The sequence below is a fragment of the Eucyclogobius newberryi genome, unplaced genomic scaffold (assembly GCF_026437365.1).
Source record: "Eucyclogobius newberryi isolate DKJ021-1_F unplaced genomic scaffold, fEucNew1.0.hap1 SCAF_12, whole genome shotgun sequence".
NCBI classification, from domain to species: domain Eukaryota; kingdom Metazoa; phylum Chordata; class Actinopteri; order Gobiiformes; family Gobiidae; genus Eucyclogobius; species Eucyclogobius newberryi.
The window spans coordinates 13,325,531-13,572,185 of NW_027315746.1; the positions used below are offsets into that span (position 1 = coordinate 13,325,531).

The following is a 246,655-nucleotide window of genomic DNA, read 5'->3' on the forward strand; positions in this document are numbered from 1 at the left end:
ATCATGGTTTTACAGAGAACACGTCCTTCTCAGCGCTTGGATTGGAAAAAAAAGGGAAATCTGCTATTGTTTAAGCATTTTACGGCTCGTTCCAGCACGGGAGAAGGTTTGAAGATAGCTTTTCAACGTGAAACAGGTGGAATTACTGTTCTCTTTTCAATATTTCTCGATAAATAGTAAATGAAACAAATGTATAACAGCAAAAGTGTTAATGTACATTACATTTACTTGTGAATATAGAATTAATCTACTATACCCTTGTTACAAACAGACTACACTGCCCCCCCATGCTGTAGAATCCATGGTTACAACAAAGTATCTATACATTTTAGCTTCTCAATCATCTGTATTTTCCGGATGCACCTTTTTTCATAGTTTTGGCCGAGGTACGACTTCTACTTATATCTATACTTATATACTTATACTCCGGAGCGACTTATATGTGATATTATTTGTTATTTTCACACTTGAACTGCATTTCATACTGCAGTGCAACTTATATATGTTTTTTTCGTCCCTATTATGCATTTTTTGGCTGGTGCGACTTATACTCCGGTGCGACTTATAGTCCAGAAAATACGGTAGTTATATTATCATAAAAATACATACACAAAGACACTAGGGCTGGGTATTGCCTAGTACCTCACGATATATATACCGATATAGGGTCCACGATACCAATCCCGATATAGCGAAATTGATACGATATGCGTCCTGATTCACGATATCCCTTAAAAGTTTAGTAAAATTATGATTTGATTAAGTAAAACAACCAAATGCATTAGAATTTTATGTTCAAACTGTCCTCAATATCAGAATACAACTGTCCTATGATGAAGTCACATGTTCAGCTCCTCAGACTCCGCCTCGTTTCAGCACTTTGTAGGTTCAAAAGTGTAATTTCAAATGACTTTATGTTGTTTTCACGATACACACCTCTGTATCGATACACGTATTGCCAAGAAGTCCATCGCGATATCTATCACGATATCGATATATTGCGCACAGCCCCTTAAAGTCACCATCTATAAAGTTATCGAAACACAAGCGCGATACGTTTTGTCCAAACTCTTCCTCGACCGTCGTATTTGCAAAGCGTTTGGTCGGACGCACGCTCGATCGTATCGGGCGCTCTCCACTTGAGCCTGATCCTAATTGAAGGATCAAAGCGGTCGGGGCCACAGTCGTAAACACAGCGGTAACACGGGATCGGGGTCGGTCAAAGAAAACGCCAAGACAAACTTCAAAGGGAACGAGCTGGCAGAGCGCTCCTGCTGGCACCGCTCCCACTTCTGCGGCGGCAACAAAAGGGCCGGACGTTCTCGGCAAGAATAACACGTTTGGAAGTATTTTATAAACCAACACATCTGATGGAGGGCAACGTTGCTGTTGTTTGTCGGTCCGTTTGCTTCACTTTGAGCTTTCTTGCTGATGAATGGAGGGATTAAGTGGCGTAGACGAGGGGGAACAGCCGCCGCGGGCCGTGTCTGGACTGAAAGCGGCAAAGATGCAGAAGATTATGAGTTTTGGGGCGAAACCCGTTGGAACAGTTGAAAGTAAATATCACTCTGATATTTTACACTCACCTGACAATGTTACACACAAACAATGGAAGATGAAAGTCTATAGAACCTAAACTGAATGTATTTTGCAGATTATATGAGCAGTTGTACTGTTAAAATCAGGCGCATGAGAATGAATGTGTATGTTGTTGTCAATCTCTCTATGGGATTACTTTAACAGAGGTTGTATAAATGAGTCTTCAGAATGAGTACTCTTTGTGAGTTTGAATCCCAGTCTCATCCCTATTTAATGTCGTCCTGTCCTGTCAAATAAAATTCTAAGTCTAATTATGATGTTTGTTGAGATAGTCCCTCTGGTGAATACTTATCATAGTTTTTCATCAGTCAATTGCTGTTTGTGAAGGAAAATGTGACAAATAAAACTTGAAAATGATATATACCTCCACTTGTGTCAGCAGGAAGCGCCGTTTTATCAAAAATGCAGAGAAAATTGCAAGAAAACCATCATTTAACGAAATAAATATGTTGTCAAGTGTAATTATTTGTCAACTCTTGTTTGCAGTATGGTTGCTAAGTAACGGTTGTGGAATTACCTCTATCTATGTCATATTTGCTGACTGTGTCAAACCAAGAAGTTACATTATACCACCAACATGGCCAAATTGGAGAAAACCAGGCGACATGTTTGGTAAAATCTTAAATGTGATCGTACTCCTGTAGTTTGACTGAAAAGTGTAATCTAATGTGTCAAATGGACTTTAAATAAAAAAAGAATGTTAAATATTATCATTGCGGTTTTGTAATGATTAATGAGTATAAGATTTTTGCTTGGCATTGAAATCAAATTTTAAATGTAAGTATTGTGAATTGTGAAAATTACATTAGAAATCTGGAAATCAATACAAATCAATACGGCTTTATTTTTGTTTTTGTACAGGTTGATATTTATTTAATTATTTCTTTTACTCTCTAGTCGGTTTTTGTTGTGCTCTATCTTTTTTGTTCTTCTTTTACATAGAAAAATAAATAGAAAAATTAAAAAATGAACAAAAATGATAATAATAATAATTAAAAAAAAAAAAAAAAAAGAAATCTGGAAATCAAAATATTACTTGGTGATATCTTGGTCGGAGAAAATGTCAGGAGTAAAAAACAGAACACTAGTGAATAACTGGTAAATCCAGTAAATTGACTTAACAAAATCCTCACAGTGATGATTAATTACAATAACAGACACTAAACGTCTTGCGGAAAGAAAACGAATCAAGCGCTGAGTGATAGATGATCAAATTAGTTTTATGAATCAAACGCCAGTAACAGAAAACAATCAATGTTATCTCCCCCGCTCACGGCTCATATAAAACTAAAGTGCATCTCATACATTTTGAAGAGCAACAGCCAGAAGAAGTCACTGCTCTAAACATGAGCCGTGTCTTTCATAAAGCCGTTGAAAGAAGCTCACGTTGTTGGTCAGCGGCGATGTAAAGTGGGAGCAGACGCAGCAGATGTTTAATTAAATCACTTTAATCAGATCCACATCATAAAAAGACTGAAGACCGATGGTTTAATAGCGCCGCAAACACACACTGCTCCCAACGGCCAAATGACAGTGAAAGGGACGTGGACAAACTGACAGGTCATGAACGTGCGGCGGGGTCAGAGGGCGGGGCCGTCTCCGTGTTGCGTGGGTCGCCCTCGGTTACAGCTCAGAAGTGACGTGGGGCGCATTCTTGAAGAGAGCGTGGAGCGTTGCTAGGCGTGACACAAATTAACTGTCAGCGCAAAATTTAAACCGCAAATAATCATCTCCGCCCGGCTTCGACTAGAGCAGGGGCGTCCAAACTTTTTTCACAGAGGGTGGCATTTTGAAACTTATACGGCGCAGAGGGCCACAAACAACCCAAAAATGTCGATTTTTTGTTGCATTTGACATAGTTTTGATGCCTCCACACCGTTAATAAGACTTGGAACATTAATATTATGTTGGTATAACATCAAAATGCATCAATCTCTCCAATTTTACAGTAAAAACTACTACTTTTTGTTGTTTGGCCCAACATAGCAGGAAGCCGGAGGGCTGACAAAAATTGGTCTGAGGGCCGCATTTGGCCCCCGGGCCTTAGTTTGGACTTGCCTGGACTAGAGAGAAGAAGAGACTTTATTTACTGTAGTAGTCAAGTACCAACAAGTTATGCAGAGTACTTTTGGGGCTCACTTTGTATATAAACGTTGTTTGGTGCTCACTTTTAATCATATATATTTTTAATTTTTTTTTTGAGGAGGGAAAGAACATTTGAAAGCGTTCATTAAGTAATAATACAACTTTTCTTAGTAATAATGACAGATGCTAATTACTTACAAGTGTTTCATTCTGCTGTTTGTTGTTTTGCAGCTCATGTCTTTGTATACTAAATACTCATATATTTGTACATTAACATTCTGGAAGTGTCCTTCAGAGTTACTGTGCCAGGAGCATAACGCTGTTTCAATATTATGGTTCATAGCTATCAACATTTTTATTACACTTACCACAGTTCTGTCTGTGCGTCATGTAGCTGAAGGTGTTAGCGTTAGCATACGTCATGTAGCTGAAGGTGTTAGCGTTAGCATACGTACACCTATTCACCATGTTGTTCTCAAATCTTTATCAAATACATTTCCACAACTTTCCACGACTTATACTCCAGTGCGACTTATATATATGCTTTTTTCTTCTGTATCATGCATTTTTTTGCCTGGTGTGACTTATACTCTGGAGTGACTTATAGTCTGGAAAATACGGTAGTACCGTAATATCAATTAGTATCTGTAGTATTATAGTTTTTATAGTATTATAGTTGTAAAAATAATTCAAATTCAGATAAAGTGGTAGAAATAATAAAAGCAGAAGAAATGAGACGAGCAGATTATGTCAAAGTTGTAATTGTAGTATTAGGAGTATTAGTAGTAGTATTAGTAGTAGTAGTATTAGTATTAGTAGTAGTATTAGTAGTAGTAGTAGTAGTATTAGTAGTAGTATTAGTAGTAGTAGTAGTAGTAGTAGTAGTAGTAGTAGTAGTAGTAGTAGTAGCAGTAGTAGCTAATATTGAAACGCAGGTTAATCCCAGTAAACTCTTTCCTAAATGTAGTAAATCATCAAAAACATGTGCTGCAGAAACATAAATAGCAGAATGAAATGTCTCTATAATTAGTCATGAATGTTACTTCGCCTCGACAGCTCAAACCTTATCATAGCAAACAAACAAATCCTCCACTTGTGCAAAGAAAATGCACCTGCAGTAAATATCAGAACACAAAAAATCTTGTTCCAGCTGTCATTTATTGAAGCTGATAAAGTCATTATTGAGTTGTGGTGTAGTTTATATTTCAGTCTTGTGTTAGAAATACAACACTAAAAAAACTAAAGCCACTGTTCAATAGTTGATCTTTCCTCAAACCACGACTGCGCTGAAAACCCTTCGCTCCCCCTCTCTTTCCGTCCCATTAGTAACACAATATATGTTTTTATGACGCTTTTTGTGTGAGCGGGTGAGAGAGAGAGGTCTTAACCTAAAACCCCCGTCAGGAGAAAATCACTGGGAGAAATGCACATAAAAACAAGATGGTGGCGAGCCCTTTATTCATGGATTTTTGAGATTTATGCTTAAATATTTCACTTTTCTTTTAAAATTGAAGTGTATATTGAATTTGCTAGTTTGACATTTAAACAGAAATTGGTTTTGTTCAAATATTGAATGGAGACGCGCCTCAAAGGGTGAAATATTCTGATAAAGAGGAACATGAAACATAATTTTTCAATGATATTCCGAGGCAGCAAACACAAGGCCAGATCAGATTAAAAAAATATTAATTTAACTTTCTACGTTCTGGTTTTATTTCAGCCCATACTATTTCCTGACCTCGGCACTTTAAAACAATATAATGGTTTGTCCAAAAATGTGACCATAAATATTTTGTTGGAGAACTGAAGCGGAAAAGAACGCAGCTCAATGGTTGCTTTAGAAGAAGACGTTTTACGGCTGTTTCATGGAATTTTAACTTTGGGAAAGCACCGTATGGCAGTGGTTAAGGGCGTTTAATTTTACGGCCTGGGCAGCAGACTTAATTCATTTTCTGTTCAGGAACATAAAGATTAAACATGGAATTGAGATGGATTTTCAGGCGCACTACCAATAAATCCAAAATGAGATGCAACGTGGAGTTTATTTGAACAACACTATTAGAGGTTAAGCAACATATTTTGATGTTTCTTGGTAAGCGAGAATCTTTTGTCAATACTAAACCAGTTAACAAAAGGAGTGACTATTACGTTTCAAGGTTTATTAGGATTTTAAGTGAATCAAAAAGCACTATACAAAATACAAGAGGAAAATATGTGATCAGAGTAAGGATTTAGTTGCTATCTCCAAAAAAACATGACATTTATATTATTTATTGTATGATAGAAGTAACTTGACATGATTACCGTATTTTCCAGATTCAAAACTTTTCATTGTTTTGACCAGGACGCGACTTACTCCGGATCGATTTATGTGTGATATTTTGTTATTTTCACACTGACAACCACAAGAGGGCGCTCTAGGCTCTAAGTGATGCAGAAGAAGAATCTGCACTTCCTCTTCCTCTGGAGTTTGTGGAGTTGTTTAGAAGTGACACAGAGGAAGAAGAATTCAATGGATTTAGTGATTTGGGGTAAAACTGATGCTTTGGTAAACTTGTTAGCATGTTCTTTATGCTATAGTTATCTGAATAACTGTTAATATGTTACGTTAACATACCAGACACAGTTCTGTCTGTGCCTCATGTAGCTGAAGGTGTTAGCGTTACCATACATCATGTAGCTGAAGGTGTTAGCGTTACCATACATCATGTAGCTGAAGGTGTTAGCGTTAGCATACGTACACCTATTCACCATGTTCTCTCATCTGTTATTATTTTAAACTGCATTTCAAGATGAAATGTCTGTTCTTGATCTTGGATTTTTTAGCAAATAAATTTCCCCAAAAATGCGACTTATACTCCAGTGAGACTTATATATGTTTTTTTCTTCCCTATTATGCATTTTTTGGCTGGTGCGACTTATAATCCAGAAAATACGGTAATGTCATTGACCCGGTCTTGTGTCCGTACCTGCCCGCCCGCTCGCTCAGGGTCTGCAGTAACATGCCCACCTCGGCCCTCACCAGCTGCTTCACTGCAGGAGGGTCGGCCAGAGGGGCTCTGTGTCCCCCAGGCCCAGACAGTGGGGCCCCAGTGTGGCTACAGACGCCCAGCTGAGCGTCCTCCAACATCCTCTGCCACATCTCCATCTGCAAACAGCACCAGACATTAGGTATATTCCAAAAAATACTACTAGATACATACTACTACTAGAGCTCTGTGTACTGAGGCAGGACAATTTGGGAATAAAAAATAAAAAAAATATTGTAAATTTTTCGGTATCGGTAATATATTACGTGCTTGTAATGTGTCTTTTCAAATTACAATTCAGTTCATTGTAAACATTTTAGACGCTTCCGAGACCAAGAGAGTTAAAGGTGAACCTGCTCGTCTCCATGGTGATTTTATTGCTTTGTCTAGAATAGACCATGTTACAGGTCAAATCTGTGAAGAGGCGAGCCTGCTTGTGGTAAGGTATTTCTAGCTTTTAAAAATATATATATAAGTTTAATGGCATCTGTGGAACATTCCAGGCAAAAAAATGAAAAGGACATGTATTGTCACTCCACCAAAAACACGTTGTGCACCTTTAACATAGAAGAAAAAAGCAAATATTAAGCTTTGAGCAGGTCTAAACTTTGATTAGAAGCAGATATTTCATTGGTAAAATCAGAAATGTTTTATTGCCATTACTGATGAACAGAATTCACAAACATAGGAACTTGCTCTGATGATTTGGTGCAACATAAAACAATTAACAATGATAAAACAATATAAAATCAAGAAGAAAAACGATTTAAAACAGCAATTTGTGTTTCCCTCTAAAGCGTCCTGTTGGGCCACATGCAATAAGCCGTAACCGCGGTGATGCAGAGATGTGTCACTGTCACTCGCAGCGCCGCTCCCTGCTGAGATCAGAGAGTGACATTTATGTCTCCGAGACGACAGCTGAGGTTATTCTGTGATGATGATGATGATGATGATGATGCAGCAGTGAAAATGCAATTTATTACACATTCTTTTGCCCTTAAACTATGAGGCAAGTTTGGGTTGAAAGTCACCAAAATGTCACTATTTTACCATGTTTTTATCATAACTCTGAAGCTAATGGCAAGAATAAGAGAGTTAAACTATATCACAAAAACCATTATGGACAACAAGGATTTCCTCATCATGTCAAGAATTAAAACATTAAAAAGATTGTGGTTTGTTTGTTGATTTTCCTACTGTGTTATATCATGTTATTGTCATTGTCTTTGTATATATTTGTATTTGAATTGTTTTTTTATTCTATGTGAACATGTGTTTGATTGATCGTGTGAATATTTGCTATATATTTGTTAAATTATCCCAATACAATATTCAGACAATTATGGCAACCAATCAGAAATGTGCAAAAACGTGTCTGACGCAGTCACGACTCAAGCGTTGCACAAAAACTGAGCAGCAAAAGTGCGTTTATATATTATTCCCTGGTTTAAAAGACAAGTTGACTGTGTTGCCGCAGCAGAGATGACACGATTATCACAGGTTTGTCCTCTGTGCATTATTCAGTATCTACTGTACTGCGCTTTTAACTGAATTTGATGTTGTAAAGCAATTTAAATGCAAGACCGGACCAGATTCTGTGCTCTGGTCCTGTTCAAGATGTTGTTCAAGCCTGATATGACCCACAATGTGTTTAGCCTTGGTTCAGGACCAGGTCTAGTTCTAAATCTGATGCTATGATTGGCTGTATTTCAAGTCGGGTGATTGACTGACACTAGGTTGGTCTTTGCTTAGTCCTGTTTTCACGTGACAGAGCAAGATTATGAACTGAAACAATATATTTCTTGTTTGTGGGTATTGGATGTTAATAAAACAATTGTGGTGCAGTTTTTTTAAAAGCCCTCCAAGACATCTGGCCCCATAAAGAATATAATGGAACAGCCCTGCTACATACTCAATAAAGTATATGGCACTATAATACTTAAAGTTTTTTTCAGCCCTGCATGTATTAGAGTCTGAAAGATTTGCATAATCTCTCAAGTACAGAGTGAGTGGCAATGTAGTGAGTTGGTGAAAACTGAATATTTGTGAGTCTTGAATCCTATAAACAGGATTACTTAAACATTAAAGTAAACTAATGATGAATGAATGCCGTTATGACATGGTTCAAAATACATAAAAGTGAATAAAAAAGTTCTAGCTGTGATTAGTGCAGGTCAGAGGAAGGTCTAAAATACTAGAGTGCACTTCCTTCAAGAACCATGTCTTCAACAGTAACTGACATGTCACTTCACACCTGGTGCGTTAGTGGAAAACAGTATTTGTATCACCGTTTCCACAGCAACTGCGCACGTCTTCCAAAAAGGCCATTTAAACCTGCAATAAAACCTCTAATTTAGAAAGTAACACATAATTAGCGCAGGAAAGTTGTGCGTGCCATTAAGTCTCTCCCTCTGAACTCCTGTGTTATTGAGGACGTTTCACCAGACACGTCTTTCCTTTGCAGGGCTTATTTATGTTTACTCTGCACAACACAACAGATTATAACAAAAGCCCATCGGGATTTTTAAAGTTACGTTTTGAAGGAGAGCTGCATTTCAGAGGCAGCCAGATTGGTCTTGTAGGAGGCCAGAAAAAAGGGGTGTAATGTTCCCTCTGATGTAACCGGCGTAGACAATGGGGACCTTGATGGAGCGCCGGAATGGAGAGGCTACTCTTACTTTTCAGAGTAGCTCGCCCAGCGATGGAATTCATTAGAGCGCCGCCTGCAACAGAAGCAGACGAACGAGGAGCCAGGAGCCAGGAGAGAGGAGAGAGGAGCGAGGAGAGAGGAGCGAGGAGAGAGGGGCGAGGAGAGAGGAGTGAGGAGAGAGGAGCGAGGAGCGAGGAGAGAGGAGCGAGGAGAGAGGAGCGAGGAGATAGGAGTGAGGAGAGAGGAGAGAGGAGCGAGGAGAGAGGAGAGAGGAGAGAGGAAAGAGGAGAGAGGAGAGAGGAGCGAGGAGCGAGGAGAGAGGAGATAGGAGAGAGGAGCGAGGAGCGAGGAGCGAGGAGCGAGGAGAGAGGAGAGAGGAGCGAGGAGCGAGGAGAGAGGTGAGAGGAGAGAGGAGAGAGGGACGAGGTGAGAGGAGAGAGGAGAGAGGAGAGAGGAGAGAGGAGAGAGGAGCGAGGAGAGAGGAGAGAGGAGAGAGGGACGAGGAGAGAGGTGAGAGGAGAGAGGAGAGAGGAGAGAGGAGAGAGGAGAGAGGAGAGAGGGGAGAGGGACGAGGAGAGAGGTGAGAGGAGAGAGGAGAGAGGAGAGAGGAGCGAGGAGCGAGGAGAGAGGAGAGAGGTGAGAGGAGAGAGGAGAGAGGGACGAGGAGAGAGGAGAGAGGAGAGAGGAGAGAGGAGCGAGGAGAGAGGAGAGAGGAGAGAGGGACGAGGTGAGAGGAGAGAGGAGAGAGGAGAGAGGGGAGATGGACGAGGAGAGAGGTGGGAGGAGAGATGAGAGAGGAAAGAGGAGAGAGGAGAGAGGAGAGAGGAAAGAGGGGAGAGGAGAGAGGAGAGAGGAGAGAGGAGCGAGGAGCGAGGAGCGAGGAGAGAGGAGATAGGAGAGAGGAGAGAGGAGCGAGGAGAGAGGAGAGAGGAGCGAGGAGCGAGGAGAGAGGAGAGAGGAGAGAGGAGAGAGGAGAGAGGAGTGAGGTGAGAGGAGAGAGGAGAGAGGGACGAGGAGAGAGGAGAGAGGAGAGAGGAGAGAGGAGCGAGGAGAGAGGAGAGAGGAGAGAGGGACGAGGAGAGAGGTGAGAGGAGAGAGGAGAGAGGAGAGAGGGGAGAGGGACGAGGAGAGAGGTGAGAGGAGAGAGGAGAGAGGAGAGAGGAAAGAGGGGAGAGGGGAGAGGAGAGAGGAGAGAGGAGCGAGGAGAGAGAAGAGAGGAGAGAGGAGCGAGGAGAGAGGAGAGAGGGACGAGGAGAGAGGTCAGAGGAGAGAGGAGCGAGGAGCGAGGAGCGCGTGGAGAGGAGAGAGGAGAGAGGAGCGAGGAGCGAGGAGTGAGGTGAGAGGAGAGAGGAGAGAGGAGAGAGGAGTGAGGAGAGAGGAGCGAGGAGCGCGTGGAAAGGAGAGAGGAGAGAGGAGCGAGGAGAGAGGAGCGAGGGGAGAGCAGAGAGGAGAGAGGAGAGAGGAGAGAGGAGCGAGGAGAGAGGAGAGAGGAGAGAGGAGAGAGGAGCGAGGAGCGAGGAGCGAGGAGATAGGAGATAGGAGAGAGGAGAGAGGAGAGAGGAGAGAGGAGAGAGGAGCGAGGAGCGAGGAGAGAGGAGCGAGGACCAGGTCTAGTTCTAAATCTGATGCTATGATTGGCTGTATTTCAAGTCGGGTGATTGACTGACACTAGGTTGGTCTTTGCTTAGTCCTGTTTTCACGTGACAGAGCAAGATTATGAACTGAAACAATATATTTCTTGTTTGTGGGTATTGGATGTTAATAAAACAATTGTGGTGCAGTTTTTTTAAAAGCCCTCCAAGACATCTGGCCCCATAAAGAATATAATGGAACAGCCCTGCTACATACTCAATAAAGTATATGGCACTATAATACTTAAAGTTTTTTTCAGCCCTGCATGTATTAGAGTCTGAAAGATTTGCATAATCTCTCAAGTACAGAGTGAGTGGCAATGTAGTGAGTTGGTGAAAACTGAATATTTGTGAGTCTTGAATCCTATAAACAGGATTACTTAAACATTAAAGTAAACTAATGATGAATGAATGCCGTTATGACATGGTTCAAAATACATAAAAGTGAATAAAAAAGTTCTAGCTGTGATTAGTGCAGGTCAGAGGAAGGTCTAAAATACTAGAGTGCACTTCCTTCAAGAACCATGTCTTCAACAGTAACTGACATGTCACTTCACACCTGGTGCGTTAGTGGAAAACAGTATTTGTATCACCGTTTCCACAGCAACTGCGCACGTCTTCCAAAAAGGCCATTTAAACCTGCAATAAAACCTCTAATTTAGAAAGTAACACATAATTAGCGCAGGAAAGTTGTGCGTGCCATTAAGTCTCTCCCTCTGAACTCCTGTGTTATTGAGGACGTTTCACCAGACACGTCTTTCCTTTGCAGGGCTTATTTATGTTTACTCTGCACAACACAACAGATTATAACAAAAGCCCATCGGGATTTTTAAAGTTACGTTTTGAAGGAGAGCTGCATTTCAGAGGCAGCCAGATTGGTCTTGTAGGAGGCCAGAAAAAAGGGGTGTAATGTTCCCTCTGATGTAACCGGCGTAGACAATGGGGACCTTGATGGAGCGCCGGAATGGAGAGGCTACTCTTACTTTTCAGAGTAGCTCGCCCAGCGATGGAATTCATTAGAGCGCCGCCTGCAACAGAAGCAGACGAACGAGGAGCCAGGAGCCAGGAGAGAGGAGAGAGGAGCGAGGAGAGAGGAGCGAGGAGAGAGGGGCGAGGAGAGAGGAGTGAGGAGAGAGGAGCGAGGAGCGAGGAGAGAGGAGCGAGGAGAGAGGAGCGAGGAGATAGGAGTGAGGAGAGAGGAGAGAGGAGCGAGGAGAGAGGAGAGAGGAGAGAGGAAAGAGGAGAGAGGAGAGAGGAGCGAGGAGCGAGGAGAGAGGAGATAGGAGAGAGGAGCGAGGAGCGAGGAGCGAGGAGCGAGGAGAGAGGAGAGAGGAGCGAGGAGCGAGGAGAGAGGTGAGAGGAGAGAGGAGAGAGGGACGAGGTGAGAGGAGAGAGGAGAGAGGAGAGAGGAGAGAGGAGAGAGGAGCGAGGAGAGAGGAGAGAGGAGAGAGGGACGAGGAGAGAGGTGAGAGGAGAGAGGAGAGAGGAGAGAGGAGAGAGGAGAGAGGAGAGAGGGGAGAGGGACGAGGAGAGAGGTGAGAGGAGAGAGGAGAGAGGAGAGAGGAGCGAGGAGCGAGGAGAGAGGAGAGAGGTGAGAGGAGAGAGGAGAGAGGGACGAGGAGAGAGGAGAGAGGAGAGAGGAGAGAGGAGCGAGGAGAGAGGAGAGAGGAGAGAGGGACGAGGTGAGAGGAGAGAGGAGAGAGGAGAGAGGGGAGATGGACGAGGAGAGAGGTGGGAGGAGAGATGAGAGAGGAAAGAGGAGAGAGGAGAGAGGAGAGAGGAAAGAGGGGAGAGGAGAGAGGAGAGAGGAGAGAGGAGCGAGGAGCGAGGAGCGAGGAGAGAGGAGATAGGAGAGAGGAGAGAGGAGCGAGGAGAGAGGAGAGAGGAGCGAGGAGCGAGGAGAGAGGAGAGAGGAGAGAGGAGAGAGGAGAGAGGAGTGAGGTGAGAGGAGAGAGGAGAGAGGGACGAGGAGAGAGGAGAGAGGAGAGAGGAGAGAGGAGCGAGGAGAGAGGAGAGAGGAGAGAGGGACGAGGAGAGAGGTGAGAGGAGAGAGGAGAGAGGAGAGAGGGGAGAGGGACGAGGAGAGAGGTGAGAGGAGAGAGGAGAGAGGAGAGAGGAAAGAGGGGAGAGGGGAGAGGAGAGAGGAGAGAGGAGCGAGGAGAGAGAAGAGAGGAGAGAGGAGCGAGGAGAGAGGAGAGAGGGACGAGGAGAGAGGTGAGAGGAGAGAGGAGCGAGGAGCGAGGAGCGCGTGGAGAGGAGAGAGGAGAGAGGAGCGAGGAGCGAGGAGTGAGGTGAGAGGAGAGAGGAGAGAGGAGAGAGGAGTGAGGAGAGAGGAGCGAGGAGCGCGTGGAAAGGAGAGAGGAGAGAGGAGCGAGGAGAGAGGAGCGAGGGGAGAGCAGAGAGGAGAGAGGAGAGAGGAGAGAGGAGCGAGGAGAGAGGAGAGAGGAGAGAGGAGAGAGGAGCGAGGAGCGAGGAGCGAGGAGATAGGAGATAGGAGAGAGGAGAGAGGAGAGAGGAGAGAGGAGAGAGGAGCGAGGAGCGAGGAGAGAGGAGCGAGGAGCGAGGAGAGAGGAGCGAGGAGCGAGGAGAGAGGAGAGAGGTGAGAGGAGAGAGGAGAGAGGGACGAGGAGAGAGGAGAGAGGAGAGAGGAGCGAGGAGAGAGGAGAGAGGAGAGAGGGACGAGGAGAGAGGTGAGAGGAGAGAGGAGAGAGGAGAGAGGAGAGAGGAGAGAGGAGAGAGGAGAGAGGAGAGAGGGGAGATGGACGAGGAGAGAGGTGGGAGGAGAGAGGAGAGAGGAAAGAGGGGAGAGGAGAGAGGAGAGAGGAAAGAGGGGAGAGGAGAGAGGAGAGAGGGGAGAGGAGCGAGGAGAGAGGAGAGAGGGACGAGGAGAGAGGTGAGAGGAGAGAGGAGAGAGGAGAGAGGAGCGAGGAGAGAGGAGAGAGGGGAGAGGGACGAGGAGAGAGGTGAGAGGAGAGAGGAGAGAGGAGCGAGGAGTGAGGAGCGAGGAGCGAGGAGAGAGGAGAGAGGAGAGAGGAGCGAGGAGAGAGGAGAAAGGAGAGAGGAGCGAGGGGAGAGGAGAGAGGAGCGAGGAGAGAGGAGAGAGGGGAGAGGGGAGAGGAGAGAGGAGAGAGGAGAGAGGAGAAAGAGAGAGGAGCGAAGAGCGAGGAGCGAGGAGAGAGAAGCGAGGATCGAGGAGATAGGAGCGAGGAGAGAGGAGAGAGGAGCGAGGAGAGAGGGGAAAGGAGCGAGGAGAGAGGAGAGAGGAGAGAGGAGAGAGGAGATAGGAGCGAGGAGAGAGGAGAGAGGAGAGAGGGGAGAGGAGAGAGGAGCGAGGAGCGAGGAGAGAGGAGAGAGGAGATAGGAGATAGGCGATAGGAGCGAGGAGCGAGGAGAGAGGAGAGAGGAGCGAGGAGAGAGGAGAGAGGAGAGAGGAGAGAGGAGAGAGGAGAGAGGAGATAGGAGCGAGGAGAGAGGAGAGAGGAGAGAGGGGAGAGGAGAGAGGAGCGAGGAGCGAGGAGAGAGGAGAGAGGAGATAGGAGATAGGAGATAGGAGCGAGGAGCGAGGAGAGAGGAGAGAGGAGCGAGGAAAGAGGAGAGAGGAGAGAGGAGATAGGAGAGAGAGAGAGGAGATAGGAGCGAGGAGAGAGGAGAGAGGAGAGAGGAGAGAGGAGCGAGGAGCGAGGAGAGAAAGGCACGTAGGAGTGAGATGCAGGGCTTTGAACGCACACCTGAGAGTTAAATAAGGCGCGCTGTGATGTTTAGTTTCACAGGAAACACCTCCGGGGCGTCGCTCTGAGGAGACGTGTGCGCTGGAGGAACAAGAGTGGCCCAGATCCGGGTCATTCGAGCAGCTACAATAGTGTCGAAAATGAAAAGTGCTGTAAGTAAAAGCATAACATTTACATCACAGGTACTAACACGAGCAACTCGGACTGGTGTTTGTGGAATATGTTGATTTTAAAGGTGTCTTAAACATTTATAGTCTCTTTAAAATTGCATATAGGGGTGTCCTTGATTAAGTTTTGGATTTAGCATATTTAGTAAATTGTGAAATCGGCCGTGACAAAATCACAATTATGTATTTTATCAATCGTAAATCAGAAACAAAGAGCCATACGTTTTGATAGAATGGCACACGCTCACAATTACATGCAAGTGAATACCAGCAATGCCAAATAACTAATTAGACTGAAATAACGACGTCACTCGGGTAATGCAGCGTTAATTATAACACAGAGAAACATAGCGGAATATACATAAATATGTTTTGGACACTTTCCTTTCAATCCCTTTCATCTCTGACACAAACAGAGCGGTGAACATGGTTTGATCAACAACAGATCCATTTTCTGACTCTTGCACAACAGTATTTTGAAAATAAATGTGTTACAGTGTTTTTAACCCAGCTAAAGCCAGATTAATATCACTTTTCTAATGAGGTTATCGCTGTGCTATGGATCTGGAATGGAGTTTGGACCAATCACAGCGCCCAATGGACATGTTCATACAGTACATTTCACTTTTTTACCCTATACATCGTTAGCAAACAGCAATAAAACGCTTCTGTGGCCAAATGTTAACCTCAAACGTAACCTTTAAACGTAACCTCCGCGACGATCCATCTGGCAGCGCGAGTGTAATTGTTTTCACTGTTTCCCAAAAGCACTAAAATGCATGATTCACACAGAGAACGTTATTATTGCTGGTCACGTGTGGAGCTTTGAGCGGGCGGGACGGTAAACGCGTGGACAGGAAGTGCACGGAGCGACCGCGGGGGAGATCTGAGGCCGACTGTGACCCAGCACTTTCCCCAAACACAAGAGCCGTTCAGAGGCCGAGATAACATCTGCACGTGGGAATGTTTCACTGACATGTTTGAGAGGGAAGTGGAGGGAACAGAGGAGAGGAAGCGTTTGAAAAGTTCTTACTGTGATGGCCGTTGATGTAACACAGATTTTAGGGTAAAAAGATGTAGTGTGTAGTTCTTAATACATGAAATGATTCAAAAGTGAATGCATGGTGTAGATTGGATCCATTTTGTTCTGCTGGAAATTAACTTTGTTCTTGTTAATAGTGTATTCCATGCTGTTATGTGAGGGGAATTTTTATAAATAATTGAAGTAAATGTATGAAAAAGAGTGGCATAATGTATAAAGTCAACATTTATTTTTTGGGGGTGGACTGCTGTGTTTATGTGGTAAAATGCACTTGATTAAAAAAAAAAGATATATATATATATATATATATATATATATATATATATATATATATATATATACATGAAATAATGAAATTAAAATAAAAAAAATTAAATAAATGAGTAAAAATAGAAATACAAAATAAAAATAAAACAACAATTTAAAAATAAATAAATAATAAAAATAATTTAAAAAAAACAAATAAAAGTAAAATGCACATAAATGCAGGAGTCGGAGAAAAAACTCAGGAACTCGAATGAAATGCTGCGGCTCGACTTCCACATGCTGCTCAGAGATGGACGAAAATCTGCTGATTTGACAATTTCTCTTAAACATTTGAGCTCTTTGACTAAACATTAAAACATTTAAGGGTTTACTGTCATTTGTCCTTATCATACGAGCACCAGATTTGCACAAGAAAGACCTGATACTACAGTTTTAACTAACAACAGACGTAACGTTAACAGGCTAAAGTACAAATGGCTCTATTAAACGCCAATTGGATTCAGAGATTTCATTATCGCTCACGTCAAAATCCCGAGAATCCGAGATAAAAGCTCTTGAATACAAACAAGAACCTCGACATCAGAAGAACAAGCGCCTGAGGACCACATAAATGCAGCAGAAGTTAAACAACATGGTTAGAACTGTTGTGTTCTGTACTCTTGAATACAACGTTTACTGAATGCTTCACTGGCTCAGAGTTAAACACGCTTTATTTACTTTACTTTTGAGAGAGGAAAAGTCAACGGGAAAAAAGAGGGGACGTTTTCAAACCCATTCGAGAAATCGGAAATACACATTGCCTACAGTAGCTTCAAGAAAACGTGGCAGTTGACCCACTTAAGGTTGTAATTTGCACCTCTGCGTCCCCCTCACCTTCTCTGTGTGAGGTCAGTCTGGCTGCGCTGCGTAAATATTCAAGTCTGTCTTGTGCAGAACGCAACATTATTCCCCTTTTTTATCACAATAGCGTCCTTAAATCATATTATTACAGGCAACTTCACCTACTTCTAACCCGCTTACGCAACGTAACTCTACACTTCTCAAACAGTTTGGTCAGGAATGCTTCTGTGCACTTTTTCCCCTCCGCTAAAAAAGGAAATACTTTGAGGTGGTGCAGTGGCTTTGCAGGACTTTTTGATTGGACTAAATGACAAAAACAGAGAAAACGTACGAGACATTGGAATGAGCGGGGAGCAGTCTCGCCTCGTTGGACAAGATGGAGGGGAACATGATGTGGAAAGTTGAACCGATAAATGACTAAGAAAACATTACCAGTATTTATTGAATCTAGTTTTTAAAATCTAAATCTTTTATGTGCTGAATGAGCATTCGTTGATGTGTGTGATTTTTGATGGTAAAACCTGAAGGGAGTGAAATTGGTCAAACGGTACTTATAAAACAGTGGTGTAAAGTGACAAACATAAAAGTACTGTACTAAAGTGAAATGGTGAGGTACCTGTTTGTTACTTAAGTACTTTTTACAGTGAGTCATTTTTCTTCAACATTTGAGGTGTGAATAATTACAAACTAGTATTTACATTGATTTTTCCTCTCTCCTGTACGTGTACTGGCTTCTTCTCCCACTGCTGAGGCCTGGGACAATATACTGTCTTCCAATACATCATCACACAGTTTTGTAGTATCATGCCGTATACCGTCAGACCACATGTATTGCAATACTTTAAGGACTTTTGTTTCTAATAAAGCTGCAGTGCTGTCACAGTTATATTGACATTTGCTGAGCAGGAAAGAGTTCAACTTACTTTCTAGTACTCGATCGGCCAAACACTATGCTGCAGATTGGCAGCGTCGCTTTCATCAGTCTGCCCCAGGGCAGCTGTGGCTACAATAGTAGACACCACCGAGTGGGGGGTTAAAGAATAATGATATAATGCTTTGACAAGAGAAAAGCATTATTAAGAGCTCGCTGACTGAGCTAAAGTGACAGACACATGCAGTTTGTTGGCATCAGTGTTGTTTATAAGAGCTTTGGTGCTGATTGATTAAAAAAGGGAAGAAACTTGTATTACAACCTGAGCCATTAATGTGTATCCGATTTACTGTTGGAATCTTGACTTGTGTTATCTATTCATTTCACTCAGGCCAAGGTATTGCAGTTCTAAATAAATGAAAACGTAATTGAACTTTTTTCAATTACATTTTTTCCCTCTTTTATTATGGGCAAAATATTGTAATATAAAGAATACTTGCACATGTTAGTACTTACCTCTGCGTATGCCTCCGTGTACCTGTCCACCAGCGAGTGTCCCAGGGCAGTGTGGATCTTTGGCAGCTCCGACTCGGACACATGTTCCCTGATGAGGCTCCACAGAGACTGGGCAGTGCTCCACGGGACGTCCTCCATCAGAGCTCTGCATGTGAGAGCGAGGGAAGGGAAACCAGCTCAACACGTGATAAACACAGAGACAACGTTCTGACAACGTTCTGACATCGTTCTGACATCGTTCCGACAACGTTCTGACATCGTTCTGACAACGTTCTGACATCGTTCTGACAACGTTCTGACAACGTTCTGACATCGTTCTGACAACGTTCTGACATCGTTCTGACATCGTTCCGACAACGTTCTGACATCGTTCTGACAACGTTCTGACATCGTTCTGACAACGTTCTGACAACGTTCTGACATCGTTCTGACATCGTTCTGACAACGTTCTGACATCGTTCTGACATCGTTCTGACAACGTTCTGACATCGTTCTGACATCGTTCCGACAACGTTCTGACATCGTTCTGACAACGTTCTGACATCGTTCTGACAACGTTCTGACAACGTTCTGACATCGTTCTGACATCGTTCTGACAACGTTCTGACATCGTTCTGACAACGTTCTGACATCGTTCTGACATCGTTCCGACAACGTTCTGACATCGTTCTGACAACGTTCTGACATCGTTCTGACAACGTTCTGACAACGTTCTGACATCGTTCTGACATCGTTCTGACAACGTTCTGACATCGTTCTGACAACGTTCTGACATCGTTCTGACATCGTTCTGACAACGTTCTGACATCCTTCTGACATCGTTCTGACATCGTTCTGACAACGTTCTGACATCGTTCTGACATCGTTCTGACATCGTTCTGACAACGTTCTGACATCGTTCTGACATCGTTCTGACAACGTTCTGACATCGTTCTGACATCGTTCTGACAACGTTCTGACAACGTTCTGACAATGTTCTGACATCGTTCTGACATCGTTCTGACAACGTTCTGACAACGTTCTGACAACATCGTTCTGACAACGTTCTGACATCGTTCTGACATCGTTCTGACAACGTTCTGACATCGTTCTGACAACGTTCTGACAACGTTCTGACATCGTTCTGACATCGTTCTGACAACGTTCTGACATCGTTCCGACATCGTTCCGACATAGTTCTGACAACTTTCTGACATCGTTCTGACAACGTTCTGACAACGTTCTGACATCGTTCTGACAACGTTCTGACATCGTTCTGACAACGTTCTGACAACGTTCTGACAATGTTCTGACAACGTTCTGACATCGTTCTGACATCGTTCTGACATCGTTCTGACATCGTTCTGACAACGTTCTGACATCGTTCCGACATCGTTCCGACATAGTTCTGACAACGTTCTGACATCGTTCTGACATCGTTCTGACATCGTTCTGACAACGTTCTGACAACGTTCTGACAATGTTCTGACAACGTTCTGACAATGTTCTGACATCGTTCTGACATCGTTCTGACAACGTTCTGACAACATCGTTCTGACAACATCGTTCTGACAACGTTCTGACATCGTTCTGACATCGTTCTGACAACGTTCTGACATCGTTCCGACACCGTTCCGACATAGTTCTGACAACTTTCTGACATCGTTCTGACAACTTTCTGACATCGTTCTGAAAACATTCTGACATCGTTCTGACAACGTTCTGACATCGTTCTGACAACGTTCTGACATCGTTCTGACATCGTTCTGACAACGTTCTGACAACGTTCTGACATCGTACATCGTTCTGACATTGTTCTGACAACGTTCTGACATCGTTCTGACATCGTTCTGACAACGTTCTGACATCGTTCTGACATCGTTCTGACAACGTTCTGACAACGTTCTGACATCGTTCTGACATCGTTCTGACAACGTTCTGACAACGTTCTGACATCGTACATCGTTCTGACATCGTTCTGACATCGTTCTGACATCGTTCTGACAACGTTCTGACATCGTTCTGACATCGTTCTGACAACGTTCTGACAACGTTCTGACAATGTTCTGACATCGTTCTGACATCGTTCTGACAACGTTCTGACATCGTTCTGACAACATCGTTCTGACAACGTTCTGACATCGTTCTGACATCGTTCTGACAACGTTCTGACATCGTTCCGACATCGTTCCGACATAGTTCTGACAACTTTCTGACATCGTTCTGACAACGTTCTGACATTGTTCTGACAACGTTCTGACATCGTTCTGACAACGTTCTGACAACGTTCTGACAACGTTCTGACAATGTTCTGACATCGTTCTGACATCGTTCTGACATCGTTCTGACAACATCGTTCTGACAACATCGTTCTGACAACGTTCTGACATCGTTCTGACATCGTTCTGACAACGTTCTGACATCGTTCCGACATCGTTCCGACATAGTTCTGACAACTTTCTGACATCGTTCTGACAACGTTCTGACAACGTTCTGACAACGTTCTGACATCGTTCTGACAACGTTCTGACATCGTTCTGACAATGTTCTGACATCGTTCTGACATCGTTCTGACAACGTTCTGACAACGTTCTGACATCGTTCTGACAACGTTCTGACATCGTACATCGTTCTGACATTGTTCTGACATCGTTCTGACAACGTTCTGACATCGTTCTGACATCGTTCTGACAACGTTCTGACATCGTTCTGACATCGTTCTGACATCGTTCTGACAACGTTCTGACATCCTTCTGACATCGTTCTGACAACGTTCTGACATCCTTCTGACATCGTTCTGACATCGTTCTGACAACGTTCTGACATCGTTCTGACAACGTTCTGACATCGTTCTGACATCGTTCTGACATCGTTCTGACATCGTTCCGACAACGTTCCGACATCGTTCTGACAACGTTCTGACATCGTTCTGACATCGTTCTGACAACGTTCTGACATCCTTCTGACATCGTTCTGACATCGTTCTGACAACGTTCTGACATCGTTCTGACATCGTTCTGACAACGTTCTGACATCGTTCTGACATCGTTCTGACAACGTTCTGACATCGTTCTGACATCGTTCTGACAACGTTCTGACATCGTTCTGACATCGTTCTGACAACGTTCTGACAACGTTCTGACAATGTTCTGACATCGTTCTGACATCGTTCTGACAACGTTCTGACAACATCGTTCTAACAACATCGTTCTGACAACATCGTTCTGACATCGTTCTGACATCGTTCTGACAACGTTCTGACATCGTTCCGACATCGTTCCGACATAGTTCTGACAACTTTCTGACATCGTTCTGACAACGTTCTGACATCGTTCTGACAACGTTCTGACATCGTTCCGACACAGTTCTGACAACTTTCTGACATCGTTCTGACAACGTTCTGACATCGTTCTGACAACGTTCTGACATCGTTCTGACATCGTTCTGACATCGTTCTGACATCGTTCTGACATCGTTCTGACAACGTTCTGACATCGTTCCGACATCGTTCCGACATAGTTCTGACAACGTTCTGACATCGTTCTGACATCGTTCTGACATCGTTCTGACAACGTTCTGACAACGTTCTGACAATGTTCTGACAACGTTCTGACAATGTTCTGACATCGTTCTGACATCGTTCTGACAACGTTCTGACAACATCGTTCTGACAACATCGTTCTGACAACGTTCTGACATCGTTCTGACATCGTTCTGACAACGTTCTGACATCGTTCCGACACCGTTCCGACATAGTTCTGACAACTTTCTGACATCGTTCTGACAACTTTCTGACATCGTTCTGAAAACATTCTGACATCGTTCTGACAACGTTCTGACATCGTTCTGACAACGTTCTGACATCGTTCTGACATCGTTCTGACAACGTTCTGACAACGTTCTGACATCGTACATCGTTCTGACATTGTTCTGACAACGTTCTGACATCGTTCTGACATCGTTCTGACAACGTTCTGACATCGTTCTGACATCGTTCTGACAACGTTCTGACAACGTTCTGACATCGTTCTGACATCGTTCTGACAACGTTCTGACAACGTTCTGACATCGTACATCGTTCTGACATCGTTCTGACATCGTTCTGACATCGTTCTGACAACGTTCTGACATCGTTCTGACATCGTTCTGACAACGTTCTGACAACGTTCTGACAATGTTCTGACATCGTTCTGACATCGTTCTGACAACGTTCTGACATCGTTCTGACAACATCGTTCTGACAACGTTCTGACATCGTTCTGACATCGTTCTGACAACGTTCTGACATCGTTCCGACATCGTTCCGACATAGTTCTGACAACTTTCTGACATCGTTCTGACAACGTTCTGACATTGTTCTGACAACGTTCTGACATCGTTCTGACAACGTTCTGACAACGTTCTGACAACGTTCTGACAATGTTCTGACATCGTTCTGACATCGTTCTGACATCGTTCTGACAACATCGTTCTGACAACATCGTTCTGACAACGTTCTGACATCGTTCTGACATCGTTCTGACAACGTTCTGACATCGTTCCGACATCGTTCCGACATAGTTCTGACAACTTTCTGACATCGTTCTGACAACGTTCTGACAACGTTCTGACAACGTTCTGACATCGTTCTGACAACGTTCTGACATCGTTCTGACAATGTTCTGACATCGTTCTGACATCGTTCTGACAACGTTCTGACAACGTTCTGACATCGTTCTGACAACGTTCTGACATCGTACATCGTTCTGACATTGTTCTGACATCGTTCTGACAACGTTCTGACATCGTTCTGACATCGTTCTGACAACGTTCTGACATCGTTCTGACATCGTTCTGACATCGTTCTGACAACGTTCTGACATCCTTCTGACATCGTTCTGACAACGTTCTGACATCCTTCTGACATCGTTCTGACATCGTTCTGACAACGTTCTGACATCGTTCTGACAACGTTCTGACATCGTTCTGACATCGTTCTGACATCGTTCTGACATCGTTCCGACAACGTTCCGACATCGTTCTGACAACGTTCTGACATCGTTCTGACATCGTTCTGACAACGTTCTGACATCCTTCTGACATCGTTCTGACATCGTTCTGACAACGTTCTGACATCGTTCTGACATCGTTCTGACAACGTTCTGACATCGTTCTGACATCGTTCTGACAACGTTCTGACATCGTTCTGACATCGTTCTGACAACGTTCTGACAACGTTCTGACAATGTTCTGACATCGTTCTGACATCGTTCTGACAACGTTCTGACAACATCGTTCTAACAACATCGTTCTGACAACATCGTTCTGACATCGTTCTGACATCGTTCTGACAACGTTCTGACATCGTTCCGACATCGTTCCGACATAGTTCTGACAACTTTCTGACATCGTTCTGACAACGTTCTGACATCGTTCTGACAACGTTCTGACATCGTTCCGACACAGTTCTGACAACTTTCTGACATCGTTCTGACAACGTTCTGACATCGTTCTGACAACGTTCTGACATCGTTCTGACAACGTTCTGACAACGTTCTGACAATGTTCTGACAACGTTCTGACATCGTTCTGACATCGTTCTGACATCGTTCTGACAACGTTCTGACATCGTTCTGAAATCGTTCTGACAACGTTCTGACATCGTTCCGACATCGTTCCGACATAGTTCTGACAACTTTCTGACATCGTTCTGACATCGTTCTGACATCGTTCTGACAACGTTCTGACAACGTTCTGACAATGTTCTGACAACGTTCTGACAATGTTCTGACAACTTTCTGACATCGTTCTGACAACGTTCTGACATCGTTCTGACAACGTTCTGACATCGTTCTGACAACGTTCTGACAACGTTCTGACAATGTTCTGACAACGTTCTGACATCGTTCTGACATCGTTCTGACATCGTTCTGACAACGTTCTGACAACGTTCTGACATCATTCTGACATCGTTCTGACATCGTTCTGACAACGTTCTGACATCGTTCTGACAACGTTCTGACATCGTTCTGACAACATCGTTCTGACAACGTTCTGACAACGTTCTGACAACGTTCTGACATCGTTCTGACAACGTTCTGACATCGTTCTGACATCGTTCTGACAACGTTCTGACAACGTTCTGACATCGTTCTGACAACGTTCTGACATCGTACATCGTTCTGACATTGTTCTGACATCGTTCTGACAACGTTCTGACAACGTTCTGACAACGTTCTGACATCGTTCTGACAACGTTCTGACATCGTTCTGACATCGTTCTGACAACGTTCTGACATCGTTCTGACATCGTTCTGACAACGTTCTGACATCGTTCTGACAACGTTCTGACAATGTTCTGACATCGTTCTGACATCGTTCTGACAACGTTCTGACAACATCGTTCTGACAACATCGTTCTGACAACATCGTTCTGACAACGTTCTGACATCGTTCTGACATCGTTCTGACAACGTTCTGACATCGTTCCGACATAGTTCCGACATAGTTCTGACAACTTTCTGACATCGTTCTGACAACGTTCTGACATCGTTCTGACAACGTTCTGACATCGTTCTGACATCGTTCTGACAACGTTCTGACAACGTTCTGACAATGTTCTGACATCGTTCTGACATCGTTCTGACAACGTTCTGACAACATCGTTCTGACAACATCGTTCTGACAACGTTCTGACATCGTTCTGACATCGTTCTGACAACGTTCTGACATCGTTCCGACATTGTTCCGACATAGTTCTGACAACTTTCTGACATCGTTCTGACAACGTTCTGACAACGTTCTGACAACGTTCTGACATCGTTCTGACAACGTTCTGACATCGTTCCGACATCGTTCCGACATAGTTCTGACAACTTTCTGACATCGTTCTGACAACGTTCTGACATCGTTCTGACAACGTTCTGACATCGTTCTGACATCGTTCTGACAACGTTCTGACAACGTTCTGACAATGTTCTGACATCGTTCTGACATCGTTCTGACAACGTTCTGACAACATCGTTCTGACAACATCGTTCTGACAACGTTCTGACAACGTTCTGACATCGTTCTGACACCGTTCTGACAACGTTCTGACATCGTTCCGACATCGTTCCGACATAGTTCCGACAACTTTCTGACATCGTTCTGACAACGTTCTGACATCGTTCTGACAACGTTCTGACATCGTTCTGACATCGTTCTGACAACGTTCTGACAACGTTCTGACAATGTTCTGACATCGTTCTGACATCGTTCTGACAACGTTCTGACAACATCGTTCTGACAACATCGTTCTGACAACGTTCTGACATCGTTCTGACATCGTTCTGACAACGTTCTGACAACGTTCTGACAACATCGTTCTGACAACATCGTTCTGACAACGTTCTGACAACGTTCTGACATCGTTCTGACACCGTTCTGACAACGTTCTGACATCGTTCCGACATCGTTCCGACATAGTTCCGACAACTTTCTGACATCGTTCTGACAACGTTCTGACATCGTTCTGACAACCGTCTGACATCGTTCTGACATCGTTCTGACAACGTTCTGACAACGTTCTGACAATGTTCTGACATCGTTCTGACATCGTTCTGACAACGTTCTGACAACATCGTTCTGACAACATCGTTCTGACAACGTTCTGACATCGTTCTGACATCGTTCTGACAACGTTCTGACATCGTTCCGACATCGTTCCGACATAGTTCTGACAACTTTCTGACATCGTTCTGACAACGTTCTGACAACGTTCTGACAACGTTCTGACATCGTTCTGACAACGTTCTGACATCGTTCTGACAACGTTCTGACATCGTTCTGACATCGTTCTGACAACGTTCTGACAACGTTCTGACATCGTTCTGACAACGTTCTGACATCGTACATCGTTCTGACATTGTTCTGACATCGTTCTGACAACGTTCTGACATCGTTCTGACATCGTTCTGACAACGTTCTGACATCGTTCTGACATCGTTCTGACAACGTTCTGACATCGTTCTGACATCGTTCTGACATCGTTCTGACAACGTTCTGACATCGTTCTGACAACGTTCTGACATCGTTCTGACAACATCGTTCTGACAACGTTCTGACAACGTTCTGACAACGTTCTGACATCGTTCTGACAACGTTCTGACATCGTTCTGACATCGTTCTGACAACGTTCTGACAACGTTCTGACATCGTTCTGACAACGTTCTGACATCGTACATCGTTCTGACATTGTTCTGACATCGTTCTGACAACGTTCTGACATCGTTCTGACATCGTTCTGACATCGTTCTGACAACGTTCTGACATCGTTCTGACATCGTTCTGACAACGTTCTGACATCGTTCTGACATCGTTCTGACAACGTTCTGACAACGTTCTGACAATGTTCTGACATCGTTCTGACATCGTTCTGACAACGTTCTGACAACATCGTTCTGACAACATCCTTCTGACAACGTTCTGACATCGTTCTGACATCGTTCTGACATCGTTTTGACAACGTTCTGACATCGTTCCGACATCGTTCCGACATAGTTCTGACAACTGAAGAGTGGGTCCAGCTCGCCTCCGACGGTCCCTCATCTGCCTGAAGAGTGGGTCCAGCTCGCCTCCGACGGTCCCTCTTCTGCCTGAAGAGTGGGTCCAGCTCGACTCAGACGGTCCCTCTTCTGCCTGAAGAGTGGGTCCAGCTCGACTCAGACGGTCCCTCTTCTGCCTGAAGAGTGGGTCCAGCTCCAGTCTCCTCGTGTCCGTCTGTCCGTCTGTGAGAGTCGGATCTCTCCTTCACTGGAACTCCTCCAGGTTTCTACGCTTTTTTCCCAAAGAGGTTTTTTTTGTAGTTTTTCCTGGCCGAGAAGGAGAGTCTAAGGACAGAGGACCCTGGGACATCGTCCCTCGCCACCACAGACATTGTCTGACTTCATCGCCACCACAGACATTGTCTGACTCCATCGCCACCACAGACATTGTTGATTCATTTCTCCCTGTGACCCTCAGAGGCAACTGTTGTTGTGATTTTGGGCCTTACAAAAATAAATTGATTTGATTTGATTTGAACTTTCTGACATCGTTCTGACAACGTTCTGACATCGTTCTGACAACGTTCTGACATCGTTCTGACATCGTTCTGACAACGTTCTGACAACGTTTTGACAATGTTCTGACATCGTTCTGACATCGTTCTGACAACGTTCTGACAACATCGTTCTGACAACATCGTTCTGACAACGTTCTGACATCGTTCTGATATCGTTCTGACAACGTTCTGACATCGTTCCGACATCGTTCCGACATAGTTCTGACAACTTTCTGACATCGTTCTGACAACGTTCTGACAACGTTCTGACAACGTTCTGACATCGTTCTGACAACGTTCTGACATCGTTCTGACAACGTTCTGACATCGTTCTGACATCGTTCTGACAACGTTCTGACAACGTTCTGACATCGTTCTGACAACGTTCTGACATCGTACATCGTTCTGACATTGTTCTGACATCGTTCTGACAACGTTCTGACATCGTTCTGACATCGTTCTGACAACGTTCTGACATCGTTCTGACATCGTTCTGACAACGTTCTGACATCGTTCTGACATCGTTCTGACAACGTTCTGACAACGTTCTGACATCGTTCTGACAACGTTCTGACATCGTTCTGACAACATCGTTCTGACAACGTTCTGACAACGTTCTGACAACGTTCTGACATCGTTCTGACAACGTTCTGACAACGTTCTGACATCGTTCTGACATCGTTCTGACATCGTTCTGACAACATCGTTCTGACAACGTTCTGACAACGTTCTGACAACGTTCTGACATCGTTCTGACAACGTTCTGACAACGTTCTGACAACGTTCTGACATCGTTCTGACATCGTTCTGACATCGTTCTGACAACGTTCTGACAACGTTCTGACAACGTTCTGACATCGTTCTGACAACGTTCCGACATCGTTCCGACATAGTTCTGACAACTTTCTGACATCGTTCTGACAACGTTCTGACAACGTTCTGACAACGTTCTGACATCGTTCTGACAACGTTCTGACATCGTTCTGACAACGTTCTGACATCGTTCTGACATCGTTCTGACAACGTTCTGACAACGTTCTGACATCGTTCTGACAACGTTCTGACATCGTACATCGTTCTGACATTGTTCTGACATCGTTCTGACAACGTTCTGACATCGTTCTGACATCGTTCTGACAACGTTCTGACATCGTTCTGACATCGTTCTGACAACGTTCTGACATCGTTCTGACAACATCGTTCTGACAACGTTCTGACATCGTTCTGACATCGTTCTGACATCGTTCTGACATCGTTCTGACAACGTTCTGACATCGTTCTGACAACGTTCTGACAACGTTCTGACATAGTTCTGACAACGTTCTGTTAACTTTACATGAGCGTTTGTAGAGAAGGGTGAAGAGAGAGAGAAACATATCCATAATTAAACAGCTTCTCCTTCAATGCAAGTGAGAGGTGGCTAACATGAATAGCCTGCTAATAGCTAGCTTAGATGTGTTGACAAAATAAAAACAACATTACATTTGATCTTAAAGAACAAAACAGGTTCGATAAAAACCTTTTACCAGACGCATTAGAGTGAATAAATGGAAGACATTTTACCGTGTGTCTGTTTCTGTTTTTAGCCCTGTGTGATCCCAGCTGCTGTTGCCACGACAAACTTTCTTGTTGCTATGGGGCAGACATCACGAGACCAGCTTCAGGTCCGTGAACTGTGTAGATGGCCCTCTCTCTCTCTCTCTCTCTCCTTTTACACTATATCCTAAAAGGTTTATAGTGTAAAAGACGTAAAACTACAGTAGGTGGTGGTAAATACACCTTTTCAATTGGCTGCCAACTGCCATTAAAAGCAACAACAACAACAACAACAACAACAACAACAACAACAACAACAACTGTGTGGATGAACAGAAATAGTTCTTGTGATGTGAAGTTAGTTGTATTGGTGCTTTGGCTTAAGGGTCTGCAAAGGGCGCGAGAGCAAAGTATTTAACCTACGACCTGTGGGTGTGGTTAAAAAGACCACCTGCTCAGTGAACCTCTTTATTATCTGACTTTAGGATGATATATTGAGGGGTGGGACGCAGACGGTTGAACTCTGAGAGTTTAACTCGCAGAGGACCCTCCCCCCTCAATGCCCCCTTCTCCTCCCCTTAATGCCCCCTTCTCCTCCCCTCAATGCCCCCTCCTCCTCCCCTTAATGCCCCCTTTTGCCCCCTTCTCCTCCCCTCAATGCCCCCTCCTCCTCCCCTTAATGCCCCCTCCTCCTCCCCTTAATGCCCCCTTGTCCTCCCCTTAATGCCCCCTTCTCCTCCCCTTCTCCTCCCCTTAATGCCCCCTTCTCCTCCCCTCAATGCCCCCTTCTCCTCCCCTTAATGCCCCCTTCTCCTCCCCTTAATGCCCCCTCCTCCTCCCCTTAATGCCCCCTTCTCCTCCCCTTAATGCCCCCTCCTCCTCCCCTTAATGCCCCCTTCTCCTCCCCTTAATGCCCCCTCCTCCTCCCCTTAATGCCCCCTTCTCCTCCCCTTAATGCCCCCTTCTCCTCCCCTTAATGCCCCCTCCTCCTCCCCCTCTCTTTCCGGAGCAGAGGGAGCGCGAGCCCGGACAGACCCTCAGAGGCGCGGGACAGTTGGATGCTTTACAATGTAAACTCATAGACTTGACTTGTTCACTTAGACCAGGCTCTAAACCCCGTGTTTAAACATTTGAAGTGACAAACTGAAAATGGCTTCTGGAGAGTTGGCTTCACTGCTGAGTGCGCGCGTGCGTGTGCTTGTGGCCCTGCTGCTGAGCGCGCGGGCCGGGACCGGGACGGGCTTCTCTGTGGCCGGACAGCAGCAGGACAGCACATGTGAGGCTAACGGGAGCCTTTACTACGTGGGGGAGTGGTACTTTCTGGACTCTGACCACTGCACTCAGTGTGAGTGCACTGCCGACGGCTCCGCGTGCGCCCGCACCGAGTGCACGTCTCTACCGGCCGCGTGCATCCACGTGAGCCACTATCCCACCGACTGCTGCCCCCGGTGCGAGAGGATCGGCTGCGAGTACCGCGGGGTCGTCTACGAGCTGGGGCAGAACTTTCAGGTCAGAGATGCTGCATTCTGAGGGAGAGACAAGTGTAAAGCCAGGGTCTGACCACAGTCACCTTCTTATATGTGATGATTACATGTGATGATTACATGTGATGATTACATGTTAGATGATTACATGTTAGATGATTACATGTTAGATGATCACATGTGATAATTACATGTGATGATTACATGTGATGATTACATGTGATGATTACATGTTAGATGATTACATGTTAGATCATCACATGTGATAATTACATGTGATGATTACATGTTAGATGATTACATGTGATGATTACATTTTAGATGATTACATGTGATGATTACATGTGATGATTACATGTGATGATTACATGTTAGATGATTACATGTTAGATCATCACATGTGATAATTACATGTGATGATTACATGTTAGATGATTACATGTGATGATTACATGTTAGATGATTACATGTGATGATTACATTTTAGATGATTACATGTGATGATTACATGTGATGATTACATTTTAGATGATTACATGTGATGATTACATGTTAGATGATCACATGTGATGATTACATGTTAGATGATCACATGTGATGATTACATGTGATGATTATATGTGATGATTACATGTGATGATTACATGTTAGATGATTACATGTTAGATGATCACATGTGATGATTACATGTGATGATTACATGTTAGATGATTACATGTAAGATGATCACATGTGATGATTACATGTGATGATTACATGTGATGATTACATGTTAGATAATTACATGTTAGATGATCACATGTGATGGTTACATGTTAGATGATTACATGTGATGATTACATGTTAGATGATTACATTTTAGATGATTACATTTTAGATGATCACATGTGATGATTACATGTTAGATGATTACATGTGATGATTGCATGTGATGATTACATGTTAGATGATTACATGTGATGATTACATGTTAGATGATTACATGTTAGATGATCACATGTGATGATTACATGTGATGATTACATGTGATGATTACATGTGATGATTACATGTTAGATGATTACATTTGATGATTACATGTGATGATTACATGTTAGATGATTACATGTGATGATTACATGTGATGATTACATGTTAGATGATTACATGTTAGATGATTACATGTGATGATTACATGTTAGATGATTACATGTGATGATTACATGTGATGATTACATGTGATGATTACATGTTAGATGATTACATGTGATGATTACATGTGATGATTACATGTGATAATTACATGTGATGATTACATGTTAGATGATTACATGTTAGATGATTACATTTTAGATGATTACATGTGATGATTACATGTGATGATTACATGTTAGATGATTACATGTGATGATTACATGTGATGATTACATGTTAGATGATTACATGTGATGATTACATGTTAGATGATTACATGTGATGATTACATGTGATGATTACATGTGATGATTACATGTTAGATGATTACATGTGATGATTACATGTGATGATTACATGTGATGATTACATGTTAGATGATTACATGTTAGATGATTACATGTGATGATTACATGTGATGATTACATGTTAGATGATTACATGTGATGATTACATGTTAGATGATTACATGTTAGATGATTACATGTTAGATGATTACATGTCATGATTACATGTGATGATTACATGTGATGATTACATGTGATGATTACATGTTAGATGATTATATGTTAGATGATTACATGTTAGATGATTACATGTCATGATTACATGTGATGATTACATGTGATGATTACATGTGATGATTACATGTTAGATGATTATATGTTAGATGATTACATGTTAGATGATTACATGTCATGATTACATGTGATGATTACATGTGATGATTAGAATGTTAGTGTTGGCCTTATGTTGGAGGAACTTTAAAGAAAGCCCCTCATGTTTTGTTCAAGGGTTTGAAGTCTTTAAGATCCTAAAATAGCCCATAACGGTCCAACTTCAGACTGTTCTTGGAGCTGGGCCCGTGTATTTAAAGTATATTTGACAGATAAAACTACATATTTCACTAAAACGTAAAACACAATTACATTTCAGATTTTGCAAAACATTTGCCTTTGTTCCCAGTTTCACATTTTTGTAAAGTTTATAATTGTACTTCCTGGTTGGACATGGGCAGCAAATATGACATAGGTAATTCCACATTTGTTACCTAGCAACCATACTGTAAACAATAGCCAAAATCCATATACATTACACAATAGTTATGATTTGACAAACAATAATACCATACAACAGCTTTATTTTGTTGAATGATTATTTAAACTGTCAGAAGAACAGTGTCAGTTAAGTATATTGATGACATCACAGAGGGATTCTGTTTTAGTTCTACTTCCTGTCATTTTAAACTTTTATTTTTCAAAATGTCTTCATAAACTACAACTTAACAGAAGTAAAACTCTGATAAATAGTTAGCACAGGTGCTATCCTTCCAAACTAAGTCATTGTTAGAAAATCAGGAGAACCTGTCAGAGGGGCATAAGTGCAATAATCAAATTGTTTCTCATTCTTTAGACATAACTTGTGATTTCACATGAATATGAAAGATTATTTATTTACTCATTTATATTTCTTGGAATTTTTTTCTATGTGCTCTTTAAAACTGAATTGATAAAAGTCAATGACAAGTGGCAATTTGCAACATGCAACAGGTAAATGGCGCCCTCTGTTGACAAGGGCGAGTAGTGATTTAAACCTATTATGGCCTTTATATAAGGACTCAAAATGTTAATACTCTTTATAGTCAATGACAACATGTAGTTTACACAGTCCTAACAGTGTGTATGTGTGTGTGTGTGTGTGTCTCTGTATGTCTGTGTATGTGTGTGTATGTGTATGTGTGTGTGTGTGTGTGTGCGTGCGTGTGTGTGTGTGCGTGTGTGTGTGCGTGTGTGTGTGTATGTCTCTGTGTGTGTGTGTGTGTGTGTGTGTGTATGTCTCTGTGTGTGTGTGTGTGTGTGTGTGTCTTGGTCCCCTCAGCCCTCGGAGTGTGAGCAGTGCACCTGTGACAATGATGGCATCGCCCGCTGTCTGGTGGCAGACTGTGCCCCTCCCCCTTGTGTGAACCCCGTGTACCAGCCCGGGAAGTGCTGTCCCGAGTGCCAGGAGGGTGAGTCCACAACACAAAGGCTTCCTCTGGAAACAAAACGCCCTTGTCTCTGTCCCCCATGAGGGTCAAACAATTTGGGCTGGAATGGAAATGTGCCTTTGACAGAAATATGAGCTGTGTGTTGTATTCAAATCATATTTATATCGCTTTGTAACCATATTAATGCCACAGTTTTACATCAAACAACTGAATAAACAAAATGAAAACTGGCAAAACCTTTTTTTTTTACCTTGGTCATGTGTTTGGGTAATGGCCAAAAGACAAGCAGTCGAAATGAGTTTCCTCTGCAGGGTGGCTGGACGCTCCCTTAGAGATATGGTGAGGAGCTCAGTTACATGGGAGGAGCTCGGAGTAGAGCTGCTGCTCCTCCACGTTGAGAGGAGATGGCTGCTGAGCCTCCTGGTGGTCAAGGCATGTTCCACCAGGAAGAAGCCCTGGGGAACACCTCAGGATTCCCCTCAAGAAGCTGGAGGAAGTGTCTGGGATGAGGGAAGTCTGGGTCCCTGCTCAGACTGCTGCCTCTGTGACCTCTGTGACCTCTGTGACCTCTGTGACCTCTGTGACCCGGCCCCAGATAAGCAGAAGGAAATAGATGGATGAAACGTACATGAAATCCTACAGTATTTTACTCTTGACTTACTGTATTTAACTTGTGGCACTAAAACAGCTTAAACAAAATAATACTTTAATAAATCCATTTTCAACTGAATTATTTTCACATTCAAATGTTCGATTGAGGCCGTGTGAAGCTGAGTCCACTCCCTGCCCCATGTTTCTCACCTTTGCCCTCTGGTTTGCAGGTCCTAACTGCTTCGTGGATGATTCCCGGGCTCAGGTGATCCCGGCCGGGGACCCGGTCTGGGTGGACTCTTGCACCAAATGCCGTTGCCATGACGGCCAAGACGCGGGCTACTGGGAGGGCAACCGCCTGGCCACTTGCTCCAGGCTCAAGAGCTGCACTCCAGGACAGCCTTCTGTCCAACAGAACTGAGCCTCATGCTGCCACCGCCAGATCATGATTCAAACCAGAGGAGATGGAGCACTTTATAATAACTACACTCATTACTGCATTAAGAAAGCATGAAGACTTCATAAACACAACTTATAAACACTGCTAAACTAATAGCCTTAACCATGATTCCTAACCCAACCCAAAGTCTTTATTCATGCTTTATTAAGGTAAATAGAGTAGTTATTATGAGTGGTTCCAGTTGTAACAGGTCATTTGTCTCTCTGCCTGATAAAGCATGTTTTATATCTGTAAAGACATAAACATGCTTAGTAGATGTCATTTAAAACCAGGATGTTATATAATAGGGTCATTATTTGGTCCTAATTAAGTCCAAATGAAGGTTTCATCCTGATCGAGTCCTGGTTTACTCCTGGTCCAGATTCAGTTCCGTGTTTAGTAACTATTTGGACGTGTGAACGCAGACAAAAATAGTGCACTTCCACTCTTTTGTGGTTTGTGCGGGCAATTATTATAATAATGACAATTCTCAGATCAGTTCGTGTAAGTCCATTTAGGCAAACCAGAGTTCTCTCGTCTTATAAAGAGATAGAAACGTGATTTGACAAAGATTTGGGATGATTCTGACATGTGTTTTGTGCAACAACATAAAAGTAGTAATATGACCTGTCACTGTGTCGATGCAGCGCTGAAACGTGCTCTGCGACGCACTTAGCAGTTTAATAAATAAACGCTTACTCTTACAAGTGTGACAATTACATTTCCATGCTAATTAAAATGTAATGTATTGCAGTTGACCGAGGCCAAACATGAACGTGGAGCTGTAATCAAAGACAATATTGAGCAAACAAAGTGTTATTAGTGCCTGAGCTGCCGAGTGGGAAAACAACCCACAATATAAAACGCTTTATTAGTTTTCACCCGACTGAATGTGTAATAGTTTGTATGAGCAGGTTGGATCTTCTCAGAATCAATGACGTTACGAGCGTCTTCTCTGGAGCGGAGTCTGGAGACGTTTGTTTCGATTATAACGGACCAAATGAAACAAAATGTAATGTAAATGGGGATTGTAGATTGACAGCGATGTAGTTCCATAACTTCAATATTTACTTCCACTTTTTAATGTTCTGGATGTTTAGAGTCGTTGTGAGCCACGTTAGACTCTTTGCATTGCTTAACAGTTACAAGTGAGACGTTTTATTACTTTTGCTGTTAAATTGTACACCGTCAATGTGTGTAACAGAAGGATTCCACATCTATATTGCATATGGAAAAAGTCGATTTATTCTGTTTAATCACATAAAAGTACAATAATCGGGTCTAGCTTTGTCGAATTTATTAAACATATTTAGTTTTTTTTGTCCTGGTTTGTCCTGGTTTGTCCTGGTCCTTAATCAGAACGACTTTAGTCAGGGTTAATTCCAAGTTTAGACCCGGTTTGGATCCGATCGTAATTGGAAAGCCAATTATTAAGGATTATACTGTTTGTTTCTATATATTTTTTATTTAGATACTGATTGATATTGCCCATTATAATATAAGGAGCATTCAAATTGACAAAGTTCATTGATACTTTTGCTGTTAAATTGTACACCATACATTTGTGTACCAGAAGGCTTCCACATCTATACTGCATATGATCTGTGGGGAAAGTATTGCTGTATCATCCCGAACGGTGGAGGTTTCATTTTATTCCGGTGATGGGTTCGATAATAAAAACACGTAAGCGAATGTTATCCAAGGTTATATTCATTTTGCTGCTGCACCGCCGTGTTTAAGACAGTTTTTGTCTGTGTTTTGGGAGGATGTCTGGGCTTTTTCTCTGTGGAGGCTCTTTTTTTCTCATTGGGGACCGAAGCTTTTTGTGAAGCGAGAGTCTGATAAAACACAACAAGAGCAGCCGAGACACTGGCACGGCATTACAAATGAGGCCGCTCGGACAGTGGCAGGGAAAACACAACAGGAACGGGAACTTTAAACATCTAAGGCCGAATACGAGCCGGGAAATAAGAAAACAGAGACACACGGAGGCGCTTTTCATTCAGTACAAGACGAGCACTTTAAGGATTGTAGTGGAAACAAAGAGGTCACTTTTAATGGCCTGTGCTTTTCACATCCAAATGCATTATTTTGGATCATCACGTTCATTGCAGAAGCTGTGAAGTGTTGAAAGGGCCACTGGTTGTCACAGCAACCGATATCTATGCATGTATTCGGTTTGACTGTATTATTCTGACAGAGGCAACCAGGTCAATTCATGAGTTAATTTGCAAAAACAGAAGTGAAATTGGAAAAAGTCAGCTCTTTGTCTCGCAGTGTTAATAAAGCTCAATAATTTTGAATGTATTACAAATATTATTACATCACCTCAACTATACGGTTAATAATATGTGTAAAACATGGCATCAAAATGAATAAAATTGAGATATTTACTTAGATTTTTATTGAACACTTCCAATGGTCCATATAAATCTTGTTTTAAAAATCTCAAGTGAGTGGAATTGGGCAAGAAAAGACACATCTGCAAGACAATATTAAGCCATCATCAGGTTTATTGATTGTATAGAAAAAGTAGGTTTGATATGACGTAATGCATTCTATATAAGATATAACATTTTCAACATTCAATGTACAAAAACCCTAGTCAGAGACACAGTAATGTTTAAAAAGTGCCACACGGGCCTGAAAAGTTTGCTCGGAGTCAAAGTCTTATGTTTGAGGTGTGCTTGAGACGTGAGACGCTCCAAAGGTCAAAGGGCACGAGACTTTCAGGGGCTCCTCATGGACACACTTCAAACAGGCCCACTATGCTGTCTGTACATGTCAGCTCTGTTATTACTGAAGAAAAGACATGGTTGGCACTTACAGAAGGTATTTTCCACCAATACAGAAGACGCAAAGTATCATAAGCAAACAAAGTCTCCAAAAATATCACATTCCAAACCCAAAAAAATGATAAACTATGAATTATTTAGATATATATTTCGAGCACAACAAGTGTAGATCAAGTAAAAGAATGAAACGAAAGTTATATAAGATATGCAGTAATAATGGAGGCAGGTCTGCAATCCATGGAGAGGGTTTTTATACTTTCCCTGGAATGTTCCACAGCATGGCATCAAACGTATCACCATGGAGACGAGCACGAGACACCACCGGGCCAAATTACAGCTCAGATCCATGTTTGTCTAAGGCATTTTCCAGCAATAAAAACACCTGCAGCTGAACAACTACAAGATTTATGATGTTTTTTACTGTCACTGCGGAACATTCTGGGTCGAGCAATCACGTCTCCATGGAAACGAGCACGTAGCAGAACCTGACGAGAAAAGTTACATAGTGCACCTTAAGGTTTGGGGCAAAATTAAGAAGAAATGGAAGTGTAGTATTAAAATCACATGTTTATTTCTTGTCGTTTTGGCAGAAAATAGCTTCTATAATCCACCTCACTGCTAATGAAAACAAACTGGTTACATGAGTCTATAGGCTAACAGTGACGGAGAGTAGTATGTAGAGTATGCAGTATAAAGCAGTAAACAAACGGCCTTCAAATATCCCCACGAAAACTCTCTGCTGCCAGTTTTACACAGAAAATACACATGTTTGAGTATTGCACAGGAAACCGTACACAGCCTGTATAAGAGCGGGCGGGAGGCGATGGAACGGAAGAGGAGGGTCCACTGGAGGAGAAAACGGAGGGGAAAAAGAAGGAAGGACAAAGCGGGGAGATGTGACAACGCGGCGCCGTCCTCCCAACATGCCGCGGGGCTGAGGGGGGCGAAGGCAGAACAGATGGGAACGCAGTCGACCTGAAGGCAAGCCAAAGGAAAGGAGCAGCAGCGAGCGATAACGCAGAGATAACGTGGACTTTTGTGGTTGAGCGTGAAGAAAAAAATAATGTCATTTAGTCATTGGATTGAGCATTAAAAACAGGATTTTTCATTGGGATTGTGAGGATGTTGCAGAGAGAAGGCGTGGAGAGAGTTGGCGGGAGTTTTGGTGTTGAATTGTGAGTTTCGGGCTCTTTTTTTAACATAGATAAACACATTTTTCCTTCAGCACTTGTTTTTTTAAGTGCGTTTTTGGTCAGATTATAAAAACACGTGATCGTTTTGAGAGCTTTTGCCAGCACCATGCCACGCCCTCTTTTTTTAAAGTCAAGTTTAACTCGACTGAGTCATATTTCCCATTGCTTTGGATCAACAAGAACGAAAATGACAAAAAATAAGACAAAAAACATGAATTTAAGGTCAACGTTTTCAGTCAGCGCAACGTCGTGAAAAGTTCATTGAGTTTGAAGTGTACGTTTGGTAGAGAAAAAGTAGATTTATTCTGTTTAATCACATAAAAGTACAAGCTTTGTTGGATTTTTTAAATATATTTAGGTTTTTTTGGCCTGGTTTGTCCTGGTCCTTAATCAGAACTACTTAAGTCAGGGTTAAATCCAATGTTTAGACCCAGTTTAGATCTGATCATAATTGGAAAGATGTCGGTGTAATCCCTCATTCGTCCAGGCGTGTTCCATAGTAGAAAACGCTTCAGTTGTAGTCATCTGGACTCAGTTTGAAAAAATAAGGGTGTTTCTATCCCTTATGTGTCTGGCCTGTCGGAAAAACTGCAGAGAATTTTTAGACAACACGAAGTCCCTGTTTATTTTAAACCAGGAAACACTTTAAGACAAAAACTGGTTCATCCTAAGGACAAGTTGCCGACTCAAAAACAGAGCAATGTAGTTTACTCGATCCAATGCAGTGAAGAAAGCTGTAAAGAACGTTACATAGGTGAGACAAAACAGCCTCTACACAAGAGGCTTTATCAGCACAGAAGAAATACTAGTTCAGGACCTCAGAGTGCCGTGCATCTCCATCTTGAAGCCTCTAATCACTCGTTTGAAGACGGTGAGGTGAAGGTTTTAAGCAGGGAGAAAAGATGGTTTGAAAGAAGAGTTAAGGAAGCTATTTTTGTTAAAAAAGAAAGACCTTCTTTAAACAGAAATGGAGGGCTAAGATTCAATCTTCCTGGTATCTATAATGGTATACTGAACCCCTGGAAAGGTAGAGGACCAGGACCAGGACATTTAGATGCTAATCAGGTACTCAGGGTGGTTGAGCCAGTGTCTCACAAAGACAAAGAGGATTCTAATAGCCCATTAAGATTCTGAATAGGTTAGCTCGGTAGATACAAGGGGGGAGTTTCTGTTGAAACAAACAACTCCTTCTACTTCAGGAAGGCTCCGCCCAATGGGCGGGTCTTACCACAGAACAGTATTAATATCGGAGTTCTCGATCTAAATTCTTTTATTGACAATGACTCTTGGATGAGAGTCGAAACGTCTATTTTTTCAAACTGAGTCCAGATGACTACAACTGAAGCTTTTTCTACTATAATTGGAAAGCCAATTATTAAGGATTATACAGTTTATTTCTATATTTATTTATTTGGATAATGACTGATACTGCCCATTACAATGTAAGGAGTATTCAAATTGACAAAGTTCAGCAAACAATAGCAACGTTTCCACTGTTTAGCATCAAATTTCAAAAGACATTTCAAATTTCTGACAAATCACAGCATTGTTTCATTACCCGCTGTTTATCTCCTCTCATATTAACGTTCCAAGGCATCTGTTTGGTTTTCAGGCGTCAAACATAAAATACAAAACACGTCGAACAGAAAGACAAAAGAAAAGAAAATGTACAAAACGTAATAATCAAACAGAGGATATTCAGTTCTGTCTGGCGGTGACAGGTACAGCGGTGGATTCATTTGCAGCCTCAAGGTGACACTAAATGAACAGATGCCAGTCAAACTAAATGATAACTTTCAGGGATAATAGCCTTTTTTTTAATCCCATATCAAAGTGAAGGTTGCTAAGATGGCGTAAAAAAACAACAACAGGCCTTTAGTGAATAAATCTTCAAGCCGGAATGATAAAACGTCCTTCCAAATGGATCACGTTTCACCTCGTCCTCTGCGCGCACTCAAAACCTCAGCGTACTTTCCCCACATTTATGAAAGCGTTGATTATTCGCCCGGCCAGTCGTACCAGTGATCGATTTAACCAACGTGAGAGGAAATAAGATCGTTTCAATGAGCAACAAAGCTCTTTGTTTGGGGGAGTTTTACCCGAAATGAGATAATATTAATGTTGAAAGTGCACTGTGTGATGTCACGGCTTTAATGTTCTGCAGTTTGGCTTTAAACTTTATCATATCTTCATAGAGACACCGGGCCAAGTTACAGGTCAGATCTGTGGGGAGGTGGGTCCACTGTAAGTAAGAACGTTACCCCCACGAGTCCGAAGGTTCGCTAGTCTCATAGTCTAATAAGTGTTTGTTTAAAAATGTGTTATCTTAAAAAATCCTAGGTGCCATAGTCCTTGTGGGTTAAAAAATGTAACACTTTGTAGATTTTTCAAGAATATTTTTCTTTAAAAAATCCAGGATTCTTTTCAATAGCTCCCAAGTCAACCAACCTAGATAGATATAGCAGTTATAATAGTAGTTTGAGTCTCTAGGTAACACGCACACCTTTTACTTTTTAAAAGAAAAAATATTTAATATGTTTGATATTTGATAACACATTTTTAAACAAACACTTTACGTACTTTAGAGACGGTCCCTAACTGGCGCACGGGCCGCGAGGACTACCGAACCTTTGGACTAGTGAACCTTCGACCTTCGGACCAGTGAACCTTTGGACTAGTGAACCTTCGACCTTCGGACTAGTGAACCTTCGACCTTCGGACCAGTGAACCTTCGGACCAGTGAACCTTCGACCTTCAGACCAGTGAACCTTTGGACTAGTGAACCTTCGACCTTCGGACCAGTGAACCTTCGGACCAGTGAACCTTCGACCTTCGGACCAGTGAACCTTCGGACTAGTGAGCCTTCGACCTTTGGACGAGTGAACCTTCGACCTTCGGACCAGTGAACCTTTGGACTAGTGAACCTTCGACCTTTGGACTAGTGAACCTTCAACCTTCGGACCAGTGAACCTTCGGACTAGTGAACCTTCGACCTTCGGACCAGTGAACCTTTGGACTAGCGAACCTTCGACCTTTGGACTAGTGAACCTTTGACCTTCGGACAAGTGAACCTTCGGACAAGTGAACCTTCGGACTAGTGAACTTTCGGACAAGTGAACCTTCGGACAAGTGAACCTTCGGACTAGTGAACCTTGGGACAAGTGAACCTTCGGACAAGTGAACCTTTGGACTAGTGAACCTTCGACCTTCGGACTAGTGAACCTTCGGACAAGTGAACCTTCGAACTAGTGAACCTTCGGACAAGTGAACTTTCGGACAAGTGAACCTTCGGACTAGTGAACCTTCGACCTTCGGACTAGTGAACCTTCGGACAAGTGAACCTTGGGACTAGTGAACCTTCGGACAAGTGAACCTTCGGATTATTGATCCTTCGACCTTCGGACAAGTGAACCTTCGGACTAGTGAACCTTGGGACTAGTGAACCTTCGGACAAGTGAACCTTCGGACTATTGATCCTTCGACCTTCGGACAAGTGAACCTTGGGACTAGTGAACCTTGGGACTAGTGAACCTTGGGACTAGTGAACCTTCGGACAAGTGAACCTTCGGACTATTGATCCTTCGACCTTCGGACAAGTGAACCTTCGGACTAGTGAACCTTGGGACTAGTGAACCTTCGGACTAGGGAACCTTGGGACTAGTGAACCTTGGGACTAGTGAACCTTGGGACTAGGGAACCTTCGGACCGTTTTATCAATAACATCCCCTGTGTACTATAATGTAATATAATGTTAAATAATATTGTGAGCTCTATTCGGACGGGATTAGATTTACCGGGCGAATCGTGATCGTTACGAACGTGGTCTGTGTTTCTCGTCCCGTGCGAATGGTCCACGTCTGTGAAAATGTCATTCAGCAAACTCAGAAACTCAGTCACGTGCGACTGTCTGTGATGAAGCTCTATGAGAAGCTTTTGCACTGATTTTGAACCTTTTTACATCCATATTTCAGCTAAATCAACGCCATAATGTTGCCACAGACCATTCTCCAGTCCAATCATGTGTTTTTCCTCTCCAATTATCAAGTACAAAAACATAGAACAAACTGCAGTAAAGAGAGGCTTTTCTGGTAAAGTTTAGGTGCTTTTGTTGCAAAGTTTTGATGGAGAGGTTGCGGCAGCATGAATGAATAAAAAGAGAGAGTGTCTGGCTGTTTGAAAAGAAAAAATATGATCGAGTGGATGTCATTTTGATCGCAACAAAGAGGCAAATAACGCCGTCTCACGCCACGGTTCAGGAAACACTGCAGCGCGCTACAAAACAAACCTAAAATAGATGCAAATAGAGAAAAAGGGAATAACATGGATGAATAAAAAGGTTCTTGTCATATTCCAGTGTGTTTACAAGTCTCTTCAAGTCCGTGAAAACAAATGAATGACATTTCTTATGTGCGAAATGCGACGACAAAACACAGACGTCGCGGGGTCATTTCAATTTCACAGACGTCGCTGGGTAAACCTAGTCCCGTCCGTTTGGGGCCGTACTTCCTCGTACTTCCTGCCATTCCACGAAAAGCAATAACATTCCCACGCAGTATAAGGACGTGGCAGACTGAGCACCAGAAAAGTTACACGGCGCATCTTTAAACTGATTTGAAGAGGTTATGTTTGCAATTTCTCACATTTTTACAGTGAAGAACGCCAACCAGATTCATTATAATCCCACAAAATGATAAACTGGGCACTACACGATTGCACTGATTGTATCGAGTCAATATATTTGGTTTAAAGTTGGAAGATTTAACGTTTTCCCCTAAAGTACAGCCTCATTTTCGGCCGTATTGAAAGTTCCGATACATTACGCTCTTTCTCACGCTTTCTAATTGAATAAATCTGCACAGCGTTAGTACATTATGTGTGGAACTTCTTAATTAATACTTTAACTAACTCGTATTTCTTTGCGGAGAGCAGAACGGAGACGGAGAGCGGTGGCACAACACATTTCAAAAGCGAAAACCTCGAATAACCTGTCGTATATGTTTCAACGATAACAATGTACGCTATATAAGTATGATAAGGCTGAAAATCTCAAACGCGCTGAATATGTGAGTCCTAAAATGTACAAACCAGCGAGTCGAAACTGTAAAACGCCCGATCGGTCCATTCGAAACCTATTGTAAGAAGCCAACGCACGGGAAAGCGAAGAATTCAAACTTTCCCGCCTCTTCTTCCGCTCTAAAGATAGATATAGAAAGCAAGTTTGTTTGATCAACACGTTTTTTTTTAAGCACAGTTTCGATGTCCTCTGCAGGAAGTCGCAGGCACAAAAACACATTCAACACTTGAGGAAACGGGTCCCAAAAGAAATAACATGTCGTTGTGAGTCCCTCCTGTACAATCCGACGGTTTGTCGCCGCCGCATGCCATCTTAATGTAAAATGCCATTTGCTGTCCGGGAAAACCTGCTCGGAAAGCCCCCGTCACCCTTTACACAGTCTCCGTGATCATTTCTTCGACCTCGCTCGCCAAATGTGCCGGGAGACGTTCAAAATCAGCGAGAATCCCAACTTGATGCGCTTTTGGAGGCCGTCCCAGTTCTCAAATGATACTCGGTGGAACGCGTCCAACGTTTTTTTTTTTTTTTTGGCAGCGCGTCTCGGTCGGTGACGACTCAAGCGCTCCCCGAAGTGAAGAAGTCCGCCGTCCCGACCGTCGCTGATTGGAATGGGGGGAGGGGCACGGGGACTATACTATAGCGAGCGGAAATCCCATTACAGATACAGGAAGAAGGTGTGCTTGTGTGTGCGCGTGTGTGCGTTTTGTGTTGTTGTTTTTTAAAGCAGAGGTGCGAATCTGGCGGCGTCTATCCTTTGAACGGGCGCGGCGGGGGCTTGCCGATCTCCACCGATATGTTCGTGTAGAGCGGGAATCGTCGCACCTCCAGCAGTTTGTAGGTCAGGGAGCTGATGCCGTCCTTCTTCATGGTGTTCTTGGTGTTCTGGATCTTGTTGAATCTGACGAAAGAGACACAAGGGAAGAAGCAGAAGGCATTTATGTGTTAGGGACCGTTTCAAAATACACGGTTAATATTATGAAATGAGCTGAGGCATTAGTATTGCTTTTTAGTTTGAAGTTCATACCACAGTTTTCACCGTTTTGATTCATGAATCACAGCTACATATTATTAAGAGCAAGTGTAAGCAAGTACGAGCACAATGTTTCTTTTTTCTTCTTCTCTGTGTATTTCTAAAGCTGGAAATTCATTAGTTTTCTTTAACAAACACAAAGGTAAATTGATTTGTGTATCAACAGTATGTTCACACAAGGTCAAGGCTATCCATGGGTTTCTGAGTCGTGAACATCTAGCACCGTTGCCACAGTAATTAACAAAAAAAAAAATCACTTTTGAAAGGGCAAAATATCCTCAAATATCAACTATTCACGGGTTTAAGGCAAACGATTCCGTCCTGATTTGAAGGACTTTAGTCAGGACCTTTTCCCAAGACCGTTGCCATGCCAAATCCTTCAAATCTGGAAGGAAACTCTGCGCCTGAAAGCAATGAATCCTTGGGTTTCAGACTGATTTTATTCATTATATCTTTTGAATGGGCAAAAGTCCTCAAATAACAACTATACCCAAGACGCTGAAACCCATGACTAGCTATAAAATTCAACAAAGGATGGAAACAAAACTGACTTTTAATCTTTATTACTGTAGAATAGGTATAGCAGTTACTTAGATATACTTTTTCTCTACTTAAGAGGTTGGATTGAACAATATCAAGCATGTCAAAAAGTTCTCTTGACAGTAAAGTTCAAACTGAATGATAAAACGGAAGTGAAACATAACGCTTTGTGATTAACGATATCACTGCAATCAAGGTGCAATGTGCAATGTGCAATGTGCAATGTGCAATGGCGGCGCAAGACAAAGAGAAGTGCACTTCCCCCTCTGTCCAACAGGTGGTGCAAAGGCTTCACGCGGCGCTGCTGTAAATGCTCCCAATCATCATTAACTCCAGTCTATGTACATCCCGGCTTGTTGTATTGTATTGTTTTATCATGTTCTTATTTATCTCTTTTTGTAGTAAATTACGCAGTGAAGAATTAAGCAATGCAAAAAGTGACTAAATCGGGATTAAATTAAAACTAAACTACAAATGAACCATGTTTAAATAGGGGAAAAACTGGACCAAACATTGGATTAAAACAATGCTAGAACTAAAACAAACACAACTGAACCAATGCTTAACTGCACTTTCATTAAAAAAATAGCAAAAACAAGAAAATGACCAAGTCTAAACCTGGTTACGCTGCAAAAAAACAATACATTTAACGCCACTTTTAACCGATACATTGGACGTGTACATTAAAGCCTCTTCTGTGTTCAACAAAAGCATCGTCTGAATGATCTTCCAGGACTGAGCTCCGTCTGCTTTCAGCCCGGCGCTCTTTGTCAGCGCACACACTCCCGAACATCCATTTGTGCACAAAAGAAGCCAGACAGGGCCCCTATGGCATCGATGGAGACGGGACGCTCTCGCCGAACGCTCTGTCCGCCAAGAAGGAGGGATACGATGTGCAGACTGCTCGTACAGAAGCAGCACTGAGGGTTTGAAAAGGACCTGAAGTGCACGCTGCGATCAGAAGAGAAGCACTGATTTGAACAAGCTGGACACTCAAACATGGTCGATTACATACGTTCTAAATGATTCGTAAAAGTAAGTTAGAGCCACTTTATGTATAATAACTGCACCTTTATTTATTGGCACCAAAAGCACCAACAATGACTGGATTCAGAATGATCAAACAGTTTAAAATGATTCAGGGTTTGTGATGATGTTTGAAAAAATGTAAAAACAAGTATTAAAAAAAGAGTTTCAGCTGCTCCAATCAGGAGGTAGTTTTAAGAATCATCCTGTAAAACCAGAAGTACCTTTGTTCCAGCAGCGCTTTCAACAAGTTATTCTATTTGTATTGTTTTGATGTCCCTTGGCCTGTGTTTTGACTGTTTTAATGGCGTTTGAGTTTTTTTTTTGGCCTGAATAAATGGGCCGACTCGCTGCCAAAACTAAACTGCACTGTTGCTACGACTAAAGTCACCTTGAGCCATTTAAACAATTACTGAGCCTTAATCAGTCTTAATAAACTATTGTTCATTATGATAAGTCTTCGTTCATGCTTTGTTGAGGCAAATTAAAGGCGTTTATTGTTATAAAGTGGTACTAAATATCTGAACACCTGGACCCCAGGAAAAAGGGTCTTTACAATAGTGAAGACTGATGAGAATCCAATAAATAAATAAATATGCTTTATCACACAATTCATGTACAGATCTGTATATTGCCTTTGAGAGCGAACTAAAGTCTGCATCTGACCAGTAGGAGGCGATAGTGAGGAGTGTTTATGTTTGAGTATAGAGCGGTTAGGACACGCCCCCCCCCCAAAAAAAATGTATTTATCACCTATTTCGAAGTTGCTAGTACCTTCTAAGTTTATCAATAGTTAAAAAAATCTGAAATGTATTGATTCTAAAACTAGTATTGTAACTAGATACGGCAAAAACAACAAACAAGAACACATAAGCGGGACGACATTTGACCTTTCCTGAAGAGTTTAGAACGATCTAGCAGTTTTTGTTTCTCATTGCGGTTCTGAAATCAGTTTTACGTATCGATAAAAGTACAGATATAGTAGAAACGTTATCGTCGTCTACCGCTTCCTCCCGTCTTTAATCCAAACATGCAAACTCAACCCTTATTTCCCCCTGTTTTGCTTGAGCTCATTTCAGATTGAGATTAATGCCGCGGCTCCTCGGGAGACTTTATCTGTAGTAGCGGCGCGGTGTCCCCTGTTTACTAAAGGGGAAGTGCATAGTCTCTCCTCTTTGTGATGGATGTTGACTATCAGCATTCAACCAGCTATACGCTCATTCACTATACAGCGCGGTCCGTGAAGCAGGAGGAGTCCATTCTGGCTGTGGCCTCGCATAGCAATGAGAAAAGCAGCGTTATCCCCATAGAGCGTCTTTATTTATCATTATGAACGATGCTACCTGCCCGGATATGTGTACTACTTGTAAAGACCGGCGCTTTTTACCACAGAAACGCTTGTGTTGCTATTTTGACATTTTCACACCAAGGTTAAGCAGTTTGGAATAGGGAAAATAGCCGCCGCCTGGACTTTTGTTGCGCTGCAGTGTTCAGATCCTCAATGATTCACAAGACTTTTCTCTCCCCCTCGGTGGGATCTAAACTGGAGCTCAGCCCAGTTAGCATGAGCTGTAGAAATGAGGCTAATTAATACGTGATACGGTGCGGTCTTTGGCCCCGATCTGAGCGCCGTGCAACAAACGCAGATAATTACTGTGCAGACTGTGCAGTTAAAGCGATGCGTGTGTATGGATTATGCCGTACAAGTTCAGCCGGGTCGACAGTGCGCGTTCTTCTTCTACAGCGAGGGAATAAAACTGAAATGTGATTCTGATTCTTTTTATTTATTTTGGGTCGAAACGCTACTCTTTGCATCTTACCGTTTGAATCAATTAAAAATGTCTGGGTAGACGCAACAACGTGGTCTTTTTCATGCGGTTTGGTGGGATGAAAGCGATGCAGTGGGTTAAGCGCGTTCACCCACAAACTGGAAGGTATGAGCTTTGTTACGTGGAAGTAGTTAAAAGAAAGAGCCACGACGCCAAACGGCTCCAACCAAACACAGACCACAATGCAACTGGACTGGTGTGGCAGCAAATGTTGATTTCAAAATAAAATGGCTTTTAATAAGAGGGAATGTAAACCTACTACTCTTTCTACTACGTGGTGAATGGGTCTGGGTTGTTTGAGTGATCAAGTATTTATCTCCATCAATCAATCAATCAATCACAATGTATTTGTAGAGCACAATTCATACTTGCTTTACTATAATATAAACACATACGATACTTATTTAAGGTTGTGGTTAAGTAAGGCTAATTTTCTCATAATGCTCGATCTCGACTGTCGATTTCACTCGACTGTGGACTCTTGATTCAAAAACCCTCAATCTGTCGAGCTTTCCATGAATTGCTCAGCGCTATGGTTACGGTTACGGTCAGGGTTCGGTGTCAGGGTTAGAGTATTAGTTAAGGAATTACTAAGTCTGAATCACGCTTAATTAACAATTTGCTCAATATGAATTAAGTCTTCATGCTTTACTAAGGCAGAAATGTGCGTGTTACAGAGTGCTTCCTGGAGGATGGGCTGAAACAGGGAGGCGTGCACCAGGATGATTCATTCGTGTGAGTAGGCCCCGCCCGTGTGCTCATCCGAGGGGAAGGACAGAGACTGTTCTCTAGCTAAAGACTGCAGGAATCAATCAAAAAGCACCAAGGGCACATATGAGGAACCAATAGCACTGTAAGAAGGTTAAAAGCTCTGAAAAGTTGATTTTGCATGATCTAAGATAAGGTAAGGTAAGATAAGATATTCCTTTATTGTCCACACATGGGGAAATTTCATAATAATACTAATAAAATACATTTCATATGGGCCCTTTAAATTGTAATCTGGCCTTCAGAAAATGGTAAAATTAAAAATGTTTGGCCAAGTTTATAATTTACAAACAGAGTAGGCCTTTCATATTCTCCTCCGGGTCCTCAGGTTACTCCCACTTAACTAAAACAAAACCCATCTTAACCATAAAAACAACTTTATTCTTGTTCATTCTTGTTTATCTGTTAGGGCCAAGCTTTCCTTCATTGCCCCATAAAGAAGAGAGTTTTCTACATTGTACTCATCTTTCACTACATCACACATGAGGAGTCTGTGGTCTGAGCCAGGGTCTTGACCAGGACTAGCACCCAAAATGTCTGGAATCAAACCTGTGACCTGCAGAGTTCATCCATATTTTAATAATAAAAATACACAAGACATAAGAGCGCGTCTCACACAGCAAGGAAGCCTGTGCTCTCCAATATCGCTCACGTATTTTGTACTGATAAGGATTCAGAGTGAGAATTATAGACTCCCATTACATATCATTTAAGCCTCGGGGGATTATGCAAATGTCATGGATACAGTTCTTCAGTTTTATTGAGGCAGAGGCAGATTCTCCCTCGAAAGTGTAACTGCAAAGACATCGAGAAGACATCGCTGTTTGAAAGCTTCTATTTGACTTCTTTCCTACAAAGTTTGCAGAGAATTATACAAAAGTGAAGGTTAATTCAAAGATTAGCAAAGACGTGTAAAGCTTTATACAGAAGAGTGTAAAAAAGCAGATTAAACTCATTATTCACGTTTGACTCTTCAGATAACTCACCTTCTTCCACATCAAATAATTATGAACTACAGTCCTATTATATATTATGCTTGTAGTAATAAATACATTTGAATTACTGGGGTAATATTAGGCTTCTTTCATCTTGATTATCCGCAAATCTTAGTGAAGACCAATGGTTCCTAAACATTTCACGTCAAGAACCGAGTAAGAAAATATGGGCCCCGGCGAGAGTAGAGCTGCACAACACATCACAGAAGTATTGATAATGAAATAATTGATAGAGCATACATTGAATAAATACATCACAATGACACCACTGTCTTCTATTTGACAGAGATGTACTGTTTTAAGGTTGAAAAGGCGTTTTAACCTCGATTTAGTCTTGGTTTTGTCTCTGTTAATGTAATTTTGACAGAGATTGACTAATACATTTGGGCATAAACATAATTATTTGTATGCAAGTATATGACAAATCTTGCAACACTTAACAGGCTTATTGCATGTCGTAGTATTTTCCAATGTCATGTAGTCCTACTTCTGAAAGCAGGTCTAAAGATGAACTATTCCATCTCTAGATCGAATATGAACGGGGCTAAAATTGGACACCGCCATTGCAATATTAATTAAAACCAGGAAAAACACAAAGACAGAAATGTAAATGTTCTACAAAGTTAAATAAAACCTGCAGAAGACTCAATATATAGAAGGAGCATAACATCATTTTAAGGAAAAAGACAAATTAAATATAATTCGTTTTCAATCTTTATTTCTCACCAAATGGCTTCACCAACACCCCAAAAACAAACTGCAGACGCGTCCAATTCAATCTCAAATTACCCCAGTCACATTTTCAACCAAAAGACGAGGAATAAAAACAGAACAAACAGAGGACATTTCCATCTTTCCCCCGGCTCCTGATTATACTTCTGCTGTACTTTACTTAACTCCGAAGCCGCTCGTCACAAAGCCCCTTTAAGCGGGAGTGTCCGGAAAGGCTATAAAAACTCAGCTCGTGCCCACTAATGGACCTCTAGTTTCTGCTCCCGACTGCGCCCCATGAATAATGTATCGGGCCCAAATACATGGCGTCTGTGTTGGTGTCACCTCTTGTTCTAGAAGTGCAGGGCGAGAAGACATGGGGGACGAGGGGACGCGAGCAGAGGAGCAAAACTACAAACAAAAACCCGAAAGTCGCACTCTTGACTTTTCAGAGCAGTAACGACATGGTAATAGGGTGGAAATAGCGTGGTAATAAGAGTACAAATATAAAAACGCTTTAAAACAGCCTTGTTTCAGTAGTTTTACCGAGAAAATACACAACATATTCATAAATACTGGGTTAAAGGACACACCTATGTATTATTTGTACTGTTATTGGCCTTTAAACGCGCTCTGGAGAACATTTATACATTTACTGAGCCACACATATGCACAGGATTTGTTTTAACACGACAAATTCAACTCCAGGTCTGTTTCTGATGAGAATATAATGTTACACATGGTTAAAAGCTTAAGTCAATGCAGCATAATGTGTGTTGAGATAGGTGTGTCTTTTATTATTTACACTTGTAGTTACAATTCTATTTCCATCCGTTTACCATGCTACTAATGTGCAACAAAGTGTAAAGTATAAAGTCTTATGTTATTTTCAGCAGTAAAGTGAATGTCAAATCATCTACCATACAAATGAAATAATTGCTGCTCACTGTGCAATTAGCAGATCTGACATCATATAATCAGTAAATACAATTATGTTATTTACTCTTCATTAACATGCGTATAGGGTGATGAACAGAGACAAAAAGCCAAATATAGTCGTGTTGGAAGCTGGCTCTCGGCGGATTGATCCGTGTCTCACTCTGGATTGAGTTCTTTACATGAGTTAGTCTGGGAAGGCGCTTGGAAACTCTAAAATGTGTTAAATCCAGAGTTCAGAAAAGCACAGTCCTCTTTCTCATCCACAAATATACAACGTGCTATCGTGTGTGCATTTTTAAATAAACAAATTGTCCGTATTTCTCCTAAAATAGCCAGGTTAGGTCATCTCTCTCACTCCACAATGATGTCAGCTCGGATCAGACTCAAAGAATTCGCCCCTTGTGGAGTTCACCCGATCTTTTTCTTTTGGGACAAAGCAAGTATTGATTTGTGTCCAGGAGCAGACATCGGAGGCTGACCTATTCAGCCCTCAAAACTGTAGAGAAAATACCGTTCTAATCCACCTTTAAGCAGCTTATAGTGAGGTGATATACTGCGGTGGTCCACAGGGGTCCATCGCTGCTTATTAAGGTCTGTCACATAAACCAGTCATCTAAGCATCCCCAACATTCACTTTAAGAAAAAAAAGACAAAATAAATTTTTCAAATATGGTGGAATATCAGTGTTTTCAGAAGCAATGAGAAAAAACAACAACTAATTTCACATTGGTGCCTTTTTGGGGCATTTTGTGGCAGTTCTTGTTTCACATGTAAAACTAAATGAATGAATGAGTAATTACTGAAAGTGGAACTATAAATGAGACCCTAGCTCATCTTGGTTTTGAGCTGGTTTGGTTCCAGTTTAATCCTGATCCTGACCTAGTTTAGTCCTCTACAAGTCCTGGTCTAGTCCCGGTTTGGTCTTGATCATGTCCTGATCATGTCCTGGTTTAGTTCTGGTCTGATCCTAGTGTTAGGTGATGTTCAGGGGCATGTCTGCAGGTGACTATGTGAATTTTGCTCCTCCAAATTAGGCACTTTGCACTTAAATGTATTAAGTGTATTGTATTCTACAAAACAGTATTTTATTTGCTATTTTTAGTTGTTTTATGTGTGCAAAGAACGACAAAAAATTAATCTGAATCTGGCATATTCGCGGGTTAGTACTGATCTTTTCTTGGTCTAGTTCCAGTTTTGTCCTGGTTTAGTCCTGGTTTATTCCTGGTTTAGTCCTGGTTTATTCCTGGTTTAGTCCTGGTTTGGTCCTGGTTTAGTCCTGGTCTAGTCCTGGTTTAGTCCTGGTCTAGTCCTGGTTTGGTCCTAAACTATCTAGTCCTGGTTTAGTCCTGGTTTGGTCCTGGTTCAGTTTTAGTCTTATCTTGGTTTCCCCCTGGTTTAGTCCCAGTTCGGATGCACTAAATCCTCGCCTATAGAACACTGTCACATCCACCTCACTTGAACACAAACTATAACTCGCCGTTATGTCAATCGAATGCATTATTACCATCATTTACAGTTCCTTAAAGTCTGAAGACTGCAGTTGGACCAACACATGATGAAATGTAAACACAGCCACAGTTCTACTTCAGAGAACGTGCTGCAACACTGGAAAGGACGTTGGAATATTGATGTTCTGGGGGGGATACAGCATGAGCCGAAAACAAGTCATGATGTGATTTATTTAGCGAGTCCTTGTGTCTTCATGCATTTCAATGACAGCTCGGATTCATCTTTCAGCGCGTGGCCATGAGTGAAATGTTTTATCAGAATGTGGGGCGGCGACGCTCTTTCCTCGTTTCTTCTCAGTCCGACATCAATTCTGCATGAGTCAGGACTAATTCTGAAAATGTTTAAGCTTACGTAATATGTGTTTATAGAGCTAATGATGCGAGCGAGTCGTTAAAGTCGCTGGTATAAACGTAACATTGTGCGATTGGATTTGTTGACTCCTGTTGCGTTATGAAAGCTGTATTCACGTTCTGTTTCAGGTGAGCAAGGATTTCTCTCCCCAGAAGCACCTCGCAACTCTAAACGCGCCAAAGCTTTTGCATATTTGATAAAAACTGAAATAGTAGAAGCAGTAAGGTTATTCAGTCCAGTGGGGTCTGAATCCGAAGACAAACTGTGGCTGTACATCTGGACAAAATATAACTTCTCCCAGTGTGTTTGCGGATGATGGTTCGAATGCAAATGTACATATTGTACTAAATATGATAGAATAGAACGTTTTCTAACTGCGAAACACACACAAGTACAACATCATTATATAATTTAACAGCAGTGGACATACTTAATAATACTTTCCTTATATTTTACTACTTTTCCTCTGTCTTATGTTACATGATGATGGCCTCCTATACTAAATATGACAGAATGGAACGTTTTCTAACTGCGAAACACACACAAGTACCTTATTATATGATATGATATGATGATATATTTAACAGCAGAGGACCTACAATACACAATAATACTTTCCTTATACTACTTTTCTGATGGCCTCCTATACTAAATATGTGATATAAGTGCTGAAAACATGAATTTCACCAGACAAGTTACACAGTACCTTTTAGATGATTGAAGTGAACCAGTTACATTATATATTACTGTACACAGACTTGGAGTATCAGAAACAATTTGATATTTTGGGATTGTCTTGTGGCTTAAGCCGGCTGCAAACTAGAGCATTTTAAAATCTAAAAAGTGTAGACTCCGGACATAAGAAGTACTGTCTAACGCTCATGTTAAAGAGAGTGCAGGGGTCACGAGAGCAAAAGGCCGCTCAGAATGAAAACATATACACGAGGACACGAGGCGAGCGAGAGCTGCCTTTCCATGCGCTCTACTCGCAGCGGAAATGAAGCAAAAAACACTCTATTCTCTGGAGGTAAAGAGCACGTTACAGTCATTGAAGCAGTGATGATCAATGAAAAAAAATGTATCAGAAAATCCACGTTGATGTCGCTATTTCTGTAAGACTGTAAGAGACACTCACACTTCACGATTTGAGGTTTTAGAGCTGCGATCCACAAAGTAAGTGCTCTGAATCAACAGACATGAGGAGAAATACTGTATCTTATGGACTATAAGTTGCACCAGTTTTTCATAGTTTGGCTGGGGTGCGACTTATACTCCAGAGCGACTTATATGTGATATTATTCGCTATTTTCATACTGGCAACCGCATGTTACATGTTGATTATTTTCACACTGACAACCATAAGAGGGCGCTCTAGGCTCTAAGCGACGCAGAAGAAGAATCTGCACTTCCTCTTCCTCTGGAGTTTGTGGAGTTGTTAAGAAGTGACACAGAGGAAGAAGAATTCAATGGATTTAGTGATTTGGGGTAAAACTGATGCTTTGGTAAACTTGTTAGCATGTTCTTTATGCTATAGTTATCTGAATAACTGTTCATATGTTACGTTAACATACCAGACACTTACCACAGTTCTGTCTGTGCCTGATGTAGCTGAAAGTGTTAGCGTTACCATACGTCATGTAGCTGAAGGTGTTAGCGTTAGCATACGTCATGTAGCTGAAGGTGTTAGCGTTAGCATACGTACACCTATTCATCATGTTCTCTAATCTGTTTATTATTATTTTAAACTGCATTTCAAGATTAAATGTCTGTTCTTGGTATTGGATTTTATCAAATAAATTTCCCAAAAATGCGACTTATACTCCAGTGCGACTTATACATGTTTTTTTCATCTCTATTACGCATTTTTTTGGCTGGTGCGACTTATAATCCAGAGCGAATCATACTCCGGAAAATGTGGTAATCGCTTACGAGAATCGCTCCTCGCGTCACAAACTTAAAAAGCTTCAAATCTGTCTAAAAATCTGAGTGATGAGATGGTGGTTCCCTCTGAGCCGGTGCACCAGAGGCACATAGAACGCAGTGTCTGGCATTAGATTTAAATGTTATTGGTGCAGCAGTGGCCCGCCCTGGTCTGAAGTGGACAGTGATGCAGTACCTCTGGGGGTTTGGCTCGTTGTGCTTGTCTCGCTCGTGTTTAATCATTCGGTAGCGGCCGATTCGGACGTCCGGCCTCGACACCTTCATCCCGTTCAGCGTGATCCTGCAACCGACACACAAATACGGCAGCAATTACACCCAAAGCACAAACGGACTGTGAGGAAAAGACAGGCCAAAGTGAGAGAAAAGAGCGCTATTCAAGGAAACAAAGAGGAGATCATTAGGTCTGCATCAGCGCCAGTCGCAATCATTATCTTTTTAACTAGTTACTATCTTTTCTCCTTAAAGACTTAACCGTTTCCAAGGAGACAACCAGGTAACTTCACCACACCAAGTATTTGTAGGCAAGAAAAATGCCTGTAATTGAATAAATGGAAAAATAGAGGAGTTTTTACCATATTGTGGAACATTCCAGACAAAGCAAAAACACTTTTACAAGAAAAAGCCACCAGAAAAGTTACTTAGTGCAACATTATTGTTACGGTGGACATTAGCTGCCCGTAATATACACACATTTGCATATAACCACAGTTATTTCAAAACAAATACTGACACCACAGTTGTATTTTACATAAACATTGAAGAAATACAATGAATTAATTGAATGAAATAATGTAATATTTCCAAATTACACAGAAGGTGTATATCTCTAAAGCATCAACTAATAATTTACACCGTTACAACGATAAATTATAGACCTGGAAGAAGGGAATTATTACTTATTATTGAACAAAATATTTAAACAATAATAGTTGTCCACTGGGAGTCTTTACTGTCCAGAGTGAAACGGGAGTGAACAGAGAGTGAAATGATTTACAAAACCAGTGACCCGAGCGCTGACGTGAACTTTATGCAAAGTCCCAATCACAGGACGAGATTTGACGCTTCAGAGGAACCGCTCCATCTAAATTCTGAGGCCCTAAGGCTCCGACAGCAACAAAAGCTCTGCTCAGGAGTGTGGACATGAGGTCGGGAAGTCCAGCACAAACACAGGGCTTCACTTCTGTAGAGAGGCTTGTTTTGGGCAAGAAACAGAAATATGTATGTAATAATAATAAATAACAATGAAAAGTCAAGCTGAATGGGCCAAGCTGTTGAATTGTATTATTCCTACTCAGTAAAATAAGCCTATTCTGATCAAGAGCGATCAATAATTGTAAATCAGGGCACAAAAATGATAAATGTGAGAATTACAGTAGCAAATTTAAGTATTTTCAGTCTACATTACCTTCAAAAAACTTAACTTAAATATAAAGTGCTTTTTTTAAATGTATGTGACACTGACATAACTTTAGCACTCAAGGTTTTTTTTTATTAATAAAGACATACATACTTAAAAAGTCTTAAAAGTCTCAAATTGAATTATGGACGTAACTGTTTGTTTGGTCTTGGTGTCAATAATCAAGTAAAATCCCTGGAACAAGTTCTTTGTCTGGCAGAAGGAAAGCCAAACAGTCTACCTGGTTTTTATGTTTCTAAAAACGTGAAAAATAGATCTAGTTTCCTGACGCATTGTGAACATCTTAATTATTCACTGTGATGAGTTTAAAAGCGTTTTTCACAGCTTCGAGGGCGGAGTTACAAGTGCACTTCCTGGTTCTCGGACGATAAAACGCTTGATAAAAATGGATGCTGCAGCCCCTTTCATTTCATTAGTAAAACTAACATAACAGTGTAACCGTAACGCCAGTGAAAATGACCCGGGACTCGGGCGGAATGGGTGAACTTCACGGACTCCGGCGGGTTTTGGCGGGCGATGATCTGAGGGTGTTGAAGTTCAAACAAAGCGTGAGATCAGACTGAGAGCTCGAGTGGAGACCGGTCTTACCGCTCAGATGGAACGGGGCAGATACATCCGCCGAGGGGTTCGGGCTACGCGGCGACAAATGAAGACTCACACACAGCACTCCGCTTTAAGCCACGGGCCGACACGCGCCAACTGTTCCATTTCGCATCCGTAACTGTGCGCACTGTTGTAGCCTTCTACTGTCTGAAGAGAAATTAAACCAGGAAGCCAGTGCTGCTCGGTTGTTCACACGTCAAAACACAATGCGAAGCCAAGACTAACGTGGACCAGGGCTAAACCGAGACTAAAAGAGGATGAAACCTCGACGTAAACCGGGGCCAAACCAGAACCAAACCAACTATTCAGAACAGTCTGAAGATCTGGACTAACAACATTGTGAATGAACCGGGGCCATAAAAGCTAAATAGGAGAGACAAAAACTCACACATTTATTGTCTTACTACTTTTCCCTTACAATTTGGAATAGAAATGCTTGTATTTAAATAATGACTTCGATGTACTGTGTGTAGCACCTGTCAGGACACTTGAGGCGCGCTCACAGTTGTACTTGTTTGGTCCCAGTTTAATTCTGATGTAGGCTTGATTTGGTCCTGGTTTAGTCCTGGTTTAGCCCCAATTTGAATGCTTTATTCGTGCACTCTAGAAACTTGGAGGTGATAAGCTGCTTATGATGCCACGGTGGGCTTGGGGCTTACAAGTGGAAACCTGGGTGTTAATCTCACTCACATCCATACTGCAGGAGTAATAAAGCGTCTTGCAAGAGTGCCACTGGAATTAAACCACCAACCAGAATATTACTGAGCTTGGTTCAGTGATAAATCGATAACATTCGTGAGCACAAAATATTCAGAATATCCAAAAGCATTAAAAACTCCACATTCTCCCTCTACAGAGCTGAACTCCATCTTCTTGCGTAACACCACAGTGTATTAGAAAACTGTAAATGGACTCCAGGCCAAAAAGCCTGCATTTGCTCATCTGTCAATGTGACATTTTGTGTGATGAATAAATAGGACTCTAAAATGACTTTCACAAACTACACTGACCAACAACAAGCAGCAGCAGCAGCAGCAGCAGCACGAGCAGAAAATACACTATTATTCAGGTGGATTCACGATATATTACAGTAAGAAGCGCATATGTTTTTCACAACATCATTTATTTTGTATGAGGCTGTTTAAAATATGAATTACATTTGAAATGTACTATAGGCCGCATTTCATGAAAAAACACATAGTAGAAAATAATATAAATATATCCTTAGCATGTTAATAAACGGTGTAATGACTCATTGTTATAAAATGCTCCATAAATAAACTGTAACTGATTGATTGAACGTTGTTTCCTTGGTAATGATTTACTTACCCACCGAGAATAAAATAGAAAAGTACAAAATACAGGTTATTGCTCCCTCTCTAGTTTATAATTGGTTACTGGACACGTTTGATCAGAAGAACACTCTGCAGTGAACCTCCCAGAGCACTTCTCTTGATTGGCTGCTGGAGCGACTTCGCAGTGATATTATTAGTGGCATATGGCTGCGCTCCACAGCTCTTCTGGGACGGGCCAGTAAAGGTGTTTTATATCACAGTTTGAGGATTTTAATAACATTCAGTGCAGTCGTTTTACAGAAACTGGTCAAATGAGGCGGTTCAAGTTATTACTGTAGTTATGAGTAGAATTAAAGTCTTGTATAAACTCATTTGGTGATGGTAACTTCATTGAGTCTAGACTAAAAAGCAGACTTCTGGCGTAAATCATGTCAGTAAATACTAAACAGGCTTCACAGACAGGTGACATGAACTGCACAGTATGTACCTTGATCACAGACATCTATAAGTGCTCTGAAAATGCTCTTTTATATCCATGGGTTTCAGAGGGATGCTAAATTAGTAGCGTTGTCACAGCGATTGACAATTGCACAAGATTCTTTAATGGTGAAAAGTGCATGGGATCTACAAACATGAAGAGAGAAATGGTACAAACCCCATTATATTTTGTGATTTGATGCACACTTAAAGGTGCCGTATGTAACTTTTTTAGGGAATGAGAGGTTTTGTCTATAAGAGTTTTTGTTTATAAGAGTTTTGTTTATAAGAGTTCTTCTATTAAGAGTGTATTTTAAACTTCCTATAAGTTATCTGTCCTTTTCCTCTGTATCTACTGCATTGCAACAATGAAATTTCCCCATGTGTGGACAATAAAGGAATATCTTATCTTATCTTATCTTAACTGTTCTGGTGGTTTGTCTCCATGGAGACGAGCATGTGATACCAGTAGACCAAGTTACATGTCAGATCTATGTTTTTCAATAATTTTATTGATTCCAACGTAAATGTTAAATATAAAGTGCTACTGTGTGTATAAATACAAATCTGCTTGTATAAGGAAATATACCATAAGGAACACTGTAGGAAATAGATCCAGTTGTTGTCATCTGGAGACTATTTTAGAAAAGCTATTGTTATATTTTCTAAAAACAGTGTCCAGATGACTAGAACTGAATCTTTTCTCTGCAATGGAAAACAGTCTGTGTCACTGTATCACTTGTAAGGAGGGAGCAGATGAACAGTTTGGTGGCCACGGGGAGAAAAGACAGTTTGTACAGCTCTGGGGCAGACGGAGTCTCAGTTTAAGCAATTTAATGTCATACCGTGGCACATTCTTGACAAACAACAACAACAACAACAACACCTCCACGAGACAAGCATGAGGCAGAACATCCACCAAAAGCGTTACATGGATGATTCTGCTGCTGCTGCTGCTGCTGCGGTGGAGACGGGAGCGCACAGGGTTGAAAGTCAGTCTTCTCCCTTGAATTTCTCGTCATATCTTAAAATAGTTGATGTACCAAAACTATTTATTTAATCCTCTGCTGGCTAAAGGCTGTGTGTCCTCATCTCACACGTGGGTTAAACGCTGCAGCTCCACACGCAGACACACAGGGCTGTTCTTGCCGTTACTGGCGGAATAAAACTCTTACATAAACGTGGCCAGGGGGACTTCATTACAGCGTGCAGCCCGATAGGTTGGCACCACGTCCGTTTGAGACACCTCACTTTGGACCGTCCAGCGACTCTTCTAAAATACCTCCCCCCCCTCCTCTTCCTGTACCATCGACCGTGAAACGTCTAAGTCGATGCCCGCGGCCATGGATTTTTGTGTGCAATACAGTAACGCGTGTATAAAAGCAGCTATAAAGTAACAAAGCGGGGGAAATGTACCTGGATTCATTAGCGGTTGGACTAACTCTTCGCTCCGCTATTCCCATCAGTGTCGTTTTAATAGCATTAGAGCACTGGCGCGGAGGAGAATTGAGAGATAAGACCAGGGTCCTGAGCTCGGCGGAGAGCAGCGATGACACAGGGAGGAGTAATGTGGGGAGGAAACATTGATTTCTCACGCTGGGAGGGTCACAGTGTTCTAAACTGACAGGATGTGGTTGTAATGACAGAACTGTATGTTGTTCCTATTGGAGACGTTTAGGAAGATTGTGCAGCTGAAGGCGCTGTGCCAGATTTAGTTTAGCCCCAGTTCAGATATATTGTATAAGCAGCTCTTAGGGTCAAAATAAGAGTGCTGCGGGCTGTCTGCATCACGCTATAAAATCATTATACATATTTTTTTTATCAATCGTGACTAGTTGTTGTTGACGTCCAAACTTCAACGAAGTTTTGGCCCCTGAAAATTGTGAAATTCAAACTCATCAAGATGTTTTCGTTTGGAAAGTAAGGAAGGAAACGGATGGCGTGATATTAACTTGCTGTGTTTTTCAGTTTTTTGACATTGAACATAGAGTACAGTGCCTTTAAATGCATTTGTTTGACTAAAATAGGGTTAAGAAGTTGTTCTGTAATTGCTGCAAAATATCATATATCTATGTTCGCCATGCAGGGACATAATGTCAATGAACGAACCCAGTGGAAACTATAGAAGAGTTCAGTCTAACTCGCTATAAATGATATAAATATATAATTTACTCCTTCTGCTCCCAAGTAGTTGAAGTCAATACCTAACAATATGCAAATTTTGTCCATGTTTGTAAAAATTTGTAATCATAATGAGAGTTGACACTGGAGGTTGGCAATGTTTTCCCTGCAGGGACAATAAACACTGATCTAATCTAATCTAATCTAATCTTGGTCCCAAGTCCTGCAAGGTGACAGAATTAAGCACAAATAAGGCCAGCGGAATCTATTAGTGAAACTTTCAAAAATAGCGCAGGGCGATATGACGATATGTCTTTCAATATTCATTCATGAGCACGATCAACACAGACTTTTAATCATTGTAATTAAACTCAAAATGTGGTCAAACTATTTCCTCAGAAGTCTGTATCGGCTCCAAACAACACTCACTCATAGCTGTGGACCTTTCAATTAAAAATACCCAAAAGGATCATTGACGGATTCAAAAAGTAAAAGTAGATCACTGTTACTAATGCAGTGCTTAGACTTCATTTACGAGTTTAAATTGCGCTTTTGTGACACACCTTGTCTGTTTTCCATCTTCCTGAACACATATTTGCAGCTCCTATCGAAGCAGTAATGAATGTTTACCCACATTGACATCACCAGCTTATCCCACGAGCGCCGCCACGCCTCATCAACACTTCTCTAAGGCGTCAGTCTGACAGATACAAGACCAGACAAGGAACATCGTCCGTCGTATAAACACAGGATGGCTTTAACTTAATGGAATGAGCTTATTTAGTTATAAAGACTTCACAACCTCAATCACACAGCTTCTTCTTCGCGTGTTCTACTATTTTTCACCTGCATATTGTGTGTTTACAGGCTGATGTGTGAAGAAATTATAAGTAGTGTTAAATGTTGATACAAATATGGCATGTCATGTTTATGGTGTAGTGTTAAGAAAGAGGCTTGTGTGACAACCATCTGCTTGTCACATGGAGATCTATGCCTAAAATCTTCCACAATATGACATTGAACTTATCAATCTATCAATTTGTATTGCCAACAAATGAAAGTGGTTGGTTAGTTGAGTTCAAACCTCATTTTTTCAGTTATCCAATGATATCAAACTGTACAGAGCACTTAAAACATCAAAGCACTCAAATATTTCAAAGTCATTCCTGAAAAAGACTACAATCTGTCACTGGAGAGCAATAGCAACCCAACGGGATGTGATGGGCCGATAAAAGGACAGACTGTCCCGTCTCGTTCAAAGGCAAATTAACTCATAGATTTGAACCCTGACCTGGCAGTCGATAAGTTGATCCTCCCAGAGTCACACTGCCCCAGACCTCCTCTTTGAACCTCCATCTGTCTGGACTTTATTTCTCCTCTCAGTGTCGCTATTTTACACATTTTACATTGATTCCATTGCTAGTGCTTCCATTCACCAAATATATATATTATACTATACATATATTATACTATATATATATATATATATATATATATATATATATATATATATATATATATATATATATATACTCCTACATATTCCTATGTTTGTGAATTTTGTTCAATGACAATGAAATAAATAAATAAACCTTTTCTGATTCTGATATTATGTTAATCCAACAGAAATGTGAAACATGTCTAGTAACATATTTTATCTATAAATATCACAAAAGTGCAGTAATATCATACCCTTATTTGAAGGTTTACATAACCTTTTTAATTTAGATTTTTAATCTGCCATTTTTGAAGAATTTTTCACTATAAATATACTAAATGTTCAAATGTTGTATATTTTTTAAAAACAACAGACACAATATTGGCTACATTTGGATTTATTGCCCACCCATTGTATTGTTCATATTATTTTTTATAAAAAATGTCTAGTAATTATTCCACCTTCCAACCATCTCCTTCCTCTCTCTTGTGCTGCCGCAGAGCATGGCAGGACCAGCTCTGACACAGGACCCTCCCTGGGCCCCGAGGGAAGAGTCTGTCCCCAGCACTGAGATCTGCCCTGGCCCCAAGAAATGTGGACACATGCCACTTCTCCACAACAGCCCACTCCACCCACTGCTGAGAGGATGAACTGAGCATGTAGCAGGGGCCTGGGGCAATGACTGTACCTGTTCCGCGGAGGGGAGCTGACAGACCCCCCCCACGCACCGCACACACACACACACACACACACACACACACACACACACACACTCACACTGGCCTATCATCTATTCTGTTTCATCCCTAAGCTCTCAGAGTAGCCTGAGCAGAGCCAAGGGCAGCACATGTGCAACTGCAGCAACTTCCGCTTCCTACATACATTTATATATTGATGGGTTGGAGGGAATGCACTCGGATATAGAACAAAAGGACCCATTCTATGCATTCTATACAAGGCACCTCTGCAGAGCCAATAAAAATGATTGCTGTAGATATGAAGCAACTATTAACAAATCTTATACCTCTGTGCAAAAAGATACACTGACCTTCTCTCTGGGTTGTAACAATCGGTATTGGCATTGGTCATGAAAAAACCCATGTGGGTTGATCTCTAATTTAAAATGTGAAAAAATAATAAACTATTTCATATTTTCCTCATTAATACACTTTGTTACCTGTAAATATTGTCTATCTTGAAGCCCCAAGTCAATATATTACCACTATTTGGTTGAAGATGTATTTAAAAAGTCTCAATGTACAACAGAAATGATCACTGACTTGTGGATTACAAAATAATTTTTAGTTACAGGCTAAACTTGTGTCCTTAGACAAGACACTTAACCCGCCTCGACCACAGTGTCTGCATACGCTGGTGTGTGAATGTGTGACCGGTTCCTTGATGTAAAACGCTTTAAGTGCCTTGAAAAGCGCTATATAAATAGGACCATTCACTATTTTAGATATTCAGTGTGCCAAACATAAGCAGTAACCACTAGAGACATGTCTAACCTTGACAGAATCCACTGTGTAAGTCTCACATCTTTTTTCATAGTTTTGGCCGGGGTACGACTTATACTTATATTTATACTTGTGTACTTATACTTTTACTTATACTCCAGAGTGATTTATATGTGATAGTATTTGTTATTTTCACACTTGAACCGCATTTCATACTCCAGTGCAACTTCTATATGCTTTTTTCTCTTCTATTATGCATTTTTTGGCTGGTCCGACTTATACTCCAGTGCGACTTATAGTCCAGAAAATACGGTATTAGTTCAGGTGTCACCAAACTGTGGAAATCACTCAACTAGTGACATGCCCAGAAGAATAAGGTGTCCTACATTGATCTATTGTCTTTTTAAGTTAATTGAGGAACATTTATTACCTATCAGTCCAAACACAAGAGGTAGATAAGATAAGATAAGATATTCCTTTATTGTCCACACATGGGGAAATTTCGGTGTTACAACGCAGTAGATACAGAGGAAAGGACAGATAACTTATAGGAAGTTTAAAAAAATAAATAAAAACACTCTTAATAGAAGAACTCTTATAAACAAAACAAAAAACTCTTATTAACAAAACTCGTCTCATATCTTAATAGGGAATGGAGGAAAAAAATAAAATAAAATAAAATTATAAAGAAATAAAATAAAATAATAATAAATAAAATAAAAATAGCTAGCATAAGACTAAATAATACTAATACTAATGGTAAGTAAATACTCTTATTTACATCAGTTATATGCACATGAATATGGCCATAATTGCTTGTGAGTATGACAGCAATTGCACATGAATATGACAGTATTGCACATGGTTAATTCAGTATTGCACATGAATATGACGGTATTGCACATGGTTAAGTCAGTATTGCACATGAATATGACGGTATTGCACATGGTTAAGTCAGTATTGCACATGAATATGACGGTATTGCACATGGTTAAGTCAGTCCGGTTGAATAGTCATTTGCTTGAAACTGATTCATGGTCTGTTCATGAGCATCTCCAGTACAGTTCTATGCATCATTCTACATTTTATAGTACTGCCTTACTTAATAATCGACTTAGGCCCATAGTGTCCTGTTCCTACAGCCCACACTGTAGTACGTATATGGTCCTGTTTAATGACACATCCTCTTCACATGTCAAGGCAGTTTAAACTGATAGGGTGATGTACGGGGAATATTGTAAGGGAACATCTCCAGCATCTAATGGCCTGGTTCGCCCTTCTCTCCGCGAGGTGAACTTCATCCGTCATTCTTTGGACATATAATTGCGTCCACGCTCACCCATCAGTTTTATCGCATCTCGCCAGGCTCCGGTAAACAATGGTAATCTCCTCGACACTGCCCAGACTGACACGGGCCATTCAAAAGCAGTATTTTTGTTTGCATTTTCACAGTGACGACGGACAGCAATCAAACACAGCATTCAAACTGCTTTTTACAAGTCCTAGATGTTCTGTAGAGCCTGTGCGAGCGCGATCGCACTTCTCTATTATCCACAGACGTCACACTTCACAGTGTCAGTTCACCTGTTAATTAAGCATGCTAAGCTCTGTGAAATGGCTGGGTGAATGGGAAATTAAAGTAATGGTTCAAAGCTCTTAAATCACGCCTGAGTCTCTGTATCAAAACGACCTGTTCCTCTTATTTCCATGCGCTTCTGAGATAATTATATTTGTGAATGTGAGCACGTCGTTACACACAGACTAAAGAGCCGTATAAGGTTAATTTACGTGTTAATTACTCCTTAATTCAACAATGATAAATCAGTGGAAAGGTCTGATTTAACCCTGTCTCGCTAATGTGATATTTGACATACATTTTACAGGATATTAAATCTACGACGGGCAATATTAAGGCAATAGACCAATAATATGTGATTATTGTAGATAGACGCACAGACAGCAATTTTATGTAAATATATCTGGCATAATGTAAACTTTTGAAGGGGCACATTTCACTTTTCTGGTGGAGAATGCCTGTAATGTTACCCATGGATGAGTATTAAACTTAAATACCTCCAAGGAGACAAGCATTTGACCTCACCAGGCCAAGTTACAGACAAGATCTGTGGAGAGGCGAGCCTGTGCACAGTAAGAATGCATGTTTTCCCAGGTATTTTGGAGCAATAAATGCACAGTAGATAAGTACAACGCGGTACAGTGGAGACGCAGCCCTCATCGGAAACTTTCACAGTCAGAGTGCACTTTTATTTTGACATTTTGATGAATGTGTGAAAGAAAAAGGCGTGCTATCGCCCGCTACTGAAACTACCACCGCCATCTAAAAACTGCACTCACTCATGTCCAATAACAGTGGCTTTAAGGTGCACTCTGTCACTTTTCTGCTTTCCACCATCTAATTGTCTCCACAGAGATTGTTCCTGGAATGCACTACAGTAATGCATTAAACTTTGATATATCTCCATGGAAACAACCACTCAGAGTAATAATGTATGTTTTTCAATGTATGTTTGAGCAAAGAAAACCTCTGTAAATACATAATGTCGTACTGTGGAACATTCCGACAAAGCAGAGGAGAAAATTCGGTGAAACTAGAAACATTACATAGTGCAACTTTAAGCATCTGTGAATATGTTTTATGCCATGAGTACGAACGAGGCATTTGTGCAGTGGGAGCTTTATATGTACGAGTGGTCAACTGTGTCAGGGGAAAATGCACTTTCAACAGAAAAAGGTGCAGACATGTACGTTAAAGTAATATTACTGTGGAAAACAAGAAGTATACGCATCCAGTCAGTGCACAGAATATAACAGGAAGGGCATATGCAGTGCTGGCAGTGCTCAAAAAGCGGATAAAGGTTCTGTTACTGCTTTGAACTTTTCATGTCTTTTACAGTACGATAAAAAAACAGAAAAGTCTTTTGTACCTTGAGCTCTTCAGTAGTTATATTCTTAGTGTGTTCGTTTTTGCAAAGGCCTATTTATAATGTTAACTTTGATGTGGATGTTTTATCTGCTTTCTGATGCTGGGAATGACACATTTGAGGATATTTAATACATCTAAAATCTACAGTTTTCTTTTTGTATTTTGTACATTTTTGGTGCTCTTTTGCCACGTGCTTAGGAAGAACACATGGAAATAAGCACTTTTGTAAAAACCTTTTAGCTTAAACGATTACAGATGTTCACATTTTCCATCAAATAATTAATAGATATATTTATGATTTATTAGATATGTGGATAGACTCAAAACAAAGACAGTTTGCATTAAAAGATAACATAAGATATACAAGGATGAATGACACATAATATAATAATATGTGCAGTGGAGAGAACTTGAGGCTGCAGGAACTACTTTTCCAGTTTAAATGTTTGCTATAGGTTCATAAAGGTCCAGTAATGTTGAACAATGATAGAGGAACAACCCTGAGACACTCAAAGTGGTTCTCAAATGGTTTTCTTCCAACAAAATACCTTTTATTTTTGCACATCATTCAGTTCAAATACACTGCATGGAGTCAAGGTCATTATTATGAACAAGAGGGAAAGTGTCAGGCACCAAATAACTCAGAATTACAAGCACAAATTAGTTATTGTCAATCTTTAAACTATGAAATTAATACACGTTTTACAAGCCTCTCTCATATTGTATTTACAGTTGTGTGGGAGTCGTACCTGTTGTAGATGTCGTCGTCCTCTCCTCCCCAGCCCCAGTACTCGTTTGGGAATCCGTTAATTTTCAGAAACTGTTTTTTACTGAGCCCCGAAACGCCTCCGAAGTAACCAGCATACGGCAGTCTGCAAGCGACAAAATTGGACTGGGTTACGATCAATATATCAGTGAGAGAAAAGAGACAAACGACCGTACACAAGACTGTGGGAAGAGACACGTTTTAGACATGTTTTGCTCGTAGCCATGGATACTTAGTTTGTTATAAAGTCCTGCTGCTGTCAGACTTTATAACAAACACTGCTAGCCCTGAACACCTGCAATACTGACTTAACCATGTGCAATACTGACTTAATCATGTGCAATACCGTCATATTCATGTGCAATTACTGTCGTACTCACATGCAATAGTGTCACGTTCATGTGCATACAACTGATGAAAATAGAACCATTATTATTAGTATTACCTTGTCTTACGCTAGCTGTTTTTATTTTGTTTTTATTTTATTTTATCTTTATTTTTCCACTCCATTCAGTTTTGTTTGTAAGAGTTTTGTTTATAAGAGTTCTTCTATTAAGAGTGTTTTTTTTTGAACTTCCTATAAGTGATCTGTCCTTTTCCTCTGTATCTACTGCGTTGCAACAATGCCATTTCCCCATGTGTGGACAATAAAGGAATATCTTATCTTATACTTAATTCTTAATATGAAAATGATGTTCAAGTAAAGAGACTACATATACTATATATTAAAACTTATATTGAGGAACATTCTGAGCAAAAACATCTACAGGGACAAAGGTGAAAGAACCACCACCAGAAAAGTTGCAACTATTTTCTGTAAAAGTTGCAGACACATTAATAATTATTATGATTATTGCATTCTTCAGCCGCCTAATATTATGCTGATTGCGTCCTGGGGGGAAAATTAAAAATCAGAAGATTGCCTCAACAAGGACGGGATATTATTTGAATCTTGAGAGACCTTTCCCCAATTACTCCAATCAAAACATTATATTCTTCCATTGTTTGTACCACACAATTGTTCTCTACTGCTGTGTCAACCTTTCTGTTTGGAGATTACACTCACTGTGACGGAGACAAACACTTCTATTGTTCACTGTATGGGATTTTACTTCCACAGAATTGGGTCTGGTGATCCGGGACAACCATCTGCTGGAGGGTCGTGACAAGAGCCTGAAGTCTGACCTCAGGCAGACTGAATATATATGTCACTGTATTCAACACAACAACATGCTACGCCGTGTGACAGGGACATGGTGATGGTGGAAAAACAAGTCATAGTATGTTTTCTACCACCAACAACATAGAAATAAAATAAAGTGTCATCATATTTGCCTTAATTACTACTTCAAACGCTGCATAATAGACTTAAAGGCGGTATGGACGATTTTTCGGCGATTTGAGAAAACAGGCAGAAGTGCGCATGCGCACTCCCCCGTGTGGACTGATACAACACACACGTGCGTTTGTTTAGTAGCGCAACGGAGCGCATCGCATCGCTCGTCTCCCGTAGATTTTTGTCCACTTCTGCGTCAGCTCGAACTGTCTTTCTCCGTCTTCATTTTGCCCCGTACACTGAGGGAACTATATTATGATAGATCCATACGCTTAGGCACGCGGAAACGTGGGGACGAGCCTGACGCGGCTGCAGGTGAGCGGTAGGTGCGTTTTATCATTGATACGTGGCAGGACCAATGATTTATCCACGCCACGAGGAAATATGATAAAAAATTTGCTGAGAAAAATCGTCCATACCACCTTTAATACAACATACAATACTTTTGACAATACTAGCCCATAAACAACTGATATTACGATCGGCCTGTAGGGGGCAGATGATTTAAGATAAGATAAGATATGCCTTTATTTGGCCACAAAATGGAGAAATTTCGGTGTTGCAACGCAAGTAGATAAAGAAGAAAAGAACAGATAACACTCTTAATAGAAAAAAAACTCTAATAAACAAAACTCCTATGTACAGAACCTCTCATATTCTTAATAGGGAATAGAGAAAAAAATAAAACAATAAAAAGATAAGTCGGTGTAATCCCTCATTCGTCCAGGCGTGTTCCATAGTAGAAAAAGCTTCAGTTGTAGTCATCTGGACTCAGTTTGAAAAAATAGACGTTTCGACTCTCATCCAAGAGTCATTGTCAATAAAAGAATTTAGATCGAGAACTCCGATATTAATACTGTTCTGTGGTAAGACCCACCCATTGGGAGGAGCCTTCCTGAAGTAGAAGGAGTTGTTTGTTTCAACAGAAACTCCCCCCTTGTATCTACCGAGCTAGCCTATTCAGAATTTTAATGGGCTATTAGAAACCTCTTTGTCTTTGTGAGACCTGGCTCAACCACCCTGAGTACCTGATTAGCATCTAAATGTCCTGGTCCTGGTCCTCTACCTTTCCAGGGGTTCAGTATACCATTATAGATACCAGGAAGATTGAATCTTAGTCCTCCATTTCTGTTTAAAGAAGGTCTTTCTTTTTTAACAAAAACAGCTTCCTTGACTCCTCTTTCAAACCATCTTTTCTCCCTGCTTAAAACCTTCACCTCACCGTCTTCAAACGAGTGATTAGAGGCTTCAAGGTGGAGATGCACGGCACTCTGAGGTCCTGAACTTGTATTTCTTCTGTGCTGATAGAGCCTCTTGTGTAGAGGCTGTTTAGTCTCACCTATGTAACGTTCTTTACAGCTTTCTTCACTGCATTGGATCGAGTAAACTACATTGCTCTGTTTTTGAGTCGGCAACTTGTCCTTAGGGTGAACCAGTTTTTGTCTTAAAGTGTTTCCTGGTTTAAAATAAACAGGGACTTCGTGTTGTCTAAAAATTCTCTGCAGTTTTTTTCGACAGGCCAGACACATAAGGGATAGAAACACCCTTCCTTCTCTGTTCAGTTTCCCTTTTGTTCTGCTTCTTGGTTCTCTTCACTCTGTTGAGAGCCCAAGCGGGGTAACCACAGGCTGAGAGGGCATTTCGGACATGTTTTTCCTCTTTCTTCTTGCCCTCTGAGCTGGTGGGCACACCTTGAGCTCTGTGTTGTAAGGTTCTGATCACACCCAGCTTGTGCTGTAGTGGGTGGTGGACCCACATATCAGGTTTACAAGAGAAGACGCTAAGGAGAATCGCTTGGCCTTTCTTGATTGTTCCACGATCAGAGGAGAGGACGGGAAGCTCCAAATAGAAGTATATAGGAAACCTACACACACGGACCAGTATCTGCTCTTTTTTGTTAAAAAAGAAAGACCTTCTTTAAACAGAAATGGAGGGCTAAGATTCAATCTTCCTGGTATCTATAATGGTATACTGAACCCCTGGAAAGGTAGAGGACCAGGACCAGAACATTTAAATGCTAATCAGGTACTCAGGGTGGTTGAGCCAGGGTCTCACAAAGACTAAGAGGATTCTAATAGCCCATTAAAATTCTGAATAGGCTAGCTCGGTAGATACAAGGGGGGAGTTTCTGTTGAAACAAACAACTCTTTCTACTTCAGGAAGGCTCCGCCCAATGGGCGGGTCTTACCACAGAACAGTATTAATATCGGAGTTCTCGACCTAAATTCTTTTATTGACAATGACTCTTGGATGAGAGTCGAAACGTCTATTTTTTCTAACTGAGTCCAGATGACTACAACTGAAGCTTTTTCTACAATAAAAAGATAAATAAAATAAAAATAAAAAATGAGCTAACATAAGGCAAAACAATACTATCATAGTGGTAAAGTAAACACTCTTGTTTACAGCAGTTCTATGCACATGAATATGACATTATTGCGTATCAGTATTGCACATGAATATGACATTATTCCGTATGAGTATTGCACATGAATATGACATTATTCCGTATGAGTATTGCACATGAATATGATATTATTGCGTATGAGTATTGCCCATGAATATGACATTATTGCATATGAGTATTGCACATGAATATGACATTATTGCGTATGAGTATTGCATATGACTATGACATTATTGCGTATGAGTATTGCACATGAATATGACATTATTGCGTATGAGTATTGCACATGAATATGACATTATTGCGTATTGCACATGAATATGACATTATTGCGTATTGCACATGAATATGACATTATTGCGTATGAGTATTGCACATGAATACGACATTATTGCTTATGAGTATTGCACATGAATATGACATTATTCCGTATGAGTATTGCACATGAATATGATATTATTGTGTATGAGTATTGCACATGAATATGACATTATTGCGTATGAGTATTGCACATGAATATGACATTATTGCGTATGAGTATTGCACATGAATATGACATTATTGCGTATGAGTATTGCACATGAATATGACATTATTGTGTATGAGTATTGCACATGAATATGACATTATTGACTATTGCACATGAATATGACATTATTGAGTATTGCACATGAATATGACGTTATTGCGTATGAGTATTGGACATGAATATGACATTATTGCGTATGACTATTGCACATGAATATGACATTATTGAGTATTGCACATGAATACGACATTATTGCTTATGAGTATTGCACATGAATATGACATTATTACTTATGAGTATTGCACATGAATATGACATTGCGTATGAGTATTGCACATGAATATGACATTATTGCGTATGAGTATTGCACATGAATACGACATTATTGCTTATGAGTATTGCACATGAATATGACATTATTGCTCATGAGTATTGCACATGAATACGACATTATTGCGTATTTGCCGTAACCAATCAAGAAATGAATATCGCTATACTCGACTCTCAATGCATTCTGGGATCATTTGTGCCTTTCATCTGGAGACACCACTAGACCTAATCAGCGTATTGTGCACTGTAGTAATTGGGAGTGCAGCCTGACAGTGCTCATTGTCCAACACGCTCAGCCATTTGTACTTATGCATCAAGTGTATTACTACAACATAATGCCGTGTAATATCATCTAATATTCAGCGCAAGCCCCGGACGGATAATTTCATTTACGTCATGTTTTAGAAATCAGCATGAACAGATTACAAGGTGACCCCCGGGGTTTGCCTGGTGCCGAGTTCGGCGTGGAGCAAGAGGTAATAGAAATGTGCTTTATTTGACCTGACTTTGACTGCCAGCGCTTTGAACATTCATCATTAAAGTTTGAGTGCCTGTAATATGAGCGCAGTGACAATCCTAAAATAACATCATGGTTGAAGGTTAGTGACAAACGACTTGCCGCTCGAGAGTTTTGAAACATTTACACCGGCCGGCTGCCTTTAGAGGCCATTATCTGTGACAACGTATATAGTCAGGCCTATTAGTGCTTGTTTTGCAAAGAATATTTAAAAATACTTTGCATTTATTGTGTCCACGACAGGAGTTTTGAGGCCCAAGTACAGAGTCTGAAGTTGAGTGGGATGATGCTCAACTGTATTTCATTTCCACAAATAAGCAACACAACTGTAGTGAAATATTCATAAAATAAAGGTTAATCAGTATTTTGATATTTCGTCACACCCACTACACATTTGTTCATAGCTTTGACTTTGCCTCCTGTGACCGAGTGTTTCAGTAAGTCAGCCGAAGGACCAGAATACGTACCAAAGACAAACCACAATCCATTTAGTGTTTTTTCGCCTCATTAAACACAATGTCAATGCAACTGTATATTTTATTTAATGCTAACGTGCCCCAGCAGCAGAGGTGGAACTGGTGCACGTGCCCAAAAGCATTAGCTTATTGAACACCGTCTATGGAGTTTGGGGTCAGAATAACTCCTGAAGTACAACAGCAGCGGCTCATGTTTGGTTCATGAGTCACAGAGCACAGCTTTTAGATAATTGAGATACGAGGTTTATACAGCGTGCATGGATTATAAGAGAGTATATGTTTTTTGGAAATTACATTTTCTCATGTTCGGCTGCAATACTGAATATTAATAATCATGTGTTTCTATATCAATGTGTGTCACCAGTAGGGATGTCACGATTATTATGTTAAGCGATAATCGAGATTATTCACATCACAATATTATCGTTAGAACCAAAAAATAATAATTGCGACTAATAATAATTGCAGAAGCAGAATTTTAGAAGCAAAATTAAGTTTTTTTAGTTCAATGTAATGTTTTTTTTTTCTTTTCTGGCTGTTTTTGTGCCATTGAACTTTAAAGGTCCTGTAACATGCAAAATTGACTTTTCAGAGCTTTTAACCTTCTTACATTGCTATTTGTGCTTCATATATGTACCCAGAGTGTTTTTTTGATTGATTCCCGCAGTTTTTAGCTATATTACAGACTATCTCCTTTCTTCGGATCTGCAAACTGACGGGGGTGGAGGCAAGACCGCATCATAACCAGAGGTAGTGGTCGTGGTACTTCTACTGCGTGCACTTCAAACTCTGGGTCTCACTCTGGGTCCAGAACATAAGGCTCAGGTCTATGATAAATAGAATGTTGATTCTCGCGTGCGGCTGTGTCCACGCTGTCACCTCTGCCTCTGTTTACACCCCCACCGCCTCCGGGGTGGGCGGGGCACACACGCTCTCTCTGAGACTACGTCACGGGTGGGCGGGGCACATACGCTCTCTCTGAGACTACGTCACGGGTGGGCGGGGCACACACGCTCTCGCTGAGACTACGTCACGGGTGGGCGGGGACACAGGCTCTCTGATACTACGTCACGGGGTGGGCGGGGGACACACACGCTCTGAGACTACGTCACAGGGTGGGTGGGGGACACACACGCTGTGAGACTACGTCACGGGTGGGTGGGGCACACACACGCTCTGAGACTACGTCACGGGGTGGGTGGGGGACACGATCTCTGAGACTACGTCACGGGGTGGGTGGGGGACACGATCTCTGAGACTACGTCACGGGTGGGCGGGGACACAGGCTCTCTGAGACTACGTCACGTTGTGGGTGGGGGACACGATCTTAGAGACTACGTCACGGGTGGGCGGGGCACACACGCTCTCGCTGAGACTACGTCACGGGTGGGCGGGGACACAGGCTCTCTGATACAACGTCACGGGGTGGGCGGGGGACACACACGCTCTGAGACTACGTCACGGGGTGGGTGGGGGACACACACGCTGTGAGACTACGTCACGGGTGGGCGGGGCACACACACGCTCTGAGACTACGTCACGGGGTGGGTGGGGGACACGATCTCTGAGACTACGTCACGGGGTGGGTGGGGGACACGATCTCTGAGACTACGTCACGGGGTGGGCGGGGCACACGCGCTCTGAGACTACGTCGCGGGTTGGGCAGGGGAGCCAGATCGCTCTTCACAAGGGTGGGGGCAAATATGAAAACCAAGCCGTCTGCATTTCCGGGTTGGTGAGGGGGTCCAAGGTCTGGGTGATATTTCTTAACTATTATGTTAAGGGTGTTGCACAACCCTTATTATTATCAATTATACACTTAGGGTAGACTACGAGACATGAAAAAAAGCATGTTATGGCACCTTTAATTGTCTATCAGAAAGTTAAATTTCATAAAGTCGGTCACAAACTTGAGGAGCAGTTACATGTTAAGACAAAGGAAATGAAAGAAAATGAAAGTTTTCACTATTGTTTTGTCATAGTCTCAATAATCGTGAATAATCGTCAAATTGTGATGTTTTTTCTCACAATAATCTCAACACTAAAATTGTATTATCGTGACATCCCTATTCACCACCCTCAATGATACAAAGACGGATTTAATAAGTTCCTATTTTTGTTAATTACCGTTTTAAATGTCACAATTATGCTTCAGTGTCAAACCGTTATATTACACACTCAGAAGGATGACTTAATTATAACAGACTCACATTTTAAGTAGCACTCTGTTATTTGTTAATCTAAATAAAACACTGCCAGTTCTTCTTTGTTTGCACCAAATGTATGTTTTTGAGGCTATTTCATTTTTATCATTTAAAAGGCTATTATAATACATCTCAAAGCTATGTCTCGTTGTGCCAGTGTTTCCTACTAATAAAGGACAACACTATAAAGTAATTTTTGACACAAATAACACTTTCTTTATTTTAACGGTAGTGATGCAGGGTTGTCTTTTGACCAGCGGGGTAAGTTCTAGCCAAAAAAGTCTCAGTTCAATGCGGCAGGTTCTAAACTGCAGACCGCCGTAATCACATGTGACTTTGCCTTTAGCTGTGTCTAGATTCACTTCCTCATTAGACTCATTTCTCCGTGAATATGAGTCTGATTGTAATAAAACACAGCCCCTGACATCTTCTTCTACAGTGTATCAAACACTTGCACTTCCTGGTAGAGTTATGGCCGTTAGCCAGTAAAAAATGTATAAATTAGACACACCGTTGTATCGGGCCGCAGGATTCAAAGCGTGGGATAAAAGTACGGTATATGTTCTGTACCATATGATTGTTTTGCTCCTTGTTCTGTTGCATCATATCATTTCTCCTCCGTGTGACTAACAACACACTATCTTATCCTAACGGAGTCCTACCTGAAGCCAAACTTGTCCATGGCGATGGCGAAGTGGCGCGGCTGGTCGTAGCAGTGGTAAAGGTTGCGGTCGTCCATGGGGATTAGGTCCACGTCGCTGAAGATGAAGCAGTCGTACTCTGCGTCCTTCAGGGCCTCGGTGTAGCCAACGTTCAGCAGCTTGGCTCGGTTAAACGTTTCCTCCCCCAACTGAAAGCAGAAAGAACAAACGGACGATTAAGTCAATGATTGAGTTAAGATTTAGCATTGTCACGATACTGCAATTTAAAAAAGGGAATTGCTTAGTATTCCATATCTATAACTCTTTTTTTCTCAACACAGAATAATCAAAGTTTATTTTGATATTAACATGTTGTCTTATACTATTCAAGAAAGGTCTTTTTGGGTTTCCCTTTTCGACAGCCTTTACCTAAAAATAAAACTGGATACCAATCATCTTTTCTCAGGTACTTGAATGACAACTAATTTTGGTAACGGTACTTGAAGAGTACCTGGTTTTCAGTATCTGTACTTGAATGAAACCTTTTTTGGTACTAGTACTTAAGTGATACCTGGCTTTCAGTATCTGTACTTGAATGATATTTGTTTTTTGGTACCAGAACTTGAATTATACCAGTTTTTTGGTAACTCTTGCTGATCACTACATAGAATAACAAAACAAAACTACTATGTACATCCAATTAAATAAAATTTGTTTGAGGAAAAATAATTATTCAAGTTTTATTCTGTACCAGTATTACCTTTGTTGTATCTTTTTTGTTGGTACTTTACTGGAACTTTTTTAACTGTACAAAAAAAATGGCTCTGATATACGAGTTACATAAAATATTGGCTGTAAATGTTAAAATTCATCTATACTATTCAGCTGGATCTACTTTTCATTGTGTTCAAGAGCGTCGAGGGGAATGCAGCAGCACTTCTGCAGAACATGATACTGCCTAGCTCAGCTTAACCTCACAATTAATGCATTCAGACAGCACCGCGGCAGAAGATAGTTGAGTCACAATATATGGCCCTTATAAATCCAATAGACGAACTACACGAGTGTGCGCAGAGCCTTGGTGCCGTAGCTCTTGGTTCAGGAAGCAGCAGGGAGGTCAGCGTGTGCACAGACTGGTGAGAAATCCGACACTTTTCTGATGCATGTTGACAGCCCATCTTCCTCCAGGATTCAATGCATTTATTTGACTGTTTCTGACAGGTGCAGAGAGAAAGTCCAGGAGTGGATAGAGAGACGGGTTTTGGTTATTGGAAAGAGATTTAAACTGTTACTCTTGCCAGTATGTGATATGTTTATTAACTCAGTATGAGCGACTTCACAGTAGGGATTCACTAAGCCTCGCTCCCACCCACGGCGTTTCAGTATATATGCAAAGTATATATGTAAAGTATGGTCAAAAGTACTGTGGTTTGTTAAGTCAGCTGTGGGGTGCCGGCTGATTAAAGGGTGATTTGATACAGCGCCTTCTGTAGATCCTCTGCAAACTCACCGAAATGAGAATTATATAAAACAACTGAACAATTGGCGTGATAGATGAGTGTATCTTGATTGTGTAAGTGGAATATCACTCAAAGTTTGTAAATGTCTAGATAGAAACTGATGTTGTTCCCGGATCATTGGATCATTCATTCTTTACGCTTTTAATGCTTCACAGGCATCTAATACACCATGGTCTTGAGCTCTATAATCAAATAATAATCTTAGAGCACTGTATATTATATAGTGGAAGGTTTGCCACTTGCTTGTCGCCATGGAGATGTTATTGCTTGGCCTGAATTCTTCCACAGTATGGCATTATACTTCTTTATCTTATATTTATTCAATTATTAAACCAATAAAGTACATTCAGAAACATGTATTCTTAGCTCCGCCTCTCCACAGATTCGACCCGTAACGTGACCTCGTGGCGTCACCTGCTTGTTTATTGCTAGGTGGCAAAAACTCCACTAAAAGTTACTTTTAGTAGTACTTTTAACCTTCTGACTGCAGCAGGAAATGTTGGAAATTCAAGTTGTTGTTGTTGTTGTTGTTGTTTTTTCTTAGTCCTGCCCCTGACACCTAATCGTATTTCAGGAAAAAAAGAAAAAGAAACTCAATCACCGTGTCTGTATCTGTGTTTTCCTCTGGCTCTGCTCCTCTGCATTTTGTCTTTGACCTTGGTTTAGAGCTGCAGCCAACAGAGGAAATACTCGGTCGACTAAAGCCGTGGCCTGTGTGTCCAAGTGCTGGCGAAAGCTTTCAACATGGTTACAATCTCATGCAAAAACGAATATGTAAACACAGAAGTACTAGTATCTCCCCCACGACGCACATTTTCCTTTCGACAATATAAATAACTATAATCTTAATGAAATAACTAGTCAACAAATACGAAAATTGTCTGACCAAGATAGTAGTATTGACCGATTTATCGACTTAACGGTTAAAGAACTACAGCACTTCCTTGGTTAAGTAACAAAAACTATGTTGCATTTGTATGAGTAACATTTCTCTTTTGGTAGGTTTTGCTCAGCTTTTAATGTAAAACAAACAGATTAATTTCAAAAAACAATACAATCACAGCCAACATGCAGGACAATTAAGTGAATAAGACTTCATCCTCTTCTCTTGAATGCGACGGAACAATAGACCCAATACATATGAGCCGCAGTCACAGTTTCAAAGGCCAAGAGGAAATATGCACATAATTAATAACGCCCGTGGAGATTTTAGTCTTATGAGCATTTTTCTTGGATGTGTTTGTATTTTGTTTACGTGTAGGTTTCTATAGGCTACTGCGGCATTATTGCTGTGGGGCCGCGCAGCCATGAATCAAGTGTGATGTTTAATCCCTTTGGTAAAGCCACTAATGCCCGAGATTGAGACGAATAATCCCTCTGCAGGTAAGAACAAAGTCTATTGTCACCAAACCACTTCTTTCACGTCATCTGAAGGGTGCGGACATGATGTTTAGTCACTAGTGCAGTAGAACTAGCTCTGTCAATAACACTACACTTGTGCATAGCTAATGGTTTAGAATATCTATATATCTGTAATGTGTATTTTCTGTTGTTGTGCACCGCTCTGGGCAATGGAGATGGAAAGTACAGCACATCTTTTATGGTTTCATAGCTCTATTTTAAAGAGCAAAAATCCTCATTGTGTATGTTTTTATATCTAGTCCTGTTTTATACTCTCACAAATGTTTATTATTCATTTTAGTGCAAATGTGTTTATGTTTTTTGATGCTGAAGTCTTTCGCATAATGTGGATTTACAGTAATTTGAAAATGGGACAATTATGCCAGATATATATTTAGAACTATGTAAAATGTTTGTATGTTCTCTCTTTGTGTCTCGTTTCTGTTTTGTATAAGAACTGAAAATAAATAATTACACAATATTGTACATGGACTCTGATTATTTAAAAAGATAAACTCTTTCGTAATCTGTAATACGACATTTGGGTCGTATTACCAACTACAGCCTGTATGTGTCAGAATAAGGGACAAATCATGCAGTAAATCATTTTCTTGTCATTTTATCTTCTTTCTCATTATGGTAAATCCCTGAAAGACTAATTTACTATTAAATCCCATCCCTGCTCGACTCGTCTCGGTCTTTACCATTGCAAGATTGATATAAAAAATACCTTATTGTGGTGGGAAACACGTATGAACTATTTTGAACGGACGCTCACATGTAAACAACAGCTAGTTTCTCATATTACTTTCAGTTATTATTACATTTAAAAGTGAGTTTGCTAATTGACTTAAAGCAGGCATGTCCAAACTAGGGCCCGGGGGCCAAATGCGGCCCTCAGACTAATTTCTGTTGGCCCTCCAGCTTCCTGCTATGTTGGGCCAAACGACAAAAAGAGAAATTGGGAAAATTCAGGCATATGGATGTTATACCAACCTAATATTAATGTTCCAAGTATAATTAAAGCTGTGGAGGCTCATCGCAATTACATCAAATGCAAAATTTCAAATGATTCACTTTGTCATTCAACAAATTCGACATCGTCAAGTTGTTTGTGGCCCTCTGCCCCGTTTAAGTTTCAAAATGCTGCCCTTGGTGAAAAAAGTTTGGACACCCCTGACTTAAAGGGATTAGTTTAGACACAGGCCGATAAATAGACTTCCGGATCGTGTTGTTGCCACGTCTTTATTGAGGCAAAGTCTTTAAAATCAATTCAACCCTTTAAAAGAGCCTCATGGAGTTGCTGAAATGAAAAAATAAATAAAAAAAACAAATGCTAAGCTCTATCTATTATTGTCAGACGTCGAGTGTGAAAACAGACCTCCTAGAGATATAAATTATAATTGAATAACAATGACTTGAGTGTTTGGATCATGCTGTCTGCCACAACACAATACAAAACAATTTAACTTGAACAACAGCCTCTTTTTTGTGCGCGCTAGAAGTCGTTTTTTTCTATTGTATTGTAATTTCAAACAACAACTTTTCCCACTTTGACAAGTCAATAACGTGTCATTTAATGGACTTACTGGCATGAGTTTGCTTGGATTGAATGCCTTTTAATGTGCAATCTACTACCAACAAACCGTGGTCATCGTGTCATCAAACCATTAGAAATCATTGTGTATCTGCGTGCGTCGATACGAGCTTGCAAACGGGACGAAAATTGCGACTGGAAACAGGCAGCTGATGTATTTGTATGTGCGGCGATGGCTCCTGATAGCGCGGGCAAGGACGGGAAAATAAAGTAAAATCAGAACATCTCAAAACGCTCGATTTCAGCCAATGCCGTCTCGATTACCTTTTCAAACGTGGACAAACAACACCCATCTTCTTCTCGATCCCTCTCCGACAGCATTGCATTTAAAGTAAACCTAACCCGCTTGTATTTACGCTTTCTCACTCCATCCTCTGCTCTGGGCCTTTGCTCTTCTCATTTGTTTGTTGCGTGATTGACAGTCGAATTCACTCTTTCCATCTACCAGAAAATGCCTTCTCCCATCCGCAAAATGGCACTGAGTAAATAGCTCGGTCCGAATCAATGAAGGAGGTGGTGCAGTCCTGTCCATATCTGTATTAAAGCTTTAGCTCTCTCCCTCCCCCGCTCCAGAACTGCTTGATTGTACAGATTTCTTCCCATTTCTCCCTGTTCCGTGCGTTTTGTTGATGCCAGTGTTTTTCCAGCCGACTCCTTTCACCTCGTACGTTACCCCGCTGCTAAACTCATGGCGCTGTCTCCGCTCCTCGCTACGGGCTGTTGTTGCCGACCGAATCTCGTCTTGTTTTTCTCACCCACAATGCACCGGGGAATTAAAAACCTGCCTACAGTGGCCCGCGAGGGACGCTCGAGTTGTTGGCGTGTGAATATTGGGGAATCCAACTAATTGCCTGTTGTAGTTAAGCGAGGTAAAACCAACTCAATCCAAAGGGTCAGTAATGATACAAAGAATACATTTTTTTTATTTCATTTGTGGATTGATGGAGAAAGCATTTACACTCAAACTAAGCAGCCTGTTTTTTTTGTTTTTCTAATTGCAAAAAAGACACAAAACACGGAACATTTACTTTTTGAGCTTTTAACCATTTTAAAGCATTGTTCCCTGGTCAAAACCATAAATGGTGTAGTGTTTTGCTTCAATCACGCTTGTTTCATTCATCCTACATACAAGGCGGTCTTAATCTGAGCGTCAGAAATAACTAAGTTTCAATTTTCCCAAGACAATTAAGTATGTCACAGGTAGAACGCTGGAGGTCTCTTGTGTAGTTTTAAAGTCCATAAATCAACGTCAGACTTGTTCAGACCGTTTCTGCCATGAAATTGCATTTATTAGTGCAACTGCGTCTCTTAGCATGCGCACCACGTTACTTGAATTGCTTTACTAATATACCATTGTTTATTTTACAATGGTATATTTGTAAAGGGAACGAGGCTGATGCAAAATACTGTGTGCTTTCATAGGCATTACTGTTCTAAAATATAAAAGGCCAAAGCAATGGAACTCTAGAACATGTTTATGGGCCAATAATAACACATATACTGCATAATACTCTACGTCTCATTTAAAGTATCCACGGTGCATCGTCAGATGGTGGAAAGAATACTTACCATCGTCAGATGGTGGAAAGACCTTCTTCATCCCACTGTCATGTCTTCCGAAGAAGAAACAGAGACTGGGGACTGGGAGGCTGACTCGTCCATCACCAGAGCTGAAGATACTGCGGTTGTTGGCAAACTCCTCGGTTCCGGGGGGTGGTAGGGCTCCGGGGGGTGGCAGGGCTCCGGGGGGTGGCAGGGCTCCGGGGGATGGCAGGGCTCCGGGGGGTGGCAGGGCTCCGGGGGGTGACAGGGCTCCGGGGGGTGGCAGGGTTCCGGGGGGTGACAGGGCTCCGGGGGGTGACAGGCTCCGGCTGGGTGGCAGGGCTCCCTCTGTTCAAGAAGGGGGACCGGAGGGTGTGTTCCAACTACAGAGGGATCACACTCCTCAGCCTCCCGGGTAAGGACTATTCCAAGGTACTGGAGAGGAGAATCCGACCGATAGTGGAACCTCGGATTCAGGAGGAGCAGAGTGGTTTTCGTCCCGGTCGTGGAACACTGGACCAGCTCTATACCCTCCATCGGGTGCTCGAGGGTTCATGGGAGTTTGCCCAACCAGTCCACATGTGCTTTGTGGATCTGGAGAAGGCTTTCGACCGTGTCCCTCGGGGTGTCCTTTGTTGGGGGGTGCTCCGGGAGTATGGGGTCCGGGGCCCTTTGCTCAGGGCTGTCCGGTCCCTGTATGACCGGAGCAGGAGCTGTGTTCACATAGCCGCCAGTAAGTCAGAGGGTGCCCGGTTTGGGGACCACGCTGCACTTGGAGCCGGCCGCAGTGTCATGAGTTCAAATCCTGACTCCGACCATTTACTGCATGTCTTCCCCTCTCCCTCGTTCCCCATTTGACCCAGTCCTCGCCTGTCTAATAAAGCCTACGGGCAACAACAACAAAATAAAAAGGAACCACCAGGGGTCAGTAAGAAGACACAACATGTACAACCCTTTGTTGTACGAGTTGAATATTTAAACCCTGAGCCAGAAAGTCTCCAGTTCAAGTCACAATCAAGACATTTGAAATTACACTAAAGCTGTGCGGCTATCGAGCAAACCCACAAATTACACGTTGATGGATTGAAATGCGGCTGCTGTGGTGGCAATTTCACACATGCATCTTTCACGACTCAAGGACATTTCTGCTCCATTAAATTTTGATCATGGCTGTACATAATGTAGCGTGCATATTCATGTGGACATCCTGCAGTCGATGAGCTCATTGACCGTGTGGCACCAGTGCAGTTGACTTGAGAAAGCCATAAGACCCAATCGCCCTGAATTTATATAAGGTCGGAAAGCGGTACTGGCCTTATATCCCTTTGATTCATATTTCATTTGCAGTCTTGAACTTGAATCTGGGGTTAATACAGCGATTTTATGTTTTATACATTTTTATTTGAGTAATTTAGTGTGTGTAATATATGTCCAATTGTTTCCACAGTTTTACTCACCGGCCAAACTTTGACCCGACTGTTTCATTGCATCACAAATATGACACATTAGACAATACAATAACATGCAAAAGTATCAGCACTGCAATAATGGCAGATGCATTAATCCATATTGCCACAAAGTAAATATACTGTATCGCATTAACTCTAAGGTCCTCCATTTGAAATATACTCTTTAAAATGAAAACTTAAAAAAGGCTGATTTTATGTATGTTTTGTGTCAATGTTAAGACCTAAATTAGCGTTGATTATTTTTGTTTCTGTTAAGTTTTTATATTAACACAGCTTGATTAGTATGTTAAGGCATGTACAGTTTGGTTTTAGTTAAATGATTGTGTATTACGGTACTTATTATACTTATAAGCTGTATCACAAATCGCAATTACGTCCAACATCGTACATCCATTTGTCTTTATTTATTTATTTCCATCAATGTTCAGATTTCTTATGTATTTTCTGACTGAAACGGTTTCGGCTTTTTGATTGATTGCTCTATCTAAAAAGGAAAACGAAAAATCGGTTTAATTGGTGACTTTGATCCCTTTGTTTCTCACTGCCGTTCCTTTTTATATAGGGGCCGGGTTTATTATTTGACAAAGACATCCAGTTGTGGTCTTTTTGTATTCCTAATTACTCCCGACGTTGGCAAAAACAATGACGATTAGTCGATCAAATTAACGCCGATCGAAAACAAAACACAGCTGAGATTGAACCAACCTACAAACCCATGGAAACTAGCAAAAACTCACGTCGTTGGTACACAATATCTAGCCTAACACTTCTTTAAAACATGGAAACACAGTATTTTCCTCTCCCCAGCAGCTCTGCCGTCGTCGCCGTAGTAAGTTGTCCACATTTGTCACATAATTAGAGGAGAGCCACCACAGTGACACATTTAGTTGTCCCTGCCTTGCTCCCCCTGCAGGGAACCTCCTGAAAACATGGACGCTTCCCTTTTAGACAAAACAGACTCTTATATTAACTTACAATGCATTAGCTGTCAATAATGAATAAAAGAGACGACGGTGCGCTGACATTTTACTAATTACTTGGCTTAGATTCCAGGAATGCCTCTAAACTTGCTCAAAGGTTTTGTATAGCAACACAAGTACTTATTTTAATGATGTCATATTATGCAAATTATCATTGTGTGACTATGTTGGCATCGAATTAATGTGCGCAAAGCGGAATTGTGCCGACTAACCCAGGCCGATCCGTGCAGAGTGATTGTTAAAGCGAAATACTTTATCTTTTGAATGGTGAAAAGTACTGAGAAGGGTGCACGGGAAACTGAAACCCAAGTATATTCACAGCATGCGAGGTGCAAAAGTGCAAAATCCCATCTACAGTACTTTATTTCTGCCATGCGACTGGTCACAAGAGCCCGAGTAATACGAGTTGGGCTTTGGGCAGTGTAATCCTGACATCAGCCATAACAAGGTGCCTTTGAGCAAACTGATTCATAACATATTAATGCCATGCAGAGTTTACAGAGAGGTTAAGGCTAAAATTAGTCTGGCAAATACAGCAAATTGAAAACACAAAAATGGAGATGGACATTTGTAATGAATAATACAGAGTCTTTGCTAATTCAAGACCGGCTTGAAACAATTTGTTCTCATTTGTGTCAGAGATTTAATTCTATTTAAATTCAAGTTTGAAGTTCTTTTTTAGTTCTGATTTTGAGTCAAGTTGTTATTGCTCAGAAAATTCCTAAACATGCACGCTTAATGTTCTGTACTTACATGTACTATACATAGGGTTTGTCTCAAAGCCACGTTGGCACTAATAAGAAAAGGAAAAACACGCTCAGTCTGTGAACAGAAGCTATTCGTAGGCAACGCAGCAATTAGTGCTATCAATCAATAACACAATTATCAGATAAATCACACTTTTGAAATAGGATTAACTAAAATAGTCCTTTATTTTGATTTTACAGCACATATTTATTCAGCCCAGTTCTTGTTATTTTGGCCCACGTCGTCAGAGGTACATGACACCTACAACGGAAGCAGACTGGAATGCACACACAATCGCAATGTCTTAGGGTTCATGTCTCCTGGTCCCGGGCCCTGTACTAATGGAAATAAACCTCTGCGTCAGAACTCCAGCCTCCAGCCTCTTTCTTAAAACTCTCTGGCTGCTTCAGTTTATTCCACAGTACGTGCATGCAATGGACCAGATGTATATAGTACAATAATGCGATTTAAAATGAACAAAATGGAAACCCATACTCATCATATTATAGCAAAATACTAGAAAAGCATTGTAATACGTCTTCTTTCATTAAAAAAAAAACCAAAACAACACCTTCAAAACGTTGCTTTACACCGGACTGACAGCCAGCAGATACATACATTCATCCACAAGACCATGAGCAGCAGCTGGTTTGGTCGCCTCCCCGTGGAAAAACCCAGTGGGCTGAATCCGCGGTTGCCGGGAGTAATAAGGACAGGGTAATTGAATGGAAAACACTCATCACGAGCTATCAAGGTGTCCCATCGCCCCCTGTTTGAGTGACGGGTGCAAACCGCCTCCTGTGGCGTTGCCTTCATGTTATAGGCTGAACAATTCAACAGCGATACAGAGGAGGAAAGTGCACTGACCGCAAAGGAAAACAAACAAATAACCCGTGGAGACAAGAGCGGGGTGAACTGAAGTCCTTTTAGAACGAGTAACAAGTGGCTTTGTCCTTTAGATGACGTGGAGTACAGATCAATAATTAAGCGTCACGGCAGAGAGCGTAATAGAAATGTCACTAAATGTCAGCCATCCTGCCCGGCGACTGAAATATTTATGACAATTATTATCGGTGAGACTCTGCTTCCGATAGATTACAACTTAATTGCTTTTACATTCAAAACTAGGCGTAACATTGTGACCACCAGCTAATTAATTGCTTGATTAACTGGTTTATTAATTGATAAATATGCAACCTTTCTCGTGGAGGCTCGTGTGGCTCAGTTGAACACTTTTTTCAAGTTTATTTTACCAGGAAATTACCACTGTTGTTTATATATTTTTTGTAACAGATTAGGGTGTTAACTGTGATTATTAAGATTGCAATTCAAATGTAATAATAATGTCTTTTCAATTAAATACAAAAAAAAGTATGTATAGTGCTTTTAATGTAGCTGTTTATCATAATTAATGAATTTATTTTTAAAGTTTGATGTAATAAACCTGGTTACAGACTATTGGAACAGTAATGTATCAGAAGGAAAAAAAAAAATAATTTCAGTTTTGTTATGTGTCAATAATTGTGAATGAACGTTATATCGTGATGTTTCCTCTCACAATAATCGTAACACTACATTTTAATATTTTGACATCCCTATAATAGACACAGTGAGAACATGCAAACTCCAGAAAACCCACAACTGGTGAAGGCGCTGAACGTTGGACCCTGTTGAGAGGTGAGACTGTTAATGAATATGCCACCATTTCGCTAATTATTTAATCCATTCGGCTGTTTTTTTTTTATCAGTTTGATCCAATTAAAATATCCATAAAAACTGTTACTGTTGTGATGACACTGTTTAATGTGACTTTTTCTTACATTTTACATCAGAGCACACATTTACGTGATGTCTGTAACTCTACCGCTGTTCTTTTCTCGAACCGCTTTGGAAAGGAAAAATAATACAGCATATAAACATTAATATTTCTTTTCAGAGTTGAATAATAATGACATCAGCCATTGCGTGGTTCCTTAGAGCTGATTGACTCATTTATACAGTCTTGGGTTCACGGGGAGGTTACGGTGCTCACAAAACAGTAAAAAATGCTTTCTTTCTTTCTTCCTTGCTAAAGATTTTTTTGTAACTTGTGAACCGTTTCAGGTATTCGAGGTTGAAGTAAGCACTCACACTTCATTCAGAAACAGACAAGTATTTGCTACTACACACTTAGTTTAGTCATGTTCTAGTCCTTGTTAAGTCTTGATTTAATCCTGGTTTAGTCCAACTTTTGAATGTGAAATGTGAGCACGGCCTAAACGCTTTTGTGTTGCACATTTGTAGACTTTTGTTAAAGGCGCACAATGTCACTTTTCTGCTGAAGGGTCATCATCATCATCTGTTTGTTTTCATGGAGATGTTATTGCTTTGCCGGAAATGTTCCACAATACGACGCTGAACATCTCCATTTCCAACACCCGCAATTCAATAAATGCAAGATACAGGAATATTCCAGGTAAATCGATATCATCTCCGTGGAGACAAGCAGGTAAAACAGTAACACAGTGCTGTAGTCCTTTAGTCTAAGTTGAATCATTGTTCAATAGTGTCTCAGTCAAACGTTTTGATTTTTAAAAAAAACTGTTCAGTAACAATTCTTTTTGGAAGTAGCTGAAACACGTAAAGCAGGTAAACAAACACTAAAATAAGACCAAAAATGACTGTTACATAATCAGCACATCAGCATCAGCAGAAACACCAGAGTCCTCTGTAGTTATGGGAGTGACAGGACAGCTTCATTTGCACTTGCACAATTTGTACTCCTGTTTACATGCCAGTTTTTGCCATCATTTCGGGAGCGTTTGCCAGCGCCACGCCCCGCTCCACTACAATACAACACTAAAGTACTGCAGAACAAATGCTGATCTGCTGCTCCTTTGGCCCCTCTGGCTCTGCTCTTCACCCCATGATTTATTCTCTGGCTCTGGCCCTCCTCTGATCTCTGCTCCCCGACTCTCTGATCCTCTTCACGGATCCAGACCTGGTCATTGTCAGTCCTTCGCTCCACCTGCCTGACCTCCCAAAACCAATTAACCCCATCAGGCAAGAGCCGGCAATCAAAGATGGAAAGATACAAAAAACACACGTCAGGGATTTCACACGTTTGTCTACACACTTCATAGTACTACTCGAGTACAATGGATGGTAGTAGTTGTAGTAGTGGTGGTGGTGGTGGGGTGGAAGTCGAAGTAGAAGTACAATTCTAACTCTAGCAGTAGCAGTGGAAGAAGTAGAACATGTAATATTAGAATTTGAAGAAATAGTAGTAGTAGTAGTAGTAGTAGTAGTAGTAGCAGAAATAGTAGAAGTAGAAGTAGCAGTAGAAGTAATAGCAGTGGGAGTGGTAATAGCAGTAGTAGAAGTAGTAGCAGTAGTAGTAGTAGTAGCAGAAGTAGTAGTAGTAGCAGAAGTAGTAGAAGTAGCAGAAGTAGTAGAAGTAGCAGTAGAAGTAATAGCAGTGGGAGTGGTAATAGCAGTAGTAGAAGTAGTAGCAGTAGTAGTAGTAGTAGCAGAAGTAGTAGTAGTAGCAGAAGTAGTAGAAGTAGCAGAAGTAGTAGAAGTAGCAGTAGAAGTAATAGCAGTGGGAGTGGTAATAGCAGTAGTAGAAGTAGTAGCAGTAGTAGTAGTAGTAGTAGTAGTAGTAGTAGTAGTAGTAGTAGTAGTAGTAGTAGTAGTAGTAGTAGTAGTAGTAGTAGTAGTAGTAGTAGTAGTAGCAGAAGTAGTAGAAGTAGCAGTAGAAGTAATAGCAGTGGGAGTGGTAATAGCAGTAGTAGAAGTAGTAGCAGTAGTAGTAGTAGTAGCAGAAGTAGTAGTAGTAGCAGAAGTAGTAGAAGTAGCAGAAGTAGTAGAAGTAGCAGTAGAAGTAATAGCAGTGGGAGTGGTAATAGCAGTAGTAGAAGTAGTAGCAGTAGTAGTAGTAGTAGTAGTAGTAGTAGTAGTAGTAGTAGTAGTAGTAGTAGTAGTAGTAGTAGTAGTAGTAGTAGTAGTAGTAGCAGAAGTAGTAGAAGTAGCAGTAGAAGTAATAGCAGTGGGAGTGGTAATAGCAGTAGTAGAAGTAGTAGCAGTAGTAGTAACTATAGCTGAGGAATTATGGTAAATGATATATTGTATACTCCTTCCAACTCTGATTTTTACTGAGAGAAAATGTCAGAGTCTGAGCTGGAGGATGGAACATGGCTGTGCCCTGCGTTTGGCGAAAGAAAAACACCAAAAGCCTCAGTAGTGATAGTACTTGTGGTATTTTACCCTTATTTGCTCTCTAATGTCCACTCGCTGTACATGAACCTGCTCCTGCGCTGCCTTTGAGCTTTTGTACTCCACCAACTACCAATACTACCAAATAACACATGGTTGGACATCTTCACTTCACCCACAGCACTATGATTTGAAAAGTACTACTGCATGTATTTTTTTTTTTATCATTCGTGATCTGGTGACTTGATCAATCCTCCACCACGGGCGGCTTAAACACGGCGGTGAATACAAATGTTAGGGCAGGTTTCGGTCACGACACACCTGGTGGTCTCCATGGCGACAGTGCACACGGTAAGCCTCACAGATGTTCACAGATGTGGGTTCCTTTCGTGTGTGTGTGGGAGAGAGACGGAGAGGGAAGGAGACAGAGGATTTATCAGCCTTCAGCAGCTCGACCGTAGGTGTGGGATAATGGCTGCTATCGCTCCAGCGTCCGGGTGAAAGTAGAAGGAGAGAAAGATTTCACCTTTTCTCTTAACGTGGCGAGCGTGTGTGTGTGTGTGTGTGTGTGTGAAGACTGTCTGCTATCATTTAATGCTTCCCCTCAGTGCTCAGTGTTCCTGTATCTTTCCTTTGTCGTCTTAAGGCAAATGCGTTTAGTGAATTAATCTTTGTTTGACTAGTACACGCTTGTTTAAATAGCACCTTAAAAATGTAGGAACGCCAACTCTGTGAGCACTTTAACTGACTTTTTACTGTTCTTTGTTTGGTAATTGTCTTGTGATATGTAATAATAGAAGTTGAAATGGTAGAAGTAGTAGTACTAGTAGTAGTAGTAGTAGTAGTAGTAGTAGTAGTAGTAGTAGTAGTAGCAGCAGTAGCAGTAGTAGTAGTAGCCGTAGTAGTAGTAGTAGTAGTAGCCGAAGTAGTAGAAGTAGCAGTAGAAGTAATAGCAGTGGGAGTGGTAATAGCAGTAGTAGAAGTAGTAGCAGTACTAGTGGTAGTAGCAGTAGTAGAAGTAGTAGCAGTAGTAGAAGTAGTAGCAGTAGTAGTGGTAGTAGCAGTAGCACCTTAAAAATGTAGGAACGCCAACTCTGTGAGCACTTTAACTCTGTTTTTTACTGTTCTTTGTTTGGTAATTGTCTTCAGTGCAGATTCGCTCTAATCTGCAACTGTTTCAGAAAAATATGCATGTAGGTTTCTGCCCGTACTTTGTGTTGTTCTTGTTGTTGTGTGTAACTTGTGGATTTGTAGGAACGGAGCAGTACATGTGCAAACCACTGGGGACAAGATGAACACACACACAAAACAGTGTGGCTCAACTTTTGAAAATATAAATAAAAGCTTCTCTTAGCTCATGTTCCCGGCTCATTTCCAACAAATGCGATGTAGAAACTGCCGTAGGTGCCTCCATGTTTGTTTTTCTTGTTGTTGTTCTTTTCATTCGTTTTGTTAATCATCTAAAATCACTAAAAAACACTAATTCCACGATAAGTAAAAGCTTGCTTGTGTCCGGTATCTGTGATCTTTTCCCTTGTGCTAAGCTAATTCCAGTGTCGTTAAATGAAATGGCAACAGCTACAATGATTTAAAGTCACAGGATGTAACTTTCTGAAGGTGGAAAGTCACCTGCGTAACATTCTCCATGGAGATACAGTAAATACATTTTATGGAATATTATAAAGGTACAATATCTCCATAGAAACAAGCGGGAGGAGGCTCATTCAGGCCACATAAAAGTCAGGTTTGTAGAGATGCAAGTCTTTGAAAACCTTTTGTATACATTTTTAGTCTAATAAAACTGCCCAAAATAAAAGAAAAATCATATAATTTCATAATAAGGAATATTTTTGGGCTAAAAGTTACATACTGTGCCTTTAAGTAATAGAATGTTGCCTGTCTTATCACTAAATATCATGTAGTTTAGAAATGTATGGGATTCATGTGTTAGTTACAGTTCATAGCTCAGTCTTACATCACTATTAATGCTCCTGGACCATGATCTAAATCCTGATTCGAAAACTAATTTAGTCGTGATTGCCACGCTGTAAGAAACACTGACCAAACTGCACAGCCCATAGCGTCGGGGCCAACACAGTGTGAGATGTTGAGGTCACTTTTGGCCATTCTGCTTTGATACCATCAGCTCCTGTAGCTAAATTTACACATCCATCTGATACTGGCTGGGTTAGTACAGCCCATAGGTTAGATCTAATCTGACCCCACACTGAGGCTGACTTCTGGCCACATTATTAGCCACTGCTGGTTCAGAGAGATAGAGTTTGTATATAACAGCATGCACCTACGCCGAGCACTGATTCTGATTATGTTAAAATGCTTTCTCTTTTGTTTGATTTGCATCTATTAGAGCCATTTAAGCATTAGCCTCTTGAGGAGATTCAGTCTATTCAGTAAACCCTTCAAATGATTATAATTAAGTATAAAACCCATATAATTTTGATTATTATGCAGAAGGGGAATGATTCTATTATTGGTAATTATTCAAAACGATTTGGAGCAGTACTTAGTGGTTCTTTTATTCAAAGCCATTCACAATTGAAGACAGCCCTGTATTTTTACAATTCTCAGGATTTTTTGGCCCCTAGGCTTTATTAGATAGCCAAAGTCCTCTCAACTGACAACAATCACACCTTTAGGGTTGAATAATGACACTTTTTGTGCCTATTGTGAACAAATAATTAAACTTTTATTTCATTACTGACAGAGCAGCCGTTGAACTTTGTGCACGTTTTTGTTTCATGTGGACAGGTTCAGTAATTACAAAGACACGCACTATAAACCAGGTCAACAAATCTACAATCTGAGAGTTAAACAGTGACTTCTGACCTGCTCCAGCTCAGTTTTAAACCATGGGGATTTCAGAACGTGACGTCGGAGGATGTGATTGTCAGAGCCGGGAATTGAGTTCAGGACACAAAGGCGCAAGAGTCTGACATATGTGCTGCTGCTCTAACCACACAACCACCAGACAGCTCACAAGTGTCATTATTTGAAGGTTTAGGAACTGACATTTTGGTTAAGGTTAGGGCTTTGAGACAGGTCTTGCCAGAACCGCCTAGACACAGAGAGAAAAGAAAAGTATTAGTAATTCTCCTCCGTTCCCACGTATCCCATGAATAAAGTTCAAAATAACTTTATTGTCTGTCATATGCAGGGATGGCAGAAAACAGGCAATGGCTGAGTGACATTGTTATTCAGCTTCTTGATGGCAGAGGGCACAGACAAAAAGGAAGTCTGTACAACTTCCCCGATGGAAGACGCTCAGACTGATGAAAGAGTGGGCGGTTGTGATCATCTATAATTTTACAAGGCGACGCACAATGTTTGTGAATGATTTTGCCGCCGTGTTTGAAGAATCCTGCAAAGTTTGGCTTTGTTTTGGACTGATTAAATATCAATACGCTCTCAATTAAGGACCGATACACCCTGGTTAGAATATGCGTACTGATTTCAACCCTCCTCAGGCGACATTCAACATTCAACACCATCATTATACATGAAAGAGCTAAATTGTTCCTTGATATTTCAAAGAGTTCCATTCTTCCTGTCCATGCATTCAACAAAAGTGGCTGGAACGGTCCTGTTTGACATTGTCGTAATATTTGTGGCGAAAACTTCACTTTGAACCGTTCTCACACATTTAGGCAAGGCGAGTTTATTTGAAGAGCACATTTCATACACAAGGCCATTCAAAGTGCTTCACACAACAGGAAAAATGCATTAAAATGCTAGACATTGACATTGCCAGCATGACAGGTGTCTCCGGGATGGACACATCACTTTTAGATTGATTCTTTCCCATATCAGCGCACTATCTGCATCTATCTGCATTTAGAAACCATTCCAATATGTACCAAACATGAGTAAAACAAAAAAGTGAGAGAGTATAAATAAACAACAGCACTGGTCAGTTCTCCTGCACTTCCTGTTTATCGCCCGCCGCCTTTCGCTGTATCTCGTCTCGCCTCGGCATGTTGTTGAATCCGCCGTGACCCGCAGCCACGAAGCACGCCGTGGCTCCATAATTGAATTACCTGCCACGGCCCCTCACTTTATGTCGGAGCTCCTCCGTGTCTCCACTGCCAGAAAGTCATTACACAAAATTAGTGGTTCTGACACGTCTCCAACTGCACCACCCCATGTCCTCTCTCTGCTCTCCTCCGGCGCTCAAAAAGCAGTAAATACGGTCGGGACGATTATCAAAGACCACATAAGGCGTTAAATTTGTTTGTTTTTGTGTGTTTGGGGGCAATAAAGTTTTGATGAGACACATGTTCCCAGGTGACAACATAATGAAGGCATCGTATTTTGCAAACAGTACAAGGACTGCTGCATGATAATTAAACAAAAAAGTGTTATTCTGTAACTATTGTGTGAAAAAGATAATTATTGACACCAAACAATAGAGAAATCCTTCGTTCAGTTTTCTTCAGATTTAAAAGAATCTAGTTTGAATTGTTCTGAATGAAAAAACTATGGAAATATTCGTACAAGGTAAAGGAAGCAGATGTCCCGACACAGACAGAATAACTACAGCACGCACCGACCGACCGACCGACAACAACAGAGGTAAAAACACGACAATGGCTTTGATGACAACGCGCGGTGACAGTAAAGGTCAGCGGTGTCCAGAGGGTTCAGAAGACTTGTCATTCAAACAAACATAGACTAATACATAACTGCTGAGACTGTACGCATGGGTTCAGAGGTGACGCTTCACTCAAGGCTACACAAGGCTCTCATAGTAATACAGGTTACCATTGGCTTATTATTGGAATCACAATGCTTGTTATTGTCATGACTTGGGTCTATGTTTGTAGAGTACAGGCCTTGGAAAGTGAGAAAAGATTAGAAACTGCATTAAACCCTCTACTCTCAAGACAAATTCCGAGATTGTGCACAGAGAATAGATTTTCCTGGTCAACGATTGTGGTAGGATAAAATCAGTGTTAAATCTACCCATACAAACAAGCGCGCGCGCGCACACGCACACGCACACGCACACACACACACACACACACACACACACACACACACACACACGTAGAGTACAGTAATAGGTGCCACTTACCCAGGCCAAAAGCGAAGGGACATTCAGGCGAGTAAATCAAAGCCACCTGACATTTTGACAAATATGGGAGCAGATGGCTTGCTGTGCCGTGTCAGTGTGACCCGCTAGAGTCCAGTCCCAGATCCTGGCTAACATATGGACTCTGCGGCCGTGACAGCACAAGTGTGATGGTGCAAAACCCCCAAAAGAGGTTCCCGCTCCTTCGGGACACCTCCTCGCTCTCGCTCTCTTTCTCGCCTCTCCATCACGGGTCACAGGAGCAGCCTTGGCACGCTTCGCCACTTCTAACCTCTCAAGCTGCAAGGGCAATGGCACACGCATCCACGGTGGCGCCCGCAGTTGTAGACCACATGCCTGCAAATCAGTTCTAACAGCGGCGAAGAATGGCCAAATGTAGGATCAAAAAGACATTGAAATGCTTCCTGAGTGATGATTATTGTCTTTTAATACATCAAAACAAGTCCCTATACGTGTCATCATAGTTGTTCATATGCAAATTATTTTGGTAGTATTTTCCAGCTTTGAAAATACTTTTATATTTGAGTAATTGCGGCATGATTGTATCTTTTAAATAGTTAGAAATTGTGCTCTGGTAACACTTTATAATAAGCACTCTTTTATCAGCCTCAATAAAGCATGAACATAGAGTTAATTCATAGTTTCTTCAGAATATTTCAAGGTTATTTACTACTTAATGAATACCTAAAACCTAACTCAGATCCCTAACCCCTTGTTTACCTTACTGAGCCTGAATCATTCTTAATAAGTCCATAAATCAACAAAAGACTCGTTCTGAGCATTTCTACCTCAAATCACGATCATTATAACTGTGTGTTTACATTAGCATGTCAGAGAAAAACTTGCATTTGTTACTCTCTCCTACGTAATGCCCTCTGCAGCCAGCAGATGGAGCCCAAAGGTCAGTTCCTAGCATGGGAAAAGCAATGTGTTTGAGTTTAAAATATAGGTTTTTGTTTTAAAAATAAGATGCAAAAGGTGCTCAAGAGGAATAGCAGTACAAATAATGCATATTTATCCTCTTTGTTTATAATTGCCTGCACTGGTATTGATACCCGGTTGGTATTGGGTAATGGCTGATACTTAAAACCACTGATATCGAGACTGAACATGCTAAATAATTGGTGTATTTCTATAGATTTTAGCTGATTTTAGCAGACTATCAACTGTACTTTGTTGTCATGTCGTTGCAAGTGAAATTCATGGCTTCAACTCATGAATCATTCCGTCTTTTTTAACTTGATGGGGCCCATAAGTATAATGTATATGTCAGAACTGAACAACTGCACTCTCAAACTAATATTTTCTTTTCCCTTATTAAAAATGGTTGTCATCCTTCTCTCCCTTGTAGCCATTTCACACTCTCCCGCTGTGATACATGATCCGTGTTGGTCTAACTTTGTGCTCGATTACGACACATGACTTTCACTTCCTCATTCCCATCAGGAACAATATGGGCCACCATCTGCCCGCCCTAATAAAGAGGAGAGAGAGGGAGATCTGCAAATTAACAAAGATCTATGCTCCAATCTGAAGAAGCCATATTCATCTGTGGGGACGCTGTGCGGAGGAAATGAGCGCCTCTAATGTCGTGGTGATGATTCCTCCAGATGTTTTCTCGAATTGTTGGAGACAGCAAAGTTATAAAGAGTTTTGTCAAGTGGGGAAACAGAATAAACGTGAGGAGATTAAGGCTCAAACCCAACAAAAACTAATACGTCAAATGTATTTATCGGTTTGCTGTTTTCCATTACGGGCTCCACTTTCAAAAGAGAATGTTTCCATTTCCCTCAGTGTTTTTACAATACTAACATTTCACACTTTATTTTGATACAAGCTTATTACACAATACCAATGTCAATAACATAGATAAAAAATATATACAAATGGAATGTCATATTTCCATGTGGTTCTGATTGAGGATGTCACAATGTCAAATGTTAGCGTTATGATTATTAAAAAACATCACCATTTAACAATTATTCACAATTATTATGTGAACATTTTAGTTTAACATTACTATTTTTCAAGTTTGTGACCAGTGTTATGAAATTTAACTGTCTGAATTACATAATACAGTAAATTTGACAAAAACAGCCAGATAAAAAAATATTTGCGTTTAAATGTATTTCTCAAACCACACATTGAATTAAACCCACTTAATTTTGATTCAAAAATAGTCACAATTAGATTTTTTTAGTTTTTAGGATTATATTATGCCCTAAATAATCACGATTATCAATTAATCTTCACATCCCATAATTCTAATATGGATTAACGCCATACTCAAACTATCTAAGTGTTCAGTTGAGTAGGTAATGAATATCTGGACAACATTATGTGTGATAATATACAATAGTTTTAGTGATCTGCTGCCATATTGGTTCTAGTTGCTATGTCAACAAATATAATCTCAAAATAATAATAATATAATGCATTAGCTGCTCAAATAATCAGTATGTAAACCAGTTTTTTGTTTGATTTTGAGCTTTCACCTCTCAGATTACAGTGATAAACGTCTTTGAATCGGTGAAAAAGCCAAGGAAAGCTGTTTGAAAGCGCCAGTTAGCAATTATTGATATGAGCTGCTGAGGATTCTTGTGCCAAACCTATTTGACGCTCAAAATTCAATCAATTATGAATTTTGTACTTTAAAACTTGACTTGTGTCATTTGGATTTGACCAACAGTAACATCAGAGGTAACAAGGAGGAACCATTAAATAAAACAAGCCGTATCATTTTATAATAGCCTTTGATAATTGCGTTTTATAAGAACAAACTCAAGTGCAGTCTGAGGGCCACTACTTTAAAACTCACCTCGTGGACAACCAAAGCGGCTGATGTATCGGCAGAGACAGTATTAAAATATATGATCTCGTAAAGATGTGGAAAGGGCCATTTAACTTCATAACTATACTTCAACGTCTTTATCAGAAAAAGACTGAGATTTCAGCTTCGGCAAAAGAATATGTTCTGAATTTGGATGTGGATTATCGGTCGATTAAAATTATTCAAGTCGTAATAATTGTCAGAACTGGAGGATTATAGAAGAACACATTCTATTTCAGTTCAAGGAAAAACAAGTAAAACTAAATGTAAAATATATTAATTTTTATGTCGCTTTATGTTATCTTTCTTCCCAAAGTAAAAGTAATTTAGTATTATTTTTACATATTTTTATTCTATATATATATATATATATATATATATATATATATTGGATATTATTTCGGAAATTGTTTTGTTTTATTTATTTAGTTTATTCTGAAACAATTTGAAAATCACAGGTCTGTTTCTACTTGAAAATAACTTTATCAAACTGCTATAAAGACACTAAATATAAATACACTAAATTATGTTAAAAGACTGTGAGATAATGCAGTACTTTCTACATTAAAAACCACTGGAAAAAAAAACAACGTTTGCCAATTAGTTCTCACTTCATTAGCTCGACGCTCCGATTTGCATATTTCCTTAAACCATTAGGGGATCCGCCTTGGCACCATCTCTCAGTCTCAAAACACATTTCCTGACAGCCAACCTACGACATCTATCATAAATAATTAGCCTGATATTCACAACACACTCTGTAAATTGGGTTACTTTTACCTTCAAGATCTTCGCATGAGGACGGTGCCTAATCAACTCTGATGTTTGTGTGTTATAATGAGCCCGTCGAGCGCCGAGACTCAGGGACTCGTCAAGGTTTTGGGTAAAATGGGGACATTACGACCGATGAATGTTTAAGCGATTAAAGTTTGGATAATATTGTCTGTTTATATCGAGTTGTTATTGCGATTAGCCATTAGCCATATTTGCTCATTTGTCTCTTTTTGTATCTTTCTATCTAACACGAAATCAACAATGTTTAATAATATAAATTCAGAGCAGCACCAGTTGAATTGTATCTTGTTTACCGTATGTTTTGCACTATAAGGCGCACTTAAAAGCCTTTAATTTTCTCAAAAAACGCCTAATAATACAGTGCGCCTTATAAATGGATTCATTCTGGTTGTGTTTGACCTCGAAGCTATTTTGTATGGTACATGTTTTGTTTGGCTTAATGCGTCTTATAGTCCAGTGCGCCTTATATATGAAAAAAGATCAAAAATAGACCATTCATTGACAGTGCGCCTTATAGTGCGGAAAATACGGTATTTACTTTTTTCAGATATGACAATCCACCCAAAAATGTGTTAAAACTGCCTGCAAATATCTTGGTTGTGGTTCGAGTATTTCAAAAAAGTTGTAGTAAAAGCCTCTGCAGTTGAAACAGAAGTAATCCATTTTGCATCATATATTTTTGAAGTTCCTTTTACCTTTGAACTATAATACAGAATACTTCTTACACCTCTCATGATCAGAAATCCATTAAGCTCATGTTTGATGATGAATGCAGAGAAGTCCAGCCTCTTTTGAGCGCCCATAAATCAGCCGCTTGCCGTAATGTACTTTGATGTGATCAGACGCCGCGATGTATTAGAATGTAAAAGACCATCCAGATTATTCATAGCCTCGTGGTTCAAAGGTCAACAACATGGCGGCCGCGGGAATGAGAAGTCTAACTGCGCATCGCTGGGGAGACGTTTCACCGCTGCCTGCTTTTGAGTGAGTTATGAGCCTTGCGCCAATTATGTGCAAACAGAAAACTACGGCAGGGCAAAAGGGTCATAAAGCTGTTGCATGGCTCGTGATATGGCGCATGCAACAGAGGGAGGTTAAGTTTTACAAAGCAGAGCGCGGCAGAGAGTCCCTGGCTTTAACGGCGTGGAAAAGCCGATTCTCACACTGTCCAACAACACAGAGGCAACGGCAGACTGTGGAAATGCATAACAAGACACAGAATTATACTATAACAATTATATTTGTAATGGAAATGTAAACTAACTGCCTCGGTTTATACATGGAGAGATAAAGGCTGGACGTTACACAGCAAATGGGGTCAGCGTATTTTTCTTTTCTTATTCTAAGGTACTGAAAAGTTTAGTTGCTTGTAATTTTTTTAGATTAGATGTTGATAATCTAAGTGATGATGATCTAATTTGACAAAATAAGTGTAAATTGTATTTTGTAAATTGTGATGACTGACACAAAACAATGCCCCATAAAAATAAATAACAGCAGTTGTTATTATTGTAATACTATGTTCATTGTGGTACTTATAAATAAAAAAATAAAATAAACTTCAGATAATAAATTAGCGGGCCACATTAAAAACCCTTTGCAACAAAACCCTATAAATAACCATTGTTCCTCCAATAAAACAGAAAATACTGCAAGCCTCAATGAGCACTTTCATTACGGGACTTCATTTTGATCTCTGCCAAGCTCTAATGTTTTAACAAAATAAAACGTGCCACATCTTCAAGAGGAGCACAAAATAAACACATTTAATCTGTGTTTTGATCCATATGCAACACTAAAAGAAATGTATGCTTAATATTTCCATGGATTTAGCGTTTGGAGTAGACTCGGCTCTCTCTTTGAAGTACACTGATGCGTATGCACAATTGGGCTGGCAAAGCAGCTCATAGTGTTCAGAAATGCAGTGCCATGTTCACCTGGGATAATCCTCTTGTTGGACAGCAGTTCAGAAAGAGATTGAATGAGAGCGAGGCAACAAATTCAAAACGTGTGTGTACTTTTTAAGGTGGTATTAACAGTGACGATGTACATGTAACGGTACTTGTGGTAGCGCAGTAGTACAGGAACCACACTAGTGTTTGTGGTGAAACTAGCACCAGTTTAAAGGTGCGTTCACACTTGCATTATGTGTGATCCTGGTTTGACTCCAGTTTGATTCTGATGTAGAACTAAATCTGATTCAAATCTGATTGTTTGTCACTCAACACATTTATCTTGACTTCTGCCCTGGAATAAAACAGGAGCCACATTTCTTTGTGCATTGGAAACGATGGGAATTAAACAGATGAACCTTCCAAACGCTGCCAGACAACAACAGCAAAGACAGAAAGTGCAAAGAAACTGGTTTTGACTAAATGGTGCTTCCTCATTATAGCACAGCACGACTCCTGGTGTTGTCCTGTTTCTTCTCCACATCAGACATGTCAGGGCTGTATGTGTTCACTAATGAAAAGACAAAGAATATGATTTGTGAAAACAATACGAATTGAACGTGGAGACCTGCAGTGTAGTAGTAGTAGTAGTAGTAGTAGTAGTAGTAGTAGTTGTAGTAGTTGTAGTTGTAGTAGTTGTAGTTGTAGTTGTAGTTGTAGTAGTTGTAGTTGTAGTTGTAGTTGTAGTTGTAGTTGTAGTTGTAGTTGTAGTTGTAGTTGTAGTTGTAGTTGTAGTAGTAGTAGTAGTAGTAGTAGTAGTAGTAGTAGTAGTAGTAGTAGTAGTAGTAGTAGTAGTAGTAGTAGTAGCAGCAGCAGTTTTAGTAATAGTAGTAGTGGTAGTAGTTGCAATAGGAGTAGAATCAATTGTAGTAGTAGTAGTAGTAGTAGTAGCAGCAGTTTTAGTAATAGTAGTAGTGGTAGTAGTTGCAATAGGAGTAGAATCAATTGTAGTAGTAGTAGTAGTAGTAGTAGTAGTAGTAGTAGTAGTAGTAGTAGTAGTAGTAGTAGTAGAAGCAGTTTTAGTAATAGTAGTAGTGGTAGTAGTTGCAATAGGAGTAGAATCAGTTGTTGTTGTTGTAGTAGTAGTAGTAGTGCTAACGGTAAGTAGTAGAAGTAGTAGAGCAGTGGTAGTCGTAAGTAACAGTAGTAGTATTAGTTGAAGCAGTTGTAGTAGTACTGCTAGTCAAATCACATGCTGTAGAAATGACAGTAACAGTATTACAACAAATCTTTTAAACTTATTTTTAGGTAAATCTAAATCTTTAAAGTATTTGAGTAGTTTTACAGTACTCAAAAATGCACAAATGACATTTATTATAAACAAAAACAAAAAAACAACAAGAAATCAGTCAATCACAAATGCATTGATGAGTGTAAGACGCAGTGGAGCAGCACGAGGAGAATCCTGGCAGTAAAACGCTAACAAGCAAGTCATATAAAGCCACAATCTGAGCATCAAAGAGGAGCTGACGTTTGAGGCAGCAGAGAAGAGAAAACAAGCTCCTACTGCACTTTGAGAGGGAAACAAGACTTTAGTACTTATTAGTCACAGAAGAAAAGAAAAAAACAACTGAATAAAAAAGCACAACTTGTCTCCAAGCAGCAACTAAAAGAGATGAAACGCAATTTGTAAGATATAACCTCAGATAATTAGGTCATTTTTAACACCTCAAAAGCAAAATTCTGTGCCATTACAAAATATACAGTAAATATATTCAGTCGCCAGTAATAAACAATGGAAACGAGCCTTTAATAATGAACCACGAGTGACAAAATGTTAACAATATCATTATTAATATCACACGATGGCACAGTCTTTCTTCTGGCGGCGCTCGTCGTCGTCCCAATCACATTCCTGTTTCTACTTGTATTGTTTAAACACAACTCACGTCTAGTTTCTGCATCTTTACACGCAGGCGTAATTACATCGGGACATAAAGCTCATCAGCGCTGCACGCCGGAGCTTTAACGCTTGATTACAAAGTCCGTAATGACAGACGTACACTGTTTATGCCTAAAAACGTACTCAGTCAAATGTTCCCACGGGAGAGACGCACTGGAACTTAAAGACACACGCGCCAGACAATCAAGAGCGAACGCGACTAAAACTTTATTAATTTGCAGCAAAGTTCAAAACGGCCTTGTATCACTTTTCTAACAGTGCGGAGCTGTTACTGCTTTCTGAAACGCTCCATTAAATTTATGGATGTATAATATGGATTTTTTTAACCAATATTTGGGCCAATGACCGATATTTGCCGATACCGATATTTCGATTTTAAAATCCATAGCAAAGTCCACGGATTTATGTTAGAGTAAAGTCCACAATTTCATTTAGATAATAACAAAATGTACTTAACAGGGATTGTGTAAACTTACAGCCATATTTAATTACGCTTCCATTTTAGTATTATTATTCATAAAGACGAATTGGGAATAAATATTGGCAATAACTATCTGTGAAAGCCGTCCGATATCACTGATACCGATTATCAAACCGATATATCGCTGAACTTTAGGCCTGTCATGTTGTATTGTATTGCTACAGAAATATCATAATCAAGGATGAAACAACTTTATGCCACTGACAAAATACTGACACAAGCAGGATAAACCCAGTAAAGAGTTTTTTCTAAATGTAAATGTCATCAGAATTATGGCTGCAATAATCAAATATCACAATGAAACTAGTTTATGAGTCATAAAACTACTTCTTCAACTCTCAAAAACCAAAACATCTGATCATGTGTGAGCTTAAATATGTCATGTGCAATACTGATGTATCTATCCTGGATCCTGGTTCAAATGCAGCATGAGTATGTGCAATAAGAGGCACAGTATGTGCAATAAGATATGTGCAATAAGAAGTACAGTATGTGCAATAAGAGGTACAGTATGTGCAATAAGAGGCACAGTATGTGCAATAAAAGGTACAGTATGTGCAATAAGATATGTGCAATAAGAGGTACAGTATGTGCAATAAGATATGTGCAATAAGAGGTACAGTATGTGCAATAAGAGGTACAGTATGTGCAATAAGAGGCACAGTATGTGCAATAAGAGGCACAGTATGTGCAATAGGACCTAATGCAATATAAGGCCATGTGCAATACAAATGAATTGGTTTCTAATTGTTTCCCTTTTCAGCTTATTCATTGTTGAATGTTTGTTGAATGATACTATTCTTGTTTCCCTGTTTTTGTTCAGCAGCACAAGTTCTGTGTATGTTTTATCTTTCTGTAACATGAAGCTGCCAGGGGGACTGCAGTAACATGAAGCTGCCAGGGGGACTGCAGTAACATGAAGCTGCCAGGGGGACTGCAGTAACATGAACCTGCCAGGGGGACTGCAGTAACATGAACCTGCCAGGGGGTCTGCAGTAACATGAACCTGCCAGGGGGTCTGCAGTAACATGAACCTGCCAGGGGGTCTGCAGTAACATGAAGCTGCCAGGGGGACTGCAGTAACATGAACCTGCCAGGGGGACTGCAGTAACATGAACCTGCCAGGGGGTCTGCAGTAACATGAACCTGCCAGGGGGTCTGCAGTAACATGAACCTGCCAGGGGGTCTGCAGTAACATGAAGCTGCCAGGGGGTCTGCAGTAACATGAAGCTGCCAGGGGGTCTGCAGTAACATGAAGCTGCCAGGGGGTCTGCAGTAACATGAAGCTGCCAGGGGGTCTGCAGTAACATGAAGCTGCCAGGGGGTCTGCAGTAACATGAAGCTGCCAGGGGGTCTGCAGTAACATGAAGCTGCCAGGGGGTCTGCAGTAACATGAAGCTGCCAGGGGGTCTGCAGTAACATGAACCCGCCAGGGGGTCTGCAGTAACATGAACCCGCCAGGGGGTCTGCAGTAACATGAACCTGCCAGGGGGTCTGCAGTAACATGAACCTGCCAGGGGGTCTGCAGTAACATGAACCTGGCAGGGGGACTGCAGATGGGAATTAGCGTAAAGCCGAAATAAATAAATTTAAATAAATTAAAATAAATTAAAAATAAATTAAAAATAAAATAAATAAAATAAATAAAATAAATAAAATAAATAAAATAAATAAAATAGATAAAATAGATAAAATAGATAAAATAGATAAAATAAATAAAATAAATAAATAAAATAAATAAAATAAATAAAATAAATAAAATAAATAAAATAAAATAAGAACTTGTGCAAAGAAAAGGTACACTGCTAAATATTGAGCTTTCTTTCATATACTAAACTATAAGTTGATATAAACATTGTCACAGGCCTAAATAACATCTCCATGGAGACAAGCAGGCAGACTCTACGCCACTAATGTTGACTATAAAAGAAAGGAAATTGTGTGTTGCAATCCTGTGAACACACACATACACCAACTGGCGACAAATATTGATTTTTATTTCAGCTAAAAATCTATGTTGCTGTTGGCGATCTGAGGAGTCAGGTTTGTGAATGTCTATGAGCATCGCCGGTGGTTCAAGAAGACGAGAGGCGCTTGAGTCAGAAACGGTCCGATGATGAGCTCGATATAATACCTATGGAGGAGTGATGCATTGTGGGTGATTGGACACAGATATAGTCTTGTATACGGAGTGATATGTTCCATGGAGCTGGTGCAGATGATGGCGGTATATCAGTGAGAGTTGATGTCCTTTACTGTCAAAGAGATACAGTCAAACGCACTGGAGTGTTTAATCTAAGATGTGTCTGGTGAACCGAAAAGGAAATCCTCTATATGTGACTTTGCCGCTCCGATGGGAAACCTCCTCATCTTGTGTAATACTATGGTGTCCAGCCAACCAGAAACATTATGTAGCGTTATGGACACTCCAGCCTCTATAGCAGGTTATAATATCATACGACGGCCCTGTATGGGTTTTCCCTGCTGTTTTACCGATGCGGCTGAAGAATATTTGCACATAATCAATATTTTACAGCAGGGTCTTCAATTATATTTTCCAGATTTGTTTGGAGGTCCGGACTACAAAACCACACAGTTTACAATTTTCATCTTTTATGTCTTCAATGTGCACAAGTAATTCACAGTGGTGCAATTCTACGACGTAAAATGATGATATTGGATGATATTTCTCTGTCACATGACTAAAAACAGCACTAAAGCAGGAATAAGATGAGGCAAAACCGGTGTAGACTTGAACTTGAACAGATCATTGCAGATTTTGGACAAGACAAGGTTCAAGACCGAGACTAAACCGCATCAACCAGGCCAGGCACATCTAGGACTATTAAATCTAAACCAAAACACACCCTGGTCTAGAATAGGTCTAAATTTGGATTGTATCAGGCCTAAAACACATCTTGACCCGGAAAAGACCACGCGGATCTTAAATATAAACGGCATTACAACATCTGGTGCAATTGATGTCAAAAGCAGCTACTGAATAACATATATACTGTAATATTCTACTTAAGAGAACCCTTTTTGTACTTGCAACTCAACAGGGATATCCCAACTATGGTCCAGGGCCAAGTTTGCGTCTCAGTCAAAGCCGGTAAATCTATCCACTTTATCTGTGGTTCTCTGCTTCCAGTACTTTTCAACATGAAGCCTTTGGTGGAAAAGGTGCACTAAAACTTGGTCTCCACTTTTGAATAGGACTCTGGGTGTTTTTCCCCCCAAAATGTTTGTGAAAATCAGCACAAAATCACCTCAGCTGGAGACCCCAACAGAAGAATAATCAATCAAGATCTGGCGCCGCTTTAAATAAGACCCATTTTTAGGCGGCTTGATTGTAATAACAGCTATTTTAGAGAAAAAAATGTTAGAAATGTTTTCACTCAAAACAGAGCCAACACAGTACTTAGAACGAAGATCTTAAATGACAGATATTTTAAATGTTCCCCCCCACAAAAGAGTACCTACAGAAAACTCAATGCATGCAGAAAATTACAGCTTGTTTAAGTAAGTAATTATTTATGTGATTGGATAATGTTGAAGGTTTATGCTGCAGAAGCTAATCAGAAAATCAGATCTTTTTTGACAATCAGGCAAAGTTTAAAGCAGACATTTGTCACATAATATACTGTAAGTTCACGAGCAAGAGCTACAACCTCCGAAAACAGAGTAAACATGAATGTATTATGTATTAGGACGACGATCATGGTAGACAAATGTATTCCACAAGGTGATAATCGGAAGGCTGAAATGAGTCCTACACATTTCAGGCAATATTTATACAATAATAAGAAATAATATTCAGAGTGAAGAAAACTACAGTGACAGGTTTCATGTTTTGGAGGTCACACGTTCTCACCTGGCGGATCGTTTGCTTGGCCTTCAGACAGAAAGCAGAAGCCCATGTGTTGTTCGCACTGACCAATCAGATTCTCCCTTAAGTTGATTGATAGGTTGAAATCAGTGGCTAGTCCCGCCCACGACTTCACACAGCCCCCGCACGACTCCGGTGTAATGACTAATAATCATCTGAGGTGGAGATAATCCTGACACTAATATTATACTATATTTTACTTATAATAGTAAGTAAACATTTAAAACATACATATTTATTTCATACAGAGGATTTTTACACTTATTTATATACTGTACACATTACAAAAGGCATTAAAATTGTCTTATTGTATTTTTGTCATATTTAATTATTACCAAACAAGTCAAGCTATTTTGTTGTAAGCAAGAAAGCAATACAATCTCCCTGCCATTTAAAACACAAAACACAAAAATACACATAGCTGTGCGATAAAAGCTATGTCTATAATAATGTAATGTCTAAAATGTCTAAACGAAATGTACCTTTCCCTACAATACAATACGATACAATCTATGGGATCATGACAGGACAGTCCTTGTGTAATCCTGTGATGTGATTAATTAAACCAGCTCAGTGGGAACAACATGGGAGTGATAAATCCAAACTAACAGACAGACTTAGTGAAGATCCGGTCATCAATGCTGCCGTCGCCGCCGCTGCTTTGGGCCTAAGCTGCTCTCGCCTCTGTCCTCATTATACACTCTATATGTGATAAGCTAAGTAAGACCAAGCCTGCCGCCACACGCTCAACACCACTGACTAAAGGTTACGGAACACATGTCACTATTTCCAAACACTGTGAGGCGAGACTGGCTGTGGGAAAGACACTATGGATCGAGCATAACATTATGAGCATCTCTGGCCTCATGTCGATGGTTTGTCCCTGTAAAGTCCACTGTTGCAGAATTACAACGTCACTTTTTAACAATTAAAAAAGAAATGACTCCTAAGGTTGTTGTTTTTTGTCTAAACACCACATTTATGAAGCTAATGTGTCCTATTGTTTGTCCTCACAATGTTATTTGTTAAAAGAAGTGTGTCTAAGTCCAGTGGTCTTGTCATGAACTCTGTCTAACTTCGGACTTTGCCTTTTTTTGTGTTTATTACAATGTGGGTGCACTATGTAGAAGGGTGAAGGATCTGCCACCTGCTTGTCGCCATGGAGATGCCATTGCTTTGCCTGAAATGTCCAATAGGGTGGTATTAAACTTATCTATCTATCTACCTATCTATCTATCTATCTATTTAAGTTAGAGATCAGAACCTGACAATGAGCTTTGACAATATGGTGCAACAGAAAACAATGAATAAAACAGTACAAAATATAAACTATGATAGAATAAGGCACGCAAAAATAAGATCCGTGGAAAGCCTAGCACTCTCACAGAATGCATGTTTTTCAAGTTTATTTATTTCTATTATTTAATCCTAAATATAAAAAAAAATCAACCGAAACACACCTATTTTTCAGAAGTTGCAGAAGACAATTCTCCAGACAACATTCAGAACTAAATCTGACGACGTGAGCCAAAGAAAAGACTTTCTCAGCGTTACCATGGAGCTCCTCTCATCGTAACGTGTGTAAAAGAGCTACAAATGAGGTGCTTAAGCTCAACCTTTAATTATTTAGCCTTGTTGTGGCAAACATATTTAATCAGTTGTAAACTGATTTTCTCTCCCTTGTTTTATATTGCATGTTTATATTAGACATATACTGTGTTTCTATGTATTATCAGTATAATAAAACCCTGTTGAACACTGACCACAAAAATATTACTGAATTATAGGTAGATTTGCGCTTTGCTGAATATAAAAGTAGCTTGTGAGCCAAAATGTTTGGGCACCCCTGAGGTTTCAAAGATGTTCAAATAAATAATTCACAAATGTTACAGAAGAGGTCGTCTGTCCCCTTGTTTTGCACCAGTTTTACACCTGGTCTGTTATTGATGAAGTAGAAAATGTCCCAGAAGGGCTGCCATAGTGTAGCGTGATCAGGGCTCCATCTGTCACTGTCTCTGATAAAAGTGGAGAATTAAAGGCATTCACAGCACAAGAAGCACAAACAATAAAAGCCAGATTTTAACTTGTAGACTTGATTTGGTCCTAGTTCTAGTCCTGGTTTAGTCATTATTGGGGATAATGAGCTGGCCCTCCTCGGAGTAGCAAGTACCGTATTTTCCGGACTATAAGTTGCACCTTTTTTCATAGTTTTGGCCGGGGTGCGACTTATACTTATATTTATACTTATATACTTATACTCCGGATCGACTTATATGTGATATTATTTGTTATTTTCACACTTGCAACCACATTTCATACTCCAGTGCGACTTATATATGTTTTTTTCTTCTCTATTATGCATTTTTTGGCTGGTGCAACTTATAGTCCGGAAAATACCACTTTGTGTGAGGAAATGAAGGACAAACTTGAAATAGTCAAGAAAGAGCAGCTCTTCTCAAGTCAAAATAAGAAAAATAAACTTAATCATAATGGTGGGTGCAGTATTTGGGCTATTGTCATATGTTTGGACTGGTCACTCAGATCGGTTCACTTTGGAGCATCTTAGACTGCAGCTCATGTCACCCAAACAAATGTTTTCTGGATAACTATTAAGATTGAAGTTTACATCATCTTTTTCTGCATTTATCTAACTTCTCTGCCCACTTTCTTACATCTCCTTATGTAATACATTGAGTTTGAATTATGTCAGATGCATTCTGCACTGGAAATATTCATATTCTGGGTCTTGATGCTCGTGCACTGCGTCGATAAACAGGAAACAGCTGGTGTTACTGTGCGCAAGCTTTGCTTTGCTAAGTCTGTCGGCTCAACTGGAAATGTGGTGGTTTATCTCAAGATCAAGTCATCAGCATTTGGTGAGAAATGATTATATTCTGTTTATCTCTGCTTTTTGCCGTGTCCTTTTCGCCTGAGTCTGCGTCATCTCTAAACCTTTCCAGGAGCCAGAAGCAAGCCAGCACCCTCTGGGAGCTCGTGCCACCCACAGCACCCTTCTGACAATGTAGTTTCACAAGAGAGCTGCAGGGGGAGCTCTCATATCAAAGTTACTTAGTTCTGCTTTAAACCTTATGACAGTAAAGACATTTTTGGACCTTCTCGACCCACACCCAAGTGAACCGGTCAAAATGTGGCTTTTGTTTTGTTGCTGTCTATTCAGAAAGACAAATCCTTAATTTGTGCATAACAATGATAATTCGTCCCACCAAATAAAGTGAATATAGTGCTTGTTCCTGTCAGGACATGCGTGTGTCATCCCACTGTCTGTGTATTAAAATATATGCAAATGTTCTGGCTATGCTCTTTCAAGAATATTCATTATGGCTGCAACAAGAAGTCAGACCAGAGGGGGTCCTGCTTGTAATGTAAAACTCTTATGAGCTAAGACTGCATGGGGCTGGCAGTCAGAATGTCATGCTTTGAGCATGCTCTGCAAAACTGATTTAGGAATTTTATAATCGATAAATGAAATGTATGCTCTTTGCTCACTCAACTTTAACGGTTATGTTAAGGTTAAGATGTTTCCTTCAACACAGGTAAATAGAGTGAGTAAATGGTGGGTTTGGGTTAATATTGGCTGTAATTAAAATCATAGGAGAGAATACACTCCTCCCATTGGTTTTACATTAATAGTCCTTACGTGCTGATGCTTCTCAAGGGATTAGCTCTGAATGACAAGTAGAAAAATGACTCTAAAGCAGTTTCCTCTTGAGTAGAAAGACGACATGACCAGAATAAATGAAACCCGATAGTCAAATTATTATTTGTAAAACATGAATTCTTACAGATCTGACTTGTAACTTGGCTGGGTTCCTCACCTGCTTTTCTCCATGGAGATAGATAGGTTTAATGCAACACTGTGGCACATTCCAGGCAAAGCAATCTCCATGGAGACAAGCGGGCAGTGGCCTCTAAACAGTGTCCCTGTTTAGAGTCCACTTGGGCAGCTTCTATGTGCCTAAGTATTTGCTCAAAATATATATATTTTTTCCGCTACTTTGGTAATTTGTTAAATGTATAATTTTACTTCTTGATCGTAATGAATGACTTCACACAAGAAAACTGTACGTGACCCAAACACCTATTTCTGTAAAAAATAAACATTTCTAGCATAACAACCAATGCAAACTGACAGTTATGTGGGAGAACTGTAATAGCAGGGAATAATTAAACAGCCAAAACACCTTTAATATCACAGAAAATATGATATGGCAATTAGAAATATATGAAAACACCCTTATTTTGTTGAATTCGTGTTTAAAGAGTCATAAAAATGTGTTTGATGCAAATTGTGCCAGACTTTTAGATGTAATTCTGAGTGAGTGTGACATCATTAATGTTTTAGAAACTCTAATTCCAGTACTTTTCAACCTACTACTCAACTTTTCTTCACAAACAGAAATACCTGTCCTACGCACTCCTACAATCTCACGGAGGAACAGGACCATCTGCTGCAGACTGAGGCTACAAGACTCCAAAGATCTATTTTGTCGATGACAAATGACTAATTTAATGCATTGGCGAGTGGGCAGTGCTTCTTACAGCTTTACGAGCGGGGTTATTCCATACACTCTACTGCGGAAGACAAAACCAGTGCTTCCAATTAACAATGGAATTAACTTATAATATGGATTTTAATTAAAACTGATTTGTTGAAAAAATTCAATCAGGCTGTGGAGAGAATCCATTTTGAGGCTGACGCTGATTTTGGGGATTTCCAGAAGTTTGTTCCAGAGGATTAATACAAGATTTAATATCGTTTTCATTTGATTGAGAATCTATTTGAATACATTTCTGAATAATTTTGTTAGATTTCTCTTTATGTTGTCTGTGGAAGGCCAGAGAAACCCAATATTGTCTAATACTAAGCGGGCACACAGTCAAACAGGATTAAGTCTGGATAAACGACAGAAATCTTCTATTCTAGGCAAATTTGTAAAGTTTATAAAGAGGGTCCATAGCCGTAATGTTACAAAAATAAAAAGATAAATCAAATTGAGCAGAGATGCTGGAGTTAAACATGATTCTCTATAAAAATGTTCTCTCCGACTTGATTCTTTTTTCCCTATATTCTGTTAATATGAAGTTTGGAGAAAAGTACATGAATTACAGCGACATTTGTTGTTAGTTTCAGTCCCGCAGATGTTTGACCTACGCCAACTCATCTCACTTAACCGACAGCGTTCCTATGAAAACACCGTCTGAGAGCATTTTTATTAAGCATTTCCCTTGAAAGAAAAGTACATTTTGTTACTAAACTTTCCAGGAGGAGAAGCTGTGCCATCCAAACATAAAGACTGAGTAAAATATCCAGTTAACCTTCAAAGTGCTGAGGCATCACATCCTTTTTCTGCCGTCATAACTTTACATTTCTGCAAAAGTTGAGATAGACACAGCTTGTGCTTTGTGCAAAACGAGCTGTGGAATAGAAAAATAGCATTCTTCTGCTACATCTGCTTTATCACTGAGGCCATCAATTAAGCAGATTCAAAAACAATTAGCAATATACAAAATAAAATGAATTAAACTGTGTAACTTTGCTGGTGGAGGGTCCGCAACCTGCTGTTTTCTATTATGATATTATAGCGTTACGTGGTATGTTCCACGGTATGGCATTAACATCACCGGTATCTATTTCCATGGAGAAAAGCAGGTCCGAGTTACAGGTCCAATCTGTGGAAAGGCGACGCCGCCCACAGAAAGAATGCAAATGAAAGTGTGAGGCATTTTTGAGCAATAAAAACAACTTTAATTGATAAATGAAAAATTGTGTATAAGTGTCTTTATCGTGTATAAGTGTCTATATCGTGTATAAGTGTCTTTATTGTGTGTAAGTGTCTTTATCCTGTATAAGTGTCTTTATCCTGTATAAGTGTCTTTATCCTGTATAAGTGTCTTTATCGTGTATAAGTGTCTTTATCCTGTATAAGTGTCTTTATCGTGTATAAGTGTCTTTATCCTGTATAAGTGTCTTTATCGTGTATAAGTGTCTTTATCCTGTATAAGTGTCTTTATCGTGTTTAAGTGTCTTTATCCTGTATAAGTGTCTTTATCGTGTATAAGTGTCTTTATCCTGTATAAGTGTCTTTATCCTGTATAAGTGTCTTTATCCTGTATAAGTGTCTTTATCCTGTATAAGTGTCTTTATCCTGTATAAGTGTCTTTATCGTGTTTAAGTGTCTTCATCCTGTATAAGTGTCTTTATTGTGTATAAGTGTCTTTATCGTGTTTAAGTGTCTTCATCCTGTATAAGTGTCTTTATTGTGTATAAGTGTCTTTATCGTGTTTAAGTGTCTTCATCCTGTATAAGTGTCTTTATTGTGTATAAGTGTCTTTATCGTGTTTAAGTGTCTTCATCATGTATAAAGAAAAGTTGAATCCCAAGCTCCATGGAGATAGGCTGCTGACATACTGTATCCTCTGCCTCCTTAAATGAACATAGCAAATCCAAAAGGAAATTGGAGAAGACACAGTGAGGCAGCGGTGACTTGAGTACAAACTGCTGTTGTGTCGTTGGGCCCAACACTTCACTGACATTGCCTCTGGTGTTTGAAGTACACTGCTGTAAGAGTCGTCATCACCGTGCAAAGTTAAATAAACGAGGTGTGAAGGTTGGTCAGGCTGAACGTGTGCGTCTGATCAAGATGAATGAGCGTGCGGCGCTGTGTAATGCGGCGTGGATTCAAACAGATAAGGAAAGGAGTGCGCAGGACGTCACAAGACTGCACCAAGCTACAATCGCGCACAAAACTAACAACACCACTCGGATATAACATCATTAACTTGCACCGTCCCCACTTAATGAACAAAATAATAACCAAGAGATAGCTTACGTTTCAGGAATGCATTTGATTCGATTAGATCAGGCATGCCCAAACTACGGCCCGTGGGCCAAAAGCGGCCCTCAGACCAATTTTTGGCGGCCCTCCAGCTTGGTCCAAACCGACAAACAGTAGTACTTTTTACAGTAGAATAGGACAAATTCAAGCATTTTGATGTTATAACAACCTATTATTAGTGTTCCAAGTAGTATTAAAGGTGTGGAGGCTCATGGAAACATGTCAAATGCAACATTTTGAAGGATTCACTTTCAAATTCGATTGGGTTGTTTGTACTCCATACAAGTTTCAAAATGTGGCCCTCGGTGAAAAAAGTTTGGACACCCCTGGATTAGATTAGCCTATATTGTCTTGTTGTGAAGAAATTCATATTGGACCAGCGATAGGCATGAGATTCGTAGATATGTCCATGGCTACACATTCAAAATACCAACAAAAAGTACATACAACATCAACCCAGTGGTGGCAGTTACCATGCAAACTTGACATAGTCTACTACGGTTCATTCATCTATATTTTCCAGTGTGCAAACTGGCCCCTACAAACTGCACTTAGTCCTGTTGCTAAGAACAAAAAGTGCACCGCGCATGACTGACTGCACGTGACAATATGTGCATAAAACTGTGTGTAGCAGTATGCAGCGCTAAGATCTCTTGTCTCGTAATTTTTTCTTAAATTTTGAACCACGCTCAGGAACAGACACATGTAATTATGTTAAAATGCAGCAGATTTTCCCCTTTCTCCCGGAGCCGTCCAAACAGTGGCTGATGTACAGTGCATGTGACCTGAGGTTGTGCTGACCTGTTATAGCCGATGCGTGTATGCACAAAGACAAATGCATTATGGGTACTTGACAACTCTTTATAAATTCTGCTAACAGTGCAGAGTGGAAAAGGGACCGAGGCACATTATGTTCAGAGCATTTGCTGGTGGCAGAATGTTCTGTATTGAATTTATTCTGACGACAGAGGAATACTTCTTACGTATTCTTCTGTTTCTGAAGAAAAAAACAACAACTGCAGTGTCTAATTACAGTTTTTGCTAGATATTTTTTTTGTGATTATTTTATTTGCGATTATTTTGTACAAATTCATCCATCGATGTTGGCTAATCAAAGAGACTGTACCTGATTTTTCTCATGCAATAAATTAAATTCTGCTTTGTTCCAGTACAGACGTATTGTAAGAGCATCTAATTGAGTTAAAATCAGTCCATTGTGTGCTGTCTGCATCCGATTATAAAGGGTTTGCTCCTCCACAAAGCAGGAAGTGCGCTGTTAGCAATACACGTGGACTTCTACAAAGAGATTAAAATGATCTAGCTCTGTTTTTCATGTTTTAAGACAGTAACAATCAGGTACAGCTCCTTTAAGAACAACGCAATATGATTTAACCCCTTCATTTTGACACCTGATCAACAGACAGGCAGAGAAACAGGTGAATTCTAACGACTTTTTTGACCAAAACCTGAAAAATGTCCCAACCAAGTAGTCATTGAACATCAGAACATTACAAATACCCAAATGTGTAAAACTTTATTCAAACACTATCAAAGTCATTTTAAATTTCCAAGCTAATTTATGATTTAAGAGAAAGAAGAAGATAAAAGACACAAGCAGACAGGTCCGCTCATGTCAGTTACATGCTTTCACAAGTCTCCAGCTCCTATAATAATTTTTCGAGAGTATAAGGTTTGAACACAGCAAAGAAGATGTGAAATGATTCAGTCTTCAGTATAATTATTATCAAACTCAGTCTGTTCTGTCTGTTGGAATGCAGAAGAGTCTATAATCGGACCATTAAGGGCATCAAAAAACTCACAAATTAGTAGCACGTGTCTCTCAAATGCGGAAGACGTCTCCTGTCGAATATTCTCCTAACATTTAGAACACAAATATGACTACATCTACCTGAGATTGACAGACTTTAGTGCGTTTGGGTTGATTCTGCAAAAATCCGCTGTTTTTCTATTTCTGTGGTATTTTATTCCCTATTTCCCCCCTCTTTTTTATCATGTGACCGCTGTATAAAATAGTGTTGTAGCTTAAGTAAATTATACAAAGCTAATACTTCAAAAGGATACAATGCTAATATTCGCATAGAATCCACAAATAAAACCAATAACCTAAATAACTCTTATCTTTGTTTGTCTGTTTGGCTCTTTCATTACACATGGACCCCACAAACCACAACCACCACGTTCACAACCTCCATTCGTCTTGCCCAAGGACACAACAAAATGGCAGCCTCATACATTAGAACTGTTATTTTCTACTTAGATGTACTTGTTTTCCTTGAAGCTCGCCTCGGTTCAGTCGGACATCTGCGCTGCCAGACAGAGCGACATTTGGCGACCAATATTTCAGAAAGAAACTACACTGCATATTTTTGTTTGTATCTTTCAGCGCTTGATGGAAGAAGGAAAGCCACATTTTCATCTCCACAGAATGTTCTTTCCATTTGACATTTTCTTTTTCTAAAACTTTGTGGTAAAAAAGAAAACACATTCCTTCTACTTCGGCCGCGACCTTGGAAATAAACAATATCGGACTCATTCTGTGGCAAATCGATGTGTATTATTTTTCCCGAGGACGCTGCGGCCGCCTCGCTATCGACAGATGTTCCTCCCCTTCACAGATCTGATACAGCGGCTGGAGCTCGTCCGACAGCATCCGACACGGAGAGAAACATTGTGTAACGTCTCACATCACGTGCGGACAAGTACCTGGACCGCCCGCTCCCTCGACGCGATATTTCAGCCCTTTTCAAAGCACACGTTTGAAGGGCAAACACTGCTTTTCAGATTTAGAGAAAGTAGAAGTTTTCAATTAAAATGAAAGTCAATTATGATGAATTAATTAGGCCACAGTTGATTGGTTTATGCTGCCATTTATGAGCTTGTGAACGCACGTTGGATGTGTGTGGCTCACGAAACTTGTCAGGAACTTTATTCATCATAGAAAGTTGGTTGGTTGAATATAATCAATTAAAGGAAATTCAAATCCAAAAAGATGGATAGAGATAGATATAATCACATTATACCTCATATAATAGCATAATAGCAGACAGACAAAGGCAAAGACAGGTCAACACATGTTCTGACATATTTTTCTTGGAGTAAATATAGATTATGGGTTTAACTGAGCTGTAAGATTAACAGAATATATATATATATATATATATATATATATATATATATATATATATATATATATAATGTTATATAAATGAAATTACTGTCCAGCTAGTGTCCAGCTTTATGAAATCCAACTTTCTAAATGCAAAAGTCAAGTTATTGTGATATAAACAGCCCTATGTGTACTTTTTGGAGAACAGATTGAATAAAAATCACTTAGTTTTGCTTCTAAAATGATTAGTTTTTAGTTTTTAAGATTATATTTTGACCTGAATAATCATGATTATCGATTTACCAAATGATCTTGACCTCTCTTGTGCACACAGGAACAGTAACTTAACTTAACTCAAAATATGTTATAACATCCTGTAAAATGAAATAGTTGCTTTTCATTCTCGCTTTGTATCCTTCGCTTTTTCTTCTTTAGTTTTTTCACTCACAAGATTGTTTTTTGTGTAAGGAAAGATGGTCAAAGTGAAAATTACAAACACTGTTTCTGGAAGAACAAATGTGCAAAGTTGAGATTGTTTCCACATTAGGTGCAACCAGTTGGCAAATTGTAATTGTTAGAAAAGGTCTAATAATATCTCATCAGAAGTTAAGTGAGACACACAGTTTATCAGGCCAGCAGAGGATACGAATGTTTCTTATACCCATAGAATTCAAAAACAAATAAAGACATTTTCAGTCCATATAAGGTTTCAAAGTGTCATCCATGTTGTCATCCTGCTTATCAAAGGGGACATTTAAATGCAGAGTAATAAAATATGCAATATCCTAATGAATACATATACAAACTACATGATCCCCAACTCATTTAATATTTCATTGTACTGATGCAAACTATAGCTTATCTTATTATGTCACATTCATGTGCATATAACTGATGTAAATAGATTTTACCATTTATTTTACCATTATTGTTAGTATTATCTTTCGTATTGTCTTACGCTAGCTGTTTTTATTTTATTTTATCTTTATTTTCCCCCTCCATTCCTTATTAGGAAATGAGAGGTTCTGTCTATAAGAGTTTTTGTTTATAAGAGTTTTGTTTAAAAGAGTTCTTCTATTAAGAGTGATTTTTATTATAAGTTATCTGTCCTTTTCCTCTGTATCTACCTGCGTTGCAACAATGAAATTTCCCCATGTGTGGACAATAAAGGAATATTTTATTTTATCTTATCTTATCAAATATAACCATAAATTTACAATTCTCTTACAACATGTGTTAATAAGTTTAGGTTTTAGTTAATTAAGTCATGCTGAAATAAGTGTATTGTTCAGTAAAACCATTTAAATATGTTGTCAATTAAAGTTAAATAAAATTAGAGACAGATTTCACCCACTGGGATAGAAGTCAACGCAAGTTTATACAAATATATATATTCAGACTCAGTAAAACAGCATTGAAATTGTGACTTAAGAATGTATATTTTTAGACTCTTATTGACACTCTTTTTAACTCGAGCTAAAATTAACAACTTGTCCAGATCTTATTTAAATGCATATGATTCGTCTCGCTCAAGTCTGCGCAGTTTGGACCATTATCGTATCATTGCACAACTATAACACCATCGTATAAAACCGAGCGTGATGTTTGTGGAAGAAGCACGTCATTAGCCCCAGTGCATTGTGGTTCCTCACGAGTCGGCGTTGTTCTGTTCCCGCACATGCTCCGCGTATCTGACGAGGGCAAAATCTGACGCTTTTCACCGCAATTTCGTCAATAAAGCATCAAAAATGAATCTACTACATTTCATGAATCGAATGTGAAAATATGTAATACTGTACCTGCAATTTACGCGACCTCTTTTCAAACGCTCCATAAAAAAAAAAACATTCAAAGAGCTGTGATTAGCTGCAGCCGCACGTTTCTTGCCTATTCAGTCGGTTAGTCCTCGTTAAACGCTCTGCTCTTACATCAGCGCTAACCTCGGTGTGTTAAAGTGCTTTAAAAGAGCTGAATAATGCATGGTAGAGGTGCAGTTAGCGTTAGCGCGAGGGCTTACCTGGGCCACTGTGACGAGGTCAATCGCTATAGCAGCTCAAGAGCTCCACACACGACTTTGACTGACTTTTCACAGCACTTTCCCATAGTTTTGTGTCTAAAACTATTTGTATATCCACTTAAAAACACTGAAATGATATCAAACTTTCTAAGAATTTTTGCAATTTGAATGAACTGCCACGTAGTATTGTGTCGAGTGTAATATTAATTATCTCAGGTTGTCGGGATGAGTGGAGTAGTTTCATTATTCATTGTTTAAGCTGTAAAAACACATTTCTCTGTTCTGATAAAGACTGTGTGTAATTAATGACTGTGCTTATTGTTTAAAGGCGGCATTTCGAGGGCATTTACTTTTCCAAGGATTAAATATTTAGCTTTGAATTGTCAATTAATATAGAATCAAGTTTTTGCTCTGAAACCTGTGGACAATTTTCTTAATTTTTCATTTTATTGTTTTGGATTTATTTAACATATTTAGGTGACATTTGGACGAAAATGAATATACTTTGCACCACCTCATTGATGATATGCAGATGATATGTGTGAGGTCGAGGTTCAAGTAAACTATGGCACAAAACGTGAACGGACCGTAAAATTAACCACAAAAGCGAAACCACAAAACTTGAGATTCCTCAACAATATAGTTTGCAACTCTCCAGACCAACAATTGTGATACTACAACTACATTGCTCTACACATCTGTCTCTTGTGAATTGGACTCGGCCCAACTTGCCCTTTTTGATCTAAACAAGCTTCCATAGCGCGCTGAACACAACCAGAACAAACCCCAGTGTAACAATCAAAATATGACAAATAGACCACAAGACTTGTGAGGAGGAACTAATTAGTGAGTAGGAAATTAATCATATCTGTTCTTTTATACAATATAGACTGAACTATACCACAGTTCCTGACACGATCACTGAAAATAGCGGCGTTTACAAGCTAATACTTGAATATAGGCTCATATAGCACCATAACCACGGAGCCCGGAGGGTGCAATAGCAGATATATCCAAACTGAGACACCGTGACAGAGGAAATGACAACCCCGGGCTGGATTAAGATGACTAAACATACACCGTGAATGCCTAAAGTTTTGGACTTTCAGCTGTAACTCGATAAAGTCCAGCTCGTGTGTGTCTTTGTGTCATGTGTGTGTAAAGTGAGGCTGCACAAGCACTGACGACGTCCTGTGAGTCAGAGTCAGAGCAGCGTCAAAATATTATATCTTTGTGTCTTCTCTCTGGTGTATTTCAATCATATCATTCGGAGTTATGTATAGTACAGCGCTGTGGCTAATCCTTGTATCATTTACATGGATTTATTCTCGGATAATGGTCTTGCGGCTTGTCTTAGCTCGATCGGTCTTTATGTGCCAGAAGGCGGCGATGAAGTTGTCATAACTCCGCGATGACTGCCCCCGATGACCCACAGTGGAGCACATACGTCCGCACCGAATGAAAATGCAACAATTCTTCAACTTTTGTCAATTTTTTTTGTGTGAAAGCGACCTATCATATCCCACACACTACCGTTATAATGTTATGGCTGATTTGTGCATACTTTAGAGTAGACAGAGCTGAGAGAAGGTCTTTGAATGGTACAAAAATGCAAAAATACACACATAACAGCTTGAATTGAGCATTTCGGGAAGTCCCACTTATCCCCATCTCTCTCCACGATCCAACCGCACGACCGTTACGGGGAATCGACAATAAATGGTACGCACGGCGGGGCCACTTTCCCAACAATTACCACCGGGAATGCCCTTCTTTCCCCCGTCTTTGTTCCGTTTCTTGAGTTTTATAGCGCCTCGCAGTATGTTTTACACAGCGACCTCGCCCCTGCCGGTAATCTTTAACATTACTGGCAATATTACACCCCCTATCTGTTTCTCCACGCTCGTCTTTTCTTTTCTCCTCCCTTTGCAAAGCCGTAAATACATAAAGCGTTGTATTCCATCGCACTGTGTCTGTATAATATGATGCAGAAAAGCCTGGGAGATAGACTGGAGCTTGTGAGGTATCGGAGATTAGCGCAGCCCGGCTCCATGGCGTTATTACATTCACACATAATATCGCATTGATTTCCTGACCCTCCATTGAAGTCCGATTGCCAGTGTCGGCCCAATAATAATTGTGTTATTTGAAATCCCAGACGGCTTTAAGGAAACCGAGGTTAAGCCATAAAACATCTTGTACCAGGATTATTATGTAAAATAGTTTAAGGTGCACTATGTTGCGTTTCTGGTGGAAGGTTTGCCTTTGGCTCGTCTCCATGGAGATGTTCCCGCTTTGCCTATCATATTGCGTGACAGTAAACGTGTCTAGGTTGCATTTTGATGCGGACGTTTTTGTCGCGGCAAAATACCATGAAAAGCATCTCTGCAAATCTGATGCCAGACTGTGGAACATTCCGGGCAAAGCAACGGCAACAGCTCCATGGAGACGAGCAGGTGGCGAACCCTCCATCACAAAGGTTACGTCGTGCATTCGGCATCTTTAACCGTTTAGTCTATTTATCGTTTTTTATTTAACAGTTTTACTGCTCGACTCATTATTTTGGGGCAGTTTTAAAGTATTTATTTTCACAAAAACAGAAATCATGTAGTGACTTATCTTGAGAACTTCATTTGTTTAGTCGATCAAGTAGATGATGGTCGACCAAACTTTTTATTTGTTGACTAATTATTTTGGGGAGGTTTTAAAGCATTTATATTCACAATAGCAAAAAGGAGAATTTTTTTTTGAGATTTGAGTGTGAATTGTGACTTTAATCGTCCTTTTTACTGATAAATACAGTGTTTACTCCTAGTTTTCTGTATAAACATGTGTAATTGCGTGATATCCTCTAGTCGCATGGTCTTGTCAGTGCACTCTGGGTCCAGATACATGGAATACAAATCATAGAAATATTATAAAAAATAATAATAACAATAATCATAAATAATATATTAATCGTTCTCATAACTTTGACCAGCGCCACGCCCCTTTTAGTCGAGTAATCGAAGCATGCCTTTTCTTTCTTTGGTCAACTTCATCCCTATAGTGCAATTGAGGTCAAATGCAGTGCTATTAGTATATTGTAATCTAAAGGGACGTGTTCGACTTTGTATCTCTTTATATTTATGTAAATGTACTAAACGTAGGATTAAAAGTTGCATAATCAAGCACAAATCTAGCACTAACAAAAGGTCATCATTGTATAATTTGAGCAACGCAAAGGAATTTAAGCAACATTCATGGTCTGTGACTTTATATAAGGATGGACATAACTCTAGAGGAGCAATTTAATCTGTTTTTCGTGTATATTTTATCAAAATGAAAAGGGCATTCTATCAAAAGAGACATAGCTATTTCAGTCTATCACCAATACAAAAAGAACACTACAAAAATAATCAACTATTTGAACATTTTGTACCGTATTTTTGGGACATTTGTGCAACCAAGGCCAAACTACAAGGTTTCTAGCTCTATTTGGAAGCTAAACAGTAAGTTAAACAGCTACTACGCCTTTGGGCAAATTAAGACTAATAAACTATGTACAATAGCCATACCTTGCACCTGCAGGGCACTGAAAAGGAAAACAAAGGAAAAAAGATTGTTAGTCACAACTCATTTTGACCACTTTTCTCGTTACGGGCTTGTAAAAGGTTTCTTTTTGCTGACACGGGTTACAAAGTACACTGCCAACAAACAAAACAAACTAAGCGAGAAATGGTAGAACAACAATACAAGCAATTTGCATCATTTTCAAATATAATCCAGCCCATGTTCTGGCTAGGAAAAAGTGTCACGCATTTACCAAAGCTTTGACTAGGAAGACAAACAGAATATAGACAGGAAAGTAATGCTAATACTGCACACTCACAACAAAAAAATATCGAGTAAGTAAAGAGGGAGTTGATTACATATTGAATAACCAACAAAGAAACAAATCGTAATTTGATCAGTGTAGTACAAAACATACACTAGTTTCTGCTGTCAACTTTGAAAGATTAAGTGCAGTAGAGAATAACTCAGAGTGACATTTCCTGGGCATTTTTAACAGAGCCTTGACAGAGCAGTTACAAGTTTTTTTTTTAATGTTCAATTCAATTCCATTTATTTTTGCAACGCCCGAAATCACAACAGCATTCGCCTCAAAGGAAGACGGTGAAAAACAGATTCAACAATATTCATAGGAAACGTCCCAACATCCACTGTCCTCAGACCCTCCTTCTCGGCAAGGAAACAACACAAAGCCCTTTTTGTAAAGAGAGGTCGTCAGGGTGGTCTGTTCAGGCGACAGCAAAAGTGCAAAGTGTGAGCTATGGAAGACCGCTGTCCAAATATGACAGCGGTGCAGATTATAACAGGGAAGTGAAGGCAGTTTGAGATGACAAATATGCTAAAAGATGCAGGTGGAGCTTTCTTTCTCATCCTATTTATATAATTTATTACATCTATATCTTTTGTTACATATTCATATTATTACTAATCTATCTGGACACCTGATGCATAACAATTGCTATCTTGTATTAGTTTTAATTTGTCAAAGAACGTGTTGGTATGGTCGCTATATGTGAGTTATTACCTTTTTAAATGCATACAAATATTGTGCAAGAATACCTTTTCACTAACATAGTGAATGACATAATGGACATTTTGTTAAATTTCTGTTGAATAAGTTTTAAAAAAATTATATGAGTTAATGAGACTTGTTTGCCCATGTTGTTTACTGGTATTATTGCAACGTAAAAGTAGTTTGTATGAAGCTGCTCGGAAGAGTTAAGTGGTATTTTAGGGTGTGTTCTCACTTTCACACACAAAACTGGGACCAAACTGTGAACTAAAGCTGGACTAGACCAGGGCCAAACCAGTCTATACCAGGACTAAACCAGGATCAAACTAAGACCAAACTAGCACAAGTGTGAGGGGGAGTATGGGAGGGGGAGGTATGGGAGGAGGAGTATGGGAGGAGGAGTATGGGAGGAGGAGTATGGGAGGGGGAGTATGGGAGGGGGAGGTATGGGAGGAGGAGTATGGGAGGAGGAGTATGGGAGGGGGAGTATGGGGAGGAGGAGTATGGGAGGGGGAGTATGGGAGGAGGAGTATGGGAGGGGGAGTATGGGAGGAGGAGTATGGCAGGGGGAGTATGGGAGTGGGAGTATGGGGGAGGAGTATGGGAGGAGGAGTATGGGAGGGGGAATATGGGAGGAGAAGTATGGGAGGAGGAGTATGGGAGGGGGAGTATGGGAGGAGGAGTATGGGAGGAGGAGTATGGGAGGGGGAGTATGGGAGGGGGAGTATGGGAGGAGGAGTATGGGAGGGGGAGTATGGGAGGAGGAGTATGGGAGGGAGTGTATGGGAGGGGGAGTATGGGAGGAGGAGTATGGGAGGAGGAGTATGGGAGGAGGAGTGTGGGAGGAGGAGTATGGGAGGGGGAGTATGGGAGGAGGAGTATGGGAGGAGGAGTATGGGAGGGGGGTTATGGGAGGAGGAGTATGGGAGGAGGAGTATGGGAGGAGGAGTATGGGAGGAGGAGTATGGGAGGAGGAGTATGGGGAGGAGGAGTATGGGAGGGGGAGTATGGGAGGAGGAGTATGGGAGGAGGGGTATGGGAGGAGGAGTATGGGAGGAGGAGTATGGGAGGAGTATGGGAGGGGGAGTATGGGAGGAGGAGTATGGGAGGAGGAGTATGGGAGGAGGAGTATGGGAGGAGGAGTATGGGAGGGGGAGTATGGGAGGAGGAGTATGGGAGGAGGAGTATGGGAGGGGGAGTATGGGAGGGGGAGTATGGGAGGAGGAGTATGGGAGGGGGAGTATGGGAGGAGGAGTATGGGAGGAGGAGTATGGGAGGAGGAGTATGGGAGGGGGAGTATGGGAGGAGGAGTATGGGAGGGGCAGTATGGGAGGGGGAGTATGGGAGGAGGAGTATGGGAGGAGGAGTAAGGGAGGGGGTGTATGGGAGGAGGAGTATGGGAGGGGGAGTATGGGAGGAGGAGTATGGGAGGAGGAGTATGGGAGGGGGAGTATGGGAGGAGGAGTATGGGAGGGGGGGTATGGGAGGAGGAGTATGGGAGGAGGAGTATGGGAGGGGGAGTATGGGAGGAGGAGTATGGGAGGAGGAGTATGGGAGGGGGAGTATGGGAGGAGGAGTATGGGAAGAGGAGTATGGGAGGGGGAGTATGGGAGGGGGAGTATGGGAGGAGGAGTATGGGAGGGAGTGTATGGGAGGGGGAGTATGGGAGGAGGAGTATGGGAGGAGGAGTATGGGAGGAGGAGTATGGGAGGAGGAGTATGGGAGGGGGAGTATGGGAGGAGGAGTATGGGAGGAGGAGTATGGGAGGAGGAGTATGGGAGGAGGAGTATGGGAGGAGGAGTATGGGGAGGAGGAGTATGGGAGGGGGAGTATGGGAGGAGGAGTATGGGAGGAGGGGTATGGGAGGAGGAGTATGGGAGGAGGAGTATGGGAGGGGGAGTATGGGAGGAGGAGTATGGGAGGGGGAGTATGGGAGGAGGAGTATGGGAGGGGGGTTATGGGAAGAGGAGTATGGGAGGAGGAGTATGGGAGGAGTATGGGAGGGGGAGTATGGGAGGAGGAGTATGGGAGGAGGAGTATGGGAGGAGGAGTATGGGAGGAGGAGTATGGGAGGGGGAGTATGGGAGGAGGAGTATGGGAGGAGGAGTATGGGAGGGGGAGTATGGGAGGGGGAGTATGGGAGGAGGAGTATGGGAGGGGGAGTATGGGAGGGGGAGTATGGGAGGAGGAGTATGGGAGGAGGAGTATGGGAGGGGGAGTATGGGAGGAGGAGTATGGGAGGGGGAGTATGGGAGGGGGAGTATGGGAGGAGGAGTATGGGAGGAGGAGTATGGGAGGGGGAGTATGGGAGGAGGAGTATGGGAGGGGGAGTATGGGAGGAGGAGTATGGGAGGAGGAGTATGGGAGGAGGAGTATGGGAGGGGGAGTATGGGAGGAGGAGTATGGGAGGAGGAGTATGGGAGGGGGAGTATGGGAGGAGGAGTATGGGAGGAGGAGTATGGGAGGAGGAGTATGGGAGGGGGAGTATGGGAGGAGGAGTATGGGAGGAGGAGTATGGGAGGAGGAGTATGGGAGGAGGAGTATGGGAGGGGGAGTATGGGAGGAGGAGTATGGGAGGAGGAGTATGGGAGGGGGAGGTGTCGAAGGACAGACAGGTCTATGGACAGCTCTGCTGAAGCTGCTTAATGACCCGACTCTGAAAAAGTAAAGGGAAATCAATAGATAGTAAATCTGTTGCCACAGCACAATTTCCAAAGAAACATTTCATTTATTGTAGTTTCATTGATTTATTCCCATTTAAATGTACTCTTGTTTCTTAGTCATGTGACTCCATGTTTCACATTGCATTTCACATTCTTGGATGGGATTTCACCGTCACAGATAAGAATATATTTTCCCTCTTGATGTTCAAAGACCCAAGTCACCCTTGTAAGAGAGGTCTTAATAAACATTTTAAAAAGCAATAAAAAAATAATAATCACAAAACGTTGCAACTTGGCAATTGGGACTCATTATATTCCACTAAAATAAAAAATTAAATGGTGAGTTCGTGTTAGGTCGTGCTTATGAAATTTAACAAAACAAACTCAAGGTCCCTGAACTCATTTGAACATCACACGCCAGAAGAATCCTCTGGTGTCTTCCACAACACACCATTTTTAAAGCCTGACATTCTAACCCTTTGCTCTTGTTTTATACTTTCTAAATGCCAACAAAACAAATGTCCCTGAACTGATCATCAGCGTAGATCAAAGTAACTTTTATGTTTCCAATGAGTGTTTTAAATGTCAAACTTTATTTCTTCAGGTGTAATACAAGAGATCTACCGGACTATAAGTCGCACCTTTTTTCAAAGTTTTGGCCGGGGTGCGACTTATACTTATATTTATACTTATACTCCGGAACGACTTGTTTGTGATATTATTTGTTATTTTCACACTTGCAACCGCATTTCATACTCCAGTGCAACTCATATATGTTTTTTTCTTCTCTATTATGCATTTTTTGGTTGGTGCGACTTATACTCCAGTGCGATTTATACTCCGGTGCGACTTATACTCCAGTGCGACTTATAGTCCAGAAAATACGGTATTTGTTTGACACAATAGTGATACAAATTTAAACAAAGAATAGATTTTTCGACAGATAAATATGTTGGCATGTGGTCTCATACGAGTTCTGGTGCAGGACTTGGTTTGATCCGTTCTAGTCCTTGTTTAGTCCAGATCTAGACCAGGTTTAGATTTCTGTTTAGTCTTGGTTTAGTCCGAATTTTGCTGTGGTGAATGTGCACATGTGAAAACACCCTAAAACAATTCAGGAAAGGTCATAGTTTATCCTATTTATGTTATTTTATATAGAATTAAAAAGTCTATGTATATGGTGTTCATAAGTTGAACAAACCTGAGTATATCACGTATTCTTTATCATTCTCTGTCTCTCTGCAGCTGCTGACCAACAGAGCAGTGCTAATGGACAGTAGTGTGAAGTAGAAGATATGTGTGTTCAATTATGCATGACTAAAACGATGAAATGTCAGTGTATCAGGACGCTAAAGCCTCTCAGTAAATATGCAGATGAGGAAAATGACTTGGGAGTCATGAAAAGATGATGTTTTGCTCATTACATAATAATTATACTCGATGTTTTACAAAACAGCTTTTAGCAGAGTGAAGTGAGTTGCCGTGCTTGTGGAAAACAAAGCATGGTTTTATCAAGAGATTGAGAATTTAGTATTTAGTATTTAGTACAGCTGCAAGTTAGAGGTGGGTAATATATCCAACTTTAGATAATATTGTGAATGTGTTTTTGAGTAATCTGAATATTCGTTATATTGTTTATAGTAAAAAATGCCACAAAAAGCTGATAAAAATGAGAAAAATAGGTTGTAAACGTTCAGATAAGGGTCTAATGTGGTATTTCTGCTCTTTGGTGCTTCATTTTACTGATATTTCACATTTGTCTGATAATTAAAGCTCAACTAACCCAATGAAATACATGTTTTAACACATTTAGGTTGGATAAATAATATCGTCAGAATATTGTGATCGGGACGCTCTGAAAATATTGAGATACTATATACATTTTTGGCTATATCGCCCGGCCCTAAAACAAGCGTGTCCAAATTCAAATTAAATCATTTTTGCACACGTTTTGTTGTGGTAATTAACTCTTTGATGCTCTGAACGATCGTTTGAACTAGACACGCGCCGTAAATGTTGCAAAAAGTCCAGATTTTTTCGACGGTGGATTGTTCCGCAGACTCATGAGCGCTCCAGAAGCAGAAAACCACACAACTTTACATGTCAACTCAACACACACGGTCTGAACGGTGCATTAGAAGAATATACTGGATTTAGTGTGAATATTTGATCTAATGAGACAGGAAATTCACATTAGGCTGCCCCAAATAAATTGTCTGTTTGCTGTAACCCAAGTCAACATTTTTCATCTGGCTCGGTCGGTAGGCAAAAATTTCTAATTTTTTGAGTCGGAGTGACCACCAGGGGTCAGGCTTCAACAGTCAATGACGGAAAACGTCTCTATCAACCCGATCGGGAGACTAAAGCTCACGATTTTAAGACATTTCAATCGACCTTTTGTATGTCGTTATCCTTTATTTTGGTAGCGAAGACGAGCGGGGGAAACATGCGGGGGACACGGGCGCCGCCATGTTTGTTGTGATGACGCTGCTGGGCGTGTTTCAATCCCAGAATGCATCTGCGTAAGTCAAATTTCACACCCTGAAAGAGAAACACATGTCCTATGGAGAATTCAGTGGCGCCGACAGAGACAAACCAACTTATTAAAGACAATATGATGACTCCTACGCGCGGTTTGTTTGTTACAGATGCATGTGGAGGACTGAATATGAAGACGGGCATGTGTCACGTGGTGCGTTCTCAGTCCTTTGAGATGAAAGAGATGAAAGACACGTTTATCAGCGTGGTAAAAATATTCAACACGGCGGTTCAGGAAAGACCGGTCGGTGAGTAGGCGAAATAATTGAAAAATAAAAGATTTAGACGTTTTTTCAACAAAATGCTGATATTTATTTTTCAGTCGGCTAGTTTCAAAACGGGTCGGTCGGGTTACGGCAAACAGACATATTATTTTGCCTAGCCTTATCATTGATTTTTTACAAAACCTACACATATATTTGACTTTTTTAACCATGCTAAATTTCTGAACCAGGACCAGTATTTCCAGTGCATTTCAATTATTTCTATTTTCTAGGTCTGAGACAAACTCGTGTTGGGAAAGACTGCACGAAGATACGATTACAGTGCAGAAAGCATTATACAACCGAGAGCAATATCGCACAGTTCAGCTCGACTCCAGCGATTCCAACATTCACCATTATCTCCCGTTTCCACGTTAAAAATAGAAGCGGCTCCGTGAATATGAGATCATTACCATTCAGTTAGACCCTGCATTAAGTTCAAATAACTGTGGACTTGTGCTTGAGGGAGCAGAGAGGAGCGGAGAGAAGAAGAAGGAGTTTGCATCGAAATCTATAATTCACTGCCGCACAAACGCGTCAGACGTTAGCGCCAGGGATTTAACCAGGTTCAGAACAATGGGCCCTGTTGTTTTTACAGCACATTTCCTCTAAAAACAGCAGCAGGGCAACGTCTGAGGGGGAAGGAGGCCCGACATGAATCCGATCAATAGTCTATTCCATGCTAAACTGAGCAGAACAATGGTTATTTTATGTTGTACATGTGTTGACGAGCAGCGTCACACACTGCACGTCGATATTAAGCCGTTTTGTTCAACGCGGGGATGTCACGATATCAAATGTCAGTGTTACGATTAGAACAAAACGTCACAATTTAATGATGATTCACAATTACAATGAGGCGGCAATCTGTTTCCAACCCATTACTATTCGTCAATTTTGTGACCAGCTTTACAAACTTTGTGAATGACAAAAAACTGCCAGATAAAAAGTACTTAACATTTAGCTCTGTTTTCGGACTATATATTTACTTATATTTACTATATATAACTTCCTATAAGTTATCTGTTCTTTTCCTCTGTATCTACCTGCGTTGCAACAATGAAATATCCCCATGTGTGGACAATAAAGGAATATATTATTTTCATCTTATTTAATTAAAACGGCTTAATCTTCCCCTAAAATTGTCACAAATAAAACATTTGTATTCCCCTAAAATTGTCACAAATAAAACATTTGTATTCCTTATGATTATATTGTGAGCCGAACAATCATGATTATCAATTAAATTATCTACAAATCTTGTCCTCCCTAGTTCGATGTAATATGTGCAAATTAAGAATAGTGTATGAGCTAAACTAAACATTATAACATTACATGCAAAATGTTTAGGAATGATATTTAAGATGGTTATTAGCTATAGAAAATCATGTCTGAACTAGCATGAAGCTAATAGATAAACAATGCAGGTTTCTTGGTTATGCTGGAAACATTTTAAGACTTAATTGTACTGCGTTCCATCAGTCTTGAAAACCCATTTCGATCACATTAAAGATGGAATATTTCAGTTTTGTCTTTCTTTGCGTTGTCACATTCTGAGGATGTTTCTCGGAGGCAGATCCTCTAATTTCTTGTCCTGTGCAGTCCTCCGGCGAAAAGCTGTGGATCAAAGCCATTTGTATCCAGGCAACATCACAACAAGCGCCAGAGAGCATCGCACAGAACAAGGGCACTCCACATCTGACCCTATCCATGAAGAGGATTTCAAGTGTTTATGAAGATACAAACAATGCTTAATGTGCAAGGAATGCACTAGAAAAACTGAACGGAGGGAAATGTGTCACCAACCTTGGACTTTTCCTTCAACGCTGCTGGGGAAACGTGTGGGGAACAGTGGAGAGTACACGGAGCAGGAGGGCCTCGTGTTGGAGAGAAAACCCCCACAGACACGGGGAGAGTATGCAACACAAAAAGGCCCACAGCCTTGAAATGAAACCTATGGTCTTCTGACTAAACTGGAGAACCGCTAAGGACTATAGCGATGCAACAATAACCAAATTGTCTCACAGTAATAACCACAATATATTGAATTATGAGCTTCTTTGCTTAAATGCATTGTTTTGCACCAACAACCACAACATGGACAGTGATGCTTTGCTCCGTTTCAGTGCAGACATGAAGACATCGCTGTTGTTTAGTACTTTTATGTTTAAGTAACAGTCAAGGCATTTAAAACATAATAAAATAGCATATATACTGTTGCTAGTTCCTTCAAAATACCGCAGCAGACTTTGTACATCGTGCTATTATCATTACATCCATGCACTGCCAGACTATTACGTGCTGCACTTGTTTTTAAACTTGATTCTTCAGGAGATGAAAGCCTTTCTTATTGGGAAAAGCGTATGGAGCAGTTTTTAAACCTACATCACCTGCTCGTCTCTGTGCAGAAACATTTAGAGCCAAACACGTGGGTGGTGTACCAGAAAAGTTACATAATGCACCTTTAAATGAATTATTGCCTCAGTGAATTTAATTTCCAGAGCCATTTCCTTTTACAGACTCAGCAGTTGTTTTGCATAAGATTGGAGCAGTGGAGAGCAGCGACGACGACTTCAGAAAACAACAAACCGACAGAGAACGAAAGGTCGTTGTGAAGCGGCGAGGTGGATTTGAACGCCTCTAAAGCCGCCTCGACACAAGTGTTATTTCTCTTTCTCTTTGAAGCCGGTTTGAGTCTCTCTCTCTCTCCTTCTCTCCACTGAAGAACTGCAGCCGCCTTCAGCCCGACCTTCACACAAAACCCAAACAAACACAAGACCATAATCCTCTCTGATCCTATAGTGTCCGCCGCTACTGGACACCGCCATCGCCAAAGTGCGAATAAAAATAACTTCTGAAAAATGTCTGGTCTTCCTCCTTAAAGCAGCCCATGGCCACGAATCTGTACGAGACTTTGGGCTTTGATGGTCACAGTGTGTTGGATTAGAGACACGTAATGCTTCTTGAATGTAGAATCTCCTCCAGACTGTCTGCCCTTTTGGCTGGGAATTCTCTGTGAAAATATGTGAATCATTGCCACTGTTTCCACCCAGAAAAGATGACTATTTGTGACTGTTTGTTTTAAAAAATTACAAAATGTTATGTATGAATATAAATACTTAAAGAGGTTGTTAAAATATATATATATATATATATATATAGTCACATAAATAGGACAAAGTTAGACCTATCTGAAAAAGTTTTAGAATGATCGTGATCTATGCCAAAAATAGTGTATGACCAGATATTAAATAAGCCACTTGAAGCCACTAAATTGTGTTGTTTAAATAAAATAAATAAAATAAATAAAATAAATAAAATAAATAAAATAAATAAAATAAATAAAATAAATAAAATAAATAAAATAAATAAAATAAATAAAATAAGAGGGAAGACATTCAACAAGGCCCTGGGCAATGGAAACGATGTGGGCCCAGACCAAATGAACATTCAGCTCATTGAACAAAACATCATTGTTGTGTGAGTCGTGGTTCGCGGTCTTTAACATACTGAGCAACAATGATTCAGTTCTGATCAAAGAGGCCACAATATGTACGTGGGAAATACAGAGACATTGTAACTGCCAATAACAAGTCAGTGTAAGTGTGCGCAGTAAAACCGCCAAAACTGAAATGTAGTTAATTCACCATTTGTAAGGATCGTTTCTGTCCGTCAAAAAGAAAAACGAATGTGAAAATGTAAAGTCAGAAGGGTTTATTGAGTCTAACATGGGCAGGAGGAGAGCACTTACATGTGTGGGTGTGTTTACTGTTTTTTTTAGCCGTAATTAACCTTAGCATTAGTACATCCAGATATACCGTAAGTGTAATAACCTTTTAATTAATATTAACCTTCAGGCCTTTTAATTACAGTTGGTTTAGGGACTGACTGTACTGTATGTTGCTGTATGTGTATCGCTCGATGTAAGTTTTGTATTTTATCATTCAATTCTGTGTTTTTGTGAAGCACTTTGTGACTTCTGTCTGTGAAAGGTGCTATGCAAATACAATTTACTTACTATATACAAGTAAATGTACAGGTGTTGTGCTTTCAATCTTTCAGTTTTTCCAATTTTTCTTTTTTTCAGTCTTACTTTCAATACAATATTTTACTGTAACTTAATAATCATCAAAACAAGCTAAATTCTATGGTATTAAACAGCATGTGCAGTAGTTGCTAGTTCATTTTCTACATTCCTCCTGCATTCTCGCCGGTCTTTGGGTGCTGTGTGTCGCGCTTTAGGCCCGTGTCCAGTGTTCGGGGCCACAGTGACGGCCAACAAACAGCATTGTGCTCAGACTTGGACAGGAGGAAGAGCAGAACAACAGGCACGGCACAGTGAGTCTGCATGATCCACCGCTACACGCCTACGCACCGCCAGCCACGCCAAATCACACGCCAGGATCATGAAAACTATGGGAGGTGAGGATGGGCACAAGTGAGTAAAACAAACTGGTCATGCGTGTCGTTTGGGTTGTTAAATAAAAGCTTTTCATATTTCTCGATATGATTGATAATTGGTATGTTATGCTTTTATTTGTACAGGGGCAGTGCAGAATAATACATTAACCAAGAGAGAAGTAATTGGAAAAATGCTGGTGCCAGTTTATAGCACAAATACTAATTTATTCATGTGTCACGGAGCAGGTTGGTGTGGAAATAATTGAAATACAGGTTAAATGTAAATAGAACAAAATGACAAAATAAAGAAATCATCTTCATCATCTTCATCACGTTATGGTTTGATTCCAGGTCAGTGTATTTTTGTTGCTGTATCAAATATTTGTTGCTACTAATCGATAAAAAAAAAAGTAGTCATATTTAGATCATCTGGACGATACTGACAGTAAAATATAGAAAGACTAGTGGCATTATTAAATCAAAATGTCAAAATGATCTATCGAGAAGCCGTCAGTCAACATATTTCAACCTTTATTTGGTTAAATGTACTCAAAAGTCTCAATGTGCAATAGTAATTATTGTTTGACTAGGTCATTGATTAAAACAATAATCGCTGACTAGTTGACGACTGAAATCAAAGAAAATCCTTTCAGTCATAAAACTGTTTTTAGCTTAGATTTGAACATTGCCAGAGTAGAACCTGTCTCACATCTTCAGGAAGAATGTTCCAGATTTAAGCTGCATAAAACTGAAGGAGGCCGATCCATGTTTAGTCCTGACTCTGGCACCAGCAGGAGGCCGGTCCATGTTTAGTCCTGACTCTGGCACCAGCAGGAGGCCGGTCCATGTTTAGTCCTGACTCTGGCACCAGCAGGAGGCCGGTCCATGTTTAGTCCTGACTCTGGCACCAGCAGGAGGCCGGTCCATGTTTAGTCCTGACTCTGGCACCAGCAGGAGGCCGGTCCATGTTTAGTCCTGACTCTGGCACCAGCAGGAGGCCGGTCCATGTTTAGTCCTGACTCTGGCACCAGCAGGAGGCCGGTCCATGTTTAGTCCTGACTCTGGCACCAGCATGAGGCCGGTCCATGTTTAGTCCTGACTCTGGCACTAGCAGGAGGCCGGTCCATGTTTAGTTCTGACTCTGGCACCAGCAGGAGGCCGGTCCATGTTTAGTCCTGACTCTGGCACCAGCAGGAGGCCGGTCCATGTTTAGTCCTGACTCTGGCACTAGCAGGAGGCCGGTCCATGTTTAGTCCTGACTCAGGCACCAGCAGGAGGCCGATCCATGTTTAGTCCTGACTCTGGCACCAGCAGGAGGCCGGTCCATGTTTAGTCCTGACTCTGGCACCAGCAGGAGGCCAGTCCATGTTTAGTCCTGACTCTGGCACCGGCCGGTCCATGTTTAGTCCTGACTCTGGCACCAGCAGGAGGCCGGTCCATGTTTAGTCCTGACTCTGGCACCAGCAGGAGGCCGGTCCATGTTTAGTCCTGACTCTGGCACCAGCAGGAGGCCGGTCCATGTTTAGTCCTGACTCTGGCACCAGCAGGAGGCCGGTCCATGTTTAGTCCTGACTCTGGCACCAGCAGGAGGCCGGTCCATGTTTAGTCCTGACTCTGGCACCAGCAGGAGGCCGGTCCATGTTTAGTCCTGACTCTGGCACCAGCAGGAGGCCGGTCCATGTTTAGTCCTGACTCTGGCACCAGCAGGAGGCCGGTCCATGTTTAGTCCTGACTCTGGCACCAGCAGGAGGCCGGTCCATGTTTAGTCCTGACTCTGGCACCAGCAGGAGGCCGGTCCATGTTTAGTCCTGACTCTGACACCAGCAGGAGGCCGGTCCATGTTTAGTCCTGACTCTGGCACCAGCAGGAGGCCGGTCCATGTTTAGTCCTGACTCTGACACCAGCAGGAGGCCGGTCCATGTTTAGTCCTGACTCTGGCACCAGCAGGAGGCCGGTCCATGTTTAGTCCTGACTCTGGCACCAGCAGGAGGCCGGTCAATGTTTAGTCCTGACTCTGACACCAGCAGGAGGCCGGTCCATGTTTAGTCCTGACTCTGGCACCAGCAGGAGGCCGGTCCATGTTTAGTCCTGACTCTGACACCAGCAGGAGGCCGGTCCATGTTTAGTCCTGACTCTGAGCACCAGCAGGAGGCCGGTCCATGTTTAGTCCTGACTCTGGCACCAGCAGGAGGCCGGTCCATGTTTAGTCCTGACTCTGGCACCAGCAGGAGGCCGGTCCATGTTTAGTCCTGACTCTGACACCAGCAGGAGGCCGGTCCATGTTTAGTCCTGACTCTGGCACCAGCAGGAGGCCGGTCCATGTTTAGTCCTGACTCTGACACCAGCAGGAGGCCGGTCCATGTTTAGTCCTGACTCTGGCACCAGCAGGAGGCCGGTCTATGTTTAGTCCTGACTCTGGCACCAGCAGGAGGCCGGTCAATGTTTAGTCCTGACTCTGACACCAGCAGGAGGCCGGTCCATGTTTAGTCCTGACTCTGGCACCAGCAGGAGGCCGGTCCATGTTTAGTCCTGACTCTGACACCAGCAGGAGGCTGGTCCATGAGCCAGGAGCCAGTGCAGAGACCTGAGAACAGGACTAACGTGATGGTACTTCCTGGTTCTAGTCAGGACTAATGTGATGGTACTTCCTGGTTCTAGTCAGGACTAATGTGATGGTACTTCCTGGTTCTAGTCAGGACTAATGTGATGGTACTTCCTGGTTCTAGTCAGGACCCGAGCAGCAGCGTTCTGGATGAACTGCATCTGTTTTACAGCTCGTATGGAGAGGCCAGTGAGCGGCCGTTACAGTCTAATCTACTGGAGACAAACGCATGGATAAGTCTCTCCAAATCTGGTTCAGACACTATACTTTTGATGTTGCAAATGTCTTTTAGATAAAAAAGCTGGTAATGTTATTGATTTGACGTGTCTGAGTCCCTTATTACCCCCAGATTTCTAACTTGATTTGTAGGTTTGAGAGCGAGACTGGAGGTGACACTAACCCTTTCTCTTCGTTTCTGTGGGACAAAGACGATTATTTCAGCCTCGTCTGAGTTCAGCTGGAGAAAGTTGTGCCTAAACAGTTCAGAAAGTGCTTCGCAGAATACAAATAAGAACAGAAACAAGAACACACATCTAAAATAATAAAAAGTCCATAGCCTGAATTCCAAACCACGTGCTTCCTGTTGATTAAAAAGCCCAAAGCATATCTCAGCTCGATTAAAACGGAGTCCGTGGATTGAATTGAGTGAAGAACGCAGCTGAACACGTCTTGTCCGTGTCTTTTATCGCTAAATAGACTTTCCTTTCCCGTGCAGTGTTCTGACTTGAAGGACATGACATCCGTTCACTGTTGGCGGCTCTGATAACGGCGGAGTAGAACGACACGTCTCCCTCTCTCTCTCGCTCCTCTGTGACGGCGGTGAGTTTAAAGACTTCCTCTCATTTAACACTTGAACAGTCACGACGCTGAGGGCTCTTCACTGTCCTCTCCTCGAGTGCGCCGGCTCTAACGCTTCAGATCGGACACCGCGCCTTCTCCCTGTCGCACCTGCACATCTGTAACCGGGGCGATCCTGTCCTGTCAAGTGTCTCAGAGTTTGGCAGGATCATTGTAAAGACAGTTACTGATAAAGAGCAGGTGTCGGAAATGTAGCCCCTTTTAGCTTCAATGAGTTTAGTTTAAATTTGAAAGTTGGGATGTCAAGATTTGGGGTAAAAAGCAAACCTGGATGTAAAACGTCTTTATATCTGGACTTATATATTATTATAAGTGTATTATTAAGTTGTATACTTTAGTTTTTGAAAGATGGCAAGTATTTTAATGTTGTTTTGGGTCAATAATCGCAACTTAAAAAGAGATAGAGAAAATGTTAAATCAGTATTTCAAAGTAAGACTAGAGGGTTACAATTTTGAGGATTTAACTGGATGACAGTAAACAACAAGGACCAGAGTTCATACTGACATTGTGCCCCTTGGCAAGACACTACTTCATTATGGGTAGTGTTTTTTGTATTTGATAACATTCATATTGACAATCAAAAGTTGTATGTATTTATTGATTTATTTGAATAGGGACAAAAGATACAAAAAAAAAAGCAGTCTGATGCATGAAAAGAAACTTAACACATTAAAGGTGAGAGCAGTGCTGATGCTGCTGATGATGCTGCTGCTGCTGCTGCTGGTGCTGGCACATCTAAGTTTGTGAAGATACTAAGTTTTGTCACAGATTTTAAATGGACAGGGAGCATATTATTCCACGGATTAAAACCCTTCACAGAGAAGGCTGTTTGGGCAAAACATTATTTACAGTCTCCATTAAGGCTGAATCTGACTAATGCATTTTCTACATAATCAAAACATCAATTTAGTCAACTTTAAAAATGGTTTTAAAGGACATCCAGGACAAGTATCGTGTATCGAATATTGGGATATGTATTGTGATACTCAGCCCTAGTATCCCACCGCATTTATGTCAAACAATCTACCGTATTTTCTGGACTATAAGTCGCACTGGAGTATAAGTCGCACCAGCCAAAAAATGCATAATAGAGAAGAAAAAAACATATATAAGTTGCACTGGAGTATGGAATGCAGTTACAAATGTGAAAATAACAAATAATAGCACATATAAGTCACTCCGGAGTATAAGTATATAAGTCAGGCTGCGAAATAGACGGGGGCCCGGGGCCCGAAAGCAGTTCAATCTCCGGCGGGCCTGTGGTTTGAAATAGGAGGGGCCCGCCGTGCCCCTCCTTGAAAAAAATCAAGATTTAACTAGTAATTTGGCCATATTCGGGGCATTTTCATCGCTTAAGTTTCGTTTTGACAGACAAGCCCACTTCGCACGTCTTCTCGCATCTCATTGGCCGAGCGGTCTCCGTGATGTAATATCGATGAAAGCGGGCATCTGATTGGCCGCTGCGTTCGTGTTGCGTTCACGTGTCCTCGGAAATGCCCGGTCTAATTTCTATATAATGTATATATGTTAGTAGTTTATTTTGTAGGACGTGATTTTATATATTCCACAAGATCTCCTTGTGTCAAATGCTGTAAACAGTATTTATTTTGTATATAAGAAACATTATTATATTGAATTAAACAGTTTTTAAGATCATGATCTCTGGTTTATATGATTCAGTATTTGTTCTCTTCATATCAAATAACAGATAAAAGTACTTTAGATTGTTTTACATGCTAATGACCAGGTTTAAAACAACACATTTATCTTGTTCTTATGACGCTGCGATGCCGCGCGCGCTTGTGGGCCCCTGAAATTGCTTGGGGACCCCTAACTTTTCAAAGCAACTTTTCCAAGCAATTTCAGGCCCCTAACTTTGAAAATCTATTTCTCAGCCTGTAAGTATAAATATAAGTATAAGTCGCACCCCGGCCAAAACTATGAAAAAAAATACAGTACATGGTAAAGAAAAGCATCGTTATTTGACTATTGTATGTACTGTATAAGCTCCAACTCACACTGAAAATGAAAAATGTACTGACTACATAGTATCAAGAATATAATAATATAATAATGTCACATCATGTATTCCCGAGAATGCTCCCCAAATTAAAGCTGTGCACCTCTAAAGGACTAAACCTGAACTGTGATGAACAACAACAGCGTGTTCCCAGAGTGCAGGTGACTCAGGTCCCGGCTGGTTTATGTAAAATAAAAAACAGACCCTTAATTCAAAATAGAGGATGCTAATGCAGGACTTGACCCCCGCGCCGGTCTGTTTGGATGTTCTGTGTTTTTAAGAGGAAGTTCATGAAATCATTTACACTTCAAACGCCGCTGTGCGCTGTGATCTTCACTCAGGCTAATTATGCAGTGTTTACTGGGCTCGCACACGAGAGAGGAGCAGGTAAACGGCTCAGGAGACGAGGTGAAGCCGCTACAATCTGACCTTGACTTGTTCTAGCTGTTTATCTGAGACTGACAGGATACAGAATTATGGAGCTAATATGTGCCCCAAACTAATTACTACATGTCAGTAATATAAAGACTACACTAAAGATTGTTTTTAAATATTTGATTAAAGCAATGTATGCACTTTTGATATCTTCAATGGTTTATTTTATTTAAATTTAGTAATAATTAAATAGCATTTCATCCATCCATCTTCTGCCGCTTTATCCGGGGCCGGGTCACGGGGGCAGCAGTCTGAGCAGGGACTCCCAGACTTCCTTCTCCCCAGACACTTCCTCTAACTCCTCCGGGGGGATCCCGAGGCGTTCCCAGGCCAGCCGAGAGACATAGTCTCTCCAGCGTGTCCTGGGTCTTCCCCGGGGCCTCTTCCCGGTGGGACATGTCTGAAACACCTCCCGAGGGAGGCGCCCAGGAGGCATCCGGAACAGATGCCCGAGCCACCTCAGCTGGCTCCTCTCGACGTGGAGGAGCAGCGGCTCTACTCCGAGCTCCCCCCGTGTGGCCGAGCTCCTCACCTTATCCTCTCCTTGAACCGACACCTTAACGTGGTGGAGGGGTTTGAGTGCACGAATGATCCCGGGAGCTATGTTGTCGGGGGCTTCATGCCCCTGGTAGGGTCTCCCAAGGCAAACAGGTCCTAGGTGACGGGTCAGACAAAGATCGGTTCAGAAGCCCTCTATGATGACAACACGAACAAGGCAGTTTACGTCGCCCGGATCGGCGTCACCGGGGCCCCATCCTGGAGCCAGGCCTGGGATGGGTGCTCCATGGCGAGCGCCTGGTGGCCGGGTCTTACCCCACGGGGCCCGGCCGGGCACAGCCCGAAAGAGCGACGTGGGGCCGCCCTCCCGTGGGCCCACCACCCGCAGGAGGATCCATAAGGGGCCGGTGCAGAGAGATCTGGGCGGCAGTCGACGGCAGGGGCCTCGGCGACCAGATCTCCAGACACAGAGACTAACTCTGGGGACATGGAATGTCACCTCGCTGGGGGGGAAAGAGCCTGAGCTTGTGCGGGAGGTTGAGCGATACCGACTAGATATAGTCGGCCTCACCTCCACGCACAGTTTGGGCTCTGGAACCCATCTCCTCGAGAGGGGCTGGACGCTCCACTTCTCTGGTGTTGCCCGCGGGGAGAGGCGGCGGGCTGGTGTGGGCTTGCTGATAGCCCCTCAGCTCAGCCGCCACGTGTTGGAGTTTACCCCGGTGAACGAGAGGGTCGCGTCCCTCCGCCTTCGGGTGGGGGACAGGTCTCTCACTGTTGTGGCGGCCTACGGGCCGAACAGCAGTGCAGAGTACCCGGCCTTCTTGGAGTCCTTGGGAGGGGTACTGGACAGTGCACCGACCGGGGACTCCGTTGTTCTACTGGGGGACTTCAACGCCCACGTGGGCAATGACAGTGACACCTGGAGAGGGGTGATCGGGAAGAACGGCTTCCCCGATCTGAACCCGAGCGGTGTTCAGTTATTGGACTTCTGTGCTAGCCACGGATTGTCCATAACGAACACCATGTTCAAGCACAAGGGTGTTCATCAGTGCACATGGCACCAGGACACCCTAGGCCGGAGGTCAATGATCGACTTTGTTGTCGTGTCATCAGACCTCCGGCCGCGTGTCTTGGACACTCGGGTGAAGAGAGGGGCAGCGTTGTCAACCGATCACCACCTGGTGGTGAGTTGGATCCGCTGGCGGAGGAGGAAGCCGGACAGACTTGGCAGACCCAAGCGCATTGTGAGGGTCTGTTGGGAACGTCTAGTGGAGCCCTCTGTCAGTAGGGTATTCAACTCGCACCTCCGGGAGAGCTTCTCCCATGTCCCGGGGGAGGCTGGGGACATTGAGTCTGAGTGGACCATGTTCTCCGCCTCCATTGTTGATGCGGCTGCGCGGAGCTGTGGTCGCAAGGTCTCCGGTGCCTGACGTGGCGGCAACCCCCGAACCCGGTGGTGGACACCGGAAGTAAGGGATGCCGTCAGACTGAAGAAGGAGGCCTATCAGGCCACTCTGGCTTGTAGGTCTCCGGAGGTCATCGAGGGGTATCGGCAGGCCAAGCGAGCCGCGGCTCGTGCTGTCGCAGAGGCAAAAACCCGGGCCTGGGAGGAGTTCGGGGAGGCCATGGAGGAGGACTATCGGTCGGCACCAAAGAAATTCTGGCAAACCGTCCGGCGCCTCAGGAGGGGGAAGCAGTGTCTCACCAACACCGTTTACGGTGCGGGTGGAGGCCTGCTGACCTCGACTGGGGATGTCGTCGGACGGTGGAAGGAATACTTTGAGGATCTCCTTAATCCCTCAGTCACGTCTTCCGAAGAGGAAGTAGAGACCGGGGACTCTGAGGCTGGCTCATCCATCACCCAAGCTGAAGTCACTGAGGTTGTTCGCAAACTCCTCGGTGGCAGGGCTCCGGGGGTGGATGAGATCCGCCCTGAGTACCTAAAGTATCTGGATGTTGTAGGACTGTCTTGGTTGACACGTCTCTGCAACATCACGTGGCGGTCGGGGACCGTGCCTCTGGACTGGCAGACCGGGGTGGTGGTCCCTCTGTTCAAGAAGGGGGACCGGAGGGTGTGTTCCAACTACAGAGGGATCGCACTCCTCAGCCTCCCAGGTAAGGTCTATTCCAAGGTACTGGAGAGGAGAATCCGACCGATAGTGGAACCTCGGATTCAGGAGGAGCAGAGTGGTTTTCGTCCCGGTCGTGGAACACTGGACCAGCTCTATACCCTCCATCGGGTGCTCGAGGGTTTATGGGAGTTTGCCCAACCAGTCCACATGTGCTTTGTGGATCTGGAGAAGGCTTTCGACCGTGTCCCTCGGGGTGTCCTTTGGGGGGTGCTTCGGGAGTACGGGGTCCGGGGCCCTTTGCTCAGGGCTGTCCGGTCCCTGTATGACCGGAGCAGGAGCTGTGTTCGCATTGCCGGCAGTAAGTCAGACCTGTTCCCAGTGCATGTTGGACTCCGCCAGGGCTGCCCTTTGTCACCGGTTCTGTTCATAATTTTTATGGACAGAATTTCTAGGCGCAGTCGGGGGTCGGAGGGTGTCCGGTTTGGGGACCACAGGATCTCCTCTCTGCTGTTTGCGGACGATGTTGTCCTGATGGCTCCATCAAACCCGGACCTGCAACATGCACTGGGACGGTTTGCAGCCGAGTGTGAAGCGGCTGGGATGAGAATCAGCACCTCCAAATCCGAGGCCATGGTTCTGGACCGGAAAAAGGTGGCTTGCCCTCTCCAGGTGGGTGGGGTGTCCTTGCCCCAAGTAGAGGAGTTCAAGTATCTCGGGGTCTTGTTCACGAGTGAGGGAAGGATGGAGCGTGAGATCGACAGGCGGATCGGTGCAGCGGCTGCAGTGATGCAGTCGCTGCATCGGACCGTTGTGGTGAAGAGGGAGCTGAGCCGAAAGGCAAAGCTCTCGATTTACCGGTCGGTCTACGTTCCTACCCTCACCTATGGTCATGAACTTTGGGTAGTGACCGAAAGAACAAGATCGCGGATACAAGCGGTCTAAATAGCATTTCAAGACATATTAAACTATAACATATGCAGATAAGTATTTTACATGTTGTTGAAATCAGAAGTGGGTCCATTGACTGGTCAAAACTGCATTTCATTGTGGCATTTCACCAGATCGAGCTGCATTCTGTTAATGTTGAATAATTGCAACGTGACATTTTTTATCCCAACATATGACTGAGAGTAATAATAGTGAGTAAGTGCAGAGTTGTGGGCGGGGATAAGGGGTAGGTGACTCTAGACTCAGTTGACAATACATACAATACATACAAGACAATACAATACAGTGCAGGAATCAATGAAAAAACAACGTGATTACAGTGAGGTATTGACTCTATAGCAGGGTTAAAGGCTCATAAAAGTTGTCTCCTTTACAAACATTGATTAGATACATATTTTTATGCAAAAACTGGCTTTGTAAAATGTTGGTGAATGTTGGTGTATGCAATGAAAATCCTTTTCTTTTACGCTGCACCCATTGACACTTGGAAAATATATACTTCAGTGCACCAACAGAAAAGTATCCAAGGCTTTCAGAAGGATAAGAAATAAGGACAGTTGTTTTTTGACATTGCCATTGTTCAACTTTAGAATAATGTATTTTGGCCTATTCTGCCCTGGAGACATTAAATCGGATTTCATTTGGAAATGGAAAAAATTTGATAAACTTTGGACTAAATTGGACTTGACTGTTGGACTTGCTGTGCCTTCATTTTATTGTAAATTGTACCATATTGTTATTTTTCATCATTCTTATTCTTATTAATTTAATTTTGTCCTACTCTCTGGTCCTGTTTCTTGTTTTTATTTGCATAATTCAAAAAGTAAAAAATAAATAAAGGTTAGGACAGTTGCCATTGAGATTAGCCAAATATTGTATGTTTTGAACAGTGAAAAGTAATCAAAATGTTGCAGAAATCTAAAACCCATGAAAAGATTCTGATGAAAAAAGGCTTCATCGTACAAGATTTTCAACAACGTCCAAACTTCACTGTCAGACCTCCGCAAATAACTACCGCTACAACTTGAAAATATTTTGCCGTTGTCGATCACTGCGCTGTTATTACTGAAGGAAGAGAAGGAAGCCGAGCGCTTCACCGTCTCCTCCGCTCTCGTTTTCTCTGACAAAAAGAAGAATGGAAAGGAAACGCGCGCGACACACTTCAAATTAAAACAAACGACTTGCACATCACAGAAGAGCGCCACTGTACACGGCAAGCTAAATAAGTGTCTGGAGAGGCCGACAAGCACATAACCACGCATTTAAAGGAAGGGAAAACAGCCTATTTACTATGCTCTTGACCTGAGAGGTGTCGAGGAAAGAATATTTTTGTTTTGATGTTATGTTTTATATGTTCAGGAGTTAAATCAGGGGTGGGCAAACTACGGCCCGCGGGCCACATGTGGCCCGTTTGTCTTTATAATCCGGCCCGCCAAACATGCCAAGTAATTTTCTTTTTTTCTTTTTTTGCCCTCAGGCATCTGTCTGCACTTGTATCTTTAATAAATATGACGTGAACTGAATAAATAATAGATTCAATAGCCTATATTAGACACAGTTTTAGCTTAGATTTGAACATTGCCAGAGTAGAACCTGTCTCACATCTTCAGGAAGGTTTTAGCAGCATAAAACTGAAACGCAGCTTCCCCATGTTTAGTTCTGACTCTGGCACCAACAGGAGTCTGGTCCATGTTTAGTCCTGACTCTGGACTAAATATTTGATATTTAATTATTTTGATCTTTTTTTTTCAAACCAATGATCGCGGGCCGGCTCTCCGCTACTTGCCTGGATTCGAATATGGCCCTCGGAGGAAAATAATTGCCCACCCCTGAGTTAAACGAAATGGAGCCAATTCAAGACAAGAGTCTTGAAAAAAGGTTGCGATGGCCGTGCAGTCGACTTCACAAAGCAAGACAGTAAATACTCAGAAGCAGCTTGACGTATCCACTTGACACCTTTAAAAACATAGTCCTTGTAAAACATTAATTGCAGCCTTCGGTAAAACATCCTCTCCTCGGCAGTTAAATTCATAGTGGCGTAAACAGACAAACCAAACGCTCAGATTCACCTGCAGGAGTCACCCGCTCCCGGAAAACACATCGAACGAATACGAAAAACATTACCTGCCAACGTGACCATCCGACCGATTGTTTTTTACTCTTCTGCCATAACTGAACAGCACATGGCGGTAAACACGACAACAAAGTGTGGATAAAGTGCCCTCGTACCTGGTTGATGATGTAAATGCCGTAGTCGATCCTCTGCCGTCGCAGGATCGGGTGGAGGTAGTGCAGCCAGTACTTCAGATGGTTCTCTCTGTGTCGGAACGGGATGATGATGGCCACCTGCGGCAGTCAAACGTTTGGTGACTTCAACACAAAACCGTAAAATATTTAGCTTTTTCTTCGCTAAAATGTTTTTCTGTAGGAACTTTTATGTTTGTCCCACCATGGGTAATGTCTAGTGTCGCGAGAGCAGCAGGAGAACAGATGGATGCAACAAAAACAAGATGAATAACTTAAAATTTTGAGCAAAAACATGTTTAAATGTACAAATTAATCTACCGTATTTTCCGCACTATAAGGCGTACTGGATTATAAGGCGCACTGTCGATGAATGGTCTATTTTTGATAATTTTTTGTATTTAAGGTGCATTAAGCGAAACAAAACGTGTACCACACAAAATCGCTTCGAGGTCAGTAAGAACAACCAGAATTCATCCATATATAAGGCGCACTGGATTATAAAGCGCACTGTCGTTTTTGGAGTAAATTAGAGGCTTTTAAGGTACGAATAAAGAATAAATGAAAAAGCTTCACATTTAAATCAATGAAAAAGCTTTGATGTGGTGTTGGCATTGAGAGAGGGCATTACATTGTGTTGTGTGCATTTGAGGTTCAGGGTTATAAAGGCAGTTTGGAAATTAAATTTAAATAAAATAGCACATTTCTGGTGAATAGTGCTCCACAGTGTGATACTGATCTTGACCTGGATATTTATTTGTTTTGTAAATGAAAAGGTGTTGGACTCCATCAAACGTAAGGCCATTTACTTTTCAAGTTCATTTGTATAAAGAGAACTATTTATATACTATATTCTTTATGTCAGTGAATGTGAGGCAGGTGAATGAAGATGACTCAAACCAGCACGAATCGCTCTAAATACAACATTGAGTGTGTAAATAAGAAGGGAAACACTTATAATACTGCTAAAAGGCGAGTTTGTCCATTCTGCCTGCCGTACCTTCCACCTGGGCCTGCAGTCGGGCGGGGTGTAGCGGCCTCCGTCTGTAACATTGGGGTTCTCCTTCTGCACGCGCTCCATGGTCATCTGGGAGCCGAACTCGATCAATAAACGGCCCACTGCAAAGACAAACAAGAAAACATGTTTAGAGAGCTGAAGGAGCGAATGATTAGCTCCGATTAAAGAGCCGTCGATTCAAGGCTACAACACCGGGGCGTCGGACCCGGTGGGCACGTGTCTGCATTTAAAGAATACTTCAAATACTTCTGTGAACATGAAAGATTCTTCTGCCGCTCAGTGCAAGTAATCACAGATCATTTCATCCCAGCTCCTTAAACGTTACATCAAATATATCCAACTCTCAGTGCACATCCGCTTAGAAAATAAGTATTTCAGCCACTTAAATGATGTTATTTCCAGCTCTACTGTAGTTTAGGTGATGATTTTGAGTGACCAAGTTTTTAGGGGTGTTGTTTTCAAGAGTCGTGCCACGGGTGCCTGTTTTAAATGTCATGTAGAATTGTTTTTCATGGTTTAGAAAATTGCACTAATGCTATAAAATGTATAGACAACACAACATGCTGATGGAAAGTCACTATTTTAAATGATCGGGGTCAATTGTGGATTTTCCTTTCTATACATCTAATAAAATCAATCCATAAAGATATTTAGAGAAACAAAATCTGATAAAAATGTCATGTCAGTAAACTGCAACAACAGCACAATATATTACAATAAATGAGATCAAAGCCAGTGTCCTCAGGGTGTCCAGAGCAGACCATCACTTCTTATCTTATTGAATACATTAATGAATACACGCTCTTAAACACGCTCCGGCCTCGGCTTCAGCTGCACCGTAGTAACACGCTTAGCATCGACGTCTCCTCCGTGTCAAGTGCTCTCCTCCAATCAACGCCGTGCAACACGGCGGCGGATCGATGGCTACCGGGTTACGCGTTCATATTAGCTCTTTATCACGGGCGGAATGCTGATGTTCTGCTGATGTTCTCCTGATGTTCTGCTGATGTTCTCCTGATGTTCTGCTGATATTTTCCTGATGTTCTGCTGATGTTCTGCTGATGTTCTCCTGATGTTCTGCTGATATTTTCCTGATGTTCTGCTGATGTTCTGCTGATGTTCTCCTGATGTTCTGCTGATGTTCTGCTGATGTTCTGCTGATGTTCTGCTGATGTTCTCCTGATGTTCTGCTGATGTTCTCCTGATGTTCTGCTGATATTTTCCTGATGTTCTGCTGATGTTCTCCTGATGTTCTGCTGATGTTCTGCTGATGTTCTGCTGATGTTCTCCTGATGTTCTGCTGATGTTCTGCTGATGTTCTCCTGATGTTCTCCTGATGTTCTGCTGATATTTTCCTGATGTTCTGCTGATGTTCTCCTGATGTTCTCCTGATGTTCTGCTGATGTTCTGCTGATGTTCTGCTGATGTTCTCCTGATGTTCTGCTGATGTTCTGCTGATGTTCTCCTGATGTTCTCCTGATGTTCTGCTGATGTTCTGCTGATGTTCTCCTGATGTTCTCCTGATGTTCTGCTGATGTTCTGCTGATGTTCTCCTGATGTTCTCCTGATGTTCTGCTGATATTTTCCTGATGTTCTGCTGATATTCTCCTGATATTCTCCTGATATTCTCCTGATATTCTCCTGATATTCTGCTGATATTCTCCTGATATTCTCCTGATATTCTCCTGATATTCTCCTGATATTCTGCTGATATTCTCCTGATATTCTCCTGATATTCTCCTGATATTCTGCTGATATTCTCCTGATATTCTGCTGATATTCTCCTGATATTCTCCTGATATTCTCCTGATATTCTCCTGATATTCTCCTGATATTCTCCTGATATTCTGCTGATATTCTGCTGATATTCTGCTGATATTCTGCTGATATTCTGCTGATATTCTCCTGATATTCTGCTGATATTCTGCTGATATTCTGCTGATATTCTCCTGATATTCTGCTGATATTCTGCTGATATTCTGCTGATATTCTGCTGATATTCTGCTGATATTCTGCTGATATTCTGCTGATATTCTCCTGATATTCTCCTGATAGTCTGCTGATATTCAGCTGATATTCTCCTGATATTCTGCTGATATTCTCCTGATATTCTCCTGATATTCTCCTGATATTCTCCTGATATTCTGCTGATATTCTCCTGATATTCTCCTGATATTCTCCTGATATTCTCCTGATATTCTCCTGATATTCTCCTGATATTCTCCTGATATTCTCCTGATATTCTCCTGATATTCTCCTGATAGTCTGCTGATATTCTGCTGATATTCTCCTGATAGTCTGCTGATATTCAGCTGATATTCTCCTGATATTCTGCTGATATTCTCCTGATATTCTCCTGATATTCTCCTGATATTCTCCTGATATTCTCCTGATATTCTCCTGATATTCTCCTGATAGTCTGCTGATATTCAGCTGATATTCTCCTGATATTCTGCTGATATTCTGCTGATATTCTCCTAATATTCTGCTGATATTCTGCACGTGTCCCTCCCCCCCACACACTAATGACAGACTGGAGGTGCTTTCCCGTCCCTATGCGTGAGCCAGATGTTTACTAGCGCGTCATTAACAGAGTGTGCCCTTAGATGCTGTTATTGATGCGTTCTATACAGTAAAATGGCACTGCTTTTCATGAAATTATTAATGTCTCCAGCTGCGTCACTAAAACAAACCGCCTCCAAGTCCTTCATCGAAAAGAACGCAGTGAATGTAGAACAGACAAGAAGACATGATATGTGACGAAGATGGAATCAAAGGTGAGTGAAGCGTAGATTTTAGACAGTTAAAGTAAAACTGAGAAGAGTTGTGGAGAATGTTATAAAATGTGGCCTGTGACATGATTGAAGCATAAGATACAACCACAGATTTTTGACTAAAGTTGGATTGGGAATAAGTTAGATTTCTCACAGTAAATGTGTTTTGTATAATATTTCGCATTTACTATATTATATTCTATAATATAGAGGTGCACACATCTCTATATTTGCACCTGCTACTTCATTTAGTTTTGTTATTTTTACCTTATTTTTTTTCTATTTGTTATTATATTATATTGTGTGAGTTACTGTGTCCAAGTAATTCCCCTTGTGGATCAATAATGTCTAAACCTTTTGTAATGTAAGGTTATTTTGGCAAAAGAAAAAAGTGTTTGTGCTCAGTTCAGCTCCTCCAGCCGCTGCATTAGTAACAAAGCTCCATAGTCTCATGTTTTATTTTGTTTTCTCCTAATTCTTCATATATAATAATGAAATCACGTTGTAATTTAAACCATACTTTTGTCAAACACAAATCTCAAATGAGGATCTATGGCCTGTGCGTTCTGTGAATAGAAATGAACCGTCCACGTAATGATGCTAAGATGACACACGGGCTGTAATAAAAGATACTAATGTATGTGTAGTGCTTAAACATTATGTTTTGTTAAAGTGATGACTGGGAGAAAGCGTCTAAGCGGCGCAATTACCAGTCGACCCTGGAATCTGTCATTGTTCTCTCTATTTTACACTCATGCATTATATTCGCAGAGGCTAATGTGTCTGTGAGCGGCTGTGTCTCTGTCTGTGCAAGAGAACAGATTTAAGACTGTTTAGACTGTGCTCTGGTCATCAAAGTGTCGATACTAAGATGGATGCAAAGATGGAAAAAACAACATGGAAAAAGTTTAATGCATGAATAGACTTTGTACTCGATATCCCCAAAACAACAATTGCAACATAATCAATTTACTTTTATACCTCCAAACTTGAATGTATGTTCTTAATATCAAATTCAAACTTTTGAACTTACACGTTATCCTCTTGTATCTGCACTTTTATTTCAGTAAAATAAAAGTACTCAATTGTGTTACTTAAAAAAAGTATAGATACAAGAGAATCAAATGTATTCAAGTAAAAGTTTAAATATTCTACATGCATAAAAAGTCAACGTTTATTTTTTTTTTCTCCAAATGTATTTAAACATTTTTGAAACTATTAAAAGAGTCAAATTTTGATTGAGATTTTTGATCAATTTTGCTGATTTTCAGTCAACAAATGCAACTGAATCCTAATATTTTAAGTGCATTTTATGTCTATATTTATGTTCAACGCTGGGATCTGAACCCCAAGCTTTCAAGCAATATCCGTCTCCTCAAACATGCTAAAAACAAACCCACAACTATTTCAGACAATGTCGAACCATAAGGAAAATACTTTGAAATCCAGATAAGAAAGGTATAAATCATACAGTACTTTCACTTTTGTTCGTGTTTACTTTCCACCACTGGCTAAAGAGATAAAGTATTTGGCTTGTGAAGGTTGGAGTGAGTAGCACGCTTGAAGGATGAAACCATAAATACAGGAGCAGTCGCGTGTTCCGTAATTTCAAGTGACATTGAATCCATTTAGGGACGGCCTGTTTTCATTTTGAGGATTTGTTCTGCTTTTGCTCCACATAAAAAAGACACCAAAACAGATCCAGGTCCGTGTCACGTCTTCTACACATCTGACATGTCCGTGACGCTCGACGTGGGATTCCAAGCGTCTTGACAAACGACGCAGAAGCGAAAACATAACGGCGTCGACAAACACTTTGACTTACGACACGCGCTTTGCTTATGAATTTGACAGGACGAGGCGCTATTAGACAACGGATGTCCAAGCCGTAAAAGTGGAGATAAATAATGATTAGTAACCACAAGGGACGACCATAATCCATAAACATAAAATACTCACTGATGTTTTACGAGTCTTTTATTATGGATGAAAGGCTGCCGGTTGTGGTTCATTTGTGTATTTGGACACACACTATTACGCAGCTCCCGAAAAGAGAAGGCTGGACTAGAAAATAGTTTGTGTAAAAAGAAAAACAGAAATGGCTATAGTTAAAGGTGCACTATGTAACTACTAGATATGGGAAATAATTTTGAATGTATTCTGCTTTTTTTATATATAAATGCACTGTAATACTAATTCCATGTCCTCTTTAAGTCGACTAATCAATGCACCTTTAGCCAACCAAGACAGTCGTTAGCCAATTAGAGCCCTGGCAATAACATCGCCATGGAGACGATCATTACAAAAACATAGTGCACATTTAAGTAAGTACTAGTGTCGATGAGAGATGTCTTAACTCTGGTTTAAGTGACAAAACATGAGGATACAGACCTCAATGCACTTCTTATGGCCAAAATAAACATGTAGTTTTCAATACAATACATAACCACAAATTCTAAATACAAAATTCAAAAACCTTACAGCAATAACTGACTATTCTCTTTCACTACACACGACTCAGAAAGTAGCAAAGCCGAGTACTTATCTGGATCAGACAGTAAACACAAAACAGATGCTCATCCGATCAGTCTGATAGTTACAGATATAGTGAAATAAAGTAAAATTGTTGCAGATTTCCTTTCATTATGTAGTGAATTATTTTATTACAATCCAAGTTTACAGCCGTCTTTTAATCGTCTAGTCACTTGTCATCAGTCCGTTTACTCTCTTTTTGAGTAGATAGTTACATCCAATTTAAACTGATTGACAGTAAGACATTCTCCTTTTCATGGGTGCCAGAGTGGTAAACATCTAGCACAGTTGCCATAGCAATTAAGTTAAACTCGAAATATAATATAATGACATTTGAATGGCTTGAAAGTCCTTGTGGCTGAAACTAAAACACACAGAGTTTAATCCACACCTATTGTCATCACAACCAGCATTAAATCATTTATTCAACAAACATTTTGGAGTTAGATCATGTATTATGCACGCGCAGTTACAACTACAGTCCACACATGTCGTCTATAAACAGGAAGTTAAAGCATGAATACTCTTTAGCACATTATAGGAGAAACTTGTATGAAAACAGAACCTTTATTTGTCACACAAAAGGGAAATAGAGTAAAACTACAGTCTTGCTTGGGTCATGGATTTGATCTTAAAGCAGTCGTGGCCTGAGAGTGTAAGCTCCTTTAACCCTTCATCTCCTCAATAATAGAGGCACTGGACGGCAGCGCTCTGATTGGATATTGGTGTTGCGTGTCTGGATGCTTTGAGGATAAACACCCGTAATCCTTTGCCGCAGTATACTTGCACTGTAAAGTTATTTGTCTTGAGCCGTCGCATATTGTTGTTGTTGTTTGTGTCTCTGAGTAAGACACGGAAGCCTCGGTGCACGCTCCAGAGTTCAGACAAATATCTTAATAATAGGATTCTGTTCAAAGTTCACATTTTAAACACATCCAGGAGCATTGCCATTTGAGAGAAAATGTATGTATTTAAACTCCTAAATGTGACAAATCCCAATCCATTTAATTTATATAGCATATTAAAAAAAAGAAAAAAGTTCAACATTTCAATCAATTTGATCTTATCAGTCCAAAAACCCAAAAAAGCAATGCCAAACCATAAAAAAATAACAATAAGACATAAATACATTTTAATAAAATAAAAACCTGAGGACCACTTAGAATAAAAGTGGGTCATAAACACTCCATAAAAAAACATTTCAGAACAGTGTGAACTATAAAGTTTAGCATGTCTTACATAAAATATAAAAACAGAATATTTTGTCGTTTGCAGAGAAAACAGAAATAATCAGTTGTCACGATTGACTAATTGTGACCATTTAAATTACAATTTTGATTCGATATATATGATTCGATAATTTTCACTTTTCTGTGTTTTTCCTTTCCTTTTCTCCATGGAGATGTTTCTGTTTTGCATGGAATTTTCCTCAGTATGGCATTAAATGTATCTATGCCCAGAAAATCAAGCAGTAAAAGCACAAAGAGATGCATGGGATGAAGCTGTCTGAGCCCAGTTTTAAGCCATTAATTTCACATTGTTGGGACAGAAAAAAAACAAACTCTCCACGTTTTTCACATCTCATTTGTCGTATACCTGCATCTCCATTCTTCCTCCATCGCAGACGGAAAAGCAATTACACCTCCTCTGACGGTGGACTCTTGTGAAAGACTGAAGGGAGATGGGAGTAGAGATTGACAATAGAGTGAAAAAATCTAATACTTTACTTGTTTATTGTCCATTTGCATATATTTCAATCAAGTCAAAAATATGCAACAACGTGATGGTTGAGGTGAACTGAGGAATTAAACACAAACACGCAGAAATATAACATGTTTGGAGCCTTTATAACATTGTTTTGTTACATTTTGTCACATTTTTGGTCACATTTTGCATATATATCTTGAAGAAAACTGTGATATGATACAATTTTCAATACATTCTCCTCTAGATATTGGAGTGGGAGAAGTAGACGAGTGGGTGGACAGGTAAAACGCAGTGGTCTGAGCGTGTGCTTTGTGCTTACGTGTTTATTTCCATTTTTTATTTTTGAATTATTTCTTCTTCTTCAAGTTTTTCTCTTTACAGACACACTAGACACAACAGCTGGGGACGCTACAGCCTAAGAGCAAAGGAAAGTAGCAACAATACAAGGAATGACAAATAATAATAATGGTTAAACATTAATAAAGTTACGGCGTACCGGGTCCAACAGAAACATCCCATCTCGCCCAAAGTTGTTTGAATTTGTCTATTTTCAGGTCAAGTCTGAAAGTCATTTTCTCCATGTCTAGTGCCTGTTATAATATCATAATGTCCTTGATCGTCGGGGGCATTTGTGTCATGCATTTGCTTGTGATGCCCTTTTTCCCGCTGCCAAAATTATATTCTAAAGGTATTGGTCTATTGCAGGGGTGGGCAATTATTTTCCTCCGAGGGCCATATTCGAATCCAGGCAAGCAGTGGAGGGCCGGCCCGCCATCATTGGTGTGAAAAAAAAATAAAAATAAAATAAGAAATAAAATAAAATATTACTTTTCTGTCAAATATAGGCTATTGAATCTATTATTAATTTCATGTCATCTTTATTAAGGATACAAGCGCAGACAGATTAAAAAATAGAAACTAAAATCTTTCTAGGGGCCACATCTTGCCCCTGGGGCCACAAATGCCCAGGTCTGGCTGAAAGGGCAAAAAAATAAATAAATTACTTTGCATGTTTGGGGGGGCAGATTATAAAGACAAACGGGCCGTATGTGGCCTGCGGGCCGTAGATTGCCCATCTATTGTGTCTATGGCAGGGGTTCTGAGGCACATGAAGTACATAGTTCTGAAATCGAATGGGACGGTGACGTGAAATACAGTCTGTGCATCTCCTTGTTGATTTCAGGACAGTCCCAAAACACGTGGTAGTGGTTTGCCTCAGGGCTGCCACAGTTTCTCCAACAGTCAGCGTTTCCCTGTGAGTAATGGGCCCTTTGACATGGAGTTATGAAGTAACATGACACAATTTCCCAAAAGAGTTCCCTCCAAATATAAATATAACGTCAATATTTTGTGGTCCTCCCGCTCCGTCAGAACAAAATGACCTTCTCTTTCCCATTTGTTTTTGATATATTCAGTAGAGTAGTTGTCCAGGTTCTGTTTTATAGGCCTTAATACATCAATCCATTTCAATCAGAGGGTTATAATGGTTGTTACTCTGTTTAATCTTTTGGTTATAATAACTCCTTATTTGGAAAAACCTGTAGAAGTCCCGTTTCTCCAAGTCAAAGGATTCTCTTAACATATCAAAGCTTTTCATATGATAATCTTTTACAATCTGGAGGTGTTTTCTCTGAGTCCGGGCCAAAGACCGGCCGAACCGGATTATTATGGAGTCCGGACTTGTTGCTCAAAAGCGGCAGTGGCGCGGCAGCTGTCAGTCAAGACGCCAACACGATGCAGCCTGCGACACTGAGTCATGAGAAAAAGAAATGTGGAAGTTATCTAACGGCAAGATGGTGTTCTTCCAACTAATGGTAACTGTCGACTAGTTTAGTGATTGGATACTGGGAACATGAACTACGCAGACTGCAAAACATGACGTGTGATGTGAGAAGAGGTTTGTTTTCAAGGCACAGACAAAGGAAGTATTACAAGACACATCTAAATTTAGAGTCGTCTTTGATGAAAGATGCCATTTTGTCTGGAAGTACACTTGATCAAGCCATCTTCGAGCGCTCACTGCGGCTTTATCTGGGTCAATTTAGGTTAAAGAAAATCTCAAATAGCAAAATAATTGTTAGTTGCTGCCCTAGAGTTTGTTGATTTGAAGTTCTCTTCTGAGCCACACCAGAGGGTTGACAGTTGGAGTTTATGATATACGTTTGTATGTCTTTTATCAGTACTTTTAGACACTTTGGTCACTTTTAGACATTTATTATTTTGAGAGGTGGTGTTTGGGCAGTAAGTTTCTCACCAACATACTCCATATATGTGTGTCTTAATGAATAAAAGACTGCAATGAAGGCCTGTCACGATCATTCATATTAACTCATTGTTCAATAAATTTAAAACAAAATTATAGTGGGGGCATTTTCTTTGCACAATTGGGTTATTTTTGTGCGTGTTTTTTTTTTTTTTTTTTTAAGGGTCAAAAATGCAACTTACACTTCATTTTTACTACGCAGACTGCAAAACATGACGTTTCTCACCAACATACTGCATTATGTGTGTCTGAATGAATAAAAGACTGCAATGAAGGCCTGTCACGATCATTTGTATTAACTCATTGTTCAATAAATGAGAGAATTTATTGATTTTGTGCGTTTTTTTTTAAAAGGGTCAAAAATGCAGCTTTAAAGAAAGGGTTGGCGTGGATTAACAAGATCCAGGGTGTCAGTGACACATCATTTATAGTACATAGTTTTAATATTATCGTTTCTGATCTGAAGAATCTTTTTTTTTTGGTTAATTTGTTTCAATTTTAATCGGGCCTGAACTGAACTGTGACGGCAAAGACTGACACACTTTTGTAAGATATAAAACGCAATCAAAATCCAAACCGCACCAAAATCTATGCATCTTTTTGTTCAAAAAGTCGCACTCAACACAATCAAACGCGGCCGATCTGACATCCAAACAAATGTAAAGACCTCTGAACCTCTCACCAATCTCTCTGGGCCAATACAAAGATTCAATTGGCCCCAGAATACATGAACACAAAGATAGTGAACAGGTCGAGATTGCTGTGACAACGAGAATGTCACTGTGTTACGAAAAATGAATTTAAGAGAGAACAAAAGGCCTGGTTTGAAAATGCGTCTGGCAAAGTCTGGAGTCTTAAGACCACAACAGAAGTGTTTTTTTTTTTCATTCGAAATTGCAGAAGAGGAGCAAGAGTCAAAGATGAAATTAAATCAGCTACGACACAACGAGGGTGTGGAAGAAACTAATAACAGGACCGGTCTCTCACCCTGGTGCTGAGCTTCATTCGATTATTACAAACACCAGCCAGTGCGTGTGGCTCCGAACAAAACAATACAGCGAACTTTCAGCGATTCTGTTTTTCTTTCATTTAAAATATCTTTGTAACGCAGAACTATAGTGTCTATCTTTGTTTTTCTGACCGCGTTGAAGCATGTTCCTGGCCTGGAGCGCGGATAAAGAACAATTACAGGTAGTTTTATTTGTTTTTCTGTGCAATACAAGCAGAAAACGGCTTTGATGAGCGTGAGTTATGAAATGTAATTCGTTTTGAGCAGACGTCAAATGTGAGGCTTTGATTGGAAATTAAAGAGTTATTGTTACTGCTGAATAGAATAATGCTGGAATGAAAAGTCTATACCGGGCCATATTTTATACAACGTCTTTAATTGAAGCTCACTCTGTCAATGTGTAGATACTAATCTGTTATTTAAGATTCAGCAAGTGAAGAAAAGAGAATAAGAATAGTGGTAGTGTTACATAGAGGGCAACCTGTGGCTCGTGTTGCGCCTGGGCACATTTCGGCGGTTTACCGTAGATAAAACCCCACGAATGATCTACCATGGCCATAAATATTCAGTTATTGAAGAACCAGTTCATCTTAACATCCCAAGTCCGAACTCACAGACCTCTGCTAGGTGAGGAACTGACACAACGGTTTCTTATCAAATGAAATCAAAATCGCTCCAGAATTGTACTTTTTCTTTATATGGCCGATTCCAGCAGTTCACAGAACGATAAGATAAGTTATTCCGAGTTTGTGTGGCTGTGAGACGTGGCTAAGGCTAGAGTAAACAAGAAACAACTTCCAGTTAATTGTCAGCTTTTTCTGCATTTATTTAACTTATCCGCGCATCTACGCTGCGTTTTCACGTCTCTTTGTATTCTTGTCTTTCTCTTGTCCAATCATCTCGCCAGAACCCCTGGAAGCTGTAGAACTTCTCACTGCTTAGGACCACTCAAACTGCTCCCATGGAAACGCGCCTAAACAGTGGAATAGGTACAACACATACACTGCAGAGTTGTGATACAAAAAATGATATAAATGTAATTGTAATACAATATTTTGACATTTGAACCCTGATTTAACTTACTGATGGTTTATAACAGATTTATTACAGTTCCTCCAATTAAGAAGATTTTCTACAGGACACGTTTTAATTAATAGTGCAACATATTAAATAAAATATACTTGGAATGTTTGGAGTGTGAATTTTATAGGCTGTGCTGACTCACTACCAAACAAGAACAGTGTTCAGAGAGTGGAGCGGGTTAGAAGGGGACAGATGGAGGAAGCTAGAGTACAGCAGGGTCTGTGAGCCAAACAAAGACAAACCATCAGGAGGAAGGAAAAGGCTGAGACAAGAAGAGCCCAGCACCAGCCGAGCGATACCTGCTGGTGCATGCTGGGACAGGGAGTGAGGAAGACAAGAGAAGAAGGGAGAAGTACCGATGGAAATGTAACAATAGACAAGAAAGAGGGAAAGAGAAGATGAGACAGTGAATGAAATGGCAGTGAATAAACAGAGGGAGAACTGGTTGAATACGAAGGCTGTATATTTAGCAGCAAGAATGTAACTGATGTAAATGTTATCACAATATGCACAGAAATGACTTGTATAACGGTGCAGACTGTAATACTTCTATCTCTGGCAGAGTGGTTAGCAGTAGTCAGTCATTAGGCCTTTCCTCACACCCTTCAATGGCATTTTGGGTCAAATGTAGGGTTGTTCTAATACTAATAAGGGTATTGACAAAAGCTACAATACCACACAATTTCAGGTTTGTATCAATGAGTTCTTCACTTTTCTGATACCGTGCTGCAGTTTTTAAAAGTAGACCTGCCATGGCTTTTGTAAAAGAGGTTGTGATATCTTAATGGGACTGGCTAAATAAAGGTATACATAAATAAAATCAATAAAATGTGCAATAATATAATAATTCATGCAAGACTCTCTGCTGTAACAGAACCATGCTGATCATTTCATAGTAACAAAAGGTATATAAACTGAACAAAGCCATGTCTGGTACGCCCCAAGAGAACATTTGTATAAATAATGACAAATCAAACTGAAATGATGAGGACAATTGTGTTAGTTTTAATCTATCATCATCCTGTTAATCTGGAGAGACCATATTTGGAGTAATCCAGGCACAGCATGTGCAGAGTCTGGCAGTGGCTATAGTGGTCTTTTCAGCCTGGTGGAGTCTATTCTGTTCTGAAAAGTGTCAGTGGCCTGAGCAGCACCAGAGTGGACTCGTCTCATTACACTCATATCACACAGACACCAGTGGACATGTCATAGCATAAGTCACTGTTCTGTCACTGCAGGAGAACTAAAAAAAAGTTTAAAAAGTGCAAGGAATAACAAGTGAAGTGCACTGTTACTTTTACATTCATTTTCATTTCAAAATGAATGACCGCTCATTTACATTTACACCTGCTGCTATCAATTCTCAATTACATGAAGGTAAGTACAGTAACTATATTTATGTTATTTAAATAATGCAAATATATTTAGCAGGACAAAACTGGAGAAGAAGTCAAATAAATATCTCACATAAACTTTGTGAATAAAATCTGGGGTACTGGGGAACAGAGGATGATGAGGTGCTGGAGGGACCATTATGGGAGGACACGCCCCTACACGGGATGTACCACCGGAACATAACTGAAGTGGCTGGAGATCCTACCAATGGCTAGAAAGAGCCAGTCTGAAGGACAGAGGCCCTGATCATGGCAGCACAAGAGCAGGTCCTGAACACCAGATCGATAGAGGCCCAGATCTACCACACCAGATTAGACCTGAGGCCCAGATCTACCACACCAGATTAGACCTGAGGCCCAGATCTACCACACCAGATTAGACCTGAGGCCCAGATCTATCTTGGAGCATATATTGAATTGAAATGACTTGCTTTCCCTCAAATTCTTATGTTTTTAGTTCTTGAATTTAAGACTTGAATAATCCAAATTATCGATTCAACTTCACATGCTAGTTTCTACACACCACTAAAAGTATCAGCTTGAGTTCGAAGACAATAATTCACTCGGTGTTATGTGTGTGGACATGCAAATCAGGTCCAATTTGTCATCTCCACATGAAAGGAATCTCAGGACGTTTTGAGACCCTTTTGCAACACAGCGACTTTACTTTGAGTTTGACTGATATGAGGACATTAATCAGCGCAGAAAAACACTTCATCTCTCGTTCTCTTGTGCGTGAAAAATCAACTAAAGACTTCCTGTAGACTCAGTATTCCTCGCTAAACTGAATCTGACATTTGTGAAGGCTGTGGTTCGACATGTGGTGCATTCGTGTGTGTAAAGTCTGCAGTGTAGTACAACAAATACACACTTCCATTGCCACTCTTCAGATCTCTTCATCTTGGTTTGGCTTTAATCTTTCCACCTTCCTCCCGCGCTCAGTCCCTCTAGTCTGTCCATCACCATTAAAGGCTGCATCCTGTTTTGTCACAATATGAAATCATGATGGATTTGCCATAGAAACGGAGGTCTGGTTCAGCAGTGAAAGGGATTACAAGATTAGCCAGAACATTACGTTTGGAGTGGACCTCACAGACCGGACCTCTCTCCACGTTTGCACATTAGCAGTTCAACAACGCTTCTTCCTTAAACCTAGAGGAGGGAGACGAATCGAAAAATGGACGATAATGCGATAGTCGTCTTGGAAATATTGTTGAATAATGTTGAATTCAATGCATTTTTGTAGTGCCCGAAATCACAACTCGAAGAGCGACAGTGAAAACAAGATTAAACAATGTTCATAGGAATTGAGCAATGTCCCAGCATCCCGTGTCCTTAGACAAATGTCCCAAAGTCCCCTGTCCAAAGACCGTCCTTCTCGGCAAGGAAAACCTACAAAACCTCTCTGGGTTAAAGTAGAAACCTCGAGGAGTTCCACAGTGAAGGAGATTGCCGACTCTCGGTCGGACACGCTTCAATTAGCAGATGTAGCAGACAGTGGAGCTAAAACCACTCAGGAGGAGAACCAGGTCTGAGGCAGATGAACAGCCATTCATCTGGAGTAGAGACCTTTTCTCCAGGATAAGTTAAAAATATTCTGCATATAGACACATATACACAGCTCAAAACGTGCACCAGGTAAAATCCTCCAGCTATGGTAGTCCTGAGCAAGCCTAGCACAAACTGGACACAGCGACCACTGCTCCTGAGGAGACGCCCCAGCGGCATTGAAGGGTGGGGCAAGTGCACAGGATGAAATCACTATGGGGACAATAAAAATGTACCTTAATATAATGCAAAATGTATGGTTTTTTTGAGCTTTTAACCATGTTTTAAATTGTCCCTTCATCAAAAACACACTGGAGTAGAATTTAGCTTCATTCACACTGGTCTGATGAGTCCTGGTTAGAAAGTCACATTTGAGCATCAAAAACACTGCATTCTGAATCTCCTCGATAGCTGACGTTACTTGAATATTAGATGCAAACAGATGCACGATTTGTTAAAAATGTATTCATAATATATATTTTATTCAATGTATATCATTGTGATTTTTCTGACAAGCATTGCAATTTCATACTTTTAATGCAGAATAAACCAGCTGTTTGTGGAGGAAATGATGGCACTTCACAAATTGCAGACTCTTTTTACGATAATGCATCCATTCACATTTATGCAGCCCTGGATTTGACACAAAGTGGTACTTTAAGGTTAAGGTACACTTTATTGTCAACGTAGGGAAATTGGTCCTCTGCATTTTACAATAAACTCTACGGTGAAAAAAACAAAATGTACTAATTTACAAGAATAAAGTTGTGTACCCCAGATAAAGCAATACTAGCTCCATGGACAAGCTTGTGGTTGCTTGGCGCACCTTTAAATACATGTCTGTGTTGTTTCGCTTGCTTGATGAATTGACTTACACCATCATCAGTCAATAGGACAGTCTTTCAAATGCCTCCAGTAACATTTCCCTTGATGAACAGATCATTCTAAGTCATGATCTGTATATTAAAACCAAGTCAAGTCGTGTTCAGCGTAATCTTCTATTGGAACATCACCGTGTAAAATAACCTTTTCCCATTCTTTTTTACGACCTCTGCAAGCGCTTGTGCCTAATGATTTTTAGTGCTTTGTAATTACAGTGGGTGTAAAATCACTTAATGACTCGGGGCTAAAATAAGCTATACATTTCAATTTGGATCTCGATATTAGCAGAAGAACGGCGGTGTTGGCGGATTAAATAACGTACATATTTCTCTGCTACTTAGTCCAATTAGGGAAACCGGCAAAGACAATATTGTTAGAAAAGTGGCCCGAGCCTGTCAGAACGGCGAATGCAACAGCGAATCAAAGGCAAGCGTGAAAAGTCAGGCTTAGCTCACTGCGGCGTGCATCAGAGTAATTAGAGGGTACAGTCGAGCTTGAAGTGAAATGTCACACGAAAGACACGGTTTGGGCAGAATGTGGTTCTTTAAAGATTAGAAATTAAAAGCGAGTTTCTTAAAGGTTTCTTTGTTTTGTTTGGAACAGCCAATAACAAGCGGTGACTGCACGTAATCAGAAATTGAAGGCAGTCAGTTGTCAAATATGTTATAAACTGAATGAGAAGGTTTATTGGACTTACTTTAGGTTGTGTAAAAGTACAAAAAGTTGAATATGCAGGGGCAATGCAATCTTGACAAAAATGAATATACTTTTCTGGAGTATCTTGATAATGATAATGCTATTTACTATTGACAGAAATGTGTTGTTACATGTATTTAAATGTATTAGTTTAAGTATTAGACGGATATGAAAGGATTGTAAAATTAACACAAAAAGCACAATAATATCCCCGATTCTTGTATTTATTTATTATTATTTCTGTCATTTTTAATCCGCTCTTTTTGCAATATTTTCTATAAACATATTCACTACATATAAAACAAATTACTCACAATATTATATTTTTTCAGACATGTCACAATCTATTATTAATTAATTCACCATTACTTTCTTAATTTGTTTTAATAGATCACCATTCCTCTAATTGTGTGACCACCTTTATAAAGTCAAATTTTCTGAATAATAAAGTAAAGTAAAGGTCAAAGGTCAGGGTTTGTAACATTCTCCTGACTATTATCATTTTAAGGACTAGTGTGACCAGTAAAATCATGTTTATCAATGATCTTGACATCCCTACCCAACAGTTTTTTCTATATTTTGTTAAAGATCTATTTGATAAATTTGGTTTGACTTGACAGTATTTTTCAGAAGTAGCAATGCAAAAAGAAAATGGTTAAATAATGGCTGTGGACCACTTATATCTGCGAGTCTAAATCACCTGCTGTTGAGACTCCTCCACACCTGAGGTCTGGCTCGTCTTGTCTTATTTATAAGCCGGACTGCCTGGATAAAACACAACACAAAGCTTACATTCCTCATCCTCTGTAGCCTCAGTCCTCCCGTCCATGTAAATGATTCATGCTGCTGCAGTTTGAATCCGCTCTCATAGATGTGCTGGAAGTGACAGGGCATCTGGAGCAAATATTCATTAAAGCATATCTGGCAACTCAAAAAGAAGAGATTTGAATTTATTTTAAGGGTTTTTTACACTAGGTGGGTTTAAAGGTTGGCAATATATCAACATTTTGATAATATTGGGAATGTTTTTTTGAAATATTGAGTATATTGAGTATACACACTTGAAAAAAGAGCAGATTAAAATAAAAGTTCACCAAAGTTATGTTGTGAACTTTAAAATAAGGGTATAACAAGCCTTGAAATAATTATTTTTACGTCCCTGTCAACATGACAGGTACCGATCATTTGGTACCTGTCATGGCTAATTCTGAATCGGTCACAAGGAAAGGAAAACAGAATAACATAATTAATGAAAAATGAACTTTTATTAACGTGTCTCTTTATCATTTACAGGCTGAGAAATAGATTTTCAAAGTTAGGGGCCAGGGGGGCCCCCTACCTGAAAAAGTTAGGGGCCCCAAGCAATTTCAGGGGCCCACAAGCGCGCGCGGCATCACGGCGTCATAAGAACAAGATAAATGTGTTGTTTTAAACCTGGTTATTAGCATGTAAAACAATTTAAAGTACTTTTATCTGTTATTTGATATGAAGAGCACAAATACTGAATCATATAAACCAGAGATCATGATGTTTAATACTGTTTAATTTAATATAATAATGTTTCTTGGATACAAAATAAATACTGTTTACAGCATTTGACACAAGGAGATCTTGTGGAATATATAAAATCACAGCCTACAAAATAAACTACTAACATATACATTGCCCCGATGCTAACAACTCCAAAGGGGGCGGGGCCCTTGGGGCCCTTGGATACTTCCACATTGACATTGTCCCTAATGTGCAAAATTACAGCTTTTGTTGCAAACAACTTTAAAAAGACTGAATTGTGAACTGAGGAGAGATTGACGCCCGCCAACCTCGATATCAATTGTGGCTCAAAATTAGAGCGGGCATTTCCGAGTCCAACCGAACGCAACCGAACGCAGCGGCCAATCAGATGCCCGCTTTCATCGACATTAGATCACGGACACCGCTCGGCCAATGAGAAGCAAGAAGACTGTGAAGTGGCATGTCTGTCAAAACGAAGCTTAAGCGATGGAAATGCGCGCGCACATGCTCCGCTGCCTTCCTCCGCTGTATAACTACAGCAATAATCGTGGTCTGTAGTACAGCGTGCCCGAGTTTGTGCAGAGGAATCGCTTTGGGCATGTTCACCGCGCTGTTTTTGCCTATTAAAAATATATTACGGCGAAAAATTTGCGTCGGTCATTGTGTCCGGAACATTGATTTTGGAGTCGGTCAAAAACTGATTTTTGCGCCGGTCAATGACCGTGTCCGGCCCGTTATTTCGAGGCTTGTATAAGGTGATATATTTGTGATTAGCATTAGGCATTTCACATTCGTCTGATAATTAAACATCAGCTAACAGGTTTTAACACATTACTGTTATAATAACTGAATATCGTTATCAGGATACTCCAAAAACAAATAGCCCTAGGTGTGTTTTATTAAGTTGGCTGCGTTTTGAGCCAAAAATAATAACACTACATGCAGCAACTCAGGATCAACGTAATTGATTTATTATCATTCTTAAGAGGGTTTTGTGGCATTTACTATAAGACGACAACGGGCAACAGCTTTGACAACTTTATATTTAAAATGTGAGTTAGCCTGATCGCACTGGCTAAGCTAAGGCTAAGCAGCTAGAACCCTTTTAATTTAAGTGCTAATTTAAAGGTTCTTTTTTCAGACCAGACATGACAAAACAGAGAATGTACATTGGGGAACCAGGTAGGACATTCAGCACATGAAGAACGTACGAAGATAGGACAGAATGTGAGAAGGAAATGACAAGGACGTGCAAAAAAGTCAAAAATAACTCACAAATCACAAAGTAGATCAGGAACAACTCCAATCGTCCATTTGTGATCGATGTAAAAGAGAGAACCTGATTATGGATTGAGCCAACGTCACTGAGGCCGAGGACAAAAACATCATTGCTGGATTAAGGAGGCACTGTGCCCCCTATGAACCGGGACGAGGGGGCATATTTACTCTATCGCAGTTGGGATGTTTTCCTGAAGAAGTCGGACTGCTGCGTCTACCGGTGAAGACGGCGACAAAACCAGAGTAAATCGGCCGATAAGACGCGTCACAGCGACATTACAGACACTCGGACAAAGACCCCAAGGGCAAGAGAGCCGCGGGAACAGACAAACAAACTGTGGTCTGAAAAAATAACCTTATAAAACAATGATCACCAAATTAACCTCAATGGACTGCTAACTAATGGGTTTGACGGTCTTTATGAATTACAAAAACAAACCTATCAAACTAATAACTGCCTGCACGTTTCACAGCGGTTTAGCCATTCAAATCCCAAAGAAACAAAACAGTTGATGATTCAAGAGAGCCAAAAAGCTATAAGAAGAAACAGACCATATTTCTCACAGCTTTGTCAAAACACACCTTTAGCCCAGTCAATTAAATCCACTCTCACATCCAGAGAAGCTTGGCAACGATAAATCTAAAGCTTCTCATAACACAGCAGCCGTCTCACCCTTTCCATCTCGTATATTGTGGCCCCGAACAATTCTGCAATCACCGATTCTTCACAACAAACAAAATAACAGAGACCCTGGCACTCTGCGCTAATAGTACGAGATGAACAGCGCAGGAACATTCAGCGATGAAAAGACAGACAGTGGCACCGCGAGGCACGAATGCAAATGTGGGCAGAGGACGAGAGGAAGACGAGTCATTATGTGGTTTTCTGCAGCAGCCAAAATCGGGAAATGGCTGGTTTGTTTGTTGTATTTGAATGCAAAACAGGTATCGGGGATAAATGAACAGGTAATCAAAGTATTGTTGGCTTGAGGATATACACATTTACATTATTGTCTTTATTGTCTAATGCTTATGGTGAAAATGAGGAAAAAAGTTGAAAGCAAAAAGAGTTATTAATAAAGCAATCTTCAATCTTCCAAACAATTAAAGTGATAAATTGGCAGTTTTTGTGTTAAGATGCGTTTACTTTTTGAGCATAATCTAAACCTTGTTTCAATGTTTTGTTTGTTTGTTAAAATTTGTAATTATTTTAGTAGTTTAAAACCGTTTTACTTCATTAAACAAACAATTAAAGCTATTTGAGAAAAAGCTTGATCGATATTACGGTACATGTTTGTTCATTATTAGATTTTTTTGTCTTAAAAACGAACAAACAAAAGTATTTAAAAAGGAGACATGATGAATGATGAATGATTCTCCAGATACATTTACAAAAGCATTTAATCGGATGAGATTTAAAGGAAGCGATTGGGTTGCGGGCGTTAAATAAATCCAATCTTTTCAATGCTTACTAAAAGGGTTTGACGAATAAATTCACAATAGCCTTTTAACAAGTAATTACCATTCAGTTGATCATGCGCTGAAAAGCATTGATTAATGGAGTTTTACGCTCTACGAGTCAAAGTGTGATTTTTGAAAGCGACGCCAGTGCAATTCCCAGACTGGCACAATGGGAGCAGTGGAGGAAAAAAGGCGGCGACGATGAGGTCTTGGGACTCGGATCAAAATGGGGGCCGGTTTAACGGATGGAAGCGCAGTTTTGTCTTTCTGCTGAGATGAAACCCCGGGCGACGCAGAGCTATCCGTCTGCAAAGGGTCCGGTTTCAAGAGCTGGATATGAGAGCGAGCAGTGAAGAGAGGCGAGAAGGCAACAGATACTAATGAAGGTCCAGGTTCAAAGGGGTAGATGCTGGAGGAAGAGACTGATTCATAAGTACCGTATTTTCCGGACTATAAGTCGCACGTTTTTTCATAGTTTTGGCCGTTTTTCATAAGAGTGTTTTATTTTGTTTACTTACTATTAGTATTATTTAGTCTTATGCTAGCTATTTTTACTTTACTTTATTTTATTATTATTTTATTATTAGGCCCGAGCGCCACAAGCTGGCGAGAGGCCTATTAATCTCGTAAGGCCGTGTGAAGCACGGCTGCGAAAGTGCGCACGTAGTGCGCACGGAATCGAGCGCGAAGCGCTCGCCCACTTCCAAACACTCACTAACGCACTCCTTCACTCATGCACGCCCCGTGCATACTAATTGGTAGTAGGAAAATGGAACATTACCGTTGTAAACGGGCGAAGCCCGTGCAAAAGTGTGCACTAAACGAGCACTTTACATTGAGATGACGACCGTTTCGAGTCGCCCCTGGCAAGTACAGTGAACTAGCCCATGCCGAAGGCATGGATCATGCATACTTACTCCTGCTATGACAGAAATAGTCAACAATGAGTGAATGGGCGTAGCCCATTCACTCATTGTTGACAACAGCAGCGCGAAGCGCTGCATTCCTCCAAAAACCCTCCTGGCATCGTCCTGTATGCGAGTATCCATGCCGCAGGCATGGGTCATGCTTGTATCTGCTCAAATCAATGGAAGTCTATGGGGAGTGGGCGGGGAATCCCGACGGAATAGGGAGTGACGAGCGCGTAAGCGCTCGTAATGATGATTCCACCCCATGGCGGCATGGGTAAGGCTTAGAGCTTTCAAACGATGTATAATTTGTTGTTATAGTGAAAACGGCTATATTGTTTTTGCTAAAAATATTATTATTATTTTTTTAGGCCCGAGCGCCACAAGCTGGCGAGAGGCCTATTAATCTCGTAAGGCCGTGCGAAGCACGGCTGCGAAAGTGCGCACGAAATCGAGCGCGAAGCGCTCGCCCACTTCCAAACACTCACTAACGCACTCCTTCACTCATGCACGCCCCGTGCATACTAATTAGTAGTAGGAAAATGGAACATTACCGTTGTAAACGGGCGAAGCCCGTGCAAAAGTGCGCACTAAACGAGCACTTTACCCATCTCAATCCCCATATAAAGCACTCATTTGCGCTAAGTACCTCACGAATATGTTCCCCATCTCTTGCATGTTCCGTGCATATAAGCATGTAATGCAAAAAATGAACATTATTACTGTATGGAGGGCCAAAAACACAAAGTGGGCGGAGCCCACTCAAAATTAACGAAAGTACCCGTCAGTGACCAGGGACCCACACCATGAGGTAGGAAAGCGCGAGCGCTTTACGAAAATGTATAGTTTATGATATTTGGAAAATGGGAAACATTGTTTTCGTATCGGAATATTATTCTTTCTTTCTTTCTTCTTCTGTGAACATTGACGAAAAGTCACAAAAATGTTCACACCTCTAAAAATCGTGCCTCTCTACATTCTGGCTATTTCCCTTTTCTAAAATAAAAAAAAATTGGCGCGTCAGCGCCCCCAAATGTACCAAAAATGCATTGAGAGATGGGAAATGACCCAAAAAAAATCTGATCGTAGAATCATGAAATTTGGCGCAGAGGTAGATGGTGACAAGAGAAGTAAAAAATATTATTACGGCAACGCCGTCCGCCCAACCAAATGTCGGCCATATTGCTTCAAAAATGGCTAAACATGACTTCGGAGTTTTTCCAAACGTCGTACTTTTACGAACTCCTCCCAGGGCGTTGGCCCTAAAAAGCTGAAATTTGGTGAAAATGCTACTGAGGAGTGGGACATCAAAAGTTATCCAAATTACATTGATACCTCTCACGGTCTCGGTGCGGCGAAGCCGCAAACTGTAGCTAGAATTTCAGAAATCTCCCATATTTAAAATTTCTGCCGTTTGCGCAGATAAAGTCCGAATTGCGTCAAATTAGAATCAGTTGTTAAACTCTTTGCCCTAAACCTACTTGAAGTGAAATAAATTAATTTGGCGCCGCAGCGCCCCCTACAGATTTTATATGGAGGTTAAATGTTTAGTTTTGCGAAATTATATGAAATTTGACACACAACTCAATTTTAGCATCCCCATCAAAAAAGTCAATGAGACCCATGTCATAATTGTTATGGCGTTGCCGTAACGATGACCGAAACCTTTCATGTTATTCCAATGGGGAAATCGCCAGAACATGTTTACACTTTAGACTTTCACAAACTCCTCTTAGGGCGTCAGCCCTATTAACCTGAAATTTGGTGAGACTCATCTTCAGGGGTGGACCATCAAAAGTGATCCACATTTTTATTCAAAGAGTCACGGTGTCTGTGCGGCAAAGCCGCACATTTTGCCAAGAATTCAAAATAAAATTGCTTTTTGATGGTAAAACAAAGGGGAGAAGATGTGACAGCGTCACAGATTCAGCAGTAGGCGTAATAAAAGGACAATTGGGGCGCGTTAGCGCCCCCTCCTCTTGCGGCGTGGCGGCGGTGTGGCGGCGGCGTGGCGAGGGCCGATCATTGCCGCTTGCGGCTATATTATTCTTTCTTCTTCTTCTCGGGACCAACCCCCCTATTTTTCACCCAGTGAACATTGACGAAAAGTCACAAAAATTTGCACACCTCTAAAAATCGTGCCTCTCTACATTCTGGCTATTTCCCTTTTCTAAAATAAAAAAAAATTGGCGCGTCAGCGCCCCCAAATGTACCAAAAATGCACTGAGAGATGGGAAATGACCCAAAAAAAATCTGATCGTAGAATCATGAAATTTGGCGCAGAGGTAGATGGTGACAAGAGAAGTAAAAAATATTATTACGGCAACGCCGTCCGGCCAACCAAATGTCGGCCATATTGCTTCAAAAATGGCTAAACATGACTTCGGAGTTTTTCCAAACGTCGTACTTTTACGAACTCCTCCCAGGGCATTGGCCCTAAAAAGCTGAAATTTGGTGAAAATGCTACTGAGGAGTGGGACATCAAAAGTTATCCAAATTACATTGATACCTCTCACGGTCTCTGTGCGGCGAAGCCGCAAACTGTAGCTAGAATTTCAGAAATCTCCCATATTTAAAATTTCTGCCGTTTGCGCAGATAAAGTCCGAATTGCGTCAAATTAGAATCAGTTGTTAAACTCTTTGCCCTAAACCTACTTGAAGTGAAATAAATTCATTTGGCGCCACAGCGCCCCCTACAGATTTTATATGGAGGTTAAATGTTTAGTTTTGCGAAATTATATGAAATTTAACACACAACTCAATTTTAGCATCCCCATCAAAAAAGTCAATGAGACCCATGTCATAATTGTTATGGCGTTGCCGTAACGATGACCGAAACCTCCCATGTTATTCCAATGGGGAAATCGCCAGAACATGTTTACACTTTAGACTTTCACAAACTCCTCCCAGGGCGTCAGCCCTATTAACCTGAAATTTGGTGAGACTCATCTTCAGGACCATCAAAAGTTATCCACATTTTCATTCAAAGAGTCACGGTGTCTGTGCGGCAAAGCCGCACATTTTGCCAAGAATTCAAAATAAAATTGCTTTTTGATGGTAAAACAAAGAGGAGAAGATGTGACAGCGTCACAGATTCAGCAGTAGGCGTAATAAAAGGACAATTGGGGCGCGTTAGCGCCCCCTCCTCTTGCGGAGTGGCGGCGGTGTGGCGGCGGCGTGGCGAGGGCCGATCATTGCCGCTTGCGGCTATATTTAGGCCCGAGCCCCAGCAGGGCGGAGGGCCTATTGCTTCCGCAACGCTGCCGAAGGCAGCGTTGCAACTGTCTGACCAACATTTTTGGTACCCCGTCGCCCCTGGCAAGTACAGTGAACTAGCCCATGCCGAAGGCATGGATCATGCATACTTACTCCTGCTACGCCCATTCACTAATTGTTGACAACAGCAGCGCAAAGCGCTGCATTCCTCCAAAAACCCTCCTGGCATCGTCCCGTACGCGAGAATCTATGCCGCAGGCATGGGCCATGCTTGTATCTGCTCAAATCAATGGAAGTCTATGGGGAGTGGGCGGGGCATCCCAACGGAATAGGAAGTGATGAGCGCGTAAGCGCTCGTAATGATGATTCCACCCCATGGCGGCATCGGGAAGGCTTAGAGCTTTCAAACGATGTATAATTTGTTGTTATAGTGGAAACGGCTATATTGTTTTTGCTAAAAATATTATTATTTTTATTTTTTTTATTGTTCTTCTTCAGCGCTTTGAGCTCTAATTTGACCCCCTGAACATGCTCAAAAACTCACCAAACTTTGCCCAAAATTCAGAATCGGCGAAAATTTTTATTTTTTCTGGGCCATTTTTTTTTCCGTCAAAAAATGGCGCGACAGCGCCACCGACAAAAGTCAAAATACATTGCGCCTATGGGAGACGCCCCGAGGTCAACTTTGGCGTAAAGCTCCGAAATTCGGGACACGCATTCCTCTCGTGAGGACAAAAAAAATATATTACTGTGGCCACGCCCCCAGACTTACCCTATGGCCGCCATCTTCCTTTGAAAATGAAAACACGCTGTGTTAGCCATTTTGTTCACGTCAAACTTTGACGAACTCCTCCTAGGGCGTTTTGCCCACCAACTTCAAAATCGGCGTACGTCCTCTGGACAAGTGGGGCATCTAAAGTTATCCAATTTTTTGAGATACCTTTTACGGTCTGTGTGCGGCGCAGCCACAAAGTTGGACAACTTATTTTGGGATATTGCTAATCTAAAAATTGCTCCCATTTGATCAAAACGAGTCCGATTTGGACCAAATTTGAATCAGTTGTTAAACTATCCAGTTTGGACCAGTTTAGGATGACAAAATTGAAATGGGCGCGATAGCGCCCCCTACAGAGTGACCTTTAAATTAACATTGAAGGTCAAAAATTAGTTTTACCAAAATTTTCTAAACTTTACTTTAAAATTCTATTTTGGCGTCGCGATCAAAAAAGCCAATCAGACAAATGCCTTTATTTTTACGGCGTAGTCGTAGCGATGACATAAACCTCCAATGTTATCCCTATGGGAAAACCGCTAAATCTCTCGAATGTCCACATTTTTCTGTTTCACACTTTAACAAACTCCTCCTAGTGCGTTTTGCCCACCGACCTCAAAATCGGTGTACGTCCTCTAGACAAGTGGGGCATCTAAAGTTATCCAAATTTTAAGGATAGCTTTTACGGTCTCTGTGCGACGGAGCCGCAAACGTTTCTCTGAATTCTGACTATTTGGCCTTCAGAGTGGCCTATAAACAATAGTTTTTCCAAATGACATGATATTTTGAACAAAATTCTAATTTGCCATCCTGATCATAAAAGTATAAGAGCCAAAGTCATATTTTGTACGGCGTAACCGTAGCGATGACAGAAACATCCCATGTTATCCTTATGGGAAAATCGTAGAATCGCTCAAATCACCACATTTTTACGCTTCACACTTTAACAAACTCCTCCTAGGGCGATTGTCCGATCAAGTTCATATTTGGAGAATATCATCTACACAAGCGGGGCATCAAAAGTTATCCATATTTTGATTCTAAGTGCTACGGTCTCTGTGTGGCGGACCCGCAAATATATGTCAGAAATGGGAAAACAGCAAAATCTCTGAAATGTTCACATTTACGCTTCACACTTTAACAAACTCCTCTAAGGGCAATAGCTCGATCAAGCTCATATTTGGGGAAAATCATCTACACAAGCGGGGCATCAAAAGATATCCATATTTTTATTCCAAGTGTCACGGTCTCTGTGTGGCGGACCCGCACATTTGACCGACATTTGTGTTCATTTGCACTGGATTGGCCATGTCCAATGTGTCGCCGTCTGTCAAGTTCTTTTTTAATTCAACACAATAAGGGCGCCATCTTTATCAAGTCAAAAGCGCAGAGTCGGAAGGCCGGCGGCCGGCGAGGGCCGTTGGATGCCGCTTGCGGCTTTAATTTTTCTTGTTCTTCTTCAGCGCTTTGAGCTCTAATTTGACCCCCTGAACATGCTCAAAAACTCACCAAACTTTGCCCAAAATTCAGAATCAGCGAAAAATTTTGTTTTTTCTGGGCCATTTTTTTTTCGTTAAAAAATGGCGCGACAGCGCCACCGACAAAAGTCAAAATACATTGCGCCTATGGGAGACGCCCCGAGGTCAACTTTGTCGTAGAGCTACAAAATTCGGAACACGCATTCCTCTTGTGAGGACAAAAAACAAATATTATTGTGGCCATGCCCCCAGACTTACCCTATGGCCGCCATCTTCCTTTGAAAATGAAAACACGCTGTGTTAGCCATTTTGTTTACGTCAAACTTTGACGAACTCCTCCTAGGGCGTTTTGCCCACCGACTTCAAAATCGCCGGACATCCTCTGGACAAGTGGGGCATCTAAAGTTATCCAATTTTTTGAAATACCTTTTACGGTCTGTGTGCGGCGCAGCCGCAAAGTTGGACAACTTATTTTGGGATATTGCAGATCTAAAAATTGTTCCCATTTGATCAAAACAAGTCCGATTAGGACCAAATTTGAATCAGTTGTTAAACTTTCTAGTTTGGACCAGTTTATGATGACAAAACTGAAATGGACGCGATAGCGCCCCCTACAGAGTGACCTTTAAATTAACATTGAAGGTCAAAAATTAGTTTTACCAAAATGTTCTAAACTTTACCCAAAATTCTATTTTGCCGTCCTGATCACAAAAGCCAATCACAAAAATGCCTAAATTTTTACGCCGTAGTCGTAGCAATGACAGAAACCTCCCATGTTATCCCTATGGGAAAACCACAAAATCTCTCAAATTACCACATTTTTATGTTTTACACTTTAACGAAGTCCTCCTAGTGCGTTTTGCCCACCAACCTCAAAATCGGTGTACGTCCTCTAGACAAGTGGTGCATCTAAAGTTATCCAAATTTTAAGGATAACTTTTACGGTCTCTGTGCGACGGAGCCGCAAACGTTTCCCAGAATTCTGACTATTTGGTCTTCAGAGTGGCCTATAAACAATAGAGTTTTTCCAAATGACATGATATTTTGAACAAAATTCTAATTTGCCATCCTGATCATAAAAGTATGAGAGCCAAAGTCATATTTTGTACGGCGTAACCGTAGCGTTGACAGAAACATCCCATGTTATCCTTATGGGAAAATCGTAGAATCGCTCAAATCACCACATTTTTACGCTTCACACTTTAACAAACTCCTCCTAGGGCGATTGTCCGATCAAGTTCATATTTGGAGAATATCATCTACTCAAGCGAGGCATCAAAACGTATCCATATTTTGATTCTAAGTGCTACGGTCTCTGTGTGGCGGACCCGCAAATATATGTCAGAAATGGGAAAACAGCGAAATCTCTAAAATCACCACATTTTTACGCTTCACACTTTAACGAACTCCTCCTAGGCCGATTGCCCGATCAAGCTCATATTTGGGGAAAATCATCTACACAAACGGGGCATCAAAAGTTATCCATATTTTGATTTTAAGTGGTACGGTCTCTGTGCCGTGGAGCTGCAAATATACTGTCACAAATGGGAAAAACGCCAAATCCTTGAAATGTTCACATTTACGCTTCACACTTTAACAAACTCCTCCGTGGGACATAGCTCGATCAAGCTTTACTTTGGGAAATATCATCTACACAAGCGGGGCATCAAAAGTTATCCATATTTTTATTCCAAGTGCTACGGTCTCTGTGCGGCGGCGCAGCAAATTTGACTGACACTTGTGTTCATTTGCACTGGATTGGCCATGTCCAATGTGTCGCCGTCTGTCAAGTTCTTTTTTTATTCAACACACAATAAGGGCGCCATCTTTATCAAGTCGAAAGCGCAGAGTCGGAAGGCCGGCGGCCCGCGAGGGCCGTTGGAGTCCGAATTGCGTCAAATTAGAATCAGTTGTTAAACTCTTTGCCCTAAACCTACTTGAAGTGAAATAAATGAATTTGGAGCCACAGCGCCCCCTACAGATTTTATATGGAGGTTAAATGTTTAGTTTTGCGAAATTATATTAAATTTGACACACAACTCAATTTTAGAATCCCCATCAAAAAAGTCAATGAGACCCATGTCATAATTGTTATGGCGTTGCCGTAACGATGACCGAAACCTTCCATGTTATTCCAATGGGGAAATCGCCAGAACATGTTTACACTTTAGACTTTCACAAACTCCTCTTAGGGCGTCAGCCCTATTAACCTGAAATTTGGTGAGACTCATCTTCAGGGGTGGACCATCAAAAGTGATCCACATTTTTATTCAAAGAGTCACGGTGTCTGTGCGGCAAAGCCGCACATTTTGCCAAGAATTCAAAATAAAATTGCTTTTTGATGGTAAAACAAAGGGGAGAAGATGTGACAGCGTCACAGATTCAGCAGTAGGCGTAATAAAAGGACAATTGGGGCGCGTTAGCGCCCCCTCCTCTTGCGGCGTGGCGGCGGCGTAGCGAGGGCCGATCATTGCCGCTTGCGGCTATATTTATTATTATTTTTATTATCATATATCTTATTTTTTATCTTTCTATTTTATTTGTCTATTTTATTTTATTTCCCCCCTCCATTCCCTATAAGGATATTTTGTTAATAAGAGTGTTTTTTTTTAAACTTCCTATAATCTGTCCTTTCCTCTGTATCTACTGTGTTGTAACAACGAAATTTCCCCTTGTGTGGACATTATAGGATTATCTTATTTTATCTTATCTTAACTTATACTTGTATTTATACTTTTATACTAATACCCCGGAGTGACTTATATGTGATATTATTTGTTATTTTCACACTTGCAACCGCATTTCATACTCTTAAATGTGTTTTTTTCTTCACTATTATGCATTTTTTGGCTGGTGCGACTTATACTCCAGTGCGACTTACAGTCTGGAAAATACGGTAATAGTAATAGTAGTAGTATAAGTAAGTCAATTGTATCTGTATAGCACCTTTCACAGACAGAAGTCATAAAGTGTTTCACAAAAACACTGAATAAAATAACAAAAACACAAAGAATTTACAGTGAGCAATACACGTACAATAATACACAGTCAAATCAGTCCCTAGCAACTGTAGTTAAAAGGCCTGACTGATTAAAAAGGTTTTGAGCTGACCCTTAAAAGTGGGAGACATATTTAAACATTTATAATGTTACAATTTCTGTTTAGTAAATAGATGAACACTTTGAACATTGTCTATGTTGCAAAAACATAAATATGGACCAGACTTGACCCATAATCTTACAATAACAGTATAAAATGTGTGTTTCTTATTCACATTAAATACAGACGTTTATATATAATTAAATACAAAATACAGCATAATGGAGTGTGACAGAAACCAGAAGGAGCTTATCCTTAAAGCCACACCCGCAAAATCAATTATAATTTGCAGCTCAAAGAGAGAGAGCAGCTTCACTTCTGGACAGAGGGTTGACAGATTAAAATCCCACTGATGGATAGAGAATCAATTTACAGTAAAGACGTTTTATGAATTAGATTACATACATTATATCCCTGCACTGCTGTCAGTTCTATATAATAATACTTGAACCTAAACTACAACAGCCATGATTTCACACATTATTGATGAATAACCATAATATCATCATTGGGATAAATTAAAAAAATGTAATAAAATATTTGTTCATGACACAATTGCCCAACCTTAAGTAGTATGTGTATGTGAAATGGGAAAGTACTAAAACTTTAAACTCAATTTCGGAATAAGCTTGCAAGTCCATACTGATTTCCATACGATGATGATAAAAAAGTCATTTTCAACACAAAATAATATAGTAATATAGTTGTCCGATTTCATTTGCTCATATTTGAGTGACCTGCATATATATTTATAAAGCTGTAAGGACATTCATTACACATTTAATTATTCATCAAAACAATTATCAGGGGTGGCAGGATGATGGCCTATAAACCTTTTTTGAGTGAGTTATGCAGTCATAGTATCAATATTGAGTAGTGCCTCGAGGCATGACTTTGATTTGTAACATTAACATATGCAGTTAATCTTGCCTTGGGTTTGTTTTCTGCTTAAATGCACAAATAGTGCCTTATGTAACATTACAGCAGATGTTTTATCATGTAATACATTCATATGTTACAACTGCTATGGATGGATGTCAAGATTAACCCGTTTTTCAATTACCAAATTTATTTATGACTACAGTGGGTTATTTGTGGGGTTTTTAGAACCTATGGAACGGCAGAACAGCTAGCAGGGGTCTGCTTATTTTGCAACATATAACCTTATAATCACTGGAAATACAGAGGCTTGTTTTATTTTGCTCTCTCTAGTCCAATCATCTGGTATTAAACTGCTCTGCAGGTCTGAAAAAAGCCTGGAAGCTAGGACCACTCATGAAACCACATGAAAGTTAATCTTGCATTATTTTATCATGTCATAGTATTTGGCAGATGAAGTAGAAGCTTTACTAGAAACAAGATGTCATTAGAGTATTGTAATACATTTGGTCCGAGACCAAAACCGCGTGACATCAAATGGCTAAATAATATATTGTCAAAGCCCAATTAATAAATGTAGTTATCCTTGTATGTTGAATGGATTTGTGCTTTTATTCTGCTATGTATGAATGCAGTGAAAAGGACAAACCTATTAACACATTTGGACAGGGTTATATACAATGAATGCTTTTCCTCTATAATCATTGACCTTCTAATAACTACACCTTTAGCTTTAAAACAGCCAATTAAATTCAAGGGCTAATGACATTAAAGATCAACAGCCTCTACTAGTCTGTACTATACTGCATTTGAGCTTTTCAAATGTATACGTTTTCCAAGCGAGATATGTGTATGAGAGTATATGACAAACTAACAAAGATAACGTTTAATAAACAATTGGAAACATCATTAATCTGTCCGTAGCTTTCAGCAAAAACAAACCTCATAAGAGCCATCCATCCATTTTCTACCGCTTGTTCCCTTTTGGGGTCGCGGGTGACTGGAGCCTATCCCAGTGACTTCGGGCCTTAGGCGGGGTACACCGTGGACAGTGGCCAACTTGTCGCAGGGCCAACACAGAGACATAGACATTACAGACAGTTCACTCTCACATTCATTCACTAGGGCCAATTTAGAGTCACCAATTTTTACCTAACACATAAGAGCAAAAGATATTATTCCAAAATTATGACTTCAGCAGATTATTCTAATAAAAAAGGCTATAATATTAAAAGTTGTCAGGGGATGGTATTAAAAAAATGGAGGAAAAAAAAATGGAAAAAATTGAAAAATGTGGTCCAAAAGTGAAATTAAATGTCTAGAATCCTTTACCAAATGAAAGTAAGTCAGCTTAAAACCTTTTTATTTAGTCAAGCCTTTTAAATGCACTTGTTTTAGGGACTGATTTTACTGTATAATGTTATTGTTGTATATGTATTGTTCACTGTAAGTTTTTTGTGTTTTTATTGTTTTATTCTGTGTTTTGTGAAGCACTTTGTGACCTCTGTCTGTGAAAGGTGCTATATAAATAACATTTACTTACTTACTTACTTACTTACTAAGTGTTTGTGTTCTCGTTCATATGACTAAAAATGTGATATTTTGTCGCTACATATTCGTAAATGTTCATTGTGAAAAATACTCCAGCACTGTGGTGGAAGAAGTATTCCATGTACTACAGATACAGAAGCATCAGCACCTCAATATCTTATACATATATTGACATTGTGGTTTAATATTAAAGCAGCACAAGCATAAAACACTGCATAAAAACATATCGACTTGGCGCTTGTTTATAACGCTGAATCTGAAGAATCTATAGCACCAAGATGATGTGGTTTGAAACATGGGCAAAAGAGATGGATAACAGTCAGCGGCACAGACACAATGTGGAAATAAAGGATTAGAAAAGCTGCCAGGGCTGGATAAGGGCATCGCTATGTGTCTGCGAAATCAGGCAAACGGAGCCCAGACTGTGGATGTCAGCACTCGCGGAGCATTAGCATATTAGCATAGCCTCGGATCTGAGAGACATGATAGACATGACTGCTGCCGCACTGACGCCACAGATGGAAGGGAAGCAGACAGATGCAAAAGACGAGCAGAAATGAATATGTACAAAATATATAGGACGGGTTTAAAGGTGCACTATGTAACTTTTCCCACCTCTGGAGAGACAAGTCTGCTCAGAGTAATAATCCGTAACATGTTTAAGATAAATCATTGACTAAATTAAAAGCACGTTGATGTTTTTTCAAATTTAACTAAAAATATTCCTTACCCTATAATATTCCACAGTATGGCATAAAACAAGTATGGTTTTAATAGAACTTGATTGTATATAATGTATGTACATTTCGACTAGTTTAGATTTAGAGGTAATTCTGTAGATGTTTTTAATCTTTTATTTCATGATATATCTGATTGGTTTCAATGTGATCTTGCTTATTACATGACATGAAAGTAAGAAATAAAAGCTATGGTAGCCCAGTAGGGACATGTTATCAGAATGAGAATCAGAAAAAAGGTTTATTGCCAGTGTCAGTGAATAAAATGAACTAACTAGGGTTTGGCGAAATAGTGCGATATAAAACAATGAATATTAAAATTATGGCATGCATAAAATTCAGAATTGACAGAATTTAAATACAGTTTACATTTACAGTTGGTCAGACAATTACACAAATACACAAAACGTACAAGTAGACCACTATAGTTAAGACTTCTATCACAGTTGGCTCATATTCCTCTGTGTTTCCTCCAACTGTCATAAGATTTATGAAATTAACATGAATCGTTTTGGACTAGTTTGTTATTCAAGTCCAGGTCCAAGTATCTGGTTCTGCTGCTACGGTCCAGCACCTCCTTTACTGATGCAGGACAATATCAACGTACCAACAATGTCAACCTGTTCTCCAAAAGTAATTAAAAACATGTGTTTAATATTAATAAATGCACAGTTGAGTTCATTTAATCAAGTTCAACCAATGGCAGAAAAGCAGCTAATTAATTTCGAGCTCTGCTGCATTGATTCTTCTTGAGAGAACATTTCAACACGTTTTCTCGGGATGTCGCTAAATTACATTTCATAACTCAATCCAAGCGCCTCTGTTTCTGCCAAGGATCCTGGCACCAGTCGCAGCTCTATCAGAGAGGACACGGGGCAGTGGGATTTCCATGGCTGTTTCCAGATCTGTGTGACTTTCATTCCACACAAAAACAATTGGTTTAAATACACTGTAGGCTTGGGATAGTTTAAATTTCATTGTACTCCTTGATAATGAAAAATATACACTGTTTTTTCCATTATGTGAGTCTAGAGTGGCCAATTTTCACCCCATATTCTAAAAACAAGCTGAACTAAAAGAAAGGCTAAAACAAATAGTACTTTTTGCTTGTCATAAACCTTTAGAACTAACTATATTTAAGTTTCGATCAGTTCTTTTTTGATCAGTAGAGACAATAAGTGATATTTATACTATACTAAAGAAGTGTACTGCATAAAATGATTCAAATGGTTCATCCTGGTCCTAGTAGAAACCTGAGGGAAACACTGAAATGTCTTAATAAAATGTCATTTAACTGCACGTTCAGCACAGACAAACACTTCAACCCCTCAATATTTACCCATAATGCTCTTGAATTCATCCCTTTCAATCTTACAATCATACTGTACAGTGTTCTAAATCTAACTTTTAAAATAAAAACTATTTTGCGCTGCATTTGTCGTTTAGGAGAAACAAAAGTGTAAACCCAAACTAGTGACCGTTCCCTGGCTTAAAATAAACCACAAAAGCTTCACAATAAAACACACACATAAGAGATTTGCTCATTAATGTCTTGAATTGTGTATTTTGGTCCAAACTGGTCATAACTCAGCAGAGAATGCATCATCACATCGCTCCGTCTGCTGCATCCGGGTTAAACGTCTGAAACCTGGCTCCAATTCACGTCTCTATAGAAACGCCTGGACCTAGAAGTGTCGACGTGCAATGACAAAGCGGGCAGATATGTGGGGCCCCTGACAGGAGAGGAGCTTTTAACGGAACAGAGACACAGATGGCGGGTTTTGTCGCGGTCACAGGAGTCGGACGAGAGCGCTGCCTAATCAGGAGGACAGAGGGACGGGATCAGGTCCAAATCACAGCCTTCTGGATCCAGTCTGCATTCGTGCTGAAGAAAAGCGAGGCCGCCACTGGAACAGAGCCTAAAATCGATGCTTGAAAGTAAGAGTTGTCATTTGAGCAAGTATTGACATTGAAAGAAAAGTGTATTGACCTGATTGCACCTTTACTGAATAGTTTTAGAATGATTTTGACCTTTATCAGCGCTAGTAAGAGACCACAAAGTAACATTAAAGAGACGTGTGTTGAACATTACATTCTATTGTCTCATCAGTGTCGTTTTTGATTACCATTCATTGTCGTATCAAAAGCAGTATCAAGTGTCAGGCCTTTTATTTTGTATTGAGATCAACTTTCACATCTTAGTAACAAGTCCAATGATTCATTTGGATGTTGCTATAAAGCGCTAACGTACAAAATAACAGTGCGGTAATGAGGTTTAGCCAACTCATTCCTCTGCGTTATGCAAAACTGCCATACACTTGGAGATCTAAGACGACAACAGCTTAAACAAAAGTATGAAAAGAAGCCAAGCATTCGTGGAATTCCTCCAAAGACCAAATCTTGGCAACACTGGAGAATCGCAAAGCTACGCACTAAATAAAATATTCAGTTTCCTTTAGCACCATGACTACAGAGTCCAGCATCTGTCAGCTGGAGTGTTATGAGTCCATAGATTACGGAGCTCTTTCTCTTGTTCTGCCTCTGGATTCCATGGGACTTCTGCCCTCCCATGTGGCTCGTGCCCAATACACGAGGAGCTGCAGCGTGCTTTGCATTCAGCCGCCGAGTGTTAGCGCGGGGGATCGTGCAGATGCATGAGAGAGCAGAGATAAAGGCATTCATACAGTTCAAAGCGCTGACCTAAATACAGGTACCCCGCTAATGTTATGCACCGACATGGAATTTGGAGATGTTTCTTCTGGACCATTTGGGCATTTTCTGTTCATTTAAAAGGTGTGCTGCGTAGCTTTTCAGGTAGAGGGTACGTCATCTGCTTGTTTCCATGACGGTGTTATTCGTTGTATGCAATGCTAAGTCACAAATCAGGTCTGTGGAGAGGTGACCCTGCTCAACACCTGTAATTAAACAAATGCTATATGGATGTTGTAGAAAAAAGATTCAGTTGTAGTCATCTGGACTCTTTTTTGGAATGCACAATGACATACTGTGCAATATTCCAGGCAAAGCGATGACATCCCCATGGAGACAAGTGGGACGGTAAAGTTGCACGGGGCCCCTTTAATGAAGAACCAGAATGAAATTGACTGTAGCTGAATGTCTATATGCTCCTGGTACAGATAGCTCCTCTGATGGTGTTTCTTCAACTGGTTCAAGGTACTCAGCCTCATGCAAATTGTGTTGTTTTTTTGCACAAATTGTCTCTTTTATTGACCTTATCTTGAACGTATGAATGCAATACCCATTTTACAATCGTAATGGCAGCAACCAAAGGAAGTGAAAGGGGTAAAGAGAGAAGGGAGGAGGAGGGAGAGTGATTTTTCCTTTTCCTTCGATTTTTTCATCTTCTTTATCCTCCTCATTTATCGATTTTCTTGCTATCACTTACAGATCTCAGACACTCTCCCCTTACTCACGCACACAAATACACACCCACATGACGCACACACCGGACAAACAGTGGCCATTCTTGTCCCATCACCCCCTGTTAAACCCTAATGTATGCTCCCCCTGTCCCACCGAGGCACTGGGGATCTTATGTGTGAGCGTTCAGTACAGATTACACAAATACATAAAGAAAACAAGAACATAACATGACACTTTTATACCGACCGTATGTTCATTTCACACGCGAAACCTACCGCACAGTCGCCTCGCACGGAACGCGAACTACGTGTGAAACGGGGACCTGCCAACTCCGTCTGCCGTCAATAAACCAGGATGTATACGGCGCATTGAGAGGCGTTTAGGACGAGGCGACAAATCTCCACTTAAGCCCGTGCCTCCCCGCTCACCACGTACAACAATACAGACCTGCCTGTGAATATGCCGTGACAACAGAGCCAAAGCAACTGCTGCCAGGTGGATTGAATACAAGCGACAATACAACCTGGAGGAATAGTATAGTGCTGGTAATTCGAGCGCAACAGCCGGGATAAACTGCGGACAATATGAGATGACTGTATAAGAAAGCTGTCAAACAGAACAAGATGGATAATTGTTTTCACGTGTGTAAATGTTTTAATCTCAGGCAAAACCGAGAGCAACGCCTGTATTTTTTTCCCAGGGTAATTTTCTTTGAGACGTGTCATCCTCCATCCAGGAGATAGACAAGTTCAATGCACACATACAATTAAACTGTCTCACATCAAATTGTTTTATGCAGTGTAATGAAGAAATGCATCACCTGCTTTTATGTTTCTTATGTGTTGTCATATAATGCTTGACAGTAAGTAGGTGTGAGGTGTTTTTATAGATTTATGGATGTGTTTTACCATTTCTTCACGACTGTTGTTCGCCAGAGATTGCCTGTGTTGGCTTTTTGATGTGTGTGTGTTGGCTTTAACTGACTGGAACTTTGGTTTAGTACAAAAATAGGCATAATATAATGTTTTTATGTCGCACGGCACTGTCTCAAGTAGCAAATAATGTGCTTTGTGAGTGAACTTGACATTCACATTGCCAAATAAGTCAATCAATAATGGCAATCGTTCCTGTGTAAGATAAAAAAAGATTTAAAAGAATAAAGCTGATTGTGAAATGATGGTCTCTCATGTTTAACTGACCATCGTAGAGCTCACAGATGTGCACAATTAGGGCTGCAACTAATACTTAATTCCTACAATGAATTGATAAGTTAGTGGAGCGCGAAAGGCCCATGGATATTTTCACACCCAGAAGAAGCTAAAGTGGCAAAAGGCAACTAATTTCCCATATCATTTTGATCTAATTACCGTTTTGTCTGAGTCATAAAACCTCTTCCTGTTTTGGAGTCTGTGTATAGTCCATTTATCAATTATTCAAACAGGCAGGACAAGATCTCATGCTACAAGATCTTGGGAGATGAAATTGCCTCAAGATTGTGCACACGGGAGTAAAATGATCATGTGAGATGTTTTCCTAGTGTAATACTGTTTACTGGAGAGTTACACCTCAGGAAAAGCCGTAGTTTCAAAAAGCAGTGCTAAAATATGACATAAATATAAATCAAAAACTGAGAGGCCAAAATTGTGAACTGTACCACTCAATAATGATTATAATAATGTCAAAATATCCTCTTGTTTCGTTCTCGTGGACTCAATCTCAATTTTCAGCCCTACATTTACCAATAAGAGTGGTGTGCATAGGCTTCTGAATACTCCTCTATTGCCCATGAGTATCTCTGACTGGTGAACAGTTGGACATAAAGTACTTTAGTGAGAGCGGCCCTCTGCAGCTCAGTAAAACCGCTGTGCCCGTCATCTCTCTGCATTTTGATTTGGATAAAAAGTAGCAGGAACAAAGGGGGGAAAAAGTCGGCGTACCCAGAATATTTGTCTACTGACTTTGGGATTCAGAATGAGCAAACAAACCAGGCCAGTCACCACAGCCACCGAGAGATTTATGTTTGAGTGAGGAAAAACGCAGCATGACAAAACTCAACAACTATCATCAGAGGAGAGGGGCTTTGTTTATCAATTCAGAATAAAAAGGATCTTCGAGAGTGAATAATGCCAGAAATATATATATATATATTATATATATATATATATATATATATAACCAACTTGTACAATATAAAGGACAAAGGAATAAGACAAGATCCACCTTGTCTTGCAATAATAAGAGTTTTTTTTTAGAGAAGAGTTAAGTAAGGGCCAAAAACAACCGACAATGAAGTAAAACATTCAAAATTTTGCATTTGACAGTTTCAATGCGCCTCCACACCTTTAATAAGACTTGGAACATTAATATTAGGTTGGTATAACATCAACATGCTGGATTTTTTTCAATTTTACTCAAAAAAATACAACTTTTTGTTGTTTGGGACAATTTAGCAGGAAACCTGAGGGCCAACAAAAATTGGTCTGAGGGCCGCATTTTGCCCACGGGCCACAGTTTGGTCACCCCCGAGTTAAGTACTCCAATACCAATGATTTTTCTCATTCAAAACTACTACTACTTTATAATTCTAACGACGAAAGTGACAGAATACTTCGCTCTGTTCATCTTACAAGAAACTACACCAAAAGTTTGACGCAAAACTGTCAAAATGCATGTGTTAAAAGAGCCTCCCACGCCTGTACCAAAGGACCAGATGCTTCCTTTTTTTCCACTCAAGTGAAAAGTCCAGGTCTGAGTGGAGCAGATGAAGTCTTTACCTCCTGAAGCGCTGGATGCTGCGTGCTTTCAGCTTCATCACCTCTAATCAACTCAAGAGCCGACTGACCGAACCCGCTGTCGGCTCCGCGGTCCACTCAGAGACGCAACAAACGCACAGAAAAGGGAAGTTTCAATTACGGAATCATTTGCATCCATATATTTTCTATTCAATGTCAAGTTCCACAATGTCAAATATTGAACCTTATTATTCGCAGTGAGATTATTGCATTGTTGATTGATCGACTTCAATTCCTTCTGCTTCTTATCCAAATTTAGCTATTTGAGAAAAAAAGTGTTCACCTGTGCATTTCAAAAAGCATTTCTTTGGACAGGAACCATGTAGAACTGTGCAATATCATAACAATGTCAGGCAGATACAACTACTACAATGCTAAAGAATCCATCTTGCTCGGCTCTCGCTGCTTTTGTACATCATTTGGCCTATTATTGTGTAAATACAGACTATTTTGGCGGTTCTTTGTGCATTTGTGGATGGGAAAGATGCCTGGGCTTTTCTCTCAACGGGATTTGACATTTTGATTTCATGCTTCTTTTGCTGTTGCGACGCTGAAGTTGATTCATGTGTAGAACTCCATTCAGAGGGATACACTAATCAGAAAATGTGATACAGGGTTTTTAAAAATTTGCTTGAATCCGGCTCAATCCGACAAATTGCTGTGTGTCATTCCCCAGTCTCATTCCCATTTCACAACTACACTGTTCTGTTAAAGAAAGCTTAAATTAGCGGAACTAAAATAGAAAAATAAAATGTTTTGAGTACAATTTTAAAGTTTTAGTTCTTTAGATTCTACTTTTACATAGAGAGCTTAAACAGACAAGCTGAAGACACACGGGGAACACAGGGGTTTTACAAAGAGAGAGTGAGCAGAGGAGAGGGGGAGGCAGAGGAGAGGAGGCAGAGGAGAGGGGGAGGCAGAGGAGAGGAGGCAGAGGAGAGGGGGAGGCAGAGGAGAGGAGGCAGAGGAGAGGGGGAGGCAGAGGAGAGGGGGAGGCAGAGGAGAGGAGGCAGAGGAGAGGGGGAGGCAGAGGAGAGGAGGCAGAGGAGAGGGGGCAGAGGAGAGGAGGCAGAGGAGGAGGCAGAGGAGAGGAGGCAGAGGAGAGGGGGAGTCAGAGGAGAGGGGGAGTCAGAGGAGAGGGGGAGGCAGAGGAGAGGGGGAGGCAGAGGAGAGGAGGCAGAGGAGAGGGGGAGGCAGAGGAGAGGAGGCAGAGGAGAGGGGGAGGCAGAGGAGAGGAGGCAGAGGAGAGGGGGCAGAGGAGAGGAGGCAGAGGAGAGGGGGAGGAGGAGAGGAGGCAGAGGAGAGGAGGCAGAGGAGAGGGGGAGGCAGAGGAGAGGAGGCAGAGGAGAGGAGGCAGAGGAGAGGAGGCAGAGGAGGAGGCAGAGGAGAGGAGGCAGAGGAGAGGGGGAGTCAGAGGAGAGGGGGAGTCAGAGGAGAGGGGGAGGCAGAGGAGAGGAGGCAGAGAAGAGGAGGCAGAGGAGAGGGGGAGCCAGAGGAGAGAGGGAGGCAGAGGAGAGAGGAGGCAGAGGAGAGGAGGCAGAGGAGAGGGGGAGGAGGAGAGGGGGAGGCAGAGGAGAGGAGGCAGAGGAGAGGGGGAGGCAGAGGAGAGGAGGAGGCAGAGGAGAGGAGGCAGAGGAGAGGGGGAGGCAGAGGAGAGGGGGAGGCAGAGGAGAGGAGGCAGAGGAGAGGAGGCAGAAGAGAGGGGGAGGCAGAGGAGAGGGGGAGGCAGAGGAGAGGAGGCAGAGGAGAGGAGGCAGAGGAGAGGAGGCAGAGGAGAGGGGGAGGCAGAGGAGAGGGGGAGGCAGAGGAGAGGAGGCAGAGGAGAGGAGGCAGAGGAGAGGAGGCAGAAGAGAGGGGGAGGCAGAGGAGAGGGGGAGGCAGAGGAGAGGGGGAGGCAGAGGAGAGGGGGAGGAGGAGAGGAGGCAGAGGAGAAGAGGCAGAGGAGAGGGGGAGGCAGAGGAGAGGAGGCAGAGGAGAGGGGGAGGCAGAGGAGAGGAGGCAGAGGAGAGGAGGAGGCAGAGGAGAGGAGGCAGAGGAGAGGAGGCAGAGGAGAGGGGGAGGCAGAGGAGAGGTTGAGCAGCGCATCAGGAGGCAATCGCTCTAGGAAGCCATTTCTGACAGTTGACGGAGGAGTGACAGACGAGGGACACAAAGTCATGAGAATTTTAGAGATTTTCCAAAAGAAACGGATGTGCTATTTGGCCATTTTAGAGTAAAAGAGTAAAAGAGTAAGAGTAGTGTTGACATTCTGGTTTGTGTGGGGGAAATGGGGAGCTCTATTTTTTTTCTATTACCACTTTTTTTTTTTCCATTTTCATCTCTGTATTCTGTCATTCGAGGTGCTATGTCATTTTTCTTGTGGGGTCTGCTACCTCATTGCTTCTATTGCTTTGCTTAGAATGTTCCACAGTGAGGCATTTAGTTTTTCTATCCTGCATGTATTTATGACAGCGTTATATTGCTGGATAGTGTGTATTGCAAGTTAGAAGTGCATATTACAGTGACAGGCTAACTTATGTCATTATTATGGGAAAAAACTATTACATCTTGGCTAAAGTTCAGTACAATCAGCAGCCAATACCATAGTCATTCATAGAGAGGAAAGTCCTTTACACGGGCCCATTTTTGTTATGCCAGCACCAATAAGAAGTTTAAAAGGAGAGGAGAGACTTAAAAGCAGTATATTTCGTTAAGTTTAGCTTGTTTACAAAATTTACACTGTGTAGTCCTATTAAATAAACTAAATCCATATGAAATATGGCCACGAAGATGGTTTAAATGCTAAAAGTTCTTTCTTTCTTTATTTCTATAATAATTTAAGCTGCAGTTATTAAGTTTAGCCTACTTTAGTTTATACCTTCTCATTACAGATTTTTTTAATGTCATGTAAATCTGAAATGGTCCCGCTATCAACTAATAATGGCAAAACTTGAACAATTATAGTTTTTACGAGGCAATAAAACCACTCGTTATTCAAAGAGCTACTTCAACATGGCAAAGAGTCGTCCTACTGTTCCGACCGTGCGTTCTGAAACTGTAACTAAAGGCTGCTCTCCACGTCGCCGTAAAACAGATTTAAGCTCCTTTTACAAAAAGCACAAAGATTAATGGCTGTGATAAAGGCCACGTCCCCCCTGCAGTTCTGAACACACCGTTAGACAGAAGCCCACCACAGGAAGTTCCACAAAGCAGATATGTGTTTAATATAGATGGGTGCCTTAGTTTTATTCTTAGTCCAAGCCCAGCAGGGGCTCTATCCTTTGTGCAAACAGCCTCTTCAAATAGAGACCAGGGCTTTGGATTTATGCTGTACGCTTGGCAACAAATGATCTTTAATTGTTTGTAGGAACAATATTTTCTGCATTTTTTGTACTTGCTTTGAACTGAAGATGAACTGAAGATGACAAGGAGAGAGTCTATGTTGAGCATCAGGAGAACGTCCTCCTGTACCTCTTCTTGTTCTCCTGCTCCAGTAGACGGACCTTCTCTTCCAGTGTCAGGTTCTGCTCCTTCTCTCATCTCAGTTTTCCCCATCAAAGCGCTCATCTCACTGTGGTAAAACTAGCTCTCATCTCCTCTGTGTGACTTTAGACCTTCTCCAGATCACGCTCATCTTCTGGAGCCATTTCTTTGTTTCGGGGCCTTCTTCTCCTCCTCGAGCTTGGGGACGTTCAGCCTGAGGTACTTGAGCTCCTCCTCCATGGTGCTCATTCGGACATTGTGTCAGTGTCACAAGCACAATTTCCATGGAGGTCTTATTCTAGTTCTGATAAAGCTCAAGATCATTCTAAAACTGGGCAAAAAAGCTCAGATTATGTGAATGATCTTTTTTCAAATCGATACTTGCTCACACGAGTATCTACATTCACTACATGTTTTGGTATAGATTAGTATCTGACTTTTGATATGTTTGACAAGCCTACCTCATAGTTGTTAATGTTGGCAGCAGCAGAAGTTGATGGTTGATGGTTCAGCGGGTTTATCTGTAGCTTTGGACATTCTGGATCTACTATAATTAAGTAGAATTGTGCCATTTTACCATTTGTTTTTTGCTCTTTATGATTATATTGTGTTAACAAGGGTCTAGTGTTTGTATGTAAATATAATGTTTGATTTGTTCATCATTTAGTTAATCACTCCAGTTTAGTTATTAGTTTATTATTAGTGCTATTCTTTTACATGTCTATTTACTATTTGTAACCTGATCTCCAGAGATAGTTCAGCCAATCACGTCTTCTCACTTTCAACCAATCACAGTTTAGCACCTGACGGGACTTCTGAGTGTTTTCCAAAGTTAGTGCTGTTTTCCCTTCGTCTGACACGGTCGCCTCCCGTCCGCTCCCCGCTCCTCGTGTGCTCTTCTTGTGGGTTTTTGGTCCTTGAGAATGCGAGTTATTCCTCCTAATGCTTCGTCTCTGTCTGTTTTAACTGTGTTATTATTCGTCATTACTCGTAGTTAGTTTGTCCCATTAATCTGGCCCCATCTCGGTAGCGTAATCTGCGCCGACGATGCGTTCACGGACCATAGGCCAGTATCACTCCGCAGCACGCTGGCGCTAGTAGTGATGCGTTCAAGGACGCTCGGAATTTCTAGCTTTTGGCGAGAATATGGCTGGAAATCATTGCTCTGTTGTGTTGTTGTGAATGTTGCTACTTGAATACTGTTTCTGTCTCATTTGAACTTCCTTTAATGTAGCTAACTATTTACACATTTACTGTTTATATATTCTATGTTTATCTGTCCATATTCATTGCATTATTGTGTTTGTTAATATCCATTATTCACTGTACTTTACTTCTGTATTGTAGAAACCAAAACCAAAACAATCAAAACCATCAAACTATCAACAACTCCTTTATACACCTACAAGTATTCAATAAAGAGTGATAAGTAAAGCTGACGTCCGTCTTTGTTCTGACCGGACAACCTGGGAAGATTGGGGTAAATATATTCAGAAATTATACAGTCCTTTCAGGATTGGGTCTCATTCCCAACGCCTCATTTACATATTGTAATGAGTGAGTTACATAATATCCATTGAGGATCAATACGGTGAGTCTAAGTCGAAGTAGTAAATGTCTTTTGATGATCGATATGGGATTTATTCAACGACCTATGAATGCAATGGACCTGGCGTTCTTCTAAACGTGAAACCATTGGAGTGAAAGTGAGCCTTGTTGAAGCCTTTTTGATAGATTTTGCTTACCGTATTTTCCGGACTATAAGTCACACTGAAGTATAAGTTGCACTGGCCAAAAAATGCATAATAGAGAAGAAAAAAACATATATAAGTCGCACTGGCCAAGAAATGCATAATAGAGAAGAAAAAAACATATATAAGTCGCACTGGAGTATGAAATGCGTTTGCAAGTGTGAAAATAACAAATAATATCACATATAAGTCACTCCGGAGTATAAGTATAAGTATATAAGTTTAAATATAAGTATAAGTCGCACCCCGGCCAAAACTATGAAAAACGTATAGTCCGGAAAATACGGTTTTTAATTATTAACTGTTGTCTGTTGCACCTTTATGCCAAAGCAAGTTCCTACTTTGTAAATTCTGTTCCCAGACAATGGCGATTTAAGCCCTTTCTGGTTCTGATTGTGATTCTGAGGCGCAGTGTGTGTAGCGGCTGTGGCTCGGTGACTGACAGCACAGTGACTGTATCTGGTCTCAGGAGGAGGCCGTGACTGAAACCTTTTATAAAGCGGTCCATTGTGGAGGCTTTTCCACAGAAGCTGCTCTGTGATGGTGATTACAGCTGACAATGAAATGCTTGATTTATACCTCTGCTTTAAAACTTCAAATGGACTGTAATGTGGTCACAAGGAGTCTGTTCTGCTGCTGCTGCTGCTGCTGCTGCTGCTGCTGCTGCTGCTGCTGCTGCTGCTGCTGCTGCTGCTGCTGCTGCTGCTGCTGCTGCTGCTGCTGCTGCTGCTGCTGCTGCTGCTGCTGCTGGTTATATAAAGATGTGGTTGCTAAGCACTCAATTCAAGGTGAGGGCCATCCAAGTGTGGAGGGAACGGAGGGGAAAGGAAATGCATGACCAGGTAAAAAAAAAGGTAAAACTAAAAGTACTCACATGTTGTTTCTTTACATAGTTCAACGTATAATTATAGAATACAATTTTGTACAACTTGTCAGTAAGTTAATCAAAATGAAATGAAAATCTAAACCGTTAACAACAACAAGCATGTCCTTCATTTGGATTGCAAAAGCACCGTTGACTGATCATTTGTGTATCAAAATGTATTTCTACTTTATACTTCTGAATGCAGTGTTTTATCTTCATCTTGGCTTATTGGTTGCTAGTGAAAGCAAGTTATTTCGATAAGACTGGAACTTTCTAAATGTAAAACAGTAACTATTATGTTAATACGCATATTTATGATCTGCTGATTCTTTATCAATACTTTAGTTCATGTTTTCTCAGTGGTCCAAGTGACATTTCTGTATAGGACATATAACAACAACAATAACACAAATAATTACATTACACATTAAATTGGAATTTGTTTTAAAGTGTCACTTGAGGTCAAAATAATTGTAAAAAATGTGGTGACATTATAATAATATATTATAATAATAATAAAATATAATAAATATCAGTAAAATATTTTTTTTTCCAGGACTCATTGCCCCTTCAAGATCATATCATATCCAATGCCTTTGCCACAAATGACTGTCTTTGCTGAAATATAGTTTAAATCCAGTGAAAGCAGAAGTGTTTGATATTTTCCCACTTTGTCTTGATTGTGTCGGTGAAATAAGACGCCGCCCCCAGCCCTCACAGAGCAGTCCCTGTCTTTAATCGATGGTAACTTCATCCTCGCCCAATGAACCGTTACATGTTGCTATTTAGGCTCAAGGCCAGAAGAGCAGAGCGAGCGAGAGATGGAAGACAGAAGGAGAGATAAGGGGGGAGGCAAGATAGAGAGGTAAGAAACACCCCCGCTCCTTCACCCATCACTATGGCACTTCCAATTAATCAAGAGGGGCACCCAAGGGAGACACTGCTATGTCTTCATTTACATACAGTACATAACATATTAAGATGTCTATTTGTAGTATTCACATTATTTTGCCCCGCTAATGTTTACATTTGACAGCTACTAACCCGCACTTCCTTTGTGATTAAGCAGGTATTGTATTCATTTCAATGGAGGAGCTCGAAAAATGTCTCGCGACTAAAACGTTACATGAAGTGGGTTGATTGGGGTCAAATCTTCAATGTTCATGTGCACTCAAAAGTCAAAAATGCACCCGTTCTTTCAATCTGTTCTTCAAGCCCCATGTAATATCACACAACGCACAGAAAAAAATGTGGCGGCAATAAAGTGCTCAAATGATCAACAGGCTTAGAGTTTTAGAACTGATTAATGTCTGATTTTTGATAACACTAATCAAAACATTGCAGATTTGTCATATTTTTAGTCATGTAAAGTAAACAGTTTAAAGGCAGTTGATTGTAAATGGAATAGTGTTTGTGAATTTATTCCCCAGAACTTCAAAAACAAAGTGCAAAAACAAATGGGTGCAGAAAATATAGATATTTACAGATAGTGCCTGCGGTGCACACAGCTCCTCCTGGAACACCCCTTTCCCTTTGTGGTGCCAGAAGGCCCCTTTTTATAGCAGGAGGCTCCTCCCCCAAATCAATCAACAGTAAAAATCAATACTTCTCTTCAAACAGAAACATAACACTTTCATAAATAATACAATACATTTCCAAATATATTTTTACACAAATCTACTTTGGCTTCAGAGGGAACAAGGAACGGCTATTGGGAAGGTGTGTGTGTGTGTGTATGTGTGTGTGTGTGTGTGTATGTGTGTGTGTGTGTGTGTGTGTGTGTGTGTGTGTGTGTGTGTGTGTGTATGTGTGTGTGTGTGTGTGTGTGTATGTGTGTGTGTGTGTGTGTGTGTGTGTGTGTGTGTGTGTGTATGTGTGTGTGTGTGTGTGTGTATGTGTGTGTGTGTGTGTGTGTGTGTGTGTGTGTGTGTATGTGTGTGTGTTTTGGGGTTTATTAAAGCAACATTTATTGTAATTCTGTATGAAACTGTTGTTTGAGCTTAAGCTTTAAAACGAGGTATAACAAGGTGGAATATCGGCCAATAGCCAATATCGACCAATAATATCGTCCAGCCGATATTATCGGTCGAGCCCTTGTAGAAAGGGAGTGTTACCATGGCAAACACAGTCATTTATTTGTTTAAATGCTTCATCAGTTTCAGTGAGTGATAAAATGTGCCATTAACTTTATGTAACACAGCACATAACCATTCCTCCTCCTCCTGCACCTCCTCCTGCTCCTCCTCTTCCTTCTCCTCCTCCTCCTGCTCCTCTTCCTTCTCCTCCTCCTCCTGCTCCTCTTCCTTCTCCTGCTCCTCCTCTTATTGCTCCTCATCCTTCTGCTCCTCCTCTTCCTCCTCCTCCTCCTCCTGCTCCTCCTCTTCCTTCTCCTCCTCCTCCTGCTCCTCTTCCTTCTCCTCCTCCTCCTGCTCCTCTTCCTTCTCCTGCTCCTCCTCTTATTGCTCCTCCTCTTCCTCCTCCTCCTCCTCCTGCTCCTCCTCTTCCTTCTCCTCCTCCTTCTCCTCCTCCTTCTCCTCCTCCTCTTCCTTCTCCTCCTCTTCCTTCTCCTCCTCCTCCTCTTCCTTCTCCTCCTCCTCCTCTTCCTTCTCCTCCTCCTCCTGCTCATCTTCCTTCTCCTCCTCCTCCTGCTCCTCCTCTTCCTTCTCCTCCTCCTGCTCCTCCTCTTACTGCTCCTCATCCTCCTGCTCCTCCTCTTCCTCCTCCTGCTCCTCCTCCTCCTCCTCCTCCCCCTCCCCCTCCATACTGCCGCTGTCATTTGTTTTACACTGACACTAACAAATCCATTTACTGTACTGTACCCTCTCCTTTAAGTTCCGTGCTCTTTACCTTTAAATGCAGAGTCATCTTTTATGGCCACGCTGCAGCCGAACGCACCACAGGATTTCTAAACAGGCCTCCTCAGACATGCAGGAACATTTTGCCTTTAGTCGTGTTTAATAAATTAATTTGACTTGAAAGATGACGACAGCTTCTTGTGCTGTGGAGTTTTTGTTTATAAGAGTTCTTCTATTGAGAGTGTTTTTTAAACTTCCTATATTCTGTGATCTGTCCTTTTCCTCTGTATCTACTGCGTTGTATCAATGAAATTTCCCCATGTGTGGACAATAAAGGATTATCTTATCTTATCTTATCTTAATGACGCACTTTTCACCTTGTGGCCGGTTGCGGTGCTACAAACGAAGACAAACGTGAAGAAAGCGTAGCTCTAAATCCTGTACATTTGTTATTCGTTTGTTCACTGATTTTGTGGCTGGATACGGTATCGTTTGCAATGGAGCAGGATCCATTAAAACACATCTTCATTTGGGAAAAAACATCTTAATTTATCTTACCAATGACATTTCTACACACGCACATTACAAAAGCACTACAAACACTGCATAATATAAGGCAAATGTTCTTTCTGTTAAGACGATCCCCATTTTAAGCCATTTTCAGGCACTTCCTTCCGCTGGCTCGTATTAGCATTATCTATTCCACAATGACTCACAAGCTTTTAGAACAAGGCTTATCTTCTAGACATTTCCAACCTCTGTCTCCATCCCACAACGTCAGCAAATGAGCAACAAATCGCCATCAAAAACGAGTATTTGTAATATGATCAGTGGTAAAATAAGTTTACTTAATTATGAATTTGTTGAGTAAAAGTATAAATGCAGAGCCAAAAAAATAACTTAATTAAAATAAAAGTAACACATTAAAATATCTAATCAAGTTAAAAATGTCAATGTACCCCTTTAACAATGTACTTTTAGAGTAATACAGGAAAAGCAACTCATTTGGGAAATATTTAGGAGTCAAATGTTAAAAATTGAAGTAATTTTTGCCATCTATCTATCTGTTCATCTCAATCCATCTACTTATTTATTTATTTATTTATTTAACTCTAATCCCCAAAAACGCTGAAAAATAAGCCCCTAGCCATTTCAGCAGGTCTAAAAATGTTTCCGTCTAGTCAAAAAATATGGGAAGTAGAAAGAACAGATTCCTTCTTTCAAATTTAGTGAAGTAAAAGTAAAAAGCGATAAGTATAGTGCTTTAACTTTTTGTACTTCATTACCACTGACTCTGAAAGTTACTTCAAAAACATAGTATAAATACTTTGGTTACAGAACTTTTCCTTCTTATACGCGGTCACATGGGACATTTATAATCAAGCCACAGCAAGGAATGTGCCAAATTCCAAAACGGCACCTGAGCTTTTAAAGACTAAAGAGTATTTTTTCACACAGTTCCACGAAGACGGCACATTAGACCCTCTTCTCTTTGTCCATTTTTATCTCATTTACACGACAGGCTCCTCTGTACTGTACTGCAGGACCCACTTCTCTCACGGACCTCATTTAATTAACTTCATTCTCATTTTAGACTATCTCTTCTTGTATCAGTGCTTTGTCTTAAACTCTAAGGTATTATACATCAGGCCCCGGAGGCTTGGTGTTGATAGCTGAATGTCCAGGGTCTGGAGGTGTTTTTTTATTACATTTAAAATTGTATTAAAATAATTGCTTGTAGTTATCTAGTTCCAGTATTGTAGTGATTACACATCAAATATAAAAATGAAGCAAAGGGAAAAATTAAAGTGTCTCTATTGAATTTAATAGCCATTTATTTGCGATGAATGGCTCTTTAACTCTCATAAGTTGTGGCTGCAGTAGCTTTCCTCTGTTGCTAACAACAACACGGCAAAGCAAACCACAAAGCATGATTGATTAACAAAAGCGCTAATATCCCGTTCATCTCTCCTCTGCCTCGCCGCGATCTCACGCGAGCTTCGTCGTCAGTGTGTGGTCTCTGTGCGCTGGCGACAGAACCCCGTGCCTCCTCGCTTCTGTGCGTGGAGCGGTGGAGAGATAGAGGCAGGACCAATTAGACTTAAAAGGGGGCATTTCACCGTGGCAGCCCGGATTCAGTTGTCTGGCAAGTCCAGAATGATAGCTCTCTGTGTTTTAGTGAACACAGCGAGATAACAGTCCGGTCACTGGTCCATCAGCCGCACCGTGAGCCAAACTCAGAGAGAATTGTGAAATCGGATGTGTTTATTTCAGTGATGCATGTGAAACGCAGGAGTTCATTGGGCATCTGTAATTTAGAAGCAAATCCAATCAAACTCTCACCCCAGATTAAATGAGTTTTATGCTTCACTCATTGATTCAGCAGAAATACACAATGTTTTGTTCTTTACTTTCTTCTCTCCTCGTAAGTAGCTATATGTGTCAATCAGGACATATGTGTCCCTGATTGTCTAACCCACATGTCAATCACGCCCATCTGAACGTGCCCAGACTCCCATCGTGGTAAAGTGTGTACTCTGGATCCCAGGCAAAGGATTCAGGGGTGCCACGCTCAAATGAACGCAGGATATAAAAAAGTAATTACTACAAACTTTTAAAGTTGGTGGACACTTGGAAAGAGATCTGAATTGACCATGTGTGAAATGAACGAGCAAGGCCACATTCAAATAATCCCTAAGACTAGGATGACCAGATGTCCTCTTTTTCCCGGACACGGAATTTCAAAATTACCTCCAAATGTCCAGATTTTGACTGCTCTGCCAGTCGACAGCTTTGAATAGGCCGCTCTTGGCTCATCTGATCGGATCAGCCGGCTCTCCAGCTGCATGAGTCTAAAGGCCTCGCTCCTGTGGCTCGGATCAAATGCACCTGATTCATCTTATTGTGCCACAGATCACCTACAGAGGAAAGGTTCATAATGGAGTCCTTCATGTCTCAAACTCCACACCACTTTAATATCTGACAAAAATATATACGATAAATCCCAGATGGAAAAAGTCAGTGCTGTTTTTGCTATTTTCATAAACACAAAGTAAAATGCATGTTCAAACATCCTGATTAAGGCTTAACACATGTAATGTTTATTCAGCTCTGACTAAAGCACGGACTGAGAAGTGCACAGAAGAACCACAGCTTAGACTCAAAATAACCCTATAAAAAAAGATATACACTGTAGACTTATAATATTGAGTTATAAAATGCTCTGGAAAACTGGAGATGACTGCACACAGTTTGACTATCCTGATTAAATAAAGTATAAATACAAATATACAACAACACAAATTCCCAGTTACACATACCAGGTGTTCTGCTTTTTTTAATCTGGTCGCCGTAACCATGACGTCATATCTCGGCTCCATATCACGATGACAATCATACGAGCTTAATATACATTGTGTTTTATTGATCAAACTTAGACTTAGCATTACAGAAGCACTAAATATTAGATTATAAGATCATTTAAAATTCTCCAAGTTTCCAATGAATAACTTTTTGAAGCAGCATATTTTGTGTTGTTGTTGTTTTCTTAACTATGAGCTTTTGTTACAGTTGTCCTTATTTTTATTTCAGGTGTGCATTAGATCATAGACACGTGGTGAAAATAGTAGCCTTTGATTTCCTTTCAAGTGTGACGAACTAGTGTCTTTACTTTGTTAGCTTTGAGTTGTTAGCCGCAGCGCCGACACGTCATCCCACAATCCCACATCCCCGCGTTCTTCCTGCGTGCAAATGCAAAATACAGAATACGAGTGGCTGACTTCGTTGACATGTTTGTGCTGCACAGATCGGGAGTACGGCCTGAGAAAGCACCCAAAGATCACCAGGGTGCGCTGTTCGTAAAGTGCTAACGGCACGGGATGGCAGCGGACACTTGAATCCAGGAATCTGTTGTGGTTTTTTTGAGCAATGTGAAAGAGTCACACATCGGCACGACTTTCTTGACATGATTTTGTATTCAAGTTCTTGAAGTTAGGGCTGGGAATCACTGGGTCCCTCACGATCTGATGCGATACACGGCTCACGATACGATAATATCACGATGTTGCGATACATGCGATAATCAATTATATTGCTACATGATGTATCCCTATTTTTTAAAGAACTCGACCTGCAAAATGAAATACACACATTTTAATAAGGCTGAGCAAAATAATATGTTTGTTTGCCGTAACCCGACCGACCCGGTATGAAACTAGCCGACTGAAAAAAAAATCGGCATTTTGTTGAAAAAAAGTCAAAATCTTTTATTTTTCAATTATTTCGCCGACTCACCGACCGGTCTTTCCTGAACCGCCGTGTTGAATATATTTTATTGTGCTGGACTTATCTTACATCCCAAAGGACTGATGACGCATTGCGCAACACATGTGCGTCTTCATTTTCGTTCCTCCACATGCTTCTGTGATAAAACATAACGCGCAAAACGGAAATTATTTTGCCTTTATTTTGCCTCTGTCGGCGCCTCTGAAGTGTCCATAGTACATGTCACTCTCTATCACGGTGTGACTTGATTTAAATTTGACTTACGCAATGCATTCTGGGATTGAAACACGCCCAGCAGCGTCATCACAACGAACATGGCGGGAACATGGCGGCGCCCGTGTCCCCCGTATGTTCCCCCCGCTCGCCTTCGCTACCAAAATAAAGGATAACGGCTTCCAAATGTCGATTGAAATATCTTAAAATTGGGAGATTTAGTTTCCCGATCGGGTTGATCGAGACGTTTTTTGTCATTGACTGTTGAAGCCCGACCCCTGGCGGTCACTCCGAGTCAAAAAAGCGTCTGACCCACTTGAAAAATGTTGGCTCGGGTTACAGCAAATAGACAATTTATTTGGGGTAACCTAATCAAAACTGTCAAAATATCAAATGGTTTGCGTAAACAAATTTCCTTTCTTTAAACGGGCAACAAAATGACTCGATATCTGTCAATATATCGATACAGCAGCCCGTGATGTCGATACTGTATCAAGATATATTGATATTTATAGTTTTGCACACTCCTTTTTGAAGTAAGTTGAATTGGATAAGTTTGCTCTGTTGCTATGTAAGTAACTATTTATTAATACCCTTAAATGTCTTTCTATTGAATGTCTTTCTATTGCAGCTGAAGCCGTGACAGTCAATGTAAAAAAAGTACTTTTCAAGGACATCGGCAGAAGTCAACAGTGGATTGTATTTCTCATTAGACAAAGTCATGACGGTGCAGAGGGCTGACTGCAGCTCCAGGTAAGTCACACAATACATCCACAGCACCGGAGACAGAAATAGAGTAAGTGGGTTGAGGTGACATTTTTATTCAAATCCGGATTCTTCCCGAGCAGATACGTTTCCCCTCCCAATCGTTTCTTAGTATTATTTGTCCAACATCTCCTTTATTTTTCGGTTTGACGGTCGACCGCGGCGAGTAATAATCCTTTTAACTAATCCACAAGAAATCTCTCACAATGCTAATCCTGTGGGCGTGTTGGTCCGCGGCTGCTGTTCGTCTGTAATCACAGCTAACTGCTCCATGCATAATTACATTGTGATGCCAATTTGCTGTATCGGGGGTTTAGCTGCAGCTTAACCCTTTACGGGCCGGAGGTTCACAATACATCGTGTACAACAAGTGTGTCCTAATTTAGGATGAGAAGGTGATGATATGGGAGAAGAAGAAGAAGAAAGTTGGAGCAAAAGTGGTTGTAACTGATGCGTTGTTGTCAGTTTTCTTCCAGCCAATTTCATTCAATCTCATTACACTGTATCATAATCCATCAACATTTTGCATATTTTTTTTACACATAAAAGTCCAACAACAACTAATTTAAATGGGACAATTGATGTAAAAAACTAAAATCTAATGAAAATAATTTTGAGGCTTGAGTGCCAAGACATGCTTTCACCTACCCCCCCATCTCCGCCCACGTCTCTGTACTTATTTGCAACCATACAAATATTTAAAAAGCACTATGAGTGATACATGAACAGTACATTTTTTTTAATGAAAATCAGCAGCTTGCTAAGGTGAAATGCTGATCAGTTCTGCAGTTTTCCACAGAAAGTCAATGAACCTGTTTCTATTATTGAGCCGTTTAATATCAATATTCCAGTTTACAATAAAAAAAAAATATGTAAAATACTGATGTATGCATGTTATAATTCAATACTAAATACCTGACAAATAGCTCAATATATACAACTTATTTCACCTTTTGCCCACCCAGGCTACCACAACTTGTCTGGTGTACTTCCTCCAATACAACATTGCATCTGATGAAATACCACGCTATCAGATTACACAAGGAATACTGATTCACTTGGCCTGCTCATAATCATCATACATAATCATCTTAGTTGTCTCCCTTGAGTTCTCTGTGTGGGGGGCTGTACATTGCCGAGCAGCAGCACACAGAACACCCCAGAATGAACACTACACAAAGCACAGAGCGATTCTCCGGTTAGATAAAGGCGAGAGCCACCTACTAAGACACATTAAGCGCTAACACTGGGAGGCTGCAAATGACAAAAATATCACCCACACAGACTCAAAATGTCAGCTAGAAACGCACGAAAATGTTCTTTGGAAACTTTTGAACGGTCTCTAAGTTATAATCATCTATTCAAAAAGCGTACCGCAAAAAGAAAAAAGTCCCTGAAGTGTGCAAATGATTGGTCTGCTCTGATGCCGTGCCAAAAAGAAGGTTCTGGGTTTGATTTGTGAAATGTGGAGTTTGCATGTTCTCCTTAATATGTCAGTTATTTATTTCCTCGACATCTTCAAGCGCGATACTTTTACCAATGTTTTAGATTCATCCCTGTTCATTCTTTTCATTACAGACATGCAGCCAGCAGAAGAAATAGAGCTAAATATTAAGTGAATATCAGCATATCAGCATGACAGCAATAATAAAATAGAATAAATCTGAGTTTTTATCAGCTAATTATATAAAATACATTTACTTGCCTGTACCCGATTTGTTTCCATGTAGTGTGGCACAATATGTTAATCTCCCGTGCAGATGTGTTGTAAAAGCAGCTTTAAGGGTCAAAATTAGACCGCTGAGTGCATTCGGCATCTAATTATACAGCACTTTACACTCTGAAAGCAGGAAAGTGTGCTGTTAGCATGCTTGCTAGTGAAAATTGCTTGTAAAACTCATTTCGGTGAATAATTAGGGGATAAAGTGTGGAGTACGTTTAGACTGCTGTGAAGAGTGTAAAATTAACTAGTTCTGTTTTTCACATCTTTAGGTGTCAGTTACAGCCTCACATCCAAAAGCATGACAGTTTAAAGAAAACAACTGAATATTTATTCCAAAGTATTTAGTTGACAAAGCGCGAAGAAGAACTGCTAAATTGATGGATAAAAGTGTTAACTAAATCACAGTCGCTTTTCCACTCGCTGCAGTAATTATTCCAGTTTGAGTGAATTACTACCACTAAATACACGCCGTGAAGGTTATTTGAAACTCGCCGCAGCCGTGATAAACAATATTGTGGGTTTTCTTTTGACAGATTTGCTGGCTGTGAAAATATTTTCTCGCCCCTCTGTGCCCTCTCCGCCCGCTCTGTCCGCTATGCTTGCCCGGTAAATATTTGAGAACGTTTTGAGTGAAAAAGTCAAACTGCGGCATCACCTCTACATTCACTCCAGGCCATCTGACCCTCAACACAGAAAGGAACCACCGCTTACATTTATTCTAATATTTGGGTGTTCAGATACTGCTTGGTCTTAGGCTAAAGCTTCGGGGCATTATGAAAATGTGTTTGTTGCAAGCCCCGGGGCAGTAAGATGACGCTCAATTCAAGTCAAAGTGCTGATATTATTGGTGCGTGATGCTAGTTTAGCCTTCAGCGGCTAAGGTACATCTAGTGTCTGAGGTTTAAGATTAAAATGCTTTTTTTGAACTGAAAATAGACAAAAATTGCTATAGAATCTGAGTGAAAACTGTAGGTGCCCTGTCAGCCAAACTGTTTATTTTTGTGTTTCTGGACGGTAGAGGATTTGTTTCACTGTCGTACTAATGTGACAACTGGGAACAGGTTTGAACTAGTATGATCCTATCCAGGTATTTTACTAGATCAATGTTTCGTTTTGCTCTTTTTTTTTATTTGATTATTATTCTGGTGCAAATCTGGACAAAACCATGTGTAAATAAGGAGGACACCTTTCTGGACAGAAGTGGAATCAGTCAATCAGAGTCTAGTCCAGGACCAAAACATGGATACAAAAGATCACAACCACGATTAGGACTAAACACACCTCAAGAACAAGTCCAACACAAGGTCCAAACCCATATCAAGACAAGAAATGAAAGAAGACTCACACAAAGTTCGGAGTCATCTTGTATTACTGCCTTTTTGGCTTGTAGATGTGAGTCTGACAGGCGTCTCAAAGTGGGAACCGAGCACAGTGTCAGGTGAAATGAACAGGAAAGAAGTATAAACACAAACTAGTCATTTATCATTTGGAGAGCGGTCTTGTTAACACGCACACTCCTTAATATTCAGTTTGAAGCGAGGGAGCAGACATAAGAGGAGGCATTTGATTAGCTTGGCCCAATGATAAACAGCAGAGTCTGTCAGCAGAGGAGGTGCTCGGAATATTTGAGGAAAAACACCATAATGTGATGTATTGCATGTGTAAAGCTATTAGGCTTTTGTGCATAATCCCACAAGTTAAAGACAGTTATTACAGATTTTTTTTCTCTTTCATCTTTGCCCTTTTGCATTTATTGCTGTAATCAACTCCAGGAGCATATAAGAGAAGACTGAAATGTGAACAGATAAAGTAATACTGCAATCCCTTTCATTTCAGAATATGTTTGTAGGGATCTAAATGTGCAACAAGGGTTTTCTATAAAAAGACAGAATAATATTTGTTCTTTCCAGAGGACATTCTATCATCTTAATAAGTGAAGCCAACTCAAATTGCTATTTCGATTTGATTGAAGCACTACAGTCTGCACAAAGTCAAAGCAGTCAAATGACACTTGTGGGAGATGATGGATCATATCTCGTACTTCAAAACGATGATTCAGATCTCTGTGAGCCTGCATATTCAGTCCAAACATCACACTGCTAGGGCTGTAGACCTTTAATCATTTGGGCGATTAATCGGTCAATAGTGTCTTGGTCGACCAACATTTTTATGCATCAACTTAAAATTGTGGGAGGGATTTTAAAGGATTTATATTCAATAGCAGACAAGAAAAGATATGAAGTGCATTATTTTAGGATTCGGGTGAGTTTAATCTGTCATTAACACTATTTACAAAAAATATCAGTGCACTTTGGGTAAGATATAATAGATTTGAAAACGTTTGCCAGCGCCCCACTAGCCTTTTCATCAACTAATCGAGGCACGGGGAATGTCTTCAGCCGATCAAGCATTTCTTTAGAAGACAACAGCCCTTTGCGGGAAAAACAGAATAAAGGGAGGCCACAATTATTAACTATTAAGGGAAATGGCATGCCATCTCCCGCCCGTGGAACCTCACAGAGTGCTTGGGTGGAAGGCAGTGAAGGCAAGCAGGGGCACTTTAATGAAGTTACAGTGCTATTATGTTGTCAAGAGTCCTTCCACCGCTGGTTATGGCCAAATTCGTTCAAACGGCGAGTGCTGGAGCATAGCAATGTGCTCGAGGAGGAAATGCACTCTTTATTGGCTGGTTGAAAGTAGCAGAGGAAATAGTCAGTTTCCTTCTTCCAATTTTCCAATGCATCATAAGCAGAACCATAATATGACTCAGCGTGAAAGATTTTCTACATCAATAAAACTGCGATTACCTACCTAATTTCTGCAATTATAAAGGCTGCCTATACAACATTTCTAATAGCCATATTTTCATTGATCTCTGGTTCAATACTTGGTCCATTTCAAAAGTATATTATTCACTTTTCAGTTTTGTGCATTTGGATTTAACTTTCTAATGTAGATGCTGTAAAACTCAATCCCATAAAGATGTTTAAATGTCCAACAAAATAACTTTTAGTGCAAAATGTTTACTTGCCGTCTAATATATAAGATCATACCTTATTTATATCTCAGTGGGAATCATTTTATGCCTGATCAGTGTATATATTTGTGCAATTGCAAAACTGTGATGTCTGTTTTGATGCAGTGCACTTTATTTTAATGAGATGCTGTTAAGAGTTCATTTCCAAAATTGGCTGCGGTAATAAAACTCTATGACCCATATGGCTGCAGCCCAAAACTAACATTTTATTGGCTTCATGCGCCGCTCATGTGCTCATATAGAGCCAGCTCAGTGTCAAAGAGAAAGAGACATTTTGCGTAATTTTGTTTCTATAGTTTAAGCAAGTGAATGAATGTGACGCTTTAGTGGTCTTCACGTTCACGTTACAAGAACAACATTGTAGGATGTGAGTACCATTCCCAGTACATTGTAGGATGTGAGTACCATTCCCAGTACATTGTAGGATGAGAGTACCATTCCCAGTACATTGTAGGATGAGAGTACCATTCCCAGTACATTGTAGGATGACAGTACCATTCCCAGTACATTGTAGGATGAGAGTACCATTCCCAGTACATTGTAGGATGAGAGTACCATTCCCAGTACATTGTAGGATGAGAGTACCATTCCCAGTACATTGTAGGATGTGAGTACCATTCCCAGTACATTGTAGGATGAGAGTATCATTCCCAGTAAATTGTAGGGTGTGAGTACCATTCCCAGTACATTGTAGGATGAGAGTATCATTCCCAGTACATTGTAGGATGTGAGTACCATTCCCAGTACATTGTAGGATGTGAGTACCATTCCCAGTACATTGTAGGATGACAGTACCATTCCCAGTACATTGTAGGATGAGAGTACCATTCCCAGTACATTGTAGGATGAGAGTACCATTCCCAGTACATTGTAGGATGAGAGTACCATTCCCAGTACATTGTAGGATGACAGTACCATTCCCAGTACATTGTAGAATGAGAGTACCATTCCCAGTACATTGTAGGATGAGAGTACCATTCCCAGTACATTGTAGAATGAGAGTACCATTCCCAGTACATTGTAGGATGTGAGTACCATTCCCAGTACATTGTAGGATGAGAGTACCATTCCCAGTACATTGTAGGATGAGAGTACCATTCCCAGTACATTGTAGGATGACAGTACCATTCCCAGTACATTGTAGGATGAGAGTACCATTCCCAGTACATTGTAGGATGAGAGTACCATTCCCAGTACATTGTAGGATGTGAGTACCATTCCCAGTACATTGTAGGATGTGAGTACCATTCCCAGTACATTGTAGGATGAGAGTACCATTCCCAGTACATTGTAGGATGAGAGTACCATTCCCAGTACATTGTAGGATGAGAGTACCATTCCCAGTACATTGTAGGATGAGAGTACCATTCCCAGTACATTGTAGAATGAGAGTACCATTCCCAGTACATTGTAGAATGAGAGTACCATTCCCAGTACATTGTAGGATGTGAGTACCATTCCCAGTACATTGTAGGATGAGAGTATCATTCCCAGTAAATTGTAGGGTGTGAGTACCATTCCCAGTACATTGTAGGATGAGAGTACCATTCCCAGTACATTGTAGGATGAGAGTACCATTCCCAGTACATTGTAGGATGTGAGTACCATTCCCAGTACATTGTAGGATGAGAGTACCATTCCCAGTACATTGTAGGATGAGAGTACCATTCCCAGTACATTGTAGGATGTGAGTACCATTCCCAGTACATTGTAGGATGAGAGTACCATTCCCAGTACATTGTAGGATGAGAGTACCATTCCCAGTACATTGTAGGATGACAGTACCATTCCCAGTACATTGTAGGATGAGAGTACCATTCCCAGTACATTGTAGGATGTGAGTACCATTCCCAGTACATTGTAGGATGAGAGTACCATTCCCAGTACATTGTAGGATGTGAGTACCATTCCCAGTACATTGTAGGATGAGAGTACCATTCCCAGTACATTGTAGGATGAGAGTACCATTCCCAGTACATTGTAGGATGTGAGTACCATTCCCAGTACATTGTAGGATGAGAGTACCATTCCCAGTACATTGTAGGATGAGAGTACCATTCCCAGTACATTGTAGGATGACAGTACCATTCCCAGTACATTGTAGGATGAGAGTACCATTCCCAGTACATTGTAGGATGTGAGTACCATTCCCAGTACATTGTAGGATGAGAGTACCATTCCCAGTACATTGTAGGATGAGAGTACCATTCCCAGTACATTGTAGGATGAGAGTACCATTCCCAGTACATTGTAGGATGAGAGTACCATTCCCAGTACATTGTAGAATGAGAGTACCATTCCCAGTACATTGTAGAATGAGAGTACCATTCCCAGTACATTGTAGGATGTGAGTACCATTCCCAGTACATTGTAGGATGAGAGTATCATTCCCAGTAAATTGTAGGGTGTGAGTACCATTCCCAGTACATTGTAGGATGAGAGTACCATTCCCAGTACATTGTAGGATGAGAGTACCATTCCCAGTACATTGTAGGATGTGAGTACCATTCCCAGTACATTGTAGGATGAGAGTACCATTCCCAGTACATTGTAGGATGAGAGTACCATTCCCAGTACATTGTAGGATGAGAGTACCATTCCCAGTACATTGTAGGATGAGAGTACCATTCCCAGTACATTGTAGGATGAGAGTACCATTCCCAGTACATTGTAGGATGAGAGTACCATTCTCAGTACATTGCAGGATGAGAGTACCATTCCCAGTACATTGTAGGATGAGAGTACCATTCCCAGTACATTGTAGGATGTGAGTACCATTCCCAGTACATTGTAGGATGAGAGTACCATTCCCAGTACATTGTAGGATGAGAGTACCATTCCCAGTACATTGTAGGATGAGAGTACCATTCCCAGTATAGGCTTAACATTTCTTCAACAAATAGGCCAAATAAAAATATTTCTGTGATTCTTTGGAAAAACTACTGGTATTTTTGTAGTTCATTTCTATATTCAATTCTTAGTGACTTGTAGAGCCGGATGCTCCTCATCTGCCTGGATGAACTCTCTCTACACGAAATGAACTGCTGTGTGAAGCACTTTGAATTGCCTTGTGTATGAATTGTGCTCAACAAATAAACTTGCCTTGCCTTGCGTCTGCCTGGATGAACTCGCGCTACACTATATGAACTGCTCCTCGTCTGCCTGGATGAACTCTCGCTGCACTATATGAACAGCTCCTCGTCTGCCTGGATGAACTCTCTCTACACTATATGAACTGCTCCTCGTCTGCCTGGATGAACTCTCTCTACACTATATGAACAGCTCCTCGTCTGCCTGGATGAACTCTCTCTACACTATATGAACTGCTCCTCGTCTGCCTGGATGAACTCTCTCTACACTATATGAACTGCTCCTTGTCTGCCTGGATGAACTCTCGCTGCACTATATGAACAGCTCCTCGTCTGCCTGGATGAACTCTCTCTACACTATATGAACAGCTCCTCGTCTGCCTGGATGAACTCTCGCTGCACTATATGAACTGCTCCTCGTCTGCCTGGATGAACTCTCGCTGCACTATATGAACAGCTCCTCGTCTGCCTGGATGACCTATCTCTACACTATATGAACTGCTCCTCGTCTGCCTGGATGAACTCTCTCTACACTATATGAACAGCTCCTCGTCTGCCTGGATGAACTCTCTCTACACTATATGAACTGCTCCTCGTCTGCCTGGATGAACTCTCTCTACACTATATGAACTGCTCCTCGTCTGCCTGGATGAACTCTCGCTGCACTATATGAACTGCTCCTCGTCTGCCTGGATGAACTCTCTCTACACTATATGAACAGCTCCTCGTCTGCCTGGATGAACTCTCTCTACACTATATGATCTGCTCCTCGTCTGCCTGGATGAACTCTCGTTGCACTATATGAACTGCTCCTCGTCTGCCTGGATGAACTCTCGCTGCACTATATGAACAGCTCCTCGTCTGCCTGGATGAACTCTCTCTACACTATATGAACTGCTCCTCGTCTGCCTGGATGAACTCTCTCTACACTATATGAACAGCTCCTCGTCTGCCTGGATGAACTCTCGCTGCACTATATGAACAGCTCCTCGTCTGCCTGGATGAATTCTCTCTACACTATATGAACTGCTCCTCGTCTGCCTGGATGAACTCTCTCTACACTATATGAACTGCTCCTCGTCTGCCTGGATGAACTCTCGCTGCACTATATGAACAGCTCCTCGTCTGCCTGGATGAACTCTCTCTACACTATATGAACTGCTCCTCGTCTGCCTGGATGAACTCTCTCTACACTATATGAACTGCTCCTCGTCTGCCTGGATGAACTCTCGCTGCACTATATGAACTGCTCCTCGTCTGCCTGGATGAACTCTCGCTGCACTATATGAACAGCTCCTCGTCTGCCTGGATGAACTCTCGCTACACTATATGAACTGCTCCTCGTCTGCCTGGATGAACTCTCGCTGCACTATATGAACTGCTCCTCGTCTGCCTGGATGAACTCTCTCTACACTATATGAACTGCTCCTCGTCTGCCTGGATGAACTCTCGCTGCACTATATGAACAGCTCCTCGTCTGCCTGGATGAACTCTCGCTACACTATATGAACTGCTCCTCGTCTGCCTGGATGAACTCTCGCTGCACTATATGAACTGCTCCTCGTCTGCCTGGATGAACTCTCTCTACACTATATGAACTGCTCCTCGTCTAAGGACAGGGGATGCTCTGGGACATTTATCCATTTGCTTAATTACTATGAATATTGTTTAATCTGCGTCTCTCTTACTGACCAATGACTGTTTGATATTTTGATTCTCTATCCTTCTGTTGGTTAAATCAACAATGAGATGCCCACTGCTGTTGTATGAATTCAAATAATGTAATGGTATTTTTGAATGGCACAGTTACAGCAAGTATTGTCAAAACACAAACATTTTAAACTCGATTTCGATAATAAATAGGCTTAAAACTGATAAAATTAATAAAATTGATAATGATACACTCTTTTTTGGCAATAGTCTTTAATTTTCAACACAAACTAACAGCACTTACTTTATTGTCTTTAATGCAGTTTGTTGTTGGACTATGGGGAGTGGATTAGACTATAGGGGGCCACTAGCCTCTTGTTCTGACAAGAAACACTGTTATTTATTTGTTTCAGGGCCAATAGCTGAGTAAACTGTATTGCATGCCTCTTATCGCTGTATGTGTTTTTGCATTAACCGTGCTCTGAGAACCGTCTTTATCCTGCTGCTTTCCAAGACTCTATAATTATATATGGCAGCGTGAGGCAGCGAAGTGTTGTTAACTCAACACATTTTCCTCTCCATAACATCACTATCTCCAGCCTGCACCTGAGTTACTGATAACCTCATGCACTGCCTATAACTCCACTGCCAATAGAACAGCTTTGTTTTAAGTCAAAGCCTAAGCCCTCTATTAAAATTGTAAGCAGAGGTCGGTACTTAATCTCTAGAGTCGTAGAGGTGACACAGGGTCCGGTCTCTCAAGGTCCGTCCGACTTAAAAGAGGCTGAACATTAATTTTACATTTTACCAGAAGGTGGGCTGAGATGACTGTGCGGAACATTCCCACTGGTTTTGCCCACGAGGGACGCCCCTGGAAACTTCAGAATCGCTCGAGTCGTGTCGCTCCATTCAAATTATTCCCCATCTATGAATAAAACAAGGCGACACCCTTCTGGAAGCGGAACAATGTGCCGAAGTGTGTGCATATTATTGCAGGGATTTGTTTTGAGTCAATTATGGTATGTTGATTGGATTATTAGTGCTGCCACATTAAATCAGGGGGAAACACTGTTCTTGTTAAGATATGGAACACTAATCTACAATAGCAAATGGGGAAGCCCAACCTGAAAAAAACATTTATTCACTAAAATGTGTTGATCCAGATTTGTGTAGATTGTAATTTAGTGGTGTCTAAGTCGATCCAATTTTGTATAACTTGACTAATTTGTTTATTAGGATTATAAGGATTCATGTCAACCACAGCTGTTTTTTTGGGAATAATTGGACAGTTTAATCTGCCTTTTCACTTATGAATATGCTGTTTACCAGTACATCTCTGTATATAGTTGTTTTAGTGCAAGACCCCACATATTTTGATTGGGATGATATACTGAACCAGTATTGGTATCGGCCGATATTCACCTCATTGAGTAATATTGGTAGAGTTAACTCCGTCGTCCCGTTGCAGGAACAGGAAGAAAACAACAGCTCCATGGACAGACTTTCTGCTGCTTTATTCTAACAGAACATTGTAAACTTTAATCCAGTCTTTATCCGGAGTCAAAAGAACTTTTTTCCCCCCAAGACAATATTTAACCAGTCGACTAGTCTTTCTCCTAAATTATCAGTTTAGACATGTTTAGTCCAAGAATCTTCAGTGAGAGTGGTTTTAAAAAGGAGAACAGAGCCCTGAGTGTCTGAACAGAGTCTGAAGGCTGAAGAGGAGCTGCTGAGGAAGAGAAACAAGATGATTATGCGCAGACTCTAATAAAGAATAATCTTATTATATACCCTATATCCTTATTTTAGAAAGAATATTACAGCAACAGTTTTGGTTCAAAATAAAAAGTGTTTGAAAAAAGAACAATTTATAGAAAATGTTTGCCTAAAATCAGCCCAAGCTTTTCCCATAACATTCATTTTAAGAGTTTTTGCCAGGACCGCGCACTCTGTTAATTCCTAAACACACTGGGCTCGTTTTCAGTCGACCAAGAATGTATTTATTTGAAAACAACCCAAGTAGAAAAGTGGGAAGAGCCATTCAAAGAACTGTCAGAGCCGGGAATCAAACTCAGAACATTAAAGCCGGCACAGAGTCTAGTAGTATGCCAGTGTGTGTGTGTGTGTGTGAGTGTGTGTGTGTGTGTGTGTGTGTGTGTGTGTGTGTATGTGTGTGTGTGTGTGTGTGTGTGTGTGTGTGTGTATGTGTGTGTGTGTGTGTGTGTATATGTGTGTGTAGGTGTGTGTGTGTGTGTGTAGGTGTGTGTGTGTGTATGTGTGTGTGTGTATGTGTGTGTGTGTGTGTGTATATGTGTGTGTGTGTGTGTGTGTGCGCGTGTAGGTGTGTGTGTGTGTGTGTGTGTGTGTGTGTGTAGGTGTGTGCGCGTGCGTGTGTATGTGTGTGTGTGTGTATATGTGTGTGTAGGTGTGTGTGTAGGTGTGTGTGTGTGTGTGTATGTGTGTGTGTGTATGTGTGTGTGTGTGTGTGTGTATATGTGTGTGTGTGTGTGTGCGCGTGTAGGTGTGTGTGTGTAGGTGTGTGCGCGTGCGTGTAAAGATGGGCCAAAGGATGTTTACCCTAGGGGGGGTGATAACCCAGAGGAGTCTGGGTAATGTTTACCCAAGGCTTTATCTCTACGGAAAAATACCAAGTGCCTTGATGTGAGGCTGACCAATGAGAAATGTGACCCGCCTATTCCAGAATATCTAATAAAACCAACCAGCATGGGAAAAAACGAGGTGAGACGCGGGGGTGAGACGCAGGAGGGTCAGCCAGGCTCCTTACAACGGCCTGGCTGACACAGTCCCCGCGTTTTCTCCCATGCATGCCACACAAATGTCTGATGTTTCTGTGTCGTTTCATATTCTAGGTTGAATTGTGTTCTCGATGTGTTACGGAATAGCATCGGTGTATGTCTAATTCCATGACATTTTCTGGTCCTATCGAGCCGGACGACCAGCTGCCCTTCGCGGAGATTGACGGGTGAATCGGTGAAGTCTGTGCACAGCTGAAAGAAGTCCACTTTTCCCGTGGCCGCCCATCGCACCTCAGTCTCCGCGAGGAGAGCGCGTCGTTTCGAAGCAGCAGGAGAACACAGGCGACAAAGAAGGTCAGACAAAAATTTTGTGTGTGAAAAAGAGTTAGCCATAAAACGTTTTTATGCATTAGTTTGATATTTACTGGAAAAATATTGTAGGCTTATGGACGAGATAAGTTTCTCACATAAAGCAAAGCAGTTAGGTATTACTGAGGAAATACCCAGTTTCATATTACTGAGGAAATACGCAGTTTAGGTATTACTGAGGAAATACCCAGTTTCATATTACTGAGGAAATACGCAGTTTAGGTATTACTGAGGAAATACCCAGTTTAATATTACTGAGGAAATATGTGTGAATGTAAGCGCTGTGCACGAGCGAAGTAAGTAAGAGAGAAGTGTGAATGTGTGAATGAGGATTAATAAGTGATTCACTAACGAGTGTGAGAATCACAATTAATCATACAAGGGTCACAAGGCGTTATTCTGAGGGATCTAAAATTTGCAGTCACGGGTGAATCTTTAAACACCTAGCATTATCTCCGGTGGAAAATCAATAAGAAATTCTACTAGAAGCTTGAGATATGACGTGACTGTAAAGCAAGTAGCATTTCTCTCAGACGACCGAGACCACATAATGCCAGAATTATCACCCCAAACTGTAAAAAGACAAAAGGAAAAGTCATAAGAGGATTTTGGAGGGAGACTTCCAGGGTGCTCAGATGACGTGGCAGAGAGGGGGAGATAAGGGGGGTCAACAAGACAGGAGAAAGGGAAGAAAGCAGTTCAGAGGACGCTCTGAACTGATGAAATTAGGAATTAAACCCAGCTGGTTTTAAATTTTAGTATTTGAGAGCTCTGTATTTCAACAAATTTAGGGTTTTGTTTGATTGACAACAATCAATTATAAAGATTGTATTAAACTTGATAAGAGATGAAGATTAATTCAGATTTTCATAGATGGCCAATTTTTTGGGGAATGTGATCACAGACAGGACACTTCCTGTCCCCGACATAGAAGACAAAAGTTGTGTTTTTACGGTATCGTGTTTTTTGTGTGCACCAAACAAAGCCACGTTTTGTTTTGTTTTATTTTTGGACTTGACAAAATTATCTTTTGGACTTATTATGTAACCATAATGCATGACTAGATGAAAGTACAGGACGAAAAGACAGAAGTGTTTTTAAATTTAGGATCAAATGCAGGCACAGGCCTGGGAAGTGATAATATGGTTAAATGAGTGACTACTGAAGTTTTTGGACATAGAATGAGTAGTAAGTAAAGTGATAGTAAAAGTTATATCAGTAACTTATTTATTTGTATTATCATGAGGAAACCTCGTATTGCATGTAGACGTAAGCAGGGAATAAGTTAAATAGTGACGTCAAATGCCCTCCCAGGAAAGACATGACTGTGTGTCATTAACTAAGGCAATTGATGCAGAAGTGGGGGGACATGGGAGGATATGGGTCATAAAGATAGTCAGAGATAACAGGGGCTATTGACTGGCAAAGAATCTGGAGGACTCAGGATGGAGCAGATGTTGTTATCTTTGCGTATCAACAGCAACACCTCAGGGGGGGTTGACGTGATGGGTATTAAGGAGAAGAGTTAAAATTAACAGCGAAAGAATTTGACATTCTAAAGTAAATACCTAAAGGATTGTGGAGATTCAATCAAGAATTGAATAGATTTAAATAAGACAATATCATCTAAATTTAGACGTTATAGAAGTTATGAAAACCAGTGATAACAGGACTTAAACATTATAGGACTCAGGTCGGAGCCAAGAGGGGTTAGACTACAGGAAGGGCCTGGGGGGAGTAGAATAAATTTTACGAGACCCGCAGATTACCTGAAGATAGTGAAAACTATAACCAGGGGAAGGTTTAGAATCATTTTGATTTTTATATACATATAGACTTGTTAGAACAAACTAATACACAATGTTTGTAAAGCACCACATGAGCAGGTGTGAGAGATTGAGTTTGAAACTCACCTGAAGCACATATAGAAGATTAGCACATATTACATTAGATGTGTGACTTTATGCAGGCCACACAAACAGAGGAGATGTGAAATTATTAATTATGTGAAGAATTCTAAGTTGTGAACTGACCCTTATGGCCAGCTCAACGGGGGAATTATTGAGACAATTATTATTGTTTGATGTATTTGTATTGCACACACACACACACACACACACATACGCGCGCACACGTGGAGACCAAACATTTAGAGTTTGAGACATTTAGAGTTTGAAACTTTTAGAGTTTGAAACATTTAGAGTTTGAAACATTTAGAGTTTGAAACATTTGGAGTTTGAAACAAATGGTGGTAAAACAGATAGGTTAGGGCAGTGTCGGATTACAGACACACAGGGTGAGGGCCCAGCGCCGTGGAAGGGGGGCTCAGCCAGGGATGTGACCACTGAACTGTGAAAGGTCAAGAGGTGACATTGCGGAGTGGAAGACAGACGCAATTCCATCTCTTCCTTGATTACATCTTGGATTAGTGAACGTTGTAAACTATCTGGATTATTGAATTTTGTTTAAATGTAGAATTGTGTAGAAGTTTGAGAAATGGGCAAAGCCATTTATCAAATGGAGGGATATACGTGTAAACAAATATTCCGAATCAATAATTACTAAAAAAAAAAATTCAAAAAAAAATTGTAAACAAGAAAACTGTTTGAAATGCACTGAATTGTCGAAAAGACTTTGTTTATCACCGCAGCAGAGAACGTGTTGGAGATGTGGTGTTTACAGAGACGAGCCAGGTGGACGAGCAAAGTGGACGGAGCCACACCGCGTCGTCCTCACGCCGACCATTGGAGGGACGAGAACATGGGTGCTCTCATGGGAAAGTGAGAGAAATGTCTGGACAACACAGCGGCAGATCCATAACATCGCAGACGCAGCACTTCGTTTGTATGAGTTTTGTCCAGAGTCTACAGTAGAGTACGATACTCTGCTACAATGGACGGGAGACAGATTCTACAGTACGCAAAGTACTATACTCTGCTATGCTGAACGAGAGCCAGAGGCTACGGTGCGCAGAGTACCATACTCTGTGGAAAAAGAATCAACAGTTATCATCATCACAAGCGATGACGGTAATATGGGTGCTGAACACCTGTATTATGCACCGGACAATCGGGACAATCGGGACAATCGGGACAATCGGGACAATCAGGACAATCGATCAACATACACAACTGTGTATACCGGTTAATGGAATATAGAGGGAAGAAAATAAGTGATCAACATGAAAGGTTGTGAAATGCATGATGTGTAATAATGTACAATGTATAATTGACATGACAGAAGCTGAAGAAACACAATGGCATATTATACAGCCACAGTTGTTTGCACTAACTAAGAGAGTTTTTTATCTGCTACAACATAACTACATGTAATGTTAATGAGATTATGAATTGAGATGGGAAATGTACCAGTTCATATGTGTCATAGGTGTGAACGAAGCGAGCAGCGGAGGGAGGTCTCTTAAGGAACCAAGAGAGGACTTATGGTGATGTGGGGGACACTTGTGGGACGTTGTGCCTATGTATCCCTTTTGTGGCCAGCCATGGTCATAACAAAGACCAGCATCACCCAGAACCATACCGCAGGGTCAAGGTCGAGAGGTTAGTGGACAATCTGGTCCCAGTAGCACCTGATACGACGTATTTGATTCTATTGGGGTGTCCAGAGAGGTCCCTGACGAGTCAAACTGACTGACCAGAGAGCAGTGGGTTTAAGGGCTTTCCGCTTGTACTTCTATATTTCCCATCACACCGCACAAATTATAGACAAGATAAATGGTCTGTTTGTCAAATTACAGAGATTAACCAATCTGACTCAAAATTTAGGACAGTAATGCTGTAGAAATGTTGTGGGCCGAGAGAAAAGGAGTGTGTTCAATGTTGAAAAATGTGCATAACTTTTTGAGTGTAAAAGTGTCATTTTAACAACAATATGAAAGACATGTTGAAAACTGAAATGAGTAAGGTGTTTGGCGTATGAGACAGAAGACTAATGCTTTGATAAACAGGAGGGAAATGTGATAAAATGTGAATATATGAGTATATTTCTGTGATATATTTTATCTGCATAATAGTGATATTTTATCTGCATCATTAGTCTAAGAGAAGAACGGGTGTGTGACAGCATTTGTTTGTGAAGGGGTCGTAAAGATGGGCCAAAGGATGTTTACCCTAGGGGGGGTGATAACCCAGAGGAGTCTGGGTAATGTTTACCCAAGGCTTTATCTCTACGGAAAAATACCAAGTGCCTTGATGTGAGGCTGACCAATGAGAAATGTGACCCGCCTATTCCAGAATATCTAATAAAACCAACCAGCATGGGAAAAAACGAGGTGAGACGCGGGGGTGAGACGCAGGAGGGTCAGCCAGGCTCCTTACAACGGCCTGGCTGACACAGTCCCCGCGTTTTCTCCCATGCATGCCACACAAATGTCTGACGTTTCTGTGTCGTTTCATATTCTAGGTTGAATTGTGTTCTCGATGTGTTACGGAATAGCATCGGTGTATGTCTAATTCCATGACAGCGCGTGTAGGTGTGTGCGTGTGTGTGTGTGTGTGTGTGCGCGTGTAGGTGTGTGCGTGTGTGTGTGTGTGTGTGTGCGCGTGTAGGTGTGTGCGTGTGTGTGTGTGTGTAGGTGTGTGTGTGTGTGTGTGTGCGCGTGTAGGTGTGTGTGTGTGTAGGTGTGTGCGCGTGCGTGCGTGTGTTTGTGTGTGTGTGCGCGTGTAGGTGTGTGCGTGTGTGTGTGTGTAGGTGTGTGCGTGTGCGTGTGTGCGTGTGTAGGTGTGTGCGTGTGTAGGTGTGTGTGTGTGCGCGTGTAGGTGTGTGCGTGTGTGTGTGTGTGTGTGTAGGTGTGTGTGTGTGTGTGTGTGTGCGCGCGTAGGTGTGTGTGTGTGTGTGCGTGTGTTTGTGTGTGTGTGTAGGTGTGTGTGTGTGTGTGCGCGTGTAGGTGTGTGTGTGTGTGTGTGTGTGTGTGCGTGCGTGTGTTTGTGTGTGTGTGTGTGTAGGTGTGTGTGCGCGTGTAGGTGTGTGCGTGTGTGTGTGCGTGTGCGTGTGTGGGTGTGTAGGTGTGTGCGTGTGCGTGTGTGTAGGTGTGTGTGTGTGCGCGTGTAGGTGTGTGCGTGTGTGTGTGTGTGTGTGTGTGTGTGCGCGTGTAGGTGTGTGTGTGTGTGTGTGTGTGTGTGCGTGCGTGCGTGTGTGTGTCCATGTTTGACAGCATGAAGGACACTTTGGCCATTGTGAGGAGAATCTATCTTGCACACAATTGTAAAGCTATTGTCTGACCGTCCTTGTGCAAAACTAACAACCAAGATATTTGTTCATTGAATAGTACCGTAATGAAAATATTGTTAAATTAAATGGGATAATTCCGTGACGCAAAAGATCGGCATTTACAATGGGTTTGGTACAATGAAATGGAACAAACTATGAAATTCAACAAGGCTCTTTGTTGAAGAATGACAATGCAGCTATTTTTCGGACCAAAGCAACACTACACTCTTTACAGCAGTGACAGGAATAAACACATATTATCGTAGGAGAGGCGCCGTCCTGAAAGTAAACAGGAACTGAAAGTACCTAAGTAAAATGTACCTATGTTTGAAGAATCCTGAAACAACATTGGACAAAACAACGTTGATTTGAAGGTCCTGTGAAACACAACATTAAACTTGTGTTATTCCATCGCCTGAAATGTTCCACACAGTATGACATTAAGATAAGATAAGATAAGATAATATAAGATATTCCTTTATTGTCCCACATGGGGAAATTTCATTGGTGCAACGCAGGTAGATCCAGAGGTAGATCCAGAAGAACAGATCACTTATAGGAAGTCTGAAAAACACTTTCAGTAGAAGATCTCCTATAAATAAATAAAAACTCCCATAGACAAATAAATAAATAAATACCATTGCATGTGATCCCGACAGTAATTGCACATGAATATGTGTCACGACAGCACATAGATTGCACATGAATTTCACATGAATTTACGGTTATAGTATAAGTTTATGTTGTATCGTGGAATTTCCCAGGCAAAGCAAAAACCAGGAGCCAAGCAGGTGGGAATATTCACACAAAATAAGGGTGATTGGCAGATATAACATTCAGAATCCATTCAAACTAGATAGAGAACTCCAACTTGAAATGTATTATGAATCCACGTGCCAAACGATCTCCAGTGGTGGAAGAAGTACTACATTTAGTTACTTAAAGGCGGTATGGATGATTTTTCGGCGATTTGAGAACGCAGGCGGAAGTGCGCATGCGCACTCCCCCGTGCGGACTGATACAACACACACGTGCGTTTGTTTATTAGCGCAACGGAGCGCATCGCATCGCTCGTCTCCCGTAGATTTCTGTCCACTTCTGCGTCAGCTCGAACTGTCTTTCTCCGTCTTCATTTTGCCCCGTACACTGAGGGAACTATATTATGATAGATCCATGCGCTTAGGCGCGCGGAAACGTGAGGACAAACCGCACGCGGCTTTTATGATTGATACGTGGCAGGACAAATGATTTATCCACGCCACGAGGAAATATGATTAAAAAAAATTGCTGAAAAAAATTGTCCATACCACCTTCAAGTAAAAGTAAAAAAAGAGCAAAATAAATAAATAAATACTCAAGTGAAAATTCAATTCAAATAGAGTAAAATGTTGTAAGTATTTCAGACAGATTTTGAGAACCAAAAAAAGCATACAAACAAGTGACCTAGATTATTACTATTTTTTTTATGTGCATGTTTTTGTTCAACAGAAACAACTGAATAGATTTCCTAATTTTTCAAGCTTTTTTATTCATACATTTTTGTTTGCCCAAAGTTTTGTTTGCTCAAAGTTGCTCCTCAGCAAAGTATCTTTTACTTTTTAGTACTGTTCAAAACTGGAGAAGTAGAAAGTACAGATACCTGCGCTCAAATGCAGTGTAGTAAAAGTATCAACTGTAAAATGTACTTTAATAAAATACAGATACCTAAAATGTTTCTGAAGTGCAGAACATTTTACGTTTGTATTTCATTCCTTTCCATCACGTTGATCTGCAGCCTTTGGGTCAGTTCCAAACCGTGTTCTAGTCCAGTAAAAGCAGACTAACAATCATTTGAGCTCTTTTTTGGTAGCCTGACTTCTGCAGCTTCACAAATGACGGAAAAAACGCTGCTGCGCTCCAAAGCTAAACACAAACACTGCAGGACAAAAACCAGGTGCATTCTCATCAGGAGCGGCTCTGAGCGACTCCCAACATTACCAGCATCTGTCCGAGTCAATTTCCCAAGTCAATTCATCACATTTGATTAGGTGAGCCGTCCTTTTCCGATGCCCAGTCAGTGTATCACGCCTAATAAAACAGCACTCTGGTAGACAGTAAATTCGCGGCCCCCGCTCTGCTCATAACTCCACGAAATGACGGATTTGCCGCTCGGTCCTCGACTCGCCGCCTCTCCGCTGTGCCCCGTCCACAAATTGTCTATTCTGCGCCTCCCTTTGTGTATTCGCATCTTGCTATATAATTAGTCAGCTGTAGTTAATGTACAAAATATGCTTTTTTAATTGTCCCCATAGAGACATGCAAACTCACACTATACCAAAGCTCCATCTGTTGGATACTATTTCTGCTCTGCTTACACTAAGACAAGCGTGTGATATCTCAGCTGTTTTGCATTTTTAAAAACATACTGCGGCGCTCGCCAATGACGATGAATAATAAGTCCGGCGTTACTTGGGTTCCAGATAGTTGCTGGGTAAAGTGAGAAAGGAACAATCGAAGTTGTGTAGCGCTTGCACAAAACAAACCAGAATCCTGTCTTGTAATGGTTCGTCATTCTTGTTGATTAAATGTTGATGGGGGGAAAAAAGTGGAGCATCCAATTAAGATGAGGACTGGGACATTGCTTTTAACCTACTCCCACTGAGCAGCACGTGGGAGGAGGAGGAGGAGGAGGAGGAGGTGATTAATGCTGGGAATAAATAATAGAGTTTAAGCTTAAAGATAAATTAGCCGTGAGAGTGGAGATGGTAAAAGTACACTGAAGATATTTTATAATGGGGTAGGAGTGGCAATTAGCGCTGTCACCAACCATTATTTTAGTAGTAGAATAGTCATTATTTTTTCAATTATTCACTTACTTTTACTTTTTAAATACATTATTAACTAAATAAATGTTTAATATGGCGACTGAAGACTTCTAGTTCGAGAATTAGTATCTTTATCTTTATCTTTACAGTCTGTATCATCCAGATATTTATTTTTTTATAGTCAACTAGACACAATTAATCGTTACAGCCCTAGTGGCAATATTTTTTTCTTTTTAAATATCTGGGAGAAGTCAAAATATGCTTAAACATGCCAGAAAATGTCCTTAATCTTGGATTTTAATTGAGCACATCTTCAAAAAAAACACATTTCATTCCAATATTTCCTCTATATTGGGGGGCACGGAGAAGTTTGATTTATAGAAGTTTGTTATTCTTCTAGGAGTTACCAAACAAAAGAAACCTGTAATGATGGCTCCCACTGTGACAGCAAATGTTCCCACAGACAAACAGTTCATTAAACGCAAAGGGAAACACTAACTCATATCTGTTACACTGAGACTCCGCAGCAGGTGAAACGGGGCCGTGCGGCGATATCAGATCAATTGTTACACGTTTCGACGAATGCGGTCAACAGTCAACATCTGGGACTGTGGGAGGCCATTGGGGAACAAATAAAAGTGGCAAAAAGCAGCAGTGGTAAAAGTATAGAGTCTAAAGTATATAGTCTATCAGCCTTGATCCAACTGTTTAAAGCAGTAACCGCGGACACCAGCAGCTTGTCTTCTCATGTGACTGGTGAAGCTTTCCCTGTGACACATGGGAAATACTTTGTGTAATAACTCAATTATACAACGGGTCCATATCATTTTGGCAATATATAAACGTGTAAGTATTAGGAATGTAACGTTAACCAAAAAAACACAATATTGATTTGTTGTAAATGACTGTAATGAAGGAAAACATATCATTTCTATCGGCAAATTCTGTTTCGTATCATACAGTGAAATGAATATTGTGATAATTTTGCACCATGAGTTTGCATATTGTTAAATTTGTATCAAATGTGTAAAATTATACATGATATGCGAAAGAATCAATCTAAAAGTGATGTGATCATCCCGGAGACACCTGTCATGCTGGCAATGTCAAATAAATATGGGAAAGAGTGTCTGGAATGCTATGTATGTTTTTAATGCATGGTCTGTCATTTCTTTGTGATTTTAATGCATTCTTCCTGCTATGTGAAGCACTTTGAATTGCCTTGTGTATGAAATGTGCTCTACAAATAAACTTGCCTTGCCTGTATAGCGTCTTTCACTGATCATCTGCTTCTGCTGCTGTCTCTGTCTGTTTCTATTACCACTTACTACCACTTAAAGGGGCGTATCTTTTCTGGTGGGGGGGACGCTATCTGGAATGTTACGTCAACCCTGCATTTAATCACTTACCTTCATATTACTTAACCCACCCGTAACTTGCCTTGCTATACTGTGGAACATTCAAGGCAAAACAAAAACATCTCCAAGTAACCTCTTTCAGAAACGCTACGCACTGCCCCTTTAAAGACGCTTACTGTTCAAATACACACACAATACACTTTATTTTAATAAACAAAAACAGAAACCACATATGACCAGAAGAATTAAGCTCCTTTTACACAAATTATGCATTATGTTAACATTTTTGGTATTTCATAACAAGATTTTCCAACCAACAGACCAACCAGCCTACTTCTAAGCAAGGCAAGTTTATTTGTATAACGCAATTTGTACTCAAAGTAATCCAAAGTGCTTTCCCGAACAATAAATCGTGATAACTCTGACAGGCCTGTTAGTTTGAACGATAACATGACTTGCTCCGAATGCATTTGGCCTTTAAATACTGTCTGTTGGGGAGTCACTGCGGCAGAATCAGTCAATTCTTCGCATTTTCTCCCACGACATGCCTCCCCGGACCAGAGTGGCCGCGGAACACACCTGTCAGCTGCAGCTGTGGGAAAGCCAAGAGCCTGTCTGTTTCTCTGTGTGTCTTTCTCCCCGCTCTGTCCTCTCTCCTCTCTCCATCTCATCACCTCTCCACCTGCTGCTCCTTCCTTTTGGCTCGCTCCCTCCGTCCCAAAACTTCATCCCGCTCTCTATTACATCTGCCTCGCGCTGCTGGTGCACCTGTGAGCGGAAAAACAGAGCTCTTTCTATGCAGCCGCCGTGCTCCCAGCGGGCAGCCTCTCCTCAATCACCGCGGGAACGGGGCGAGATAAGCCGCCGCGCGCGACACCTGTGCGCCGCGTGAATGCCAAATCCCGAAACACCGGCGGCCAATTCCAGGCCGAGGGGAAAAAATGGATTCCGCAGAGCTCGGAGTCGGGCAAAACCGGGTTGACGGCTTTATCTCCCTCTTTTGCTCCCGATTTCAAAGCACGTTGCCGTAGCTCGTTATCACAACAGAAAAGCAATCAGGAGAAAAAAAAAGAAGAGCGCAAAAGTGTTGACACTGCCACAATAGTCCTCGCCTGGGATTACATTCAAAAGCTCATTTACAGACAGTGCAGGTGCGAGGAGAAATAAGCAGCATGTATTTACTCGGTGACAAAAGTGCTGGTGGGCATACTCGGGATGGCTTTAAATGTAGTACGCACCTACATAAGATAAGATAAGATAGCCTTTATTGTCCACACATGGGGACATGTTGGTGTTACAACGCAGTAGATACAGAGGAATGGACAGATAACTTATAGGAAGTTTAAAAAAACACTCTTAATAGAAGATCTCTTATATACAAAAACAAAAACTCTTATTAACAAAAACTCCTGTAAACAGGTCCTCTCATATCTTAGTAGGGAATAAAATAAAAATAAAAATAATAAAGATACAATAAAATAATAATAATAAACATAACAATAATAAAAATAACAATTAAAAAATAGCTGGCATAGGACAAATAATACTAATAATAATGGTAAAGTAAACTCTTATTTACATCAGTTGTATGCACATGAATATGACATTAATTGCGTGTGAGTATGACAGTAATTGCACATGAATATGACGGTATTGCACATGGTTAGTCAGTATTGCACATGTTCAGGGCTAGCAGTGTTATGGGCTGAAATATTATTAAAAGAAAGGCTCAAGCACCAACATTATAGTAGACAAAAAGCCACAGTATCGGAGGAACGGGTGCACTAATGGAAGTAAAAAAAAACATGCTGAAAAGAACGTCTGGTCCGGTCGGGTCTGAGAAGAGCATTTCTGGAAAAAGCAGCAGCAGGAGGAGGAAACGCGTGGGAAGAGCGTGGTCTAGGCATTTTAGCTTTGCCTACGGTCCCACGACCAGATGAAGCTTGTACTGACCGTAAAACCAAGCGCATCAGGCTGACTAAACAAACGGATTAAACTAATAGGCGAAGACAATTACAAGATATTGAAGAAATATCAAAAGATGCTCGATATATGCGTGTCTTTCCAGGGAGAATTGCAAATTACACTTTCTTAGGAAACTCTATTATCCTACAGAACAGGGTGGGATGAATCATTAAAACTAATCAATGCATGGTGAGTGGTTCTTAGGAATATTACACCGAGGGAATATGGGTGAGAACACCACTGAGAAACAGCTCAACAACCAGATCAGGTCGATGGGAATTGACAGGTTCGTACCATTAAACGTGTGTTTTTATTGCTGAAAAACGTGGATTCTTACTGTCCGCACGGTTGCCTCTCCACAGATATGAGCTGTAGCTTGCAGGCGGCACAGTGGTTTGAGTGGTTAGCGCGCTCAGCTCTTAGCAAGAAGGTCCTGTGATCAATTTCTGGACAGGGCCTTTCTGAGTGGTGTTTGCATGTTCTCTTCGTGTCTGCGTGGGGGTCCTCACAGTGGCGGCGCCTCGGGACTAACCACCCGTCTGAGCTACGTGATTTATTTCTGTCTATAAAGATCTTAACTTGGCCTGGCAGTGTCACATTCTTGTCTCCGTGTAGGTGATTTAATGCCATACTGTGTAACATGCCAGGAAAAGGAGATTTGTTCACAGACGACAAATGCTGATCAATGTAATTTGTCTTAAATTAAATGTAATCTATTATTTGGTATCAGACCTTTATTAGTCTCTCCTCGTGTCTCCTGGGTAATAACAGTTCAGTTCTTCTTTTCCTCACAGTTAAGCATGCACTTTTTATTAAGGGTGTGCCAAAATATCGATATATTGTGATACTGATTTTGGTGATGCAGTATAAATATCATGGGCTGCTGTATCAGTATAAAGCCATGAGTATTAGACATGGTATATTTTACGAAATGTTGTACAATTGTGTTTCTTATTTAGAGAACGGAGACTTTTGACATATTGATTTTGATAGAAAATAGGAGCTTTTCATAGTAACTTGTTGACAGTAGTTTCATTAAAAATACTATTGTGAAAATGTATTGGTTCTTAATGTTTGTTGATATATCACAGAATTAACATCTGTAATATATATATATATCGATGGTGTTTCTTGTTCCTACCGTTCTAAACCCAGAGATGGCCATATAAAAGACAAATAAAGGATGAACTGTAAGTGTAGCCTGGGTTTTTAAAAATCAGGCTCGAGACAAAGAGACAAGCAGGGAGAGCCGCCACAGGGAGAGGTGTTCGCTGTGTAATTATAGATTTAGTAAACCCCAGGCTTAATCTGACTCCATCAACCTCTCGTTTGTTGAGTTAGCGGCTAGTGATGCTAATGAGCTGTGAGCACCGTGGAACTGCGCCTCTGGACTCTGGACCGGCGAGTAAAACACCACGACAACTGCAGCTGCACAAATGACAACAACGGGAGTAAGAAAATACAATGGTTCCACTATTGTTCTCGTTATGGTGGCAGAGTGGTTAACAAGAAGGTTGTGGGTTCAATCCTCGGGTCTGTGCGTTTTTTTTCTTCAAGTTGTTGAATCTGAATCGTTCTAATACTAAAATAGACATATACTGTTTACTTCTTATATATTAAATTACAATTATTATGTCTATTTATTTCTCTATTTTGAAATATTGGCTGTATTTGCATTGCATTCTTTACAGTATTCCACATCTGCATCAAACGAAAGGGTTCAAAGTTTTTCTTTTTTTTTTAATCCAAATTTCAAACCATTTACCATTTTTCCATTAACGCTAATAAAGAATCTGGATCCAAAAAGTATTATAGGATTTTCAGATGAATAAAAACTACCGTAGTAACGCACAAATCTACTTTTCTCTGTCATTATTTTATTCAGTACAGCTCATGTCAAATGTTTCAAGCAGAAGAAAAATACATAAATATTAAACAATGCTATTAGCGACTAGCTCTAAAGCTCTGAAGTATGACATTTCCAACAAATACAGCATAATAGTAACAGATAAGCTCTAAAACACTACTAGCAATAAAACGGTGAATACACTGTTGGCATTTTTGCTGCAGAATTTGCATGTTTGTCTGCTTGGATCGTTTAATGGCTTCACTGCGAGTCTATAAAGGCTGAACTACCAAACGCTAAATCTTTGACAATAAATCCATTTTATGACCCAGAAAAACAACATTACAGCTATACACTTGCTCTTCTGCTAATTGGCCCTCGACTGAAAATGCATTTATTAGCACAATATAACGTTGGAACGCTCCAGATTCGGAATCCAATCAAGGTCTTAACCCTCGCTATTCATTACACTAATCGATGGCGAGCAAATCCTCCCAGTTTTATCGCATTGGCAACAAAGTCTGTACTGACTGTAACCCTGAACACATCCAGCAGACTAGACAGAACAGATAAAACTAATAGGCAAAGAAAGACAATTAGAGTGTAGCGCGTAAGATATTAGGGAAAGAAATATCAAGAGGTGCTCAGTATAGGCAAGTGTTGTCCAGGGATCGATTCGCATATTAATGACCGATTATCGATTCGTACGTCCAAATTTTTAATTATTATTATTATTATTATTATTATTATTATTATTATTTTTTTTTTTTTTTTTTTTTTTTTAATTAAAATTATTTTCTACATTTCCCTCAGTGAACTTCAATATACCTTCAAGAAAGATAATTCAGGACTCCTGGATTATCTTTCTTGAAGGTAGATTGACCCTTCCAGCCATCAGTAACTACCAATACTTGTAAGATTTGCTGTTTAATATTGATATAATACTAGTTTTAATATGTTGCTTCTCTACACAGTCATGAAGTGAAGGAAACGGGTCAAATACATTTTTCATTTTTAATAACATTAACCCCCGGATCAAATCGAAATCGGATCGAATCGGAAATCAGATCAAAATCGGAGCGAATCGGATGGAATCTGAGAAATCGGAAAAAAACGATTTTGAAACGTAAAAATCGGAATCGAATTGATTCTTGAAATTTGAATCCAAACCCAGCTCTAGGTATGAGTCAGTACATGAAAGCAATAATTAGGAATGTTACTCTAAAGGAGGCCCGGCGCTGACGTGTCCTACTGGTCAATTAAAAACAATGGTGTCGACAGAAACGTACAAGGAAACAGTGAATTTATATTATATGTAAAAACGACAAATTAACACACTCGTAACTTCTTTTTTGCTGTTGTCACATCCTTATAATCTACATATTGTAAAATAATGAGTAGACAAATACACATTTTGGTCAATTAAAGGTGGTATGGACGATTTTTTTCAGCAATTTTTTTATCATATTTCCTCGTGGCGTGGATAAATCATTTGTCTTGCCACGTATCAATCATAAAACGCACCTATCGCTCACCTGCAGCCGCGTGTGGCTCTTCCCCACGTTTCCGCGTGCCTAAGCGAATGGATCTATCATAATGTAGTTCCCTCAGTGTACGGGGCAAAATGAAGACGGAGAAAATCGAGCTGACGCAGAAGTGGACAGAAATCTACGGGAGACGAGAGATGCGATGCGCTCCGTTGCGCTAATAAACAAACGCACGTGTGTGTTGTATCAGTCCGCACAGGGAAGTGCGCATGCGCACTTCCGCCTGCGTTCTCAAATCGCCGAAAAATCGTCTATACCGCCTTTAAGACACTATCAAGTGACAAATGAAACATATTTACAACTGTTCTCTTTTTGAATTCAATTAGAGATGCAGAAAACTCTTCATAATGCTTCTGATATTACCCACAGTAATACGATTTCCACAAAAGCATACCTGATGGGGAGAATTATAGCCCAGAGGAATCCACGGCCCAAAATAAGGCTACGTTCATACCAAGTTTAGGGTGACCAGATTTTTTCAATAAAAAAACTGGGACACACACGGGTTGGGAGTAATGATAAAATTGTAAAAAGTGCGGGTTAATGATTATGTTAATGCACACTTGTGAGTCAGTAGAGTGACTTTTATCAGTCAATCAGAGAGCATCGTTTGTGTTCTGGTTATTTTAAAGCCAGATTTCCTCTATTTTGGCTAAATAAACAACAGTATATTCCCTTCTTTACTGTAGGCAGGTATTACAGAGGTCAAAAAACGTGACAAACTGGGACATGTCTTGTATAAAACTGGGACAAATCATTGATTTTACATACATCAGCTGGGACATATGGGACAAAGGGCTCAAAACTGGGACTGTCCCGGGTAAATGGGGACGTCTGGTCACCCTAACCAAGTTGCAAATTCCAGACCCTTTTCTCTTGCTGTATCGCGCATGCATAATAGTGACAGCCAGACAATAACAAGGAATACAATAGGCCGAGAGAACAATACAAAGCAGCACAGCAAAAGCACGAGAATCTCGACATTTGCTTTTGGGTTAGGTACAATAACTTCCACTCACCCAGTCCGGGAGGGTTCTCGGGGCAGGGTGGCAGAGGCTTGGGCGAAGGCGTCTGATTGGTCTCCGGCTGCGGGCTCATCCCGAGCTGCTCCCCCGTCGCTAAGAAACTGGCCATCGTCCCGTTGGGCCTGGACAGATTGTAGTAGTAGTAATGATGTCCGCTGCTGATATTATTCCTGGTTCCGTTGCGTCCGTTGTTGAAGCGGCTGAAGAGGTCGAAGCGCTGCGTGTACACGTCGAAATACAGGATCATCATGATGAGGAAGTGGAGCAGGCATAGCAGCAGCACGCCTTTACAGATGCGCTCCAAAGTCCGGCCCAACATCAGCCGGGTCATGGCCGAGGACAGGGACCCAGCCACGGTGAAGCTGGACGGTTACGCTCGGGGGCGCGCGTTCAAACAGTTAGCCATGTTAGCGCCGGCGAGATTCGGAAGGTGATTAAGCGGCAGCCGGCTAGCTAGCGTCGCCGCGGGACATAGTGTCGCGAAGATGTGCTAGCTTGTTTATAGCCTCTCGCATTGCAGGAGTGTTTGGGAGTTTAAACGTCGCTATCGTTGTCAATAAAGAGATAATGAACGTACGGAAAGAATACAAGGCGTTTAGCGACACTGGGCTAGCTAAGTTATTTTCAGGAATGATGATGTCATAAGCAAAATGGTAGCTTCAGTTTTCATTTCTGTATGATAAAAAGTTTGTTTATATACAATATGAATTCTTCCCAAAATCTAATGAATATAATATGGGAGGGAAAACGTACTAGCTATGCGCAGCTAGCTTACTTCTGCGAGAGTCATGGGTTCACAAAGCTAATTCCTATGCCCAAAAAAATTAATGGTAGCCAAATTGATTTATCATTGGCACAAATAGATAATAAGGTGTCATTGAGCAGCTTTGAGTCGCAAATTCCTGCATGACTGAAGTGACTGAAGTGTCTATACGGCTACAGATGAACCCTCAAAGTGGTATTATTTCTACAAAATGGCATCCGGGTGCAAGACATTGGCAGTTCTGTCCAACGCTGAATCACATATCAGCCCCGTGTAATCCAAAGGCCAGTCTAATCAGTCTGAACCCGGAGCTCTGGACTTGCGGAGGCAAACATTCATTATGGAGCGGAGAGAAAGGTCAGGCGCTCTTCCCGTCGAGATGGCTCCTGGTCACTTCTTGGTTGTAATATATCAGGCACCTAATGGGAAACACAGAAGAGTGAATGGTTAAACTATGTAAATCAATCCCCAAAGAATATTATCATGCACTTTCTATTATATTGTTGCAGAATTATGCTAGAAAAACAAACAATAACATAAAAAGTGTGCTAAAGTGTGTATGATAATGTCCTTCTCTTTTTAAATATATGTTTTTCTTATTAAAAATATATATATAATAAGGCAATTACGACAACATTAGTCTTTAGCTTTTTAGAGAGGGGTTAGGTTTCTACTTGAAGATACTTGGATGGTTGTCTGTAGGGTAAAAACTCCAAGCTAAAAAAGCCTTTATTCCATGGTGGCTATAAAATATTAAAAACTTCAGAATCAGAAAAGGTTTATTGCCATTGTCAATGAACATAATTCACTTTCTATTATATTATTGCAGAATGATGTTGGAAAAACAAACAATAACATAAAAAGTGTGCTAAAATGTGTATCCTAATGTCCTTCTCTTTTCAAATATATGTTTTTCTTTTTTTTTGTGTGCGTTTTTTGTTGTTTGATTTGCTATGAGACTCCACACTACAGATTAGCATCCAAGTACCTTCAAGACAAATACATATGTCTTTCAATAGCCAATCAATTTCAGCATAATGAAGAACAAGGCAGGATCATAACTGAACAATTGGATCATATAGTAATTGCAACTCCTTTCATACTGCTTATTGTCGTGTCTAAAAAAGTATAGGGCCAATAAAAAACAAAAATTAAGAATGTCAAATGAATTGTTGACACTCATTAATTCAACACGTAGAAGAAATGTTAAGGTTTAATGTTTTTACTGCCGACACTATTAAATATAAATGTGTTCCACTAAACATAAACAGTGATCCATCATTCTCACTACAACACGAGGCAGAATTGCATCGATCTTTCGCCGTATCTGAGAGCATTATGTGACCTTGCCTTTTTATTGATACGCTCAGATGAAAACCAGCTGAATATATTTAGAGGTTGGCTTAAGGTTAGAAAAATAAGTGTGCGTGCGTGAGAGATAGCCTCGTTCCTATCAATCGCTCGAACAACTAATGTGTCCGCGGACCCACACAAATATGGCAACCTTGACTGGGAGGGATTCCAAATCGACACGCCAAGTCAATTTTCCAGTCAAGTGGTTTAAAAGGCATTTATGATGGAAAGTGGGAATACACAATGAAGTGAACATAGGAGCAAAGCAGGAAACAGAGGGCACTTAGAGTTTTCCCAATGGCCACACTCGCCCGAGGTTTATAGCCCTTTCAATCAATACAAGAAGACAAGAATGAAGCAGAACTGCATAATAACAGCTTCAGCAGGTAAAATAAATGTTTAATTTCAATGCTGCTGAAGGGGAGAAATATCATACATAACAAATGTAAAGCAAAAAGGTTACTTTAGGTCTTTTTCATCTCAGAAATGTGCTCATCGTAGACATTGATATATGTGTAAAACGCTAACTTGGCTTAAAGGTGCACTATGTATTTCCTGTTGGAGGGTCCGCCACAGAGAGGGCTTCTGGTAATGTTGAACCATATGGCACTAAACGTACCTATTTCCATGGTGCACCATAAACGGTTATTTATTTTATTCACCTTTTATTTAACCAGGTAAAAACCTATTGATATTTCCAAGTGTTTTAATTGACATGTATAGCCAGTCAGTGTGATTAGACTTTGGAGGAAGAAATGTGACTATTTCAAGATTACTCAGTAAGAGAGGGATCATTGTTATCCCTTTTACTTTAAACCGGTGGTCGTTCATGTTTGAATGTTGAATGAGAGCTTGATGCTAGTTTGGATCTGGTTTAGTTCTGTTACAGTCCTGATTTATAAATGGTGGAACTCGTAAAGCAACATATATTCTTTGGTACTTGATGGTGTGAAAAATGCTTGAAAATAAAAGCCTAAACCGTATTTTCGAACTTGAGTTTGTCTCCGTCAATCAACTAGTGAATGTAGGTGTTTATTTGCTGAAAGGCAGAGGAGCTTACAACAATCTGAAACATATGTTGAGTGACAGAGCTGCACATTCAGATTTGGCTCCTGTATCTAGAACCTGTGGGAGCCGGGTCCAGACTGCCAAAACCATTTGCCTCTGGGACTATTTTTTCTTTTGATGCGAGCTGATGAGAGAACAAGGCCCGCACACAAAACTTGTACCGAATATAAAACTCGCCAGGTGTGTTTTAGAGGAGCAGAGGGTAAAAGGTCTGACATGCAGGGCTTTGAAGGGAATTGTCAAACATGAAGTCGGAAAATCAGTGAATTGTGGTTTGAGAGCGTCTCCGGGCAGTCAGAATGCCCATAGTGGCCAACAGGTGTTCCATAGCGATGAACCAAAGGCAGCTCAGATCGTACTGCCAGAGCATATACATATTTTAGACTAAAATTGTAAGTTTATGCTTTAATCAGGCGCAGCTCAGGACATCATAATGATGTAATGTAGCCTACAGGAGGCTCTTCATTAAAACAATTACTTTTTAAAGGTGAAGGTTACTGTTATACTGAAGTATCCCCGTAGGGAAATGTATTATTTGCATTGACCCATCTTCCCAAGGCAGCTGGGGTAATTCTGAGTCAGGACAAACTACAGTAAGTAATGCCTTTTTAACCTGGAGGTGACACTGAGGATAACTAAGTGGTACTGGCATTCAAGTCATTTGCTATTACTAGGAAAATGTAGAGCTCACAAAACCTGCCACTAGTTCTCATTTCCAGAACTTACCAGACTTACCAATAATCATTTGATTTGTCTTAGTTAAAGTCATTTTAAACAACAAAACAAATCCTTTTCTGTCGCCAAGTTTTCGAATAAGTTAAATAGATCATATTTTTCTCTTTTAACGTTCCAGTTGATTCTGAAGTTAATTTCAGACTCTTATCAAGTCTGTTTTTAAATCGCACATTTATGCAATATTAAACACGATAACTTCATGTGTTCCTAACCCAAGACAAATATGAGCAGTCCAGAAGCCAAAGCTGTTAAATCCACCTGTAGAGCCACTGTATTATTTGCTGACATTTCACACAATTGACTTTCCTCACGACCACAAGCACTATCTGGGGATTTAGTTTTGTTGTCTTCAAAAAGGTCAGTCGACCAAAACGCAGCAATAAAAAGGTGTAAGAGAAATTGCTGTGTTTCTTTGACACTACTGTTTCTCGCCTCGCTATTTTCCACTATTTTCTCTGAGTGGCCTTAGTTCCTGGAGGTTGGTTGGCATTGGTGGCTTAGTTTTGGTTGTTTGGTGGCTTGGTTTTTGATGCAACAGGCAATAAAAACAGGTGATCACATTAAAACAAGTGTAAAAGTTCTGTCTGGACATTTGGCGTGTAGGTGTAGGACAAGAATGTTTGTGCAAGATGTAAATGTATTGGAACTTTTCCGAGCCAAAGTGGCCCCTGGAACAGATTTGGACCGTTTCTGTCATAAATTTAAACAAAACACGTTCTGTTGACTGCACAAGCTCAAAGGCATTCATCTAAATCACAAATAGAAGGACTATAGCCAGGTGCTTAAACACTTCTCAACTCGATGAATTATACATTTGGCACCAACTCCGGAAACATGGCCTGACTTTACTTAGTCAGAATACTAGTGCAGTTGGCACACACAGGTTTTACTTTTATATAATCTCCATCATAAGGAGTCAACAAGCTAAAAAGATGACGAAAAAATGCAACAACATGACCGAATAATGGTGCTTGGTCCAGTTTGTGTGCGCTCGTTCCAGTCGTGCCAGTGCGTCAGTGCCATGTGCTCTGGTCCCAGTCTCACTCTCAAAACTCTCAAAGAGCAGTGAGTGGAGGAGTTTGTGTTGAGCAGAGGAAATGGACCATGCTGCTGTTCAAACTTTGAACCAAAATCATATTGAGGATGTGTTAGAGAACGGGAGACCAACAAACACATAGTAGGCCTGTTGCAATGCTAACAACAGCCTGGAAAATTAAAGGATTATTAGTGGCTAAGCATTCATAACTCTGGACTCAAGTGACTCATTTTAGTCCTGGGTGGTAGGGTCAGATGATCAAAAAGAACATTTAAATAAAAAAATATACATAATTTAGTTTGAAATAAAACTTTCTATAATTGTATATATTAGTATTCATAATAATAGCCCTACTAATATTAATAATGATGTTTTACATAAGATAAATCACGACCCCCCCTGGAGTTTTTGGAATATTTTTTGACATTCACTGTCCCGCCCTTGATCATCAAACACAAGAGCTTTGCCCCTGCCACAACCCTTTTTACCGCTTGGTTTGAATATCATTAAATCTTTATTAATTAATTATGAAACCCAGATTTATTTAACACTGTACCATACGTTTTACTTTATTCTTTTTTATTTAATTTACAATGGTGAACTTTTGTACTCTTACTTAAGTGATGGAGTTTTAGCTGTACTTTAGACAATTGTACTTTTACTTGAGCAGTGATCTTAAAAAACACCTCTGATTAGATTAGACAATATAGAAGACATAATATTAGGGAGTGGTAATATCTATAACAATAACCCAGTGATCAGCTGTCAATATCATTCAATGTGCTATCTGTTCACATTATAGACCTCTTCAGAAAGTATAAATTCTTTTCCCATATCACACCAATAATATAAAGAAAATAAAAACAGACTATTGTTTTTGTATTTATAAGCAGAGAAACCATTGAGAAAAAAATGCCAGTACACGTTCTACTCTACAGTTACACACTGCTGAAGGGGACATATTGTAATGATAAGATTCATGGGGGTCCACAACTTCAGATGATCACATGAAGCTGCCTCCATGACTTCTATAGAGATGCACTGTAACAAGCTGTCTGTCCATATTGAGTTTGAGGCAGTGGAGCACAGCATGGTCACTTCACATATCTTTGAGGAAAAAAGCACCGTGCAAGAAAGAAATGTAGTTGTCTAAGAAACCATGTCTTTAAAATGTCATTCATAACAACTCTGGAGAGGTGTTTTAAAAGCCCATAACGTTGGAATTAATGCATGTAGTGGAAAGTCTTTTTCATTAAATTATCACTTTTGTGCCAAGAACAAAGGTCTGGAGTTATCAATCGATCGCTACAATGCTGTACAGAAAAGTGACTTTATTTCTCCAAATGTCACTAAGATGGTCCACACTGGTCCTCAAATTCAAAGTATTATCTTTTTATAAGCTCTGCAAAAGTATATTAGCAATGTGTTTGATTTCAAAGCCAAAATCTCTGTTCATCACACAGAACTATTATTGGGTATTAATTAACTCATTGCATATCATTTTGGATCTCCCATCATCGTCATCTGTCTCCTAGTGCTCATTCATTTACATACTGATTTGAGATGAGTCAATCTTATTTACAAAGAGGCCTTCTTATTGAAAACCATTCATCCAGACATCATGTGAATCTTTTCTATTGTGAAACATAGAAAACATGTTAAAAAGACTTCACATTATAAAACTAGGCCCCGACCGATATGGACTGGGGGCCGATACGAGGGCGATATATAAGGAAGTTGAAGATGCCAATAGCGCTATAACTGCAGATATATTTAGTAATGTGAAATAAATAGTTGATTATAACAGCTGATTGTGAATACTGCTGCCGATATTCCACCTGAGCTTTTCTCCAAGTGCCTTCATATCAACCGGTTTATTAAGCCCTCTTTAAAATGGCAACAAAAAAAGTCATTCAAGCAGTTATTTGCTTCTTAAAATCGACAGAATTCCCTTTTGTTTGGTGTATTCGCTGACTGCAGCCCCTGTTCCCTCGTTCTACACGTTAGTGAACGGAGCCATCGTAACAGAAGTGCTGATCTGTGGCAAAAAGAGGCAAAAGTGGGCGGAGCGGAATGAGATGAATAGCGCCTGGATCAGATACGGCTGCGATCTGAACAGCGCTGTTGACGGCAAAGACTCACACTGTGTCGCCCTGACAACCACCTGCATTTAGGACGAAATCCTCAGCAGGACAAAGACACACACCTGGTCCTTAAACTGGGCCAGGGCGGGAGATAAGAGGGAAAAGCACCATTAAGACTGGGTCACCCACGGGACAAGAAGACACATCCATCTTCTACTGCCTTCTGGGCTCAAGAAGCAGGACAATTCTGTAAACAAGCCAAATATAAGCCAAAAACATCATCTTAGACCAATCAGTTTATTAACAGATCATAATCAAAGTAAAAGGAGCACGTCAGAATATCTACATTCTATAGTATGCATTATTATAATAGAAGTACAGCAATATTTCAAAGATCTATCTATTCAATATCTTCCGATACTGATACAATACACACATTTTGAGAGCACAAACATATTTTTATCAGCTTCAGTCCAGTAAATATTGACATGTGATACCTGATTTTAAAACTCAGAACCTAAAATATTCCCTCACTGGGTTTATTTTGTATTCGTCTTGATAAAAATGGCTTTCAATATTAAATGCCTGAACATAAATACAGAATTATTGCCATTTAACACAATAAATAACTCAAATTACTGACAGTTGGAAACCTCTTGATTAAAAGATCATCATTGAAAGTTAGAAATGACTGAATCTCTGAATTAAAGTTAAATTATGAGGATGAGTTGTACCATGTGGTCAGTTTATGATCGGAGAAACAAAAGTATAGTGGTTGTGGTTATTGCAGTTGGACTAATAACACAAAAACATCCTATTTAAATCAGCACATACTTTCAACAAGCAATTTAATAACAAGTAATTCAATATAGTACATGTTCTAAGTACTATTTAAAACCATCGTTGTGATTTGTCTCATTTTCACATCAGCTCATTTTTTTAAGTTTTCATCATTTGGTGACACCTTCAGACTCCTCCGATTCTACAAAGTACACACACTTTTAAACTTAGTGTGATTTAATGTTTCTTGTCCGCCCAACGAAGGTGTTTATTCATCATTTTTATGGAGGCCGCTGTAGTTCATGTTAAGACGATAAAACACCACAGAAGTCTTTAAAGTAGCTTTTAAAACCAACTTTAAAGTAGCTTTTAAAACCAACATAATACGTTGCTGTGTCAAGACTCATCATGTTGCACTTTGCCAACGAATGTGGTGCAGTTGTATCTTAACTACCAGCATTTTATTGTACATTATGAGCTGCCGTGACGAGTGAAATGCTCAGCTGTGAGATCAATAAAACGTATCTGACGGACGCTAATGTAATGGACAGCCGTTTTTTTTGCACTTAACACAAGACAAGCGTTCCCTATCACCAAGCACACGGGCAGGTAACCAAATGTCCGTAGCATCTGTCTCCTCAAACTTTATCCGGCCGGCAGACGGTGACCAGACTGGTAATTTGTGCAGCTACATAATTCAACGAGAAAAGGCCAACCATACGCCGGCGGAGGAGATGATCTGCCTGGAGAATGAGAGCTTTTACTTTGAAAGGAAGTGTCAAAAAGAAAAACCGCTTTGCATATTTCATAGCTCGGACCACCTACAGCGCCTGTCGCATAATAAATTAAAGACTTCACAACAATTTCAGTCTTCAGCGGAGGGAAAAGGACCGGTTTTGACTGAAGCCGATACTGGCTTCAAAAAGCTTTTTAGAGATGGTCTACAGCTGCGCACGCGATGAAAGTTCAAATAGTGAAAGCAGAAGGGGCGGTTTGTGATTACCTTTTAGATTTCAAAAACTGTTTACATGCAACATAAAGGTTTAAATATGAGGCGGAAGCATTTCAGAGATGAGGGGTATAAAATATATAGTCTCACTCAACAAAGTACTTTCACTATCTATGATAAATCATCTTAGTTCTTGGTTGGAAGTAATGGAGGTAATGATTTACCAAAGGACAGATATTACATGCATTGTTGTTTTTGAATATACTTTTTAGAATTGTTTAGATTTGAATGTAGTCAATATTCAGATTAAGGTCAAAACCTGCTTACATGCGTCAGCAAACAGGGTTACTCCTCTATAAATAACTGCAATCAAGTGCAATTTAGGGATGACAACCGTTATGTTCCTGAGCACAGGTCTGATCCTGTGTTCCCTGGGCTCTGAGCAGAGCAGGGAGTTCTGATGGTACGACATACAGTGTTGGGAAAGTTCACTTTCTACATGAACTAGTTCAGTTCATAGTTCACACATTTTAAAATGAACTAGTTCAGTTCATGGTTCACACATTTTAAAATGAACTCGTTCAGTTCATAGTTCATTATTCAAAATTTTGAATTAAGTTCACAGCGCCAAAAAATGAACTAGTTCAGTTCTTTTTGCAATATTATGCTATAATGTTTCTAAATTATTTCCACAGCCCAAATACAACCACAGGCAGCAATTATTGTATTAGTTTAATGCTGAAACTGTGTGTCAGATTTCATCTTCATATCCAATTTTGAATCCTTACCCAGGATTTACATTCACACTGAAGGGACAGACTTCCCCATGTGTTGCTGTCCATTCAGTCCACACTAGCAGCAGTAGTAGTAGTAATAGTACTAGCAGCAGTTGCAGCTTTCAGCCCCACAGTATATTCTCAAAAACATGAGGGAAAACTTGCTGGGCAAAGTGTGCACAGAAATGTTAGATTGTTCCCATCCTCACCGACCTTATCATGAAACTCACCTAACTGGTCGTAGCAGGCGAATCGTTGCTGCTTTGTTGCTGCTTTTTGTTTTGATGCGCATGCGCAGCGCGACACGCGAAATCTCTGTCTGCAATAGCGCTATCAGCCTCTACAACTCTGGAGCTCTCACACTTGCCAGGCATAGGATCTGGTTTGGCAACATAACAGTGTGTTTTTCGCCTGGAAGTCTCTAGAAATCTGACACCTTATTGAACGAAATTAAAAAGAATGAACAGACACCAGAATGAACGTGTTCACAGTATCGTTCTTCAGCAGTAACAGTACGTTCAGTTCACATTCACCATAATTATGAACGCGTTCATGAACTTTCGTTCAATGAACGTTCAGGCACAACACTGACAACATAAGCGCTGATCCCGTGGGTGCTAAGGGGCTCGAGCACCTATCCAAATCTCTGAACACTCAAGGGGAATTTTCCCAAATCTCTTAATTAGGCTTATATATTTCTGAGTGCGTGCGTACAGAAGATCACTGTGTCTGTTTCGCTCCCCTCTCTCAGCACTGACCTGACTTGAATATACCGGCCCCGCTCTGTGAGATAATGGTTTATTGTGCACAAAGCGGTAAATTAGAAACATTTGAGGGCAACATAAACCATTATCATTCAACCACGATCAACAAGCGTGTATTTTGGGCCGTAACATTAACATGAATTGTTCCTTTTGATGGGGAAAGCCCGATAGGCGTATATATGACCAGATATTTGAATTAGAAAAGGAGTGACCCAGGGGACATTTTCGGATTTTTAAAACCCAGAATATGAGCATATTCAGCTACACTACAGCAGGGCTCAGAATAAGCGGTGGTATTTCTTCTTCTTCTTCTTCTTCTTCTTCTTCTTCTTCTTCTTCTTCTTCTTCTTCTTCTTCTTCTTCTTCTTCTTCTTCTTCTTCTTCTTCTTCTTCTTCTTCTTCTTCTTCTTCTTCTTCTTCTTCTTCTTCTTCTTCTTCTTCTTCTTCTTCTTCTTCTTCTTCTTCTTCTTCTTCTTCTTCTTCTTCTTCTTCTTCTTCTTCTTCTTCTTCTTCTTCTTCTTCTTCTTCTTCTTCTTCTTCTTCTTCTTCTTCTTCTTCTTCTTCTTCTTCTTCTTCTTCTTCTTCTTCTTCTTCTTCTTCTTCTTCTTCTTCTTCTTCTTCTTCTTCTTCTTCTTCTTCTTCTTCTTCTTCTTCTTCTTCTTCTTCTTCTTCTTCTTCTTCTTCTTCTTCTTCTTCTTCTTCTTCTTCTTCTTCTTCTTCTTCTTCTTCTTCTTCTTCTTCTTCTTCTTCTTCTTCTTCTTCTTCTTCTTCTTCTTCTTCTTCTTCTTCTTCTTCTTCTTCTTCTTCTTCTTCTTCTTCTTCTTCTTCTTCTTCTTCTTCTTCTTCTTCTTCTTCTTCTTCTTCTTCTTCTTCTTCTTCTTCTTCTTCTTCTTCTTCTTCTTCTTCTTCTTCTTCTTCTTCTTCTTCTTCTTCTTCTTCTTCTTCTTCTTCTTCTTCTTCTTCTTCTTCTTCTTCTTCTTCTTCTTCTTCTTCTTCTTCTTCTTCTTCTTCTTCTTCTTCTTCTTCTTCTTCTTCTTCTTCTTCTTCTTCTTCTTCTTCTTCTTCTTCTTCTTCTTCTTCTTCTTCTTCTTCTTCTTCTTCTTCTTCTTCTTCTTCTTCTTCTTCTTCTTCTTCTTCTTCTTCCTTGAACAGGAGATCAGCGACGCCTCTACCTCCATTCCTTTACTCTGATTACTCTGATTCTCCAAAAGTAGACTTCCTTTACTCTGACTCCATCCAGAGCGTTCACACTTGGAACCTTCACACTTGGAACCTCCACTATTGGAACCTTCACACTTGGAACCTTCACACTTGGAACCTTCACACTTGGAACCTTCACACTTGGAACCTTCACACTTGGAACATTCACTCTTGGAACCTTCACTCTTGGAACCTTCACTCTTGGAACCTTCACTCTTGGAACCTTCACTCTTGGAACCTCAACTCTAGGAACCTACACTCTTGGAACCTTCACTCTTGGAACCTTCACACTTGGAACCTTCACACTTGGAACCTTCACACTTGGAACCTTCACACTTGGAACCTCCACTATTGGAACCTTCACACTTGGAACCTTCACACTTGGAACCTTCACACTTGGAACATTCACTCTTGGAACCTTCACTCTTGGAACCTTCACTCTTGGAACCTTCACACTTGGAACCTTCACTCTTGGAACCTTCACACTTGGGAGCAACGCTGGCTTCTCTCACTTGGCACTGGCTGTGAGCAGCGCAGGCATCTCTCGCCTCATCTACTTTCACCTCTTTACTTGACACTTTCTTGACTGCATCTGCATAGGATATACCGTGAGAGTCTTTTGCTAAACCCGCATCCCCTGTAGGCAGAGCTATGCTCTTCCCCACAGTTACAGCACTTAAGTTTTGCTCCTTCGTCACACTTCCCACACTCATGATCTCCTGCACATTTACCACATCTTTGCTTCCCTCTGCAGACCGCTGCTATATGTCCAAAGCGCTGGCAATTGAAGCAACGCAGTCCGGACTGGACCAAGACAGGAAAATGTACAGCAGAAGCAAGATAGGCGGTTTAATGATTTATGTTTTTTTTATTCTATTTGGTGTTCGTTTTTGAGGGTTTTTATGTATATAGTTTGTTTTTTAATAGTTTATGGGTTTTGGTTTGTGTTTGGAGGGTTTAGGAGAATTTTAGAAATGCTGAGGATAAAATAACTGTTTCACCCCTGTTTAGCCTCCGTCGTTTTACCCAGACAGACACTGCGTGACCATTGACTGTAAATCTAAGTTAAAACAGGAAAGTGCTTTATTTATTTGTGGTTATGAACATGGACAGCAACTCGCTAATGTGAGATGCTTTTAACAACAGTGAAGCAGACGGAAGTGATTAGCAGAGTACACGTTTCTTTTGACGAAGAATTGTTTGACAGTTGAAGGATGCTATGTATGTATGCTATTGCTATTATGTAAGCTTTTGAACGAGGACCTTTGAGATGTTTTTTATGTCAGAAATAGGGACATGTAGAAGCAGTTGGTCGTGGAGTGCAAACATTAGTGGCGGTAGTTGATGTACCAATGAAGGATGCGAGAAACAGGATGTGGACGGTATCACCGGGGAGGATTTATCTAACACAATGCAATGAAGGAAGGACGCACTAAGAGAACTGGATACACAAATGGGGGACTGAAGGGAAAGTTAAGTTAAGTGCTGGAGAAGAAGCTCCATTTTGCACGATACACTTTTTAATATTTAGCTTTAATCGACCAAAAATAGTTAAAAATGTGGACCATGTGGACTTCTTTGGGTTTGTCGGAGTTTTCACCTTGTTTCACTGGACTCCAGCCGGCTCACGGCTAACCTACATCACATAACCTGCTGTGCACTGCACCAGCCCCATACTAAGATTTTTTAAAAAACCAATGGGCTCACACCTCATTTAGATGAAAATTTTAATGGATTCTTCAACAGAGCAATGAGCGCTACAGGAGTTTATCTCTGCTCGCAACAAAGTTATTTTCGCCCACGGTCCGAAGGAAAGACGGGACCTAAAGTGTGATTAAAACGCCATTACAAGAATGCCAAGAACAGATCAATAGTTATCGATAAAATCCAAAAGAGTATAGACACCTGTACTGTACCAGAAGGTTATAAAAAATCTATATCCTCCTATTGTTCTTTGAATAAATGGCTTTCAAGAATGACTTTGCAAATTTACAGGTGAATGTAGAAATGGGAGCCATAGTGAAACATTTATATCAGAATGGTTGTTTTTGGATACATGCAAAATTGGAAAATCAAGTATATTGAACACTAAAAACTAATAGAAGGACCTGCAGTGCAATGTTTGAAATAAGGGTATTACATATTATTATTGTTATACTTATTATTATATTATTATTACATTTTGGGCAATACTTACAACAGATTTGAGCACGTTTTAGCACATTTGCAGCATTTATAGTTATTACATACTTATTATATAGTTATTACATATCGTAAAATCTGTGTGAAATGATCAAAATCTGCCCTATATCTTTGCCTCAAAATATTAGCAGGGATCATCGGCCATGGGCTGCTCTAGATTAAAAAAAACTTTGATATTGATCAGCCGTGAAAAGAAACATAACGCTCGATCTCTATTATAAATATTGCCAGAGTATAGGCTATTTTTTATAAGTCAAATGAGTGAAAGTGGCAGTGGTGACAGTAGCAATAACTATAAGATGGACTAAAGAAGAGTACGCAGGTTACAGGTTTATTTTTGATGGTTAAGCCTCTTTATCCACTTAATAATCCAGTAATAAACCACCACATTCATCCAGGTTATACATGATTTCACATTTTAGAACAGCACACTAATTATCAGTGGATACTACCGTTTAAAACCAAGACTCTGCTCCAAAACGGCACCGCGGGTCAGACACATGCATATCTAACACTGAGGGTTGCACGCAGGATTAAAGTTATGAATACTAAGTGGTACATTTGTATTGCCCGAGGCACACTCTCCCAAATACAGGGAGGTCCAGCCGTTTGGCGTGAGCTCGGCATGACAAATAAACATACAATATGAGACTAAGCAGTGTGTGTTTCTGCCGCCAATTGCATGTCATCATTGATCAGTTCTAATAAGGTCTAAAGCTTCTGTTTTCCTGTGGCCCTGGACGAGTGTCTGGCACGGCCCCCCAGTCACGCTCCCTCTGGGTTTGGTGCACAGATGTTCTTCTCAGTATGGATACTCGTGGTCTTGGGCTGTTTAGTGGAAGCAGCTCTATCTATCGCAGATTTTAAAATCCTATCAGGCCAATGCCAGGAAACAGTTTTATGATGAAAAATATGCATTGCACACACACTTTGCATACTGTGAGCGAGTTTTAGCTTGTCTAGAAATTTGAAGAATACTAAATGGTGAAAATCGACTTTCTTGATGATCAGGACATTCAAATGACAACACAGAACCTAAGAAGTGTCCACCAGCCCAGAGGGCAGGAGGAATGAGGAAAACCATGTCCGGAATGCTCTCTCAGCCTGTGGTTACCCCCACTTGGGTTCTCAACAAAGATAAAAGAGTCAAACAACAGGAGAAAAGGCACTAAAGGGAATCAGAACCAAGAAGGGACGACGTCTCTATCACTTATGTGTCTGAACTGTCTGAAAAACGACTAAGGATTTTTAGACAGCACAACATTCATTTTTATTTTTGAAACCAGACCCTTTAAGACAAAAACTAGTCCATCCTAAGTACAAGATGCCCACACAAAAACAGAGCAATGTAGTGTATTCAATCCAGTGCAGTGAAGAAAGTTGTAAAGAGCGGTACATAGGTGAGACTAAACAGACACTGCACAAAAGGTGTATCAACACAGAGACAGAGCGCTTTGCATTTTCATCTTAAAGCCACAAACCAGTCCTTTGAGGAGAATGTTCTGAGCAGGAGAAGAGAGGGTTTGAAAGTGGAGTCAAGGAGGCCATTTTTGTTAAAGAAAATCCCTCTTTAAACAGAAATGGAGGTTTAAGGTTCCGCTTACCCGAAATATACAACAGTATTTTGAAGCCATGGGGCGGGATCAGCCCTGGCCATTTTTATGCTTATCAGGTATTCACCAGTGATGAGGCAGCTGCAGCCAACAATATGATTTATATGGCCAATTACAGCTAGGGTAACAAAGAAGAATAGTTTCAGTTAGAGTCTTTAAACAATACAAATACAAAACCTGGACCGGCTATTATCAGGAGGTTCCTCCCAGTGGGCAGGGCTTACTCAGAGTAGAATAAATATCTGAGTTCTAAGACTAGAGCCGCAGACTGAGAATGACTTTTGGATGAAAGTCGAAATGTCTTGTTTTTATAATACAGGGTCCAGATGACTACAACTGAATCTTCTTCTGGGAAAAACAGAACAAGCTCTCAGTCAGCTCATATTAGCAGTCCACTCAAATTACTCACTTCGCTAATGCCTTCTGAGCATCCGAATATTCACCACAATGAGTTTATAAGCGCTTTTCACAACATTCTGAGGCCAGAGCGAGTTTTACTTTCACATTAAAGATGACGCATGCTAACAGTGTAATTTTCACCAGACTAGATGCTCTTACAGTATATCTGTACTGCAAAACAGGCACTGCTCCTTTAATACAAGGGTTTTTAGATGTAGCGAGGACTTAGTGTGGTAGCTGGAACAATATGACGCTCACAGCCAGAACAGATCTCCATCACCTTCTGTCTCTGGAGCCTTGAGCCTCTTGTGTGTTAGCCAGCAGTGAGTCTTATCAAAAATGCATTATTCCTGCTGCACTTGATAGTACGCACCCTGGGAAAGCTCTCCCATGGCCTTTTGAGGCGAGTGCATCACCCACAAAAACCATTCACCCTCTGGGACACTGATTCTCCAGCTGTAGACAATCTCACCAAGACCAAGTGCAAGAGTTTTGGAGATGGAGTCCATGCCAAATAGATATACACGACATCAGCGGCACTACTGTATGTTATATAGTTGTCCAGCCAAATAGTGATGAAAACCAAAATGGAATAAGCAAGAAAAGGAAGAGAAGATGGATTATTGATGGATTGATGGATTAAGATGGAACAATTCTTTTTTCTTTCTTTCTTTTTTAAGATTCTACCAAAACGGTTGCCTTTTTCCAGTATTTTGATAATGTTGGCGATGTTTATTTTACTACTTCCTGTTTGAACATGAGCAGAAAATGAGACAAGGGCCAAAATCCATATACTGGTAATAATTATGATTTAACATTTGTCTTGATAACACCTTTATTTTGTTAAATGATTGTTTGAAACGTGTCCGCTGTGTGTAATTTGACCCTACATTTTGGATTATGTTTTATTATTGATGGCATAAACAGGGCGTTTTTAGAACACAGCTCTACTTCATTTTCAACTTTTATTTACTTTTTTCACAAACTGCCACTTGACTGATGTAAAACTATGATACATATAGATACACCATAGAGACTAGCCCACCAAAACTAGAAAAACATGAAAACCTGTCATGTATTAACAATGATGTACTGTAAGGCAAGGCAAGGCAAGTTTATTTGTAGAGCACATTTCATACACAAGGCAATTCAAAGTGCTTCACACAGCAGGAAAAATGCATTCAAATCACAAAGAAATTACAGAAATACAATAAGAGTGCAACGATAAAAATTAACTACAATAAAATTAACTAAATTAAAAATTATCAATCCAACTGATTTTCTAAACTAATAAAATCACAAACAAAAGAGAAGAGTGCAAAGAAAAAATCCCTTCAGTCATATGCGCAGCTAAACAAAACAGTTTTTAGCTTAGATTTGAACATTGTCAGAGTAGAAGCATGTCTCACATCTTCAGGAAGACTGTTCCAGATTTTAGCTGCATAAAACTGAAACGCAGATTCCCCATGTTTTGTCCTGACTCTGGGCACCAGCAGGAGGCCGGTCCCTGAGGTCCTCAGAGTCCGAGATGGTTCATATGGCACTAACATATCCAAGATGTACTTTGGTGCTAGGCCATGGAGAGACTTGTACACAAGCAGAGCTGCTTTAAAGTCTATTCTCTGAGCCACAGGGAGCCAGTGCAGAGACCTGAGAACAGGACTAATGTGATCATACTTCCTGGTTCTAGTCAGGACCCGAGCAGCAGCGTTCTGGATGTACTGCAGCTGTTTTACAGCTCGTTTGGAGAGACCAGTGAGCAGGCCGTTACAGTAGTCTAATCTACTGGAGACAAACGCGTGGATAAGTCTCTCTAAATCTGGTTTTGACACTATATTTTTGATTTTGGCAATGTTTTTTAGATGGTAAAAAGCTGCTGATGTTATTGATTTGACGTGGCTATTAAAGTTCAAGTCTGAGTCCATTATTACCCCCAGATTTCTAATTTGGTTTGTAGGTTTTAGAGCGAGACTCTGGAGGTGACCGCTAACACTTTCTCTTTGTTTCTGTGGGCCAAAAACGATTATTTCAGTCTTGTCTGAGTTCAGCTGGAGAAAGTTGTTTTGCATCCACAAACTGATCTGTTGGATGCAGTGACAGAGTGAATCTACTGGTCCAGAGTCACCTGCCGATAGTGAAACATAGATCTGAGTGTCGTCTGCATAATTGTGATAGGACACATTTTCACTGCGTATCAACTGACACAAAGGCAGCATGTAGAGGTTGAACAGAAGGGGACCCAGGACTGACCCTTGGGGCACTCCACAGGTCAGGGTCATGTGGTCTGAGACACAGCTACCAATTTCAACAAAGTACTTCCTGTCTTCCAGATAGGACCTTAACCAGTTTAGGGCAGTGCCAGTGATGCCCACCCAGTCCTCTAGTCTCTGTAAGAGGATCCCATGATCGACAGTGTCAAAAGCAGCACTCAGATCTAACAGAATTAAGACTGAGGCTTTGCCCGTGTCAGTGTTCAGGCGGATGTCATTTGTCACCTTGACAAGAGCAGTCTCAGTGCTGTGATGAGGTCTAAAACCTGACTGAAAAACATCAAATTAGTTGTTTATTAAGAGGAAATCTGTGAGCTGTTGGTAAACAACCTTTTCAAGGACTTTGCCCCAAAATGGCAGATTAGAGATGGGCCGGTAATGACTCAGTACTGCGGCATCAAGACTGCTCTTCTTTAGGAGAGGCTTTATGACCGCAGTTTTCAAAGACATTGGGAATGTTCCAGATTGAAGCGACATGTTAACTATGTGAGTGAGTGGTGCTAACAAACTGTTCAGCACAGACTTTAGAAATTTGGTGGGTAACACATCAAGGCAGCATGTAGATGAACTCAGACTGGTGATCTCATGGACAGTTTTGTCAGTTACTGGTGCAAAGTGAGTTAGCTCTAAGTGTCTTGGTGGTTTTAGGGTAATTTTTTGCATTGTGGGATTTATAGCATTTTTAATGCCCTGAACTTTGTCATTAAAGAATAATGCAAACTCATTACACTTGAATGTGGAAATGAGTTCTAATGGCAGCTGAGCTGGAGTGTTTGTTAATCTGTTTACTGTGGCAAACAGGACACGCGAGTTTTTACTGCAGCTTCCAATTATTTCAGAAAAATATCTTTCCCTAGTTCTACATAAGATTAGGTTGTACATGTTCAGCTTTTCTTTGTAAATCTCTTTTTGAACCTGGAGCTTTGACTTGCGCCATTTCCGTTCGGCCCTGCGGCACTCCCTTTTCTGTGCCCTGACCGAATCATCATTTCTCCACGCCGCCTTCTGCTTATTTTTAACTATTTTAGCCTTTATAGGGGCGATGGTGTCCAGAACATTCAAAACACTAGATGTAACAGAGTTCAACAAATCATTTACATTAGAACATGAGACATTTTCAAAGTTTATCATTTCCATAAACAGTGCACCTGTGCCATCACTTATGTGTCTCCTCTGAACAACTGCAGGACCAACCGGAGGTTTGGGAGAAACAGACAGGTCAAAGAAGACACAGAAATGATCAGACAGAGCAACATTGATCACATTAACATTTGAAATATTTACCCCCTTTGTAATTAT

General features: G+C 40.9%; 2 protein-coding genes across 2 annotated transcripts; one reads left to right on the plus strand and one right to left on the minus strand.

Moving 5' to 3' along the window:
* The first annotated feature begins 30,044 nt into the window (after window positions 1–30,044).
* Window positions 30,045–34,658, plus strand: LOC140356115 (von Willebrand factor C domain-containing protein 2-like). Its single transcript, XM_072440865.1, has 3 exons — window positions 30,045–30,510; window positions 33,537–33,666; window positions 34,467–34,658. Exons 1-3 carry the CDS (start codon window positions 30,151–30,153, stop codon window positions 34,655–34,657), a joined length of 681 nt encoding a protein of 226 aa, XP_072296966.1. The 5' UTR covers window positions 30,045–30,150; the 3' UTR covers window position 34,658.
* Window positions 34,659–44,399: 9,741 nt separating this feature from the next.
* b4galt2 (UDP-Gal:betaGlcNAc beta 1,4- galactosyltransferase, polypeptide 2) lies at window positions 44,400–228,537 on the minus strand. The gene is made up of 7 exons (XM_072440866.1): window positions 227,359–228,537; window positions 145,859–145,977; window positions 144,844–144,960; window positions 76,359–76,546; window positions 67,881–68,003; window positions 55,552–55,656; window positions 44,400–44,635 (listed from the first exon to the last, which is right to left on the minus strand). The coding sequence occupies exons 1-7, from the start codon at window positions 227,693–227,695 to the stop codon at window positions 44,485–44,487; spliced, it is 1,140 nt and encodes a 379-aa protein (XP_072296967.1). The 5' UTR covers window positions 227,696–228,537; the 3' UTR covers window positions 44,400–44,484.
* Between the last annotated feature and the right edge of the window lie 18,118 nt (window positions 228,538–246,655).

What these genes read in the sequence shown, in the direction of transcription:
- LOC140356115 (XM_072440865.1), top strand. Translation starts at nt 30,151, where the DNA reads ATGGCTTCTGGAGAGTTGGCTTCACTGCTGAGTGCGCGCGTGCGTGTG. An exon ending in AGCTGGGGCAGAACTTTCAG is followed by an intron (nt 30,511 to 33,536) that starts GTCAGAGATGCT and finishes TGGTCCCCTCAG; the next exon opens with CCCTCGGAGTGTGAGCAGTG. An exon ending in CTGTCCCGAGTGCCAGGAGG is followed by an intron (nt 33,667 to 34,466) that starts GTGAGTCCACAA and finishes TCTGGTTTGCAG; the next exon opens with GTCCTAACTGCTTCGTGGAT.
- b4galt2 (XM_072440866.1), bottom strand. Translation starts at nt 227,695, where the DNA reads ATGACCCGGCTGATGTTGGGCCGGACTTTGGAGCGCATCTGTAAAGGC. An exon ending in ACTGCAGGCCCAGGTGGAAG is followed by an intron (nt 144,961 to 145,858) that starts GTACGGCAGGCA and finishes TGACTGCCGCAG; the next exon opens with GTGGCCATCATCATCCCGTT. An exon ending in GACGACGACATCTACAACAG is followed by an intron (nt 55,657 to 67,880) that starts GTACGACTCCCA and finishes TGTCGGTTGCAG; the next exon opens with GATCACGCTGAACGGGATGA.